Source organism: Chelmon rostratus, chromosome 14 (assembly GCF_017976325.1).
Source record: "Chelmon rostratus isolate fCheRos1 chromosome 14, fCheRos1.pri, whole genome shotgun sequence".
NCBI lineage: Eukaryota > Metazoa > Chordata > Actinopteri > Chaetodontiformes > Chaetodontidae > Chelmon > Chelmon rostratus.
This window is the reverse complement of record NC_055671.1, coordinates 17654872-17876768: the sequence shown is the minus strand read 5'-3', so window position 1 is coordinate 17876768 and position 221897 is coordinate 17654872. Positions and strand designations below refer to the sequence as shown.

The 221897-nt window shown below is 41.9% G+C and overlaps 5 protein-coding genes across 6 annotated transcripts; 2 read left to right on the top strand and 3 right to left on the bottom strand.

Moving 5' to 3' along the window:
- Positions 1 to 4190: 4190 nt before the first annotated feature.
- stk32a (serine/threonine kinase 32A) lies at positions 4191 to 68385 on the bottom strand. Its single transcript, XM_041952532.1, has 12 exons — positions 68301 to 68385; positions 63278 to 63333; positions 61154 to 61305; positions 48240 to 48413; positions 27283 to 27320; positions 21910 to 21999; positions 19655 to 19758; positions 17158 to 17274; positions 14594 to 14719; positions 12849 to 12977; positions 8964 to 8972; positions 4191 to 4250 (listed from the first exon to the last, which is right to left on the bottom strand). Exons 1-12 carry the CDS (start codon positions 68350 to 68352, stop codon positions 4191 to 4193), a joined length of 1107 nt encoding a protein of 368 aa, XP_041808466.1. The 5' UTR covers positions 68353 to 68385.
- A 5378-nt stretch (positions 68386 to 73763) lies between these two features.
- zmp:0000001268 (CYTL1 domain-containing protein) lies at positions 73764 to 76396 on the top strand. The gene is made up of 4 exons (XM_041953070.1): positions 73764 to 73916; positions 74276 to 74320; positions 74833 to 74979; positions 76352 to 76396. Exons 1-4 carry the CDS (start codon positions 73764 to 73766, stop codon positions 76394 to 76396), a joined length of 390 nt encoding a protein of 129 aa, XP_041809004.1.
- A 2840-nt stretch (positions 76397 to 79236) lies between these two features.
- On the top strand, positions 79237 to 123631 carry stk10 (serine/threonine kinase 10). Its single transcript, XM_041952318.1, has 20 exons — positions 79237 to 79759; positions 91556 to 91720; positions 98732 to 98780; positions 99512 to 99661; positions 102302 to 102374; positions 103610 to 103804; positions 104444 to 104525; positions 110605 to 110739; positions 113573 to 113929; positions 114043 to 114399; positions 117147 to 117271; positions 118200 to 118323; positions 118664 to 118843; positions 118969 to 119061; positions 119179 to 119308; positions 119435 to 119559; positions 120051 to 120239; positions 120319 to 120444; positions 120557 to 120670; positions 121743 to 123631. The coding sequence occupies exons 1-20, from the start codon at positions 79601 to 79603 to the stop codon at positions 121881 to 121883; spliced, it is 3069 nt and encodes a 1022-aa protein (XP_041808252.1). The 5' UTR covers positions 79237 to 79600; the 3' UTR covers positions 121884 to 123631.
- A 934-nt stretch (positions 123632 to 124565) lies between these two features.
- Positions 124566 to 162570, bottom strand: sh3pxd2b (SH3 and PX domains 2B). Of its 2 annotated transcripts, XM_041952203.1 has the most exons (14): positions 162224 to 162570; positions 159286 to 159366; positions 149045 to 149120; positions 142904 to 142980; positions 137814 to 137905; positions 133827 to 133852; positions 133323 to 133358; positions 131687 to 131818; positions 131344 to 131445; positions 129074 to 129191; positions 128437 to 128645; positions 128187 to 128233; positions 127942 to 128067; positions 124566 to 127813 (listed from the first exon to the last, which is right to left on the bottom strand). In XM_041952203.1, the coding sequence occupies exons 1-14, from the start codon at positions 162293 to 162295 to the stop codon at positions 126299 to 126301; spliced, it is 2709 nt and encodes a 902-aa protein (XP_041808137.1). In that variant the 5' UTR covers positions 162296 to 162570; the 3' UTR covers positions 124566 to 126298. The 2 variants fall into 2 exon arrangements, with proteins under 2 accessions (XP_041808137.1, XP_041808138.1); XM_041952204.1 differs by lacking the exon at positions 133323 to 133358.
- A 2618-nt stretch (positions 162571 to 165188) lies between these two features.
- On the bottom strand, positions 165189 to 167862 carry LOC121617594 (leukocyte cell-derived chemotaxin-2-like). Its single transcript, XM_041952786.1, has 3 exons — positions 167834 to 167862; positions 167567 to 167712; positions 165189 to 165642 (listed from the first exon to the last, which is right to left on the bottom strand). Exons 1-3 carry the CDS (start codon positions 167860 to 167862, stop codon positions 165476 to 165478), a joined length of 342 nt encoding a protein of 113 aa, XP_041808720.1. The 3' UTR covers positions 165189 to 165475.
- Positions 167863 to 221897: the final 54035 nt, after the last annotated feature.

The following is a 221897-nucleotide window of genomic DNA, read 5'->3' as shown; positions in this document are numbered from 1 at the left end:
TGGTTGAAAAATGGTCTTACCTGGATCAAAAACTACTTATTAATAATTATTTTACACTTTCATGTTTTGGAAGGGTTGAATCTGCCACCTCAGATGATTACCAGTCACTAACCTGATGCAATGAACCAAATGCATTTGGTACCCCTATTATATATAGGAACAAATTAATAGAATCATTCACAAATATTGTTTACTCCAGATATACCTAGGATTAGTCCATCTGTTTAACCATTACCAACTATATCTTACAACTTATACAGGAAACCACCTTTGGAGCTGTAAAATCACATCAATGACAACAACAGCAACAACAACAACAACACAAAGGTAAGTCAAAACATTGTATCAATTTCCAATAGAAAAGTGCCAACAGTAATGAATTGAATAGAGTGAAATACGATTTCAATATAATTACATGTATCTTAGGCTTGAAAGGATTGAGTTGTATTGCAGATAGTTAAGACCAGGGTCAACAGAATGACTAGGCATTAGTAGAAATTACATTTACTCACTGGTTGTGAAAAAAGCTCTTTTTTACTACCTACATTTATAGTTTAAGGGAACCAGCTGTGCGCCATATCTGTGGTATAAGGCATCCCTCTGCAAACGTCAAAGGCAGGTTTTGTTTCTTAGACATGGTTTTGGCCAAGTTTGCAGTAAGAATGAGGGGTATTGCCTTGCCTGGTGTTTATTTTTTTCTCATTAATAACTCTACAATAACTAAAACTAAACAAAATCAGTCTTAAGGTTTTTTTTCCCAGTGTGTCATCCACCACGAGCCAAATTACTGTTGAATGCCATCTGCACAAGAATGTTGCTGCAGAATGTATTCTTCTATGGTAGCAATTAATTGTAAATACACATTTACAGACTTATCTGGTGACACATTTGTAATTGGTTGTATCCAACACAAAAGAGGAAGGACATTAAACAATTATTTGACAAAAACAAATTCCAATGCAGACAGTAACTGAAAAATGAATCTTATCTAGGACTCAGCTTAATCCTTGTCTATAAAACCATTCCTAAGGGAATAAGTATTCACTCACAGCTTTAGATTTTCTTTTTTTTTGCCTCTCTGTGCATAAATGCTACAGTTGATGAAGAAGCATGTGCAAAGCAAGGTTCAGTGCAGAGCACAGAACATCTAACTTTTCTACGTTTTCATAGCTATAAACCTTTTATTTCAAGACCCAGCTGGTCTTTTGCAGATTGAGGCAAAGGTCAGTTCAAAATGTCAGTGTTTTAAAGGAGTTCAAAACCAGTTTGACAGAAATTTTTTAGCAGAAGGTCCATTTAGTGTCTGAAGCTTTCAACCACATCTGGTGGCTTTAACTGAGCAACTTCATATAAACTTCCAAGGTCAAGATTAGACCTTCAAGCTTATCAATTAAACCATTGTTTGTCTGCATTTCATATTTCTGTGATGACTTGGTAGTAACTTAAAGCATACAAGTGGAGAAAACTTGTTTTGCCTATATCTGCAGCTGATGTAGCTGGGAAATTGTACCAAATGTTGCAATCCTATCGTCTTTGTTAGCTTCACTAGCAAAGCTAAGCATAATGACCACCACAACCATGTATCTGCTGCTATGATAAAGTGAGCCATTCACTCAAGCCTACAGTTCAGCTCTTTAGTTTCTATCTTAGAGGAATCTGTGGTTGCTGTCTTATAAACAAAGGCCTTGTTTTACCTTATAACCTCTCCATTTTAATGTTTTGTACTCTTAGTGTCATGCTCAAATCTCAAGTCATGTTGCTCACATGGGACAAAGTCAGCCACCCAAGTGTTTGTTTTTTGTTGTTGTCAGCCCAACTCCTTATGCCAGATCTTCCTAAGTCCATTTCCATGTACCACTGTTCTATTTAAATAGCTGTAATTAACCAGAGAAATCCTCGCTGAGATTAAAAATTGAGCGTCCCGTCCAAAGCAGCAGCCCATACAGCTTTCAGCCATAGTTGACCACATCAGACTTTATTTACTGCAACAGCTGTACAGGTGTGGCATTGTCTCCATTTTTGGCAGGGGAGTGACTTCCTCTTCACTTCAGCACACTGCCCAGAGTAGAGGTTGAGCAGAGCTTAGAGCACCAGAGTGATGTAAGGGAGCATGATATGAGTGACAGTCTGCTAAGAGTCGTTATTCTTGGTGAGAGGAAAGCAAAAAGCCTGGTTGACGCATGGCTGCCGCTCCAGGAGTCCATTTCACTCCTGCATTTCTGGAGCTCTTGATAATGTGGTTCTTGTGGGTGAAAAGTGATGTATCAGTGCATACAGCATTTGTGTTTGTATAGACCATGTAGTGGTACAAGAACATTGAAGAGCGGATCTGAGTGACTGTGCTGATATAGCAATAGGTGGGTGTTAATAGCTGATCTACAAGCTGTTGGCAGGTGCAAGTGATAAGGGAGTCAGTAGGGATCTCAGGTTATGAGAGCTATCCTGATAAGTAGGCAGCCGGTTCAACATTGTTGTTCTGTCCGTCCTCTATTGCCTTGTTCTTCTCACTCATGGACAGCTCAGAGGACTCCGAGTCCACCACTGCTTTCCTTGACCTGTTGAGAAAACAACACCTCTTATTAATGTTGGACAGATGCCAGTACCTAAAGAAAGCATAACAAGAGAGCTCTATAAGAAACAAAATCAGTCGTTGTAGAAATCAGAGTTTTGCAGACAGTGCAAATTTTTGTTTATTATTATTTATTCATTGTCTTTCTCCTTATATACTTTCTAGCCATGTGATCACCAGCATCAGCAAATAGTATTACAGGTCATTTGTCATTTTAACGATGTGATTACCAAAGTAAAAACTAATTTCACAGACATTTCATGATTCTGACTTACTGTTCAACCTGTGATGACCAGAGTTGCTAATTTTACTCATGCTTTATCATTTTCCTTAACCGTAGCTTCAACAGGCCAACATGTAGCAGCTAATGCTACTGATATATATTATCTAACATAAGTTTTGCCCTGTGATGGTTAAAATAAGTTGCTAATGTTATTTTACCATTTTACCATAATGTTTGTCTTGTCAGAGCCTAAGTTAGCCACTAATTTTTATCATTTTACCTTACGCTTTGGCCTCTGATGACCAAAGATGGTTGCTAATGTTGGGCATTTGATTATTTTACCTTTCCCATAACCTTGTGATGGCTGCAGTCAGCTGTTTTTGCTGACATTTTATTAGTTTACCATAACATTTAGCCTGCCTGTATATTTTCAGCCATACTTTATAGCATCAATTTAACCAAACAGCCTCATTTTTAAGTACCCATAAAGCCAATGTGTTGCTTTTTAAAACAAATTTGCTTTGCACTGTTTAGTTTTTTAATGGGTTGTCCCGTCTCTAACTCCTTTGTTAGTTTGGCTGTCTGTCTTTCTTTGTGTTGTTTCACGCACAGTTAGACTCATTCTTTGTGTGTTGATCACCAAGCCTTTTTCCACTCATAAAAATGCTATGAATCACATTTCATATTGAAATATCTGACTTTTATGACATTTATCCTGTACAGCCTTTCAGCTGAAGCACAAGACTGGAGAACCATGTTAGCCTTTTACAAGAGAGAAGGCCCATCAAGTTATTTTTCTCAAAATCTTAATCTTCCACAAGCCTCAGCATTTGTTTGGTATGCCTTTTGTGGCAATGATTTATAAATGATTTTGACAGGGTACAAGAGTGTAATGTGTACTGTAATTGACATTTTCTGTTCTTAGCAAATATTTTATTAAATATCTTCTTCTATCTTAAGTACAGTATATCGTCAACATGGGGGACACTCTCTCTGCCCGTCACTGTGTTTCTGCCTTCACACACCCACATATATGGACCAGATCCTCTGCCACAAATAGCCACATTACTGTCCTTTCACACCATCCTACATGCTTTCACCAGCCAGCAAGGAGAAGGTTTTTTTTGTTGGTTGTTTTTTTTCATTGTAAAACCAGGCCTAGCTGCAGAACATTTTATTACCAAGCATGCAGTCAACCAAACAGTATTAATTAAACATTGTGTTGCCTATTTTATGTCTTTTTACTTACATATTTACAGTTAAGTCTTTATTTTGAGAAATGAGCATTGTTTCTCAAATGTTGTTCAGTTTCACAACACTTAACAGTACAATGCCAATTTTTTCGCAACAAGCTGTTTAGTATTGGTCATAGAGAATGTGTAGGGCAGCTAATGGAGCTTACTTTTCTCTGTTGAAGATAATGAAGTCTCTCTGGACATTATCCAATCGCTGCTGCAGCTGACCATTCTGGAGGAGAGACAAACAGAACGACGTCAGCAACTCAATAATCATTGCTTGCAATTCTGACAAAGCAACAACAAAGTCAAGATCATTAGTCATTACTGTTCCCAGCTCACAATTGATTACATTAAATGCGTGCACATTTGTTTTGCCGTCACATATTACAGACATAATGTTTCATAGTACCAGCTGCCTCACACACACAGTATGCAAAATGTTCAACAGGCAGTACACACTACTTTCCTCAAACTGGTTTCTTCTCCTTTAATAAGCTGCCAGAAGAGGAAATTGACCTAACTTTAGAGGACACTTGTGCTCTGATGTCTCCACCTGCTCCATGCACTCATACATATTTGGCCCACTTAATCAAGTGAGATCATCCGGCTCTGTCATGCCGAGCTGTTCTCAGAACTACTGTAGTGCCAAGACAAGTAGACAGGTGCTTTCTCACTCTCCCAAGGAGGCAGTGAGGAGAGAGATCATACAGATGCATCATCATTGTGACACTGTACAGTGTGTGTGTGTGTGTGTGTGTGTGTGTGTGTGTGTGTGTGTGTGTGTGTGTGTGTGTGTGTGTCAGAGAGACAAACTAGAGACGCAACAACATGACAAAATGAGATAGATAGATAGCTATACCAGTATGGCTCATACGTGTACACCTGAGACAACCCTAAATGAAACACAAATTCCAAAATTAAAACAACAACAACAAAAAACTAAAAACCGACCAATTTCAATCTCCAAAATGTCTCCACTTTGGAAGACTTTTAAGATTAGGGCATCGAAGTGGCTCATTCTCAAGAATAGGACCACACATGAAAGCTCAAACACAAGTGCGAGTACACACTCCTTCACCACACCCCTCCAGTCAGATCGGCCATCAAAACTCCAAGCTCAGGCTCCTGGAAGCCTCCCCACCAGAGAAATGGCTGACTCCCTGCCCAGAGCTGTCAGTCACACAGCCAAGCAGTGAGGCTGTGTACAGGTGCTGTCACAGTGGGAGAGCAGCCACTGGCAGACCAAAAGCCATCAACTAAATTAGGGCAGGAAAATGGAGAGCAGGAGGAGAGGGAGTTGTGTGTGTACATCTGAAAAGTGAGAGAACAGAAGGTGTTTGCATTGTGTAATAACTGTGCATGCTTGCATGGGAGGAGAAGGTGACGAAACAAGATGCAGGTCTATGATTAGCATATATGTTAATTGCAAATGAAGGAGTGTTTGTTTCTTTTCCTGTGGATTTCTGGTTAAAGGACCCTGTCACAGCAACATCACAGAGGAAAATGGCAAATTCACATGGACACAGAAGGAACATAAAAGCAACGACATAACTCTCAAGCCAAACATAGACGGGGAGAACAGGGTGTGCTTGTGTGGAGGTGACATAGACTAACGAAAGGACAGAGAAACAGGCAGGCCGACAGAGACGGAGGAGGAAAACTGTGCATAATTTGTCAAATATCAGTGATAGATGTGATGCATAAGAGATGTGACAGATGAGGCGGTTGGTATGATGTAGTGTCTCTCTGATGCTTTCATAATAACATAGGCTTAGATTTAAAGGAATGGCAGAGCGTGACTACAAAAACACCACCTTTGTATAACCTCAACCCATATACCAGTTTAATTACAAAGCACACCTCTGGTTTCTGCTGTCACTTTTTCATTCTGATTTAAAGCACCAGTAAAAGATTTAATATACATTAATGGCATTGGTCATCAGTTGCAGGAGGAGGTTGAACACAAGCTGCTCTGTTGAAGTGATTGCAATGGAGCCTCTCCCCAGTGTAGTCAGGGTTCATCACCTGTTTGACTTTACTAAATAAAGTAAGCCAGATTTTCAACCGTCATGCAGGCTAAACTTTTAGCTTCACCACATCCCTAAAAGTCAGAGACTTTGAACATCTAGAGGCACATTTTATCAATGGTCTGACTCTTGCTTTTGAATTTTATCTTGTCTTTCCTCCTCTGCCCGATACCTTTGTTGTTCACAGTTTTTTTTTTCAGAGTGTCTATGACCCTATTTACACTTGCCATTTCAAGTGTCATACCTGGATGAAATTTGGATGCATTTCTATACACTTTCATTTACACCTATAGTGACAATTATATGTCTATTGGCCATGTCACAAATCTGTTTGCATCCATCTTGGTTTCTGTAAGATATGTGCAAATCAGGGGTGGCCTGGCTTTAGTCCAGAGGCTGGTTGCAATGCAAAAACAGTAACACTTGCATTTCCAACAGTTACATTTACATTACATTCACAAGAGTTAGCTTGGTAACTAATAACTATGGATGAAGGGCAATCTCACTGGCTTGACTTTAGCAGTTGGATTTAAATCCATCTCTAAACTGTCTGGCTTGAACTACATTTACACCAGATTGCTATCTGAAATACACAAAACCCACAAAGTGGCTAAGTGTAAATCAGGCCTTTAATAAAACTGTTCTCTGCTGTCTTAGCAAAGCTGTTAAGTCGTGCAACATACACTCGCAATTCCAATCAAATTTAAGCATGAATTGAAAGTAAATTGATGTTTCTCAACGCTTCTGAAGTCACTGAATCCATGTTCTGCTTCTCCTTACTACTGTCTTTAAGGGCCAAGAAAGAAAGTGAAACAAAATGAGGAAGGAAATAAGGAAAGGACAGGACGGAACACTTGCTGGAAATGGCATTCATACACAATACTGAAAGAAGCCTTTGTCCTTGCAGAGAGTACATTAAAAATGCTTTGACTTAGACACTTCCCTTGTTTAGTCTCTCTCTGTATCTCCCTCTCTGTCTCTACTTGACGGTTTTAAAAAGACAGTTCAGAAGCTGATTGCTCCAACTGCTTGATTAAACTTTCCATTTAGTGAGACAAACCAACAGGGAGTGCTCTTCTGGACGAGAGCCTAAAAGAGACATTTCTCAATGTCTTTATCTGAACTCACTGCTAATATGTACTGTGATTGAAGTAGGAATTATGTAACTTTTAAACAATCTATACTAAATTAAATGCTGCCCCAGTAATTGAAATAATTCTCAATTCTTACCCTGAAAACAAAAGGTGTCGGCAATATAATGGACACTGTATGAGTGCACAGAGCGCATGATTGCCCATTAATTTGTAATACATTTACATTTAAATGTTTAAACATTTACATTTGTGTACATTTGTACTGTTGGCTGTTGACTATGGATTTTAGAAGAGCTATCTGGTGAATATTATTCACCATATGTGAAAAATGGTGGATGTATTTTTACCCCATGTCAACATTTTCAGATGAGTTTGCCTTTGTTCAGTGCAAAAATCTATGCAGAACAAGTTGTACTTTATGAGCTACAACTGTTTGACCGCTTCTGATGACATTCTAATGACGAGTTCTGACTCTACACTTTTAATTAGTGGCACAAACGGAGCTGTATCCCCAGATACACATGCAGCTCTCTGTCTCTTCAAGTGGCCCATTAATTTACCTGACTCTAAACCTAATTAAGTGCTTTTCCAATACTTCTATGCAGCCTCCATTTGCTTAGCAGCAAGCACACATACATTTTCATCATATTGAATTTTTTCTAGTAGAAAGCAATCGGACATGGTTGGGTAGAATACGAAAATACTACAAACTTCAAACTGCTCTTTTTATGCTTTTGAGTTCAGTGTGGAAAAACAGGAAACAATGTAAAATTTATATTCATTTTTTTCATCATCCTCTATGGAGCACTGAATGTCACTTGCAGGTGCAATAAATCAAAGAGGCTTACTGTAAGCATTCATTATTCCTCTGATTACTGCATTTGGCCACAGGATGGTGCAAGTGGAAAACAGTTTGTGTCACTTGAAAAGGAACCCAAACATTTAAACACAGTTTCTCATGTGTCCCTCTCCGTGGTGCTGAAACAGTCATCTGTTTTTCTTCAACATTTATTGTCATATGATTTAACTGCATCTTTTAGTAACCTTAATCCTGCAATAACTTATGTTTTTGGCCACTTGAGGGCAGAAGAAGGGTGTTGAGGACACACCATCGACATAACAAGCTCATATGGCAAACTTGTTAGCAAACATTTCCTAATTTAGACATCCAGCAGTTACAGAGAAACATTGTCATTCATTTGGAGTCACGTGTCTAGCCATCTGGCAAATTGAAGTCCAATGTTCACTAATTTTTAGCTCTGATTTTGGTCTCTACCAACTCCTGATGGACATATCTGCCTCTTTAGATGATAAATAGTTACACAGCTAATCGCTAACTGTCTGCCATTTGGTGCTGAGCAGGTAGACTATAGCGGGTTTTAAAACATGAGCTGAAGCTCACTGTAAAACTGTCGATTTGGGTGATAATGCTCTTTAGTTTCATCACAACGAGTGACCCCTTTCACATTGTTTTGGCATTATCATTTGATACTTTATTTGAAATATAGAATTTCTAGCTGCTTTAATAACAATTTTTACGATGCGCGCGTACACACACACACACACACACACACACACACACACTCACTCTCTCTCTCTCTCTCTCTCTCTCTCTCTCTAGTTCACCATGCAGCACTCCATGGCAGCACTAATATTTTTTTATGGTAAGCAGCCCCCAGCAACAACGAATTATCACCAAACCAAGTGTCATGATTCTTTTTTTAAGGATTTTTTTTATTTCTAAAATAGTTTATAGCAACACTGCAACACTACAGCAGCTAGGAAACAACCACCTAGCAACGCCTTATCAACCAGGCAATACTCTGCAAAACATTTTGTAGCACCCTAGCCTTTGTTAAAAAATGGCTAAAAAATACAAGATTTGTACTAAAAAGCACAAATTTGGTGTTTCAAAATCCAAATTGTTGGTACAATATTGTCTACACTCCCTTGCGTTTAAATTACAGCATGATCGTTAAGATGGCCGTCCTGTACTCTGAATTCCATCCTGACACACACATACATTATCTAAATAAACACTACAAGAAAGGTTTTCAGTGTATTTCACACATGTAATGGATAAGAAACTTGAATGACAGCTTTGATTTGGAGATAGATGTGTGTCTGTTTGTCTTTGTGTGATTGGAGTCTGCCAGTTTAGATTGTTCTCACAGCACGAGTCCAATTTTCTGCTGTATATTATCAGTGATTTAATTGAGCTAATTTTCTGCTACATTATGAGCGTAACAGCGTCAGGGAGGCAGAGGGATTAAAGAGGAGCTGGAAAAAACGGATGAGGAGGGGGACCAGCATTGTATGAAGGGGGGAGAGCGATATGTAGACAGCATTGTGGAAGGAGTCTGAGGACAAGAGAGGTTGGAGAGGAGAAGGTGAAAATGAGTAGAGGAAGAATGTGCAAAAAGAAAAAAAGGGCGACCTCAGGGTAATGAGTAAGAAGATGGCTGTGACAGGTATTAGAGCAACTTGCTTACTTCATTCAATATTGATCCGGCTGTGCTTCAGAAATGCTGCACAGAACACACACATCAACAAAAACACACACATCAAGCATTCTCTTTCTTTCTCTGTCCCTCCCTTCAATGCATCGATCATGAGTGGCCCCCCAGGTCCTTTGTAAATGGATATGGCAAAGCATTGCACAAACACAGACTGATATCTATAGACAGTAAAGCGAGTATTCTCTGTGACAGACAGACAGACAGACAGACAGACCAGCACACACTGCAAAATATGACTACGTGAAATGAATAACATGCAGGTTTAACAAATAACTTTGAAGGAAAGGTGAAATGTTTCAGCATAGTATTTCACAGTATATATTTAAAGTGTATATTATGGTCCCTCTTGAAAGTATTTTTACTGTCTTTGGCTGCTGATGAGTGAAGGAGTGGTATTTAGTGGAATAGCTGGGTACCATTCACTGTTAACAGTGATTTAAACACACAAACCATTAAGTAACAAAACCGGGAGCACATTAAAGTCAGTTCAATAGCAAGCTGGGTCTCACTTTTAGGATATCAGAATAGATTCAGTTAGGCCACAGTATTCTAGACAGGCTTCAGACAATGGGAGATATACACAGGGCTAATTACTGGATAGAGCACCTTAATATAAATGTGTTATTTTAAAGGTGGATGATGATGGATGAAATAAAACTTCAATTTCAAAAACAAGTCTTTACCAAGAGCGAGATTTTCTGAACGTTTTTTTTTTTAATCAAAAACACGTTCAAAAGTGACAGAGGTTATTGGCAAGTAGTTAAAGGGGGAGGATGAATGCCTTAGACTCTGTTGTGCCAAAATGGCAGTGCTCCAGAAAGGGAGTTAAACAGGGCTTAAAATGTATTGCTCATCTTTTGTTTTGGATCTCTTCAAGAAAGTTCACAAATCGTAACCACTATTATTATTTACTACTTCACTGATCCGCATAAAGCATCTCAAAGACAGCACAAGAAGCTCAATCTTTCTTTTAATAAATGCTACTTGCAGTTGCGTATTGTTTAAAATGGGTGGCCGCCTCCATTTTCATGTGAAAGACCTGTCAAGCAAATATAGCTGAATAATATTAACCCTGTTTTTGATCGAGCATGACACCAAAATGAATGAGGTGATTTAATGCGGAAATTCCAGCCATGAGAGTACAAAACCATTTCAGTGACTTAATGTTAGTTTCCCTTCATCCATGCACTGTTACTTCATCTTACTCCATAAACATAACAAATGTTTCCCTGAAAGCCCACTATCATTATTTCATTAGAATAGGAGACATTCTCTTTGTGTGAATGGGCCAAAGGATGATGAATGTTGTCTGGCTGCACAGTGAGATATCACTGATATATACTCACAGGCAGGCAGGTCTCCACAAGCAGCTGTCAGCTTTCATAAAACATGGTGCACTTTGGGCCAGCTCTGACTCCTTATTGCAAGCTGACAAGGTATGTGCTCTCGAGTCTAGACCACACAAATTGCTTCACTTCTATTAGAAAAGACTCCCATAAACTGTTCCAGAGTGTGGAAAGTGGGAGAGGGTCCAGACTTACTGACTTTGTAATGGCATAGGTTTGGTTGTGTGTGTGTGTGTGTGTGTGTGTGTGTGTGTGTTGTGCCAGGTGCTGTGTGTGTGTGGCAAGTCTTAATGGTGTGGTGCAGTGTTGTTGGATAGCGACCAGACCCAAAATCTATTGTTACTAGTAAGAGCATGCATTCTAGTCAGAGTGTTCACTGTCGGATCTTTTAATGTCTCAACAGAAAAAGCCAGAGATTCAAAAGCCTAGAATTCAATGTAGCACCTTCCTGTTGTACTGACAAATTGACTCCAGTACTCTGAATACATTTTTTTGAAAAACAGTGCCACTGCCTGTTTTAAAGGTGCATTACTAAAATATCTTCAGTGCCAAGGGAATGTTTTAGCTATTGAAAGCTGGCTTCAGTCTTCAGTGTTGGAATAGTTACTCTACCATGTATATCTCACACAGTGATACATCAGTGGAGAAAGACCATACAGGACAGGTAGTAACATGCTTCTGTACACATTCTTTGACCTTTATTTTATTAAATACTGTGTGACAGAAGACTCAGAAGTGAGCAATTTAGTAGGGAGTGGTGTGGGAATCGTCAAAAATAGTAGAATGACATGTCAGTCAGCAGTCAGTCAAAAAGTTCAGGTCTAAATGAAGACACAGATTTTATCAAAATCCAAATCACAAAAAATGTTTGCACATCAAATATTGAAGACAAAAATGAACAAAAATCTGCCCCCAAAATACAATAATTTTTAAATACAGTTTTTTTTAACGCCTTTGCAAAAGAACATGTCAGCCTGACCTTTGTTGTCACACAGAATGTTGTTAGGGTTTCCTCCAAGCTTTTCGTGACCTATTTGGACTTTAGATGCGAGTGAACACAAATGACTTGAGGTCATTTGAGATACAGTTAGCCTTGACAGAAAAACGGCCGCACTGATCAGCTCCCACTGCTGCACTGGACCAACAATAAAATCTCTCCCGCCAAACCACTTTCACTATCACACTGTTTATGAGCATGCAATGTGTGTATATATATATATATGTGTGTGTGTGTGTGTTCCTCCCACATATCTCACTTGACTGAGTGATCAAATTAACCTTTCAGTGCTTTCCTCTCTGTTTTGTATAAACACCCAGAGGACAACAGTTGATTTATGTGGACATTGCGAGAGACTGAAAGACCACAGCTAGGTGATTGCATACTTTTGCCTTCCCCATACTCGCAGCAGGCAGGCGGCCCATTTGTTCTGATGAAGGTGAGGACAGAGCTCTGAAATGTGTCCTCAACACTCTTAATAGCACTCCAGACACATTTAAAAGACAAACTAAGGAGCAACTTATCACCTGTAACTGGGCCAAATGGAACCAGCGGTCAGCTCTCGTTAATGAATAATGATGAGCGCAGAGAGGGAGAGACACTTTTAAGAGGCACGTGTGATCCACTGAGGAGAGGATAAACCAACCTAAAACTGAGGTTGAATTCATATTTAAACACTTTTTTGTAAAGGAAAAAAGTGCATGGTGTCTTACAGATGATCTATTAAATCTATATTTTAAGTGTTCCACTGTCTCTTGAACAGTATTGTTTTGCCACTGCTTTCAAGAGGCCATTCTTGTGTGATGTGTAATTAATTTCTGGTTTAAAGCCTTACCTGTGGGGACCCATCAGATCCCTGGTCCCTGGTTTTTCTTGCAAGCCTTTTCTTTTTCTTGTGAAGCGGTTTGGACTCCAGGATCATTTCCTCCAGCTCAAATGTAGGGTCACAGTTTAGTCTCCGCCTCTATAGGCACACATTAAAAAGGACAACAGATTTGCATGTTGAAATATTTAACCTTAATAATATTTCAAACTCTGAGACTTAACCTGATACACTACAGAAAGATGCAATGCAAGCTTTTATTCTAACTCAAGATCAAGGCTTAAACAACAGTGGCCAGTAAAGGCAAAGCAGACTGAACGCTGAGACGTTAGGAAATGAAACATAAGGGCTGAGTTCTTGCTGAGTCTATAAGGCACTAAAGACAGAGGATAGGCCTATAATTAGATAGCGAGACACTGTCAATTCCCCATCGATCCTCTGTGTTTTTCCTCTGCTGTGCCAGCCTGGCCGCTGGGGATACCCGCTGCTCTGCAGTCGCTATAGGCTTAGATAAAGTCGTTTAGTCATCTTTTCACTTGCAACAGTCATTAGTCTGCATATGTTCAGCTCTGGCACTAAGCAGTGACAGTTATCGTCACCTTCCTGTTTCACTAAAACAATACAGAATAATTTTTGTGTTTCTTGATCACTGCATTTGTGTGACTGACCAACAACGACTGCTATAATTAATTTTACATTGAAGTCTTTTTTTAAAGCAAAGATGCCCCCAAAATCTCTAAATGTAGCTTCTAAATTGTGGGAATGTGCTGCATTTCTTTGTTTCATAAGATAGTTAACTGGATCTCTCATCTTTGGACTGTTGGCTAGAAAAGCCTTTCAAGACGTGGGCTTAAAGAAAATTGTGATGGCCACTTTTCACTATTTTCTGGGTGTTTGTGCACTAAACAATTAATCATTTAGTCAAGAAAATAACTGGCAGATTAATTGATTTTATGTTTAATCAATAGTTGCAGTGGCACAAGTCATATTTGTCATTTGTGCAGTTGAATGAATCATATCTGTGCCCATAAATGCGGATAAATGGATTAACTCTGTGGTGGCAGTATTTTCAAATGAGTTATAGATGCAGTTTGTTTATTTCAGTGTCAGCTAGTCTTTTTTTCTAATGGCAGTTGTATTGTTAGGTACGATGTTAGATAGTTATTTTACGTGTTAAGTTACCATCTGTGAAACTGGGCACAGTAAGTCAGTGCAACTATTGTAAAAACCCAACAATTGCCACTTGCCAAGCAGCTTGACTTCCTGCTTGGTGTTATTATTTACTGGTCATGATGATCCAGAGACCACCCATAGAGCTACTTTGTCTATATCTAAGATGAATGCACACATGTCTGCTTTGTCTTATTCAGTCTACACACTCAGTGGGACACCCAGCTCAGCCCAGCAGGGGGTGGTGTCTACAGCTTGACTAGAAAAGATTAGATGAAGAGTGGGTAGTTTTAGCTACATCTTGTGTTCCTTGCATCTTTGTCCCTTTCGGGGAAATACTGGATAGGTATGTAAGAAGAGTAGACGGGAGGAGGGGTTTCAGGGAGGGATGGTGTTTTTACTCTGAATTGTAAAAAAAAGAGCAAAATCATGCTATTATTCTCTGACAAAGATGTAGCATAGTTTGGAGAAAGTGCAGTGGATCTGATAAGGAACACAGTGCATCAGGACAGTGTCAGAAAACACACCCTTCTATTCAGATGTGAGCATTTTGTTGGGTAGCACACTGAGGCAGTTCTGATACTCACATTGGGAATAAAGCCTGGAGGAAGCTGTTTGCTGAGCACAGCGTCCCAGTTGACATCTGACATGTAGTCCAGATCCTGTAGCTCTGCTAGACAGGAAATGCGCTTCTGGACATCTATGCACAGCAACTGAAGGAGACAAAAGGATTAGAGTAAGAACAATTGTCCACGGGGAGGCATGGTTGAAAAGTTACAGGCAGAGTCCCACTGAGACAGAAGCACATGTTTGCCCTAAAGGATGTGTCTGAGAATGAGGATGCAGGGACAAAAGGGTTGAGGGCGGAAGGTATTGAGGGGAGGATGGAGGGGAGGGAGATAACAAGTGACAGAGGGAACGAAAATGAGATCCATGTAGGAAGCAAATGATGATGAGAATTTAAGAGGTTGGGAAGCGAGAGGGATGAAGGACAAATATATAGAGCGTGGAATTCTCCCCTTACATTCTCACTTTCTTTACATTTCTGTCTTCCTCTCACACGCAGCACACACACACACATACACTCCCCCTTTCACTCCCACATACACACACATTTATGCAACTGGAATGCCAATGAGGTACGAGGAGTCTGAGCACGAAGCAATGCAACAGTTTGACTGCAGTGGATCGCTGCCAGGACAAAACCCAAATGCTACAGCAACAGTGTGTCTGTTAGCTTTGCTAGAGGCTTAATGGCAACTAAAAGAACAGATGTTAGACATGTAATTCACCATAGACGCTTAAGATGTAAGAATATGATAATGACATCAAATGCCAAAAAAATGCATCCAAATAATAGGAATTAAAGAGTGATATGGATAGCCCTGTTACCACTGTACTTAAACACTGTGAGTCCAACACAAATTCCGCTTTTTGAATATTGATTACACTTGATTATAATTCTGAAGCGGCACTGAACGCTGCAAGATTTTCATGTGCACATAAGCTCCTGGTATACAAAGTAGGGTTGCAACAGTGACCTCCTAATTAAGATTCTGTAAATGCGCCTTGCTTGCCCAAATGAAGTGCTGGTGTCAGGTATGGATAATTGTCTTCCCACAGGAAATAAACCTGCTCTGCAAAGTAGCTAAGGAGCCACCCAGAAAAGTTCGGCTCACCCTCATCAGATCTTTGCCTCTCTTGTCTGTTTATTATTTTGACAAGATATCACCAGTTAAATTGGCCAACTTGTGCATTACGCTTTACTGATGTCATTTTTCATGTGTGTTGTGGTACTGAAGTTCAGCTTGGCCACCAGGCATCACTGATGTGAGAAGTTGCCAAGTGCAGGTTTAAATAAATCATCAAAGTACATTTTAGAGGTGTGGTGGCCCTAATTTAAAGACACATCAGGTGTACAACGTGACACTCTGACCCACCCACATTTGAGAGAAGCTTGGCATATAATTCTGATCCTGACCAGTAATCTGTTAAAAACAAATGCTGTAAGGATCCAGAGAAGCAACATGAAGTGGTGCTTTGTGGTATTAATCAAGCACACCATTTTACTGAGTGAAGCAACAAAATGACAGATCTGTCCAAGAATTACTTTAGGGCCACATGTACAGTATCAGAGTTACGTCCTCAGGCGTCGTTTGGTGTAGCAATACCTCCAAGGTGTCAAGCTATACATCAGGGGTCATTAGCCATTTATTCAAGGGTGTGATTTTTTCCGAGCAGTGGGGGCTCACTGAGGGGGCTGGACTTTCAAATTAGAAGATTTTTTTAGGCCTAATTTGTCTATTCTTTTTCTATTTTTATTAGCCTATATCAGTGCAAACAGACTCCTAAAAAACATGGGAAATCTATAGTGGTAACTAGATACTTAACTCAAATACACTCTCAGACCTCTACCAAGGAAACAGTCAGTGCTCAATACAAAACCCACAGTTCAGCTACCGATTCAGTCCTCATCTCAGCAAAAAACTCTTAGGGATCCCAGCAAGAAAACAAAAATACTCAGCCTGAGACTCAGGTGGCCAATGAAAATAAACCCAAGTAAGGCCTCTAATAGACATACTTAGTGATTCTCCGACAACTCCTGAGTTAACACCCATATCCGGCCACTGCACTGCTGACGGCTCCAGGGGATGGCCACCCTGAGGGCCAGGATGTTTAATGGTGGGTCCACAGAGTACAGAGGATGGAGCTGGAGAATAACGGATTCTCTACAGACTTTTTGGCCTCTTGCCAGTTGTTGGCAAACTAATCAACGATCACACGCAAGATGGCCTGGGCTTCTTCCACTGGTGAGTAATGTTAGTTGTGTGCATTTTCTGAGTTCATTAATATTCTACGTGTTGGGTGTGGCCGTCAGGTGACCTGCGACCACTGATCACTGCACATATACAGTAATATATGTCTCAATTTTTGCACGCATTGCAAAGGTCACTGTCTGATTGTACGGATCATTCAAATTACTTTTACTTGTCAACATATGTATATTCCTCCCAATATTTCTTTGCTATCTGTTTTTATCAGCCACCTGCTGGTTTGTTTATATTACTGATTGGAGGTGAGGGGTAGTGTCGTTTGAAAAGGCGAGATATATCCTACAGTATATTGTTCATTATGCATGTGCCACATTTACCTTTCTGAGAAGAGACTTCATCTCCAAAGACCAAGCTGCTGGATAGCTGGGATGGACCTTGTGGAAGGTCTGCAGGATCTCATTAGCTGGTGTACTGGATCTCATCACATATGGTCTCTAAAAAAAAAAAAAAGGAGAGGAGACAATATGTTACACACAACTTGTATTCTTAGTTGTACATTGCCTGGGGCCAGTGATCTGTCCGCAGGTTTGCAGTTGGCCCTCTCCACTCTCCCTTCCGTCTCTCCTTGTGCTCACCTTCTGTGAGCCCATTTCCCACACTGATGAGGACAAATGATAGAGGAAACAGAGAATAAGGGGCTCCTCTCAAAACACAACTTAAGCTCTCTGCCGTGCCATTTGAGTGGACTGTCTGTGGGTCCCAAAACAAGGGAAAGCCTGTTGAGAGTTCTTCACACCAGTCCTTCTCCACCCTCTGGAGTTGGAGAATGACACAGGGACAAGACACAGCTAGATCAGGCAGTGTGGAGGTGGACAATCCACACTTTTGCCAGTTTCTCCCAGATTGTTTACTCACAGAAGAGCAAATGGTCATTTTTGACACACTTTTGATGCCATTTCTGCTTTCTTAGATGGTTCAGAGTGAAGAGAGCCAGCAAAGATGAAAGAGAAATGGGAGCGACATGCAACCCAGGCGGATGTCTCGCCATTCTTCATTTTTATTACAGGCTCTTTTAGATGCATGATATCAATTATATTCCAATTCTGCAGATATTCCCCAGACACGGCGCACATAAGGTGTCAAATAGCCAGTAATATATTCTTTTGGAGTCAGGTGTTCAGAAGGCAGACACTGGCTCACGAATCACAATATATTATAAAACATTTCTTGGAAATTTACCAGGAGGTTTCTGCTGTCCCCCTCTGAGGTCTTCTTATTTAGAAAAAAATGGTGTCTGGAGGCTGAGAAACTAAGTGACAGTGATTTGATTGGTGGTTCTAGAAAGGTACTGCTACCTAGATCTTTACCTGCAACCAGTGGTCAGACCTGGCAGGGAGCCCTGGTTAGTGAGAGAGGAGTTAAATGGTCTGGGTGAAGCATGAATGAAGTAATGTGGGGTTGGAGCTTTAGAGTGAGATAAGATGAAGAGCTGAGAAGGGATCGAAAGGTGCCCCGAGCTGGATAATAGTGAGCCAGCTCTCCATTTTCAACAGCCAAATAATTCTGCACATCCAACGGGGCAGTTTTTAACACCCTGAGACTGATTTATGCTTTATGGATGGTGTTGAAATGTGGCAGTCAGTGAAAGGTGTAGAAGAGAGTCCCTAGGAGACAGAAGGATGAAGTGAAAATGAATTTCCTGGGAGAAGCTGAGGGTGATGTGCAAGGAAGAGGGGTGAAAGAAAGTTTAGGAGAGGGTTTGCATAGATGACGCAGATTATACAGGAAGGTCCAAAAAGTGGAGTGTGAGTGAAGGGAGAGATTGGGGCTGACATCTATGTCACTATGTCTATGTAATTTCTGGGTGTGAAGGCTTATGAGTGTGTGTTCAGCAATCCTCTCCTGAATGAGTGAAGGTTAAAAGTACTTGAAATCACAGGACACACCTTTTAGGTAAGAGGGAAGACTCAAGGTGTTTTGGTGCAGAAAAGATGTAGCTTTGAGGTCAGAAAGAGGACAAAACTGCATTTTAGAAGGGCTAAAGGAAGGTTTTGAGGTAAAAAAAAAAAAAGTTTGAGAGAGGACTACAGATATTTTAGTGGGAGTAAGATGTAACTCTGAGGGCAGAAAGTAGACAGAGTGTGTTTTAGAAAGCGTAATGGAAAGCTATTAGGTAAGACAGCTGTCAACAGTTTTATGGAGATTGGTGACAGGGAGAGCTTTGAAATGTCTAAAGCGTGGAATTTATTTCAGCACCACTTCATGAACGCTCCAGATCAGTTTCAGGTGTTCTGGGTCCTTGTCAGTGTAGACAGAGGTTACTGTAGTTGGCGTAATCATCATCCTGAAATATGAGAGGAAATTCTGCAGCTGCAGTCTGAGTTGAGTCCACAATGAACAGGCTGCAGTCAGCTCTGAGACTCTGGTCTGGTACAGCACAGAGATGGAGTGAAAACATTATGTCCTGTGTTTATTTCCATGACATCTGAATTAAACTTCTCCAGATGGGACCAGCGCAAAATTAAATAAATTATATATTCAAAAATCAATTCCAATTATATGGCTCTGGAAATAACTCCGACTCTATTTTCTCATTCTCCCGCAGCAATTCGTCTCGCACCGTGACTAAACATTTAAACATCTTCCCCAGTAAGGTCAGCTTAAATGTAAAATTCAATTATAGTTTCAGCCCCCTGTTGTTTTGTGAAGGCTGGGGACTTCAGTCTGCTTTCCTTCTGACAGGACTTTTCTAGCACACTCTCGTCAGATATCATATGTATTATTCACCGCGGTAAAGTGTGCCAGGCCAAGGCTGAAGTGAGTTGAGATGTGGACACGGCGATGGGGGTCTGTGTGCGTGTATGTCTCAGTTACCTGTCCTCTTAACAGCTCATAGGCTGTGATGCCCAGCGACCACCAGTCGACAGAGAAGGAGTAGCCAGGGTGGGACCCCTCGTGGGTCTGAAACAGCTCAGGAGCTGATAGACAGAAAGCATTGTACAACAAGATTAAATGGAAGTATGGTGTGTGATGCCACTTGTGTCTTCCCTAGCTTAGAAATTTGTTGAAATTTTGGTGTGTGTTTGTGCATTTTTGGTCCCTTTTTCTTTTGGTCAAGGACAATTTATTTCAATTACACCATGAATACATAGCCTAGCTTGCTTGACATAGGCCTTCATTACATAAATACTCCATAAGGGTTGTATTCAGATGTAGCAGGATTGTGGTGAACAGTGGTTGCACAATATTTGGCACTGAATTGTGATTGATGTTAAAACTCATTTTGCCATTAAAACCGTAATTAATGACGGTCATCAGCGCATGTGACACTCGCTCCCTGTTGCCCTCATGAATTTACTCATCAGTTTTTGTCACTAATTGGATTTCTGCTGCTTATTTTCCTCGCAACCGACATGGATGAGAACTGAAAAAAGAGAAAGAGTGACTGGATGTCGGAAGCGTTACCCAGTTAGACTGTCACAACTGACATGTAAAACGTGACTTTGGTGGTTATTCAGTCACAAGGCTGACATGTAAGATTGACATCAGACTTACATTGCAAGTTGCATGTATGAGTGGGGCTTGTGCAACAGAGAGGCACATGCTGTATGAGTTATCCACATAAGATTTGTTGTCAGCAGATTTCACAGAAGATGCTGAGCTCATAACCAGCCAGTTTTCACACTTGAACCGTTGAGCTTTTGTTCTTGTTCTGTGATGAAAAACATAAATTCCCCTTTTTTGGCCAGAGGCAAATGTTAAGTATTGCGATCTAATTTGGAGAAAGTATAACATCACAGTGTCTTTGTAATAAATAACTTACTAAACAAGTTTTCTGGGTGAGATGAGCTATTTAAACCTTTAAATTGGTTAGTTAGATTTTGATCCCTCCTGTGGAAGGGAATGATCTATTCTAGGGAAATGGTTGGTTGGCTGTAATCTTGTTTCAAATGGTCAAGATGAATTTCCATCACTCATCTCTTACCCTTCCCGCTCTGATTCTTTATCTGTATTACACTCTCCAAATTAGGTCTGAGAGAAACATGCAGTTTACTCAGGAGCACACTCACACACACACTCCTCCTCCTCTTCATCATGGCAGGTTTGCTCTGCTCTCTTGCTGAGGAGCAAAACGTGTAGTTTATCTACTGAAGCCCCTGAAAGCGACGGTGTTTCCTTCCTCCCAGAGTACCCATGAATTATCTAGTGCACCACAGAGTATTCACCTGAAATCTAGTCACACGTGGTTACAAGATCATTCTCCATCATGATCGCACACACTCATACACACACGCAGACGTGCTACCTCATCATTCATATCCCCCTGAAATCCTGTTAGCTACTATCAGATGTCCCAGGAGCTGAATACACATCGATCTGATCACTACTGTACTTAAGAGTCACGGGGAGGTCAACTGAAAAGGATTTACACTCAGGTTTTGAGCTCATGCATCAGAATCAAACAAGAAGCGAAAGTGAAGGGAAATGCTTCCTAAACAGAATATATGCATTAAGCTCCCTACGCCTTCAATCTCCACTACGTACCTTGCAACAAAGTACTACAATGACTGTACTGGTCAATAAGTGCACACCTATTTTTAGCTTCTTAGCCATGGAGCAGCTAGTATTGACAAAAGTCAAACTCTGTGAACTTGGCTTCAGGGGCTTTTAGGGGCATATTTTATGCTCAGTTGTTGCATTGTACAGAAGCATTTTTTTCTTTTCTTCTCCGATCTTAAAATTATAGTACTTTGTCTTTTTTTTCGGCATGTTTTGCATATGTCCCTGAATCTGTCTATCCATAATTCATTCTTTACTCCTTCCTTACTCTTTAATCAGTCATAGAGTTTTTTTTTTTTTTTAAGTCGACCAACCTAGATTTGCTCTATTTGTTCTCTGTGTTCCTTCTCACATCGAGCGATGAATCAACAAAAATGAACAAGCGTCAAACAGCGAAGGGAGGATGCTTCCTCCAGTGAAAGCTGGGCTCACCAAAGCTAGTCTCTAACATCCCTTCGGCATCCTTGGGAATTTGGATTAGTCAACATAAGCATGCTCCGTGGAGTTTGCATGATTTCAGTAAATTAAAAATCATCGTTTGAAACCGTCTCCTCAAGCTATTTTCTTACCCATATACGGCTTTGTCCCAGCGATGGAAGTTGCTTTTAGGTCTTCCTTAACGATTGCTGCGATGTTGAAGTCCGTTAGATGGACGTGCCCTGTAGAACAGAGACATTATATTACCTCAATGTGACACAGAGCATATTTTTAATACACATTCACTTGTATCAATCCTAAAGTGGTCACAGAGCATTCACAGTAACTGTGTTTCCCCTGTAAGTTTAAGCCTTTTCCTTTGGAATTAAATTTAACCACATCTTACACATATCAGGTATCCTACTTTATGTGCTGCTTGTGTGAGTGTTGGATTTGCAAAAATTAGGATCAAAAGAATTTTAATATACAGTATAATCCATTTAAATAATGCCATTTCCTTTACGCATTCCTGCAATCATAATTTTCTTACATTGCTATAATTAAAAGGCATCAAATGCAAATTAACTGCAGCTTTATTGCCTGAATAAAAACTGGTACGGTGATATTGTGACAGAGCTGAAAGAGTGTCCAGAGTGTTTTAGTGGCAACCTCAGTGATTTCCAAAGTCAAACCATTGACCTGTGTCTTGCAGTGCTGCAAGGTGGCCCATAGTCTTTGCCATGCACACTGAGCACACACTAATGAGCTGAATGTATACAGTATGTGTGTGTGTGTCATACTGAGTGAGAGAGCAAGACAGAGCCAGAGAGTTTTTGCCGCAGAGTGACTGCTCGCATGAATCAATGTCCCAGGTAACCCCAGCAAACACATACAGAACGACCACACGTAAGAGCTGCATAGCCGCACTGTATTTTAAAGGCAGAATATTTTATCACACACATGCACACAGAGATAACTGTGTGTGAATATAAAGCAGGCAGGAGCGAGCCAGTTTCAGTGTTTACAAAAAGATACAGAGCCCTAAAGATAAAAGAACTGGATGAAAAAATCTCATTTTCTCCCTCTTCCCCTCCTACCTCATTTTTTTGTCACTCTGCATTATCACACCTTTTCTTTCTGTGTGCCTTTTTATTCCACCCTTACTCTTTTCTCCTCTTCTCTTTTTTGCCTCACGTATCTATCCTCTTGTTATTTTTCTGGTTTTAATTTTCTTTTTTCTCCATAAACCCCATACCTTTTTTCCCACCACTTCATGCTTCTACCTCTTTACCCCTCCTTGTCCTGTACAGTTAGAAACATGCTCAGTGAGTGTACCCTGCAGCTGTGTGGCGCTGCACAGAGGGGAGATTGGCTGGTGCTTTGACAATATAAAAATTAAGGTAATGCAGGCTGACTGTGACAAAGGTGCAGCAGGACTGAAACTTGAGACTTAAAGTGGAGTTTGAGTAAAAGCAGTGCTTCTTTCTTGTTTTCATATTTAATGAAGCCTCCTGTCTCTGTCACACACTTATCTCCCTTTTTTTCCTTTTCTGTCTTCATCTCTCTTAGCTTTGCAGAAGACAGATTTAGGACAGGAGTTTTACACGGTAGCCAGCGGGAAGAAACAGACAACCATCATCAAAATGTTGGGCCAGAAGTATCTACTAGCAAATTTTTACCCCAAGTGTCATTCTGACATCAGTTCAAAACAGCTCTGAGGATGGCGATGTTGATCCTTTGCATCATCCTATTATCTTCATATTTGCTCCAGTTAGATATAAAAAAAGGGGTAGGGCTCATATGGTACTAAAACTATCAGAACACAAATGTGGCATAGTCAGAGACAGATGGCGTTAGTAAGAGAGAGATTAAGAGATGAAATATGAGACTGTGCTCCTCTCTGTTTTATGGAAAATGTACAGTACATTGCTCTTGAGTAACAGACCTACACAAAGGCATCCATGGATTACTTGCGGGTTACAGTGAATGGATGTAGTAAACAGTGGTTCCTCACTGGTGGGGTCCATTGTGAGTGAAAGAAAAGTGGACCCCAGGGAGAAAAACAGCTTATTTCTGACAGAGTGCTTTTATTTTAAAGTACCATTACCTGCTGTAGAGTGACTGGCAGGAGCCTGCTTGTTGCAGAGAAAGAGAGGAAGCTAATCGGCCTGTGTGACGTAACATTAAAATGACTGAACAAAATAACCCCGGCTAGCTTTAAAGTTACTGTTCCTCTCGAAAGTCATTCTTTTCGTGTCCTGTCCTTGTTATTGTTTAGCATATGGACATATTGTGCTGTAAATACAGTGTTTTAGACGCCTGAATACGAAAGAATTGAATGCTGTTGCTATGCTCTTAATGCTATTGTATTTCAATCTTTAATTATAGTTCCTGTTGCATTATTTCCATTTTTTAAAAACGGTTTTCCGCTGCTTATGACGTGGTCGCTTCACTCATTCTGATCAGGTGTGTGCATTATATCATCATATTTGTCAAATTTGAGTTTCATACATGTGCTATTCCCTTAAATTGATTTCCTAAAGCTCTAAAATCTATAGTCAGTATGTGAGATTAACCCTTGTTTGTCCTTCTGTTCCCTGCCTGTGAGTGTTGAAGTGTGTGGTGGCTGAACAAAGGCTCAGCAGGTTTGCTGGTGGCTTAGTTATCTAACGTGTTGTACTGGGATTACGTCCACATCTGTGGAGGTTTGATCCTGGCGTTACATCACGCTGCTGCGTATCTCTTCTATTCTTAATTTCTCTATGCTATCTGTGACCTCAAATCACCCCCACCACTGATGACATACAGTATGTAACATACACTGTGCATATACAAATGGGTTTACTAATAGTGCCATCCTGGATTTCTGTGGGCCATAGCAGGTATTCACACTTTTGAATACTTCTCATGAACTTGTGAGATTTAATGCCAATCATCTCATCATAATGTATTATGGTTAAAATGCTTGAGCCAGGGAATGGCCTCATCCAAAATCATGAAGTAGAGTATTACAATTATCAGCATGTTTTCGCATGATGCTAAAAAGGCTTGTTGCAAACTTGTGCAACAAATATACACCAAAATCTAATCATCACTGTCTCTGTAATTGTGATCGTACCTTTCTGAAGGTGTGGTGTTACCAAGGATGCTTGTTGACATTACTCTGAAAACTCTACCTGGTATTTCTTATCAGGAAAGATTATATACTGTATTTTTCTACAGAGTCCCTTGGGTGTTGGATGTGGTTTCCCTCATGGTATCGCCTTAATGGAGGTTCCTGCTTTTGTAGCACGTGTGCAGGCTCACAGTGGTTAACCTAGACAACAGCCCTCTTGGAGCTTCCACCAGCATCCTCAGGCTATGCCGTTTAACACAGCGGCGATTCGCGTGTGCACGAGTAAATTGTTTTTCTGTATTTGAAGCAGCTCCCAGAGGAACACAGGAGGAACAGGGTCAATTCCAGCTCGCAAAATTGACGTGCTGTGCTGAAGCAAAACAGCCCTCTCCCTCTCCCCCTCCTCTGATACCTCATGTTGTTTCAGACTTTAATGGGGAGGTAAACTACAGGTCTGCACGGAAAAACAGTGGGGGTAGAATGCATGAGGGGGAGAGAAGTGCTTCTTGAGTTTAAAAGGACACGCACACAGAGAAAAAAACACAGGTGAACATCTGTTGTCTTATGGAAATCAGGCTGAGGCTGACAAATCTGCCTTTCTCTTTCTCGTCCCTCTTTTTCTCTCTTTTTCGCATATCTCCTTCTCTCTTTGTCTACCCTGCTTTTCTTCCTCTGACAAATCTGTCTTTCCAGAAATGTTTGCTCATCGCTTTCCTTCTTCTTGTGTTGTCCTTGTGGCGCTCTCTCTGTCTTTCTTTGTCTACTTCCAGTTTGTAGCGACAGCAGGGCTGCTGTCCCACATATCTGCTCTGCTCTCTTGAGCAGCTGCCCAGCGCCCTCCGAGATCTCAGGGCTTTTGTGTGTGTGGGGTGGTGTGTGGGTCTGCTTATGTGTGTGCACTATATGGTCAAAAATATGTGGACAGTCTTGGTTTCGTACAGTTTTTCATGTTTACGGCTAGACCGCTTAGTTTCAATTGAGGGAAATTTCATACAGTTAGTGCACATGATCATTTTCTAGCATTTGTGCAGTTTACTGTAACTGACACTCTTGTCTGTGCCTGTAAATCTATACATTTGTTCAAATAGTATACTGCATTTATTTTATACACTATTGCCATAAGAGTGGAGGTGTTGTTCAGTTGGTATGTAACATCCTCGTATTTCAATGAACAACCAGTGTAATGTAACTGTAAAGTTCATGTTCAAATGACCTTTCATATAGGGTGTACCGTCTGTTTAGAGCAGATGCACAGTTAATTCAGGGTTGAGTTCACAGTAGTACTGTAGTGTTACGATCTGTCACCTCCATCACTTGAACCAGGTGTGAATTCCTAATTCTTAAATTTAGTAGATTTGAGTACATAATCTGTTTTGTTCTCATAGTGATGACAGTAGTTTGCAAAATACAGTTATTTGCTATTCAAGAATTGCAGCCAGCAGCTAATTAGCAAAAAGACTGCAAACGTGAAAACAACTGGCTCTGTCCTAAGATAAGGAGAGTTTATGGCACTGTGATCGTTAAATCTGACGTGGTGGCTATCGTCAAATACAGAAATATTGTGTAGTCTGATCTCAGCATTAAAGGTGTATTCTCTGGGATGGATCACAGCATGATGTAATTTAATATTCCTCTTGATTACCATATTGATGAAGAAATTTACAGTCTGTCTTGATGTGGCCTTGATTTGTGATCGTTCCTCTTTGTCTCACGCACACACACACACACACACACACACACACACACACACACACACTCACACTCACACTCACTCACTCTCTGCCTCTTTTCTCATTGTGTGTGTGTGTGTGCATGCGAGATGTCTATTTGTGTGACTGAAACTGACACTAAAACCTATGATGAGACTTAATCAATCATTCAGACCAGGATTTTCCCTCAGAGAGATGAGGCATGATGAATATCACCCTGTCCTCCGCACTCCTATCACATCCCTCTGTCTTATTTTGTCCTATAGCTCAGAGAAAGAAAAGCAAATGTCACAGCGCTTCACCCCATGCAGACTGTCAGTGTGGACAGAAAATAAAAATGCACGTGTGTACTCCTTCACTTTGTTGCATTTGTTAAAATAAGGTATGAGGTGTTTTCCATCTTTATGCTGCAAGGCCTATGACTGTGAGACCTGCCTCTGAGCCTTTCAACCCCTTTGATCTGTGCAGAAGTGATCCCAGAGGTTGGAGGTTGTGTAAAATCCTTAGTCAGAAGCAGTCACGTCTTGAATTTGTAATGCTAAGTCAAGTCAGGTCACCATGTGACTCAAGTCAGATGTTATTAGCATATGTAAACAATTACAAAACCTAATCGAAGCTTATTGTACAGTTTCAGGGTTCTAATTCCACCCCCTCACATCTGTATGAATGAATTTCAAATAGAATTAGACAAAGGCTCTTACCATGTTCATCCAGTAGTATGTTGTCGGGTTTGATGTCTCTGGAAGGGAAAACACAAACACAGTACAGTGAGATTAGTATGTGTTTTTCTGTATATGTATAATATATAAATGCTAAATGCTTTGCAGTATTGTTTGGAGGAACAAGCAGTAGAGGGATTTCCAAATGCCTTAAGGAGAATACAGTCAGAGCCAGAGACTTTAGACAGCTGTAGGTAAATATGTTAAATATGAACATGAGAAGGCCAGTTTAGTATCATTTGTCATTACCTCGTTCTTGATACTTATCAAGCTTAATATTTGGTAATCCAATGCCAAGAAGCTCTGTGAAGTCTTGGAGTGTGTGTGTGTGTGTGTGTGTGTGTCTGTCTGTCTGTCTGTCTGTCTGTCTGTCTGTCTGTCTGTCTGTCTGTGTACATGTGTGCATGTGTGCATGTGCGTGCGTGCATGTACAGGCACAACTGTGTATCTAAGTACCACAGTGATAATAGGCAGCTAGTACACACTGGCCTTCACTCTGCAGTCTTCAGTTCACTGTAACATTTTATACTTTCAAGGCACAAATTTCCATAAAGACCTTTTTCTCAGAGCAGATTTTACTAACTGTTTACTCTGAAGCAACATCCCAACGACGCTGCATCTGTGGCTGGGAAATAATGCGACTGTTTTTTTGTTGAAGAGTCAGCTTACCAAATGGCTTTGACACAGGAGAGCTGGCTTTGCAGCCCCCAACATTAAAGCAAGACGTAGGAGATACTGACTTCATCACAGGGGAGGCAGATCATAAAACACTCACAGGATTCGTTTTTTTAAACACTTTGAAGGCACCGACAAACAACCCAGCTAGTTCTTTAGATATGAGAACTTGTCAGAAGGTCATCAGTAACATCTGAATCATCCTTCAAACTTTTATTCGGATTAGACAAGATTTTCATTATAGTGACCCCATTAGACCAGTCAGAGGAATTATTTAACACAGCACTAAAACGTATCAGAATCAGAGCAATGGTGTCAGACAGAGTTGACACCTCTGGTCTCTGAACATTGCTGTAGTCACCGCCATCTCATCTGAACCTCACACATTTGGCTCCCTGAGACACATCGTTGAAAATATGCTTTAAAGTAGTAATTCAAAAGAGTTCGGTTTGTTCTTCTTTTATCATCTTTAGTAATAAGCTCACGTGGCTTTCGTGCTTCAGCACCGCACTTCCCACAGTTTACCTGTAAATAAAACAGGCGTGGGCGGCACTCTGATGACTTACCTACCGCGGATGACGTTTGAGTTTCTGTAGGTGGCACTCTCCTCTTTATCTGTCCTGCCAGGGAGGTTCCATTGCTCATATTAATTACCCAGCTCTTGCTCGGCTTATTCTAAACAAACCACTTTTCCTGCTGCTGAAGCTCTTCCTGTGTGTCACTCAAAACTGCGTGCGCAGATCATCAAATGTAAAAGCCTCCAGGAGGTGACTATGGAGCAGGCTGACTCACCGTTTTGTTGAATCATTTCGCTTCAGTGAATGACAAAAATGGACATATAATACCACAGATCAAAACGTTTTAAAATGACACCCTGTTTGCATCACTGTTTGTCAGGCGTGTGACGACAACAAGTGAATATCTAATACTTCTGAGGGGGATGGAGGGACAGCAGGTTAAGCTGTGGGAGTCGCTGAGACACCTGAGAAGAGGAACAGGTGTAGACTGAGGCTTTCGCTAGAATCTGCTTGTTTCTCGACATCCTTTGTGTTTTCTGTTTTTCTCCCGTTTTCAAGCAGATATTTGTTTTTCTGCACCCATTTTTCTCTTTTTCTTTGACACCACATAAATCCAAAATGACATCCAGAAGCAACGCGGTTGCTCCAAATTCTTCTGGAAGCTGAATCTGTCCTTGGAAGCAGAAAACTATCAGCGCACTAAAAGACGTATTGGATCTGGTACAAAGACGACTACTATACAGAGATTTTAGGAGGAAAATAAATCAAATAAAATATAGTACAGAGGCACAGTTATGTTTATTCAGGGCACAGTGCATACAGGCAATATTTTCCAGTTACTGTACTTTTATTTTTTCATAGAAATGTTATTAATTTGCTTTCCTGGTGAGCCATTAGTCAGTCTATTTCTGTATTTTTGCAAAAGAGTGACATTTACCTTTTCACATTCAGCTACTTGTGTCCTTTTGTTGTTCTGATTACACACATTTGTTGATAAATGCTCTCCATGCTGAATCACCCTTTCTTCTCATGAAAGTAATGCACTTGGGATGCCTTATTAGATGCTCTGCAATATACCAGACTCATAGAAAGTAAATTAGTAGAGAGGGGAATACATTTCAGCTACAGACTTCAGAGCAACACAGACTTGCAGAGTGACATAAAGGCACCAGCAACAATATCAAGGTCCCTGGTGACAATCAGCCACATCAAAGAACAGTTCAGTGCCCAATGATGTCCCTCCTGGCCATTTATTTGAACTCAAAGCAACATTATTCTCCTTCTTCTTCTCATTATCACTGATCTTTATCTGTCCTTCACACTGTCAACTTTCTCTTCTCTCTCTCTCTCTCTCTCTTTCATTAATAACCTTAGACTATTCCTAACAACATAATGTGCTTGGATACTTCTTGCATCTGACCGTTTTGATCCTCACCGCTGCCCACTCACACACAGAAACGTAGACTCACACACATGCACTTAAATTGTTAAGCGACAGCATCAGATTCTGATAATTACCATCCTCTCCTAAGACACACAGGTTTTTTTTTTTCATCTGAACAGTCCTTTCCTTGATGCATGTGTGTAGCTACCGACTAAATGAGTGGAAGGGTACAGTGTGTTCTCAGCTCCTCTCTGTTCGCTCGTCTCTGGTATGCATCCCCACAGCTCTAAACACGCTTTTGAACTGGAGAGACGACATTCAATATTCAGTGCCCTTCTCAAATGTTTCATTTGTGCTTGACGATCAAATGCAGCTTTCTTTTTGAGGATTACTACACCCTGAAACTGACATCCACATTACAGTATGAAGACATTTGAGAAGCACCAATTTTGTGGACATTAGCAGTGATGATGAAGTCATGATGCTTTTACTAAGCCTTCTCGAGTGTTTCAAAGGGTTTTTAACGTTTTTGTGATGATGGTAGCAGACAATTTCAGGAAGGGACTCCTTTGGCACCAAAAACGTTCGTCACCAGGATCATCGCATTTTAAATGACCTTATGTCATAGGAGACTTGGCTTGTTGAAACAAAATAATACATAATGCAGATTTCGAGGGGAACAAATTGGGCAACAGTAGCAGCAATACAACTCTGACTCCAAAACACTCACTGTGCATCCTCAGTGTTAGAATGACAGTGTCTCCTCTAATTGAGTCTTCTGCCCTGTAGGAACCCAGCGGCATTTAGCATATCAAAGGCCATGCTGACCTGTGTTTTGTGGGTGTTTCAGCGGCACACTCTCAGAGACAGGGACAACCTGTAGCACGGAGCTCGGCTCATAGGTGCTTTGGCGGATTCAATGGCGCTGGCCCAGATGGGGGGTGAGAAAGGTCGACCATGTAACCCTTAATTAGCTGACATTTGCCTCAAAGGCTGGCACTAGGGGAGAGAGGAGGGGCATGTGTTGCTGCTAAAAAAGCAGGCTGTAAGTGAGAACACGGAAGCTTCTTTTGTAGCTAAAGGCCATGCTGCCATTGTGAAGCCACAGGACAAGGAGGGGCTGAGACAACTGGCTGAAGAGATAAAGCAAAGCAGCAAGGCTCATTAGGGAGGTGGCACGTGGTAAAAGGCAAACCAACAGTTGAGGTAGAGGTGGAGATGATGGTCATGATTGACCTGTTCCTCTGACAGTGGACATTAAAGAGCAACATAACACCTGTTTTAGATTGAAAAGGCTACCTTCACATTTCAAAAACTGCCATAGTCCGAAGCCGTGCTGGTTTGAAACACTAGCTAACATTAGCAAAGCTGCAATAATGCTGATGAGACAATGGGGAATGACGTGAAAAGCAGTTCTCTCTGAGTGCAAGACATGCGCATTTGCCTCAAACACACACTGTGGTAAAAATGATCAGCTACTTCTAAGTAAAGAGCTGCTGTTGCAAGTTACAATAGCGTAATAAAGTAAGCGTATATACATGTACAGTTATGACATCTCAAACAGGTGGATTTAGTGATCAGTTTTTCTTTAAAGGAAAATTCCAATGTATTTCAACCCGGCATTTTTCCTGGGAATATAGCTATCGGGCTCTATGGCTTGTGCTATCTTTGCACTTGACATGTCCGTGGTAGAGATTTCAGAAAGCTGAACAAGCATCATGGTTTTTACATGAACCATTTCACTTGTCTCTCAGCCGGACCAAAAGTGAGCAAACAAAGACACTGCCAAAAACAGCCTTTAGGGCTACCTGCATTGGGATCTACATCCAGGGCAACCTTGCTGGCTGACCTAAACACACTACATATTCATACACGCGTGCTGGTTTGCTTACATCGTCGGATTATCCTGGGAAATATTATGAGGATGATTGTGGGTCACTTCACACATTTATTAAACCTGTTGATGTCAGACTTGGAAAATCTAGATTTGTCCAGTGATTGGAGTGAACCCAGCTGAGTAACTCCTGAACTTACAGCATATATTAACATTGTCGTCCCGCAGACTTTGTTTCACCTCCCCAAAATCAACTGAAAGAAAAGACTTGCCGAACCAAGCGGCCTGCTCTCCATACAGGAAGTAAAGCATTTGCACCATGTAAAGCGCTATGAGAGGGATTACAGTATGTGTGACCCACCAGCAGTAAACACCAGCATCTGGTTGTACATTTCCCTGGATACACCGATATGAAATTACAATGGTTCTGTTGGGTAATTGGTTGTGCTGGATAATTAGACCTAGGTGAAAAATATCCCAAAATAAAGAGAACATGATTCTCGGAGTAGTGTTTTGGTCAGCTTGTAGAGCAATTAACCACAACTGTTATCCAGTGGTAGATGGATGCTAGTAGCTTAAATAATAAGTATTATGTTACAAGACCCAAAAATATAAGATTTATTTAAAACCAGAACAAATGAAAGAATAGTCTCAGATAGGCTCAATGGGCTCAGCCCAGCAAAAAAAGCAGCTTTGCACTAAAATTGTCAATATTTTACAAACCTCAGAGACTTATGAAGCCTATTCTTACAGTCACAATCAATACCTGCAGTTTCTCAGTTGCATTGAGTTTAATGATCAATGAATAAAATTCTGTTTTCTTTTCATAGAAGCTGACATAAAAGAATTACCCCACAATTACAAACTAAAATCTTTCTGTCAGAAATAAAGTCATAATGAAAAGTAGGTCAGACTATAATGATGCTGTCTGGGGAAATAGTAGTGCTAACATTCACAGAATATTTTATTTTCCTTGACTCAGCTAGAGATTTTAGTGTTGACCCTGTGTTCATCGCAGCTACACAAAGAGCGATGATTTTGATTATAGTTATTATTCTAATTTGAGTCCTGATTTTAGTGGGAATTGTAATTATTGAATTTCATTTTCACAGAACAAAATATAAAAATGATGATGATATGATTTTCACTGGGGTCTGTACCAAACAATCATGCTCCCAATCATGTTACAATCATGATTTGCAGGCCGGGGCATCTCTGCAGCACCGCAGTCTGTTATTTATAATGACACATTTTACCAGCTCCTGTGATTTGGACATGGCCATATTGCAATTTCGATAATATTCTGATTAGTGGCTGAGTGCTCTTATTTATATAGTTTCAATTTGTCAACTGGTCTGATATGAATCAGCTAGCTAGTCTGTATGACTTACTGTCCATTTCTACTTTGCGTTGTCGCCTGCATATTTCAATTTCTCCTGTGTTTATTAGCCTGGATAACCACTATGCAGCATCTATTAGTGCTGAGAAACAGATGGGTGTGTTGCAGCCCCAGTCACGCCAGTGCTGTGTGAAGATGGGACTTCCTGGCTAGGTGACACCTCAACCATCTGCAAGCGTTTACCACTTTTAATGGGATGATGCAACCAAAAGGCGCATAGCATGATAGAGTTACAGTATTCTATCAGATGAAATATCAGAGGAGAGAAAATATGTTGGGAAATACTGGCATAAGGAAACTTGAACTTAGAAGTGTGTGACTGCTTGGGCACCTGGGTTTGGACAAAGTGTTTTCCTTCAGCTCCTGGATCCAGATCCTGCACCGCGTACTGACGATCGCTAAAATAGCAATTTGTAATCATCAGTCTTTCTTTGTCACTGCGGTCGTATGTGAAATTGTGGCTCTTTTGGTTCCACGTTTTCCTATCTGGTTCTCTGATTTTCCGATTTTTCTTTTTCACCTGACAGTAAAAAGCGCTGAAAACATCATGATAATTGAAAGCGCTTTACATATGAATTGACAGCTGTGTATGAATCACTCGTCCTGAAAAAATGGAAGTGTACCAGAAAGACAGGGAAGGCGATGGAAAGTAGATGTATAACGATAAACTGATAGAGGAGTAAAGAGATAATTGTGACGTATGGGCCAGATGGAGAGTGAGGAGGTGAACAGAGCTAGGAAGTCAGACAGCTATACATTAACTGAGTGACAGCGATAAAGAGAAAAGGCGGGGTAGTGAGGATTTGAGAGAAAACAAAATATATAGCGCTAGTCTGAATGGATAAATCAAGAAAAAGGAGAGCCAATGAGACGAATGGAGTAGAAAGAGGGGAGGAGATATAGAGAGCTGTGGGTAAATTTAGAGAGATAGGCAGCGAGTACAAAGGCCAAATTGAGCAAGTATGGTAAAGAAATGAAGTGAGCAGTCGAAAAAGAGAAGAGTGGATGTAAAAACCGGGGGCTCTCCTGAGCGAGGAGTGAAACGAAGGGCGAGGAGAGCTCGGCGCAAGCTGATCCCCTCGGCTTTTCTCTCGGTTGACTGACCCTACAAGCTATTACCAGGATCTAATGGCCTCATTACAGCCTGCTATCAGAGGCAGAGGGGTAACTGAACCCTGTACCTGGTCATACGATACCGCACTGATACTGGAGCGGCCAACACACCTGAGAACGGAGGCTTATGCACGCACACACACACACCCACACCCACAGATCATGCAGCCAACCAGCCAAACACTCAAATCATTTAACAAGCTTACGAAAGCATGCACATGTCCACACACATATGCACCGTTCCCTTCCATCAGATGTGAACTGTGAGTAGGAGCTCCCAAAGTATAAAAACAGATATGGCCTGACAATAGTGCCAAATTACGAGTCACTTTTGATGACAGACACACATTCTGGCTACAAATCAGCCCACTTGTTGTCAGTGGAGCACACACAGACCCTTTTTAATCCTAGTTCATCTTAGAGTAGTGACATTTTTTGATGCTATTGCCGATATGCTAGCAGAATTTTGGTACAGATACTGGCAGAGTACTTTTTTCAATCGGCTGCTTGAGAGAAACGTACATGTTTTTCTTTCTTTCTTCCACAAATTAGCATTTTATATGTTTGTATTTAATAAAAGAAGTTCTCAAATGCTGCACAAGAACATTTTATTTATATTTATTTAAAATAGATTACAAATCTTACCTGACAATTGTTGGCAGCTTTGGTACTTGATACTAGGGCTGCAAACATTATTGTCGTTATCAGTTAATTTGCAAATTATTTGCTCTATTAAGCAAACAATTGTTTTGTTTATAAATTGTAAAAGGAAAATGCAAGGTTCCTTCAGATTCCTTTTTTAGTTTGGCCAACAGTCGGAAACCCCCAAAGAACCTTTAGTTTACGACTGAGAAAACCAGCAAAATTTCACATTTGAAGGCCTTAAATATTTGACATTTTTCCTTAAAAATTACTTGAACAATTTCTTGATGATCAAAAATGTCAGATTTATATTCTGTTGATCCACAATTCCATTAATCAGCTAATCGTTTCAGATCTGATTATTTGTTCTTGATGCTCTGCGCTGCAGACACATTTCAGGTTGTGCCAAAAGTACAAAGTATTGAGATTGGATAACCAGCTCTAGTTACATTATGTCTTACATTTTTCTGTTTCTGTAGCTATGGGCAATATGAAAAATGGATGGATTGTTCTCAGCCTTATAAAAATCTTTAATTTAGTGGATTTCCACTCTAATTCAATTTTTAAAAAATCTGTAGCAGCTTCAGTGAAATTGCTGTTACTGGTTTTCTGGACCTAGATTGCAGGCAGTTTAATCAGAGGCTTTTTCATGGCTCTGCAGCTTTAGTAGCTCTCCTCTCCACTCCAGAATAAAAGCAGAGAGCTGTTTGAGATTGTGCCTCTCCCTCTCTGCCACAAAGGAGAGTGGAGGAGCTCTGGAAGCCCCAGAAAAGCCCACAGCTCAGCTACATCACACGCTCAAAACAAGCAACACACACACACACAGACACACATGAAACACGGTAAATCACAGTTGCACAGAAACACGCAGATGCACATGGCGTCAGAATCCCTCAGTTCTAAGTGCCCACGCCCACCAGCCAACGAAGAGCGAGTCAGACAGCCGCTGCCTTTGAACGTGAATTGAAAGCCCAAGTAGACCCACAGAGGTTAACAGCTCCACCCCAGCAAACTGCTGCGTCTCTCGCTCACCCTTTCTTCTTTCTGTTAAAGAAAAGCAGCTCTGACAAGTGTGAGCGTGGCACAGGTGTACGTGCGTGTTTTGCCATGTTTACGCGCATGGGTAAACACTGTGTGTGTGTGTGTGTGTGTGTGTGTGTGACAGTAGCAACCGAGAGATGTTCATTCCTTATTCATCAACACATACTGAGTGTGTCTTGTTGACGAAAGTCGGGCTTGACAAGTCCCCAGTCTAATTTGGAGCTGGTTTTTGGGAGGCGGCGAGTGCACAGCAGACGCTGAAAGCAGCCAGTCGGCACTAAAAAGCCAAGGCCAAAACTCGCATCACAATTACCAGTGATGAATAATTCACTGAGTCAGAAACATTCAAGGAGTGTTAAAAAAAAAAAAATCTTAGCTCTCTCCACCCTCTCTGCCTGGATCTTTGACTCCGCATCTCTGCCTGTAGCTCCTGCTTTCTGTCTCCCCATCTGCCTTTCTGACTGCTTGAATACACCGCTTTCTGCCAAAACCTCTCTCTGTCTTCCTCCTCCAGGCAGGCACGTGAGTTAGATACACAAGCAGGCAATTAGTGATGTTTTTGGAGCAGACTCGCTAGTAAACATTCTATCATGTTCAGAGCGCAGACCTCCTCCCATCGGCTAATCTGCCGCTGTGAGCGGGGTTGAGCTAAGGGAGATTTTCCACAGCGATAATGCTCAATTCACCATTTTGTGGTGGAAATCAGAGAGCTGGCACCAGCTGGCACCTTAATCTGTATTTATGAAATATGAGTGTATAATTTCCCCCTCCCTCCCTCCCCTCCCCTCCCTCCTGGTTCTTCTTTTTCTTCTGCTGGGAAATAAAACATTAACACACTCCATGAATAAAGAATAGTTCACTTGAAGACATGACAAACGCTCGCCATTTCAAGCAGCTGATGGAGAGTAAGAGTAACGACTTTGCCTGCTTGCCTCCATGCAATCTGCTGTACTTTATATTATCTCTACATTTTAAGAAGCATCCATGAGAAGACCCACTGAGACTCCTTTCACTTCTTTCACCTTAAATTAACCATATAGGTGAATTAAGACCATGTTCCCTTTTGACAGCTCTGCCAAAGACCTCTGGAGGAAATGGGAATGAAAGAGCAAATAAATTATTTGAAGCAGAGCTACACTTCATGCCACTCCCTCAGAGAAAAAGACAGATCCTGCACAACCGAGACCAAGAAATTAGGATGAGCTAAAGAAGAGCTTGGGAAAGGAATAAAACTACTGTAGGTAGAGAAAATAGCACAGGAGGGAAAAAGGGGGGAATGATGATGAGAGAGATTATGAGGGAAAGGCATGATATACTGTGTGTGTGTGTTTGTGTGTGTGTGTGTGTGTGAGAGAGAGAGAGAGAGAAGGAGACAGAGACAGTGAGGCAGGAGGTTGCAAAAGAGAATCCTTTTTGGCTGAAATAGGTTTGTTGCTGAAACAGCTGGCTCTCAGTATGCTTTAGTTCATTTGGCAAGAAATCTGGAAGGAATCTGAATAAATCGACAAAAAGCGACAATGTGTTAGTCCACCTTGCATTAATTTCTAACCTTCGTTGCCTGTTTGTCGTCCACTTGTTCCAACGGCAGCTGGGCGCTCTACTTTTCAGCAAATTTTACAAACGGCAGTAAATAGATCATTTGTTGGCGACTATTCTCAATTATGAGTTAACATATTTGGAGCTCTAGTGAGTATTTACAGCACTGTGGTGCATGTGGGGTTGAATCTAGATATACTACAATCCCCATGTTCTTGGTCATGACAGAACTCGATGTGTTTTTAACAGTTTCTTGACAACTGTTCAGCCACAGAACAATAAAATACTGTGAATAAAATTCTGCTACACAGACAATATTTATTATTATAGTTTTAGTCTTTACATGGTATTTGTTGACTGTCTTTAAAATTCAACAAATGCTTCAATGGACCAAAGTCACATGGCCACCTGTCAACACATTATAAGAGAAATGTTCATTCTTTAGGCACCACTGTGAAGGATTTAGTGATTCACGTGATTATACACTAATGAAAACATAAGTATGAATATAATGTTCCTTTTCTGACATATTCTTCCAATAGATCCCCCTAAATTGTCTGGTCCTTTGAAATGACTGTTATTCCCCTTTAAACAGATTTAAATGACAAAATGCATGGCTCAAAGCTGCTGTACTCTCTATAAAATAATTAAGAAAAGAGCACACTGTGCAATAGCAACCAAGTAATACAATCTTCTTGTGTGTTAAATTCTCGGTTTTAGTATATTTTCAACACATTGTTTTAATTACTGAGACTGTTTGAACTTCATGCAACACATCGAGCGAACCAGTGTACTGCATCGTCCATTTTAACTGTAAACTGAGGTCTGCCTGCAGCACATCCATCCCTGTCAGTTTGATAAGAAGCAAACAATTAGTCTCTTAACCACTTTAATGGCCAGTGTGTTTCCGAATGAAACACTGAGACATATTGACTCGTTAAGAGCATGTGGTGGCTGACATCATGCAAGTCTTTCCATTATGAGGATTCCAGGAGGCAACAGAAATGCACCTGAGGATTCAGCCAGAGATTATTGTTGTTGCTGTCAAAGAGGCTGTGGTGAAGTAGATACGCAGGTAGTACGCAGACACACATACATACTACGCCTTCCTCCGTCACAGGCTTGCCATTTATCTTTCCACTTGTTTGGAGGGACTCATGAAGTCTCTGAAGATGTCGTCTAATTGTGACTCATTCTGTTGTTAATAATTCAAACTCCTCAGAGATCTTAGGGTTAAAAACACAGGGTAACCAACCCCTGAGTTAGGTTGAACCGGATATATGACACACGTGAGGATAGTCGTGTTGTTAGCGTTGCATTCACCAAAATAAGTAGTATTTGGACAAGACTAGAAAAAGACTGTAAGTAGTATGACACGTGGTGGATGTGATGAATTTATGTGTTTCTGAAAACATGGGTTCGATTTTTAAATTCTACACTTATAGTGAAGTATTTTTTATTATAATTCTCAGGAAAACATTGATTTAAAGCACTGGGCCTTATTTACATAGTTTTGGCCATCATTTCAATCGATAATTGCGTGACGTTAATTGCTAATTGCGTAAAGCTAATTGCTGAGATCTCTAGTCTAAGTCTAAAACAATTAGTCTGTGACAGTTTTAAGCTGACCCCCTAGGTTAGCCAAACTTTTTTGAGAGAGAAAGCAAAGGCAAATTAATACAAAATCTCATTACATTAGCTAAATGGTAGCATCGGAACTGTATTGTCTTCTTCTGTTCTTCCTAGCGGTTAGCATTAGCATTAGCAATAGTTAAATGGTAGCATCGGTACTGGCCACTACCTGGAGCATCTCTGGGTCAGTTGAACGTGGCGGTGCTGTTTGGATTGTGTAGGAGCAGTGTGAACTGGCACTAGGGGGGGTGACTCTGGGACGCCGGAGTTCACTGCCTAACCTCCTGGAGGTGTAGTGGGACTAAGTAGGCGAAACACTGTTGAAGGGAGGTTTCCACCTGATGACCCCCAGAGACGTGTTAGGAATCACTGCTCTTTGGCAGGTATAGAGGCAGATTAGAGCTCCAAGGTTCTTCACTGAGAATGAATCCTCTTTTTGAGCACAAGTATCTTGTGTTTAAATTAACTCACAACTAGCTTGGCTAGTGACTGTTGTGAATAGAGCAGCTGACAACAAGGGAAAGACCATGTGACTGCTTGGAAAGACAGCTGACAGGAGGGAAAAGACCCCACAGGTGCTGGTTTGGGCTAGCAACCCATGGCAGCAGTGGCAAGCCTTAACCTTGCTACAACCAGACTTAGCTACAACCAATATAAGGAAAATACCCCAAGAGTCAGCGAGAGCAGGGGTGGAAGATGACTCACAGGTGGATTGCATGGTAACGAACAGGATAACGGATATGACTATGCCTTGGATACATGACTCAGTGAGGGATGGGGGCACGGACCCATCTCTTAGGACCAGAGGTAGCAGTACTCAGGTGACAGGGAAGGCAACTAAGGAGAGCAAAAGTTGTGCAGCAGAGGATAAGAAGCTTCAAGTTTGCCCATGTGGCTGGCAGAAAATAACATCAATCCGAGGCCTTAGAACCCATCAGGGAAGGAGGAAGTGTTTAGCGGTGGAAGGGCAGAGTGGCCGCATCGACCAGTATTTCTTGAGAAGTCAGTCGAATCAGTCGGATGAAGTCCAGCGACAGGTAGAAACCCACAGTTCGCAGGATATCAGTAACACTATCCCTGGAGAGGAGGAGGTATGGAGAGGGGATGCAGTTGGTGTTGAGGTCAACAGGCCAGCCAAGGAGAGAAGCATGGAGCAGAAAGCTAGAGTTAGGTGGCCGAGGGCTAATGATAGCAAAGAGTGGGAGGCAGTTGATAGAGATTTATCAGTCATATTAAGCAGGCTTAGAGGAGATGTAGTGGAGAAATTGGATAAAATTGGAGATGTGATCTACTCCTATGGTCGAGAGAGATTTGGCGTGCTTGTCAAAAGGAAAGGCGAGAGGGTGCAGGTCGGCAAGTCTAGGCGGCAAAGAGAAATAGAGAAGTTAGTAAAGGAAAGGAGGCAGTTAAGAAAGCAGTGGAGGAAGGCGACAGAAGAAGAAAGGGAGGGCATTAAGGTGTTGCAGGAGGAACTGAGAAGCAGGTTAGCAGTACTCAGAAGGGCAGAACACCTTAGGGAGAAGAGAAAGAAGAAGGAACGTGCAAGGTCAGCATTTTTTAGGAACCCCTTTAATTTTGTGAAAGGCTTGTTTAATCAAGAAAAAGGAGGGCAACTTAAGGCAACGAAATCAGAGATTGAACAGTATTTGAAGTCGACGTATTCAGATTCAAAGGAGAATAGGAACATAGGTCTTCCACCTGACATGCCACCATTAGGGGAAGTGGAGCAGGAGATGGATGTGAGCCCACCTAGGTGGAGAGAAGTGGTGGAGGTGGTTAGGCGTGCAAAGGCTTCTTCGGCCCCAGGGCCTAATGGAGTCCCCTACCGTGTCTATAAGAGTGCACCTGGCATCTTAAGGACACTATGGAGATACCTGAGAATAGTTTGGGAGAAACAAAGTATTCCAAGAGCATGGCGCAGGGCAGGAGGTGTCTTCATCCCTAAGGAGAAGGAGTCATCGGACCTTAGCCAGTTTCGGATGATTTCTCTCCTAAATGTTGAGGGAAAGATTTTCTTTAGTATCGTAGCACAGAGGCTGGCTAAATACTTAGAAAGGAATGGTATGATAGATACGACAGTGCAAAAAGCAGGGATACCAGGATTTGCGGGATGCTTAGAGCATACTAGCATGATTTGGCATCAGATTCAGACAGCTAAGAGGGAGAAAAGAGACTTGAATGTTGTATTTTTAGATCTGGCTAATGCGTTTGGGTCAGTGCCACATAACCTTATTTGGAGTTCCTTTGACTACTTTAAAGTGCCGGAGATAGTTGTTAACTTGGTGAAAGCATATTTCCAAGACATCAGACTGTGTGCAAGTATCGCAGAGCTCACAACAGGCTGGCAAAGATTGGAGGTTGGTATTATGGCAGGATGTACAGTGTCCCCGCTAGCTTTCACAATGGCTATGGAGGTAATTATTAGGGCTTCCAAGTGGGTCGTAGGTGGAGAGAGACGGCAGAATGGAATGCGTCTTCCACCAATTAGGGCTTATATGGATGATATGACACTGCTAACTTCAACAGTGCCATGTACAAGGAGGTTGTTAGATAAAGTCAATCAGAATCTCAAGTGGGCTAGTATGAAGATTAAGCCTAGTAAGTCAAGGAGTATTTCAATATACAGAGGGAAAGTAAGTGATAGAAAGTTCGCTATAGATGGTGAGGAAATCCCAACAATTAGGGAGAAATCAGTTAAGAGTCTAGGACGGTGGTACAATGTGGACCTGAATGATGTTGAACAGGTTGTGCAATTTAGAAAGGATGTTGCAGAAGGGCTGGAGAGAATAGATAAATCAGGGCTCCCAGGAAAACTGAGGTTGTGGTGCTTGCAGTTTGGCTTGTATCCTAGGTTAATGTGGCCAATGTCAGTATATGAAGTCCCATTATCTGTAGCAGAGAGAATGGAAAGGCTAGTTAGCTCTTATATTAGAAAATGGTTGGGTGCTCCCAGGTGCTTAAGCAATGTAGCTTTGTATGGGAAAGGAATGCTTCAGCTGCCAGTATCCAGTCTAACAGAGGAGTTTAAATGCACTAAGGTTAGGACAGAACTTTTATTATCTGGGAGTAAGGACATGTTAGTTAGCAATGTGGTTCCGAATCCTTCTGGGGGGAGGAAATGGAACCCAAGGGCAGCAGTGCAGGAGGCAGAGGCAGCTCTTAGGCATGCAGAAATAGTAGGAAATGTTCAATTTGGCCGGGGAGGCTTGGGGCTTGGCCCAGGCAAACCAGTGTGGAATAAAGCAGGTCTAAAGGAGAAAAGAAAGCTTGTAGTGGAACAGGTGCGTAGGCAGGAGGAGTTGTTAAGGGGGGCAAAAGCAGTTGGTCAAGCCAAACAGGGACAATGGTTGAATTGGGAAGGTGTTGAGAAGAGGAAACTTAGTTGGAGGGACCTGTGGAATATGGAGGAAGGCCGTATTAAATTTCTGATAGGGGCGACATACGATGTGTTGCCAACCCCGCAGAACCTAAGTCTCTGGGTACAGGGCGATCAATCGTGCCCACTCTGCTCAGGTACAGCAAGTTTAAAGCACATTTTGTCAGGTTGTAGAATTAGCTTATCACAAGGCCGGTATACATGGCGGCATAATCAGGTGCTGAGAAGCTTAGCCGCAGGCATTGAGGAGAGAAGGAAGCAGGTGAATACTGGAAGTTCTAGAAAGGAGAGGTTAGATGTGCAGTTTGTTCGAGAGGGGGAGAAAAATAGAGCTGCTAAGTCAGGGAGAAAGCAGGTAGGTGGCTGCCTGGTAGGGGCTGATGATTGGCAAATGCAGGTCGACTTGGGAGGAAAGGTAGTTGTGCCCCAGGAAATAGTTTATAGTAATCTGAGGCCGGACATTGTCTTATGGTCCATGAGTAAAAAGACTGTGTATTTTATTGAGTTAACAGTCCCTTGGGAAAATTCAGTGGAGGCAGCTTATGAAAGGAAGAAGACTAAGTATGCAGATTTAAAGACAGAATCTGAGCAGAGGGGATGGAAGACCAGGGTCTGTCCGGTTGAAGTGGGGTGTAGAGGTTTTGTTGCAGGGTCAGCTGTTTCACTGTTGAGGGAGCTGGGAGTGCATGGGCAAAATTTAAGGAAGACAGTGAGGGAGATGTCAGATGAGGCTGCTAGGTCTAGTCAGTGGATATGGATCAGGAGAAATAATAGTAGTTGGGGGGTGAAATAGGGACCATTGGGGGGGGGGGGGGGGGGGCAGAGGACATGCATGCCTAACCCGGCAAGAGAAGAGGTTAAAGTCTTAACAAGACACCTCTCCTCTGCTCTGCTTTCCCCGCCCCATCTTCTCGCTCTGCCAATAGGAAGAGAACCAGGAAGTTTAGATAAGGTGGGGGTGTGGCCAGCTAGAGTCTCTCTTTGGGACCATGCGGCCTGTTCAGGTGAGTTTGCGTGGTAAGATACAGAGTTGGCTTGTTTTTTGATCTTTTTGGTTGTTTTCCTGTTTTGTTTGCTTCTTGAAGGAAATGTTAGGGTTTGTTTTCCTGCTCTGTTTGCTTTTTGAAGGAAATGGTAGGGTTTGCTGCTTCTTGAAGGAAATGTTAGAAGAGGCTGTTAAATCTAGTCTGTGGTTTAGGCCTCCACCTCCAGCACCCTCTAAATTTTCCACCCCCTACCCGAACAAGGGTCTGTATCCAATCCCTACTTCCATCTTTTGACTCTACCTCTTTATTTTCTATCCCCTACCCGAACCAGGGTTTGTATTCCCACCCCGCTTTTTCTTGGTGCAGTTGGTGAGAGGCAGGGGTAGATGATGGTAGTGTGGCAATCGGCAGTTACATGTGGCATCTAGGCCTGTGGTAGCATTGTAGCAGCTAACAATAGCTAAAGCGGTGAGAGTATGATAGTATCTTAGCAGTTAGTATTGGTAGCTAGCAATTAACATTAACAGTATAGGTGAATCTAGCTTTATTGTCTTCTTCTGTTCCTCTTAGCAGGTAGCGGTTAGCACGTAACATTAGCTAAATGGTAGCATCGGAACTGTATTGTCTTCTTCTGTTCTTCCTAGCGGTTAGCATTAGCATTAGCAATAGTTAAATGGTAGCATCGGTACTGGCCACTACCTGGAGCATCTCTGGGTCAGTTGAACGTGGCGGTGCTGTTTGGATTGTGTAGGAGCAGTGTGAACTGGCACTAGGGGGGTTGACTCTGGGACGCCGGAGTTCACTGCCTAACCTCCTGGAGGTGTAGTGGGACTAAGTAGGCGAAACACTGTTGAAGGGAGGTTTCCACCTGATGACCCCCAGAGACGTGTTAGGAATCACTGCTCTTTGGCAGGTATAGAGGCAGATTAGAGCTCCAAGGTTCTTCACTGAGAATGAATCCTCTTTTTGAGCACAAGTATCTTGTGTTTAAATTAACTCACCCAATCTTACCTAAACATCCATCACAGTTTACAGAGCGACTCCCTGCTTCAATTCTGGCCTACTGTGCCGACTGCAGCCAGTTTTCTTGTGAAGTCAGTGATTACCGATCACATTACAGGTGCTCTTTCTCCAAAAAAAGTAGTTTAATCTGACTTAATCTGAAGTGTTGGTTTGTTTATAATTTGTTTGATCGCCTGACCGCCTGTGTTGCCCCGTTTCACTTCATTGTTGGGATGCTCCAGTGTTCCCGGGTCTTAGCAATGTCTTTGGGGTGTTGTCATAACAGTAAGTAAGCAATTATCATTCAACTCTTAAATTACCTTGGTGTATAACTTTAACATCAACATTAACATACAAGTAATTAGTAGGCAAGTTTTATAAGGCACCAAAACCAACATTTTCTCTACTTTTGGATGGTAAAATCCATTTCCACTTAATAGCACAGAGGAATTAAATTAACTTCCACCTTGCGTCATATCATGATGACGCTGCCCTGCCGTTGATTTTCCATCCAGGCTCTGAGAGATGAGCTGGTGTTGTTAACCTCATTGCTGTTCAGTCCCTGCTCCCTTGAGATGTATCATGTTTGCCATGGAGTGCAAGAGCTCATTATTGAAAATAATTAGGAATGCTAAAGACTGAGATGTCTCTTGTTGTGGTTGCTACTGTTATCATGTTATTATGGATCCCAGTATAGTTACAGATGGAGACAGACCTCCCTCCAAGATCTTTACCCTGACCTTGTCCACACAACACCTCAGGTATATCAAATTTAAATTTTTTCCGAGTTGTAAAAATAACTTTTATTTGTCAGTAGTCACTCCACTTCTGCCCGAACTCAGGTGGGATCCATAGATTCATAGACTTTCATACATTCTTGCTGTATGAAAAGTTTAGATGGTCTTCACTGACATCTAGAAGGCATTAGCATACCTTTGTTTTTATTTAAGGCCATGGTATCGATCAAGGTTTTAAACATCCATAGTTGAGTTAAAGGCGAATGACTATGACTCCAGATCACAGAATATGTTACCTTTAAAATGCTAACTTTTAAGTTCTTAGTATGTGTTTCTGGTACTCCTGATAGTAATGACCTGTGACAAAAATACAATTGGAGACACCATTTGAAGGAGTTCCACTTAAGATTTTTTAATGATATTTGTTTTGTCTCAATTAATTTGTTTGTGTGTGTAGAGGTTGAATTTTCTTATTGTGAACTTTTACTGTATGTACATTTGTTCTCAGGTCTCTCAAAGGAGATCTTTATCGCAATGAGACCTCTTAGATAAATAAAGCTCAGATTAACAAATGTGGAGGTCATAGTGAACCTAACTGCTGCCAAGCATATTCTGTCACAGTCGTGATCAAACTTGGAAATAACATAATTAGTGTGCCATCATGTTGCATGTGATTAATGTCATTATCATCATTACTCTCCTAATTATCATCAAAGACCAACGGAAGGAGAATGTGTACATCCGGCATTCACACACAAATGTATACACAGGTGCATACTGCATACACACAAACACATGCTGAAGGCTTTAAGTTGATTCACTTGCTGTACCAAAGTCATCACGTCCACATCTGAGGGAGGAAATTATATATTCAATTTCCATAGAGATGAGCTGAGAGTTACTTTCAGCTCCTCTTCCTATTTGAAGCTAATGAATGCAGATTGAAAAGATGTTGATTCCGTCTAAACAAACACCCCCAACACCTGCACATCAAGTGGCAAGTCTGTCCTCTCCAGCACTGAAATAGAAAACATGATTTAAATATTCATATCCCTCAATGGCCTGAATGAATAAGAAAATTAATAATCCATCCCATTTATTACCCTCTCTCTCTTTCCTGTGGAGGTTTAAGAGCGTGGACAAGAGCAAGTAGTCTGCTTTACGTTAAACGGCGTAATTTGTTATCTGGGGGTGTTGATAAATGAATGTCCTCTGTTGCAGTGATGTTTCCTATTAGTCATGATCTGAGAAAGCCTCTTTTTCTATGTTTATTGCGGTCGCCAGAGTGGAGGAGTAAATGCAAGCAGTGGATGGAATATGGACATCACAGTGTCTCAGATATTGGAGCAAAGTGCTACTTGCCCGAAATGTATGCACATACAGCACTGTATGTGTGTATGTAAGAGTCATAAAAAAGCTAAAAGTATACATTAAGTTGTGCGTGGGTAGCCTGCAGTAGTCTAAGAATGTGTTTCTGTATTGTTTCTTCATCTAAAGTCCTGATGTAAATGATGTTCATATTCAACGAATTTGCAAACATAACTCAAAAAATAGTTCCACCCAGATACTAGTTTTTATCAACATGGGCAAATATGCATTTTGAGCCTGCCTAAAAGTAGTATCCATCAGTGTATATGATTTGTTTGTTCTTCTATGGGACTTGCTCTGGTATCTAAAGCATTTTTATGGTTATTTTACCTTAACCAAAGCACTTGATTAATGTAAAGGAAAAGCCATTGTCTTGGCTAAATTTTGAAGAAGTCAACTATATCTCAGAGTGAGTTACAAAGTGTTGATTTTTTAATACTTAACCAAAACCACAATCATTCCCTAAACTTACCAAGTGGTTTAGTGGCCTAAAACTAGTGTAATTTTTCACATAAAAGCCTTAATTTAAATAGTAGCCATGGGCAGTACGAAGAAATACTAATAAAACGCTAATAAAAAGTCACCTGCTACTTAAGCAGCTCACATGCTAACTTCTAATGTAATTTTCCGTCAATACATTAACAGAGTTCTGTTACACTCACCAAAAGCTCACCTATAAAAAGACAGCTGGAAGAGTTTTAATGTGAAAAAATTAATGAACACGGGAGTTCATTTATTTTATAAGCCTGTTTCAAATAAAGACCTTGTTCTCTCTGCCACTGAGGTAAATAAATCTAGAATCTCCGAAATTACCACACATGGGATGCTAGACACAATTTCTGGACCTGCGCTATATGCTGACCACTATATGACTAGTGTGCAGTTTAACAATAACACACTTGCAGGATTGAAAGAAAAAAAGTTTCCTCCAAAGGATATTTGGCAAAGCAAATTAGCAAATGTTTTGTGTGAGACAGGGTTGCTCTAACTGTGTATCTTCCTGTATCATTGTCCACATAGGAATGAGGTAGATTTGGTGAGTGTTTCCAGTAAGGAAATCTCAATGGCTTAGTGACTCAGGAAAAAGACAGTTTTGAACTTTTCCCTCACTCAGTGTATTAAACATATTTTGGCAGCATCACGACTTCAACGACTTAAAATAATAATACTGGGCTTCAGCCATGTCTTTCTTGGCCATGCGAGTCTGTGGCTCTGCCATAGCTGCAGCTCTTTTCTGCCTAAAAAGCACTTAACCTGCGTTTTATAAATTAAATGAGGCATCGACACAGCAGCGTAGACAGAACTGGTGCACTTCATGATGACCATAGTCTGCAGTTCAGGGTAAACTGTTGTGTCAGGTGCGACCCTCATGTCAAGACAGCTTGACCTTTCTGCACAGCGGAGGAGCAGTCATATTAGAACATAATATGGAAGTGGACAGCCAAGGAGAAAAGAACACCAGGGTGCTCAGTGCTCATGGTGAAAAGCAAGGAAGAGAGACAGAAGGGGAACATGTAGTCTATCAGGGAGAGAAACAATGGAGCAACCATTCAAATACTATTTCTCTCATGTTATTTGTGTAGATGGAGGCGGCAGCAAAACATTCTCTGCATTATTAAAGGTTATTAAAGAAATGACAATATAATGGACCACAAAAAAGGGTTCAGAGGAAGAAAATTGAGAGAAAACTTGGAACCTGTGTATGATGCGCTTGCTGCGTAGGTATCCCAGGGCCAGGGCTAATTCACAGATGTAGAGTTTGACAGTGCTCTCCGAGAAGTGGACGTTCTGCTGGAGGTGATAGCGCAGGTCTCCTCCCAAGAGCAGGTCCACCACCATAAACATGTCCTCCTCATCCTGGAAGGAGTACCTGCAGGGGGAGGTGGTCAGGAGTGAAGAGTGAGAATGCCAGAGGGATGCCAGTTAGTGGCAATGAGATAGGAGGGAGATTTGGAAAAGAGGATGAAATGGAGATGGGTAGATGCATATAAGGGGGATGAAGGAAGAGAAAGATGTAGATGAGAATGGAAGGGGAGAAGGAATCAGAAATGGAAGTGACAATAACAGCGGTGGTGGAAAGAATGAGACATAAGGAAAGACGTAGTCAGCACAGAGGGAGGTTTGAAGGGACGGTAAATATGGAGATGTGGAAGTTGTAGGAAAAGAGAAAGAAGAGGGAAGTAAGAGGTGAGAAGGGGAAAAGGATGGTGAGAGGAAGGGAGGAAGAAGCAAAAAGTAACAGGAAAGCCTCAATTAAAAGTCACATATTTACCATAAAACAGTGCAAGAAGGATTCTCAAAGATAACCTGTCTTATTTTTAGACAGGGGAAGCCATACTGGAAGGACGTGTGTTGTCTAACTGAGCAGAGGGTTGTTTTCTAACTTTCAACGCAACGATGAAGATACACTTTTACCTGTCAGCAATAAAAAAAGATGACAAGTGCAAATTGAACTCATGTCAGCCTCGTGCTCCTCAGGCAAATCAGCCTTTAGAAGACAACGTGAAAGACCTCAGTACAAAAGGTTTGGCATGAACAAGCGGTTCAACAAAATCACCCATCAGTGTTTCAACCCCACAATCTCGGAAAAGCACAACCTCAGGAGCCTTCCAGAGTCTAGATGCTGCTCTGCTCTGTAGGACTTAGAACAAGCAGAAGAGAAACACTCATCCCACTCTTTCACATTGCAGACACAAAGCGCCTACATATTGGCTGAGTCATGCCTGAGGCAATGCTCATTATCCTGTCTTCAAGGCTAACAGGCTGGTACAAGTGGCTATGATATTGCGGAGACAGGTGAGGCAGGTAACACAGTGTTTGACAGGATGTAGACTTAGTAAACTATGTAAAATCTCCTTTTTTTATGTCTCTTTTACTTCTGTCGCTTTCTTCTGTATTGTTTTTCCTTCCCTCTCTCTTAATCCTTGCAGTGAATGTTTTTATTTCAGTGTTTTGGCCTGCAGGGACTCTTTTTTTTTGTTTTTTTTTAAGTTTAAGAACTACAAAGTAAGGTTTTCAGGCCGACGTGTATTAGCAGTAATATACCTGACATTCTTATTAATAATAATGATTTCAGAAACGCAAATTAAGAGGATATATTAACAAAACTGTACATGTGGCACCAAAATATTCCATGTTGTTTACTGAAAAGGCATCAGATACATCATCTACATGTTTAAAAATGTATACTCGACACATTCATCATCATAGTTCCTGGTGTTCTTGTTACTTTCTGATTTCTGGAGCGAAAAAGCAAATGAGGACAGTCGGCATAATCTGTGATTACATTAGTGATCAGCAAACAGATTATCCTGACCTTTCTTTTTTTTTTTTTTTACATTACATGAAGTGATGTGCACAGTGTCATTGAGCATTTTGTTTGTCTTCTCTGTCATCAACATTGGCAGCGTGAGAATCTTTCATTTTAGCTGTATACCTGTATCCACTCGGCAACATAGTCTGCATGTTGCCATTTCGTTAAAGCAAACCATTACAGCAATTAAATATTCCTGATGTCACTGCGTAGTCTAGAGATTTGCCAGGGAAAACTGATCTGTCTGCTTAGATGTCTCCATCAGGTTAAGTGGCACCACTCATGAATGAAGGTTTTCTGGCATTTTTTTTGCATTGTTTTTAGTGTGTACTGTATGTAGTATTTGCTTGCATATGCCTCAGTCCTCTATTGGTGTTTGAGGGATGCTATGAGTGGTAATGCTACTTGTGGTCATCTGTCTATTCATCAATCTATTAAGCACTGTCATGCACAGCAAGCATATATCAGCATGTGGCCCACTGCATTGCCATTTGAGAAGCTGTTGCACAAATCATCATTGATTTTACATGCTGAGCGTCCCACTGGGACCACAACCCCCCTTCTAAACGATGAGCTAATTAGTTTCTCTCCCGCAAGAAACTAATTTATGCAAAAATAATATTTAAAAAACTGCAGCAGCCAACATTTCCTGGCTCGCCTAAAGCGTTGCTCTGTGTGCAGCACAACGTCCTACATCTGCAAGTTCAGATCTTCTTCGCTGCCCCTCTCAAGTCCTTCAACATGTTACTGATCTGAAATAAGTAAGCTACAATTTCACACATCCGCGAGGTGACTGGGGCATTTTCTTTTGGGTCTGCTGGGTTTTTTACTGGCAGATACTTTCCTGTAAGGACCGTCATCTTGGCTCAAAGTCAGTCCTCAGTGACTGAGGGTAGTTTTTTGCCACGTTGGTGAACTCCCTCCCTTCCTCAGGGCCCTTCTCCAATAAACTGGAGGTGGTGCTTTTCTGCGCTGGGTGGATGTGGATTGATCGAGCTGACTCAAAACTGTCTGCTAAGGCTCAGATAATGCTGAGGCCACTTGACATCTGATTGCCAATGGCCTCAGAGTGTGGAAAGACTATCTGTTAGACGCCCGTCCTGAAGATGCACACACATTCGGCAAAGTCACAAAGAGGTGCGTGGAGATACGTGCACACACATACAGTACTGTCCTTCTGCATGCATCATTAAATATGATGTATTATTCTAAAACATCTTGCAAAAAAAACCCCCCATTTCATCTTGAATTTGAATGAGTCACTCCTAAACATACAGATGCACAGTCACATCACACATCACATCAGTAAACAGTCCTCTAATGAATGAATGAATATCAGTTTTAGGGGAAAACAAAATGGGAAGAGGCCAGTCCTTCCCACATCAAGTATATAATACAGTACAGCTGAATGGATGAGACCAGCTGCAATGCTATCAATCACTCAGACAAGCAAGACTGAGCCACGCCTGCGAGAAAAAGAGGTTCTCCAAAGTTTTTGGCAAAGTTCGTATGTGTGTTTGCCATAAGGAGGGGACAGTGTAATGGGATGATACTTTCTTTCTGGGAAGGATTTAAATGGTGCTCTGAGTATATTTACAGTATGAAGCTAAGAATGTGTTATATAATCTGTAGTGCTCAGTTATTGTGCCATACAGAGAGACACGAGGAAATGCATGCAAAGAGCAAATATAAACCCAGTATTCATATCACAAAAGAGAGCCATAATATCACCAAATCAGATGATAAAGAATCCACTCTTGTTTATAAAATTACAAACTCTAAAATATAGTGGCCTGTAATGGCCTGATCTGTTTTAGACCTTATCAGTCATTGCATCGTCTCTTTTTTGACATTAATTCATTGTTATGTAGCTGTGTAAGTACTTTGGTAGGTTTCTGTTTTCATTTTAGGTCATTTTTCCTTCTAAATTAAACATCAACATAAAGATAAATCAATTAGTCGATGCGTGATGGATGAGGAGGAGTTTCAGTCTGTGAGATGATTGGTATTAAAGTTTTTTCCTCGATAGAGAAACTTTTCTTTATTTTTCAAAATGACAGACACCTATGTTAAAATCAGTCCTGCATTTTTTTGTATGCAAAACTGACAGTCAGAGCCTTACAAATAAGGAGACAAATTTACTTTAAAAGGACATATCCTGAGAAGAGGGGACTCCCATGGAGAGTCTACAAAGACTTCAGTCTGAAAAAAAAAATCAAAGCTCCAGCTGCTGCCATTAGATGTGAGGGAGATGGCAGACAGAGCGATCAGTGTGTGTTTGTATGTGTCTGTGTGTGTTAATGGGAATGAGCGAGAGAGCGTTTTTGGAAAATGATGTGACACTCGAGTCTGGCATCACAGATCAAACAGGCCCTCGCATTAACATCACATTCTCTTAAATATCAAAGCAATTCTTCACTTTGATACAGGATTTGTAGATTTTGGGACCAACACGACTCTGACTGAGTTTGTAGATGGTCAACATTCCTCCGTAATTAGCCAAAGTGCTCCTGTTTCCATCAGGGAGAGCTGGTATTAGTTTGAAGCTTTCATTTAAGGATGGAAATAACTACTAAGGAACAGAAATACACGTTCATTAAGGGCCATATTGTGAGATCTGGCATGCAAAAACGTGTGCAAATGTGTGAAATATCCATGATCCCAAATTTGATGACCAAAGCTTAAATCAAGGCTTGCTAAAAAGTGTAAACAAAGACAAGAAAAACAAGCTATTTGGAGCTTTAAAGAGCGAGCGCGACAGCAGTTTGTGTTTTCTGGATAGACTCCATTTTACTCTGCGTATTAATCATTTAATTAACTCTTTGTCCCTCATTCTCTCTCTTTCTCCCTCCTTTTTCTGGCTTGTTCTCTCACTTTTTGTTCTCTCCATCAGTCTACCTCAGCGTCTCTCCACCCACTCTCTCTGTCAGACACACACACACACACACACGCACACACACAGTGGAGTGTAAATACATCTAACCCAGCGGAGGGAGTAAAGGTGGTAAAGAATCCGAGAGGCTGCTGTCAGAAGCATTTAGCAGACACAACCTGGACTTTAATTGCTCTTTTTCTTGGCAGACAAGGAAAAGCCAGGAAAACAGCAGTTTCTCTTTTCTAAAACTGTTAAATCTGTAAAATATACAATGAGGCAATTTCTTCTAATGTAGTGAGTTCACCGACTTTTTCCAGGTCTTTCTTAATCTTTAAATTGATTTTCAGTTTTTACTATTAAATTATGGAATTATTTATTTTATTTAATCTTTACTATAGATGCTTGAGGCAATGCTAAGGATTGGCTGGTTATTATATATGGAATTATTTTAATGGATCCATATTCACTAAAATAAAGTGGAACAACACAGTCTGATGAGTAGCAGCTGATCAGGGCCCGAACACTCAATGAGGGCATCCCTCATCTCTACCTTTAATGTGTTGAAAACTGTCATCTTTTCTCAGCTAAACTATCTTTTGAGGTGATAATCCTCCGCCGTCTTTTTGATCATTTTGGTAACATTTTGGCCAAATGTAACACCTTGCTCTGCACTGACCAAACATCGCTTCTCAGCCACCTGTCCAAAAACCACCTGTCACTGGGCTATGAGAAAAGCAAATGTTTGTAACCACTTCAACCTCAGTTGGTTAGTAGAACAGCCAAAATAGTTCTTAATATGAAAATGTATTAATATTTTATCATACAGGACATAGCTACTGGATTGATCGGTTGGGTTGGGCTTTAGGAGCGGCTGACGGCAAGTCCATCAGATCAATCGATAGTACAGTTTGGTCCTCCATGAAACCAGTTTAATGGAGTAGAAAACCAGCTCTCATGCTTGACTGAGGTTTCCATGTTTTCTGTCCCACAAGCCTTTCCATCAGAAAGCCCAGGTGGTAAAATCTGAAAGGGCTCAGCCGCCATTGTTCGGGGAAGTTGTTCTGGCTCGTAAGCAAACAGGAGTGAGTGACTCACCGCAATCTCTCACATGGCTGCTCAAGAACAAAAGCTGCCATAAAGATGGTCGACATCCTGGTGTGGTTATACACACACAGTGAGGCGCTTCTGATTAGTGAAAAGTTCGCACACGCGCACACACACACACACACACACACACACACATATTATTATTGCCACCCAACAGCCTGTTGTATGAGCCAGCAACCTTTTTCTTAAGATGTGATGACAGCCGCCAAAATTTACTTGTGTATATATATAATCTACAAACTCAGGCGTGTACACAAGTAAACACACATGCACAGACACATACAGTACATACAACTTGATTAAAGAAAAGATTGGGTGCTGTTTCAAACATAAATAAAAAAGAATGTGATAAGTTGCTAATCATTTTTGACATATGCTCAATTAAAAACAGTACAAAGACAATATATTAAATGTTTTACCTCATCAGCTTCAGCTTTTGTAAATATCTGCTAATTCTGAATTAGATGCAGCAACATATTTCAAACAAGTTGGGACAGGAGCAACAAAAGACTGGGAAAGTTGTGGAATGCTCGAAAAACGTCTGTTTGGAACATTCCACAGGTAAACAGGTTATAGTATGATACAGGTGGTAGTATCATTATTGGGTATGAAAGGGGCATCCTGGAAAGGCTCAGTTCACTTTGTGAACATGATTGTCTAAAGGAGATTACTACGTGGGCTCAGAAACAGTTTGTAAAACTGTTGTTGGGAAACAAAGTTCATTTGCAAATGATTGCATTTTTATTTACGTTTTGCATAGCGTCCCAACTTTTTTGTAATCTGGGCTACAGTTGAAATTTTTATCCTGCAGACACACATACAAAATCACCACTAAGGGTTTTTTCTGACTGCTTCAGCACTTGACCGCACAAGTGCACATTATTGCTCTTTGTAATGGCATGTTCTGCTATACATGTAAGATATTATAGCTGTAAATCAACATCATCCCCCAGGGACTAACTGACCTTGTGCTAATTGAACTTTCTATTTTATGCTATTTCAGCATTATCTCTACTGTACTTAGAGTGTAAATTGGTCTCCTATGACAATAAAAGTCATACTTCCTCAAAAAAACAAGTGCTCTCTCTCTATCTTTCTCTGTGTGTCTCTGTCTCTCTATCTCACTGACATGGTGCCACAGTATTTAGAAGGTGTTTCAATATGAATGAAGTCTCCACTGGCCTGCTGCCACTGCTGTCAAAATGAATTAGAAATGGTACTCATTAAGTTGTCCGTCACAGGTACTCTAGGCGCTGGGTCACAAAAGTTACCCAAGTTACCATTAATGTGACAGAGTATAGGTATGTATGACTAATATGATTTCAAAGAGTCTGTGTCATGTTGAAACTGCGCATTAGCGTCGAAAGTATTGTGCTGAAAATATAACCAAAAACAATCTTTTGCAGTTATGAGGTAGAAAAACAGTGTCATCGCAGATGAGCAGCTGTGACCAAGTGATCCAATTTACACTTTCTCTGTGTCACGCAGTTATTGCAGTAAGTATATAACCCCATAAACAATTAACACCCGTATCAACAACACATGGTAGCATGCTGGTTTGCGCAACTGCAATATGGACACATGCATCAAAAAGAATTAAATACAAGAAACATGAAAATGCATGGGGTTAGACTTGGCAATTTTTTCAGTGTTACATTTTTCAGGCGAGCTTTTGTGAGGATTTTATAGGCTGTGTTTTACATTTATAGTAGCAGAACATTAAGATATTAACATTGTATCTACAGAGAAAGTCATCTAGCGATGTTTCTCAGTCGTCCTATTAATATGCATTGGAAGAGATGTGCTGCTATTTCAACATATTCAGCTGACAGCAGTCTGTTTACTGTATGTCTGGAATTAATGTGCTGCTTGTGCTTCTTCTCATGGTGTTAAAACCAACAAGTAGTATAAACTGCATAATAACATACAAAAGAATAAAGATGATAGAAAGAAGGAAATGGAAACAGATGTAAAAGTGAAAAATAATCAGACAACCAGTGAGTTATTTCTTTCTTTTTTTTATCTGTTTTGACAACATTGTTACGCTGCTGACTGTCTCCATTTGTACTTTGCAGCAGCAATGGGCTGAAAAAGACAGACAAGTCCTCGACTATCTATTAGCAGCTGTAGCTCGATGCCTCGACCAGCATTTCGGGTAGAGAGCAGAGAACAGCATTCGGGCTGCAGATTAGCACCTGTGCATTATGCTGAAATGGTGCAGACTTTTCATTAGCCTCTCTGGCACCTTGCTTGCATCTGGTTTCTCTCTCACTTGCTTGTTCTCTCTTGCCCTTTAGTTGTTCCTCTTTTTCCTCCTCTCTCTCCCTTTCTCTCTCTCTCTCTCTCTCTCAGTCTAATTCTGTCTTTCTTTCTTTCATTGTCTGTTACTGCTTTGCCACACATGCATTTCAATGTGACCTCTTAGTGGCCTCCAGGCAGCCAGTCTGATGGGAGAGCATCCTGCATGGAGCTTTTAGAGGCACAGACACCCCAGGCCACTTCAGTAATGGAAGTCTCCAGACACCACAGGGGCTCAGAAGCTAATGTTGACATGTCCTTACAAAATGTCTTTCTTTTCCTCTCTCAAAGGTAACGATTGTGACCTGCAAAGCCAGACAGTTAATTAAAATAATACAAAAACTGCAGCAATTTCCAAATTACAATAAATTTTTGTTGCTTACAGAAGAGCAATGTTTCAGACACGCACAATTTATTTCTGCTTTAAGCAGATTATGGCTTTTAAATCCAGCAAGGTGGCAGTTCATACCGAAATGTTCAGCAAATTTCCCAGTTTTTCATTACATTACAGTAAGTGCCTAAATAAAGTATTGTTTCCCTTCTTTAAAAGTAATGGTAATGTTGGCAATAATCCCAAACGTCTCCCCTCTATTCATTAAATGTTACAATACAGTATGCTCATATAATGATGTTGGACTCCTTAAGAAGGACTTCATCCCTCTCAGTCACCCGTCCTCCATAACCTGAACACCTTTTAATAAAGTAAATGAACTAAACCACCTCAGTCTAAACTGTAGAGTGATTTCTGTTAATTAACATCCACGTATTGAACGGCCACAGCAGAAAATCCACTTTAGTGCATCTCAGTAATAAAGTGGCTCATTGAGACTTTGTTCAACAGTTTTTGCAATAGCTGTTGGTTACTACACACACACGCACACACACCATCTGACCATTGCCCCTCGCTGAAATGGACACAGCCGGCCAGCCGCTCAGACTGTGACACGTTGGATCGAAGCCGACAGCCCTCCAACCTTTCCCCCACCCCATCTCCCAACACCTCCTTTGACTGACAGCTCCCATCAGCCTGTGTCTAATGCTCCCTGAGTGCACACGCATGGATACACTCTAGTGCAGAAATACTTACACACATCCCTTATAAAAAAAACACACGGGAAATGGATCTCACATGTAAAATATACACCAAAATCAAAGTAAGCTAAAAGTGAGCATATTTTGAGACAATTACTTTTTGTTTCGCTTTTTACTTTTGCAGGTATTTCCACTTATGACTGCAGGACAGTGTTTGATCAGGACGTTTTCTTATTCTCGCCACCCGTGATTCTATGATCTTCCATTTCACTAGGTCACCTTGACATCAAATACTTGACATGCTGACATGCTGCTTTCCGGCGTTTGGCAGTGCCTGCGGTGTTAAAAGTAAAATGAGGATCTGATGTGCACATTTTGCAGATCCACATTGATGCAGTTTTGTACCTTAGGTGCCAGCAGATCTTACTATTGCTTAGTTGTAGTATTAGACTCTGGAATTAAGCTTATTTTAGCTCAGGCCATTCATTCAGAATGTGCCCTATAAGCAGACTATAGTGCCTGCACAGGGCAACATATCTGGTGCACTAGACCTTTTATATTGGATGCTTGGAGGAATTCTATTTAGTTTGTTGAGAAAACCACTGCCTTTGTGAGAAGTTATGTCAGTTGTGTTTGGTTTTCTGAGGGAAAAATGCACATAAATGGAGAATAACACTGAGTGATGTCTTGTTCTGCATAGAAATGAAATGCATTAGTACGATTATGTAATAAATGAGCAGGAGCGGGACTCCCTGAAGCTAGTGAAGCTTTTACTCCACAGTGTTTCAGGTTTTTGTTAATGTACTTCTTCTTTTCCTTCAACAGTTGCGCAATTACTTTTTTTAAGAACAGCATGTTACGTCACAGAAGTGTTTGAGAGGTTAGATAAGAGGTTAGACATGGGAGCTGTCTTGAAATGAAGCGTCTGACAGACTGAAATCTGAGTCATACAGTGAAAAAAGTTGGCAGTGGACATTACTACTCTGTGGCCAAGTTTGTGGAAGAAAACACGGAAAACATATTGAAGATCTATGATTACATTATGTAAATTCCTGAATCTTAGCCCCCCTTTTTTGTATTGTTAGCAAAATTTTGTATTGTTAGCAAAAAATTGAATCAGCAAAAAATTTGAATCACCGAATTTTTGCTAAATTGGGAGGCTCTGTTATGCTTTGCATCAGGCCTAGCTGCCAATTGGTAGAGTCTGCATACAAGGTGAAATACATTGCCAATTAAGTCTTAAATGCTGACCACCACTGTAGTAAAGAGATCAGAAGAAGATAAAGTTCTGAGGGACTCACAACACTCCACAGATCACTGTAATGTTACAATTTATTTGCACTGCTGTTGAATCTTACTGCACTACAGTTCTGTCTGCTTGACACCCCAAACAAATGTGCTACTCAGAGAGAACACATTACACAGCCGACGATCAACACATTCATCACACCAAACAGCAGGTAATTTCAAAAAGTTCTTCCTCTGTGACTTTTATGCCATCAACAAACAAATCTCCTGCAAAAGCCACAGTTAAAGAGGCAGCAAGACCGACAGCTGAATACAGCATCTGATGCTGGATGCCATCTCTCCCCCTCTCTGATTCAGCGTGAGCGAATCTCTGGCCTTTGAGTCAAAGCATTTCAGTGCCAATAAGGGCTCCCCTTACACAGTGGGACTTAGTGCAGTGCATGCACATCAGACTGCCCTAACAGTGCTGGCACATCAGTACACACACTTAATGCCAAAAGTTAATATTCTTCAAAATCAGTAATCCACAGTATACGTAATTGTTTGCATGGAGGGAAAATAACTTGTAGAAAAATGGACGTGTTGTTTTTTGCTCCTGCCTCCAAGTACATTGTTGCTTGGCTGCACACAGATGGACCCCTGAGGTCGTGCCCAGTACCAAGTGCACTGACAGCAAGAGGACAGAAAAGTAAGTGAAGCAGGTGGTGGAAGAGGAAAGCAGGAAAAGAGTAGAAAGGTGAGAGAGGACGAGGTGAATGGAGAGAGGACAGACGAGGGAGATGAGAGGACAGGCAATGGGACAGAAGGAAAACAAAGCCTGGTTTTCTGCATGTAGCAGGCACAGTGCGCTTCCTATGCCTGCAGGTAATCTCTCCCCGTCTCTGACCTTGAGCGCTTACCTCAGGACAATCATAACTTATGCCAGCTCAACACAGTGAGAGAGACAGAAAGAGAGAGGGAGAGTGGGCACAGCGCTGACCCAAGCACATCTCTAGAGGAAATCACCCCCACCCAGTGGGAGTTTACGCTGCCAAAACCATTAACTTCGGACATTTTTTTTTTTGTCCAACACAGCATGCAATCAAGCAAGAAAGCAAGCACTGGCATTGTTTGTCTGATGAGTCTGTGCACTGCACTCCTCTGTATTCCTCTGCTCACCCTCTCTATCGTTTCCCTTTTCTACAACCTCTGCCATCTTTCCTCTCCTCTTTTTACTGTGCTTTTAGTCTCTTTGTTATCATTCCCACCGTGGTGGGATTTAGTTTTATTTCCCTCAAATTAGTAATTAAAAGACAGCTATTGATTCAAAAAGATGTAGAATTAATGTGGGAGAAAAGGGGTAGTGGTAGAAAAGGGGAAGTAGGCGAAAAGAGGACAAAGGGTAGATTGGGAGATTAACTAGCTTTTTCTTTTTGTATGGAGCTGCCTAACCCCAAAAGAGCAACTACCGAACCAAATCAAAAGCAGGAACAATAAGCAACAGTGAAAATACATGAATAAATGTGCCTTGATTTTTAAAAACTGGACTACATGACCATGGCAGTTATTCATCGTCTTTAGACGGCCATCCCCTTCGCTCTGCCTTTCTGCTTGACAGAAAACCAGGGTGGCTTCCTCTCAAAAGCTGCAGAGTGGGAGTGCTTATCAAGAATTAATTACGCCTTTCAGATGGAAACTTAACAAGCCATACTTATCAGGCATCTCAAAAGTACGATTCCTGGTGCTCAATAAGCTCGGGCTTTCAAATTATGATGAATGAGTTGCTGAAAATTACCTGATGAGTCATCTTAGATTAGCGCACTAGAGTTTAAATGAGCTTGTGCAACGCTGAGGGAAAGACTTCCTCAACCCCAAAATGCGGTGAGGCAAGCGAGGCGCTGCCGGGAGAGGAGGGTCGCGCCTGTAAAAGTTGAAGCTCGGATCAACGAGCAAACCACATTTTCCTTTTAGCAGCTTCAAAGGTTGAGATGATGTGGATAGAGGCATGGGAGTGTTCTTCAGTGGACGACACCTCAATGAAGAGCTTTCTTTAATGGCCTCTCTGTGTGCATTCACTGATTTACTGGACAGGATATAATCACCATAAAAATCAAATGGGTGACACAGAGTGCACTGCAAAATCATCCAAATGGCTGCTATGGCTGATGGTGATAGTAAGTGTTAAACGCGAGCCTGTGTGAAGGTGAAGTGGAAATGGAGTGCACAGCAGCTTCTTGTATACATATTTAAAGAATGGAGCTTCTGTCCAAGTCACTCAGTGCTAGATTTGTGGCAGTCTGAGCTTGAATTCAAGAAGTAGCGATAGTCATTTCCTATTAGAGATGCACTGACCCACTTTTTTCAGTTCTGATAGCCTGAATTTGGATATCTGTCGATGCCGATACAATGCAGCACGACTTCCACCCTTCTGAATGTTGGCTTTACACGCAGATGCTGTCTTGCTTTTCTGTGTTATGAGACTAAAATATCTCCAAACCAAGGACATCTTGAGTTGTTACCAGCTCAGTCAGCTGCAGCCTGCCTCATGATGTGAGCTTCAAATTGCATTATTACATATTTATAATTCATAAAAACATCAGGATACGTGGATCTGTCATGTCCATTCAATATCGGATGAATGAATTGCGTCAGTGTCTGCACCCGATACAGATATTGGATCGGATCAGTCCAAAGTCTAATTGATACTCAGACATATACAGTCATACATTCAATATTCGCTAAAGCATTAGTGGCTTACCAGAAGTTGACCAGGAAAGGATGTTCAAGGTTCTGCATGATCTGCAGCTCTTTCAAGACATTCCTCACTTCATTCCGCTCCACGCACTTCAGCTTGTTCATGTACTTCATGGCATACATCTTCTTAGTGTCCTTCTTCTGTACAATGCAGACCTGGTAAGTCACAAAAGGGTAAATTCCTTCATTGCTGTGGTCGAAATTAATACTGTGTTCTGCTTGTGTTTCTCTGTCTTACAGCTCAGTACTTTCAAAGATGTTAAAAGCGACTTATATGCTGCTTTTTGCAAACTTTAACTAGCTAGCACATCATCCAGTATCATCCAACATGATAATATGTGATAAACATCACTGTCCCTCTTGTGCATAATTGTATTATTAAGTGTAGCCAGAAAATAGGGCAATGCATCATTGATCGCTGGTTAATTATGTTGCATATAGACAAATAAGAATTCTGCGTTCTTAGAACATGTTGAAAAAAAACCCATGAAAAATGCTGCAGTAGAGAAGTGTTTTTACCATCATTCATCCATGTTTGTCTGAAGCTTTATTGCTTGAGACTCAAGGGCACATGAAGTGCTTTCGTGCAATAACGAGAAATGTTGCCCGTCTAACAAGGCCGGAAGGAAACTTCAGGATCTCCCTTTAATCTCCGTGATCACAAATTTAATCCTCTCTTCAGACGTTAAACTTTTCACACCGGTGTGTTTTGCATTTTAGAGATGGGAAACATCACATCAGTGTTCATTAGAGCTGCTCGTGCATGTCAATAGGAAATGTGGACATTTCTTTCAAAATTGCATTACAGTGCTTTCAAACAGCACACAGTGTATTAACACCAGTGGAAATAAATACTTAAAATGGAGAATACAACACCTGGTGCAGTCTGGGTAGCTGTCATTGTGTGTATATATCAAACTGTACATGATTACCCCATTTGACGATGCGTATGAAAACAGACACTGTTCTCAATATGCAGCCATGTAATACCCCATATTTATTTGTAGTTGTGCTTGTCTGTGCTTACAAGCGTCAATAAGTCAGTGATTACTGCTATCTAAGAGAGTGATCTGTGGACCAGCTGGCACAGTTAATCAGCCAAACCCTGATCACATCACTCCTCCCATTGAACAGCTTGCCATCTACTGTGATTAGACTGCTTATCTGTTGTTGGACAGAGTGGAGATGCTTTGTGGGTGTGTGCATACATGCGCATCAGTGCGTGCGTCGCTATATGTGCGCACATGAACTGTACACGCTGATGGGAATTACTCTGCACTATATGGCTTAACGGCAAGAGGAAACACGACTGCTATCACCTCAGATTAGTTTCCATGGAGCTGCCAGTTGGTCTCGAGCAAATTACAAATGGAACGGAACATACTAGACTGTATGATGACTACTGACGGAGAGGGGACATGATATATTATTTGTAATATGGGAAATCAAAGGAGATCACGCAGAGCTGCAACGATTAGTTAATCGACAGAAAAATAATCGGCAGTTATTCTGAAAACAGAATAACCATTTAAGTCCTTTTTCGAGCAGAAATGCTGAACTTTCCCTACTTGCAGCTTCTACATTGTGAGGATTTGCTGCTGTTTATTGTCTGATGTGATAGTAAAATCAATAACTTTCGAGTTCAGAGTGTGTGTTGGACAAAACAAGCAATGTGATGATATCGGGTTGGGCTTCAGGAAATTGCGATGGTATTTCTCACTCTTTTTCTGACAAGTTAATAATCTAGAAAATAAACAAAGAGATCAATAATGAGGCTAATCAATAGTTGCAGCCCCAGGATCACATGAAACATGACCTCCGTGATATTTGCATGTATTCAATTACATTGGATGTACTTTTGATATATTTTTTTAACGTTCTGATTCAGATTTTTTGCCTATATGTCTCTTGTGATTTGACAACTTATTGGATAGGCGTGCTCGTTTCACTTGTATTGACTTTTTGTTATTTTCTTTTTGTTTTGCGTAGGATACTAAACTAATTTCCCCTTCTGGAATTAATAGATCGATGTGCTGTGAAGCTGAAACATCCTTGAACACTGTTTCCAACTCATCTCTCTTCTCCTTTGCAGTCTGGAAAGAAAGCACGCTGGCAAACATGAACTTACTTTTCCGAAGCTTCCTTTCCCTATTGCTCTCAGGATCTGGAAGTGGTCGAAGTTCACTGCAAGAAAGAGGAGCATAAAATCTTCTTTTGCCACCAGTTTAAACATTTGAAAGGTTATTGATTTCAGCTTCAAATACACTGACTGTAATGTCAGCAAAGAAAAGAAAGAATATATGCGTAATATGAAAATGTGTTCCAGGTAAATGCAACCTTCTCTAGAAATTGTTATCACTTTGACTCTTTTAAAATGAAAACAAGGTCATTCAGTCATTAAACGGAATAGATGAATGTTAACTGTCAGTACAGTTACAGTAGGTTCACTGTGAGGTTTGCTTTGAGCTCATCTGCACAGTGCACACAGTCAAGCTGAAGCAGATGGAGGTCTCCAGGGCATCCGCAGGTCACTGACTGTATAGCGGAGAATTGAAATAAGCTCCAGCACAAAGACGCCTTTTATGATCGTTGCGTTTTTCCACCAAACAACAAAAGACTTATTTTTAGCTGCCCCTTTTTTTTTTTTTTGCTTGCAGCTCAATATCCTCTATCCTCTTTGTATCATTCTCTCCTCTGCACACTTATTAAACATGCTCACACACACAACCTAAACCAGAGCTTAAATCCCTGTCTCACTCTCCAACCATCAGCAACATTTATCGCCAATTGGAACCGGATGGGGCTGTTTGTTTCTTGCTGCCATGACAACCAGGACAGAAGGTTTTCCCTCTCTGCCGTTTCCCCGAGGATGGAACAGCTGCTGCCCACTCTTTGCACTCTTCTGACCACACACACACACACACACACAGATGCACACGATGCATTCACAATCTTTATATTCGTAAAGTGTTGACTGAAAACATCACCTGCTTCTCTTGCAGCACACACACACTCATTCTGCCTGCAGTCACTAGATCTATTGGATGTGACAGTTAATATTATGCTCTGTTAGTCACGTATCACTGGCACTTCCTCCTCTCACACTATCTGTGTTGGAGTGTTTACACAACCTACTCTGATAGGGACCATATGAAGCCCGCTTGATGATGCACACACACACACACACACACACACATACTGTGCATGCATAGACTTATAGATGACACACACTCCAGATAAACATGGTCATTTTCCTGCTGAGCTACTCAGAGATCCTGATCTGATGGTTTTTTTTAGAGAGACAGCTGTGGTCCTGGACGAGAGGGCAGAAAGAGACATGTAGACGTGCAAAGAGAGAGAGAGGTCGACACAGAGAGACAGGGAGGGGGTGAGATGGAAGCTCATATTTTACAAGAATAATTGAATGAATGGTCGCTGTATTAAATGATGGACACATGAGTAATAGAGCGAGTAATGACTGAAATCTGCACGAGTGGAATTGACACATTGATAGCCGTTCCATGGCTGAACCTAACTGGGGAAATCAACTGCTAGTCAATTGGAATTTGACTGACACATGCTAATCAGTTTGGATTTAAGTAATCACGCTCGTTCAGTTCTTGCACAACCTCTCGAGCCCCCTGCTTGTCTGTACCGTAATGTGACGCAAATGACAGAAATTAACACAACGCAGATCGTCACGGCTGCACAGACACAAAACGAAACTTGAGAACGTTGGAAAAGGAAAACTGAGCTTTTGAAAAGTTAAGTTAAAGTATGACACTGCCATTTTTTCATGTTTTGGAAAATATTTTCACGTTGACATGAAATCCAATTAAAAGACCAAAAACCAACAATGTGCTCAGTCTCTCAGTACTTTTCAACCTCCCTACCGTCTGTTGCACTCAGCCCCAAGCACATTCATTCCCACTGAAGACATAAATCTTTAAAAACAGACCACAGACAGGTAGTTTCATTTTTTCCAAAGGCTGGGTGTTTACCTAAAACAGCTGGGCATCGTGGTTTTAGCAAACTCAAACAGGAGTAAATAATACTTTTGTTGGGGACTATGTTCAGCGGTGGATTAATACACATTTGTTGCCCTAGTGAGTATTTCCAGCAGCAGGATAGTGCATGTGGGATTGACTGCAGTATTCGTGTTCATCATGATAAATATACAGAACAGCCAATGCAGCAGTGTGGCTTATTGATGTTTTTGATTTACGTCTCACTTGTTGCAGCAATGTGGTTGGCTATTTAGCAGGTAGCATTAATGACTCTAAATCAAATCCCTTGATTGTCATCATTCAGTTGTCTGTAAGTGGAGAGCAAATAGATCATGAGTTTGGCCCTATGAGAGCATTTTAGCCAGCTGTAGACTAACTAAGATGTTTTTGTCTCACTTGTTACCAGATTCTGGCTGTGATGCACAATTGCTGATTCAGACAAAGAGGAAGAGATTTAGCCACTGTCCTGTTGTTTAGGTGTTTCTATGTGGAAAACATAAATGACGTTTTCAATTGTGGGCCTACTGTCTCGCTCTGTTTCCCTCTCTCCCTCTCTCTCCCACCTCTCACACAGACGCCTGTAAATCACTTAAGGACCCACCAGCCTGGGAACATCAGCGCTCACGCTGTTGCTCTGACAACTGAAAGAGAACCCATGGGTCCATGTGCCACTGCAATGTGAGTAAAGCATGATCAGCAGTAAACAGGGCCTGTCCATTAACCAGAGGCTGCTGGTTGCACAAAGTGGAAAACGTATGTGGCGCACTCAGAAGCACGTGTGGCACACACATCGTTCTCAGAGGAGATAAACATGTCTTGACAGAGTTCACCTCCATGCACACACTTCTCTGTAAATCAACTAATACGGGTTGAGTATGAGCAACAAATTCTGCATCTCTTTCTGTACTGATACCAGGAAGGAAAACAGTCTGTAAATTAAGTCTGCAAATCATTCTGATTATTTTCTTGGAAAAACAATCATTTGATCATTTACACTTAGAAATTTGTTTTTATTTTAATTGCAAATTTTATTAGAATTTCTTTTTTTCAACAACTTGCTGCTGCTTTTGAGCTAAAATATTTATGTATATTTTAGTATTTCTGCATTTTTTATTGGATTTACTATAGACATTACAAAAATGAAGCGTAATATATCTATATTTGTCATTAAGTAAAATGTGGCTAGAACTGTTGTAACAGTCGATCACAACAGACAGTGTTGTGTTCAGGTACGTATCAGCTGTATGGGCAGTTTAACTATTCTGTGTGTAAAATATGAGAGGGAAATAAATATTTGCAAAACCGGCCTGATGGTGGTGCCACAATCTAGTAATCAAGTAAAACTGCTCTTCATAACTTTCCAACCACTTCTGTTAAGGAGTTTTCACGCTTGCTCGGGGTAGTTTTTGCCTTTTACGATAAAGAGTTGATGCACTGAGTGGCAGCTGGAAACAACTTTTCTGAATAAGTTATGATGTAGCGAACATTTAACCGTCATGACTGATCAACTGTTACTGCTCTGAGAAGAAGAAGAAGAAGAAGAAGAAGAACTCCTACTAAAAACCTGTCTGAATTTGCTGGTGGCTGTTTCTTTAAGGATTATCGGCAGTTTTGTTTCCAGTTCATGACTCCTACTCTGTTTATCATAGCCGTGCATAACGTAGCCTATACACCAACTTCTGACTGAACTTTGCCTAACCTAGTTTTAGTTTCTTTTTCTTTTCTTTTTCATGTCTTTTCAAAAGTCGCTTGACAATTAGATAGACAGCTTTTAATAAATTTTTTGAAATGTCAGCATTTATTAACGTTCACTGTCAAATTAACAAACATGAATTCCACCTCCGCGGCCAATATTACCTTGAAGCGCCCTTTAATGTTCCTGAAGTGTGAAGTGAAAACTCAATTTGCATGTTTATTGCTACTCAGGGGGAGTGAGCGTGTGATGCACAGTCAACATGCAGCGAACCCGGTCTGGCTCCTCCAGCCTCAGAAGGAGAATCCTGCCTGCCTCTGACGTGAGTTTCATCAGCGGGGGGATTTCTTTGTTTCCAGTGAGCGAGGCTCGCTCTAATTCAGAACGATGCGTCTCTGCGTTTGTTATTCCCCTGCCCTTGGTGAAATCGCCCACGCCGTTTTGTGAGGGCGAAGTCGGAAAGGTGCACTGTTGCATTAAGCCAGGGTTCAGAGAAGCTCTGTAATGAGTGACATTTCCAGAGCGGCACTAGATGACTAAGCAGCAAGGTTAACCATGAATAATGATCTCCTCTTTGATAGAGGTTGCCTCCAGTGAAAAAGCCACAGATATGGATTTCATGAGGCTGCGAGGCAGTAATGTGACACAGAAAAAAAATTATTTTAGTTTGCCACACGATAATGAAAAGATATACAAATAAAAGAAAAGTCCAATGATAACTAATGGCGTTTGAATTCTAACCTGACAGATATCACAATTTGCAGGTCCATAAAAAGAAACTGTAGTTAATTGACGGTACGAGACACGCAGTGAGGAAAAACCTGGGAAAGCCACTTCACTTGTGCCTAAATGACTGACTCATGTACACTGGCTTATTTTGAAGTCCTTGGGGTGCAGCCAGAGTGGAATTAATTTCAGAGACTGACTCGGATCAATAAATTCACATTGTATTATCTACTTGCGTCACAAAGAAAAGGGAGATAAATTCAAACCACGAGCTTTGCCAATCAAACTAATAACTCCCTTTGAAGCTGACCTTGATGGTGATCGGTCTGAAAGAATTTAAGATAACAGTCTGGCAACATTCAAGCGGTTTGCAATAACAATAAATATTTACCAGTAAAGGCCACAGGAGCAGGGGTTAGATTTATATTGGGTTGAGAAAACAAAGTCAAACTGTAGCTACAGTTCAGGGAATTCCTCTTTTCTGTTGCTGAGGAAAACAAGTGGCAGACCTAATCAGCATTACATCAGTCCAACCATTTACTGTAAGTGCTCTTGATTTTGGCAGGTAATAGGAATAATTTAACCCATTAATAAGGCTGCAGAAGAAATGGAGACCCAACTTTTTTTCACCTTTCCTAATGATTTTTACCAGATTTAACCCACAAAAGTGGCAAAGCAAAAAGAAGGAAAGTGGAATAAGGATTTTGGGATGTTTCGGTACTCACCCTCGTCTGTGTCGTCAGTGACCGGAGCCTTGCTGGACTGTCCGAGCCCCATGGCTGCTCCTCTTACAGATTCTCCTGTTCTGCTCTCCCCTTAGCTCAACTCAGCATCCGACGGCCTCTCCCTCTGAGACGACTCATAGCCTGCTCACACACACACACACACACACACACTTTTCTCTTGGTCTCACGTGCCGGACTGCTCAATCCTGACACACACATACGCTGCAGCTGGCTCGCTTTTGCTGACTTGAACAGGTCCCGTCTTCCTCTCAATTCTCCACCTTGACACAACCGCACATCATTGCACACACACACAGTGGAGGGCTTTGGGGAACACTAAAGGCACTGAAGCACTCACACACACACACACAGGCAGAACCACTAGAGTGTAAGTTTCCTGTCTATCCTCACTGCTGTTCAGATGAACGCAGGCAGACGGACGACTCTTGCCGGCCAGGAGGAGGGTGGGTGATGTGTTAGTGGCTGTGACCCTCTGTTGACTGAGAGTCTAACCTGTGAGGGGAGGCAGGAAAACATGACACCACCAGGAGAGGGAGGGAGGGAGGAAAAAGTAGAGAGGCAGAGCCATGAGACATGAGCAGCTCCTGCACAGCGTCTAACCATCAATGAAAAGACAGACATAGACAGTAAGATTTTAAGACACTGAAGGAAAAACACACTTCTAAACTTAAACTGCAATAGTAGCTGGACAGCAGCGACATTAATGCTAATGATGATTAGAAATGAACAGGTCCAAACTCTCCGGGTGATGGAGAGGTCTCCTTCCCGCTTCCTTCCCTCCTTCCGTCATCTATCATGCATCAGTTATTTAATTTTTATACTTTAATCAGAAAGTCCTCCCAGTGGACCATCGTCTGCGGTGCATGCGTGATGAATGGCATGATCCGTTTTCCCATTAAGAGAACTAAATTGGAGGCTTTTGATTTATAGTTTGCTGCTGTTGTGTACTGTAAATGGAATCCCCACAGTGTGCCCTCTTCAGGACATGAGCTTTCATGACTTGCCAGGTTTTGCTCCACCAGTAGAGATAGAAAAGTCTGCTGCCTCATGACTCGTAAACTCGTAAATGTGAGCTCAATAATTAAATCCTTATTGAAAAAGTGTAGTGCATCATGTGTGCATCTTGCAACATTACAGCCTCATCCCATAGGGAGCTGGAGCGTCAGGAAGGAAGTTTTTAATGGCGTTAATATCCTCCCATCATCCTACAATATTCATATCCCAGCTTTGCCATGTGGTCCGCTGTAGCACCCTTTCCCGCTGAGTGACAGCTTGTCCCACAACAGCGTCTTAAAGGAGGAAGAGCGACTGACCCGAGTTAGGAGATGCGTTTGAGCGATAAACAGGCAAACTTCAAGTCACCGTGGCAACATTGAATCCGCCGGGGGAAATCCTTTCATGGATGTCATTCTCAGACCGCGCGATAAGGTCACCCCGGCGCATCTGAATATCCCTCTGGGGATAAATGAAATACTCACAAACTAGTGCGCGGAGCCGCAGTGCTGAGCACCCCGCAGAGGACATTGTGCTCGGAACCCTTATCTGATCAAACGGGAGAAACATGCGCTGACTGGAAAGTACCCCCCCCCCCCACCCTCACGCCGCCTCCCCTGCATCCATGCGGGGCAGCTGTGGGCACCTACCTCTGAGCTCCGCCGGTCAGTTGAGCATAGGAGCATTTCCAGCCCGGTTTGCTGCAGACATGCAAAGCGACGCGGGAGCAACAGTGCACCTCCAAAGCATCACTTGTCCGGTGTCGGGACGACGACGCACCGGGACACCCGTCACCCAAAAAAAAAAAAAAAGATAAACACAAAGCGAGACTTGCGGCGACGGAGTGCAATGCGAAATCCCTTGTTTCTGGAGGACAAAGGGAGCAGAGAGTGGGCTTTAAGGGGGGAAACTGCTCGGCGCGTTGCACTGATGAGCGACTGACCTCCACATCGCCGCCTGTGCAATGCGCTGGCCACCGCCGTGCGTCTGGAGAGGCACGTTTCATAGGCTGATCTGCTGTCGCTGTGGGCTTTCCCTGGCGCTAATATTCATTCATCACTCGTAGGGGGGGAAAAAATGAAATAAATAAAAGTTCAATCTCCTCATTCATTTTCAGAGAGATCCCGAGCAGATCACGCCTGAAAATCTTCAGTATGTTTTATATATTGACTATGGCGCCTGTCACAGCTACAAGTTCACTGTAGAGTCAGTTGAGCACTGCAGAGTCACCACAAGCCTGCAGTCATTTGCTTTTGGGTTGTAGCCCAAAATGAAGAATAAAAACACAATGACCGACCACAGTGGCCGCCTGTGCCCCTTTGTATTAAAAATGACCTGCTCTTTTCATATCGTCACTTTAAAACATGCACCCCCTCATAATACTCTATTTATTATACTTTGTTTATGTCTGCAGGGAATTATTTTTCTCTCTCTCTCGTCGACACCATGTCAGAGGTCATGGTTAGCTTCAGAATAGCGCCCCCTAGAGCTCATTCTGGCTAGCTACCTTGCTTAAAGGCACTACAGCAAGGCTTGTTCAACCTGGCGGTCCCCAGGTGACAGAGTCTCTTTATAGGCGACCTTAGGCAGCCTTTAAAGTGTTATGGAAATGATCATTATACAGGCAGAATAATGGACACCAATGTCTCTCTGGTGTTCTATACTGACCTTATTGTGCTTTATTCCTTTTTTTAAATGTCCTGAGGCGTCAATATAATATTCTTACATCGTAAAATACACTGTGTACTGTAGCGTATAGGCCTTTTTTTATTTAAACAGCCTGTGAGCACAGACACACAGTGAATGTTGCCAAAATGTACTTGTCATCTCATAAAGGTCTGGATCATATCATAAACACACACTTAGCTAAAGTAATGTCGTAATCCTGAAATCTAAGATAACTTCCGTACATAATGATATATTTTCAAAGACGTGTGTGGCCTACATTTCTGGAAAAGCTGAAAAAAAATACGTCTGTAGAAGACGTATTTTTTTCTGTCTGTAGACACAGAGTCTTCTTCTCCTTCTGAATGACTTCTCCTCACTTACCGAAACAACTGCTCTTTCTGTTTGGGGTCCAGTTGAGCAAAGCACATCACAGGCTTGCATTAGAGGATCGTGATTGTGCAGCCCACAGCTATATAAGTGAATAAGTTCATGACTTTAAAGCTAGAATATGTGTTTGCTGCATTGGAGGCTGCTGTCTTTTTGCCAGAGTTCTGTAGTACAAGCTTTTCTTTATACATCAACTTCTGCGCCCATTAGATACTAACTGCAAAACAGATCCGTCCATTATGAGGACTGCACGGTTACTTGTGTCCCCTGTTAATTGAGCAGGCCAAGGTCGAGAGGAGAGTGGCTGAGTGGTGGGACTGTGGGACCAGAGATACGCTTACGGCGCACACTGCACATTTTCCTCCTCTTTATGCCTCTCCGTCATGTCAAGACACCCCCGCTGTGGGCCATCCATCTTCGTACGGAGGGAGGAGAAGTACCCCCAACTCTTAACACACGCCGAGGTGATGAGCGTCCCTCAAAAGTAGAACGATGCCCTATTGGGTGTTTGGCAGCACCAGGAAGTGCGCTGCTCTTTCAGATGAGATGAGTGATGACAGTGTCATATCACACCTGGGCAGAGTCGGAGTAAAGCTACTTGACATGCGAGAGGCCTCAGCATGTGCCAGTGTTGTCCCAGTTTTGGAAGTGAGGGTATTTCTGTGCCTGTAAAGAGAGTCAGTCATATATAAGTCCTGGTTATAGTAGATTCAGATTTACATTAATGAATGAAAACTGTTTGCAGCACTTCAACATGATGCTTAAAGACTGGATTTTAAGACCTTGAGGTTAAATCTGGGAAATTAGCCCCATCTAGTGGATGAAAAAAGACATAACATGATATGACTGAAGCCAGTGTTGGTACAGCAAGGCTCTTATGGAATTATCATTCTCAGTAAAGGTCATGATCAGCATTACAAGTCAATAATCAGCAGTTATCCCAACACAAGCATGCTTCATTATAGCAAACGCACAATATATCAGGGTGCAGGCAATTAAAGCTTTTCTATTGGAGTTGTGTACATTTCAACAGGCATGTTTCATACTTGAAGCTTATTTTACTGCAAGGGAGTATATTTAGTTTTTCTATTAAGATTCTTTTTTTTTTTTTACACACACAAGGTTACCTTCTTAAATGCTCAGATTACTCAGATGTTTTCAGCAAAATCAAGATAAACAGAACAACTGTGATGTTTAGATAGCAACATTTTAAATACTCTGGTAGTCTGCCGTGTGCTCACATCAGCACTTTGCTGGAGTTTATTGATATGTTTTGCTTTCTTCTTTCTTTATAGATAAAAAAAAAAGACACTGTAGCAGCACACCTGCACCAGTGCAATAAAAGTCCACATACCTTCTGTGGTACCTTCAGGTCAAACATTTGATTGATCTGCTCCCCTGTTGGCCTCAGGACTGTCTGCCTGTCCATTAAAAAGGATACAGCAACATGTACAGAAGAAAAAAATCTAACACAATAAAAGCATGCATCCGTTTCATTCCAAAGATGCTACTGCATATATTGAGTTGGGATCTTGAGACTGTGGCTATTGGAGTAAATTGAAGTCACTGTCATGCTTTGTAAATGTTTGTAAAGTTTGTGCATTGGTTTTAAAACAATTGTATTCAACTTGAGTATTTCCATTTTCTGCTGTACTACTCTGCAATACAAAGACACATATTGCAGCATGTATTTGATGCCTTCAGTTCCAAGTTACTTTGCATACATACATGTATTCAACAAGTAAATTCTGATGTAATGGTGCAGGTGAAGATCAGACTTATTGGATCCCAGGGGAGAAATCAGCTCCACCTTTACCAGCTGTAACACTGAAGTGATGAACACATTAATGCAACAGTTATTACAACCCTGACACTCAATTGAAAACAGCACAAAGTCAGTATATTTAATTTGTACCTCATCGACTTCATTGGTTTTTGTAAATATCTGCATATTCTGAATTTGATGCAGCAACATGTGTCTAACAAGTTGGGACAGGAGCAACAAAAGACTGGGAAAGCTGTGGAATGTTTTAGTATTAATACATTTGTAGTTTTACTTAAATAAATAATTTGATTTAGTAACTAAAAGCATGACTTTTAGTGGAGTATTTCTACACTGTGATATTACTACTTTCACAAATAAGTCATTTTCCTTATTCATGGCTTCTCAGTATTAACGTTTTTAGGCAAAAACAGCTTACTTTCCTCTCAAGCCTGTTTTCTTCTACAGACATCAGTGCTGTCTCATCTGACACAATGGGTTATCTTCTGCAGTTGCATAATTCTTTTGGAGTAAACAGAGGGGTGTGTTAAAATCTGTCCAGTTGCATACGTGGCTGCGTGTGAGACACAAACAAACAAAGGTTCTGCTCGTGCAGAAGGTGTCAGTGAGTCATGGCGATCTTTAAGCACTTGTTGCTTGTTTGGTCCTTGGTGCCGCTGGTACTGAGTTACCCTTTCTACCCACCAACATGCTACACCAAGGTGCTGATCATGGCCAGAGAGCTCACACAGTGGGCTGCAGATTTAAAGAGGGACCATGAAACTGTAAGTCACCTGCTACGTTGTCACTCCTATACATTTCTGCTCTGCATGGGTTAAATTTAACTCTAAAGTTATGTTTTGTATTTTTTCTTGCAAGGTTGTGTGTGCCATACTGTATACCATTTTGTATATTATTATATTGATGACTACATTGGAAGCCATAGTTGTTTTATTCCTTATTTTTATTATCTATTTACAGATTTAATGCATTTATTTGGATAATTCCCATCAAATAAAAACATAGCAGGCTACATGTGGACTCATTTTAGTATATGGGTATTGAAAGTGTACTAGATTGTCTGGTCAATGTTTAATTTTGAACTTCTTGTTTCATTTGGTTTTGGGTTTTTTTCCCCATCCAGAGTTTCTGCATGGCACACATGCCAGATCTCTACCTTGATGTCCATGTAAGGATGACTTTTTAAGTGTTTTGTTTTTATTATTTGAATTAATTGTGCATTTAAATATGGAAATATTTGCTGCATTCTTTTATCTTTTATTCTTAGTTGATTTAAACAGCACTAGCTTACTTTTAAATTTAGTATCTCTTGTATTGCTTGCCCGTACTATTGCACTTTTGTAATTTGTAATTTGTAATTGTAAATTTCTCCCATTTGCGGTATTTTTATTACCCTTTAAAGGACACTGAATCGCCCTGCTGTAGGAAATGTGCTGTACAAATGAAATCGCCTTGCCTTGCTTTCAAATTCCTCATGACAAAAATCAAAATATTTGAAAGGCAACCAAAGTTACAGTTAAAGATAACCTTCCGGTTTTCTGATCAGTGCTTTCAGTCGATGTTTATCCTTCACACTGTTCAACTCTTCTACGCTGATGTCTGTGGTGTTTTGACTGAAAGCCTCAGCTGTAAATCAGAAGCAGACACACAGGGGACACTAATTGCTGCTCATGCCGTCAGAATTCCTGCGTGATGTACAAAATGAGGACCTACATCTCCCTGGTGGAGGGCCTGCGACAGCGCCGCTGCGCCTACACCAGGGAAGTGAGGAAGCTGGGTGTCACTCTGAGGCAGCTCTTCATCATCATGTCAGAGAAGTGTCACGGGGTAAGACAAGACAGACGGTCGAAATGAGCACATGAACACAATCGGACTGCAATAGTACCATAAAGACGTATCGATTTGTACCATGAAGATATTAAAGGTAGAAAGTGAAGGGATTGCAGGGAGGTTACGGGCCTCATATGGATCGCCTTATTTGTACATGGGAAATACTTTTTTGTGAATTATCTTTACTTTTAATGGACCACAAAATGTGTTGTTGTTTTTTTTCTTGTGTTTTCTATGCTGCAGCTACTTCCTGTGTTTACCTGCGCTCTGGTAACCTGGTTTTGATCTTATGCAGAATATGACATTTATATGGAATATGGGAAACCAGTTTATTCATATCCCTGTTTACTCGATCCTAACAGTATCCAGGTTTCTGATCACATGTGTGCGCTTGGCTCTTGATATCTGATCATCTCAGTCACTGTGTTCAATACCACCAAATAATGTTGAGAAACCTGGATGAGATGCTTACATGCCACAGTGTCCTGGTTTCTGTTGGAGTGCTCCAGGTAGCATTTTCAGCTCTCTATAACCAGGGTTCGATCCTGGAGCCTGATCATAACCAGGATGCTCGTGCTCATCTAAACACACTCATTGAGTTGTAGTTATTATGACAATGACATTAACCTGAAACAGACTTTCTTTCAGATTATTCCAGGTTGTTTTTCAGTCCCAAATACTTGAGCTACAATGTTTATGGCCACATACAGAAGTAAAATACAGCTGTAATCCAGCACTGAGGTTGATTAAGTCTACTGTACACAGACTTTCCATAACAGAGTCTTAGATGAATGAAAGAACTATCTGCTTTATGTCCGCTGAGCCACTGCAGCCCGGCATGAAACAGAAAAGGGAAAACAGACTAGCACTGATGAGATGCGTTCAAACTGACTGCCGGTTAATGGATCACTCAGTGGGTCATTTCACAGGATTAAACAGGGTTTATGAAGCAGATTATGAAAAACGTTCAGTACTCTGTGGATGTTTGATCCCGCTCACCTGAACTGTGAAGGCAGACACGTCTGGGCCTGGTTTGCTACGACGGACCGACAGACAGACGACCTGTCTGTGCGGACCAGGCCACGATGTCTGGACAAGAGGTGACAGTTAATTCACTTTCACTGCGGTTATTTCAGTTCAGCTTCAATAGCAGGAAAAGGTTGAGCTCTAATTATAGACTGGAAGTACATTGTGCGAGTATGCACACAATTTTTTTATGGATGCAGCATGAGTGGAACCCAGATTTCTTACAGTGTATTTAATAGATGAGCTGCTTACAGCATAAACCTAGAGCTCTTGAATAAGATCTTATTCGGTTGCACATGCTTTGCCAAAACGCGTCTATCTCACCGTTGTGTTTTTTGCTCAGGACTTGGTGTTCACCATCCATGACTGTGCTGCACTGGAGCGCTAAAACACTGGATCCTGAAAGACAGCACTCGACGTGCAATTTTCAAGCATCGGCAAAGACTGACGTTGAGTTTAAATCGATGGTAACTGTGGTTTTGTTGCCAAAAAATGTGCTTTAACCACCTGTTTTCTATCCATAATGGGGTTTCCTATGGAATCTGGTTTGTGAAACGTTTAGTGGCTCCATGCTTTAGACTTTGGACTTGGCTGTCATCCCCAGCTCTCTTTCCCTGTGCCAGTAAAGTAGAAATGTAATTTATGTCAAAGATAGGCCACTGTATATGGAATCCTGAGTTTGTAATTCTGACCAGTCTTCATCACTCTGCCAATAAAATCAGTGTAATTTAAGGTCTTTGCTCTGTCCGTAGTTTGCTAGAAAACACCATCCATCCATCCATCCATCCATCTATCCATTCTGTAGTGCAATTACAAATCATTAGCGTCAGGAGATTAGTGTAAACCTCTGTGGGCTTGTGTGGACTTGCATGAGCTTGTCACTTTACTGAAGCTTCTGTAGGGATTTATAGGAAGAGATGTGATTAAATCTCTCTTTCACAATGTCTGGAGATTCTCAGTCATCCAGGTCAAGGTGATCCAAAGACGGTTGAATCTGGGGCAACTGGACGTTAGATCTTTTGGATCTCTTTCACGATGTATCAAGAATCCAAAGTGATATTAGGGAACAAGGAGGTTGTGTTTGAACAGCAAACATAACTAGACATCTATTCAGTGGTGGAAAGTACATTTACTCAAGTACCGTACTTAAGTACAATTTTGAGATTCTTGTACTTCAGTATTTCCAATTTCTGCTACTTTATACTTATACAAATATTTCACTTTTTTACTCTGATACATTTATTTGACAACATAAGCCACTAGTTACTTTTCAGTTTTAGATTTAGTTTAATAATATAAAATATAATCAACAAATAAATGATGATGTAGTAAAAGGGATGAAGATAAAATGCTGAGGGGAAATTAATAAGCTACTCTGCAGATAAACTACATAAAGTAGTTAAACCACCTTCACACGCTTCAACATTAAGGTGATGAAAATATTAATGCATCAGTAATTAGAATCCAGTAATGTAAATTACTGTGAAATATGCCATGACTACTTTTACTTTTGGCACTTTAAGTAAATTTTAAAGCCTGAAATGGATAAATATATCCTGAAAATATCCTGGAACATTAGAGCTGCTGTTGAAACACAATATGCCAAATTATGTTTTCCAGCCCATTTAAACAGCTCAATGCACTGCAAAGCATGACATCACCCCACTGCCACCTAGCTTCCTGTCCATAATCGGCAGTTCAGATGTTAATTGTTCAGCTAAACTTTCCTTAAAATTGAGAGAGAAAATGACTCAATGAGGAAGCGAATGAAGGTCAGTGAGCTTCATTGCGAGATGAGGTAAGACGTTACCTGATGTTCATTGACAAATATCTCAGAGCCACCAGTGATTACATCCTCCATCAATGCCAGTGCTGTGTTAAAATGTAGATCAGCGTTAATGGGACTTGAGTTTCATTTTTGATGACAACAATCATTTGTACAGAGACCAGTGAATCAGCCACTCTTCATCTTACTCCTCTAACACCAACCTGGTTTCTATCAAAGAATCCACCTGCGGTTAAAAAGTCTGGTTCTGGTGTGATAACCCTGAAGTGTTTAAGGCAGGCATGTCCAAACTGTTCCATAAAGGGCCGTGTGGCTGCAGCTTTTTGTTCCAACCAATCAAGAGGTCACCTAATTATCAGCTGAAGACTGAGACCAGCTGATTAAATGAGTGGTGTGCTCCGCATTGGTTGGAGTGAGAACCTGCAGCCATACATCCATTTATGGAATAGTATAGACATACCTGGTTCAAGGTCAAACTTATTGTGGACTAGTTGTAGGCAATAATGAAAGAACATAACAGCAGCACAGAGCAAAACTTTTGAAACCTCATATACTAGAGAAAAGAGGACAAATCATACACCTCATAATCATGTGTTTCATCTAGCTCTCTGTGCTTGTTGATCTTTTAAACAGGGGGAATTGCATGTAGTATAGAAGCATCAGCCCCACAAACACAGTTCACACAGTTTGTGATCGCACAGGGCTAAATATTTTCATAATTGCTTCAGCTGCTATTTTATTGAATGAATTCAGTGTTTATTCTGTAAAATAGTGGAAAAATGCCAAAAACTGTCTTCAAATAGCTTGTTTTGTCATCAATTTAAAATTATGTAAAATATAAAAGCAGCAAATCTGGGAAGCTGATTGAAGAAGAACATGCTTGGCATTTATGCCTGATAGTTCAGTCGTCAAAATAAATGTCAACTGATTCTTTGCTGATCGATAATCATCTCAGCCCCACTGATAATTCATCATCTGCAGCTGTTTTCACGCGCTCAGCAGCCTCACTGAGCTGAAGGTGCCAGGAGAGGGCGCTCCAGCACCGCGGGTGCAGGTGAAGCGCGAGGCAGCGTGCAGTTTAAATGAACAGAAACAGAACAGAAACCACAGCAGGAGCAGCGCACGCACACTGTGATTGTGATCGACGCATTTAGGATTTTCAGGAAACTAAGCTGTCAAGAACTCTCACCAGAAGGCTGGGAATAAAAACCAAGCCTGTAACCAATGTTTTAGATATAGTGGTGATACAGCAGAGTGGAAATGAGTGTCACAGTGGAAGTTTAGTGGCGTTGCTGATGGCACAGCTGTCGGAGGACCCGCCCAGCACCAACCCGGACGTGAAGTCCTTCTTACCTCACGAGCGCCGCACTGACGACGGCGCGTCCTGTCAAAGAAACTACATTTCCATGACGGCAGCGGGAGGGTTGTTGAGTAACAAGGTGGGGCGCTTTCGCACAGTGTGAAGCAACAAGTTGCCCTGGCAGGCAGGCAGGCAGGCCGGCGGCACTCCATCGTGTTTCCGGCGGCAGGTGGTCACCGCGCGTCCAGAACTCACCGCAGCTTGTGAATGGGATTAGGACCGCGGAGCCTTCAGAGCTGACATGGACGGAGTAGAATAACTTCTTTGAATTAGAGCGAACATCTTTTTCTTTTCTCTAAGAAGCAGAAAGAGGATTGGTAAATTTGTAGATACGTTTTTTTTTCTCCCCACCGGGTTGCGCGTCTCTGCGTGCGTAATGCTCTCCGCGTAGAGCCTTCCTATACCTGTTCGTTTTTCTTTTCTTGAATGTTCTCGTGTTGTAAATAATGGCACTCGCCAGATTCAGCAAAATACTTCGTCTGCCCACTATTGAAATCAAGAAGAAGGTCAAGCAGTACGAGCACGTCCACCGGGACATCAATCCGAACGACATATGGGAAATACTTGGCGAGCTGGGCGATGGCGCGTTTGGAAAAGTCTACAAGGTAAGATTTTAAAGTAACGAGGCACCTGCGAAGCGGCCACAAGAGTGTAGTGAACAACTCATTTATTCTTCTTAAACCTCTCAAACTTTACTGTTAAGTTGCGCACCTGTTGCCAACTTCAGTAACACTTTAAAGATTTCAGTGCTGCTCCGTCTTCTTTTCCTATGTTCAGTCACTCTTATATTCTCCCATAAAGATGATCAGTTTGTCTGTGCCACACCATGATGAAATATTGCCAAATATGAGATACAACTTTTTAAGTTGTAGTGTCTTTATTGTGATGGACACACCTTATATATCCCTCTGTCTTAGAATATAGCCTACAATAGAGGTGTGTACCACTCCCGATCACCTGTGGACGCTTCACCATCCCATACTTGTTGGGATTGTGACTAATATCTCAGCTATGTGGCTGGTCCAGAGTTCCCCTGTAAAACTAACTAAGGTAGTCACCTACTGTCGCTTTGGGTAGCACGGAAACGTTTTGCAACACAACCAGAGGGTGAAAGTTTGGAAAAGCCATTCATCGTCCTCTTTGTCCTCCTGCTGAGATACTCTTCATCCTCAGGAGTGAGAGTTTGACCATTTTAAATCATTGTTTTACTGAAGTACATGAAGAGACGTCCCGATTCTCATTTTCTGCAGTACAGAAGGTGTGGAGGAACCCTCAATCACCCGCCCAGCTCCTCCAATCCACGGTGCAGCGACAATGAAAGCGCTCTTCATTAGTTCTGTCCTTTCCCCTCAAACCTCAGCAGCACTTTTGGCTCAGAGGAGTTATTTAATCTGGATCTGTTAGCTGTTCAGTCCCCTCTGTGAAGCATGGCACAGGCGCTCTGTGTCTGCACTGCCCGGCAGAGCACAGTGAAAGTCTTTGACACATCGGGGGCCTCAGTGGAAGAAGTGATGCCTTACCAGAGGGCTGCCCTGAACAGAAAATGTAGTCTTTTTAGAGGACTCCACCTTGTTTAGGTATTTTGTTTTTGCTGCACAGGGCTGTATGCATGCAGCGGGCCGATGGAGCAAGAGCGCAGGCATGGGAAAATGAATTTTTGAAAGTTCATCATTCCAGTCTTATGTAGCCACAGGTCTGAATCGTACATTGCATACATTGTCTTCCTGTAATGTATCTATTGAGCAGAGCGAGCATGTGAGACGTCCGGTGGACGACACAGGGAGAATAACACGAGAGCACATGTGAAGCAGCATAAACAAACAGTGCTTTCATTTGGCTTCGCCTGACTGAACACAAGGTGCGTTACAGTTGAGGACGCCTCTTAGAAGTTAGTTATGGTAAATACAGGAATTGTTTGTACAGCGTGGGTGCAGAAACTCAAAGTTCAGTTCAAACTGAAGCCGAGCTGAAAGGCTCAGATGATTCCTGGCTTATCCGTGCGTTGAGCATCGTCCCACTTGAATAATTGGCAAGCTCTCTGAAATGTTATGCCTCCCAACTATGTCTTTCATATACAAACGTCAAGCCTCTTCGTCGGCTTCTGTTTACTCTCCTTGCGGGGGCCGGAGGAGGACTGCTCCACACCTGCATCTGTCAGGCAGAGAGGGAGCAGACGCCCGCCAAGAGAGGAAATCGTGGGACACCATCAGGGGACAGCTTCCACTCGCAGCTCCCGAACCTCTGAATAATCAGCTCGTTCGTGGGAGGGAAAGGCCTCAAGTGGTGAATCGCACATGTTTTCCGTTGTTAAAGTGTTTGATAGAGCAGGCGGGAGGGGGAGGAGACTCCATACCTCTGTCACAAGTTCAATCAGCTGTTTGTCAGACTGTTGGAGGGCAGGAGTCAAATATAAGACGCTGGTTTTGAACATGTGACGGGCAGAAGAGGTGCAGTACTGATCGTCCCTTCATTAAAAGATGAATTCCTGTCATTTGTGCGTGGCAGGCACCCCTGCTCAGGCACCTCCTTTTGTTTCCAACATCTGTCTTTGAGATCGAGCACAGACCTCTTCGATTGCACAGCGGTGGTTGAGAGTACACAGCGCTCCTGTCAAACTGACTCTCCAAAGGTTAATGTCACCATTGGGAGAATAACAACTCACTTTGTTCCTTAAGGGGAGTGTTGAGGACAGATCAAGTGTGTGTGTGTGTGTGTGTCGCAGGAACACTTTGAAAGGAGGAGCTCATAAAATGCAATACAGTTCCTCAGGCATTAAATACATTAAGCTCTATTTCTTACCTGTAGGTGCAACTCTACTTTTCTGTTGGTGTTGATTGTCTGCTGCAGATGAAGGGGCCAAATCAGTTTTACGGAGTTTGTTTTTCTAACCGTTCTCTGATCTTTGCCCTTTTTTTCTTGGTAAAATGTTGCATAGTTCTCTTCCTTAAGTTATTCACATGAAGGTGAAATTGCTGTTTGGTTCGTTTTTTTAAGGGTCACATGACAGGACTTCAAACATGTCATTTTGCATGATAGTTTAAAATGATTTTTTAAATTTTTTAATTAAATTGTTTTTTTTGTGCTTAATTCACTAAGAATTCAGATGAAAAGGTCAAGGTCAAAACTCCACCCACAGATGTTTTTAACCAGGCACCTAGGAGAGTATTCATTCGCAGGTTTATGCTGCAAGAGCCACACTGAAGGAAACACATGTGCACAAACAAGCTGTTGTTGACATTCTCGAGTTTTCCGTGTCACGGCGTTACAGTATCACTGTCTGCCATCAGTGTGACAGTGTCATGCAGCAGCTATACAGCAGGACATTAAGACAGCGTTTTTAACAATGCACTGATTGCAGTTTTTGCCACATGCTGGCAGTCTGTGGTTGGCTCAGCCCAGGACTTGCAGCACATGTGAGAAATTCAAAGCTTTTCTACCTTGACCCAGTTTCAGGAGCAGATGTAGCACTCTTCTCATGGATCAGGAAATGGTCAACTTTTTAACTTTACTAGGGCCTAATGGAGTTTGGCATCAAGTGAACATGTAAGAAACTGACTGCATAATCAGCGTTTTGTTTTTGAGTGCAGTTGGTGCTACTTTTAGGTTGAAATTGCTGTTTGATCTAATTGTCCATGTTCGATGCCCTTTTGGTGCATGTTGTAAGTTCTTGGCATGCTGCCCGAAATGTTGCACCATTTTATACAGAACCCAAATAACAAAGTACCACAATATGATATTTCTGTCTTCCTGTCAGAAATTGATTCTCACCATAGCCTATTAACTCTCTCTCTTGCTTATATGACACATCCTGTCCACCCACTGTGTCACAGGTTGTTTTCTTTGTTTCATGCACATCTTCCTATGCATGCTTGCAATTGCTGGAAAGAGCGTGTGCATGTGTGTGAAGGTGTGCTGCTGCAACTGAAGCATGAAACAGGAGTCGTATGGCTCCCCTCACTAATTAAGGGGCCACGTGCCGCTGAGCGCACTGCCCTGCTGCCGCTGATGAAATGTTTCCATGGGCACGCACAGGCTGCGAGGTTACGCGCTGTCACGTTCTCACTGCGGGATGAAAGCCGCAGTGAGAACCTGTTGGTCTGTAATGTGACAGACGGTGTGCTAAACCTGGACTTAAACTGTGGAGTTAGCCATGTGCTTTGTAAGTAGTGCACTGCTCTAAATAGAGATGTATTTAAATCTCAAAAATGGGAAAATACTTAAATGAGTGCAATGAGTCAAAGAGCGTGAACTGCGAGCGGCATGTTGTTGTGAAAAGATAACAATAAAGGTGTGTGTTGCAAGTGAAACTACACTTTAGATACAGAGTTTTAAAAGGAACGGACAGCAGGTTAGAGAGCCAAGACACCATGCAGCAGTGGGTTCAAGGCCAAGTCTATTTCTCTTTTAACAGCACCAGTTTTTGTTGCCTTTCCATCAAGACTGTTGGATATAAGGTTGGACCTAATGGCTCTGATTGTCCTTCAGCCAAGGCCAGAACAGAATTGTCCCCGGGGCTATTTTGGAAATCCGTAATCCATTTTAAAACCGGTATTTGTTTAAACAGGAAGTATTTGTTTTTTGAAAATTCATTTATGCACACTAGGTTTGAATAATGTGTAATTCCAGAACAGGTCTGGGTTGTTGGGCCTCTGAAGATACTTGCTACCAGGCCAGATGTTGTAGGACAACCGTATCGCTTTATGGCACAAAATAGGACATCCGTCGTGCTGGTCGGACTTGCGACGACAGATGGTGGAACGCAAGTGAAAGGCTTATGGAAAAATCACTTCAAACATGATTATCCTCTTCAGTTAAGTGAAAGAGAAACACACTGGGTGTCTTCAGTGAGTGGGAGGGGGCAAAGGTTGCCACATCCTCTTTGCAGAGGAAAGCCACAAGGGTTGTGTGAAATGCTATTGTCTTAATTTAGAGTGTGGCAGTGCCACGAAGACGCGTGTTGAAGTGCCTTTGCTGAGACGCTAGCGAGTAACCCTGGGTCTAATCTCAGGGAGCAGCTGGGCCCACGGTGACTGATAAGAGCCCTGCTGGGTGGGTGTAGGCGCAGCATTCTTGATGACACTGTTACTAGCACTAACAGGAAAACCTCTTCACTGTTCCTACATCCTTATACTGCTGGTAGTTATGGACCAGTGACAAACTGGAGGTTGAGGACTTTCATGAGAATTTCTGTGCCTGATTTTAAGTCCATTCTCAGAAATCTGCTGATTGCTTGTATTTTGTCCTGTAAGCTGCAGCCAGGAAGTGGAGCTCATCTCTCAAGATTCATGCTTTTAAGATATTGTTCAAGGCCTTGCATGAGTACGAATGATGGATGAGAGCAGTGTAAGAGTGTGTTATTTTCTGTCAGGCTTTCTGTGGCTCAACGTCATTTCCTGCCTCACTGACCTGCTTTGTGCTGGTGACTTTGATTTCTTCAAGGTTTTGAATGTGGGAAATTTTGCAATGTTGATCAAAACTTTCACATCCTGAATAGAGTCATTGCTCCATCATGGGGTGTTTTAGTTTGAACACACCCAGTTAGATTCTGTGAGTGCATGAGTTCATGCGTTCATGCAGTCAGCAGGTTCTGTCAGATAGGAAGAATCTCACTGAGTTGATACTTAACTGAAGTGCCATTCCTCTGTCAGAGTCTTTGCAGTTGTTAGCATTTTGAAATATTGGTATTCCTTGCAAAAGCCGCAGAGAGATACTTGCATTACTTTGTCTGTTTGAGGGTGGGGTTAGTGATGACAAAGCTTTGCAGCCTTGAAACAGAAACGCTTCTCACAACCTCCCCAGTTTGGTATTCTGGTTGCTTTTTCTCTTAAAAAAAACGGTTCGGTCAGTCACTCAGGAGAAAACCCCATGTTGCCTTAAAAATATTATCACATACATGTTTAACCACCCGCCCACATGCATGAATGCACGCTTTGCTGCCACTGATGTTGAAGTTTACATAGGAAACATAGCTAATAGGACTTTTTCACGGTACATTTTACACTGTTATGTTTGTGTTTCAGGAGTGTCTTTCTGGCATAAACGCATAGAAGTGAATGGGCCTTGCTGTAGCTGTAGAAAAACATGGTCAGCTTCTTCAAATTAAGAAGTGTTGGTATTAGCGAGGGCGCAGGTTTGTTTTCAGATTAATACAAATCACATAAATGTTGTTTTCTTCATTTCGACAAATGCATCTAGCAAATATTAAATTCTGATTAAATTGTTTATCATGCTTTCCATAATAATGTTAGCATACCAAGCCACATAAACTGAATAATGACCTCTGATTTCCCTGATTGGTGTGCAACCATTTCCAATTTCAAGTGCTAAAGTCAAATGTTTTTGGTTGTTGAGTCATCAGTTCTGCTGTTTTGATAGAAGGATTATCTGTGAATAAAAGCAGTGACATATTTTCTACCTGAAAACAGGAGGGCTTTTTTCAACCCTGAGTAGTGTCTCCCTCACCAGCAGCTTGTGCTTGCCTAAGAGGCAAAATCCAGGCCAAAAAAGTGACAAAAAACAAAAAAAAAAACATGTGCACGTTAATAACTGACAGTGACTCAGATGAGCAATTTATTGATATGATAAAAATGTGTCATAGTTTAGTGTTTTTTATTATTATGAATGAATCAAACTGAAACTATAAAGTGAGAGTGTCCCTCCATCCCTAGTGGAAATGATACCCTTGGGTCCCGAGACTTGACAAAGATTTACTCTAAAAAGTCGCTTTTCTGACACAACTGGAATGGAACAAGACCCCCCCCAAAAAAATAAATAAATAAATAAATCACCATCTACATGTGGCTGTTTATCTGCCTTGCTCGTGCACCTTGTTGATCTAAATGAGAGATCATCACCTCCACAGGCGTCTGCTGTCAGAGGTGAGCTTTTATTAGCTGCCGTCATTATGGAGGAGCTGAGAACCACATTCCTGTTCACAGACACATGGGAGGGGGGGGCCGAGTTACAGGTTTATGACGGGGCAAAGGTCTAACACACACACATTCCCCTGGAGGGAGCTGTGCGTGTGTGTTTGTAAAGACTGTAACACAGAATACAAGCCGAAAATACACGTCAGCATGTGGTATGTTCATCCAACCTGGAGGTGATTGACTCCAGGGAAAGTTGTCGGTTACAGGGGGGCCATCTGGGCCACTGACGCTATGATTAATTATTCCTCATTGTTTTCAGCCTACAGTCAAAATGGTCAAGGACTCCTTAATTGTGCTGTAAAAGTAAAAAAAAAAAAGTTAATAAGTTGATGGTAAAAGTGATTTTTTTAGGTTATATTCAGTCTTGTAACTCACTGTGGGCTTCTTTTCCATTTCGAGTGCAGACCAGCGCTGTGCTTTCAAGCCATCACACCCTCAGTAATCATTAATACCTTAGTCAACACAGATACAGTATTAAACGTTATTATTCCCAGCTTGATTCATTTTGAAAAGACTGTGCATGCCTGAATATTAACTGATACACACACACAATGCTGGGAGCGTGTGCTTTTATGCATGTGTTTACTCAGCCTTCGTGTGCATACAGCGCCGCATGTTTGTACACCGCCGCACAGGGCCGCAACATCTGCGCTCGCAGCTTTGCCTTCTCTGAAGCTCGTGGCCTTCGGACACACTGTTGGTAAAAACAGATGGATAAATACACGGGACAGATGGGGAGAGGTGTACAGGCGGGGATGACTGACAAATGTGGCGAGGGAGACAAAAGCTGAAGAGTGTGACAGACAGTGAATCACGAGGGAGGAGGGTGGAGAGGTGTGCTGTGCGTATGCTACAGTAAGAGGATTAAAAACAGGAAAAACAAGATGCAGGATGTGAGGAAAAGTTAGATGATACTGCAGGAGATGGATGAACAAAACTGGTGGATGGTTGAGAGAAAAGTATCATAAAAATGGGAAACAGATTCGGGCTGCAGCTAATCTTTTTTTTTAATAAATTACTTGTTTGATCTATAAAATGTCAAGAAATGTTGTTTCTTTTGTTTCTTTCAGTTGTGTGAATTTGTGTTCTCAAGGGATTTGGTAGGTGTGGAGCAGCAGTGGAACTACTCTATGAAAATATTTTAGCATTGAGGTGCAAGTTGGTGTGTCTACTGGTCTGTGCCGCAGCTTGCATGTGGATATTAAAGGTTTGGCAATTTATTCATTTGTCTGTGCTTTGCTGCCTGGCTGGGTCCTCTTCATAACCCATTTGCACTTAGCCTACATGACAGCAGAGTCACTGATGAACAGGAAAACGGCCGGGCGGAGGTCTAATGAGACGAGCTGCGAGATTTAGCAGAAACAAGCCCCTCTGATCTCCATGGAAACCAGTCCCAAACATAGCCCGAGACTGTTGTTCCTCCCTGGAGGAGAGTTTGAGGCTGCGAGGAGTCAGTGGGTTAGAAGCAGTCGGTGTGGCTGCAGCAGCTACTGAATGTAGTCAACTATTCTTCAGTCCTGTGGTAGTGAACTGTTATTATGTAATAATTCAGAGTTTTCTCTCTGGCGTCTGGCATCTCTGTGCTTTTTTTGCTTTTGTTTTCTTGTCACTTTATTTTGACATTGTAAACAGAGTGAGAATGATGGAGGTGGCTCCTGGGCCAACTGGTAACGACTCGGGTCGTCTCCCTTAAAGCTTGAATTGTTCTTCTCTGTGCTGCATGTGGGCAAATGTGACGTCCCGCCGAGGCCTTTCTTTTATAGTTGTGCTATATGTACATTTCCTTTGTTTACTCCAGACTGGAGTTGAATCAACCAGTCATCTCACTTGACTTGCAGCTCCGCACAACATGCTGTTGACAGTCTGAAGGTGTGTGCGCATCTGATCCTCTGTGACCTGTTACCAATAACACCCCTCTGTGTGTCGGTTTGCAGGCATGTTTTCTGAAAAACAGAATTCCAGCTTTATGCAGTTGGTTTGTGTGACAGTAACGGTTGTCAAAATTTCCTTCAAAGTACAACGTGCTAGAACGTTAAAAGCACAGAAAACACATGATGCCTCCCACATGGTGTTAAGATTTAATGTGTTTTTTTTTTTTTTTTAATTTATAACTGCTCAAAGTCAGACAAGAATGCATATATATTCATTTTTAACGATGCATTTGTGTGTCCAGTGTTCTTTCAGGCCGTTGGTTGTGCAGGCATTGCTACATGGACGGTATGTGGTATGTCAGGATGTGAAGTAAGCAGCAAACTCTAAACAAACATCAATGTTTGTGAAGTGGTTTCTAGCAAAGGAATTAACCTTAAATGTCACCAGTCTGACACAACCGACTGTAAATCCAGTAAAGATGCCAGTCAGCTAGACAGGAATTTGTGTTTGATGGGAGAGGCTGCCGCTGGTCTTTTGAAGGTTGCAGAGATTAAAGAGCGTTAAGAAGGATGATGCCTCCTCCTGCAATTATTTCCTCATTTCAAGCATGTACGCACGCCTGTGCATGGATATCACGCTAGCTTCTGGGAAGTCAGGGGGTCCCATGCGAGACGCGGGCGTTGCAGTGTAATTTCCTCTGTGCAGCATGTGCAGACCCATGTTTGGGTACTGTGCTTGAGGACCCTCATTGACGCAATGCACGCCCTGCGCCACACAAAAAGGCACCACATAAATGCACGAGGCTCACGTCTGTCAGTTCAGTCCACCTTCTTTGTCCGCTCCCCCAACCAACTGAAGGCCAGAGGCGCATTCCTCAGCCTTGTTCCCACTGAGATGCAAAGGTGTGTGTATGTGTGTGTGAGTATGAGAAGCTGGGTCAAGCGGTTGGCCGTTGAGGAGTTAAGACTGGGCGACAGCAGAAACACATCTATGAGCTTCAGATATGCACCACCTTATTAGGTCTTCATATTTGTGCACAGGAACTGTTGTGGTTGTTGAATGATTTGTGTGCATCTTTCTGCACGGTGGTTTTATACGTAGGATCTACTGCAGTTGCATGTTGATAGCTCACCTGTGCGTTCAGTGTAGTGTGGATCAGCTTGTATCTGAACAAGTAGAAGTATTGTAATGTTGTTTGTAGGGGGTTTGCATCACCCCCAAAAAAATACACACACACATATATATATATATATATATATATATATATATATATATATGTGTGTGTGTGTGTGTGTGTGTGTATATTTTTTTTTCCTTTATGGCCACTCTGGGCTTCCTCTTTTTGTGGTGGCAGACATTCATGTCTGTGTTTTCTATGAGAGCAGTGTTCCACTGGAAAATATGCTGATGTAAACCCCCTACAAACATGACAATACTCCTACTTGTTCAGATACAAGTCAGCCATGTTGGTCTGCAGATATGACACATGACGTGAGACAAGAGCAGGAAATGAGGAGGACATTTGTTCAGTGGAGAGATTGACAGAGTAGCCGCAGCTAATATGGCCTTTTGTGGCTCCAGGGGCAGCTGCGTGAAGTCTGATAAATTGTCTCAAGTGATGTCACTTGAGGCAGACTCAGCTGGAGATGAAGACTACGAGTTTGAAAATGAAAAAATAAAAATCCGGCCATGTGGAGTTAGAAAGGAGTGAGACCTCTGCAGCCCACTCCTCATCTCTGCCACAGGCCAGCAGCTTGAGGCTACATTAGCCACTGCTAGCATAGCACACCCGAATCGCTGACTTCACATATTTTCCTGATGTTATCCTGTTAGCTGTGTACGTTTGCTGCAGTTTGGAGATCATCTCTCCCATGTTGTGTCTGTGTGGGTTTGTGTGATTTTATGTGTCATGCTGTCTCAATAAGGGAGCAGATAAAAAAAAAAAAATCAAAGATTTAAGCTGCAGTCTGGTGTTGTGTGTTTTTTGTGATGCCCAGAATTGTGCTCTGCACTGCAACATGACTTGTTTTATATAAACTGTCTCCTAAACTTTCATACACTTGAAGATATTTAAACTGGTTTGTAAAACTGGTTTTAATGTATGGAACTTCTCTGACAGAGATGGCAGGACGCTAACAAACACAGGCTCATATACACAAGTGGGTCATCTGGAAGCCGGGCCACAGGCGGCGAGTTTGCTGAGGCTGCCGCTGTCGGCGCAGGAGGGGAGCGAATGGCGTGGAGCTGAGATGTTAGCAGAGAAGTGAAAGCGTCTGATGTCTCGCCTTGTTAACTAACTGACTGATGGTTTGATGGCGGGAGGAGACGTCCTGTTGACTCACACTGTGGCTTAGTCTGGTGGGGGCAGCCCGGCTTCTCCGGAGCTCTGTTTGACAAACACACACACACACACACACACACACACACACACACACAGTCACGGCGAACTGACATGAGTTGGAAAGTGTGTTTTTCTGCGAGCCTTCTCTGTTTATTCAGATGTTTTCCCACAGCCCCTGTAAAGTGTGGAGGCATCGGACCCCACCAGGCTGTTTAGTCTGCCGTGTTCCTGCAGGTCAGTGGGTGGATGTAAATACATATGCGCACAGCGGTATCGCCTCCAGACAGATGCAACTGTGTAATTGTCTGAAAAATTTGCATTACAGATCAGCACTGGAGGATCTTGACAAATGGCGCAGCGTGCATCACCACTATTTACCTCTTGCTTTGGACTCTATTTCAAGTCTGGGCTCGTGCTCGGCTCCCGCGGCACTGAACATGCGGTTCTGTCTGCAGGCGAACAATAATGTCGCGTTTACCCGCAGAATCCCATCAGTCAGCGTTCACAACGTTCTGTCTCTTAGCAAAGGGTGAACATCATGTGCTTCGCTCTGAGTCACCCGGTTTGGTTGATTTGATGATTTCTGGAAAGACCCTGAACGGTCTGCTCATGTTTACGTTCACTTCCCTTTGTTACTCAGAATTCACAGGAATTCTACATGTGTGTGCGTCTGTCTTGACGGTTTTTCGTGGTTCCTCCTTTGCCCCAGTTGCTCAAGGAGGGTGTGGAGTTTCCTGTTTTGTCCCTAAATGTTAGCTAGTCAACGTTTTAATTGCTGGCCCGCGTTTTTTGGATTCTCTTTGGCTACAGCTAAGTCAGGAGAGTCCGGCTGGCAGAGTGGAAGAGGCACAATGACATGATCTTTGAGGAAAACCTGGAATTTTGCAACTGGTGAAATCAAATTATTGGATATCTGACGTTTCATTTACTTTGTTTCTCTCTTACATATTCCTTTTGTCGGTTTTGTTTTGATATTTTCATCTTTTAGTGACATACAGCATCAGTGTGATACACTTTCTTTACACCCTCTTAATATCACACAGCCAACACCCTGTATCTCCCCCATTGTTAAAATTGTCTGTGGAATTTCGCGTGGTTAAGATATGCTCTCTCTGGGGAAGTGAAACTCTGGAGTTCATATGATTAAGGAAAAGACTGTCTTTAGAGTTTAGCCTAAAAGAGAGGAAGTGAAATGCAAGAATCCATCAAAGAGACTTATTTACCAATACTCAATATTTCTCTATTTCTGTGTATTTCAGGTCAGGAACAAAGAGACAGGAGCTCTGGCTGCGGCAAAACAGATCGAGACAAAATGCGAGGAGGAGCTGGAGGACTACATGGTGGAGATTGACATCCTGGCTAAATGTGACCACCGCTACATTGTCAAGCTGCTCGATGCATTTTACCATGACAACAAACTGTGGGTAGGTGACACAGGCATCTGGTTAAGACGCCCAGCTTTAAGTGTTAGCCACAGACTTGTCAGCCCTTCTCTCTTTTTGTTTTGTGTGTTTGCACATTTTAGCACTGGACAAACAAACACTTTTGTTTTATCTAACAATGAACATTGCTTCAGGTTTTGCACAAAGCTCACACCGTTCATTTAAATAAACAGACATAACAGCGTGCTGCTGCATGGGAACAGTGCGATCAGGGCTGCTGTTGTGTTAGACTGGTGCATAATGTACCTAAAGGACCTTATCTGCTGTTACCTTCCTCACAAGATGTCTTGTTTTCACTGCGTCGAGGAGTTTCTGTGTCCGTCCACCAAAGTTTTCTTTTCAGCCTTTGCAAACAGAGCCACAACACACAAATCTGCAGGGAAGTGGAAAAACAGACCTTTTAACCATCTAATGTTGGCAGGCTCATGGGACGTTGTTATTTCATTGCAACAGTATCTCATCCAGGGTATATTTCTCTGACATACGAAAGCTCCGTTGAAAAATAAAGATGAGATAAGTGGATTGCCTAAATGGGGATGACACAAGCCCCCCAGGGTGACATAATGCATCAGCAATGCCCCAATCCTCATCCTGATGTTACTGCAAGAGCCAGGATCAGTTTCAGTTTGGTGTTTGCTGCTCTCCAGTTATTTTTCCTCTCCACACTCGCTCACTGGGTCAAGCGTAAACTTTTCAACCCCGTCTGTAATCTCCCAGTTTATCTGGCCAAGGAAAATAATAGTGACCTCATGCAGGGGCGCGACCTTGAATATCTGAGGAATTACAGGCAGCGTTTAGGCTAAAGATAGTTGTGTTAGTAGATTTTTTTACCCCTCGCCTTGTTACGTTATTAGAAACTTAAGATTTAATGTTTAGATTTGCATGAGTGTGTTTTTATGCAGAAATGTATTTGAGGAATTCACTCATGCACTTGTTTTCCAGTGGCCTCAGTCATCAGAACAATCAGTGATTGTTAAGTTGAAGCACTTTCAGGATTTCAGTCCTGGTTGATTTGGCAACACCCGTGGTTGCTGTGGTAACGCAAAGTGCAATTTAATATGCCAGCAAACACTCGTTGAGCAGCTGCTATGTCAAAGATGCAGCAGTAGAGCAACTGGTGTATCTGTTTACAGCTCAGCCAAACAAACCCGCATTGTTTTAATGCAAAAGTTGGTCAATAATATTTCGCAGCCGCGATCTGATTCCACGCTGCGCTCGGCGCAGGGCGCAGTAACATTGATTAACTTGCTGTCCACCCTGTCGCCTGCAGCTCATCGTCTAACCGCTCCCTGTGGCTGCTCCTCCTTGTTCCAGTACTCCCCTGCAAATATGCAAAACTCCTCTGCTGACAAACAAGCCAAAAAAGACCTTTCGTTTTGTTTTGTTAGACACATTTTTTTAATGAGCAATGCCGGATAATTTCCTGTGAGTGCTTCACAATAAAGGCCACCTCATGTGTCACCAGTTGAGTGCTTTCAGTGAAAATGAAGTAGTGGCAGTAGGACGTTCAGTTTGCATTAGCACTAAGTGAATGCAGCTCTTATAGTGTTAAAAGAGCAAACAAAACAGTAAGTCTTATCGGTGAGATAAAATTTAGTGATAAGGAATCTGAATCCTGTGCAGGAACGGCGGACTCCGCCACCACCAATAAAGTAAACTATACAGACACATTGACATTGCTCTATGCCTATGAAAAGACTTGAAAACTGATTAAAACAGATCAGCTTGTCTCGTTTTAACAGTTTCTGCAGGTTTTTCTATGTGTTGCACAAAATTTAGAACCAAAAGACTTGGGACCAAGTGTGGTGCAAACTTGATTTATAGTGAAGAAGACAGCAGAGGTACACAGGTAGTTTGCCAAGATGTGCTTCAGTGATAAACAGAATGCAGTGCTGCTGTCTTCTGACTGCTAACGACTGCCACCCAGCCTTCTCATAGTAAACATTGATGCGGTCTGAACTGAGGGTGAACCAAAGGGCAGAACTGTAATGCTAACTTTAAATCCAGCTAAACATGACAAACCACTTGTATCTAGATATGACTTGGGGTCTCTGCTGCTGCACACACACACACATGCACAGCTCTGCTACATCAGAGCAGAGCCAGTCATGGTTGACCATAGCTGGAATTCCTGAGCGTGGAAGGTGAACGCTCCCCATCAGTCAAAGCTGGACTGTGAGACAATGTTAGTTTGTGCTGATAAGCCTCACGTACAAACATCCCTCCCTGCAGCATTCAAACCACATGTTTCCTCTGTGACTTCAGACTGTCAGCTTTTGCTTTGCTGTCTCACTACCAAGCTGTGCTCAGACACTAATCCATTCTCTTCTTTTAGATCTTACACACAATTACTCTCAGTCTCTTCAGAATCTGTTATTCAGCCTCTATTTTAAGAGCAACCATCTTTTTCTGGGTTAGTAAAGAAACTCATGGCCAAAACGGACATATGAGCATCCGACCGGCAGTAGAATAATTATATACAACACTGAACAAGCTCTGCACCTCATTGCTTTGAGTTTGTTCACCAGCCTCAGCCTCAGGATCTCAACAATTAGCCCGCGGGTTGGCGGTCAGGCCTCAGTAACCTCCGGTTGGGTGGACTGGGCAGGGGCGAGACGATGCATTCCAGCGACGACCCACCCGTTCTGCTTTCTGCAGAGCAAGAGAGGGACAGAGGGAGAAAGAGAGACAGTGAGAGAAGGGCTGTTTGTTCGCTTCCAGGAACAATCTGGTCTTGAGGCTACGCCGGGGCAGCCGGGCCCACGGCGTGAGAAAAAGAGGGCCTTTAACATGAGGACGGGACTGCTGACATCAGCACAGAGAAGAACGGACAGAGAGAAAGAAGGGGGGAGGACAGTTCAACAGACGAAAAAGAAAGATGTTTAACACAGCCTTGTGTTAAATCCACCCTTTTTAAAGGGTTGGATCCAATCGGGCCTCTAAAGCCTGTTAGAGGTTACATGGGAGCAGTCAAGGCCCTTATCAATCGCTGCCAGCACCATCAGTGGAACTACTGTCTCCTCCACCTTTAAAACTACCTCTTCCTCGACTTATGATGTAGGTGATATACATCTCTGTGTGTATTGAAAGCCAAATATCTATTAATCAGACATGCAATAATATAGAATATTAATAATAACTGCAGCTTTTCTACACCAAAATTAAGAATATACAACTTATAGATTTAAGATGAGATATTTTGGTTTAACCCATTCAACACAGTGTGATCTTACAGAGGAAGCAGCAAGTTAGCAAGTGTTTCAAACATTTTACAAAGTGCTGTGAGTATTCCTGTGTGTGAGTATTTTGTACCCAGAGACTTTAGTTTGGCAAAGAAGGACAAGCTGATTCGGCCCCTCCTGTGACGTCATGCTGCTTAGATGTTTTATATTTTTAACTTGCCTGGTTGTCATGTAGTTGCCATTTTTTGCATACGGCGATGTCTGCATCATGGCACCGGCTGTGGTTGCTAGGAGGTCTCTGACGACACTGGAAAGCCAATCGATAGGCGTCAGTATGTTGTGCCTTTGCCGGCGCCACCTCATGTACACACATTGCCGAAGCATTAGTCATGTTCAAAAAGTGACATCGTATAACAGCGTGTCTGTGTTTTTCTTATTTCTTTCTCTTTTCTGTATCGCGGGTTCCAGGCAGGTCTCTGTTGGCAAACAGCCTTCAGACTTCTGACAAAGTGAGGTGGGAAATCACTGTGAAAAGTACAGGAACACTGCAGTGTCAGCGAGGCGTGCTCCATTTATTTTAAAGCCTCGTGGATTTTGTAGGCCGCGTCCAGTTTGGTTCAGGTTGTCTCAAAAGAATAAAAGAGGCGCTCAAAAAAGGAGACATTATTTAAATAGTTAGATAGTTCTCTTACTTCCTCTTAAAAGTGAAATGCTGGCTTCTCCAAACAGGTGGCATGTGATACGCTGACTGTTTGGTTGATTTGGCGGAGATGCTGCTACGTACACCCCTGAGAACTGCTGCATGTGTCGTATTGTGCCGCTGTTTCACGAGCCTGTGAATGTACTCTACTGCACCGCCAGTGTTCGTGCCCTTGTTCTGCTCTCTTTCACGTGGACATAAATAAATGTGTGTGTGTGCTTGATAGAGGAAGCTTGTGTCTGCATGTGTGTTCAGCCCATAGCGGGTATGTTTTGCATGTAGCTTGACCAGTCGGGGCACATTCTTCACCGCAGCACTACGTGTCACCCAGACGTCTGGCTGCAGAGGCACTGATGGAAACACAAGCCGGCCCTGACGCAGCAGTGTAACGTACAGCTGTTTAGGTTGGCCAGCACAGCGTATTACCACCGAGGAGTGGCTCGTTTAATTAATTAATGGGGGTTTCTCTTTTGTTGTGAACAGAAGAGAAATAAAAATAATGAATGTGTGGTTAGCGGTGAGCAGGAAGAAGGAAGCGGTTTGTACTAAAATGTGTAAACCTCCCTCTTGTAGCGTGTTGTAGCATAAACATGGTGTGCTTTCTAACCAGCATATTAATTTATCAGCAATTACTCTGCACCGTACGATGATGAGATTTAGTTGCAAACACATTTTAACAATCTACATGTCAACTTCCGATGCATCACAAATCAAATATTACTGCAAGAATCTGACACACAACATATGTACATACATAAACATGTGACATTAATTTTAATTTCAGCATCTTATTGTTGAAAAATAATCTTCTCAGTGGTCTCTGGTGGAAAAACCTTCTGTAAATTACTTACCTGTGTTGTGATTTCTTGCTACTCAGCAAGCAACATGCGCATAGCGACATGTCTGCAGTGGGCTCGGTCTAACAGGAGCACAGAGAAAAAACTGATTGTTCTGCATGAGAAGTTTGTGGGTTTTTTTTTTTTTTTTTACGTTTTTTAATTCTTCTTGCTGGTTTGAAGTGGGCGTGGCCATGTTGGAAAAAGGTGTCGTCACTGTCTGTAAATTTATCAACATAATAATCAGAATCTGAAACTGCACTGCAAACAATATCCTAGAGAGCAGATTAGCAGAGTTTTAGTGTTCAACTTTAGTTCATTTAAACTGAGAATGTTATACTGTTTATACCTAGCTTGCTTATTTAGACACAATATTCAATGTTAAAGACAAATGATAGCCTTCAGGTGCTTTAATAGTCGTTAGACGCGTCTCTCCCTTAAGAAACAGAGGTCAGACACTGAAGGCAGATGTTTATGATACAGTAAGGAGATATAACAGTTGGAAGCAGCAGACCGTGTAACACTCAGGCCAGACTGTCTGTCATTTAAGAAGAGAAGTGAGATGTTTTAAAGAGACCAAGACAAAGTGAAACATCCTTACCTAATCCTAAACTAAAGGGGTTAGTCGATCGGTGTGTTCGCGCCCTTTGTGTTTCTAATTCTCAGCCTGGCTTTGTCTGGGCTGAAGCTCCGCGCCCTGTCCAGCCCCAGGTTGATTCTTTGACGGCGTTGTCATAGCAGGCAGGACTGTGATTGAATGAGAATGACATCGCACAGCAGGTATGCTGCGCGGCATCTCGGGCTGATCTGCGACTGTTTGGAATCGCAGGATTGTTATGAAATCCTTGTGGTGTCTTTATTTATTTTGGTCCCGCGAGCACTTTGAGGTTTCTCTGACAGTCGTGTGAGTGTGTGTGTGTTTGTGTGCGCGCGCCTCGGAGAGAGTCTAACTATGTAAGGAGAGGAAATGAAAGGTAATTGTTGGAAGACTCTATTGGCCAACAACCCACCATTTAGAGGATGAGTTCCCAGAATCTTTTTCTCTCTCCCGTCTGTGTGTTTCTCTGTTTTTGCTTCACTGCTTAAGGGAAGTGTGTGTAGTGTGTGTAGTCACAGCCCGGCAGTTTATCACACACTTTGGTCTGAATCCAGCTGGTCACACTCACAGGAGGTAGCCCGCCATCGGCCGATTGCTCCAGTTGACATTCTCTTCCCCTTCTGCTACCTGCGCGTTACCGTTATCAACGTCCCCATCGCTACGGGAGACAACAACAATGCTCGCGACCTACAGGCTGAAAATGCCAGGTTACCCCAACCTGATTGCTAATGGTATGAACGTAAACAAACTAGCTGCTCTTCTTTTCTTGATGTCGGGGCTTGCAAGTGTTCCACCGAAACAAATTCCCCCTGATGCTATTTTGCAAAGGCACATCGCTGCATCCTTTAGTTTAGCACTGCCCAAGACGATTGTGGGTGGTTTAAAGAAATTCTTATATACTCATAACAGAAGGATAATGTGTTCAGTGCTAAAACAGAGCGTGGAGACAGGCCACAAATCAAAGAGTGTTTGACTGATGCACGGCATTGGTAATGATGACATAAAACATTAGCTGTCTGTATTTGCAGCCCACTCTGTGGACTGAGCTACCAAAACCACAAAGGGATTTATCCTCTCCCTCTCTTCCTCCAAGTGCCGCAAATGTAAAAACTCACCATGATTCCCCCGCGTTCACTGGTAACTGAGCAGATGCCAGGGAAAAGCATTTGTTTTTTTATGTGTGTGTGCGTATATGAAATAATATAGGTGGTCACTGCTCTGTCTCATCTCCTTTCCTTCTTCAGTCATCTCATCTCCTTTCCTCCTTCAGTCATCTCATCTCCTTTCCTTCCTTAGTCATCTCATCTCCTTTCCTTCTTCAGTCATCTCATCTCCTTTCCTTCTTCAGTCATCTCATCTCCTTTCCTTTAATCGTGTGAATAGTCGTGACTGGGAACGTTGCCAGTTTGTGGTTGTTGTTACCTTTTGTGCTCCTCGTCATTTGTGTTGTGTTGTGTGCTTGTTGTTCATTACCTTGAGCTCATTTTACTGCCAGATGTTTTCATAAAAATTACCGCAAACTCGTATGAAAGTGTTAGTTGCGTAAGTGCTCCTCGTGCATGCGCTGCTAACGGAAAGTGACGTCTTCCTCCTGTTGCTACGTACAATACCCTGAAAATGGAGATTACAGCTGTCAATTGTAACCTCACCCGCTCTCCCCTCCCATTCATTCCCCAGATCATGATCGAGTTCTGCCCCGGGGGTGCTGTGGATGCCACAATGCTCGGTAAGGCCTCTCTCTCTCTTTGCTCTCTGTGCTCCACCTTCCTCCCTGTCACGAGAGTCAAGTTCCACACCTGCTGTGACTACACCTGTCCTTCAGCTGCGACTGTAGGAAGTGTCGGGACATGATACAGGGTCAAAGATTTTATTGCTTTAATGCTCCAGTCGTGTGTGTTTTTCTAAAGAAAAACGCCAGAAAATCAAAAATTTATGACAATAATGTTGACACTGTGACTTTGCCAGTCTGGCCTTGAATACTCCAGACACAGTGGAGTCCTCCGGTGTGGGAAACCCCCCTGGTCTGTTTTTACTTGGTAATCCACATCCTCATAACTGTCTGTACCCCCACTGCAGCTAACCAAACACAGACGCAGTAGAGTAAAGTCTGCAGGGCAGGACTGGCTTTGACGTGTGAAAGCCTTTCTGATCTGGGATTACGTATCCAGCAACACTATCTGAGAGACTTCATTGATATCATCAGGGGTTTACCTTTCTCTGTTTTCTCTCGTGGAGTTCACACACGAGATTAGTCCTCAAGACTTTGTTTTTGCCGCGATGGTATGCATGCAGAATATGGAATGTGCAAGGTGTGCACACATAATGGGTTTTGAACCCTCTCAGCCAGCTTCCTCACCTCTCATGTCCATTCTGCTCTCGTTCTCTCCCCTTCCCCATGTTTAACCCCTCCATCTCCCGTCTCCTGCCTCCTGCCTCCGCCTCTCCTGCCCTTATCAGAGTTGGATCGTGGGCTGACGGAGCCGCAGATTAAGGTGGTTTGTCGCCAGATGCTGGAAGCGCTGATCTACCTCCACAGCATGAAGATCATCCACAGAGACCTGAAGGCCGGCAACATCCTCCTCATGCTGGATGGGGACATCAAACTGGGTGAGGGTTTTGATATTTATTACATTATTGCTTGTAAGCACTGAACATTGTTCACTGTGTAGGCATCATGCCTCCAAGTGTCATCACGCAAGTGCACAGTGTGAAAAATGCAATACGGTATATTCTGAGGGTCGTCTCATTTAGAACAACAATATTTCCTCACTGTATTCATGCAGATGATGCAAAATTTTTGTTGTGTTTTAGTGGTGGGAAAATGCAAGTTGTCCGCTGCACAAATGAATCACATCTTGAGAAATCTGGAGATCCTGTCGGGCTGATTAAAATATAGTTTTGTAGGTTTAAATGTTGCTTAGCTCCACAACATGCATTTGTTCTGTTTGATCTACCTGGTAGTTAGCAAAAGTCAAACCATTGTCTTTTAAATTTCTGTCAAAAGACAAGTGATGTCGGAATGATGCGTCTTTTAAGTGTTACCATTTGTAATTCAAAGAACAGGGTCGGAGAAAACATGAGGTTGTACCTGTCACACAGGAAGTGATGCTTCTTAAATTAATGTTAATGTTGGAAAAAAAACAAGACATGCACTGACTGTGAAAATCCAAAAGCAATGAAATGAGCCCTGCAGGTTATCGCAGAACAGGAGGTGAGCTTAAACACGCACATTGAATTTGGGAGGAATCTGTTTCTCTTTACATTCCATCATTCACACAGAAATAAGTGTGCTTAAATGATGCAAGTGGAACTAATTCTCCCATCAACCACACATTCCTGTTGCACGTTACAGGTTATCTCTGGTCTGTTGTTTCTTTGGCTTACACGCATGCTCACACGCACACACACACACACAGAGTTAGAGGCCCTGTACCCCTCCTGTGGCGCTGTAGGAGGATCAGAAGTGAGCATTGTGTGGGAAAAGTGCATTCTCAGGAGTTTTGCATGTTTTCATTTATTGGCTTTTTGAAGAGTTCCCCACATTCTTCACATTGCACAGCTGATGTTGTGGATCCAACCCATTCGCCAGTGTGTTTTGGATTCAAACGCAGTTTCCCGAAAAGGAAAATTGTGTCTTAATGTGCTTTATGTCAGTGTGAGTTAAGGAAGTGTTGATTTTTATTTATTTTTTTAATGGCCGCCTGACATTTGGACATCCTCAGACATAAAACTTTGAAACAAAAACAAAAATAGTCTGTTTTTCATGCATGATGTTTTACTGCCTTTACTCTCTGTCATTTTGCACTCAAACCTTGGCCACCAACCAAAAGCACTGCAAGACTAACTATAAGCTGCATAGAGCTTCGTAATTCTGTGCTGCACTTTTTGTTCAGTTTAATTAAATTCCAAATGTTTTATTGATCCATGGTTTCATTGCAATTGCTCTCTTTTTTAAATTCAAATGAGACACCGTGTTAGCTCCTGTGCTCACTGAACAGGCCTTGTGCTTCTTGTTAAAGTCCTTTTCCGTAGCCACGCGTTCTTCCCTAAGACACCACAGTTACATATAATCACTGGGAGTTGCCTCTTTAAACTCATTAAGTCATGACACTGACTCGTTTACAGTCTCCAAACTTATCTAACTAGTTGTTAATTCAAAGAAGGCACCAATTAACTGCCATTGAGGTCAGTCCAAATGCATTATACCCACCTGTGATACATGACATTAAGCAATATGTTCTTCCATGCAGCACGGCTTGTTTGAAACTCTTTGGCTAATGTTTATGAAACTCTCCAGCGACTGTTGATCTCTAGGTATGTTAACAATTTTCCTAAGAGCTAGCAGCTACCAGCTGCAGTGTCAAATTGGTAACAACATAGTTTTGTTTAGTTATACTCATAATTTTCTACACTATCTGTATTTTTCCTCTTAAAATTATTAAGATCAAAACACTGAATCCTGTTACTCTGCACTCATTCAGTCCCTGATGGTACAGTGCATTATGGGAGCCTTTTGGTTGTGTAGGATAGAAATATTTGCATATAATCATAATAATGCTTCTTGAGAGACACACCCTGACCTTGGTTATTCTTTAAGGAAGCATAGCGGGGGTTAAACCCAGTGATACAGCAGAGGTGAGGGGAACACGGGGCCAGATCACACTGTTGGTGCGATTGTATCAGAATCTGTTACCATCCGCTGGGATATTAATGTGTAAACTCGAATCGGGTGCACAATAAAAGCAGTAGTGCTATTTGTCTCTGTAGGAAGTAAAAACCCATTCTGCAAAAGTTTAGGCTGCAAGAGTCCAAATGATATGTTTGACCGGGACGTCAAAGATATTTGAATTGTAGTCTGCAAAACCAAGACAGTCACTTAACTGCCCGTAATAGAACATGCCAGTTTGTAATTGAAGCAGTCAGCCTGCTGCCTTGAGTAAAATCCTCAGGCCTCTGCCAAACACTTCTCAACCCTGGGCCACACGTAATATTCCGACTTGAAGAGAAAAACGTTCAGCCAAAGTGGAAACAGCACTCCTGTAATCTGAGGGTCGTGTCGGGGAAATGGGGGAGCAGGACTGCTGTAAATTCTGGTTTTGTGTCAATGTCAGAATAGCTATACAAGCTACTGCAAAGGGGGAAGAAAGGGATCGAAGTTTTTGAAGTGGCTTCAGTCCCTCTTGCTGAGAAATGCTTCTGGGGAACTTCTTTCAACTATCTCACCTCACCCTTTTCTTTTTTCTCCAGCTGATTTTGGCGTGTCTGCAAAAAACACCAAAACCCTGCAAAGAAGAGATTCTTTCATTGGAACGCCATACTGGTGAGTAAGATATCTCTCCAAGCACCATTCAGGGAAAGAGCTGCATGAACTTAGGGGTGGGTGGTATGGATAAACAACATCCTATTAAACATGCATGAGCATTGTATTAACACAGCTTGAGCTACTAAAAGGATATTTAAGCCACATAGCAAAATCTCTAACTGGAGACATCCCAACATCCAGCATGAGCTATATAAGCTGGAGATTATTGCTTGTTGAGAACAAATTTCCTGCTGCCCACAACTCTTCCATAATACTTGATAGAGCATGATGTTGTATATACACACACTCAACCCAATAGCTCAACTCAGTGCTTGAATCCTCCATTGCTGTCACAACAGTGTAGTTCTCCATTCAATACCTGAACAAATTGGAAAGATTCCCTTTGAAGTCTCTGAACCTTGTTCCATACTGTTATTCACTGTGTGAATGCACTCGCAGCCAGTTAACCATTGACTAGAGCAGGCTATCATGCATCAGGAATACCCTCCCAGTTCAAGAAACATGACCGTGCCCTCATTTTGCGCAACACAGATTCGTCCTGAAAAAAATATTGCAGGCAGATTCAGTGAAATGCGCTGATAAGCACCTGGAAACGGCGAGCAAACATCACTTTCTTTGCACTTGAGTAAATCTGAGCGCTGTGGCTTTTGAGAGCCGTTTTGCAGATTGTCGGCAAACACGCGCTGACTGGAGAAGTGCGCCAGATGTTGACACATGCAAAGAAGTGAACGGGAGACAGGAGAAACACTCCTTACCCCCCTGCAGTAATCATCAGTTAGTCACTTCCTGCCGCCGCTGTTGTAAATACTGCAGGTGTATCTTTATGATTGCATAATCATGTTCGGACTGGAGTCTTCTTTACAAGCTGAGCTGCTAAAAGCTTACCAGCACTTTTATTCAGGAGCCATTCATAAACTTAGACCTAAAACAAGAAATGCAAACTTTTTGCAAGACACATGAGCTGGCTCTAAAGTTCAGAAATCTGTTTTTATTTAGACAAAAATAAGGTATGCTTCCCTTTTTTTGTGCCCCACATGTTTTCTATACATTCTAACGGTTATACAAGAAAGTTAATTAATAATATATTAAATGGCAAGAGGAGAGGGAAAACTCTCCACTCTACCGGTGTTTAAAGGATAAATGCTATTAATGTGCAGTGCGCCTCAAGTTTTTATTCAGTGCCCCTCACAATGTAATGGTTTCATATAAATCTTTATCTTTCGTTTTCTCAGGATGGCCCCAGAGGTGGTGATGTGCGAGACCATGAAGGACGCTCCATATGACTACAAGGCCGATATCTGGTCCCTGGGAATCACTCTGATCGAGCTCGCCCAGATTGAACCCCCGCACCATGAGCTCAACCCCATGAGGGTGCTGCTGAAGATCGCCAAGTCGGAGCCTCCCACCCTGGAGCAGCCGCACAAATGGTGAGGATGCACGTTGGTCAGTGAATGTATCGCACTGATGTGTGCAAATTGGCAAGAGAAAAACAGGGATGTGTTGCCCAGAAGATTGTGCGAGGAGCTCAGAACACTCACAATCCATGATTTATTGGTTTCGGCATAGAAGGCTTTTATTTTCCTGTCTAGATTTCATAGGGTCATTTAATTCCATTGTGTTACAGCATTTTTCACAAGCTTTTGTCCTGTAATCTGCTGTAGACACTCAATGTATCACACTGTCCTCCCTCCCTCCGCCTGCAGTCTGTTTTGCCCTTCCCAAGTTTCAGCAAGCGCCAAACTATAACTTCAACTTTATTTAATTTTCCTCATCAATTTTACGAGCCGAGTGTTCCACAGCAGCAAATTCAGTACAGTAAAAGCGAAGTTATCAGGTGCTGAAAGGAGACTTGGGATGGGGAGCTGACTCACCATCCCTGCTGAAAACTTTGTTTTACGAAGCACAGCTGTGCACAAAGATGATCCACATGTACCGACACCGCATATCTGGAAACGGTGTGTTCAAATGTTTTATGTTGTAACTCTCCCTTCGTCACTTTCCTCCCTCTCACCCTCCCTCCATTCCTCTTGTTGTTGATTAATGCTGTTTTCTTGTGTTCAACCAAGGTCACAGGAGTTTAAAGATTTCCTGAAGAAAGCCTTGGATAAAAACCCAGAGACTCGTCCGACTGCGGCACAACTCATGGGGGTAGGTCCCGATGTGCAATGCGCAATTATAACCTAGCAAATGTGAAACAATGCTGCACTTTGATATATGAAGGAACATTGTCCTCGCTCTGTCCTTATCTCGCACCAACACACATAATCTTCTATTTTAAGGCCTGAATGGAGTGATCCAAGCTGAGGAAGTGAGTGGTGCCCTGTAGAGGGCACTGACATGTGGGTGGGAGAGGCATAGAAGGTGCACAAGAGTGGGCAAGAAATGGAGCAGGCAGAGAAAAGCACATAAATTCAGGGTTGTGGCACTGGTAGGAAAGCACACGTCAAATGTTTACATGTAAGTACACTTTGGCACAGCTCGGCTATTAGTAAGGAGAGGCTGATGACAGTTTTTCTGGCAGCAAAACGTTAATATCTGAGGATGAGCTTTGACAAACGTCTCTCAACATCCAGAATCCCGGGCCAGAAAAATGAGAGAAAAAGTGAGCAGGGTGTGGATTAAAGCGCAGCGTCTATTAAAATTCAGCGCCACGGTTTCCTGTCTGTATCCCACAGCTGAGGGAATGCCAACTATTTACATTCCCACCCTCAACCAATAGCATGTCTGGACTACCCTGAGCTCGCCACCTCTGGCCAATTAGAGAGAGGCAGGGATGAAACTCCTCGACCCAGGCCCGCTGGGAATTCTGCATGTGCTCTCCAGTGGGGGGAAAAGAGACGGGCGCGGTCCGCTTTTTGGTGCTGTGCTGGAGGTTTTAGATGTTTATCATGCCTGCTGCTCCTAACGGCTGTCACACAGTATTTATTGTAGATAGTTGTGCAATGAGGGCTTTAAATTGTGGATGTTGAACGTCAGTTTATATGAAGTGTATATGACTTTTAGGTCAGCCTGTGTAATGTGGTTATTCATTGGAGCGCAAGGATGTGGAAAACAGATGTAGTAAGTGAACAGGAAGATAATACTGAATCATAGATAAGTGTCTGAAATGTAGGTGCTAAACTGTATGACGTGTGTGTGTGACTGTATCAGGAGAGGAAATGAAAGCACAGAGCTTCTTAAAGTCTTCAAGCTTTTCTGCGTTTTAGTTTTGAACATGTTTTGAACCTCCCGACTCGGTCTGTCCCACATGTGTGCCTCTAAAGAATGTATACAAAACAACATGACACAGTATCAGTCACTGTGGCTGCGTGGCCGACTGGGGACCATCTGGATGACTTGTACTCATTATGCTCAACATAGCCTCTCCTCCCACATAGTTTCTCATGGTCAGGATTCTTCGGTGTTTTTTTTACAGTGGCTTCCATCCACGTGTAATATTTTATGCTTTTCTGTTTCTGATCATAGCCTGTCTGTATGTTGGGTAATTTTTCCATGCAAGTACGCGGCTATTTTATCTCTGAGCCAGGGCTTTGTAGTGGTTTTGCAATAGTGACGTGTGCTGGCATACACACACACACACACACGCACACACATGCACACACATGCACACACTCATTTATACTTTTATACTTGTGGGAACTGTGCATTCCTTAGGCCTGAACCATAACACTATCATAGCTGTAAGTTGTAAGCCCAACCCACACCCTGACCTTACTCTAAACTCTTACTCTTACTCATCTAATTCTAACATTAAAGGCACAGTTCACCTCAGTTTCAGATGTTTTCAGACTGTAAGGTGCAGACGGTGTGAGGCAAAGATATGGAGAAGGTGAAAGGCACAGATGCATAATGTTCTAAAAACATCAGGAAGTTAGTTATCGTAGTTTGTTCTTATGGTTTGCAGCTTATCAACATGGTCAACAGCTCATGGAGATGCTACTTAATGGTGCCTGATTGCAGAAAATTAAATTTGTGCTCCATCTCAAAGTCACAGCTCGGTCAAATCTGAACAAGCAGACGTCATAGACATAATTGTAGTGACTTATCTTTCTGAGGATGTCATTATCCTCAATGTCCTTTGCAAAAAAGCTCCATAAATCTTCTCAGAAGTCATAGAAAAAAGAACTCCAGAAGTTGTCTGAGAATCACCACATTTTTTTTGTTTTCTTCAGTATCAAAGGTCTGTTCATACTCGCAGACCTTGAAAACCTTTCTCCTGGTTTAATTTGTACAGATAGTCATCTTTACCATTTCTCCAATATGATGGTGGTGAATGCAGTTTTGTCTGTGCTGCTCAAAGCATTGAGAAATTACATTTTAACAAGTCTACATCTCTTTTTAGAAATAGATCTGTTTCTCCGGCTAAACCAGAAGGCAAGCTATCAACAGTTTCCATAGGAGCTATTTTTTGGCAGAAAGTAGTTCCTGTTACATCTGTGGATTATACAGAGTGAGGGACTATTTTAAAAAAATGTAACTTTTCAATGCTGTGAGCACCACAAGTGAAGCAGAAATCTCAGACTGATATTACAAAATTTGGGCAAATAAAAGTCAAGTCAATTTTATTTATGTACGCCAAAATTGCTACATGCCTAACCCCAACGCTTGCCCCAAAGTTAACCTAAACCTAATTATAACCTTAACCCTAAAAACAAGTCTTAACCTCCGAACCGCTCTGCGAAGAAGTGAGGACCAGAGTGCCCTCTCGTTCCCGAAAGCGTCCTCACTCACTATCTAAAACTCAAATTTATCCAACAGAAGTGAAAATACACACACTCCACTGTGACTGCTACACAGGTAACTGTGCAGCCCATCCCCCCCCCCCCCCCCCCCCCCCCCGCTCTGCTCCCCTAATGGGCCATATTGTTCACATTTAACCTTTTCATGCCCAGCCGTGCATGTAAGACCCAAAATCACCAGCCTCACTGGCTCTAAAGCAAAGTGAAACCTAAAAGAGGCTCCACTGAAGCACATCTCGATCCATTATAGAAGTAAAAAAAAAAAAAAAAAAAAAAACATAGCTAGATTTAACAGGCCAGCAACACGACACTGTTTGCCTTTTTTTCCTCTTTGATACGCCTCAAGGAGCTTGGTTTTAGCTTAAACATGGAAGTTCCCTTCAAGTTTGAAGCTGAAATCTCAGATGTTCACTGCTGTAGGTAGACTTGTAAGGGTGCCTGAGGGGAAAGCTGCACAGGTGATATTTTAATTTAATCCAGTAATTAAGATATTTCTTAAACTTCTTAATCTTAATTAGTAATGTAGAAATTTATGTTGAATAAAGCATAGTGCTGAAGCTGCAACAACTACTTGATTTATTCATTTGTCATTCGACAGATAATTGATTGGAAACAATTTTCATCATAAGTGAATTATTTTAGCCATTTTTCAAGATAAAATGTCAAACATTTGATGGTTTAGCTCATGAATGTGAGAATCTGCAGCTTTTCCTTGGCTTTACAGCATAGAAAATGTCATATTTTGGGCTTTTGGACTTCTGGTCAGACAGAAAAAGGACATTTCATGAAATCTCTTTGGGCTCTTGGAAGTTGTGATGGGCTTTTCTTACTGTTTACTGATATTTCCATCTCTAAGGGATAGGCTGCCTCATGTTCTTCTCAAACTGCATCACTCTTTTGAGCTTTTTCTCATATAGCAATTCTGCTTGATTCTGTTTAAACTTTAAGTGAAACCTAAGGAAATATGCCTAAAACTCAAGCCTTAACAATGTCCATAAAGACCCCATTTACCTGTAGAGAAAGCTGAAGAGTCGATGACCTGCACACAGGAACTGGATTATTTATTGACTTTTGCCCTTGAATGCATCTGCCCATTGCAACACGAGTTCAGCGGTCACACCCTCTTCCAGGCATCAAGAATTCTTCAAGTATTATTGGATCATTCAGTGCAGCTGCAGAACAGCATTTGTTTATCTCACTCCATACCACCACAAGTTCTTATGGTTTTAACAATCTGGTGGCCGATCTCTCAGCCTGGTGGTGTGTACTCAGGGTGTGGTGATGTGGTTGTTGGAGTATGAATCATATCAGTTGAGTTGTGCATCTTGATTAACCAGTGTGTCTCTACAGTGTGTCTCTCCTGTACAACAGTTGCTGAGCAAATAATGAAAATTGAGCAGGATTCATTTTTAATATATATAATAATACATGTTTATATTCCAATTCCAGGGTGTTTTTATTGGCAACTTTCTGCAGGACGTCCCTTTATTAGCTTAAACTTGAAAAACACTTAAAAGCAGTACACTAGTTGTTTATGCAGAATTTAAAATTAGATGGCAGTTGACATGACCACAGTTTTGAGAAGCACCGGCAGTACCGGTGTAGGGAGCTAAGCAATGCACTGCTGTGCGGATTGTAGCCATCTAAAAGAATGAATATCAGTTTGAGTTTATGCTATTTTTTGAATATTTTCACCACTTTACTTTTCAGCTCTTTCCAATGTGAAACTGAAGCCATTATATCGCTCTTTCCAAAGCCACCAGACTCCTTTAACAAAAACAATAATTTAACCTCACAGAACATGGAAGTTGCTAAGCTACTGCTGCCTCAATCGGATAGTTTGTTTGTGTTATTGCGTGACTTCAGTGAATTTGAACTAACCCTTTAAAACACCAAAGTCACGCAATAACACAAACTTACTAACTGATTGAGGCAGTGGTAGACCAGCAACTCCCCAAGTTCTTTGAGGCAAAATTACTGTTTTTGTTAATGGAGTCTGGTGGCTTTGATGGATATAATTGATGGATAAAACGGCTTAAGTTTCCTGTCAGCAAGGGCTGTCTGACGGCAAGGCAAAGCGGTGAAAATTTAAATATAGCATAGTCTTAAACTGATACTCATTTTTAAGGTGGCTAAATACTCTTAGCTTCTGCCCCTATACACAGCATGTACAGTGGTACATTGGTAACTTCCATGCTGGTACTCCTATCTGCTCCTCTAAACCGGTGTCTGAACTATCCCTTTAAAATCTTTCCCCAAATCTGTCTGACAGGTGAACAGTGTTCACTCTCTGATGCCATCAGATGGGACTGCACGTTCCAATGTAGACAGTATACATTAACAATACTAAGACTCTTTCTGTTTCAATCATCAGATTTCATTCGGACAGTTGCTCTAAAAAAATTGCATGTGTATACATCATATTTTAAAAATAATAATGTTCTTCATCCTCCAATTTTTCCACCATGGTGTAATAAGTGGTTAGATGGCACTCAGCATTTACACTACCTGACTCATTAGACAATAGCTGACTGTTGTAAGTCACTGGAGAAGTTAAAAGCTGAAGCCTAATGCAGTCCTTGAGGACAAGCCCCTGCACACAAACAACTGTGATCACCCATGACAAGTGCACACACACACACACACACACACCTTCGACTTATGCACACTTCATGGTCCAGCACAACTTGTAGCCTTTTCCCTTTGTCAGCTGTTCCAATTAAATTACACAGCAGTGCAAAGCATCTGAATAATAGATGCTCAGCCTCGTGCCCCAGCTGCACTCAACTTTTAATTTAGCTTTTCATTCGCCTTGCACTCAACTTATCACTGCCTTATTTGCACCTTGGCACACGGACACATTTGGTCTGGCAGTCGTAGAAGTAAATACGGGTCACTATTTTAAGAACATTATGTCAGGTTGAGCAGCGTTACATCAGCGTGCCGTTCAGGAGAGAGTTTGTATTGTTTGTGGCAGTTCAGGACCTGGCAGGTGGCAGATAGAGTTTCCCCTGCAGTGAAAGTCCTCTGTAGCCTCTTCTGTGCGCCGCCGCTGTAGCCTGCCTTCATCTCACTGTTGTCTCTTTAAACAGTTTGCATTTGGAGAAGTTTCACAGCTTTTGACCTGTAAACTGAAGCCTTGATTGTTTTGTTTCGCAGACAGAAAATCACACATAACAGATGCTATTTGTGCGTCACTATTATAAGTCCGGCACTTGCAGCATCCCTCAAGCAATACTCTTGTGGCCTAATGGCTCTCAGATCTAAGGATAATGTGTTTTCTTCCGGCAAATATTGTTTTACGGTTGTATCCTGTGGTCACATCAAGCCTTTAACTCTCACTCCCTCTGGATTAAGGGTGATGGTTTCATGCTCATTTATACCCAGAATATGATGCACAAAATGACTTACAAGTGGGAGAAAAACAAGACATTGTATTTGTCCTGATAACCAATTAACCACCTCTCCTCTGTCTCTTGTGTCCACAGCACCCTTTTGTGAGTTCGGTGACGTCTAACCGTCCGCTGCTGGAGCTGGTGGCCGAGGCCAAAGCTGAGGTCATGGAGGAAATCGAGGACAATAGAGAGGAAGGAGAGGAGGACGACGCCATGGAGCTGACTGGGGTACCAACCCTTGATCTTTTCTTCTTTTCTCTCCTTTCGTTTTCTTCTGTGTCATTGTTTGCAGAGGGAGAGTGGGCCGCTCATGTGCACGTGATTTGCACTTACAAGGCCAATAATGGGACATTCAGTGAAATGAAATGAAATGGAAGCTCATGCCCATAATTGCAGAAAGGCACTCTCGCCTGCACATGCACCCCTATCCCGAAAAGCACACGCATTTGGCCCTAAATATCCACTTCCCCTGCTTCTGAAGTATTTTTTCTTGTTGACAGCTTTGAACAGCATTTTTTCTGCAAACAGGACCTTCCTGCCAAAGGCCTGAAGGTCCGTTCTGCAGAGGCCATTCATAAATCCATCGAGGGTATGAGGTTAGAAAGAAACATAGTGTGAGTGCAGTTTGCCGTCTGCCCTCAGCACAAACAAAGGAACAGAAACCGGAATCCTGGCATTCACTCACACCCACACATGGTTAAATATAGGTGCTGCCTCCAGCCTCGCGCCGGTGCAGAAACACTGTTACCTCACAGCCCCTGATGGGGTAAATTATTTAAGGTCGCACATTGTTCTGTTTTCTACACTCTGACCCTTAACTAAAGACAGATGCTTAGCTGCACACCCCAAGACCCCAGAAATACCCTTTCTGACAGGAAGCTCTAAACACGTGGTGAACGTGGATTTTACTTCTCTCAATGGAGATGAAAGTTTGCCCAGTTAGTGCGATGACTTCTGTATGTATTGAGGACAGGATTGTAGTGACAGTGCAGAATAAAACGTGGCTAAGGCGTCATGGCTGCAGCACTTTGCGCTGCCCTTTCCAAATTTCTTGTTAATCAAACATTGAAGGATTAAGTTTGGATTAAGTTTGAGTTTCTGTAGGTGGTGCTACTGTCTTTATGAAACCAGTTCTTTGTTAGCACGCTCTGTTTACTGAAAAGAAGACTTAAAACTCATCATTTCCTGTGTGTCAGATGTTTCCCCAGATAAAACCCACTAAACAAAGAGGCTTTTAAACACAATAATGTTAGAATGTTAGAGTTTGCTTAATTGCTGCTGCGCTGCTTCAATCTAGATTTTCAGGTGGAAGCTAAACATTTACTTATGGGGAAAGTTTATATTTACAGTAGAGCACTTCACTGTAAATGGCTGCAAAGTCCAAGCATCATCTTTCTCATCCCTGATATCATTACATCTCTTCCAGCAAGGGCATTCTCGTGTGCACACAGCAGTATTTTGACACATCCAGTTACGAGGCTCTGAAAGCCAGCCAAGCAGGTGCCGGCCCATTTATCTCCTCCTGTACATCCCACACAGCCAGACGGAGGTGTTTGCTGAGACATTAGGGAGGCTGAGCCTGACCATAAAGATGTCTGAAAGCATTGTTTACCTCCGGTTGAAGACAGCGGCGAGGTATTTCAGGAAGCAGAATCGCTCCGTTTGACAGATAGCTGCGCACATTATTCTCACATAACATGCTCATTAGTGTTTATAATTACAGACCATAGAATCGCCATGTCTCACACATGTCTGGAGCCTTCTTTAATTAAATTTAAAGCTGGGACTTTATATAATAGCTGCAGAGGTTTTAGGTATATTAGGCCCATTTAGTTATTATTAATTTTAGAGTGCCTTTCAGATGTCTTCAAGCTGCTTTTAGGATGTGACCTTTTTATGATTATCTTATTATCTTATTCAGGATTGCATTTTTGTTTCATGTTTGTCTCAGTCAGACTTTCTTTCTGCAGAGTATCTGCAGGACAAGACTTAAAACTTGGTAAACAATTCCGGGCCTTATCATCCCTGCTTGTTTTCATATAGATATTGTTCAAACTTTGGCCCCTGTAAAACAGTATTAAATTACATCTATGCGGTATTAAAAAAGTCTTACATTTAACCTGGAGAACACTAAGTAAGTGGATTTTTTTAAATGTGTCTTTGCTCACAAACCGATAAGTCTATCCACTGCTTTATTTTGCCAAGTGCTCATCAAGAATCACACATAGTTCTTGGTATTGATGCCATTAAGAACTCTTTGTCCCTGTTTGTCAGCCATGATTCCCACATGCTTCACACCTCTGTAATTATTAGTGTGCTCATTACAATTTAGATAACCATCTCAGAGACAGTGAGAAGTCGCAGTGCAGGAGTCGAAGCAGGAATACCCGCATTCCTACTAAGCTGAGGTTGAACTTCACTGAAGATGGCACACCTGAAGGACTTTAGCCGTTGAAAACAGTAAATGTTGCATAAAGCAGTTACAGCAGCGCTCTATAACAGGTGGGGCAGACGCTCGCGCTGAGCCACGGACTTTGAACAACAATCCACATTAGCTTTCCTGCTTTTTTTTTTTTTTTTTTTTTTTCTCTAACTGACAAACATGAACGCCTTGTCCTGCACCTCAGCTTCTGGAACAAATGACCAAGCAGACACTCAGTGGGGAAACGTGCACTGCTAGGAGCAGTTTGCAGACTAGATAGCTGATTAGCTGCTCAGCTGCCGCACATTAAACAGCATGTAAACGTATCTGCAGATGTCTCTTTGGTCCGGTTTGATGTGGGTGTGGTCATGTCTTCAGCACCACTAAAACGCTGTCTGTCCACGACATGTAGGCTGCAGTGAAAGTTTGTTTGCTCTGGCTGCTGGCAGTCAAACATCTGTTTTTTTCTTAAAAACACATTGACATTATTTTTGACCACACATAGGGGTGAAAAATGTGATTTTAGTTGGACTTTAACATTTGGGACACCACCAACGACTCAAAATCTGAAAAACATCAAACGTTTTGTTATATTGTGCCTAACAATACATCTCCTCTCCCTCCTCCTCGTTCCCCAAGTCTCCAAGCAAGGAGCCATGCCAGACCAGTCAAACCAGTTTGGAAGGAGACCAGCCTCCGGACACCCCGAGCCCCACCACACCCTCCCCAACCACACCGACACCGTCACCCAGGAAGGGGGCCGAGCCAGACACACCAACAGAGGAGCAGCCGGGCTCCGTCATGGTGGTCCCGGTTCCCCTACCACGGCAGAATCTCCCTCCGAAAGATCCAGAGGAGCTGGGCAAGAGTCTGGCTGCAGAAGTCACGCACTCAAAGAAGTCTAAGAAATCTGAGAGCGAGGCGTCAACCAAGACTTCCAGCTCAGATTCGGGCATCGAGGATGGCAAGAGTACCCCCACATCAGAGGAGGAAAAGGTGCTCTTTGGAAATTTAGATATAGAACATGAAATATTGCTGAATGTACTGATGGACTTTCAGGTGGTGTATTCAAAGATTTTTTTAACAATAGTACTAAAATTCATTTTAAGGTTGCTGTGGAGACCCCAGAGACAGAACAGCCGCCATCTCTCCCCCAGCCGGTGGCATCCGAGGAACATGTTGACATCATCATAGACTCGTCTAACCCGGAGGCAACTCCAAGCTCAAGTCCCTCCATCAGTCCCGCTCCCTCCTCTGCTCCCACCCCAGTACCCACATCCCGTTCTGGGCCGAATGGCAGCCTAACCATAGGCACCCCACAGCGGGCGTCGACGGGAGGGAGCGCTGAGACCGTCTCACCTTATATCAATGGAGGGATTTTAAACAAGCGGTACTCTTACTCAGGCAGCGTGGCGTCAGAGAGCATGGACCTGTCCATCCACAGGGAGAGCATTTCGTCCGCAAGGGTGAGTCAGCAGGAAGCAAAAGTCTTCCAAGTAGATTCGCTTTTTACGCAGAGGGTCTAGTAAGCAGCCTGATCTGTCCTCTGAATATTCCTTCTTATTTAAGGTACCGTAATGAAAATGGCATTACATTGTTTGTTGATGCAGGGAAGAGGAGTGAACCCAGGATATAGACCTATCATTCCTGCTGGATAGGTCTCTATCGTACAGAGGCTGTAGGAAAACCCCTCCTTGGAAAAACTGTTTCTCGGCACCCACAGAGGAACTGAAACTGCATTGTGTTGTGTTTTGGGGTGTGGGTGTTAAACATCTGAAACAGTGGATAGCCTGTCTTCCATTAGCCTCGCGCTGCTCATTGCTTTCAGGGCGGATACAGAGAGGGACACTGCTCTTAAACCCAAACCTTTTCTGTTTAATTGGTCATGATTTGTGGTGAACATGGATGTTTGGTGAATCTAATTGGTGAAAAAAACACTTCTAGTATTCTAAAAGACGTCTGTGGTCGGATTTGGTCACATGAAAGCTTCACAGGGATACATTTTGATATAATCCAATGAGTTTTTAAAGGTTTTGTTAGCCTAAAAGAAGGAGAATTCCCATAACCCGCTGACGACTTCACAAAATTGTTGCTTAGCCCAACAATCCCAGTGAAGGAGGGAAGTTCGGAAGCTGAGGGGAGAGAAGAGAGAGACCATTTTATCATTAGACACCAAGCCTTTCTGAAGCAAAATATGCAACATTTTCCATTCATCAGGGGCAACAGTGCCCTTTGTGTGGGCACGGTTCAGTATTCACCAGCCTGAATGGATGTTTCTATGCAGCTCATTGTCACTATGCTGCTTCTGGAGGCTTATGGACTGACTGTGGTGGAAATCCTATTGACTGCGTGCGGAGTAGTGTCTGTTTGTGGCGCGTTAAGTTTTTCCAGAACAGATTATTCAGCAGGCGACTCAGCCAGCAGCCCGCGGTGCCAGTGAATGGGCTTTCTTTGTTTGTTTGTGCGGGAGGACACTCGCATTCATGCGAGCGCGTGCTTGTGAACGGTTGAGAGCGTCGCCGCCGGCCCACGCTGGCGGTCATGAATTGTGTTACAGGGGAGCTGCTTGTGTGCGATTTTGTGAATGATGGGCGATAGGTAGTCAGCCAAACAGCCACAGAACGACCCACGTGTCCTCTGATTAGAGTGCCACTGTGCGCTTAATGACACACTCAAACACACAAGCACAGAAGGATTGCTATTGTCAGTGTGTCAGATGTGCAGAAAGGGAATCAACAGTACAGAACATTGGAAACGTAGCATCCAGCAGACTCTATTTGCTCAGCTGTAGAGGGTTCATGAGGAAGCTTTGTCAAAGTGTTGACAACAGTTTGCACAAACCAAATTAATGCCGCTCTTTGGTTCAGCTTCCTCCCTTCCTCTCCTTATATATAAACTATTTATAAACTAGGAAATGACGACATCCAGGGTTTGAGCCAGTGTTTGCAGAGTAAACTCTGCCATATCAGCATTGTAAATATTGTCCACAGAGGCTGATTTATTTGTCATGTAACCACTGAGCAGCATGTGCGTTGTTGGCCATAACAATTGTCTGTGCAATTACGATGTGGGTGACACATATTAACGACGTAATGTGTCGTATTGTGTGACGTCTCTAGACATTGTTGGATTGGCCTGTACTGTCCGTCTCATACCTGCTAAATTACACTGAATTTTTCCGACTTTGATCTGGGAGCAAAGAAAAAGGTCACAGGCCTGTTCTTGGCTAGACCCATGATCAGAAATAGACTGACTGTGTTCGGTCAAAACCTTGAATCCCCAAAAAGTGACTGTGCCAGCAGCTAGGAAAACTGTTTCAGTTTCTCAACCAGCAGAGGTACAAGTCCGAATGTGAAAAACAACCAAGTTTACCGCATAGTAAGACAGGCTTTCAGCCAGCGTTGTTGTAGAGGGTTGAAAAAGTCACGTTGTGCCATATTTACTGACTGAGGTCGTATTGTTGTTGGGCAGAGTGAACTTCCTGCATGGCGCTCCCCATTACACGGAGCATCTTGCTTCTTGTTACAGTAAAACCAGATTGACAGGAATGTTAATGCCTTTGTCAACACACACCAACACACAGCCGCCTCTCCTTCCACCAGATAAAGAACTTGAATTTAAGACACATCGCAGGCAGTTTACAGGTCGAGTCCTACACATGCGATAAAGTTTTATGAGGCCTTTTCGCGGCCGCAGAGGGAGCTGCGTACACTCTGATGAATCACCTCAAGTGATGTCACTTGAGGCAGCATCAGTTTGGGCTGAAGACGTTTGAAAAGTTTGAAAAAACTCTGGAAGACGTGAGCTTGCTAGACCTCTGAAGCCTGCTCTTCATCCATATCTCTGCTTGAGGCTGGCAGCTTACGTTAGCTGCTGCTAGCATAACACCGAATCTCTGCTCTGACTGAGCTGTTGGTGGTGGAGTTGCATTATGGGTATTGTAGGCGGCAGGTTTTGACAGGGAAGAAAAATATATATAACCGCTCTGTTGGTTTATGTAACTGTCCTTCATGAGTCTGACAGTGTTGCAGGGTAGCGATGCTAAATTGGAGGAGCACTCTTTTAACTGCTCCATGATCTTTACTCCCAAAGAGTCTCTGAACTATTAGAACAACAGAGTTTCAGTGTGCACAAGTACAAGCAAAGATTTATCTTGTGCTTAACCTCTGATTTAATCTAATATTCTTTTTTTTTTTACCTCCGTTCCTCTCAGGACTTCTCGAGGAAGACTCTGAAGCGAACCAGGAAGTTTGTTATTGATGGCGTGGAGGTGAGCGTGACCACCTCCAAGATCATCAGGGACGACGAGAAGAAGGATGAGGAGATGAGATTCCTGAGGTATGCGGATGACTCGGCCTGTCGTCAGGTCACGCGTTCTGCTCGCGCTTCTGTATCTCCTCACCATCTGGACAGGCAGAGTGAGACATATGTGCCTCCCCTGTCCCAATCGCTCATCCACAGAGAATGAGAATCTGTCTTCGCTCTCTGTGAACGAGGGCCACGAACTGCTCATTCCTCGGCTCAGAGTGACGTCTGTACAGTGATAAGTGGCCTTTTGGATGTTGCTTTTACCACACGTACTATTTTAGGAATTCTGGGCTTTAGCCCCTTGAGATTTGAGTTTAGAAATATCCAAACTATTATGGAAAAAGACTAATTTAGGACTTCTTTACATACAGGCCACGGTTTGAAAGAAAAATTAAGTTACTTTTAGATGCGTGTGTAGGTCAGGTTCACTGTATTTGGTGCAGAAGGATCCATAAAATTTTGCATTTGTTGTCTGATGACATAAATTACTCGTGTTTCCGATTTTCTGATGTTTCTGAAATCAAGTTTAACACAGTCTTACACACACTGCTTTCAAGCCCTAAAAAGTCCCAGGTGCAATACACATGCCATCTAGTGGTAGGAAAATGGCATTGCATGTGTACCAGATTATGGCTTGGGTCTAATTTTTACCAATTATTTCACTTAAGGAAGACTTAAAGTGCATCTGAAATTAAATTGCATGTTTATTTTTGCAACAGCATACCAGTCCTGTGCTTCCCTATGAGGAAATCAGTATCCAGAAGGGAGGAATTTAGGCTGTATTTTTCAGCTTTATTTTTGAACTTATTCTCATACAGCCAATCAAACTGTCTAATTTTAAACTGCATTTGCATAAAGCAGCAGTGTCATTGGACTATAGTATTTGCTTGTTTGAGGAGTTGCAATGGCCATAGACTGAAGTTGTGTATGTGTTGAAAATAATAACATGTATGTTTAGGCGTCAGGAGCTACGTGAGCTGCGTTTGCTGCAGAAGGAGGAGCACCGCGCTCTGGCTGTTCTCAACACCAAACTGGAGACGCAGAGAGAACAAATGCAGAGACGTTTTGACCAGGAGATGAATGTGAGTCACACACACACACACACACACACACACACACACACTGAGCTGCTGTGAAGATGATCAGTTTTTATTGACTGTCAGAAAGTCGTTGCTTTAATTCAACAGTGCTTTGGGAGCCTGTAGTTTGTGGTGCTGTTGAAATGGTTTATCTCACTATATGTAATTTTGTTACTCATGATGATCAGCATGAGCAGGACAGATTTGTCATAATGTAATGTATGATACGAGTCTTAATCATATGTAATGATCGCTACGCAGTGTGGTACAAAGCGCTGTAGGGCTGTGGTTTGTTTTTACTGAAGCTCATAAGCGTGCTCGTTTCCTCCTTGGGGCGTCGCAGGCCAAGAAGAAGCACTACGACGTGGAGCTGGAGAACCTGGAGAAGCACCAGAAGCAGACCATTGAGAAGATGGAGGCCGATCACAACGTCAAACTCAAGGACGAGACCAAACGCATCAAAGCGGAGCAGGAGCGCGACTACCACAGGTTCCAGGATCAGATCAAGCACAAGAAGAAGGAGGTACGTGTTCAGTTAAATCGTAGCAGGATGTGGGGAAATGACAGCTTTCAGTCTTCGCGTTCTTTGTGTCGTGTTAAAGTCCTGACTGATTATAGCTGAAATGCGCCTTCTTTTAATATATTTAGGTAAAACAAGCTGTCGATAAGCTGCCCAGGAGTCAGCGTAAAGAATCATTGAAGCAGAAGATGAGTTCTTTCCAAGAAATGAAGATAAGGGAGGTGAGTTGTTTGGTCATTTGGGCTCATGGTACTTTCATTTTCACTTTCACTGCTACTGGTTTTGACACCAGCCGTTCCTTCTCCTCCCGTCACGTCTTTCTCTTGTTTGTGCTTCAGGAGAACAATTTCTTGGCAGCTCAGAAGAAGCACCTTGACACCACTCTACAAAGGATCATCTCCAATAACAAGAGAGAGATTGCAGAGATGGAGAGGGAATGCCTGAACAGGAAACACCAACTAATCCGAGGTACAGACCCTGTTCGCTTTAAATCAGATCAAACCCCGGGGTCTTATTGTTCTCAGCCCGTCTCTGCTTAGTGACGCCACATTCGTGGTACAGTCAGTAATTCTTACACATTTCTTATGTGATTAGAGCGTGAAGCTACGATATGGGACATGGAGGAGAAGAACCTTTACGAGAGACACCACTTACTGAAGCAGCAGCTGAAAGACAAGTCCTTCCTCCAGAGGCACCAGCTCCTCAAAAAACACGACAAGGTAAAGCAGTGGATAGCAGCTCGAGATGTTTGCACCGAGGTTGTCAAAACTATCAGTACTTTCACGCTTCTGCGACACCAGGTGTTTAAAATGGTACAATCTCCATTAATTATACATTTCATAGTATTACATGTGCTGAAGCTATGAAAAATCAGACCTAGAATCAGTTTAAACCCAAGGCTGCACAGATAATTCAAGAAAATCAGCTGGACCATTACGTTGTTACAGATGTGTTGGAATGTGTTCAGGTATTTTTCTGTACCAGCACTGTGTGCAGGTTGTTAACAAAGAAAGAAAAAGATTATCCTATTTTGTGTCTTTAGGCCTTTTTTTTCTTTTTGCCGTGGTTTTGAAAGAGGTGTCAGTATCGTCTTTTTATACTAGCATCATACTGAAGTTCAAAATTCTGCCATCGTGACAACATTAATTTGCACCCGTCATTCTGCGCCCATTTAACTTTGGGTTAAATCATGTGATTACCTGTCCTTCAGGAGCAGGAACAGATGCAGTGCTACAATCTGCGAATGATCGAGATTCTGAAAGCTCGGCAGCAGCAGGAGAAGAACCGGCTGCCGAAGATCCAGCGCGGCGAGGCCAAGACCCGCATGGCCATGTTCAAGAAGAGCCTCCGCATCAACTCGACGGGCAGCTCCTCCGAGGACAGAGAGAAGATCAAACAGGTAGCGGGAAGTTATTCTCGCGCCGCATTTAAGCAGGAAGTTAATGAAGCAGCAGCTCACGCTCTTCGTCCCCTCTCAGTTTTCCCAGCAGGAGGACCGGCGGCAGAAGGCTGAGAGGCAGCATCAGCAGCAGAAGCACGAGAGCCAGATGAGAGAGATGGTCGGCCAGTGCGAAAGCAATATCAGAGAGCTGCAGCAGCTGCAGGTGAGCGACGGGCTTCCCTTTTCGATCAGGCACGCTTGTGTCAAAGTCTAAAGCGCTAAATGTGCGGGATGAACGGGCTGCAGTCATTAACACGAGTGTTTTTGTGCTCCAGAATGAAAAATGCCACCTGCTGATCGAGAACGAGACTCAGAAGCTCAAGCATCTGGATGAGCAACACAACCAGCTGCTGAAGAACTGGAGGGATCAGCTGAAACCCAGGAAGAAGGTACATGTCCACTGTCACAATGTGTTAAAAAACAGAAAATGCAAATTTACCGAAATCATTCAAGTGCCTATGACAGACTTAATGTGGCCAGATGGTTCTACTTCTAAAAAACATGGCTGATCTCGTGAGTTAAACGAGTACTTCAGCATTTTGGGAAATGCGTGTACTTGTTCTGTTGCTGAGTTGAATAAATATTAAGTATGGAACTAGAGCAAGGAGGCGATTAGCATAGCTTAGCATAAAGTGTGGAAGCAGGGGGAAACGGCTAGCTTGGCTCTTTTCGAAGTTCAAGCACGTGAAACTCAGTAATTAACATTTTCGTGTAATCTGTCCACCAACAAATGAAAAGATGGCAAATTATGGTTTTAATAGAGGCAGTGACTTCCTGGAGTCTTGTCTCTATGCTAAGCTAACCTAAGCTAATCTCCTCTGGCTCCAGCTTCATACAGCACTTAAAGGCACAGCGCGTCATTGCTGCCGCTCGGGGTCCCTCAGTCACAACAATGAAAACAAAAAATGTAGTTTGATGACATCATGAAGTAGCGTGGGATCATGGGAGTTCTTGTCTTCACGGTTAAACAACCACCATCGCTGATGAAACTCTATCCGACGTTACTCATGCAGAAATTTACCTCACCTTGAATAAAATGACTGATTCCTCTGGGTTTGAACACTGTTGGAAACATTTGGGATAATATAAGTACACAACTGACATTTTATTGTGGAAATGTTTCATATTGTGGGTTTAACGATTAGATATGAGCTGCATCAATCATCTCATCCTCTTGGCACAATTTCCCAAAACGTCAAACTATTCTTTTAACTCTATATATAAGAGCTTGAGCACAAGAGTACCTTTAAATTTTTTTTTTTAACTCTTATTGTCCATTTTTTGCATTATATAGCATGTTTTCCATAAAACACAATATAGTAGTTTTTCCTCTCACTAAAGGAATATTCCACCTCTCTTTGGTTTTTACAAAAGTGTAAATAAAGTTCACGTCCTCTAGGAGTCATGTGTCAGTAAGCTCGGTCTGGTAATCTAATACGTAGTTTGGCTTCCACCTCTTAGGCCCTTGAAGAGGAGCTGAACATGAAGAAAAGGGAGCAGGAGGCCTTCTTCAGGATGAGTGAGGTTTCTGATTGCCCAAACCCAAGTTCTCCCAACAAAGTCTCCAAGTTTGTGCCTTACCAGGATACTTCCGCCACATAAAACGAGCCGCTGTGATGGTCCACCATGTCTCCTGGCCAGCACGTAGCCGCAGACACCCACAGGCGTTACAAGTGCCTGCTGCCTCCGGTTTAATTGGCTTCGCCTGTAATGGCAGCATACTTATCCCTCCAATAGGTTCCTTAATTGTTTTAGTGAATATTTATGTTTTAGCTCATGTTCTAAGGTTTTTCTTTGAAAAAGTGTTGTAGTATTTGATTCAAAACTCATCACATGCTTCGTATGAATCGATAACAGAGTATCGGCTCCCATACACTGTTTTAATTTCTTTAACTTCCACCTGTGCGACACAAGTCATATGATACAGCGTGGGTGAGCTGAAGATACCAAACTAATTATTAGTCTTAGTTATTTAAAAAAAAAAAAAAAACCCAACCCTGTTTGGTTGAGAAGAAGTAGCTTGTGGTCTCTTAGCACCCAGCGCAGTCATTTCTTTTTGCATGGAGGCAGGATGTTTGTTTCTATGAAAGCTGGCGAGCCAGTAACTGAGCACTTTTTGTTTACCCCAAATTATCAGTGCCGTCTTCCAAACAGCATGACCAAAAAGACCCAAAGAGTAATCATTAACCAGCTTCTTTCTATTTCGCCCCCATCTCTGTGGGCCTGTTTTGTCTATTAAGTCAGATGCGAGTCTTGCAGCAGATTAAGTCTGCCTTTATTTATTTTTACTGAAAAAGAACAACCTTACCCAGATTCATCACTGTAAAGGCTAACTTAAACATCGTCTCTCTCTTTCTGAATCAACGCACTCATGATATGAAGGATGTGCTTATTATTTTGTATCATTTTTGAAATGGGGGACGAGGCTGAATCCAGATCAGATTTAATAGTTTCTTTTTAAATGATTCTTTAGGAATGAGATTTTAACAGACAAGGGAAGACTAATTGTTATTTTTCTGTTGTATTTTTTTTTTTACTGTAAATCAGTCACACTGGATGGGAACTGACAAAGCCAAAGCAAAATACTGTTGTTGTTGTTTGAAGGATGCTAGATAGGGGATATATCATTTGAATTAAAAAAATGTATTAAGTGTATAATTGTTATACCGTGTGCAGTAAATGTACTGCCTGCTAACCAAAGTGCAATACTACGTGTATGTCTTTAGCTTAAAGAGGTTTATTTTTTTTCTTAAACTTTGCCTTCTTTTGCACTGAGAGGGGGAATAATATGAAGAGTATAACCCCAAGAATGGAGTTTTAAAAGAAACGGCATTGCTTAAAAAGGATTCCATCTTCAGAATTTGTAGTACTTGGGAAGCAATAATTTAGGATATCATTTTTCAAACGATGATCTGATTTTGGAACATGACTCTTCATATCATTTCTACGGGAGTGCAACAATTCAGTCCGCTGTAAGATGCCTCTGGGTGTTTAATGTTTAACTGAAACCTGAAGCTTGCAGCTGAGGAACTTGTTGCCTTGATGAGCGAGAGAACATGTTTTGTTTTTTTTTTTTGTTTAAAGAGTAGTTTGGCCTGCACATTTACATTGAACCAGGTCAACAATCAGGTACCGCTAAATCTCTCTCTCTCCCTCTCACACACTCTCTCAGAAGTATTTAAATTTCTTGTAAAAATTCTCTCTCCTGTCATGTTTCACGTGCGTCTATGCCTTCCTCTCTGCCTCAGTTTACATGATGTTTGCATGGAGGGGTTGTGAGTGTGAATGAAACTGTATCAGAAGGAACCACTGTTGTAAATAACTCTTAATAAAGGCAGATTTTCTAATTACAGGATTGTGGCAGAGGCTCTTTCTAATAGCAGCAGCAGTGACACTGTCAAAGCACACTTCATGTTATGAAGACTGTAACATGATGCGACGTTGACATCCCCTCATGCTATACATCATGATTTTTTTTTTTAAGCAGTTTTAGGTCCGATACAAGATTTGTAAAAAGGAGAGGGAGAGTCTTTTACAAAATACATTTAACACTCCAGTTTTCTCAAGGATTGCACTAAAAAGCTGGACATCGAATAGAAGGCAAAAGGAAGACCACTTGTACATTACAGTAAGTTTCATCCAAGTCCTCGCACAGACCTTTTTGTCATTACTGCCAAATCTAATCATGTGTTTGTTCTCATGATTGACTTTAGACGAAGTTACTGGCTCGTTGAGGGACTGGACCGGCACACAGCATGAGAGGTGCGTCACCACACAATGTTCTTGCGCCTGCTTTTTGTTCGTCCACTAGGAGGCAGTGCAACAAGCTGTAAGCACAACTTTGACACTACCACTGAAATGTAGATGTAGCTAAATGCTAGCAATTTAAGATCTGTTTTGGTTTTCACCAAATCCTGAGGGAAATAACATGGCCCTTAGCTGCAGAATACTTTGTGATGCCTTGCAGGTTGTGAAAGTTTGTTTATCCGAGCTTTTGCCATGAAAACAGCTGCCTGCTGTGGCTGAAAGACGGTCGATGAGAACGCTGAGAAAAACCAGGTTAAAGCACAGTAGAGTTGAGGGGAAGGACCCACTTGTTAAACAAACATAGCTCAGTAGTACTACTAGTGGTCAAAAAAATCTACAGTGTACTGTTTTAACATAAAAATACTGAACACGAAAGGATACTGGTTTTTACCTCAGGTTTACCTGATTTTTCTTGAATTTGTTGAAATAGTAATTCAGACCATTGGCTGTATAAATAGATTCAGACAGTGTGACATCTGAACTGAAAAATCAGAAACTTTTATTGACTTAAGTAAAAGGAGACTCAATGTAATGAAAAATACATAGCAAAAAAGTAAATAAGATTACAATACTGAAATGACGACACCATCAACCCATTTGTCTCGCACTGTACTGCACCTTCTTGCATTTATCCATCTAACACACCTGAAGATGAGTACAGCATGTTGAAAACTCGCCCTTTTTTTCTAGTTGCTGTCATTTCTTTCTAAAACGTGGGTGGAAGGTTGAATAACATTATAGCGACTAGAAGCAGAACAAGAATCAGTGTTACAGCTTTAAGCCTTGTCTGATTGTATTACCAACCATGAACATTTTATTTTCCAATTTTGCTTATTTATTCAGTAAACCTAAACACTTTATGAATGTATAGAAGACAATCGTTTCTGGACCACTTGTGAAATTAGCAGCCAGTTCTTTCACATACTTGTTTTTCATTTATCTCTCGACAGAAACAACACAACTGTCTGCATTTCCTCTCATCGGAAAATCCCACAAATCAACCAACCAAATTCCTTCTTGGCTCTTTCCTCCTTCTAATCCCTTCATCAGTACAGAGTGAAAGAACAGATGGGCCATCAGAGAAAAGTGACAACAGCTAAGATATGCCTCTCATTTCTGTACAATAAAAAATAATTTGCTATACTGACCATGCTTGAGACCAGTCAAGCATTAATGTAAAACATTATTTTTTATACAATGGTCATACTTTGCTGTTATTTGAGCACCAAACTTCGGTTAAGAACAGACTGTACACTTACAATACTGTAAATCATTGCACAAATCACTGTAGATCTCCAATTTCTCATTTCTTAGGTCAGACATCTGGATGTTCTAGCCTCATCTTTTACATTGGTGGACATTTGTTACAGTGAGTATAAAACAAAACTTGGCTAATAAAATGACAACTAAAACTAAGAAATGAAATGCACTGTGGCATTCTTCCACCTTCCTTCAGCGTGTGCAAACCTTAAACTTACCTCCTCTGAAATGACGGACAAAGTGCACATCTGTTACAAGTCACTGCAACATTAATTACGCAGTCGACGAAGAAAGCGTTACGATAGCACGGAAAACTAATATGCATGTTTCTACTATAACAAACAGCACTTCTACTTGGCAAAGACATCTCTTTTAGTAACAGCTAATAGCACTTGAAAGCTCAGATATATGTAGTCATTGAACTCCCCCAGTGAGTTTGTGTGCAGTCTTTGTCTAAGAGGTTTTTTCGTCTACTGCTGGGGAAAGACTGACTGGATTTGAACGTCTAGTGTATTCTCCTGCTATGCAGATTTTAGGTTTCTAGTCAAAGGTTTTTAGGAGAGAAGGACTATATCTACTGTTGCATACAGTATATTAAGTGCTGAAGCACTTTGCATATAACATAGAGGCACCGTATCATAGAAGGCATGGGTGGAGATACATTTGCTGCTGTTCTAGCGTCTAACCTCTTTACCTAAGAGTTCATGTAATATTTAGATTAAAAAAAAGAAGTAAACATCACAAGACCCCACAAAGGTGATGTGTTATTGCTGGTTCAGTTTAGGTAGAATATTTTTATCAAAATGAAACGTAACAAAAATGTGTCAATTAAAAAAAGGTACCTATAAATAAAAAAGAAAATGCTAATAAGCTAAAAACTAGTGATATTTTGTTCATTTAAAACCTTAGTTTATTTATTCTTATGGCGATGGTTTGAGAGCACGTTCAAACTAAGGTTTCTTGCTCAGGTAATTCGAGGGGATCCAGCCCTCGACTTCTTCTCGTACGTTTTTACAGAACCACCAGCCGCTGCCGTTTTTTTCCAGCACCTCGAACACTGTACCCACCTTGAAGCTGGATGTGTTTTCATCCCCTTCAAAGTCCGCCACAGCTAGATACAGCTCATCCTTACTGGGGTCCTTGAGTAAAGGTGGAAGCTTGTCCTTGGGCGGGCCGGGCTTCTCGCTCTTCACCAGGGGCTTGGGAGGAATCGGGACTTTGTTCGCTTTGGGCTCTTCTTTCTCTTTGTTTGGAGGCGCCAGAGCAAACCCTTTGGGTTTCGGGGGTGGGGGTCTGCTGAGTTGGGGTGGTGGGGCCTTGGGTATGTCCTGGGCTTCTTTTAGAGCAGGAGGAGGTTTGAGCTCAGTTGGGCTGGATGGGTTCTCCTTCTTTGGAGGAGGAGGTCTCCTCGGAGCCATGGAGGGGGGTCTTTGAGGGGGTTCCTTGTGGGGAGGCACTGCTGGTTTTGCAGGGGGTGATGAGCTCTCCTGGCTGTGACCATTGATGTGTTTTGGGGGGAGTTTTGGCTCGTCACAGTGCTTGCCATTATTGAGGGTAGGGATATGGATGGGGGGAGAGCTGGGGGGTTGACTGGGTTGAGAACTATTCACTGCTGCAGTGGCGTCAGATGCAGAGCCGGGGTCTGCAGGTTTTGGTGGCCTCAGCTTGCTTCTCAGGTTGGTGATGTCCAGTTTGTTTTCTGCTGGAGGATCTGGTTTGGCAGCTGGAACAGGTTTAGGTCGGATCACTGGCTTCGGCTTCATGAACACTGCTGGGCCGGTGGCCTCTGCTTTCTCCTCCTGTGCTTCTGATTTGGGTTTTGGTGGGTGTTTGGGTACCGGTTTCAGATTAAACTTCTTCACCTCTTTGGCTGAGACCTTGTGGCCACATTCAAGACCCATCTCATTCCGAAGGAGAAGTGGTTTGCTCTTATCTTCTTTCTTGGCATCTGGCGGTTTGTCCTGTTTGAAGGGGGCTGCCTTGGGTGTAACCAGTGGCATGATGACCCCAGGAGCTGGGGGTTTTGGGGGCAAAGGTTTGGAATGATCAGATCTCGGTTTCTCTGCTACCTCCAATTCAAAGCTCTTATTAATGGACTCCCTTCGAGGTGGCAGAGCTGGTTTCTCTTCGACTGGAGGGGCAGCTGGGGCTGGGGGTAAAGGCCCAGAGGCCCCTTTGCTGGCACTGGACTTCCAATCTCTCAGTTTAGGCCGGGCACAGGACTCCGAGGCTGTGGTTGGCTCATCTGGTAAAGGCTTGGACCAGCTTTCGTCTGTGCCTGAAACACTTGAGGAACCGCCGTCTTCCAGTCTCAGCTTCTCCATCTCATTGGGAAGAGGGGCAAGGAAATTAGGTCGCAGGGCATTGCTGGTCTTCTTGTACTTGTCAATGAAGTTGGCCGGGGCCCAGCCCTCTTTGTCATCTATCTGGATGTACCACCAACCACTGGCATTTTTCTCAATCACCTGGTAAGTGGAAAAAAACACACATTGAAATTAATGGCAGAAATAAATGAAAGACAAATCTTTATTCAAAGCAAACGTTTCACTACATTCTTTATTTTTATAGAGCTGTGGGGATGTAATTGACCCACCTCAACTTTGACTCCAGCTTGGAAGCTAATACCATCAGGAATGGTGGTCTGGAAGTCCGCTATGGTGTAGAACTCTTCCTCAACCTGAGGAGGAATGGGGGGCTTGGGTAGGTTTGTACCACGTGGCTGTGGAAGATGAGAAAGACACATGGAGGTTAAGTTCATGAAAAATAGAGTGCAACACCATCGTCCAATACAACAGAATCCCCTCTTTGTCAAATGGAGATTTGAACAGGATCTCTTACAATGGTAAGATCTCTGCGTGGAGGAGGTCTGTGTCTTGATCCCACTTCTGTGGAGGAAAAGGACATAAAGTCATAAATTTGTTAGTGGTGTTGAATGCTGGGTGTGCTGACTGTAGCTGGACAACAAGACTGGAGCCTATAGCAAATCAATACCTTTTAGAGTTTTTTTTTACAAAGATATTAAGTGTTGCTGCAGTAAAACAGATAAAGAGCAAACAACAGTTAACTGGATTTGAAATTCACTGCCTACTTTTGTTGTCGGAGAAAAATGAGAGTCGGTTTTCTTTCTGGCTGCTGTCTCGGTTCTCTCTGGCCGCATTGTTTTGCTGGTTTTGTTTCGAAACCCCGTCTAGGTCGTTGGTACTGGCATGAGCAGCAGCCCCTGCTGACTGCTTCTGGCTCTGGATGTCAGACTTCTTCAGGTAGGAGGCTGGGGCCCAGCCCTCACGGCCCTGGTACCTGAGTGGAGGAGAGATGAACGAAAAACTGAGTCTGTGCAATGAGATCAGTCAGTTTTTCTTTCCCTCATTATTATCTAAGGTCTGAAATTAATCTTAATTCATGGTAAGATTCAATACTCTTTTATTGATGCCCCAGAAGGGAAAATTGGGAGTTACAGCAGCAGAAGTTCAGAAGTAGGTACAGAAAAATAGACTTAATAAGTTCAGAAAATAAAAATAAGAATAGATAAAAACTACACAGAACACTTGAACTCAATTAAAGGTAATGGCAGTACATATGCAGTACCTACAACTGGTGCTACATTTATACTAATAGTGCAATACTGTCTTGTTCAAAACACATTAACTTGTCTCTTTTGTATTTTTTTTTTTTAAATATGTTTATGATATTTGCTCTTCCAGAGTTCAAGTCATTGATTTTATTACCTGATCTTCCACCAGCCCTCCAAGTTCTTCTGAATCACCTCGACAATCATGCCCCTCTCCAGGTCAATCTCATCCTCGTCCCTGGCCGAGTACGGGTAAATCACTGAGTACTTCTCCTCTGGAGTCAGAAAAATACAGTACTGTTAAATATAAGAACATAATGCCTGACGATTACTGTGTATAGGCTCACAAATAGGGGAACACATAAATGCTGATGTAGGGTAATAGCTTGGGAGACAAACGCACAGTGGCCCGCTTGGATTACAATGGCTTGCAGAATTTAAGATGCAATCTGTAACAATCCTAAAATTCAGACTGCAGGTTCATGAAATTGTTTAAGTTTCCTGTTGTTGGTATGCAGTAAAAATGTCTGCAACCTTTTAATGAAAAGGTTCAAAATCATTTCTCTATCACGACACCTTCCATTAGTGATTTAGGATGAGATACTGTAATTGGTACGAATAAAATGAGGCAAGGCTTGAGCAGCATCTTATGGAGTGAGAAGATGTAAGATACACACATGTATGACACATAAAACACACATTCATCCTCCACAAATACTGACAACAAACAGGACAAACTTGTTACTCTACTAGAAATATAGTAGCTAGTTATATTATTATTGTATATTACAGTTCTATGTAATACTACAGATCTAACAAGTGTTTAATGCTGGTTAATTGAAATGCTATAGTACACATTTATTTCTATCAGATAAAATGCACAATCCACTTTGCATGCAAGGATTTAATTTACATGCTTGGATCTGTCATGCAGCAAACATGTCATGCATACACATGGACAGACATGCACACAGTTGTGTATGCATGTGTGTGCACACACACATTTAGAATAGGGGGAGAAGAAAGGCGTGCGCTCCACCTTGCCCAAAGCCTGTGCTGAATAGATCCCCTAAAGTTCTGCGACGACCCATGTGCCTTGGCAGTGACCAGAATCTCCGAGGCACTGACATCCCAGCACAGTAAGTGGGGCAAAATAGGAAGTGAACATTACATAAGCCATCTGGTGGATGTTTTCATCCTAAATGAAAGCATTGTCAGTTTTGGTGGGCCTGGTAGGAGTCAAAGTTCTCCTCCTGGCAGGCCTGGTGTTTTTTTGATCCCTCCGGGTTTGTGTACATTTGAATCATTTAGTGTTACAGGTTCCATCCATGCTGAAAAACCCCAAACCCTCAAACCCCATCTGTTCTCCTTACCAGTATGTTGGGATAGAACTGTACCATGTTACTACCACAGAAGGCTGCTTAATTTATAACTGTAGGTTATGAACCACATAGTTCATGGTTAATTAGGGTCTACAGGATGATGTTTGCCCTGAACGTGGTCTTGGGACTATTTAATTAAATCTTTCTTATTAGTGGAGAACTTGCAAAGCTGATGCTGACTTGCACAGGGACAACTTATTTATTCTGCATGTAATGTGTTCAATTGCTAATTTACTTGCTTCTATTTTTATCTTTCATCTGCGACAATGTCAATGGATGTGGACGTTAAATGTGGATGACTCTAATTCCAGGGCTGTAAGGGGTGACCTGCCCAAAGAAGACAGGACAGCCAGCTCAATGTCCACTTTGAAACCACAGACTTCTCAGCCTCGCCAAGACTTGAAATATGCTCTGTAATTTACATATTGGCTGCGTACCCTTCTTTGCTTAGCAGGGCTGCTACTATATGCTGTATAGTATCATTACAGTATCACCTACATCTGGCTTTTTTATAGAATTCATGCCAGAAAGCGTTTATTTACCTATTTGTTTTTTTTCACCTTGTAATGTTCTATTTACGTATATTCATGAGTGCTCTATAATTTAGGTATTTCAACATATTTAGATTGCTGTTCTCTAGGGCAACACACACCAGCAGAATATAATGCACACCCTCACATATTCCCCACACACTGGCTGGGTCTTGGTGTCAACACAGCTCAGCAGAAAAGCCGCAATGCTGTCAGTTTTGGAGTATCTGGTATGTGGTACATGCGTCAAAATTGTGGTGCTACGTGTGGTGTGTGTTGCCCTTTTGAATCCAACAGAAAGACAATATCACAAAACATTTTTTGTCAAAATTGCATACAAGTACAGTTTAGCTTATACTTGATTTCATTATTCCAAGGGTAAGAAATTACTTACATCTACAGTTGAGTTTGAGAGTAAATACTAAATGGCATCTTTACATTTTTACATTATAAACTCTTCCTTCAGGTGAATATTGAATCTCAATAATAGCACCCAGATGGAAAGTTTTATGTACCTTCTTCCCCTGGAAAAGTGAAGTCATCAGGGTCATCCTGTGCCTCAAGGCAGGTGGCAGGGACCCAGCCCTGGGCATCTTCTGAACTAACAAACCACCACCCTAAAGGAGCAGAATATAAACACATTGACATAAAAAAATATCCTGAGAGAATTTAAGGATTTGTGGTTATTCGCTGTTGAAATAAATGACGGATTTGTGCTCTTTCAATTTCATATTTCATCAAACACGTACGATAAGGAATCACATAATCCAAATGTCATTCCCAAGCTGTTCTTCGATTTAAACCAGCAACCTTCGCAGAATATAAACTTGAGTATACTGGATGCTGTGCAGGCCTTACCTGACTCATTTTTCTCAATGACCTCCACCACCTGACCCACATGCAGGCTGATCTCAGAGCTCTCCTGCTTCTCATAGTCTGTTACTGCCACGTACTGGTCGAGGAGGAGAGGGTCTGCTGAGGTGGAATCTCCTGTTGAGAGGGACAAGTCAGAAGAGAGGCTCATTTAGCTCTTTGTTCATTCCTGCTCCTTTGCTGTTAGACAGGCTAAGGATGAAATCCCAATAATGTAAATAAGCCTCCACCTCCTGCTTTTCACTGAGGATGTGTGTAATATTTGTTAATGTGATATTAAAGGAATGTTCCTGAACTTGGAATCATTAGAGATAAGAGATATTGACCTTTAAAAATTCCTGGCATCTCACTGACTGGAGGGAATGTGACCTTTTAAAATGTCAGATTTTATAGGCACTTTGAAGAACTTAACTGAAAATTCAATTTAACCATGGTCTTTACAAAACAGCCAAAATGCACCTGGAGAGCTATAATAAGTGAACAATTCATTTTTCATGAAATGCCATTTAGAATTCCAAGGTCACAATTTGCGCAAAAGCTTTTAAGTCAAAAGTGAGAGGAGGCTTATTCGGAGTATGGAGATTCACCCAGACATGAAGCGGAGGAGGTAGTGGACGTGATTGGAGAGACGGCGTGAGGGAAACAATGAGCTGGCAGAGGAATAATTGGAGATTTAGAGAATGGGAGTGAAAGGCAGGGATTTCAAAAGTGTCGATGGTTAAGTCAATCATCAACATGGCTGTGACTTCCACACAGAAACAAACCAGCACCACCAGGACCCACCACCAATGTTAGCACCAAGCCAGCCTGAGAAAAATCAACTTAATCACACGAGAGCTCACACCAAAACCTGAGGGATTAAATTCAATGTACATATAGAAATAACTGAAAACAAAATAATTTTTGGTTGACAGTTTTAACAATATTCATGCCTTTGCGTATGGCTGTAATTAAACATCTGGAATAAAATCTAAATTAGGAATCAGAAATTTGAATATTAGTAGTGCAAACATATCCAAACTAATATGAGGCACTGTTTAATTTTTAGCAAAGAATCACAGTTAGCTACTGTCAGAGCAAAAGACTTTGGACATATGAAAATGAATTCATGCCAGTAGTAGATCGTTAGGCAAGATAATCTAGGCCATTTTGGATTAGGATGATCAGATAGACTGACAAGTTAACCCAAGTAACTCGGGCTAACTGTTAAATCACTAGTTTATGATATTAAACTTTCCTAACTATTTTTCCTGGGGTTTACTTTAATGCTACTTGTCACACAAAAACACACACAAAAGGCTCCATGCTTTTATCCATTCACATCTAACTCAACCAGTGACATTATTTATGCCTCTAGGCAGAAATAAAGACGTTTCCTACTGGGACAGAAACATTTTTTTCTTTTCTGTCACAAGACAACATACTTAAATACACCCAAGAAATGAGCCACACAGGGTTTAAAGATCACCAGCTATATCGTATTCTTTCATTACGGAACCAATGCAAGCCCCATGCCTTCAACAGAGCCACATCCCACCTGCCCAGGCCAGGGGAGGAGAGGGGGAACAGGCCACTAGCAACCCGCTGGGTCACACACACAGCACGACCAAGTGTTTACTACCTCGCTTTAGGAAAGTAGTCGCTCTCTCCACAATCCCTAATGGAAAGGAAAACGAATGGAGAAAAAAACTGAAAACAATGACATTGATGCAACTTCAGAATATGAGCTGAATGGAGAGGATAGAGAGAATATTGAAAGAAACAGTGACACAATGGCAAAGGTGGCTTCTTTGTTACCGGTGCTATAATGGTCACCCCCAGGAAAACATTTGAATATAGACAGAAAATGTCTTTGTTAATGAAACAGGAACATTTGGGATGGTGGAATCCTGTGTTTACCTGTGTAACACTATGTGACCACTAGATGGAGATAATGTCACATTATATGCAACAGATGACTTGTAGAAGATTTGATTTTGTGATGAAAATAAGTCATAGAAAGTGGAGCCACATAAAAGCAGTAACAATGTGATGCCTGATTTTTTTCAAATAAATAACAAAATAAAATTAAAATAACACAGCACAACCAAGGCCTCCCAACCCCATTTTCATTTCAAACACATACCTGATTTCTTCTTTCCGATGGGTTCTCTGTCAAAGAGAGAAAATGATCATATTATTATCTCATGTGTCAAATGTCGTAAAACTTGAAAAAGATAAGACACAAGCCCAAACGGCTGAATTAGACTTATCTTTTATTCTGTGCTTCGCAGAAAGGACTCCAGTACAGAAAGAAAGGGTATATTTTTGTGTTTCACTGTGCTATGTATACATTTATTCCATGATACAACTTCTGCTGTTAGCACTATCTGTTACTATTGATGCTTTCAGTTATTAACTGTGTGGCAAACTGGCACTAATGCTGCTTGTTAAATAAACTGAATCGATTTCATTTGATCCGATTTTGATTTGTTTCATTTGATTTGTCATGGCGCCACAGCACAACACAACACTTACACTGATTACTCCAGCGAAGAACTAACAATAATAGCTAATATTATATCTGTTAGCTCTATTAATATGCTACAGACACATGAGTGAAGGATAGTTTTGTCTGCCTTTCTCTTTGTTCCAGGCCGATGTGGATAGAGAGCCTCTAGATAGCTGATCTCTGAAATTTAGTCTGATGTTAAATTCAATACAGCATCTGCTGTGTCTGCTTTAGACATTAGCCAGATAAATAGACCATCACTCCACAGCAGCAGTCAGGAGCCGATTCAATGTCCAGATGCCCCGAAAAGTCGATGGCGGCTAAATCTCAGCATTTCACTCTCTCCCTCTTTGTTATCTAAATATTACTCTCTTACTTTATGGCCTTGCATCGCCTTCCTTTTTCCATCTCACATCTTCCATGCTACTTAACTCACTCCTTCATCTCCCTTGATCATTTTCCTTGGCAACTACTGCTCGTTCGTTTCCCTGCATCAACATGAATGCTCTCAGCCACATAAAGCACTGTTCGATCGGCAGAACTGTTAATTGCAGAGGCTTAAGTCCCAATAAATCTTTACCCATAAGTGTGCCCATTAACGTATTATAAAAAGAAATCCCTGGCCGGGCCAACCAAAGCAGTACCAATGCTCTGGGTTATTATAGAGGAGGAATGTGTGTGTACAGTGTGTGTATGCCTTGTTTGCTTGCTTTGAACTGAGGTGAAACCAGGGTCATGTAATGCCCCAGACAGAGCCACTGATATTGCACGTCATCCTTAATATGATTGCTTTATTGCAACTGCTTTCGAGCATCTAATCAAATGAATCCTCCCGCGTCCAATTTTTCATGTTACTCTGAAGCTCGTTATGAAAAAAAGAAAAAACATTAACACAGGTGCCAACTTAAATTTCAGCTTTCAAGGGAGTGTTCACATCAAGCAGCCATGGCGGAGTCGTACTGTACAGTAGCCACCGACGTGATGAGTGAGAGAACTAGAGGAATCATGAGAACACACTCTACACGTCTACACCTGGAACCAAACCTCACAGTAAACAGGTGCCATTCCATGGAGAGCTCAGACATTTGTGTGATTAATGAAATCCCTCCACTCATAATCTCTCTCCCCACCCTTCTTTGTTTCACTTCAAAGTGACCCTTAATCTCCTCTTTTCTTCCCCTATGATGTCCCTTACTTTCCATTTTCCTTTCCTTGCCCCAGTGCTTCCTCTTTTCTGCAGGCTCCTTCACTTCTTACCCGTCTTTTCTGGTAGTCTAAGATGTCCCCTTCAGTGCAGTAGATTTATAGGCCCTGATAAATCTTCTCCCACAGTGGCTGCTGTGTCTGTACACCGGCCCTGTTGTCAGTCAGCCAAACAACAGGCTGCACTGGCAGAGAGCAGTAATCCAATTTCAATAAAGACAAACCAAGGTCTTTCCTATGTTCATCCGCCTTGAGTGAATGCACCGTCTCCTTCCTGCCTCTCCCAACACATGCTTGGGGTTTTGTATGAGGAGCAAGGAGGTATGTGTCCTTGGCAACCTCCTCTGAGGAAGGACAGAAGACAAAATGTGCGTGTGTGTTCATACGTTGCATATATTCATCAAACACAGATACAAGGCCATTTCAGAGGGTTATGGTTATTATCACACTGGCCAAAATGTTGGAATGAGAGAAGCATCTTTGCTGAGTGACAAAGTCACACAATTCTGTTTATATTATCACAGGCCTAAACATTGTGAGCAATACAGCCTCAGTAAACCATCTGACTGCAACAGACAGCACACTTCAAAGTGACATTAAATCCATCTACATTATAGGTGGCAATATGGCAGGCTGGTGCAAGTATCCGTCTCATACTCAATCCCAATAACAGCAATGTGTCCTGTTAATTGTCCTTGAGCAAGAGCCCCCAGCTGCTCACTCAGTGTAAGTCACTCCTGATACCAAGAATATGAATATAGATATTGTGCTGCCATAATCCTATTCACTAAACATTGCAAGAGGAAAAGTTTATAAAACGTCAAGCCACAAAGTGTAGAATTCTTGCTGCAGGATCAAAGTGCTGTGGAAGACAGCAGATGCTCGCTGACCCACAGTGAACGGAGGGCTGAAATGAAAACAGGCTGCACAGACTGTCACAGGGATTGTCTCATTTCTGTACCACAACAAAACAGAACATTTCGAAAGATGCTATCATCAGAAAAATACAGACGCAGTGGCTTCTGGGTCAAATGCACCAGGAGCTACAGTATTAAAAATGAATCCAGAAGCGGAGCAACATTTTGCAATTTCACTGGCTCAACAGTTTTAGTGAGTTTAAATGTCAAGGTGACTGTGGGGACGACCGGAATGTGAGAAGGACTCCCTGAACCAAGCTGTGCCAAATAAAATGTCTTGCTTAGGCCATTACAATAAGTAAAGAGTGAAAAATTGTACACTGTGTCCAAATTGGATGTTACTATAGGCACCAGGGGTGCCCAAATTTTTTCCCTCTGAGGGCCAAAAAGTTCATGGTGGGCCACAGACCAAAAGCCAGCACCTATTGCATTGTATTGCTGAGATGGAAAATGGTACTAGGGTCCCTGATACATACTAATTCTAACCATGTATTTGTGTATGTGGTGCATCCATGCTGACTAATGAATAAATGGCATGTATTTGAAAACAGCAGCATGCGTACTGAAGTCCCCAGATCTTTTAATATGGTGTTGTTGAACACTATTATGAGTATTTTATTATACTATTACTCTTAAGTAAGGGATTGGGACACAGTTTCTCACTTCTGTGACCCAAATTTTACAACAAAGTCTTGCCAATTGAAAAACCCACTTTCTATGTGCTGGCTTACTGCCGGCCCCACATGCACTCTCAGCATATATCACAGGACTTATCAACCCAATTTCCTGCCGACTGAGACGACTTCTCAACGACCAGTGCCACACATCAGTACGTGATGACAGAGAGGTTAAAACGAATAGGTCAGCTGACAGCTGTGGGTGTAAAAACCATCTCCACGGTCAAAATGTGAGCCCCACATTACGGCCTCTATGAAACCAGCCACTCGTGACCTCCACTGCCCTGAAGGTGCTGGTAACCTTAATAACAACACATCTGTAACCGAGGCCCGCGTGTGAAGTTATGTGTGTGTCAACATGTGCTTATGTGTGTTGGATGTTGGCATTCATTGCCTGCTGATGCCTTAGTTTTGGCACATTGCAACTGTCAGCACTGGATTTGACGCTAATGTGTTGAGTGAGACTTACAAGAGACAACAGAGCAGGTCTGCACGCCTTCAGAGCAACCATGACTGGAGTCTGGCGGCTGAACTGAGCTGCAGCTACATGCTTAAATTCTAACTCAGCATTTGAAAAGGCCCACTGCGTATGTTTCTGCTTGACAAATCCAACAGGAAGGAATGCAACACTATGAAATCATATCCATTAGAGGGTGTAATGAATGCTCATTACTGGAAGGCTGACGGTAGATGTTGGCAGGACGTGACATGACATCAGTCAGGAGAACAATGGCGGGTGTTTGCCACTGTATGCGAGCCTGGGGGTTTCTAACAAATGTGCCTGTGTGTGGGTGTCTATGTGTGCGCACATGTGTGGTACTTACTCCTTGGGCGGGTTGAGGTCTTCAGGTCTGGTCTCAAAGAACACTCGGACTTCCTCGCACTGTGAGATGTAGACCGGCAGCTGAATGAGGGCCTGCAGGCACAAAAGACAGCAGGAAACTTAGGTAATCACACACACTGACAAGTACAATAACTTCACTGCACACAGAAGTCAACCAGAGGTTAAATATAGTGTTCATCTGGTGTCTGGCCTCCATAAAGTCACAGTTAATCTCCGTAAGAAGGATGCAGAATATGCAGGCAAGAGACAAGATTTTTGTATGGGGAGCATTCTGATTTCCTTTTGTAGTCCGTTTATAGTCCTACTTGTGTTGGCCAATAATGTTTGAGCAGGCTTTGGTTTTATGCAAGTAAATAATCCTTGGGAGAGCAAAAGAGGCAGAACACATTGGCCAAAATACAATCTCGGCACCAACTGGCAACGATTATAGCTTTTGAAAAAAAATATTCTCATTCATATGCAGATGTCCGTTGACAGAGATTAGCCAAAATGTCGTCTTTGTGTCTCAAGTTGCTAATCGGACTGTAAACCATGATCAGTGCATTAAGAGGAAGTATTGACCTGGATATCCATTATCTGTTGTCTGGATATTCACTGGCAACGACAGCAGTCCCAAAACATTGGCTATTTCATCATCAGACAATAGCCAATGTGTTCCAAGACTTCACAATATACATCAATAATCAATAATAAGTAAAATTAGTAACTTTCCCTTCTTCTTTTTGCAGTGCTTTTCAATCACACCAGCTTGTTCTCTTCTCCTCTCTGGTTCTGAGCTCAGCTCATTGATCAGTCTTGTCTACCTTCCTCCCTAATCTTATGCCTCTGCGGAGGATCACTAGCAACAGGCAGATGAATCCTGACAACACGGCCGGAGATGAAAGACAAAACAGCCACATTCATCTTTGTCTTTATTGGTGGGAGCTCTCTCTCGCACTCACGGCCAGTCATGTCATCGCTCAGTCTGTGTCTGGCCTTTCTTTTTGTTCTCTCCTGACTGTTGTATCTGCTTCTCCTACTCTTTCAACCAAACCACTAAAGGGCAGCTGTGGAACAGATAATCACCTCAACAGCCTGATGCCCCAAACCAACAGACAGAATAACTGTTGCCAATGACCCCATGGTGACTATTTCTCTTGCAGTTAAGGGAGTCAGGCCACTCCTTCTCCTTTTGCTGGCAGGCAGAGCTCAATGCTATCCATCAAGCTTCCTCAGCTGGCCTCTACCGCTGATTTTAATACTCCTAAGTGTTTCAGTTCAGTCCTTTAAGGGAGCAGAGTCCTTGTCTACCTCTCATACTCTCTCTGACAGATATGGAACTCAAGCCAAAGATCCAGCCAAGGTGCCCTTGTCCCATGTGCCACATTTGCCTTGTCATAGTTATGGCCATAAGTTCATGCCAGCAGCTTGTGTTGGAAGAAAGGAGTGGGACTGCTGCCATGAACAAAGTATAACTATTTTTTTTCCATTAGCCGCAAAGTCATATGGAGTGCAAGTGAGCCCATGTACGTGTTTGTTGATTCATGGTACATACAGTGTAATATTATTTGATTATTTTGCATCAAAATGACCTCAGAAACTCCCTTTACCCCTTACAGTAGTTTTATCCATATCCTGAGATACAGAAGCCAAGTAGATGATTTAAGATTTTCAGTGGTGACCTCCAGAGAACCCCACCGATCTCTAGTCCTGCGGCCCAGAACACTGCACTGCGCCTGGGGTCAGAGTGCGTCCTGAACTGGCTATCGTCTCCTTGGATTTATTCCTCTCCTCATGTCAGCCTGTGGCCGTCCACTCATTACAATTCTCCCCGGGGAGGAGATGGGAGGGAGGCTCAGGGTACATTACAGCAAATGGACTTTATGGGTGTTCTTTACAGCAGGCAGCATTAAGGTAATTGTGTGTGCCTTTGTGTGTGTGTGTGTGTGTGCACATGTGTTTTTTTCTCCAAGGAAAAATAGGTAATGGAAATGATAGATCTACTTGTGCACTTCCTTACGGTACAGTACATACCTGTGCACAGTAACTTTTCACATGTAGAAACATACAGCAAATGGGAAGCGTCAATCTTGACAAACGCAAACAACAACAGGGGTTCAAGATGTAATATTTTTTTGCATTGGTTAAATCTCAAAAAGGCATCATCCACTAAAAATAAAAAAATTGAACACTGGTTAATGAAGGTCAGGTAAAAACTGCTTTTACAGCATATTTTGATGTGATGCATTTCAACAATCTGCGTGACCTTCCCAGTCATCCTCGGCAGGCTTACACTTTGTTTATGCAAACAATCTCTGATTCTTTTTCTTTCTTTCTTTTTTTATCCAACCGTGTTTCCTGATGTGAATAAAAACACAAGACTTTACAACCAGGGAAATTCCATATGAGTCAGGTTAAAGCCTCAGCTGTGCAACAGAAGGGCTGACTAAGCTCTTCCTCGAGAAAAACATGAAGTTTCACCTTGTCAACCTGACTGCCTACGGGGGTGGATGAAAATGCTTTTTTTTTTTTTTGCTTACAGTCAAGTTCAAATTTGTTTCAGTGGTTATCATAATACGCAGAGTGCACTGCCAACACTGCATTCTGAGACCCAACCTGCCATGATGCTCTCACAGGTCTGAATGATTCAAATCATTATCAGGCACGTGTGACAGACACTACTGATGTGTGAGATAGCATTTGGCTCACTGGCTGGCGAGTTGCGACTTCCAACAGCTCAAATTTAAAGGCAGTCCAATAGGATCATATTCCTTTCCACTCTAAATAGTTGTAGCAAACCCTGAAATCTTAAAGATGGGTGCTTAGGTCCCAAAATCAAGACGAAATCAGAATTCCTGCAGACTGTGGGTCATGAATCTGATTCATACATGTTGATATTTTCACATCATGATTTTACTAAAGAAAATATAAACATCACTCAGCCCTAAACCCTAAATATTTTTGAGAAAATGTCGATGTTAATCAAAGCTTATTCAACTTGACTTGAAATGCTTTTTTTCTCCACACAAACAACTTTGACTGCAGCAATGCCCCTGGTAGGGCTAAGCTATTTCCAAAAACATCCACACCCATTGACACGAACCAACAACTCCATCCATTCCTCCCCCCAAACTCTTATTTTTCACATAAGTGGTTAAAGATGTTGCCTACACCAGCTGTACATTCCTTTAACCCCAGACGACACTTGGTGGAGTAGCTGTACAGTCACCACGCCACTCCAGTCCTCGACATTGTTTGTTATTCCTAAAACTGTTCTCTTCACTCTGAGGCCTTCAGAATTGTTATCTTTAATTCAAAGTGACAGAAGACCTCAGTACCATGCGAAAAACTGATTTGTACACTGATGGTTTCATGAGGCTCTTTATGGAGAAGAGTAGTGGTCCTGTGATAAAATAATACAGTTGGAAACACAAGAAGACATGAGTAAGGGCTAAGTCAGACCTAACTTGTAAAAACACCCTCAAGTTTCTTCTCTCTCTCTTAGAGACAGATGGAGGTGTGTATGGTTTAGAGGCCCTAAGGCAAGCCTGTAAAATTGAACAAAAACACAACCTATGGGCTCTGGATGTGCTGACTGGAGCAAGCTCAGCACCAGCAAGCTCTTTGCCTTTGGCGCAACCCTCTGCTGATAGCTAACACGACAAATGAGATACAACAGCTCATCCTGCCTGGTAGTCCTGAATACCAGAGCACTGTTTCACACCTAAATCATGTGACTTTATGGCCAAGATATCCATTTGGAAATATCTCTTCATGAAAAGTAAAACAACTGTTGCAAAACAGACTCACTCCTTGGTTACTGTAGATAAACAGCTGGCAACCTGAAGTAGAGAGATGAATTGAATTTACTTCAAGGGCACAAAACTTTGTCTTGTTGCTAAGATGATGAACATCAATCATAATGTATTCACTGAGGTTGCTGTGGTTACATTTCTGTCAAACTGTAGCAATTAGTTGCTAGCTATTGGCAGTTTTATGGTTGCAGTTCTGCTACAGTGGAGCCTGAGAATGTACAGTTACATTTTTTCCCCTCTTTCTTGAGGCCAAGTGATTAATCACTTTGGTAAAAAGCCATGTAATGGACTGGATAATGCACAGGTTTTACATTATCTCCGTTTTAAATGGTGGAAAAAGCTGCTGTATTTCAAATGGAAAAGCAGACACCACAACACATTACGACACACTCTACGCTGTACAAAAATGAAGCCCACCCTGTCTTTCTTCTGCCACTGACAGCAACATAACAGCATAAACACATTCAGTACATTTGGAAATTCTCTTGTCCAGAGGGATCATGGGGGTTAACTGTTATATACTGCGGGTTATATTTTTGAGAGGTACAACAACATCTTCCCACTGATTTTTGCTCATACACTATTGATCCCTTAAGAAAAATTTTACTTTAGTTCGTATCCTTTAAGAGGGAGGTCATAGTCAGCTACGGAGCACCTGGGGAGCTTTTAGGACACCTCAGCATGGTGGATGCCTGCTGTCACAAAGGCTTGCTCCGGGGAATTTAGCACGGCACAAACCACACAGTGCCAATTTAGAAGGCAAGGGCACTGACATTATTCATACAGCTGTTCTTGGAACAATGTAATCCTATAAATCTGGTTGTTATGCAAATCTTGCAATCTGCCTATGAGCTTAACTTTAATGAACATAAATACATGTTTGAATTTTTAACTGTCTGTTTGACAGCTGGAATATCTGACAGATGACAGTGGTGGCTTATAAATTTGAGACACTGGCATCATGTCACAAGAAAATCAAAGTTCTCCTGAAATCACATGGTCAGGTCACTCAGTATAATCGACTCACATTGCTCATATATACACAGAGGGCACAAAAAGATTACTTTCCATTTTCCTGTTCATGACTAAGTTAATGCAACGTGGGTGGGATGCTTGTTTTTCTTTTCCCCTGACCACTGTACTCTCTCTGCCTTGATTTTAGTTCTTTGTACTGAAGATGTAAAAGCTCGCTCACAACTGTAGCTTTCATGAACTAGAAAGAATAAGACCATTGCAGATTTCCAGGTTAAAGATATGTACAGGTGGATACACTTACCCTGCAGTACTCGTTGATAGGCCTTAGCCTTTTCATGGCCACATCTCTAATATGGCTCCTCCTAAACAGGATCTTCCCTGTAACAAAGAAGGAAAAACCGACTTAGATGTCAGACAAGCCAAACGTATCATCAACTTAGCAGATGTGCATGTCTATGACACCTAAGTAACATCTATTAAGAAACTTTAACCTAAAGAACAAATATCATGAGTATTGCTACAAGTATTTCAAAGAAAATTTACATATTCTGCTCATCATCCTTTATAACAAGCATACGTTTGTATGTCAAATACATGCTTATTGTAATTTGGATGATGCTAGAGCAACTTTAAAAAGTTAGGGGTCCACTGAAGGACAATAAGGACACAGTGGCTATTCCAAAACACGGTTAGTGAATTATCATGCAGACACAATACAGTCACGTCATCAATAACACTGACAGCACAATGAAGTGGGTAAGGAGCTAGGTGAAAAGCTGGCCTTTCCAAGTCATGAATAAATGATTTTGGGAAAGCAAATTATGTCAGCATGACAGCTTAAATGCTACCCCAGTGCCCTTATCTCCAAGCACGAATAACCACAGGCACAGACGAGCTGTGTTGCCATAACAATAACATGAAATGGCTACAAATAGGCCTTTTAAAAACACTCTAACTTAACGGTATGCAGGAAATTTCGGAGCCAGCATTTATTTTCTCCTAGTTTTAGCTGCAGAAGTTTCTCTAATGAATTCACTAAGACAGCTCTAATGCAAACATATAAACTGGGCAGGAAGTCAAAGCTGTAACACGATCATGAACACAAAAAGGGACATGTTTTGAGAAGTTACTGAATCACCTCCATCACAGGGTTATGGTATTTGTTTAGAGAGTATCTAAAGCAGACTTGCTGAAACATGAATCTATCTCACAGAAGATCACCGCTGAGCAGTCAACCCCCCTACATCTCCACCATTTCTACCATGTTACTAAAAATGCCTGTGCTTCCTTGACTGATAGAGCTCAAAACCATAAATGTTCCTTTGTTTGTGCGCGAATGATACATTGATGGTGAGAGACAGAGGCTGTTTTGACCATCAGTGTCTGATTATGAAAACTTATGCTCCTGTGTTTCTGCTAATCGTGTGATAAAGACTTGAAAAAATAAAGATACATCAAGGGAAAGACTAAATCAACAGGTGTCAACCGCCGAGTGGATAGATGTGCGGCGACTTCCTCAACAGACTTTAAATCTCACACATTTCACACAATAACCACAACCACCTACACCCCAATTCCAAAAGACCCCGCCTCTGTATTCTAATGTCATCCCTGATGGCAACCTGTTAGCTGACTCAGATGTGTGACAAAAACAAAAAAAGACAGGAAACCATCTTCACTTCTTCTTTATGGTGACTTAAGATACTTGTAAGAGAGTGTGGCCCACTATAATATCAAAGAGGCAGACTGTAAATGTTGTTGAATAAGGAATCCTGGTTGTTTTGGAGACTAATATAACCATTCAAGAAAACACAGCACTAGAACTAGCTGCTCACGTGAGCAAATGTTTTGCATAGGAATTTAATTTTGTGAGAAAAGTCAGATCATCAAAATACTGGGTGTTCCTGCAGATCCTGGTCTTTGGGCTTTTGTTTTGAAATTTAGCCATTTTGTTCTCCATTCACGTTCTCCAGATGAATCCTTCTGACTTAGGTGATCACCTGACTTTTCATGCAGCCATGACAATTTTGAATTTGAGCATAATGTGTAATGTTGACAACTATTGGGTGGATTGCAATAAAATCAGCTACGGCTATTCAAAGTCCTCAGAGGATGAATCCTGAAGTACTTGTTTGCTTATTTCTCACCACATTTATATAGAGGAGTACAGAATAGTACAAAACCAATTCCAAAAAAGTCGGGACGCTGGGTAAAACATAAAATTCAATGTGATAATCTGCTGATTCGTTTTGATATATAGTCAATTGAAAACAGCACAAAGACAAATACATTTAATGTTTTACCTCATCAACTTCATGGATTTCTGTAAATACTGTATATGCTTGTTCTGAATTGGATGCCACCAACACGTTTCAAACAAGATGGGACAAGGGCAAAGACTGGGAAAGTTGTGGAGTGCTCAAAAAACATGAAAGAACATGACACTCAAAGTGCTCAGTCGTTCACAAGCAAGGATGGAGCAAGATTCACCACTTTGAGAAACATGATTGTGCAAAGAATATTACTGGGCTCAGGAGAACTTTGTTAAACTGGTGTCAGTAAACAGTTTGTTTGCAAATGATTTCATTCTGTTTCTATTTATGCTTTACACAGTGTCCCAATTTTTTGAGAATCAGGCTTGTGCTACATGGAGAATACTAAAAAGGATATTAACTAGATGAAGAATGAGAGAAGACATTCTAAATCTTCACATTGCTGGAAACATCTTGCAAGAGCAGTCGAAAGGACACAGTGTCTGGACAGCTCATGAAAACTACAGAGATTTGAAAGTCAACCCCTGGAAGCCATCGGTACATCTCCTCCTCCCTCTCCGTCTCATTCTTCCTCTCCTCCCCTCATCACTCCTCAAACAGAAAGCTTTCTTGACGGTTTTCCAAAGCTCTCAGGGGTCAGGAGAGAAGCACTGACTCAACACTGCCCACTCTGTATGCGCGGCAGCTCATGGGCGCAGCTGAGAAAAGGGCTTGTTTGGGGAGGGAAGGAAAGCTGCTGCCTTGGAGCCATGGCTGAGGCAGACTTTATGGTAAATCTCACAGCCAGCATTGACCACGGGTATCAAACAACTTTTGTTTCCTGGGGAGACTGAGGGAGGTAAACGGAGAGAAGAGACAGAGACAGGAACACAGAGAGGGTCCACAGAAAGCTGCTCTCAACACTCACCTCTTAATCACTGGGCTCACCACCACACATGAATTCCTCCTGTTTTTTCAACCTATTTGGGCTCTTCAGCAGGATTTTGACTAACTAAAACCATGACATAACAACAAAGTTGTAGATTTAAAACACAAAATCTGGTCAGACTGGTCACAAAAATCAAGGACTTTACAAACATGAGCCTTTAATTGGACTCGTCTCAAAAAAGTTGAGACTTCACTTGAAACTTGCTTTACAAGACTTGAGACTTACTTTTAAAAAACATGAGACTTGACTCGAACTTTAACTGAGACATTTGAGACAAATCCGAGTCACATGTTAAGTTTTAAAACAGCAAGTCTCTAGTTAAGTCTCAGGTCTTGCACTAACAAGTCACATGTCAACTGTCAAATAACATGAGACAAGACTGAAGACTTTGCGTCAGACCTGCTGTTAAACTGTAGGCTCTACATATCATTGTACAAAGGCACGTGTGGAGCTTCTGAGTTAAAGTGTGAAAGAACGAGCTGTGTGTGAGCTGTAATTATTGTGTTCTTGGGTAACTTGCTGACTAAGGGTAGGCACAACCTCATAAGCTAACGTAAAAGACAAGTTTGGTACTGGTACACCACATTCGAGCAGACAGAGCAGTGATTGCTTTCCCCTGCGGACAAGAGATGAACGTGATATGAATGAGCTATGAGCAACAAGGTCACTGGAACTGTTCACTTATTCTGTGTTTTTCTGCCCTTCACGGAGGACTGACTGGGGAATGTGTTTTTCACATCCACAGAAACACATTGTACATATTTGACCTGCCCGACATACTGTGCATTATACTGTGGCAGGCAGAGATCCCCAGCCAACCATAATAGCTGGAAAAAAGTATGTTCTACATATGCATGATCAAGAGGAAAAGGAATAAAAAAGTCAATCCAAACTACAGATTCATATCCTACCTCTGGAAGTTCATGAAAGAACATCACCTCTTTCATCATGCGGGGGGGGGGGGCTAAAGAAACAGATCCGCATTCCATCTGGCTCATAGTTAAACATGCCCAACCTTAGATAACTGGTCAAAAGCATATCAGTTTGTTTTCAAAGGCTGACCTGCTGTCTTGCCTTGAAGAGCATCGTTTAGGGCTCTTGAGTAAATTGATCAAATGTATCACTTTAATCTAAATGCCATAAGAACCTATCAAAAGAATTCAGCACTATGAGAAGTATTCAGACGACATATGGCCTATAGATACCACACAATCTCGAGACAACAAAAGAGTCAACCTCCTGTGTATATATTAAAAAAAATAAACATTGAGGATTGTTTTGAATGGCCAGGTTTGGTTTTTTTTGGAACTCAGAACAAAATGCAGCAGTCAACCTTTTGGTGTGTACACCTGGCAAAAACACAGCATAAATTCTGCACTATGCACACATTCAGACAAGCCACTTTGCTGATGTTGAGATACCAAAAAAGTAATAACAGCTCGGGGCCTTGAAAAACCAAACCAAGAAGGGAAAACCACTTCCGGGTCTTGTTATGTTGGTCTCAGCCCACAGTCCAGACTGTTGCTCTACGAATGTGAGGTTAAGTTTCTTCTGCAAATCAGGCAAATGATAGCTTGGAATCCATCTCAAAGATGTCTGCTGATCTGGGATCTAAGAGTAGTAATGGTCATTTTCTTAAACCTCAATTTGTGCAGGCACTGAGAATAAACATTTTTTTTTGTCAACAACACTGTACCACAAAGGCAAACAGCTCCACAGGAGCAGTTGGGGATTTAGTGCCTTCCTCTGGGGCATTTCAATCTTCATTTTCTTCCACAGAAAAGAGGGGGAGTGAAAGTTTCTATCAACACCCAGAGCTTCACTTGAAGACAGGAAGAAAGAGCAAAGATCCTTCATGGGAAGTTGAGAGAAATTTCAGAGAAAATCTTTTCAGGGTAAAACAGTAAAAGCAGGAAGGAAGTTGGCAGTTTAATATAGATGAGAACTTGTAATAGTATCCATGGTGAGTCTGCTGTGACTGTATGTAGAGATACTGGTATGAAAAGCAGTATTTTTCTCTTTCTTCATCAAACAGTCTGAGTGTGTGTGTGTGTGTGTGTGTGTGTGTGTGTGTGTGTGTGTGTGTGTGTGTGTATTCTTTCAATGAGTTCCAGACCTGCAAGGCCACGAAAAAAAAATCCTATCCCCCACTCGTCCCAAGCCTGGTAGGGGAGATGTGGGTGGGGTCTTTGGGTGAGGCTTTCTTCTCTCTACTTAATCTAAAACTAAAAGTTGGTCGAGCATACCCAAAGTACTTACTCCAAACAAACTACATTTCCATTTGTCCTTGTAGGAGAGTAATGGAAACTAAAAAGAAGAAAGCATAACTTTGGCCAGGCAGGTTTTACACAAGATGATGATTCAGCCAGGACAACGGTGCAGCTAGGCCAAGAAAAGAGCTCATAATGAATATTATGCTTTGTAACCTTTTAATTTTATGATCCCAGGTATCCTTTTGTCAAATAGGCAAATATTTAATGTTTCACCCAAAGGCTCCAACTCTAATCTGTGTAATTGTTTAATACATGTATGCCTATTGGCTATATGCTTAGAGATCAGCTGAGTCAGCTGAATTTTTAAAGAGTAGATGGAAAACATATTCTTTCTTGGTTCAAAGAAGCACTGTGGTTATGACCAATTATGGATGCAGCAGATTGTTCGGGTTCATTCTTTTGTGTGCAAGATATTATGTTTTCCTCCAGTTCATTCACAGCCTGAGTCATTGTTGTCCCCATTTTAACCCAATGCATGCAAGGAATGAGATGAAGACACCACAATAACAGAGAGGGACAAGGTAAATTAAGTGAAAATCCACAAGTTCACTGTTCTTTGTGTCCTGTTATGTGCGTACTAACATCGTATCATACACAGGGCTGCCACTAAGAATTACTTTCATTATCTTTTTTTAGATCAGTTGATTAATCTTTTTGTCTATTGAATTTCAAAAAATAATGATAAATGTCTGTCGCAATTTCTTAAACTGAGAAGGACCTCTTCAGTTTGCTCAATTTGTCCAAGTTACTGTCGAAAACCCAAAAGACACTGAAATGAATGGGAGAAAACAGCAAATGCTAAAATCTCAGAAGCTGGACCCAGTGAATGGTTGCAAATTTTCTTGATATAACTCAATTGATTATCAAAATAATTCTTCTCTGTTTATTTCAAACAAGCCACAGTTGTGTGTGTGCTATGTGTACAGTATGTGTATGAAAGGGCCTTGGGGACATGTGTTAACTCTTACCTGGTAGAAATGGAATGATCCTGCGCTTAGGGTCTTTCTGGCCTCCTTCCACCGGGAATTTATCCAGCAATTCCATCTGAAACGCCACAATTAATTAAACCGCATTAGCACACAAAAAGACTTTACATTCACACACAGACACAAACACGCACCTAGCATTACACACAACAGGATAGCTGAGGCTGGAGAGTAAGAGTTCACAATTTTACAAATCAGCAGTTCCTACAAGGAATTCATCCAGTAAAGCAAGGCCTGCCAATGATTAGGAACGTCCTGAGCAGATGGTATGGTTTTTCCCCTCTAGTTCATGTGCTGCTGCAGCAAAGTGGCTGTTAGCAGCAAGGCACCATTGACATAGTGGAACATTTCTGCTTCCCATAATTTTCAAAGGCCAGGCAGCAGTGGTTCCTTGTGTCTAATTTACAATTTCTCTTGATCATTCTTTTCAACTACTTCTGCCCTACGTATCAGTGTCCCATTGAACTATAGGTTATGGTTGATCATTTTGGCAACTAATGTCTTCTTTGTTCTTGCACATGTATATGTATAAGTAAGAATTTGTGCTTGTGCATGTGAATCTGTGCACAACCTACATTCTCCATGCAGCTGAGGCCAATAAAATGACACCTGGTCATACTGACCAATGAGCTCCAGGTGCACTCTCTTTTTTTTTCTTACGCACTTTTCTGATAGTGGATCTGCATATTGTAGAGCCCTATGATTTCTGCAATGCAGGAAATTTGATGGAATCAATTGCAAAACGTGGAATATCGTGGAAAATACCAAAATGTGGATGCAGTTAAGGAAAATTAGGGCTTTCCCTACCACTGAGAGAAAGATGTGTTACATCAGCCCACTGATATTCAAAATTCAGAGTATTTGATTAGTGAATTGTTGAAATTGTCTTTATTCACCACATTATTAGACACTTTATGATTCTGATCATTTCAAAATGGAGGAGAATCTGGAAAAACTGAAGGAAGTCAAGGGACCCTAAAATGTCTTATGGATCCGTGCATGGTACGGTATGGTAAGATTGACTCAACTGAAAGTTTGAGAGAGGAGTGTTTGGACATTTCTTTAATATTCCACTCAGATTACAGAATCCAACACTTCAAAAACAGAGAAGACTTTTATATTCCGAGGCAAATCTTATTTGACTACAGAAAAACATTTTTATGGGGACTCCAGCAAGTGTTGCATGGCTCTGCAGAACCAGCCAAAGCTTGGCTGAATGATATAAAGGGATATACCATTTGTTTGTGGTACCCAGTTTTGACACAAAACTGCACTTCAAAAAAACTGACAAGGAGCAACAAGTTCTCATTCTCTCACTACTGAGATAATTGTACTAATCTTAAACATTATTACGGAGTACTAGGCCAGACTACCTTCTGTTGATGCACAGAGGACTTTGGTGTCAACATTGTCATTGTAAGCAAATGAGTGACAGATGGTCAAATGTTCTATTATGTAGACTTGCTTATTTGAAGGTACTTCAAAGTTAGTTAAGCTTCGACTGAAATGAGGGACAGGCCTTTTACATAATGAGATGACTAGGATTTCTGACCATGTTCTGCTCAATGACAACCTGATAACATCAATAGCTCTCAAGGCAGTGCTCCATTGAGGTATTTGAGGGTCAAAACAAACTGGCTCACCAAATAACTAATCAGGGATTTTTTTTCATTCCCCCCCACCATTGCATAGCTCTGTACCTTCATTGGTATGGCTCATTTCTAGAACATGCAGCAATGGCAATAGCCAAACAGAAATGTTTGGGTATGTTTACCCTCAATGCTAAATTTCAGGTCTAGCAGTGAGAGTGATGAATGAATGAATGTGTCTCTGTACGCATAATTTCTGGGCTTAGATCATTCAACAAAAACAAAATATTAAGTTTGGGGAACCCACTCCTGAATCCTGCAGTGGACAATGAGAAGCATCCAGCTCACTGCCAACATGAGACAACTGACTCAAAATATTAATATTACATTACAAACTACTGTTGGATCACAGATCGGTCTCCTCTGAGCCACGGACTCTTGAATCCAATTTTGTGAGTCATGAAACATGAACCATGCACATCATTGGGTAAAGGATGTAGAGTGCTGCATTTTATCTGCTCACCAGACATTATTTTTGATATGAGGTTTTTATTCATTGCCACTGAAGAACATAGTTGAGATTCTGTGATACAAGTGCTACTAAATGTTATCTTGCTATGTTTTTTCCAGTTTAATCATGTCAGTTTCAAACAATATAAATTAAGTAGAGCTGTATCAAAATGTCCTCTGGTAAATTTGAAAGAAACAATCAGTTGGATTGAGCCAAAACTAACAGAGAGAGACAGGGGAGGTATAACATGAGGTGAGGCGATGGAGAGGTTATGGGAAAGGCAGAGACCTGTGCCAGATAGTATTTTATATTACTTTATATGGACTGCCATAAAACAATGAGCGGCATAATGTTTAGACAGCTTCAAATCACTTAAGTAGATAGGGCTTGATCATTTCCTATTTGGAGTAAAAGGCAAATGTAACTTTAGGACAGTTTGCCTTCTTTCCACTGCAATGCTAACTAAGACAGCCAGAAGAAACGATTTAAGGATGAGAGCCACTGCAAAACAGCATTAGATGTCACTAATTAATGAGCATTCATAATTCAAATGGGTATTTTAGCTCTCATTGAAGTAGAACAAATCGCAACAGTGCCACAGTGGCACTAGAGCCAAAAGTCTGACAACTCCTGGACAGCTAAAGGCATCTGGATGGAAAAGTACCAGTCATGAAAAGGAAGAAACTGATGAGAAATGGTTTCTTCCTGTATACAGGAGGACATATGTTTTACAGGTGAATGTCTACAGATCTTTAGCTGTACAGAAAACCCCTACTGCTCACATCTTATGCTTCTAAATGTCAATTTGGTTCAGTTTGAGCATTTTGTACACAATCCTTCTTCCATATACAAGGAAGTTCTTTAAACTCTAATGAGCTTCGCAAGTCTCAAATCTTCAAGCACTGCAAGAAAAAAAAGACACTTTGCTTTGCTTTGGAGTCTTAAATTGAGTTATTTCTTGAAGTTTGACGAACTCAACCATCTCTCTCACTTCAAAGGGCTTGTTATAGTTTATCTCTCTTTAAAATGATAGATATAACAAGCAGTCTGACATATAATCCAATAACATTCTTAGCTTTCATACCTGACAGACATGGGTTATGGTATTAATTGCATCTCAGAAAACTGGTGTTTTGTGGTTATGTTTAATATTGTATCCTATGAGGCCAGAGATCAGGGAGGCCTTGAATATCAAGTCAGATATGGTTGCACTTAAAATGACCAAAAGCCAAATGTCCCCTGTTTAACAAAAAGACTGAATAGAATGGGGACAGAAAAGTAAGCCGTGAACCCTCTTTGGGTTCAAAAGGTGAGTCAGTCCACTTTAGTCTTACATACAGCAGAAGGCACAGAAGGAATTCAGAGAAGGACAAAAAGGAACAATAAACTCACTAAGCAACAATCTGCTTGGCTTAAGAGTCAGATGCTTCATCACTGATGTAGTATCACCTTCAGAGAGACAACATGAACAAAGAGACAGGCAGAGAGAAAGAGACAAACACAGAAGAGCCAATGCCCCACACCATGTAATTGTTCCCATGTGTCTGACTGTGAGTGCAGACACACCCAGTCTCTGTGTCTACTCCAAACCTTGTATCTACTCTGTAATCAGAGCCACTCAAACAAGAAAAGGCATCTGGAGAGAGTAAAGCTGTCTCTTCAAAATACCAGTTACATCATGCACCCGACATCAAATATTCATGCAGGAGGATGACAGGCAAGGCGGGCCACGGTCGAGCTCCACATGCCTTTCCAAGACTATTCTGAAGTATGTTATTGTAAACTGTATCATGCTGAGTTCATTTCAGTTAGAAGGAAATCCATGCCGCATTAGTATACTATATGGATTGTATAATGACAGCTATAGATAGTAATTGTGGACACTGATCACATTAAACAATGGCTAAAACAAAAATGATCACTTCTGTATATCTACCATGACTCTGTGCTTGTGACGACACTGTCAGAATATTCAAAACTGTGTCAAAAGTTAAATTCAAACTCTTGACCAAAGCCTGATCAGGTGATATTACTCCAAACAATGCTTATAAGACACCTAGATTTCCTCAGCTAAGCTATAATCTACCAGGGAAACTGAATAACAGAAAGAATGACTAAACTTTGAATGAAAACTGTTTCTGAATGAAATGAATGAATGATGAATGAAATCTGCTCACAGCACACAGTCTCTTAACTGTAGAGGCTTACACATTTCAGTCAATGATTGACTACATGTAGACAAACAGGAAGAAGGATGTAAGGGATATAAGGAGGAAGAAGAAGAACAAATATATAATTTGTCACATTACCAGGCTGTTGATATGCATAATACTACGAATAAACTTTTAAGCACTGTTATTTCGTTTACCAAATTCTTGCTGATTCAGAGACTAACGTAATCTTCCAAGCGGCTATAATTTGTCTACTCCATATCCGCTTTAACCACATCATCAGCTTTCAAATAAAGGCCCAATAAAGAAGATCTAAGAGGCCTGGGACTCTTGAATGAGAGCATAAAACGCCAGAGAACAATGGCTACCCTCTTTGCACCATGCCAATCTCAGTAGACCTCTGATTCTTACACTCAGTCCACTATACAGTCATGCTTGAGGTCATTTTTAACCCTTTGCAGAGAACCATACTGTTACCACAACACCCCCTCATTTGTGGAAGGCTGAGCTATTAGTTCAGTTATTAAGCAGCGAGAACAAAGAGATCATGCATTGGCTGTAGCTCTCAATGTTAACAGTGTAACATGCTATACTGCATAATGCCACGTGCTTATTGTCAACTGCAGTAGCTCTGGAATTAAAATGGTAGGTTAGCTTGATTGTTTGGCTATATTCCAGGAAGCTTTCTGTACAGAAATTAACCAAAACCTGCACAAAATATGCTACTAAAAAATATTATGCTTCATACTACCGATGACTGCTTTCCCTGTTTTCACAAGAATAGAAAATGAAGGATGAGCCCAATGTGAGCTGATATGGGCTTATCCAGTCCCCCCTATGAGCCAGCACAGGATACGTGGGTATGGATAATGGATGAATGGATGGATGGATCAGTAAATAACATATTTATCTTTTAATGTGCAATTTCTGGGGACTGGGAATGACATTACTACCTAGTATGGTCAGTCTAAATATGGTCAAAATAATTGTCCTTTTAGTTAGTCCCTTTGGGAATATTCTCTTTTCAGAGAGGTCACAGCAGAGGGTCAGTTTAACAACAGCACACAAGGGTGCAGTTGTGGCTCAGTGCACACTTCAGTTAATAAAAAGGCGCCCAACCCTGGATTCTAAATTTGACCAATGAAGCAATGTGATTTCCTCCCTGAGAATTTAAAAAGGGTGGGTAATATCAGTACAATCTTCTATCATGATATATGTAACTATACATTTCGGTATTGATATATATTGTTATATACTTTAAATTTGAGAAAACAAATAAAATAATTATTAATGTATTTGCTATTGTCTGGTTCTGTTTAATCTTTCGCTATGATAGGGATAGCTCCCTCAGGATAAACAATATCTGAAACTCAGACCAATTCAGAAAATCCAAAATTGTTGAACTTAGCATTTGGTTGAAGTGTTGCCGTTTTTAAAGCAACGTTGGCTCTAATGTTACTTGGGCTTCTTAAATGCTATCTTCTAAGCCCTGAGTTACAGGAGTTACTGTTTTGGTGGGAAAACGCCACACTGAAAGGCCAGAGTTTAATCACATACTGTATTTCTGGACAGAATTTATCGAGTGTCATTTACTGCCCTCCACCCACTTGTGCTGATGCACAATTGCCATGCATACATCAGTATACCCATTTACTCTATTCTTAGTCAATGGATCTGGAGCCTAACCCAGCATGCCCTGGACAAGTGGCAGTGTGTGCCCCATATAGATCACCAGTCAATCACAAGATGTGAAGCACAACTTCCCAATCTCAATTCTTATGGCAGTTTGTAGCTCCAGCTAGGCTCAGTCATTTTCTGTTTGGTTTCTTGCCACTTAAAGAGGAGTCATGCATGTGAGGGCGATAGCAAGTGGGTTTATTTGTGCCTGTTGTCTCTCAAACAACCAGCAACAATTTCCGAAAACATGACCACTCCCAATAAAGGCTAATCATTTGACAGACAACTGTGAATCATGCTGGCCAGTCCCAATCAAGACATGGTTTACTGTGATCCTGGGCCATGCTGCTTAAGAAGGCAGTACCATCCCCAGAAGTCATAAACGAACACAGATGTATCTGAAAATTGTGTATTGTGGATGTATAGCTTTCTAAGTATTCATCAGTTTCACTGAATCAACTGAAAAATGCAGCCTTAGCATCAATTCATCTATTAAGGACAATTCAGTGGATTAATTACTTGATATTGTCACAAATTATTCACTATAATTATTAATCGCAATATTTAGTTCACGCCCTCTAGATCCATAACACAAACACCACTAACAGAGCTTGAGTACCTATTTTTCATTGCCTAAACAAAAACATGTTTCAGGTTATTGTTCCAGGAACAAACTGCGCTGCTTCAGGATAAAGCCCATTTTATTCTGAAAAAGTTACTGTGCACAAGAAGGAAATGAACGCATTGTTGCTGCTTGGTGAAATGTGCACAACAGGCAGCCCCACCGCTCTAAGCAAAACAAACTGCCCCCCTTACAAAGTTTTGTTACTTGCTTACTGCAGATGGAAAATATGACAGCTGTGCAACTCTGAATAAGCATGCAGTGATATATTGGATTTTTTCCTACAGCTTTAAAGTAAATGTGTATCCTGCATCCAAAGCGAGTGGGAATGCTTGAAGACTAAGCTTGTGAAGTCGAATGGACACGTGTGCAGCATGGAAACTGTTCTTAGTGACATGGAAATAAAATTGCAAAGCCACTAAGATGACCCCATGGCAAAAAAAATCTCTGCACTTTCCATCTGTCTGAAGCAACAGATCAGGCTATTTTTGTTCACAATTTAACACTGAAACAGAGGGAAGAAAACCCCCAGAGGCTGTATGTTAAAAATGCTAATTGATCAATTCATTCTCTCAGTATTCAACAGCTTGCAAGACTAAACATATACTTTGCATTACATACATTTATGCATAAGCGCAGGCAATAATTCTATGTCACCATCGAGTCCTTCACCAGTATGCAGAAATGGATACTGAATTCCCGGCTGCTATTTAGGGGTAGCTGTTACAGACTGGTTTGGGTGTTGCAGGAAAAAGACGGGCGAGAAGTAGCAGAAATATTGAAGGTGAGAAAAACATCTGGCTCTTGGTCAAGTATTTTCAAGAAGTGAATCCTTCAGACATGTAAGGTATCAGTAATTAGAGACATGATGTCAGCTGTGTTGCAAAGCAGATCATGGATTTCATGATGTGCAGTTAATTCTATACTATTCTTGTTTATCACCTCTATTAAATAAATACTTTAGCCTTGTAAAAGAATTATTCCTGGGCAAGTTAGAACAACAGAACTATGTTTAAAAAGGTGAAGGAATGTAAATTAGTATTAAGATTATAATTATCTAATGACTCCCTGTGTGTGCTTTTCTCCTTGGCATCAGGATAACTGTCTGTTAAACACAACTTGGTCTGGATTTTACCTGTTATATAGAGGAAAGATGGTTGATAATGTGTCATCCAAATCTAAAATGTATACAAATGGGTTTAAATGATAATAACCAAACAGGTCTGGAAGAATACAAATTCCCCTAAAAAATGTAGAAATTACATTGAAGTCAGACTGAGTGAGTAAACACAGTCTGTGATCACACAAAAAGCATGTTGCCTTGGTTGAACAAAGGCATCCGCTGCATGGGCCAGCTGTGTTGAGGGGTGAATAATACTTCCTGTCTGGCTCTGAGGCTTTGGAATGACCAGAGACACTCAATGTGTTTTTGTCTTTTTTTCAACAGTATCATCTTTTCTCTATTCATATAACTCTACCCAAAAAAATCCCACAACAAAACAGCAGCATCAAGCCACATGAGAGATGACCAGAGCAGATGGGCAAAGGCCAGGATATGATGTAAAAAGAGCTACGGGGGATGACAGGAAATGAAGAAACGTTAACAAGAGAAGCTGAATGACTCAGCTCTATGTTACTATACTGGCCAGGCACCTGGGATGATGCCTGATGATGTCAAACCACTGCCTTATTCATCATCATAGTCCACAGTGTAAAAGGTTGAAACAATAAAATCAGCTTGTAAAAAGACTACAAAAACCAACTTCTACAAATTCTATTAACAATGCTGGCACAGAAAACATATATAATCCCTTAATCATATGGAGCTGATGAGATTTTGATCACTCTAACTTGCCACTTTTCTGTAAGAAATGCCACAGCCTCAAGGTGGCTTATAATACCTCCATGCCAAACAGAACAGGAGATAAGAGATTGGCTTGTAATCTCTCCAGCTGGGTTTATCTACATCTCCGTCGCCAGTGAGAGCCCACCCACAGGCTGTCAGCACAGCAGGCAGAAGCTGAGTGGCATGGCAGGGGGAAAACACCAGCAGGGAATGCCCCCGCTGAAAAAATCTCACACATGCTCATCCAATTCACCGCCATTAATGACGTGACTGGTAACCTATGATGACGTAAGGATGTAGCAAGTATGGAATGATATCCTATTGATGATACTGATGGTTTTTCAATATTTGTGGATGTTTTGTTTAAAAAAGGCAACACGAGAGTTTTTGTGCTTCCTAACAAACAAATGACAACATGTTAAGTCAATCAAATCAAACAATTATTTCATCCCACGCCAAGACGTCTGTCTATCAAACCTCACTTTCCAGCCTATACTTGAAAGAAAACTCTCTCAATCTCATCCACTCACGTGGTCACACCACTCAAAGTCTAAAAAGCCTTGTTCTTGAGCCAAAAACATCAAAAGCAAAGCAGTGCCACAGCTGAACAATGACACCAAACTTACTCAATAACCAATGCTGGGAAATCCCTGACTCATCTTAACTTACTGTAGACGCAACTTAAAAAAATAAATAATGATTACATAGTCTGAATTCTGTATATATGTAACAGAGAATATCTTCAGAACCCAGGGACAAATGATCAACCAACCAAATTATAGTCCACAGTAATAATGAGAAAGAGGGATGGGGTTTGTGCTTGTGTAAGAGGCAACAAGTTCTTTAAGTGTTGTTCCTGTTCTTACTGACAATAGTTCAACAATGGGCACTGATGACTTAATACACCTTTCAATGTTATCAGTAATGAGCAGAGGCTCGCACTTAGTCGATGTTTTTAGCCAATCTGTTTCCATTACACTATAAAAATGACTGTTCATAGCTATACATGCACTTTTATTTTGGCATTGCTGCAACTACAGAAAGGTCCTATGATTAAAAACAATTTTAAGTGTGATATGAGCTGATTTATAAGTAAGATTGTTGGCAGCTTTTGTAGGCATAAGTCAAACAAATGAAATTAGTAGTGAAATAGTTTGCATTACTTTGGTTAACATTACAATTGCAGGCTCAGAGAAACCTCTGTGGTGCAGTATAATTCTTTATTTCATTGCTCATGCTTTGACCATCCTAATCAATTAAAAGGAATTTAATCCAATTAGGGATGACAGTATGCTTCGCCTAAATCGACTACGTGCTCATTAAAAGCGGTTGCCTTTCTGGTTTTCCTTGAGTCCATGCTCTCTAAGCTCAGACATGGCCAGGGCCCCAGATCCATTACCTTCGAAAGAGGAAGAGAAACTAGGATACTAATGAGATTCCCTCCTTGTGCAACACACACTGCCAGCGTGACGTTCGAGAATGATTCAGACATTTCTGTGGTCGTCAGTGAGGTCGTCGCATTCATCACTGTCCTCTATTAACTTCATTGGGACATTTTCCGACTCCTCTCGCACAATATAATTACCAATGTCATATGGGTGGAGCAGGGAGAGCTTGGCTTCAAGCACTAGGTCTACAGGGGGACAGTGCTGCACTGAGAGAGTCCATTCCATTCACTTCCTGACCCATGCTAGTCTTCGCTGGTGTAATTGTTATAACTTGTCACACTGCTTGCCCCCTAAAACGTGCAACTGCACACATCTACAATATTAAAAGACATTCCCATAACACCAACACACTTACTCACCTGCAGGTCGAAGAACTTGCTGTAGCGTCTGTAAATGATTTCTGTGCTGCCATCGCTCCAGGACACTTTGATAATGTAAACCTGGAAAAGCAAAAGACAAAAATAACTGGAATATTTAAACTAATACACAGCCATTAGTATCATCCACTTCATAATCCAAATCCCCCCAGGGCATCACTCCTAGAGAGGGTATCATAAGGAAAGGAAGACAGCACACTTCTCAGGCAACATCAGGCAGTAGTCAGTGTCATCATCCGTTCACAGGAACGCTAAAGGGATATCCTATCATTTCATTTCCCAGTCCATTTGCATCACTTCCTGCTGAAGAGGAAGTCATTATCCTGTATGAATGCAGCAGATTTGATTAAGCTGTATTTCCAAAATTGCAGCTCTTTGGGAAACTTTCTGGGGCAGGAACTGCCACGAACAACTAAGCAGGCAAAGCAACAATAAAAACTGTTGTTATCTTTGTATCATTTGTGGTACTAAGTTAAAACTTTCCTTCTTGTACATATGCGACAGTACATTCCATCTGCCTCATATTAACATCATAAAATATCAAACTAAAGCCATCTAGTGGTTGTGGTCTATAGGAAATAAGACGCAGTTCTTAATAGTATGTTGTTCACTAAAAAAGAAGAAGAGGGGAGAGGCAAGAAGGTGATCGGAAACTCCCTGGTGGCTCGCTGCGTCTGGCTGAATGCTGCTGGCCCCAGTCCCAGACCTTCTTTGGCCTCACTGTCTCTTTCAGGGCACTCGAGTCAGATATGGACACGGTCAGACCAACTACAAGAGCTTAGGCCCACAGGGAAGCTGTCTTTATTGAAAACAGGATATATTTTTTCCAAATTCAGTGTGTGTGTCTACAAACTTAAACCAATGGCGGAACATATAGTATAAAGTAAGATGAGCAATATTGTATGTTGCCAACTAGTATTTACCGACTACTAAATTCTCAACAATTAAGGGGAAGAACGATTATATGCAAAAGGATGTATGACGACCTTTTTTCATTCCTACAGTCAATAAAAATGCCAATTACAAATAAGCTCAAATGAGGCTGGAGCCATAACTTTGAAGACAGAAAGGAAAGCTATAACTTTAGCTTTAAAAGCTTATCTGATCGATGAAACACTAATACTGGCAATAAAATGCTCTTATATATGCAAGGCCTCTTTTTTCCTGTCTACATTATATATTCAACTCTGATGAGCAGCCGAGATCAGCTGCTTTTTGTACTCTTAACCACGCCAACAGGGTTGTGGAGGATTTATGGTGTACGGACTGCATGTACAGAGAGAGTAGCAGAGGCACTAAACCACATGGCCTGCACCAGAGACCAAACAGACAGATGGAGAAGACACAGGACCTCGAGAACTCTGTGTCCTTGACCACTAACATTCACAGTGGTATAAGGTCTGTTGGTCCCTCAACCCAGGAATCATTTTCACACATAGCTGGATGCAAACCAACATATGTGTATGAGCGCACATAGAGCCACACACCATGCACACGGAACTAACACTAACACCTACTAAGGCCTTGCACTGGCCCGCAGTGTTGGCCCTCTACATCCTATGATGTCATATGTGTTAAAGTGACTGCGTGCACTTTAACACTGACATATTCAACCACATGCATCCCCAAATATTCATTTTCAGACAAGAGCAGTGCCACTGTTTATAAATTGCAGAAAAGCAAGCAATAGCTCTTTGTCTTCTTGACATTCTTGTCTCCCACACAAGCTTTCCAGTAGCAGAGGGGACTGATGGTTGAAACAGGAAAAATATCCACACATTAACTCCTCCTCCTATCCCTACTTTTCTCCTGCCCTACACACACAGTAGTGGGATTTGAGCTGATCCCCTGAATTAGCAAAGACACTATATGGCAATAGAGAGATACTTAATAAGATAATGGCAGTAGTATCGCCTGACATCTCTTACAGACATCAGGATACTATCACTTTATTGTCTCCATCAACTAAACACCACAGAAAAAAAATATTCTGAGTAAGTTGTCAGCCCTTCCCTTGTTCAAACATTGCTGTGTGTTCACTGTGATTACCTTAGAAACTCTGTTAGTTATACTTCCTGGTTACTGGTGCCTATAGCTATGTTTTTCTGACTAAATTGGAGAGCCTGAGGCGAGACAAAGCTGGGATGCTCTATTTGAACTCTACCCTGGTGGGGATTAGTCTGGATAGTTTGCGGACTGGAATAATTTGCCTATTAGGATGTTTTCTGGGACCGTCTAATCTATGACGGCTCACACATGGCAGTAAGCATATGGAAACCACCGGAGGAATTTTTGTTAAGACTGCAGACTCTGGTAGTGATAGCACAATGTCTATATTCACATATATACATGTGACACTGAATTACTGATAGTCACTCAAAGGTACGCAGACACTGAGAGTCATCAGTCACATGAGCCTGATCCATCTGAATGCTCCTTAATGTTACCCAAAACAACAATACTGACCGCAATCCCTCTAAAGAGTAAAAGATAAAAGTTGCTGGTTAATCTAACACCCAAACAAAGAACTGGTAAAGCCAACACTATTTCCTACAATACACTCAAGAGGATTACCTGAAAAGCACTGAGGAGCAACTTAAATCAGACAATAGAACTAGCTTAAGGGTGGCAAACTTGACTGTTTATTATCTTTATCGTTACTGTACGGTTTGCTAGGATATTCCTAAATCGGTTTCGGCGTTTACTGTGGTGCTGAGTGTCTTCATAATAAAACCACGACTAGTCAAAAGAGTCTGACTAAGTCTAACTTAGCATTTCGGCTGGCTTGGTAAACTGTAATTTGACACTCTCTTTGTTTTTACTTTACCCGACAGGAAAGGGAGAAGAACTGCAATGTAACATCGACCTGCTGCTCATTTTAAGCAGCAAAGCGCTGTTGTGAGAATGAAATGAGGCTTACGTAGTGTTTGTTCGGATTTCTCCGCTTCTGGACATCTTGCACTGTTACTTCTTGCACGGTGCGCCGTGGCATGGTGTCCTCTTCTTTACGCCTCCGTTGGGGAGAAAAACAGAGCTCCCTGTTGGGTTTTTACGAGCGATCAAACCCGGTTGAGAAAGTTTGCACGGCGACGCTTCTTTGTCATCCGCGCCGCTCAGATCGGCGAACCTCTGAATGCAACAAATGCTATTTTCCGTAAAGCTGTCTGCGTCAAATTTCCTGTCCAACATTCAGCCGCTCACAGGCCAGAAGTTAGCAATCAGTCGGTTCTTCGTTTTTCTTGTGCCTAGTCCTGCTCCACTGACGGATCCGACCAAACTCCCAGCCTATCCCAGCTCGCCCACTCCCATTTGAGCGACTGGGACGCTACATTATGCTCCATGGACCAACCCTCCAGCGTCAGAGCAAACCACAGGCAGACGGATCACTCAGCCACGGGTTCAATCCACTGATTTAAAGTTGTATGAACGTTACTGTGAATATTTTGTTCCACATTTATCAAACAGTTTTAAATGTACACAGTCCACAAAAATACACAGATTGGAAAAAGTGAGTGGAGAGTGAAATATTATAAATCATACCGAAAAAAGCAATTATTGACAATCTTTGACGCAGCACCCAAAGGCAACATCAAACTCAAGGGTATTTAAGCAATGTTTGCTTTTTATAGTAATGCCTAATTTTATAATATAGCCTAAGATGAGATGATATGACACTCAATATAACCTGAGCGCTGCCACATTAACACCACCTTTTCTGTTCCAAATGTGTTTATTGAATATGATCAACCGGATATTAACAAACTTATTAACTAATGTTAACGTTACTCGTTACCAAAGTGAATGTTGTTGATTTATTTTTTCCACACAATTAAACTCTGTGTCCATCTGTCAAACATTCAGCTCACTTTGGTTAATGTTAAGCCTGTTATGTATACACACAACTTGCTGACACTAATGTTATCACTTTCAACCATTTATCTATTACTATTACTTGGCTAACGATTTGAATAATTTAGCCAGTATTTTTAGCTAGTTAATTAAGATAACCATTTCAACCTTTTAGCCATTGCTGTCAACGCTAGCTAACATTATGTCAACCTTTAGCAGTAGCATAAAAGCATTTAGCCATTACTTAAGCTATATTAGGTGACTCATGTGATAGTTTACTGTTTAAATTTAGCCATTACTTTAAGCTAACTTTTTGAACCGTTTAGACAGTATTTACAACTAGTTAACCAAGCTATCCACTTCAACCATTTAGCCATTGCTTTTTCATGCTAGCTAACGTAATGTTAACCATTTAGCAATTACTTTGGCTATATTAGCTAACTCAATTTTTAATTAACCGTTGAAACCATTTAGCTATTACTTTTAGCTTACTATATCAACCATTTAGCTATCAGTTACTTTTACCTATCAGCTAATTAAACCCGTGACTTCAGCGTAAGCTAACGTCAAGGTTTAGCTAGCTAACTACTATTTCATCCTTTATGCTCTGTTGCTAATAGCTATGCTAGTTCACGGACTCTCACCTGTCGTGTGTTGTAGGTATCTGACTGCATGTACACAGGTTATATTTTTAATCAAATCGTACTCTTTTTTTTTCAAATTAGTTGAGTTAGTTACTCACAATCCTTCTACGCACCACTGATGTACATATACCCCTGGTTGGTGTCCGTTTTACAGACTGTAAAGCCCATCAAGGCAAACGCATGATATTGGACTGCGTAGCCTTAAAATAAAACCGACTAGACTGATAGAAATGCGTGCAGCTTGGAGAGGACTTTCAAGTGATCAGCGTTAACATGACTGTATTTTGTTGTTTATTGCACCTCCTACAGGTCAGTTTTAAGATGTCTAAAGGAAAACAGCAAGTGAATTAAAAAAATGCATTATGCTGTATATGGGAAATGTGGATAATTTTGAAATTTGCTCACATGTGTCCCAACCTGCATTTCAGTCAAAATCCAACACAGGTTTCTTGTCCTTGCTGTGGTATCAGTATTATAGGGACAGTTAATAACTGTCCCTATAATACTGATAATGGTGGAAAGTTTGTACACTTACATAGAAACTCAATACAAACCTTGAACACTTGTATAGAGATGGGATGGAAAGAAGGAACCATGGAGCTTGACTCACTGACATTGCATCACATGGTGTTTTCCTGTGTCTGTGGTTAATGCCTCTCTAGCAGTCATGGGATAGTTAAAGCTGTGGTGGGTTAGGCTGGAAATGGGCTAATTGTGTCTCACAAATCTGCTTTGTAAGTATAATGATGGAATTTTCTCCCTGTTGATATCACACTGTTTTCCTGTAATTGTTTAACTTCAACAATTTCATAAGTAACTTAGAGATTTTAAGAAGACGAATGACCATAGTTCAGATTTGACTGGCAATTTTGTTGCAAGACAGCGCCATCTTTTGTTCATTTGTGATCATTACAGTAATAGTGCATATGTGGCAGTCCCCCCCTGCCTGAGGAGGAGGCAAAGCTCTTGCAGAATTGCAGCTGATAAATGAAAATGATGGCTGCTTTACAGAGAAAATATCAGGGGTCAGAACTGTAGTAGCAAGTTAAGAATATAGGAAGCAATTTATTTTTTACGACAAGCAATGTGACTCTCTGCATAGGTACAGTGTACATTTTATGGATTATGGGAAATAAAAAGCACTTCAATCAAAAGTAGAAATGAAAGTAAGAAGTGATTGCATCATTAAAATATAAAGAGATTATGTAAAAGGGGTCATATGAGTCCATGTCATGGGATGGAACATTTTTCAGACAGGAGGACAAGAGTCAGTATCATTAGGGCATATTTGGCTTTTCCAGTAAACTTTAGATAGAACATGGCATTCAGTGGGCGGAAAAAACTCTAAAACAAAAAGCTGAAAAAAATGGAGAAATGGACACAAAGGCTCGTCGTTAGGGGAAAAAACAATGTGGTTAACATAATATGAGACATCTATTTTTGAAATGATCTCATTAGAGAGAGCAACGTTTTGTAAGCTGGTATTCTATGGAGAGGATTGGGGCTGTTGTATCATAGACTAGCCAAAAAAAAGCATTTTTCAGGACCCAGAAAAGTCTGAACTAATATAAGGTGTCGTAATCATTTTTAGGCATCAGAGAATCTATCTGCAGGGTCATGGCTCTAATATTAAGCACTGCAAAAAGTGAAGGATTGAGGGTAAGTTGAGTGAGGAGAGGTCATATGAAAGGTGAAGGGTCAGTGCCGTCACACATTTGCAGCTCCAGGTGTGACGTGATGCCGGAGAAGCGTTCCTGCAGTGGCAACAGATAACCCAAGGCTTCTCCCTGAGCCACCGGGCCGACGTAACGATAAGGACGGATGTTGAAGATCTTAACACAGTGCACTGGTTGACACACAGGGAAAAAAATGTTTTGAAGACATTAATCCCCTGTTATTTCCTGCTTGGACCTGCTGATTTATTTTTTATTGTATTTTTTTTTTTTTGTTGCTCTGCATTCCCCTTTCCTTCAATAATTTGAGAATATTAGTGACATCTTGTAGTAGAGAGACATAGTGCTGATGCCAAGACTGAGCAACTGTCACAACTAAGAAGATTTTTGGGAGTTAGGGCAAATTTCTACCTCTTAATTTAATGTTGATGATACATTTGTGGGAAATGAATCACATATAATTGACTCCAGTCACTGGAGAGAGTGGGTGCAGGCCTGTTTCTATGCAGGTTAGTGGATATATAGGAATCAATGGACAAAGGAGTCATAGCATTTCCCTCACCTTGGGTAACTGCTTCCCCCTAAAAGCTATAAATCTCTCTTAATGTGCTGTATACAATTGGCTAATATGCAATGTGGATCTAGCTGGATCACAGATGCTCATTTTTAATTCCAAATGGATCAACATAGACTCAAGACCCTATATAACATCTGTCTCACCATCTCCCTTTTGCCGCTCTGCAGACAAAAACAAGCGAGCTGCCAACTTCGAAACAAACAACCCAAAAGTAGGCTAGTCCACAACTCAACACCATCATTAAATGCTACAAGCTCCTAATGATGAGTGTCTGAGCATTAATGTGGGTATCATGGCGAGGTAATGTGTCTCTGTGATGTCTAATCATGTCTGTGCTTTACCCTGAGATGAAAGGAGCTGACAGTACATGTGTTCTTCTGATAATACAGTTCAATTAGGGCGAGAGGCAGAATGAGGACTAATGATGTTTACTCATCACTCCAGTGCCTTATCAACGCAGGATGCTCTCAAAATGCACTCCCTTGCACAAGCACGCCGACACAAACATACTGTACGTTGCGAAGGCATATGTCCGCTCCTCCGCCAGGCTCAACAAACACAAACACACGCGCTGATGCGTTGCTTTGTTCTGTAATGATGGCTCTTAGTGGGGGTCATTACCCATGAACAGGCTTTGATGGGGCTTCGCATGCAGCTGTGTCCTGATGTCAGAGGCAACCAGGAGTTCAGTGGAGATTCAGCCGCCGCCCCCCTCCAACACCTTGACTAATCCCCCTAAATCACTCCCTCTTTTCATCCCCAGCTAATGCAGACACCATAATAACCTTGCATTGACTTTGCCCTAGCCATGGCCCTATACACTGCAGATTACAGGAATTTACTTGCAATTAACAGTACAATTATTGCTTTTTAATTATTTCCTGTTGTAGCAACTGAAAGTATGGCATCTAGTGTAAAACAACAACAACAACAAAAAAAACCTAGGGATGGCAACATTGGTCAGTCAGTTGGTTTGTCCACCACTTTGGTCCTGACTGAAATATCTCTGCATCTACCTCATGGATTGGCACCAGTTTTGGACAGGTGTTCATGGTTCCCAGATGATCAATCCTTTGGCCATCTGCTGACTTTTCTTCAAGCGCCACCAGCGGGTTAAAATTTATGGTTCAGTAAAATATCTCGACAACTGTTGGATGAATCCTTGTGAACTTTGTCTGACTTTTCAACAGGCGCCATCATGTTTTTGTCCAACCTTCTATCCTTCTTCACAATGAGCATTACAGCCTCACAGGGCTGCTGGCGTGGCTGCAGGCTCTTAGTTTTGTTGATTTTTTACTATGCAGTCATCATTAAGCGAAAATGAACTGTTTACTTTTCTCCTATTTAGAAGATAGATGCACTCAAAATTATTGACTTTAACATTGGTTCCTATGTCAACGCTGATTGAAATAAAACTTTCAGAGGCTGAATCCTGTCAAAGTGTGATTAACAATCTTCAAAGTTTATTTCCCTTGCTGCACTCACTTTCAAGCACTGCATTGATATCTCGTCCTTCTTACCATCATTCAGAAGTTTCACCCCATCATACTGATTCCCAGCGGGGTCTTTCCGACTCACTGGACCCGCCAGAGAGCCGGAGAATGGAGTGTTGATAATACCATAGTCATCACACACCAGGTCCACTGCTTTATGTAGATCATTACCTCTGCAAGGGGAGCAATAGAAAAGATTGGAGTGACACAACCCTCCTTAAAGGCCTGTTCCAATTTGTCATATTTCACCAACGTCTGGCTATGAATACTGTACTTGTCTGGCCAGCCCTTCACCCAGAGGAATCATCTATAAACTTCATCATCATAGATTTGGTGGTAGAAATGAGCTGCACCTTGAAGTTACATCACCTTAAATGATCAGTTATGTTAGAACACGTAATCCATTTTCTCTGTGGTATGAAGATGTTGTCATGTCGACCTCATAAACAGGTTGATCCCACACGGCAAGACATGTCAGCAGCCACGCAGTGAACAGTTAAAGAGGGTATGCAACACCAGAAATGCTGCATTATCAACTCATCTCCACTTGGAAGCTCTCGTGCTGCAGCATAAGTCATCTTGAGGTTTGAGCATAAAAATCAGATCTGCAAGAATCACCTGTTGGAGTTGAACGCTCCACAGCCGTGCACATCACACGCCCTCACTCTGTTGTTGTGGTGTCCGGCACAAAGGACACTCCAGGCTCCAACTGCAGAGACAGGTGAAAAAAGAAGCAACATGTTAAGCCAATACTTTTCTCCCCCAAGCATTATACATTTAAAGGCAGCTGTGTCACATTCAAAAAGGCCATGCATAGAAATTATATTCAAAAAAAGATATTTTACCATCCACTGAGTCTGAGTCACCTCATGCACCATTCATGTGGAAATAAGGCCAATTACAGCAGAAAGACACGATTCAAATGTCACGTATTGATATATTTTTTTTTTTTTATATCAGTGGTGTGTCAGACATTGATACAGCCTCACACCCACAGTGGCACATTTTCATAACTCAGATAGGAAAGAGCAGCACACAACCCTTCTAATCCAGAAATCAGAAGTATGTTTGTGTGACTGCGTGAAGGAGCTCATGTGCTGGAGACTTCTCACCTTGAGCTCGCCTTTATGATGGTTGCGTATTTGCTGGTATGTGTTTGCATTCATGTGGGACGGTGTCACCATACCTGGCATACAACACTGCCGCGTCTTTGCGCCCGAGCACTTGTCTTTAAGGTACCGGCCTTGACAGATGTACCGCTTAGACTGGCAGATGCCTCCCAGTTTGGTGCAGCTGGTGTCACCTCTCAGTCCCGTTGGAGCTCCCTTTCTTCCTGTCTTCTTGACCTTCCTCCTCGGAGTAACAGCCTTAGAGCCCCGGTCGTTTGCTGTTGTGTGATTTCTCTTCACCTTGATGTTGCTGTCAGGATTCTCGTCAGGGCTTTGCAATTCTTCATCTTCCCTCTTTTCATGCTCTACTGCACAACTTAACAGGACATCTTGAGGAGAGATTAAAGGTACTCTGAGAGTTAAGGGGCGAGGATTAAAAATGAGAATGTGGCATGAAACAACTTTCCTGGATTAAGGATTAAATGTCATTTTTGTGATATTGGTATTTGGGATTACCTTCAATTTGGGATTTAGTTTCCTCAGACTTCTGAGATGATTTTGTCTGTACTCACATGACCAAGCCAATCAATCCCCAGTAGTGTCGTTTGTTGTGCTGTTAAACTATGTTGCATCAAACAGAGAGGTGCTTCTATTTAGAACACCATCATTGATATAAATCCAGTGGACAAAATAATAGAAATGCCTGTCAGTAGAACGCAATTCAATTCAACAGCACCACAAACTGTAGCCTCCAAAAATGACCATACAGTTAAATCAACAAGTCTTTAAAACAGTGTCAACAAACCACTGAACATTATAACGTTCATGAAGAAAGGTTTTATTGCAGGACTGTTGTATTAGACTGCATCAGTTTCAGCTAAATGTACCTAATAAGATGGCAACTGAGTGTATGCTTCATACTACACATCTACCCATCTACCTATTTCTAGCCATCTCAAGATTAGATAGTGAGAATGTTGAGGTGGGTGAGAGCTAAGTGGATTCACTTCAGGGCTCAAAAACCAATCACCAACCAATCACAAGAAGTTCACATCGTCAAAAAGAAAGAAAACTAAATTACTGTTCCCCAAAACTTCCTGATCCCGAAGCAAATTTGATACATTTCCAAGCAGCACCTAACTGCTGATTGCTATAAAACGCCATAAAAATCTGTAATGTAATAAAGAAAGCTAAAAAGCACACCTTCTAGACATTAACAACTGATGGATGTTAATGGAAAAACTTTAATGAGTTCACAGAACTTGCTTTTGATTATGTCTTTGAAGTCCTTTTGTTAAACGTGCTTGTTCATTCCTTTTACTCCTTAACATTTTAACAATGTCTCAAGGTACGTCTCAGCTCTCCGCCTGGGCCCACTTGTTGAGAGCTGTGTTACTCGTCCATATAGACAGACAGAGTCATAGTTCAGTTATTCATAGTGTGTTTTCATTCTGACAGAATGCTAATTATCCTGCCCAGACACAAGTCTTTGATCTTCATTAACTCTATTAACCTCAGAGGCACTGAAAATATTTCAATCACGCTGCCCTGGCACAGGAACACACGCTGGGCTCAGTGATTGAAAGAAGCAGCTTATCACTGGAAGGCCGTAATGACCGGGAGACAGTCGGGCCGGGTAGCTGGCTGTGGCATGGAAAAGCAATTCGCCTCAGCTTGTGAATTAAAAAAAAAAAAAAAAAAATAGAAACAGCAAAATTTTTTTGTGAATAAAGTCGTGTGCTTGTTTCCTGAGCAATTTTACGCTACAGTAGAGTTTTAATGGTGTTTTGTTAGATGGCATTGCTAGGCGGTTGCTGCATTATGGGGCTGTTTTGCATGATTGTCCACATCCATATGATGCTGAAACACGTACAAAATGCAATGTAGTGCTTATCAATTACTGCATTTTCACATTATGTTAACTGCACCAGATGTAGCCAAGACCATATTTTTGTGATATTGCGTGCATAGTTAGCTTGCTTTCCAGGCAACACACACTCCTATTATGTCTCATACCTAATTAGAGTGCTTGCTGTGGCAAGCCACTGTCTAATTTTACTATTTGCATATTCATTATTGTTCATTCTGCTGTTTTGACCAGCCGCTACATCATTAAGGACATACAGAATTAGCAAAAATTACAAAAAATGCAATTTATAATCCAACAGAGCTTTGTTTCTATGCTTCTTTAGACAAAGTTGAATAGCTTTGAAAAAGGAGTGGGCTTGAGTATTGTATGCTAGAAGTCATAAAAGAAGAATTTGGGAATAGTTGGTGATTGGGAGTGAAAAATAACCTGCTGCTCAGTCATTTCTGGGTACCTCTCATGCAACTGCAGAGTGAGGGCCGTGTCCAGCGTGTGGCATCTCTGCAACAAGATGGCTGTCGCCTTTTCATGCAGCTCAGCGGTCCCTCAGAGTCAGACTGTGCCTTAAGCTTTGCAGTTAGATGCAATTATGCAATGTTGCATTAAGCATTCAATCATGCTTTAAATGTCTCATCCACTTGCGCCAACACACAGTCACTCCACCAACAGACCCGAACCCCCCAAGGTTTATGTTTACAGGAGTTTAGAGTCTGCTAACAGGGCTCAGTTCATGGTAATCACCAGGGGCAGGCAGATATTTCTACACCATTTATTGTTTCTATAATAGGAGTCTTATTAGTGTACACTGGAATGTCAGATTGCTGTTTGTGTATGTGAGTGTGCCTACACATGCACAATTATGGTTGTGTGTAGACATTTTGTGCCTGTGTCTCTGTGTTTTTGTTTGCTTGATTTGCAACTTGATATATTCATTGTACAGAAATTCTCCAGGCACGTTGTATACATGTGTGCGCATATGTCATGATGCATGTTAAAACCTGGTCTGGTGTGCATTTTGCATGTACTGTGTGTGCTACTTACAGCATAACAGCAGAGCTGCAGGGAGACAGACCCTCAACAGCATTTTCATGAATAGAGGATCAGGTCAGAACTCAGAAATCTGAAGAATAACGACAGGAAAAACAGAAAACTCATTCCATCTAGTGATATAAGTATCCCACACTTGCCATCCTCATATTAAGCAGCGGGCTAATATGGAGATCAGGGTTATTTGTACATAAAAAATTCACCCTAGGAATCAAATCTGACGCATATTCTTGCACTCTGGCTCAGTTTATAGAATAGAAAACATGTCTGAAATCTCAAGTGCAAAACAGAGGCAGACTAAATACTAATGTCTGACACAATACAGCTCAGCTTTTCAAGTGAAAGAAATTGGAACTATACATACAAGTCTTATGGAGAAGTTGTAGTGTGGCGGCTGGCGCAGTGGGTAGAAACACAAAGCAGGGACTGTTGGAAAACCAGCCTGCTGTGGAAGCTGCAGGCCCGGGCCACAGGACGTCCCCCCACTGTCAATATTGATATTGGCCTTTAGAAAACACACCCATTTACTCGCTGGAAAAGGCTCACTTTATTGACTTTTTCTTGCTATACTGAAAGTTACACAGAGCGAGTTATTGACCTCTGAGAGGAAGCAGCTGGAAATAAGGCCTTGACAAATAACCTTCCACTTCCACCTGAAATTATTTTTTTACAAACTGAGCAACATTCGGCAAGTTTCATTTTACTTTGCAGTGTTTTGTAGCTCCTATTTGTGTGTCTTTCAATGTCTTTCAGCACATTGCACTATTCAATTCGATTCAGTGGAAATTCTTCAGAACACTCACCAGGAAATGTAATAATGTGATGTTTGTAACATAATTCGTTTTTTCATAACGCTCATTTTACTTAGAGGGACGTTTTATCACAATTTCTCATTTTGTTACATTGCAAACTTATCTCATAGAAATTAAGTTCATATTGTACTTATTTGTTTTCCAAATTCCAGTGTGGAGAGAAATGTAATTACTGCCTGGATTATGTTCACAGGCGTGTCAGGCAGTTAGTGCGCTGTCAACTGCTACAAAGCTACAACACAATTATATTCGGGGATGCACATAACAGGTACGTACTGAAGGTAAGAATGTGCCATGAAAATCAGAAATGCATTATGTCCAAAATCTGCCTTTGTGTACCAGGCAGCAGCTGTCATTGGTCGTCAATACACATTTCTCATCTGCACGTCTTTCTTGTCAACACGTTTGACCCAATGCAGGTTAAAAGGAAGTTTTTGAGCTTCCTCATTAGGGATTTGCTTGGTCTCTGCAGATTAATGTTTATGGTCCTGATCTGCTCTATATGGAAAGTAGACAACTTCTGTTCAACTGGATTGAATTGAAGTAAACTGCTGTGATTTATGTCCAACAGGCAACACACGTTCAGCAGCTACTCTGCCGTCTACAAAGAAACTTCAAACCCATCCCGAGCAGTAAAAACCACTAAAAAGTGGCTCCAAGGTTTGCCATGGCTTGATGCTAGTGGTGAGCGTCCTGAAATATCTTACGGATTTCCAATCTCGGAGGCGAAACAGGTGCGTTTTACACAGGCTCAAAGAATTTCAAGCATTATTTTAGAAACACAAAAAGAGTAATGAGCACAGAAATGCAAACAAACAAGTTGGTCGAGCTGAAAAGTCCAGTCACCCACCTGCTAAATGGCCTGTGTAATGTTTTGCTCCTGGCATTTCATAAGGTTAAAAACGCATGTCCTGTTTCTTCCTCTGCTGAGGATTTTGCTTCATTTAAGGAGTATTGAAGGATATAGGAGTGAGTGTTGGAGATGCATGTCATTCACGAGTAGCTGCGGAGCATTGCAAAAACTATTTGGTGGCACTTAAGAGCAAAGTTGCAGTCTGCTGAACTTTGCTGGCTTTGGCTCTTTGATGTATCAGAGGAATCTAAAGTGAGGGAGACACTGAGGAGGACAGAAAGGAATATTGTGTTTTTTAAGATCACGCTATGTGTGGAGTGACTATAAGACACCACCTCCTGGTACTCACCATGACAGGTCCTGACTAAAAAAGCAATGTGCACCCTGATTATACTGTCATTATTTGACAGTATGAGTTTTTCAAACTGTTGACGTTTTCACTTAAGGGTGCAGGAACTGCACATTATACATGCAATAAAGACTGGTACTCATTTCATGGCTCTTACAACAACCCCGCATACAAAACCATTAGTATGTGTGCAGTGCAGGCATAGGAATGCTGTGTCAAGCCTCACCGCTCTGTGCCCTCACGCTGTCACATCCTGGCTTCTCCCCTTTAACGAGACAACCCCTCCCCAACAGTATTCTGTATGAGCCTGGCATCTCTAATGAGATCGTTAGCTTAAAGGCCTCACACAATGCAACGGAAGTCAATCAATGGTATGAATTTTATCCCCTCCCAGTGGGAGAGAGGAACGTATATAAATGGATGGAAGCCATAAAGCATGTGCATGTAGGGGGGTCTGCCTTGTGCATTATGTGTGTGGTGAGAGCCAAAGACAGGGAGTCAGATATCCCCAAGGCTACGTGGATGGAAGGAAAGGAAAGGTTAGGTGTGGTGACACAGTTTGGGAGCTTGTCTGAATTTACTTGCTTACTGGCAGGAGCATAAAGATGATTCATGTACTTAAGTAGTTAGCAATTATGTGCAACACCACTACTTTTGTTGTATTTTTTTTTAAAGTGGTATTTTTTTACCAAACAGAAAATCCAGAAAGAAGGATTACTTAATTTTTGTGTCTTTATTCAAAGTTCTCTTAATCTGTATGTCTAAGTGTGTCGTTCTCTGCTGATGTATTGTGGTGCAGATGAGGTCACTGTCGAATCCAAATGCTTTTATACTAATTCAGAGGCGGTTACCCTCTCTGAATTACAATTTACTCAGTGAAGGAGAATGGACTCAACCGTGGCCGGTGGAGAGTTGAGCCTTTTTTCAGCCAGACAGCTTTGATAATCAAATATCTGGGCAGAGGATTACACTGATGGACCATATGGCTTGGAATCTGAAAAGGAGAGAGGGAATTAGGGAGCGCCGGAGACCAATAAAAGACAGAGAATAATGAGAGATGGAGTAATAGTGCTCAACAGAGAGTGAGCGAGTGAAGGAAGGGAGGGGGGGGAGAGGACATGAAGCAGTAAGAAAATAGACAGAAAAATCTTGAAGGACAGAATGGGGGGGGGGGGGGGGGGGGGGGGGGGGCAAAGATGAAGAAACAGAAGACGAGAAAGAGGCAGGAGAAACTCCAGCCGGCCTGCATCCCAAACAGTCTCTGCTCTGGCGGAAGAAAGGCTTGTGTTGACTCTATGAGAACCCTTTGATAAACATGGATACTTAAATAGAAACACACGCCACATTCTTCAAACTCCTGGGAGGATAGGACTGACATTTCACTCCCGCTTCTTTGTCAGAGAGTTCTGGCATTTCAACGAGAGGGAGTCGAGATGCCACAAGTGTTTCCTAGCAACAGTTCGCCGCAAAAGCCTCCCCCTCCCGCCTGCTCTCCTCCACGCACCCGGCTTTAAACTCCCTCCTTCCCTGAGATACGAGTTGCAGCAATGCACCACTTGCCTCAGACCTGAAATACATTCTAATTCTCCCGACTCTCCCTCCCTCTCCCTCCTGTTCCCTCCAGCAAATCGCCAGGCCTGCATCAAATGACATTCAGGCCCCTGTCATCTGTAAGGAAAAAGCACCCGGCGAGGCTTGCGAAGGTTGAAGGCGCTGCAACCGAGAACTGTAAAATATCGAAAGAACGCAGCGATATTTCACCCTTTTACAGGCTGAGCGGCTACTGGGCATGAGCCTGACTTTTACGCTTTCATTTCATTTTTACTGCGCCTCCTTCTGCCGCCCAGGTGACAGGAACACCTCACAAAAACAGGCTTGTGAAAAGGCTCTGTGGTCTGTTGATGGATCGGAACTGCTCAACGGGTTTAAATCAGCTTTCTCAACGCAGTCACACCCAGTTGGCTCTGCTGATTTGTAAGCATATTCGTGGGGGTTTGGGAAGCAGGTGTTTAGCCATCCTGAGCAGACAAACAGAACGCCGTAGGGCAGGGGATGAACTCTGCCGCTCTGGTGGCAGCAGACAGGGGGCACCAAAGTCTGAATAATGCGCTCCACTAAAAGCATTTCCATGTCTGCCAGGGGAGGGCTTTCAAAAGGGCGTTAGTGGATGGACCGAAGTCTGGTCACACATCGCTGTCTCTCTCTGGGTCCGCAGGGAACAAAACAACAACATTTAGGCAGAGCAGATCCTTTAAAATATACAAATGTCAATCCATGTCCTCGCCCCTCCTGCGAATTCCCATGAACCTACAGTACAAGTTAAAAGCCGACCTGCGCAACAAGCTGAGAGACAAACGAGGCAGAAGACCGAATGTGACTGGAATCTTAAGCCCCATCAGGCTCAAAGCCGGCATCAAATCAGAGAGACCACTTGCAATGTTATTCCAGAGCCATTAAATGATATGTTCTACAATGGATGTATGCATTTGACACAGCTTGAGGTCCATTACACTCCCAAAAATACAAAAATGGCATATGAGGCACAGAGGGAGAAGTCATATCACTCAGCAACATCTATTTTTCTGCAGGGCTTTATCATATAATAACGTTTCCCGTAATAAAAGTTAGCATTTGGAGCAGTTTTTTCACAAAGTTGACTGCTGTGAATCTTATCTTATCTATCTTATCTGGCACTTTAACCTGTCTCATTTCCTTCATGCTGCGTCACAACCTTGGTTCTGAGAGAATTAGTACAAGCCATGACACAACAAATGGAGAGGTGAAGGAGAGACAAACCTGAAGTAAAACTAGTTTGCTGGAGAGAGATTAAACTTTAAGGGCCGAGGCTTTTGAATTGCACAGGAGTGGACATAACGGCGAATGTGATAGGCCGAGGCCACGAATGTCAGGCGTGTCACGGCCAGCCGTGTACGGATCAAAGCGCGGCTTCGTTCCCGATGGATCAGTGCGGAGGAAAGTGTGAGTATCAAACACAGCGGGGAGGGTGGCTAAATCACATCCCTTCGCTTTGATGAGGAAGAAGGCAGAGGTACGCGGCGAGAGATGAAATGGAGCACGGGAATAAATGAATTAAGAGAGAGCAAAGTCACTGCTGAAAAACATGGCAGTCGGCCGTGTCACCCTCACTAGTATCTGATCCCAGCTGGAGGGCAAAGAAAGAGAGAGCAGCACTTTTTTATTTTTTCAACTGCTGCTTGCTTAGAAGAGTTTGAGTAAGGAGCATGCACCGCAAAATCCTCAGACATTTTAGCCATGAGTGCAGAATGATGTTCGGCACTCGGTAATGTTCAGGGTTTATCGGCAGATGGGGAAATGAGGATAAGATATCACAGAGTTTATCCCAGGTGCTACATGTGGCGGGTGCAGACACAGCACCCACTGCATCAATTTGCCTTCGCTGCGAGGTCCCGTTGATGAGTGAACAACACAGATGTCCCCCATTTTTACATCAAGAATAATCAGAAAAAAGGCTGGCGTTGTATGTTTCTGGAGACCACAGATATGTTGAAAGTTTACGCATCATTATGTTCAAACGTGACATTTCTTTACATTTCAATTTTCAATTTCATGTTGTGACAATGCTGTGGTTAAGGTCTGGTTATGTTTTTGCACAACAACCACCTCGTCAAGCTTAGAAAAAGATACGTTTCGGCTTAAAACAAAATGGCCAGACCTCTTGTTAAAAACGCCTGGTTTAATTGCAAGAAGACGTGGCTCAAACAGAAGTCTACTGCATGGCGCTTGTCTTGTCTGCTGTCGCTCCTTCTCCTCCTGAAGAAAAATTCAGCTCATATACCCGTAGCAGTGATCTGAACTACGTCATTTTGAAACCTATTGCAGAAATGTCTATATGATACGTATAAAGCTTTAACGTATCCGTGATTTGTTGTACAATACCAACATCTTACATCTTTTGGTCACTGTGCTGAGATTGTTGTGCACATAAGTGAGGACAATACATTAGAAGTAAGTTCAAAAAGTCTCTCAGTCCCATCAAGCTCCTGCTGTCATCTAAGCAACATCTCCCTGAAAGTCTGTTCATTAAGAAGTACCTAATTACACCCACATTATCTATAATTACAGTGTTTTTATATCACGCTTCGCAGATAAAACTCCTTCTATGCAGCTTCACTGTATAATTAGCCTTTGTAAGCACCTACTACACACATAATTAGAAAGAAATTGATACTAATACACCTGTCTACCAGGCAGAGGAAAAAGTAGTATCTATGAAGACACAAAATAAACCTTTTCACAGAGATGATTATTGTTTAACTGAATACTACAAGTTGACCCTGCTGAGATAATGCTCTGCTGAACACAGAGGTGTGAGAAAAAGAGGCTGTCTGTCATGTATCAGTAAAATAAAAATAGCCAAAGACAGAAGTAAATATGTAAAATTTGTGGACAAGGTGGGCAGGAAACTGCTGGGCCCCCCCAAATAACTGAGACGGCTTCCAAAGAATTCACTGATTTGAATCCACAGTTCTGACAGCTACAGCAAAATAGCCTTCTGAAAGACACTGCTGCAAACCTTCAAACCTCCCTAAAAGGGCCCTGTTTGATTCTGGTCCTCCACCTGCCCACTGTGACTTTCAGTTTGTTCTGAAGCAGAAAGCTTCATCCTGACAGGCACAATGAAGAGTTGTCCTTCCAGCAGCTGCAATAACAAAGAGAATAAAGTGGAAGAAGTGGAGGAATCTGACACAGAGTAGCACTGAAGGTGGAGCAGTGTCCGAGCAGAAACCCGAAGACTAAAACGTTGCAGGCTCACAAGTTGTTTTCTTTAGCTATGAGACATTTAACACTTGGTGCCTGCTCACTCTAGTAATGTAACATTAATAGTTGCTAAATTAGAAAGCTCGAATGTGTTTTAGCAACTATCCATCCATAACGCTAGTCCTTCACAGGGTTTGCTGGAGCCCATCCCAGCTGACATTGGTACACCCTGGACAGGTCACCAGTTCATCACAGGGCTTACCCATTCACACCTATGGACATGACAGACCTGGACCACTCGTAGATGAATATAATTGAAAAATTCTGTCCACGCCACCCTTGTTTTACAAAATATCTCCATACACATGGGAATGTGTAAAAATGATCCCAAAAGCTCGAACAAGCGTGCCAGTAGGCCCAGTAGGTGGCGATAAAGTCCACATTGATGATTCCTCAAACACCAGAGAAGAACATTCTGAGCATGGAGCGTATTTTCTTTTGGTGGTAGTAGCTTAAAAACACAAATAATAGCAGCCTAGCAGTGCTAACCAAATGTAAAGTAGCCACTAGTCCACAAGCCACTGTGCACATGGTGATTAAGGAACATTGCAACAGTGTGGCTCATTGATGTGTTTCATAGAAGAACAATGGAGGTCTATGGTACAGAAGAATAACATTACATTTTTAAATGATTGATTTCAAGAAGCTTATATATTCATAGCTATAAATAAGTCATTAGACACTCATTCACTTTATTCATACGGAGCTGTATAAATAAAACCCTAAGCTGTGATTATTTTATGTCATTTATACTTCAACTCAACTTTACCCTTTCCACCGTTTTTGTGTAAAGTTCAGAGGGGCCCCATTAGATGTCTCTCTTTAGATCTTAATCACCTCTGAGGAGATATAAGACAGAGAGACAGGGGGGGATTTTTAGATGGGCAGTAATCCGTCATCTCAGTAATACTTGCGGGTGAAAATGTCAACAGCTTCCTCTGCCACATCTTCCTCTCACTGTAGGCATACTCGGGTATTTGTTCGGCCAGAAGATGGCAGTAATGATCCACCAGAGGGGGCCACTGAGGCAGGCAGAAGGCACGTTGCAACTGCAAGAATCTCATAGGTTAATTACATAGCACTCTCATGCCAGGGAATGTGATCATTCAAACAGTATCTAACTGGATAGAGGCAGAGAGAGAGAGAGAGAGAGAGAGAGAGAGAGAGAGGTGAAAAGAAAACGTGTGAGAGAGAGAAGTCAGGTGGAGAAAACAAGAGAAATCTTTGTTTTGCTTGCTGATAATTGTGTCATTGTGTTTGCTTGCTGATAATCTGCACACATCGCCTCAATTCGTCATTACAGTGCGCAGTGCCTCTTTTTCTACCACTGCCCCCATAATGACAAGTGGGGCCAGAACCCACCAACCTATCTTGAGAGGAAGGAAGTAGATCGAATCTTCTATTTGATGCTTCCCTCCCCCCATTTCCTTACACACATTTAAACATTTTATCAGAAATGGCAGTCTACTGTGTCATTCGTGAAGGAGACTGAGGATTATGTGCCTTGCTCATGGGGGACGGCGGCAGCGACAGCCATTATACCTGCCACCGTTTTGTCCAACTTCATTTAAAAATAAATAAACGTGTACTGAAATAGATGCAGATTACAAGAAATTGGGTATGATGATGTTGACTTGAAGACTATGTGCTATTAATTGTACATATTTCAAGCATTTGTGCAAAACTGTCAGCTAATAGTTAATAATAAAAGATGGGTTCACTGTTTTCAGTGACGCGCGCCCAAGCAGTACACTGAAAGACTCTTAGGTCACTGCATTGTTTCTCCTGTCTACACTGGCCCTGAAGAGATCCCTGGATAAAGCAATTTTAACGCAAGTGATGGACAAAATCCACAGTCCTTGTTTTGTACAAAAATACATTCTTAAGTTTAGTTGAAGCTAATATGAGGCTTTAACAGTCTTAGTTAGACATATCACTCAATTACCTGCCAAAAACAGTGTTTCCTGATTGAGCTGCAGTATACGTGTATGTATATTAACCCAGAATCATCATTAAAGATGTACCATTAACTTTGGAAGATACCCACTTGAGTCTGACTCTGCTGAGGCTTCATATTCGTTTCAGATGAACATCAGAATGTATTTTTTAGAAAGGACTGTGGCTTTTGCATTCGGATCTCTGCAGGGCCAATATGGACAAGAGAAACAATTACAGGGACCCGTAACTCTTTCAATGCACATGAAGTAAGTAATGATGTAGACTCATTTAGGTGTAGATGCACTGTTATGAGCTCTTACGGTGGTGGTGAGTGTTTTTGTGGTCGGTGGATATTACCGTCAGGTGCTGGAAGCAGCCGGCTACAGGCGCAGTTAACCAGACGGAAAAGGCAATGGTGATTAGTGATTATCACCTATGTGGGTCAGTGAGAGGAGAGATGCTTTCAAGGTTGCATGATTAGATGAAATGAAGTGAGGAAGTTGACGCTCAGCTGCGGGGCTGAATATGGCGATGACTGTCACGGGCTGCCGACCCCGACCTCAATCAGTTGTTTGTGGGTGGACACATCATTTTATAAGTTCAGATTCCTCTATAGCTCTTAAGTGAAGTGGGTGAAATGGGTCTCATTAGAGCTTTATTTCAACACCAACATAATATAACTCTGATTTCAAAAAACGCTGTGTAAAACTGAGAAGTGTTCCTGGGCCCATGTAGAAACATCCTTTTTGAAACCTCATTCAGAAGGAGAATTCGTAAAGGAGTGCCTTGTTGCCGTGGTGAAGCTGTCAGTTTGTTCTGAAGAATCCATGGAAATGAAGGGGAAACCTGTCATGGACCTCTGTAATAGCAAGTGCGTGATTTGGCCCTCATGGTGGACACTACCAGACACCTCTCAAAGCTGAACCTCAAGCTCCAGCCAGCTTCTCAGCTCTCCGCGTTCAAGTGTGAAATCATTTGAAGTTAAATTAACGCTGTGGCAAGCGCGACTGGAACGAGGCAACACTGTGCGTTTTCCTGCTCTGCAAGAACAAAAGCCTGCTGTGACATCTGAACATGAGGGGTGAGTGCGAAAACTCCTTTCGGCGGGAGGTTTCAGGAAATGAAAAGGCAACAAAAGGAACCGAACATATTGATGCACTGTTTAATGTGGAACCAGCTGATGTGCCTGACAACCTACGGTAGGATTCACTGAGCTGCAAAGGACGACAAGCTAAGTTAGTACAACAGCTTCCCTGAGCTCCAGTTCTAGAAACTGTACGCACGTCCTGAGAATTTCCCCATTCTGAAGAGACACCTACTGGGAGCAGTTCTTTTCACAACTGACTCTTGCAAAGACTCGGTTCTGCTCAAGAGTGACTGACGCAAACCCGAGAGCTGAGAGTGACATCATCTTCACTAACATCTGACATCAGACGCCTCACAAAGAGAAGAATTGCAATGGAGGTTAGTGCGATACACTACATGTGTTCAATGATTAAGTATGGCCTTTGAAGGCTATTGTAACAATTCAAATGGCTCTTGATATGGATGGATGGATACATAGACCGATAGAACAAGGTAAAATGAGGTAGAGAGCTAGACTGTGTGCTAGCAGGCCTACAGTCAATAACCAAGGGCTAGAAGCGTGGACATTGTTAACAGTAGTCATTAGTGTCACCACAGTCAGACATAAATAGTACCACAAATACACAGGGGTACAATTTTTGCCCATTTAGCACAGAAAGCATTGACCAACCTGGTGAAGAAGCTCAGCGTGGAAGAGAGTGTAGTCCAATTACGCTGCGCTCCCATGGTGGCAATGTTCTTTCCTTAAACCCGTGTAGGAAAACGGTATTTTGTCACCGGAATCACCGGTGGTTTGAATATTTTCCCAGATGCCACTGTACAGTCAGGTTGAAAAATCCATTACGTGATACACAACAAATTCACACAGTGTGCCACAAGAGCACAACCTGCTGTTAATTAGAGACCCGCAGCCAGACACAGTCGCTACTCGTGGGACAGTTTAAAGGACAATATTGTTCTCATGAACTGCTCTAATCTCTTTGCTTCTGTATTTTAATGATTTTCAAAATGCAAATGTCCTGCAGGTGTCAAACCTACCATGAAATTAAAGGTTGTAGCAAACACGTCCCATAAGAAGGCACGAGTGTAACAACGTGAAGCCGAACGTGATGTTTTTGAAGGCATCGTTTCCTCGCCTTACTTCCTGTTGGTGTCACTTGACTGACACTAAGTAGAATTAAACATAATCACAGTGCAGAGAGAGGTGGGAAGTTCCAGCGGCCAGTGATCACATGACCTAGAGTCTGAGCTTTTCTTTGGTCAAAAGAGAGGTTGATAATAGTAATTTAGCCACTTCTTAGACATCCAGCATACATATGAAAAACAGTGTAATAGAATAAAGGAGTTTGTAATCCCCCTTAAAACACACCTCTTTATCTTCTCTGTCCCAGTTCTCTGCATGGAATGTTGTTATGGTGACTGAGTGTAAAATAAAGAAGATAAAGGCGTTAAAGTCCTTTTTTAACGGGGCTGAAAAGAGACAGAGAAGAAAGTTATGTGACAAGCAAGACAAGGGTGTCTGAGAGACCTGAGAGAAAAGTCAAAAAAGAGAGAGACTCCTTGATGACATAACAAAATGCGAGGAGGCAGGAGTCGCTGTGCGCTGTGCAGTCCGATCCTCCTCAGTTAGGACTGCGCCGGCGGAAGGGGTGGCGAGGCGAGAGACACGCAATAGGGAGTGACACACATCACCCAACACTGCTCTCCTCTGCAGCGATGCCTCCAATCCCATTCTCCCAAAACTTACTTTCGCCTATCACCTACCCAACTTTCCCAAAAACTTGCTGTCCTCGAGTCTGAAAACCATGGTTTCCTTTGACATTGCTTGAAATGCTCTCAAAAACTGCATGACCCAATAAAATGCACCACAGCTCTCCAAAGGGCTCAGAGACTGTGACCTCCAACTACAAGGTATAACTGAAAATGTCAACCCGCTTCACTCTCCCTGACACGTCCATTGTCTTTCCAACACACTTTAGATCCACTTTGTATGACTAAAGCGTTGACAGCTCTGTTCCCATGGAAACCCCAATCGCATGGGTCCTGTGAAATATGACTTCTACAGTAGCTTGGAAAATAGCGTTATAGCCACTGAATTTGATTAATTCACTCTTTATCAGACCAGAAATGAAGCAAGAAATAAGCTGGCGTTGCATTAAAGCAGACCCTTCAATCTGTGCTCAAGGGATCTGATTGGCTACAGGTAATTTCCTGCAGGGGAGTTTAAAAAAAGCCCACACACAAATGCAGTGAAGTTGGTAGATCTCTGTAGGCTTGACTCAATAACAGACTCAGTTGGACGGATGACTTATAGAAGGTCAGAAGAATCCTGTGGTTCAGGTAGAACATATGTTACTGTTGATAAGACAAATCTTTTGCTCTGGGAGAGTGTATACGAGTCGTTTGTGAATTTGTGCCTGGGGACCATGGCAAACGGTCAATAGACTGTATTTATGCAGCACTTTTCTAGTGTGACAACCACTCAAAGCGCTTTTTACAACACCTGTACGTTCACCTACTTACTCATTATGAGCATTAACCATTCCCACACACACTGATGGCATGGCATCAGGTAGGGAGCAATCTCAGTTTTTTGCTTAAGGATGCTTGATACATGTAGACTGCCGGGACCAGGGATCAAGCCAACAACCTTATGGAGATAAAGCACCCATGATAGTCTGTCCACGATTGTTGGAGAGAGTGGTGAGAGAAGGTGGAGCTTGTTTGAAGGCAAATAAACTGAAGCTGGACACTGACCCATATGAAAAGAAATACTTAGCAGTAATGCACTGTCGAATGAGCCTCCACCTACCAATAAGAAACGGCAGATGGAAAAGCAACACTTTGTTAATGGTAGCCGCTGGTTGCTGCAGTTGAACAATTGACACCTTTTCCATACTTAAAGGACCTGTGTGTAGGATTTAGTGGCATCTAACAGTGTGGTTGCAGATTAAAACCAAGTGAATACCCCTCCTCCTCTAGAGCCAGTGGTTGGTTTGTCCGTTCTGGGCTACTGTAGAAACATGCAAAAATGCAGTACTCCGTGGAAGAGGACTTGCTCCCTCTGTAGATATGAAGAGTTCATTCTAAGCTAACAAAAACACAATTCTTATTTCCAGGTGATTATACACTAATGAAAACATAGTTATGAATATTTTATTTCATTTCTGCCAATAGATTCCCCTTAATAATATGCACTGGACCTTATGGGATATTAGCATATTGTATTGGCTGCCCTGCTACACAAACATGAGGTAAGCTTGGTCGATGTACTATTAAATTCCACTGAAGGAAGCTACAGTATGCAGACCCTTTCTTCATGTTTCTGATGCATTGCAGTTGCATTGTCTGCACATTAGCTTTAACCACGGGTTTTAGAAGTCATTTCAGAATTTAAGTAATTGGGGCAATGCCGTTGAATACAATGACAGCTATGAGTGCCAGTCATATGAAAGTATCAGAAACAGCCACAATGTTATAAATTAATATTAGGTGAAGAACTTATGCTAAAAGACTTACATCATTAGATCCATGGCACACATTGGGTGAAAAGCAGGGAGACACCTAAAACACGTCACTAGTTCATCACAGATCCTCCTGCCAAATGCAAGTTGGGAAAGGCTTCAGCCCTGTGGCCATGAAAAGGATTAAGTTGGCAGGAAAAAAGAATGAATGAAAGAATAAAATGATACTGAGATATTAAAAGGATGGATTTCAGGCACCATAAGGCATCAAATCCTTCACAGGCATTCCACAGAGGGAATAGTTAAGTTGAATATACCATGTCAATGGTGAACGCGCACATACACACACACAGACTCACACACACTAAATCAGACATGCATGTGTACGGCGTAACATCCTATCATAGATTTGTGCTCTCTCACGCAAAACACTGAATCACACACACACACACACACACACACACACACACACACCACATGTACACACACAGGAGCATCATATCTCTGGTGTTCACCTTGACTTAGCAGAGGGCTGCCTTCATAAATCCCTCCTTATCTCGGGTCTCAAATGCACCCAGATATATGACCGTGGAATCTGACTGAAATATGTAACGCTATCAAACAGCAGTGATGGGCACACCCATCACACACACAGACACGCAAATATGCACAGACAGAGGGAAGCGTTAGAAGACACGGCCACATGTGTGAGTGTCATGGAATAAGATGCATTGTTGAGGTTAACATAGTATTAAAGCGTAGTAGAAAATACATTCATATTTAGTTAGATTATATTTAGATATATGTCTTTGTTAATCAGCACAGATCCATCAAAGGTGCCTTCAAACAACTCCAAATCCCCTACACGCACATAACTGCATTAAACATGTGTATGAGTAAAAAAAGACATGGTTTTATGATATATACTGCAAGAACAATATCCAGGAATCCTATTTCTCAGGTTTTGGTTGAGGCTAGCTGCCTTCCACACCACCTGCAGCCCCTGCGCTAAGCCAAAATGTACCGAACTAAACAGAGAGACCAAACTGATATGAATCATCCATCAAACTAAATAAGACAGCGAACAAGCCGACCTTGTAAAATGTCGAAGTAATGGACAGCTAGACTCTTTCCCAAATTAGAAAAACTGAAGTAATCTACAATAACTATTGCTGTGGGAAGCCTTATCGCCTATAAATTACAGAAATAGATTTTGGGGTAAACAATTTTTTTTAACACTCACAGGCTTCTCAAGGAGACTGCAGAGTGTATTCTTACATATGCATCCTTTTGTTAGTGTCTGTAGGCCCATTAAAGGCCTCCTAGGGGTCCTAGCTCCAGGTGTTTGCCAAATACGAATACATAATGTATGTATGTTAGCATCTTTACTTTCCCATGTGATCGATGTACTATTCTGTTAATGTGTGCATCAGTATAATTTTAGTCTTATAGTTCCTCCGAGTAATAAACATATAATGTTTTTTCATTGTCATTCTTAAATTAAAATATGTTGCATCTCAGTTGAAGAGTGTGAAGGATAAAGTAACTCAGAAGTCCCACAACTCCTCCTGAGTCATATCTTACCCCATATATCCCATGTTCCTGCATACATTAGTATACAGACAAGCTGTCAGACAATCAGACAGTTACACAGGGATCTCCCTTAAGGCCTGTATTAACAACTCTCTGTGCAGAAAGGACGAGATGGACTGGAGACAGGTGTGTGAGGGGAACAAGGTTGGTTAAAACACCTGGGAACCCAAACGTGTCAGTGCTTGGAGCGCAAACTGGCTGACTGCTGATGCAGGTCCCACTGAGTACCTTAAAAAACAGAACAATTGCCTGGGGAAAAGAAGAGGAGAAATATGGTGGACTGAAAAGAAGAGAATGGTTGGGAAAGTGGAAAAAAGGAGGAGAGACAAAAGGATAGGAAGCAAGAGTCAGAGAAACCTGAGACGTTTCATTGCTTGACAGAGGCAAGAGTGTCAGCCTTTCGATGCCAAAGTCAGCGCAGGACTTCAAATTTAGCAAAAAGTTCCAAGGGCGGGGAAAGAGGGAATTGGAGTTGGAAAAAGAAAGAGTCGGATGTGCACAGGGGGGCACGCAAGGTGAGCCATTTCAGAGCGTTAAAGCACAGAGGGAAAGGAGGGAACGGAAAGTAGGGAGAACAGGGGTAGAACACCGAGGTTGGAGCCCTGGCATCCAGAGGGACAAACCACCTGCAGAGCAAAGCCACTGGGCATTGACACTGCCCCTTCCATGATTTATAGGGCTGTCACTTATGACAAATGCAGCACTGTGTACATGACCTACTTCAAGAAAGCCAAAATGCAACATCACTTCTTCTCCTGCCCCCCCCCCTTCTCCCTATGTAAAAGGAGGACCAACTCTAACTCTTCTATCTCCTGCTTTCTTATTGTTGGAGTTCTGCCAATATCCTGCCTTTATCTGAAGCTGCAGAGATCCTCTAGGCTGGCAATGGGGCTGCCTCTTTTGTGCGACTGCAGACGTACTGTCTAGGGATAGGCACAGAGATTTTGTGACAAAGTCTTACACAAATAATACTTTCTACCATGGCTATGTTAACCTGCCCCTTGCAGTGTGAAGGTTTTTCTGTCGTGAAATACAACTTAGTTTGCTGTGTAGTAATTGGATTAAGCAGAAGTTAATCAAGGAAAATGCAACAGGTAAGAACAACACAGGAATAATTTATGTCCTAAAACTAGATTGTGATACAAAGACCTCTTCAGAGCAGAACCTCAACTTTAGGTAATGATGCAGGACCCACCTCAAGGCCCTTATCACATCAGTTGATATTGGACTTTTCATTTTGCCAAGCAAACTGTTAATCATATTAGCAAACAGTTAGTTGACACACAGTAAGCTGATACCTTTCAGCCCCCTGGAAGTTCCACTTCACTTGGCTAACAATCCAGCCTTTTGCTCTAACTTTTCTAAGATGGCATTATCAGAAGAATTGTGCATTAATTTAACCCAGTAAAGACATTAGTGGCAATAAAAGTTGTATCAACAACAACACCAGAATGAACATAATCCAAAGAAACCATAGAGAGTGATTTCTCCTCCTCCTCTGCATGTTTCACTGCATGTTTTTGAATTAATTCTCATCATTTTTCCAAAGTGCATTCTGCATTCCTATAGCACCATGGTATCCCTTGCATTTGCCTACCGTACACGGCCTATACCTGCTTGCTCTCAGCCCATATATTAAATATTTGATAATGTCTCCAAGTCAGGCAAAATTGCTTTAAAAATAATTGTGCATAATGAGTCATGGTACAGACATTCACTGGCAAAATTGGACTCATGTAGGACTGTGCCGCGAGCCTAGGGTGAGCTTCTCAGAGGACGTAGCTTTTTTTTTTTTCATAAGTAGGGCCTGTAACTTTTAAGCTTTGTCCCAAGAGGTGGAACTACATGCTGCAGGTCTGCATCTATATCTTGTTTTGAGTCCTCTTTGGCTATGCAGAGTCCTTCTGAGCTCAGTGTCCCTCCGGGTCTGTCAGCCTGAACAGAGTCTTCTCAGCACACAAGCACACACATTATCAGAAGTTAGAAGCTGCTGGTGTGCCATGTAGTTGAGGTAGGGAAGCATCTGTGCACTGCGTATGGTTGCAGGCCTCGTGTGTCCCCTGCATGAAATGTTCTGGAGCGGCGTATGCAAGTGTTCCTACAATACACAGACAGACAGAGGGAGACAGGAAGAAACAAAGCATGAGGAGTCAGAATTAAATGAAAGGAATCACTCCTGAGAAAAACAGGTGCTTGAAGAGCAGGAGCAGAAGCAAGATATCATAGCACTGTAGGAGGAGTAAGGCCACATCAGAAGTCGACGATGCACACTCTGGAGACGGTTTCAGTAAGAACATTCTTTGCCTTAATGTCTCGATGGAAGATGCCCTCAGAGTGCATCTGAATGCTTGCCTCCAACAGCTGCTTGATGATGTTCTGAAACAGATAAAGGCCAACAGATGAGTTAGAGTGGGGTTCAGCCCAGTGCATCTGAGTGAACTGTACTGAGAACAATGTTATTTAAACACTGGTGACACCAGATACAACACAATGCATAACCTGTGAACTAATAAGAAACTAAACTGACAATAAAGCCATTAGTTACAACTTAGGAACCCTTCATAAAGGGTGGATTATTCGAAAGTGGTAACCAAATAGGCAACAAATTTGGACTTTTTGCTTTAGTTTGGACCAAATGAAAAAGCTGGTGGTGTGATCGCGGCCTACGTAAAACTCTCCACTGAAACTGGCAAAATTCCTGATTGCCTTTTTTTTAAAGTAGCTGAGTGCAGCTATAAGGAAACACCACACACAGACACAGAAACACTCCCCACTCAGCTTCCTTACCTTTGTCTGGTCTTCTGCCAGGGGACCATTGTTTTCCATGTAGGTCGCCAGATTCACAGAGAAGACTGGTCTCTCCATGACCAGGAAAATCTCGTCTTCCAGGTCATACCAGTCTAAAAATGAAACGGCAGGAGATTTCCCCCAGCGAATCTGGTACGCCTGCTGCTTTCACCATCAGGAGCACCTCAGTAGGGATGATGTATGTTTCCCCATCTGCGACCTAACGGAAAAAATACACAAAATTTATGTGGCTGTGTGTGTTTGTTGAACATCAAAGTAACAAGCAATGACTTTAATAGTTGATGCTGAGACATCAGATCAAATCGCTTAGCATTTCTGTGCCTTTGTAGTTTGCGATGTGTTTAATGGCCACCTGCGGGACGGATCTAGCACACAGTCTACCTGCACAACTATATTAGATATTACCATACACTGCAAATAAACTCCAGCTGATCAAAACTTTTCTTTGCATGACTCCTAAAAACCTGGTTTCATTAAAAACAAGTGGAAAATCTTCTTGAGTGAAAAGTAAACTGATTCCAACTGGGGCAGTAAATTGTCCAGACATCAATCAGGAAATGATTGATTTATGAAGCAGCTGAGTCATTGGTCTCCGTTGATTTATCCATATGTAGAACATGAACACAGAGTTCATGTCAACACCTATCATATGGCTCACAAATTCTTTTCATGTATTAACCAAACTGCAGTAGAACGCTGAATCAGAAGTATTTGGGACATGTATAGATAACAGAGATACAGTCGGATGATTATACATGCATTGGACAGGCGTGCCAGTCATATCATATGTTTTTTTTGTTTCTTAAAATAATCCTACGTCAACCTTTCTCCTCTGGAGATTCAGGAAACAGCTGATGAACTTCTGATTATTTATTGCCTGTATGTTCCTTGAAATAACAGATAGTTTTTCTATGCTGGTAATGTTAGGATGCCTCTGCTTCCTCCGCCCTGTCCTTCTGTGTCCCCCTCTCCCTTTGTGTCATGTGAGTCCTCTCCTTGTGTCTGTCCTTGCTTATGTGTGTGTGTGTGTCAGGGTAAAAAACAAAAAAAGGTAAAAGAAAGTTGTAATACAAATAAAACTGCTGTATTCAAAAAAATTCATATAAAAAAGGTAAAAGCTGGAAATTTCATTTTGTTGCATGCAGGTTAGCATGGCCAGCCATAGGTAAAAGTACCCAGTGCCCCGCTTATTGTGTTATAGCCCCATGTCATGCAGTAATAACTATCTAGTTATAGTGTTACATAAAATCAATACAAACACAGAACAAGGGCCTTGTCCTGAGTTGCTCTTCCTTTCAGGCTGAATTCAAATTCTTTCACCATGAGGTTGTGAAAACACCATCAAATGAGATGGTGTTTGAAACACACTGAGCACACTGTATGGAAGAACAGCACAGAAGTGGATTATGTTGTCGGAGTTGTTTGAGAAGTTTCCTCAGATGTTCAGATTCCTATGTCCAGTATGAAATACATGGTCCAGGCTAGTTAGCTATGAACCGAGCTGTCAAGTACCAACCTATTATTGCACAGGTTTTGGAGTTACAGCCAGAAGAGGAAGTGAAGGATTGAATTTATGGCTTAAAGTTTCAAAGTTTGTCAGTGTGTTGTGTCTTGTTGAACCCGGCACCCCGCTGCAATCACATGCAGCCTCAGTGGAACGAGCTGCTCGACATGTAAGCACCTCAGATGTATTCCTGGAAGCAGAAGGGAAATGATGGCAGAGGAGAAAATGGGAAGACACTGACACGAGATGAGAGGGATGTAAATGTGCATGTAGAGATTTGTTTGTGATTTCGTAGTTAACTTGCTGTAACAGGCCATTTACTTGTTACAGTGTCTCCAGGGAATTGCCCCACCAAAGGTTAGCTGTATGCAAATTGTCCTTTTTCACCTGGCTTGCTCACTGTTGCAGAAAGCGCTTTATGAGGCTTTTTATCCAGCGACCTCGCCATCCACAGACGCTAGATGGAAATTATTTAACCGTGAAGTCCTTGTCACCAAATAAAAGGGGTCAAATCTGGTGTCATGCACTAAAGACACATAGTGAGAGCAATTCCCTCTGAAATAGTTTAGTGTGATGAATACTGCGCATGAAAATGTTGATGTGTTGACTGCTTCATTGTGTTATACTGTGTTAAAAGGATTTAATTCAAAATTCTCATCAGTGTGAATGTAACTCAAGCTTGTGACATCAAATGTCTCTCCAGAGAAAAAAAAAAGTGACTGTGAATCACAGATTGTAATAAAACTAAAACTCAGAGATGGACCTTCACTACAGGTGTGTTTAGCGTAAACGTGGCAGGAAGGGAGCACACAGCTAGAGTTCCTGGTCAAGTTTCGGCTGCTTGTCGCAAATAAACATGGAACAGTCGAGTTTGAGTCCGTTATCAGCACCTCCACGCTAATAAATGTCAGACCAGTGGAAAGAAACGTTACATGCATTAGTCACTTGCAGATTTGAGGATAAGATCAGATTCTGCCTTTCACCACCACGAGGCGCTTCTAATTAAGAAGAATAAAGAAAAAAGCTGAAACGACAAAGTCGACAGTGGCTTCGCTAACGGTTGAGATATCAAGGTGAGTCCAGTTGTTGTTCCTTCACACAGAGATGTGATAAGAATGCCGTCGGATTCCTGCCTTTGGTCGTGGCCTGGGGAAGACAAATTGGAAGGGTACACCAAAGAACATGCTGGAGCTTGAAACATATCACCTTTGGACACACTATACTGTATGTGTGGCTATGCAGAGAAAAAGGATGTTTGCTGGCACATCATGCCCTTTAAAGCTGGCAAGCATGTGTGACACAAGATTTTTGATATATTTTAGATTTTTACTTTATTTTATGTTATTTATTTAGTATTATTTCTCAGAATATGCATTTGTGATCATTTTATATCACAAGTCAAACAGTTTCTTGCAGTTATGTCACAGATCATAGCTCAAAAAGACACATACCCCCTTTCTCTATGCTGTTGGTTTCTTCCAAAAGTTGCAGGATGAAATCGGTTCACAACAGCAGGTATTCACACACACACACACACAGCACTCTGTTGCGCATGAATGCTGCAGGAGATTTAGGCTGCAGCTTAACGGTGTGTGGCTAAAGTGGTTAGTCAAGCATCAATCCTTCCCTTTTTCAAACTTGTGAAAATGCAGTCACTCATATACACTTAATTGCATTTGAGGAATAGATTGCAGAAAATTGCATCATTATTATTATTATTTTTTTATTCTGAGGAAGGGCCGCTCTAATTGTACCCCTCATCAGGATTTTGGCTTTCATGACACCCCCGGATGTTTGGTTGGATGATTGGAACTTTTACCCGGGAAAAGGCAGCTGAGCTCTCTCGCTCTTTTCCAGTGACACCCTGCTTCCCATTCATAGCAAACCAAGTGAGTGAATGTGCCACAGATGCTCACCAGTCAAAACAAGCCTGGTCGTGAGTCCCACGAACATCTTGAATGGTGCCAGCTGTCAGCGAGGCAGCCTGTCAGTCAGCAGTCTCACGGTCTACCTTCGTCTCTGTTCCAAATTTGTTTGCATGCATGTGTCTTGTCTTTGCTGATGCCTGAACACACCCTAACACACACCCCCGTGAGCGTGTCCCCTTGTGTTGCATCATGTGTGAATGCTACTTCTGTACATATAAATGTGCATCCTTGTGTTGTGCGTATGTCCTTCTGTGCGACTCGGTGATCCTTGAGGTGTTTGGGAGCTCTTCTGGAGGAGCGTGTGCAGCAGTGGGGAGGATGGTGACAGCTCATGTCCCCCCCTTTCACCAGACAGTGGGGCGGATCAAAGGCGAAAAAAAACCCCGAAGAGACAAGGGGCCCTTGTCTTGGCTTGCTCTCTGGAGGCTGTCAGGAGCATGACAAGTCCATTCACACGTCCTAGAAAGGAAAAAGAGGACGGTACGCACACCCACCCACACACACACACACACACACACACACACACACACACACACACACACACACACACACACACAGGAATACACCGGTAGACAAGCAGATACACAGACACACAAAGACGCATCAGCCAAGACTGGTTGCAGGCTTGTAAAATAGACAAACATTTGACTTTTATCAACTGCATTCATTCTCTAACCCCTGACACCAGGGCATCGCCTCCACTGGGATGAGGGGACACCTTAACCTTATTTTCCCCATTTCTTTCCCTTTCAGTTTGGTTCACTCACTTAAATCCGTCTGAAAAGTGTCCTCTGAGTTCACAGAAATGTTAATAAACTCAAGCTCTACGTCGCTTTAATTATGACCGGCAGTAAGCTTTTCAGGCGTCGTGTTTTGTGGAATAGTTCTTTCGCCCTGGATCTAAGCTCTCAGGAGGAAGCCCTGCAGACACTACTCAGGGCTACAGTTGGCCTGTGCAATTTTTAATATTCTTAGAAGATGGGAGACTTGAGCATCAGGCAAAGATAAGGCAGTGAAGAACATGTATACTGCCTAAACCCAGTTCCTCACCTTAAAAATGTATCTTTAACAAAAGAAAAAAGAAATGGCAAGTATTCTAAATTTGGAGGATTTTTCTGAGGACACCTCTGTCTTATACGTGTAGAAATACCTGTGACGATAAGGAAACAAAAATAAATGCATGCTACAAGCTACATCTACACATTCACACTCGAAGAGGAGGATTACAGACACGAACTCCAAGGGCGGCCGCTGACTGTAAATGGGCTACGCTCACACATAAGCACACACTTGTGCACTTGATCGATTTGACTGTGGGCATCGGGGACATGTCATCACGGCTGTAAAACTGAAATGACTTTCATCACTCGCTGAGGACGCCGAGCAAAGGGATTTGGCTCCTTTCACTTTCTTACTCTTGTAGTTTAGGTGACATATTTCTTCAGTCAATCACACCTCCATCTCAATACATCTTTCTCCTAATGTCTTTTCCATTCATTTTTCTCTGCTGTTCATGCTCTGTCATGTGACTTCACTCCCTTCAGTTTCGCTCTCACTAGTCTTATTTTCTCCTTCTCTTTTCTGCTAACAACCTCTCGTTTCTGTTCTCTCTCCTCAACTTCTTTCTCCCTCTCTTATGCTTTCTCTCTTTATCCTATAATCCCTGATTTATAAATTTGTTCCCATTTAATCTTACTATGTATGCTGTAATCCTGTATCATCCACAATGTCCGTCACACGTCTCTGGGCTTTTACCTTCTCATGAGTGAGGTTTGCATTGTGCCTCTACTTGTGAGAAGGGATGTAACCAAATCCCAAAAATATAATAAATCTCTTAATAAAAGAATAAAAATGAAACCAGTGTAGTGTTTATAAATTAATTGTGAAATACATTTGAACTAAACCAAAGTTTATGAATGATCTAACAGTAAAACCATGCAACGCTGTGCCATTATATTTACATTATTGACAGTAGGGTGATAAATTCTTGCTGTGACTAGGCTGACGGACATGGCAGACCCGACCAATCATGTGTCTGCCTTTCACGACTTGGTGTACACACCCAGGCGATCAGTTAAGTGTCAGGGCCAAAAAGAATTTATTGTTCCACCTGACAGCAGCCACAACAAATGTTTACGTATGTAATCAGGGTTTTATGAATGAGCCATTCATCGTCACTCAGCAGTAAAGGTGAGCTATGTCTTCGTCCTTCCCGCTCGGTAGAAAGAGGGTGAGTGTGTGGGCGTGCAGCAGACAAGCTGCATGTACGCAAAAGGCCATTTGAGATTCCACAGTGGCAGACTCAGGGTGTCTGAGGGGCAAGGGTGAAAACGCAAAACGCGAAAAAGAGCAACTGCATGTGGTGGAGAAAGAAATTGTTTTATTATATAAGTCAGATTTAAATTAGGAGTATGACACCAAAAGACACACAGGGATCTATTTACTATATAACTATTTAGCGGTACATAGAGGCCAACTAACTTCTAGCATGTAGAGCAGCCTATATGGCACTGCATCATGTTTTCTCCCCTGAAAGGATACCCTAGAGTGCACTGCATCGTGTTTTCTGCATTTAAAGGGCATCCATTAATGCACTTTATTAAGTTTTCTCCACTGGAAGGGCACCCTAGAGAGCGCCTCATCATGTTATCACCTCATTTCGAGTTCAGCCATGCAAGCACAGGTGCGATTTATTTAGTATAATGCTCCTGACCTGAGCGCAATAGTCAAATAGTTCACACGTGCACCGAAAGGAAGCTTTAATCCTCTTTTTGCTTTGCCATGTTTACAGCTGTGGATGAAGAGCACTCTGCGCTCCTGTGGGTCAGCGTAAGTGGAGAGGGATCCCAGTTGTCTTCCACTGCGCGAGATAAAATGAGCATGAAAACAACTGGCTGTACTGTATATTTTTATTCCAGGCACCCGTGTCTGACAGGTCATCCATCATTGTGCAGTCTGAATTTGGCATAAGTGAAATAAGAAGTACTTTTTGTTCATTTTGCCTTTGAATTAAATTTTAATCTGTTTAAAATGTCACTGTGGACTGCATTTTGTACCTGCAAATTGAGAACTCATGTTCACTGTTCTCAAGGAGTAACAAGGAGGTCAGGTGGAAAACAAGACTAAATTTGTAATAAACCACAATTATCCTTTGACATCCTCTGTGATATCTCACAAAACTGAAATCTCAGTCCAGAGAACAGTGCATTGGAACATTTCTTAGTCTTGCGGGTGCGTGCATGTGTGTGCTTGTGTATTTTCTTCACGTCTCGCAAGCGGGAGTCTGAAAGCTTTAACCGGCAAAGTAAGATTGATAACATGATGGAGAGTCCAATATCTCACCAATTTCCTCCAATGAAACCACAGTCAAACACAAAGACCATAAACTTCTTGTCCCCAAGTGAAAGAAAAATGTGCCCGCCTGGACGTGAATTGCTGGTGTGACATACAGCCTTGTGATGTTCAACATTTCTTCTCCTTCACTTTCCTTTTTTTTTTTTTTTTTTTGGAACAGACAGAGGACTGAGAACTCGCACATAAAACCATCTCTGTGCCTCTGTATCTGCTATCTCACATCATCTCTCTCTGTGCTACTTTACCCCGGCAACTCTCCACCTCCTTCAGTCTCACATCATAAGGGAACATTGTCCAGAGCAGACTGGAGGAGCTGTCATCATGCATCTTGAGAGACAGATTGCGATGAGCACTGCCCCTGACGTGGTAAGCGGGAACCACTGTAGCTGACTAGCATCTGGATCGCGAGATGTGACTGTGTGTGTGTGTGTGTGTGTGCGTGTGTGTGTGTGTGTGTGTGTGTGTGCAGTGAGAGGGTCATGGTGAGGAGGAGGGGAGATCTAGTTTGGTTGATGTGTTGTTGTGTCTGGATTTACAGCATAAAATGTGGGCTTGTATGCAAGTATTAAATGTACTGTAAGTGTATTGCTGAAACCAAATGTTGACAGACTGGTTTTAGATGTTCTGAAGCTGAATATTGAGCATGACAATGTGGATTTTAAAGGGTACAGAGGTGTGAGGCTGCATAAAAGGGCAAAAGAGGATAGGCAGCCTTTACTTGTTTGTTGCTATGGATATGACCGATGTGAAATCCCAAAAAGGAAGAGGTCATAAAATGTGCACTGTCTCCAAACACATTGATCTCAATATGCATTTATTACACACTTGCAGCCAGACTTATGAAGAAAATCTAATTGTGTTCCTGGCAGATATTTTGACATATTACGCGCATGCTTAAGCAAGGCAGCAGGTACGCAGCTCCAGGGCTGCACCTGGGACTAACCAGGTGCTGTCCTGAGATTTGTCTTAAGCCAAACCGTCGTCAAAAACTGATAACACCACCCCCTAGCATCTGTGTGAAATGCACCGGGCTTTCAATAACTCCTGTGTAAACCCATCTGCAGTGATATTAGATGCTCAAAGCAAGGTGATGTAGTGTAAAGAGCAAAAAAGTCCAATAAGGGAAGAGCCACATGTTATAAAAGCTTTCTGGCAGGCATCTCATACAGCTGCTACCTTGTGCATGTGAGATGCAGAAGGGCATGACGAACCACTTGCACTTGACCTGGGATTGAGAGCTCACAGAACCTGGAAAGCAAGTGATAAAAGTACCAAACATTAACCTGCTAAATCTCATTACATAAAAAGATAATATTACGTTACAAAGGTGGAGAATTTTTTGTGCAAAACTGACTAACTGACTCAATAGCTAGCTGCATGACCACAATAAATCCAGCAGACTACAGAATCAGCATTGACATGTTTTTTTGTTCTTTTTCTTCTTCTTGTCTCTGCTCCCATTTTTAACAATGAATGCAATTAAAAATAGATAATATTCCCATACAAGCCTGCAAGTAGTGGAGAGAGGGTCTATATGAAAAACATCCACATTAGTGCTTTTATTCTGGTCTAAAGAAAGATCAGATGTTAAAAAGAAACTGCACATTACTTAACAAACAATTGACCATTCAATGAATGCTACAGTGATTATACTGTGTCTGTGTGTGACAGACAAAGAAGAAGAATATTTCAGAACCAGTTTGAGTACTTGGCGAGCTTTTATAGATGAATTCAATTCACTGATGAAAAAAAAATGATTTGCTTTGAGGTATCAGAGTTTCACCTGCTTTGTCAGCACAGTGTTTGTCTGAAAGCTCCACAGCGATGAAGTGGAAACGCCGCTCTGAGCAACATGACATTCAAACGTCCTGCCTGAAAAAACAAGTTATGCCAAAATTTAATTCACAGGTTCCATCCCCTCATCTGACCCACAAAGCGATAGTTTGAGAGCATTCTCTGGAAGATTAAATCCCCCTCCGGCAAAATATCCTTGTGTCCTATTTGATTCCTGAGGCAGAGACGAGAGAGACATAATCACCGTCTCGAATATTGTGCTCCATTCCTGGCGGGTCTGAAATGCTGTTGTTGCTGGCAGGAGAAGCTTCACCTTAAACGCACGTTTTACGAATAGGACTGAACTTAGCATCCTTTTGAATTAATGATTTCAACATGCATTAGCTGGTTTTTTCTGGCCACCAAAAAGCAGCACAACAACCTGTAAACACCATACTGACATAATGCCACCTAATGGAGTTGCTATGGCGAAGGCGTTTGCAGAGAGTCCACTCTCCTTTTACCTCTAACTCATCTCAATCAACTCCTGAGCTTAATAATTAAATCTTTAGCTGCTAAATGCTGCACTTTAGTTATAAATGAGAGCAGTAAGAGAGAAACAAAAGCAATTAAATGACTTAAAGTGACAAAACGTGCTCTGCAGAGGGGACTTGCAAAGTTTAGTAGTAATTCTCAGTGAGTTCATAACGATGAGCAACTACATTCATATTACACATTCATTTCACCAATTGTGACTATAACAATATTTATCACAGCAATTTTAAAGCTCAAACTGGAATTGAGGATGCAGAACAAAATATTACTAAGCTATTAATAAGCTTTCCTCTAAATTATTTAAAACGAGATATTATAAAACAAGAGAGGTTAAAGTTACAACAAACTATGGTTGAAGTCTTAAAGTAAAAAAAAGCAGAATTTTATCTACTGATAGGATAGGTTATGACTTGCTGTTCATTTTTAGGAGTGAACTGTGAGGGATTTATAATAAACACCATCCTCACCCTCTGCTGCCGCTCTTACGACTGTATTAACTGTAGTCAAATGTTAAAGTGGGACAAAACCTGTTGATCACAGAAACAATTAACCATGTACTTTTCCCTGTCATCAAGATTTAAAAATGAGCCTGTGTTTATCGACCATTTGAGAGACCATTAACTTGTTGGTGATTGCTGCACCTGTGCACAGCGCTCTGGGCTCTATCATGGCTCTATCAGAAAATAAACACCTTGACCCCATATAAAAGTATGAATATGCCATATTGTGTATGCGCTTTGTGTAGTTTTTATCCTGTTGCAATGCAAGATCATAGTTCCTGTTGGTCACATCTGTAAAATTCAAGGAGACAAGATACAATGGCATCTGGCAAAGCTCATGCAATGTTCTGTGTAAAATCTTGATTCATATCTCCTCAGAGGCAACTTGCCTTCAGTGTCCTTCAAGTCCGATGCAGCATCAGAGATGAACTGCACTCAGGGACACATCAGAGCCCCTCTACGTAACTGTGGCTGCCTTGCCTTAAGTTAGACCTGACACTGGACCTCTGCGGTGAAATAGCCCGTGGTCACAAGCCTCCCCAGTAATCAGCTGACGAAATGCAAGATCAATGTGAGTTAATGTTATCTCCCTTACCGCCTGCAGCCCATTACACAGGAAAGACACGTCGGCAAGGTAAACTGATTCACATTGTGATCCTCGATGTTGGATCACGGCTGTGAGCTGCAGAATCTACAGCGCTTGGAGCTCTGAGAGGGATTCAGTGCTGATGCTGTGAAGGTGCAACTGGCCACAGTCAGGAGGAAAAACGAAATATGGCTGCAGCATAACTTAATTGTGACGAGCCTTGGTTTATTAGTATTTACACCACTGAGTCTCTGTAGGCTGCCATTATCAAGGTACTGTGATTCAGTATTTGAAATTCTACAAAGTAGTTTTCACTTTTGGAAGACGATATTGATCTTCCAGGTGCAATATATGTCCACCAAACATCCAAGTACAGCAGTTGTCCATCTCCACAGCCACATCCTCCAGTTATTCCAGGAGCCAAAGTGTTCCCAGGCCATCCCTCTATAGTGTTGGGGGTCTACCATATGGTTGGAATACCTCCGCTGAGAGGGATCCAGAGGGCATCCTCATCCGATGCCAGGATTTTCTCTACTGACTCAATTAAATGCAAAGGAGCATTAGTTCCTCAACCTTTTCGTGAAGGTGAATTTACACTGAACAAGAAGCAAACTTTCATCCTGTAACATTTGCGCTCATTTGGCTGCTGGAACATTTTGCATTGCCTAGAGCAAGTTCACATTCACTCGCGTCTGTCCATTGACTTTGTATGCAGCTGCGCCGTTCCGTTGTGTTCAGTTTAAACACACATTGAGAATTAACACAGACACGTGGGGATTCTGCTTTGGCCTGAACATCTATGTTTCTATTGGGATTACAGATAGCACTTGCCAGAGAGTTTTATGGTTTGATAGTTTCTCAATAAATACAGCTCCTAGACTGCGCTCCACATACATCTTCCATACAGCAGTAACTTCTTTTCTGCTGCTCAGGTTTCTCCCCTGGTTAGAGCAGAGCGTCTGTTCCTTAATGACTTCCCACCTGCTTGACTAATTACCAGCCCACCACAAATCAACTGAGCATGCATGGAAGACAGAGAGGGGAGAGGGTCGGTTCTATAAAATGTCACACATACAATTACACCGACATTAGCTAGTAACAGATTTTTTCCTTAACTGTGCTTGTGTGTAAATCTAAAGAACTCTGTTCGGTTATTTTAATTGTAGGGGATTTAAGAGAAAAGCATTGAGAGCCAACACAGGGTTCAACGGCGTATTACAGAAGGTGATGTGTACACACGTGTAAGGAAATCTGTAGATGAATCTGTAAGAGGAAATGCTCAATGGATGCTTGTGCTATGGAAAGCCATGAAGGGATGTTATAACCCTGCTTCTCTCTGCCTGCCTAAATCACGCCTTCTATAGGACATTATCACAACATCCATAGTGCATATAGAATAATCCTATCACATAGTTGTCCTTCTTCGAGAGGAAACGAGTAAGGTAACCCGAGTTTAATAACTTTTTCCTGGTGTGCAGCCTTCTTTGAGATCCACTTCTTCTAACACAACTTTAGAGCGGCAAATTCTCTGTATTCTCGAAAGCCTCTGACATTTTAAGCACCCCTCAGACATCAAAACATAAAGCGATGAGAGGAGCAGCTTGCAAATGTGTTTCACCTCAAACCACCACTTGAAAACAGTTGCACTGACACTTGAAAATGGCAATTTGTTTACGGCTGGTGCATATGTGCTCTTGTGTGTGTGCTTGCCCAGCGTGTGTGTTTGGGAGTGTGTGTGCGCTCTTGTATGTGAGTGGAAAGTAAGGCCCCCTTCCTGCGTTTGGCCTCTTACATGCTGGCAAGCTAACGTATGGCTCTGAGCGTTCCCAAGGCTGCCATCTAATTGGTTCTCTACAGGGAACATTGATGCTTCCATGCACCCCATATTGCCGTCACTTACTACATCCAAGCATGCCAGTTAGCCTTAATCACACACAAACACATGCGCTATTAGAGACATACTCACAAAAGCACATGCATTTGAATACAAGATTACATGCCGCACAGTCCCAGTGAACATTTTAATTGGCCAGTTAGGTTTCAGTGTCACCTAACTGGACACATTGACATGTCTCTGCTGTGCCCATTCAAGTGATCTGCTCCCTCTATCCCAACACAGACAGCATACTCTTTAAGGGGGGGGGGCAATACATGCAGATTTTGGAAACACAGGCTCTGAGGACTTCACACTAACAATGTTGTTTTCTAGCTTGGTGCGCTAAGCTTTGACTCAAACTATAGAGGACTGTCACATTTACTCAGCGACTGAATCACAAAAGCAAACGTACTGCATCCGAGCAGTTCAGCTTGGCTACTTACTTAATCTGTCTCACTTTCTAGCTCAAGCTATAGTGTTGAATTAGTGTGTGTTGCAGAGCTGGGACGACGCCAATTAGGAAAAAAAAACAAAACAAGATATAGTAAGTTTTGGAGTTAATTTCATGCTGTGTAGCTTCATAAGTACTGTTAACATGCTTAAAAAGGGAAAAGTAATTAATTTGCTCATTTCAAATATTTAATAGTAATAATGTGTAAAGATGGCTGAATCTGAGTTGAGTGAGTTCTCCATTTATGTGTCACGCAAAAGGCCAAACTATTGCTTTTTAGTATTTATGGCAGTACAATTATTGTACATTGTGCCAGTGTGCCATGATCTGACTAACTATTGCTTCTGTGCTTCCTATTTACACTACAGACAACACTGGTTAGCCATCAGGTACAATCATGTACATTGCACAGTTCTATGTTATATTTTTTCTGGACTGTAGTATATTATTGTCTTGCACATGCACATAACACAATATACTGCTTGACACTTAATACCGGTCCATCATCACTGCTGTGCCTTGTATTTGGTCTATGTACAATCACCACTGAGGTTATTGACTATATCTTCACCTAATTGTTCACAATGTTTATATTCTGACATGTAAACAGAGCATTTCTACTCTGTTTTATTAAGGTATTACAACTTAGATTATTTTTTTTGTATATATCTGTTCTATTTGATCTATTTCAGGAACATTTGTCTGTTCATGTGCATATGAATGACAATAAACCTTAAACTTAGCTAATTTCTATGATATTGACAAAAAAAACAATGGAAACACAAATGTTAAATCAAAGCCATCATTTATTGCCTTCCAGCGGTAACAGCATCCTGATCCATACATCTGGACTTTCCTCTTGGCTCATTCAACTGTCTGCTGTATTTTTAGGGTTAAAGACGAGACGAGGGGCTGATGTGATTGGAGCTCATCCCAACTGTCTGATTGAAGTGCATTTAAAAATGTCAAGAGTTTAGAAATTCTTCATTGCACATTACACTGGTTAATTTGCATGCGATGAAACTAAATGGTAAATGTGCTGTTCGTGAGAACATGTTCGTATGCCGCTTGTGTGGTGTTGTACTTGCTGGTGGCACAAATGTAAAATGTTAATCTGGACACACACACACACACACACACACACAGGTGGAGAATCTGTTAACGTTCACACATCCAGAATAGGTCCACAACAGAACAACACACAATATGCATATAAGAGCACATAACACAGCCATAACTGCATAACTCTAACTGCGTGACCAATTTCTCCCTCGTACCTTTAAAGCAATTTTCCAGGAATGAAGCCATATGAGAATAAATTGGGCAGCCTGTCAAAAACACTGTGCAGGTTTGACAGGTGGATATATGTAGGCTGAAGTACAGAGCCGAGACGCAGCAGATGGCGAGACATCCATATGGGGACTTGAAAATGTTGAAACTGTCAAAATGAAAGCAAAGGAATCCGTGGAGATATAAAAAAGCTCTTTGTAAATGAATTCTCGGGGAACTCTCAGAATAAGTTACATGTTTTCAAAAGGCATAATCCAGGACTTTAGAGAGTCTTAATGCCGTTATACAAACATTAATAAATGCTCCACTTTTCCAGCTACATATCTGTTGGGTACTCTTGTAGATCAATTACACAAAGTCATGTCTGCAGAAAAGAGGATTTACTGCTTCTCCATCTGATGCAGGTGTGCAAAACTGTCATTAACTTAACAGCAGAAGACCATTGCTCATGCTTCTGAACAGGACTCACCACCATAAACAATATGGTCATATAGAAAGTCTGCATTTTAAAGGAACTGTGGTAGCAACAAAGCATGTCTGATATATATGTCTCTGGCTTGTATACTGCCTCCCCTGCAGGCAAGCCTGTGATGGGAGCATAAGGGATCGATCCGTCACTGATTAAGTTGGGTTGGTATGCATCCCCTCCGCTTGTAAGACAAATAAATTATAGTTGATTCGTATCAGGCAAGTGTGATTGAACAAAGGCCAGAACACATGGAGAGTGTAGGCTGGCGATCGATCCCCAGCAGTGCCAACATGCTAATGTGAAAGGTGATTAAGTTCGACAGACTAACAGAGCTGCTGACCTTAAAACCAAGGCTGCGTCCTTGGCCTTGGAGTCAAGCAAGGTTTGTTGCCTGCAGAGCCAGAAACTGGGCCGGGTGTGCTTAATACATTAGCCTTTTTCTTAATCACAGTTTTGGATATTCTCAAGGCTGGTCACCTTAACCTGTGAACTTGTATCTGCAACCCGACAAACATCTAGAAACCAGCACAAAACATACAGAGACTTTCAGCAGGCTGCAAGCGAATACTGATGCTTCTTACAAAGACAAAAGGCTAAAGATAAATTCCTTAACCAGCTTTTAGTAAATGTTACTCAAATAGATGTAAATGGTTCATTTGTTGGAGTCCGTTTTCACCAGTGACTTAATATATTTTGTACTTTGTACTTTAGGTTAATTGCATTTGAATGACATGAAATGCTTTGGTCCAACTTTTAAATTGATGCAACCAAGAAAACGCTGTAACAGCATATCAAACAGGCCATAGCTGTCTTGCTTAAAGATTTTTATGATAGATCATACCTTCAATTCAGAGTTTCATTATTTAGTTTAATTCCAATGCAAAAAAAGCCATGTGGTCTATTTTCTGTTTGCTGTTTGTTTGAGGAAATTATTTTGTTCATAGTAGTGAACAACCAAAAAACAGTCAACCCGAATCCATTGCAGCCTTCCTCGTCATATGATCTAATGCCTGAATCCGCAGCAGAATGGAAGAATAAAAGCATTAGATCATATGACGAGGAAGCCTGCAATGGATTCGGGATTGACATTAAAAGAAAAACAAAAAAACAACAGTAATACCTGATGATGGAGAATGTCGTATTTAGTTGCTCCCAAGGCTCAGAAATTAAATAAAATCCAACTCCTCCTGTATGCCGTGACATGTGATTGCCATGCTTGGACGCGCGAAATAAACTTCCCATTAAAATACATTAGTTTGAAATCTGTTCTGGGTAGCATGAAAAAAGTGAGGATATCGTGTCGGCACGCACAAAACAATAGATTAATTAACGTGACAGTTTCACGACTTTCTGTGAGACTGGGTTGAGTCATCATATGAAGTGCCATTGTTAACTTTGATGCTTATCCACTGAAGCTTCATGCAAGTTACATTTACCATTAGCATTTTGATGTGATGTGCCAACAAAATTCTCAGCGAGCAAATAATTCATGTAAGTGCGGTTCTGTGTTGCATCTTATGCAGCGTCGCCTTTCACTGTGCCATCAGAAGGAAAACTGTTGCAGTCATGTTGCTCACTCCAGTCAATGTGATGATGCCTGTGACTGAATACTGCCTGTGAGTGCTTTGTAGTTTGGCACATAGATACAGACAGCCAGTCTGAGGTGGTGTGTGTGTGACGCCTGTAAGGCAGCTCCTGTGCTTTGATTTGATTATTTTCATCTGTGAATATGCCATCTCACAGAGGTAAGTAGACACTGTAAGTGCACATGGTGAGGAGAGGAAACTTCTCCCTGCTGACAAGTCCCCCCAAATCACCGTCCCTTGATCTGCCTTTCAGCTTTCTGTCACTTGGCGAAGCAAATTCCTGCTGGATTTTGGCTGCTACCTGTACTGTACCAATAGGAAGGAATGGATTCCAGATGAATGCAGCAATATCTTCCATGATGTCTAACTGTCCAAAATGCTGATTGAACTCCACTTTGTCCAGGTGAGCATGTTTTTGATGGCTTGTGACAGTTTTTCCAGGTTTGGAAAGTGTGGGTCTTCTGTTCTCTAGATGTGCGGTCCAAACACCACAAAAGACCTTGAACGCGTTCATTGCACTCATTATGCGGGGCAAACGGTGGTCTTTCCCGTGCGGCTCATTGTTGAGTGCGTTAATCTTAGGCCTGTCAGGAAACCGCGGTCCAGTAACCATGAATCATCTGACAGTTCCTCACGCTCCTCGTTCCCTGTCAATGGAAACGTCTTTATGTCAGGCAGCAAGTCAACAAACTGCTGAAGCATTTTACTACAACTCAACCACTGGACATCAGCACGGAGAAGCAGGTCTTTGTGAGCGGCATCAACTCATCCAGTGACGCCTTGTATAAGCGCTTTTCCTCGAATTGAGTTCAGCGGTTTGACTACCAGTGTCATTACACGAGAGAAGTCCACGACCTTTGCAGCCAAGGCCTGCTGATGAATCACAGCGATAATTCACAAAGAAATCAAAATAGTGCTATAAAACCAGTGGCACACTACGCATTTGTTGTAGAATCCAAGAAAAACCATTGTGACAAATACAACAAGCTGAGCCGCGCCCATTCCATCCAGTGATTCATCGAACTGTAGCGACAAATATTCAGAGTGACAAGGCCTTTAATGCTTGTCAATCCACGTCCCCTGACAGAGGGCCGGCTTGATGTCGTAGATGCTGAAAACAGTCTCTGCGGTAACGGCCGTTGCTTCCTTGAATAAATCAGCATCTGTGACTTCTTCTGTTTAGCCAAAAGGTGACTAAGATGAAATGACGCTTCAGCAGCAGTCGGATTTTGCGCAGCAGGTTTTGCTAAAAGCGACTGCTGGGCCTTCAACCCTGATTTCAGCTTGTCAACATTCCTTGCACAGATTGGGCTCTTTGGGGGGTACCTGTCTTTGAATATCGGGTGGAAGTTTTCTGTGGTGCCTCTCCAGATTTCCTCTTTCAGACGGTGCTTGTGTTTGGTGGCACACTTTCACCCGGCTAAAAATAAAATTCTTCTTCCCATTCTGGATGGAAGTTGTATGTTTTTACCTTCTTTTACGCCGCCTCTGCTAGCTATAGCTACCTCGCCGGCCATCACCACCGAGGGCCATTTGTTGATGCCTGCGACAGTTAACGTTCTGTTTTCTCTCTTTAAAGCAGCAGCTTTACAACAGCTGCATCAAAAGATAGAAAGAGGCACTTAGAAACATTAATCAGACATAATGTATTTATTTTCTATTGTTTTAGGGAGTTACAGGAAAAGTTTCAAACACCCACCAGTTGATCACGATTGATGGGTTGACGGCCACTGCTCCACAGAGTATTTAAAACAGCAGGACAGTGAATGTGAGACTCATATTAGACCTACTTTTCATGTTAATGAAGGAACATGTCACACAGTGTAACAATGTGGTGCACTGATGTGCTTCTAATAGTTTTTGGACACCAGAGCTCTGCAGCACAGAAGAATAAGCTCTAACAGGATTTGGTGACGTTTGTAACCGAGGTCGAAGCCCACACGGATTGAATGGATAGACACTCACGTCTTTCCTCTGGTTTGAATTCATCTCATCTGCCACGGCTGCGCAGGGAAAGCAGATGTGCTGCTGATGTGATCCACGTTTTTGAAATGCTTTTGGAAAACAGATTTGCAGCCAGGTGACACTTATGAGTGTAAAGGGTGAGGGTGAGTGTGAGTATCAGACAGAATGAGAATGCATCCAGCTAGACAGGATGTAAGTCTCATTTTCTGGGTTTTATTCTCACTAACACTCATAACTCATTCTTTATATATAACCGCTGAGTTGTTTTGATTATTGTATTTTTCTATATGTGTTACTATAGTATTTTAATGTGAAGTTCACTTGTGCTGCGTACTTATACAAATAAAACTGCATGCCTTTGGGAAGTAGTTAGGTAGCTTGAATAATTCTGCAAATTCTGTGCTGATGTACTTGGTTTCAAATGCTGCTTGATCCATTAACATACACACGTGGAGTACAGATGGGAGATGAAGGCCCTCTCCATTTATCGTGTTGAGAAAAGCCACTAAGGAGGGGAAATAGATTGATTCGGTCCACACATCATTAGACGTTCTCCCATATAACCTTCACCCCTGGGCTACCTTTGATGAAGAACAATGACGAGGGGAGAAATGTGTTTTGTATTTGTCAGTGGAAAGTCTCTTAACATGCAGACTTGTCAGCAGATGGCCTTCTTATCATTTAATTGGAAAGGTTGAACCATCCGATTACTCCCGCTCTTCATTTACCCCGGATCCATACAACTGAGCAAAGTGACAGTCTGGGTTAGCGAAAGTGTGTGCAGAAATAACACATGCATTCATTCATGCAACCTCATTCAAGCATTCATCTCGAAATGTGATTTAATCCAGCGTCGAGTCTTAAAATCTTTGTCTTTGAGCAACAGACTTCACGTCACGTCACATCAGTTTTCTCTCTTGTTCCTTCAAAGGAGACTGCCGTGCCGCAGCAACTAAAAATAAAAGACAGAGCAGTACATAAATATATGAAATATGCACAAATAAACATAAAAGGCAGCAGACAAAAAAACAAACAAACCATAGACCTAGAGGCAGGAGAGCAGTGGGCAGCAATGGTGCAAGTTGAAAGAATGATCAACTTTGAAAATGTACAAATCTAAAAATGACGAAAATGTAATAGAGACAAAAATAGTGGATTGATTCCCATGAAATTTGTTACAGACATTCATGGTTCTCAGAGGATGAACCCCAATGACTTTGGTGATCTCCTGACTTTCTTCTAGTGCCACCATTAGGTTCATGTTTTTCAGAAAATATCTATTTTAAAGTATCCTGTCTGCCATTACTTTTTAGATGTGCACAAACCTCTCAGCACGCTGCGCTCTGTGTTGTTTTCTTGATCAATATGAAGCGAAAAGTAACAATAATACCAATAACAATCATCTATTCAGAATGTCAGTGAATTGTGTGGGCGCTTCTTTTCCCTGCCGATTTGTTGCTCCAGGCCAAAACACCGACGCTGTGTTTTCTAACGCTTCCACAGGTTGCATTATTGCAGAGCAGTTGGGTAAACAAGTGATGCAAAGTGTGGTCAATTCTCATAAATCCCATCTCGTGTTTGCTCCCTGCATGCTGAATCCCCTGCACAGACTTGGACAGAATACCAATGTGGACCACGCAGCAACGAACGAGCTTAGGTGAAACCCAAACTATAAGCATTTCCAGTCACAATTAATTACGGGATAACAAACCTCTGGGCCTCTGGACTCAGCAACCTCCTCAGATGATATAACATGCAGATGATATAACATGCAGTAATGTGAGAAGCGGCATCGCAGCATGTGTCATCACTGTGGGCTACAGCATACAAGCCAATGCCAGGACAGTATACTGTCTCTATAGTGCGATCTGAATTAGTGCTCTAGTTAACACAGCTTTGCTTGAAGCTGGTCTTGAGAGGAAACATCGTCATCTTCCTACGACTTGGAAATGCACAAAACTTTTACCTTGGAGATTTGAGCGGCATCTGCCTGTCAGAAGATCCTGAGAGACGGAGGAGGAGGAGGGAGGAGGGAGGAAGGGCCTTTTGATGAAGGAAAAAAAAAAAGCTTCAAGTGCCAACTGGATAAGAAGAGACAGACCAACAAAGTCAAAGCCTTTAACCACATTGTGACTGTTTTCTTCAACGTATCATAATGCATGCTGACACTGAACACTGGGGGGTTGATGGGTGTTTTGGAAATGTGTGTTGCAAGTTTGCAAAGGTGTGATTACTTTTTGCACTCGTGTGGCATACAGGGACGCGACACAATAGGAGAGCGGTGGATGTCAAACAGAGAAAATTTCAAGTGTTTCCAATTCTTCAAGCAATCATAATCACGGTGATCAGAATATTGCTGCTGTCTTGTGTGGAGGTTTGCTAGTTTTTGTCCAAGCTCCTGACTTGGATTGGGCCTGAGTAGACAGCCTGCCAGGGAATAAGATACACCATGAGACAAGAATTCAGTTGTCAGTCATTTCCATGGATATGAAGAAGATCGTGACACACTCTGTAAGTCATCTCAGAATAATTTTTGAAAGGAATCTGCAGTTTGTGTGCAATATCATGCCTCAGTAGATATGTAAATCAAAGTACACATTAATACAAATGTAAATGCCTGAAGGGGTTTTCGCACTCACCTGCATATTCAGATGTCATAGCAGGCTTTTGTGCTTGCAGAGTAGGAAAATGAAGTGTTTCCCCTTTCCAGTTGCACTTTAGCTTTAATTTGAAAGCCGAGAGCTGAGGAGGTGGCTGGAGCTTGAGGTTCAGCTCTGAGAGGTACTTGGTAATATCCACCATGAAGGCCAAATCACACAGACACATGCTATCACTGACTTCCATGTCAGGTTTTCTCTTCATCTCCATGAATTATTCCAGACAAACGGACCCTTTGGAACAGTTTTACTTTGTCTGTTAGCTATTAGCTCACTCACCACAGAACTTGCCTGTGTAAAACTGTCTCTGAAAGCTGCTTGTTTGGGACCCAAAGAGCATTAACTTTACCCAAACACATTTGTCCTCGCATCTCATCCAGTTTAGCCTGTTTGTAGCTGCAGTGACGCTCGGGATTGGCCTTTTTCATCACTGTGCATCCCTGCACATCCCCACAAGCTAACTAAGATCTTTTGCATCTACTTTACTTGAGCGTTGGTGACGCATAGCGATGTGACATCATGACCGCTATGTGCATGTTGCGTTCAGGGACCACCTGAAAGAAGTGCTAGTCTACAATTTCATGTAATTAAAGGCAACTGCTGTTTATGGGCTCCATACAGACCGGAGATCTGACGTTTTCCACCTTCTTTCTTCTGTTTGTGCAGTTCTTTTTATACACAGTTATATATATATATGCCATAGTGGTAATGTTTACTGATACTATGTAACAGCAGTCAGTGTTAATGCAGTTGTATAGTGACAGAACTGGGAATACTGTGCCAGTATGGCAGCTGTTTGAAGCTTCATCAAGCACAGGACCTCAGCAGTTACTCCAGACTTCACAGGTACACACTTGTCTGTAAGTGTGACGTTGTCACCGATCAAATAATGAGAAGAACAGAGTCTTCTTCAGAGGGCTCTGCGGCTTCTACATTACTGTGCTTTCTGCATCGAGACTACGAGTGTGTAACTGCTTTCACTGATGTGGAATACAACTGTCAGAATGTATTCTTCATCAACACCACCAGGAAGTTAAATTTGATAGTCTTCTTCTAAACATCTGTTATTAAACTGGCACCCCCATGCACCGACATCAGGAAGAAGAGTGACAGATCCAGTCAGGAGAGGAACATTAGCATGCTGGTGGCTGCCACAGATCACAGCGTTCTCAGTCACTGATGAATTGCTGGGCGCCCCAGTCTCGAGTCCTCTCCCTCCCAGAGGGCCAGTTTCTCATAGGCTTAGCTCGTCCCTCACCGCCTCCCCCGCCCATACCACTATTTTGCTTTGAAATGCCTCCGTCAAACTTTAATTTGTATGGAAATAGACATTCTGTGTCCCAAGATAAAGTCTGTATTTTGCAAAAAAAAAAAAAAAAAGTTAGGAGAGGCAGAGAAATAAACAATTTCAAACGTAAACTGACCGTGTAAAGAAGAGACTGTGTTTTGCTCTTGTGGGCTATTGAGCAAAATTAGCGTGTGGTAACTGAATATGAACTGAGAAGCAGGAGCGCGTGTGGGAGGGATCGTGGATTTTTTTCCTTTAGGGTGATGTGTAAGCTTTAATGTGTGCCAAGGACATCACCTGCCAATGCAAATGTGGTGCTTTTTTTTTTTATCTCCAGTGTCCTCCTCTCCAAATCCACTTTAATAGGAATTTAGTGGAGAGGACCTAACTCACAACTTTGTCTGCGCATAGGAATAAGCTAAGCCTTCATTTTTTATCTGTGAATAGGCCTTGATATGACTCTGTATTCAAAAGACTGCCATCACACTCTCCCTCACGTGCACAGGCGCGCGCACACATGGGCAGAGTAACACTCCGAGAGGGATATCAACCGAGATCACCTTGACATAGTTTAATTCCTCAGAGGAAATTCAGAAGGCCACAGATAAACTACTTAAATGTACAAAGGGAGGACTGTACATGTTTTTAAATGTGAAACTTTCCCGAAATCGTTTAAGTCCACTTGGTAAAAAGTATCAGCAAGTGTACTGCTCACTCCAGATAACAGAATGATGTATTCATTATATCAGCATGCCCTTGGGTAGGATAATATAGAAATAGAAGTGAATGCCTTTCTTTTTTGGCTCATCCCACTGCGAGCTGTGAGCTTTGGAGACAGCCATCCCAAAATACTGGAGGATACAGGAGAGAGCACACACACACACGCACACACACTCGGGCATGTAAAACCACACGTGCACGCCTGTACATCAACAAACACACGCACAGTCAACATCTCCCGGGCTTGGCGTGTGAATGAGCGTTCTCGTTTTTATCTCCGGAGCACCTTCCTTCTTCGGGGGGGGAGCCACCCGGTCTCGCTGTGAGCAGCTGAGGCAGAAGACTGGTGTCTGAGCGCTGAGGCAGAACAATGATGTGACATGAGAAGCTACTATGTCACCTGAAACAGGGACACACAGAGAGACAGCTGCCACCAGACACTGGAGCCAGTGTACCAGCGGCCTGCCGACACAGGGCGCCGGGTCCTCCTAGACACGCACATATGCATATAATTTCCAGCACACTCGCATACGCTAACACAAGGCACACTGCACAGCACGCTAAGACAAATCATGTTTGCACTCAGTCAAATAGATATATACCACAGACAGATACAAGCGCACAGGGAAAGGAAGGAGTGTTTACTAATGTAAGAGGATGCAGTGTTAGCAGCATAAATGTTTAGATTAAAGGAAGTTTAGTCTAATTGTATGGGCTGCCATTTATGCAGCCTTTGCATGAGAGTGCTTGAATGTTCAGGGACAAAAGAGGTAACAGGGATTTTTGACCATTATTTATTCAGAAAAAGTTTGCTCCGTGCCAATCCAGTATATCCGTACATATCTCCACATTAACAGCAGGGGACCGACACTGGAGGCTGTCATCATAATTCAGATTATTTAAAGAGGCCACAGCATGGCGCTGGTGCTCGCTTCTATACAGTTGTACAAACAACGAGGAAGTTGGAACAGTGGTCTTGCAAGTGAAAAATGTATGATGCAGAGAATTTTTTTTTAATCGCACAAAATTTCCCCCATAATTTACACACACTTTACACTCTAATGGCGAGAACGGACTAAGCAATATTTATGTCTTTGCTTTTGCTTTTATCTGTGCTAGCAGAGTTGCTCACTAGTAGCCATATTGGCCCTTTTATGTCTTGCAAGTCGTAAAGGTCTCTTAAGAGTCTCCCTCTTACACAGTTTTTCATGCAACAGTATTTTTGTCGCTATAAGTATTTGTAGGCTTTACTAACTAATGTCGGCTTTGCAAGCTTTGCATTATGATCTGTGATGGGCATTTGACTTCTGTTTCTCCCTCATGTGTAAGGATGCATGAGGTTGTCTTGGATACTTAAGAGTCACTTGAGGTAGACAAAGTATTGATATGAAATAATCATGATGAGCTATATAACAAAATATTAAGGGTTGGGTGAACTCTAACACTGTGCTGTGCATCAGCTCATTTTTATATGAATTATAATGGGAAATAAAAACAAAAGAATGAAACATAAACCAATATGTCCCATACAACCATCCTATGAAATTCCCCTCTGTGTTTGCTGTAATAATACAGCCGCAGAAATGTCATAAAGTCTCAAAACCCACCAGACCGCAGTGTTTCAGAATAACACAGACAGAAAGCAGACAATGAAACAAGCTGCATTAAAGCTGAAAGCTATCAATTAAAAGGCAATTAGTTTTGAACTCCGAGGGAATACAGAGTTGCTCAGGTTCTCCTTTTCATCAAAATCTTGTGATGGCTTATTAGCGTCAAACAGTTCATTCAAAGTAAACTTGACTTGAAAGTGCACAGCAGTGAAAAACGAGGGCAAAGCTGGCAAGACGAGTAATGAACAGAGCTGACAGAGAGAGAGCCATAGCAGACAGAATTTAATAAAGGTCAGCCAGGCACAGAATAAGAAGGCGGAACATTCCTTACATGCATTTTTATGTGAATTAATTTGAATTTCTTCGGTTTCCTGCTTGAAGGACAAAAGTTTTCTACGACTCCCTCCATGTATTCTCACTAGCAGTTGGAACAGGGGGAGTTGTAACACCACTTTTCATTACAATGAAAAAGAGCAGGTTTAAATCAAGATGACATTTTTCAGGACATGATTCAGCTCAAGCTTGTGCAAAGTATAGAAAATGCATACTTTAAAATGAGATTCCTGCCGCAGGAGCAAACCTACGGAGAACCCACCGGAGCAAGAAAAGCTCACCGCCTGAAATGGAATTGACAGATTGACTTCAACCGCCATGTACACTTTATCAGCATGAGGCAAGTGATTAGAAAGCTTCTCCCACTAGATCAATATGCTCAGGCTCCATATAATTAGCTTGGCCCTTACCTTTCTCACTGAGGAGGCCTACAACAGTAATTATGGCATGCTTTAAGACACTGTCAAAATGGACGTTGGCTGTCACAATCTCCATTTAATGATGATATCATACTCTCTCTAAACAGCGTATTAAAGCCGAGACTCATGCTGAGATGGGTAGATGAACAGGTTGGAATACATTGATGATGCTGACCTTTCCAGCGTGACCTCCTGTAACGGATGAACCCACAGATATAATTGGCTCTGCATGGCCACGGTCGATAGGAGTCGACCTGATGAGGAGGATGCATGTTATAAACACAGAATCGCCACTAAAAGCTTGTTGCATGAATCCAAATGATTCTTAGTGTACGTGTGTGGTCCCAATCTTTCCATTCTGCCGTCGATGCATTCAGGAAATGCAAAAAAAAAAAAAAAAAAAAAAAAAAAAAACCTCATAGGGTGTTCAGTTTGATATTATTTTGTCAAGCAAAGTCAATTTGTGCTATGGTAATGGCTTGGCCCCTTGCTACTTGCCTATTCTGCAAGAAGGTGGTGGCTGGCTACAGGCCATTGCTAAGCTTGTGGCTCATTTTCACGGGCCAAGCCAGGGGGAAAATTATGTGCCAACTAATAAAGACTTGAGGTGCTACAGCAGAATCAATAAAATTGGACAAATGGCTGCATTTGGATATGCATTACTCTGGGACGGCGTGACCTCAATCAAGTTTTACAGACGTGCTGATGGATTTGCAGACAAATGATGCTGAATTTCTTCATAGAAGCATAACAGTCGTACCCTTTTCAAGGGTCTATGCTAATATGTCAGATGTGCAGAGCAGATTTCAATTCTTTATGGTGAAAGTTTTTATATGGAGGCTGAGTCACCACGCTATTCCAGTTTCAGCGCTCCTGCTTGTCAGTCTTTTTCAGCACAAGTAGGACCGGGGGCGTGAAAAGCAGTGAAAAGCAGTCATTAAGAAGAGTTTACAGTCCCTTTGAGTGGGAGATGCTACGCAGGCCTACTTTTACATACAGCACAGTTCAATTCAGTTCCATCATCTGAGCTTCCTGAGGTTTTTTCAGGCCACTGTGTTTTAGGACTAACTTCTCAGACCCATTTATATAACGTTAACATGGAAGAAAAGAATATCAGTAAAGAAATAAGCAGCCGTACTGTCAAAAATAATAAATATTTGAAAGAAAAAGTAATGATATTTAGTGAAGAGATCCACAGAATGAACAATTAACTACATCTTTTATCGTGTTAATTAATATTTTAACCGAACAGACAAAAGTTATGCAGCTTTCTCTCTCTTTCTTTTTTAACATTTATCAGTTAAAACCCTCTACCTCACTGAATAAATACACAGCTCTGGCACCGCCATATTATCTGAAAATGTGAATCGCTCACCAGCATGTAATTGCCTGAACACATCATTGGCTCTGTCCCGTAGACGGCAGGCTTGTCCACATTGTCCTTCCCTTTACAGCAATCATTTCCTGTGTGCCAGATCTCTAATTGTCAAATTTGTACGAGCAAGGCGCTCAATGAGATCTTGACTTTTCCTCCTCTGATCCAGTTACAATAATCAGTCTTACAGCTTGTACACACGTGGTTGGATCATTATTGTCTAGTGTTGTTGTGGTGGTTTGTTATATTAAAACAATTAAGATTAGAGGATAGTTAGAATAATAATTGGTTGTAAAATTTGGAGAGCAAAATACAAATAAAGGGGAATAATATCTTTTTTTTCAGGGAATCTCTTCCCTGTTGGTACATTTTTGCTTACTGTGTTTTTATTTTGTCAGGTAAAGTGTGAAATTTTAATGAAAGCTCATTAGTGTCACCTTCATATTGAAGCCCAAAGTGACACACACTGGATAGAAGACCACTAAAGCGTGTGAACTTTTCTTTGCCTCTTAAAAAATGTATTTTTCCAGCTCCAGCTCTACAAATAACAATCAAAACAAAGGCATGGTGACAGGGTGGGGCTATGTTTGGAGGGCTTTTTGGAACAAACTGGAACTGGCCTGCAATATTGACTTAGTAACTACATACTTTTCTCTGTCCTGGATGTAACTCATGTTATCTTCCATCATTTGTTCTACTCTGTTTGCCTCCAATGATTATATATCTTTTAGTTATGGATGCATTTTTCTGAATAGAACCAGTCTGAGAATCACAGATGTTTTCCTGCCTCTGAGTGAAGTTGAGGATCACTCAGGACTTGGTGATATTGAAGGTTTAGAGCCCAAATGAGGACTTATATCCAAGACTGTGTCCACATGCATGGAGGGACGCCTGACTGCAGTAATGAACTTAAAGAATGAGATGACGTACACACTACTGAGGTGCAAAAATCTGTCATTTTGCATTGTTTTAGGCTGTCCTATTTTTCCAAGCTAGGACCCAAAAGGCTGCACACAGACACTGGGAGAGAATTAACGTGAGGCAGGCAGGTAAGAAGCTGTACATGCAAGCAAAAACACCAAAACTGTTACCACTGTCCACAACAGACAATTGGACCAATTGGGTGCAGAGCTGGGGTTTAAATACTGAAGGGTGGCAGGTGGGTAATTGGCTGATGAGTCTCAGGTGTGCTCAGGTGTTGAGGCGGAGCCAATCCTGTCAGTGTGACCTACGTGACACACCCACACAGACAGGGAGAGAGGAGACAGGAACACAAGCACCAAACACAGGCTGTTGTGCTTTTCATTGCGTTTTTTCCATACATTATATGTTCATAATGAGGTCAATCTTCTTTCCGGCCTGGAGGGCGAGGTCACTTTGTCACTATTTGTAGCCTGTGTGACAACCCTTTCTTGGCAGGACTCGTTGGCCCCTCCCCGCAGGAGCCTGGAGGGCGAAGTCAGTTTGCACGATTCAACTCAACTGCACTGATTGACTGACTGATATCAGCTCTTATTACTCTTCATTAGTTTGTCACTCACCTATGATCAGTCAGACTCTAATTGATTTAACTGTCCTCACACAATACGTATGGATGCCATCCACTGCTTGTGATACTCCATTTTACTTTGAACATGACCCACATTCAGTGAGGTTTGGCGTGCATGTTCCCCCCGACTTCAAAGCAGGATCCCCAGATGAGCAAAAGCTTTAATTTCCTGCCTGACTGAGGGCTCTCTGGATAGCGAGAAAGGTGAAACAAGGCCAGCCACACCACCAGAAAGCTTGTCTTGTTATCAAACTGCAGAAGGAAGAGCTCTCCACAGAGCACTGCAGTGTTCGGCGTTGATGCTGGGCTGGATGTATTTTAGGGTCATTTCAAATGATCTACTTAAGGTGCATTGCTCAGTGTGATGCATCACTTTGGTGAAAAAATTGTATTCAGGAACTGATATTTGAGGAGATGACATCTCTCATTTCTGCCTGACAGCAGTGCTCCTCCAGCTCCTTTCCTGAGTGGCAGCTTGCTCCAGTTACATTACGAGTCACAGTTGTCGCAGCTGTGTAATGGCAGGGGTCGTGGTAATCAGTCTTTGCCCCTAAAGCATAAAGAGGGCAAACTCTGAGTGAAACAAAGGCTGAATGCAATGAAAGTTACACCATGTAGAAGTTGCTCAGCTTTTGATGCGCTTCTCTGAATTTGCACAAGCTGCGAGGGATGATTGCGCCGTCACAAACGCGTCCTCGCTGGGCTTAGAAAACCCAGAATCTTAGAGGAAGAAGAAGAAACCGGGGTGATATTTGGCTCAACAGTGGCCGAGAAAGCATTGAAATCTCTCACATCAGCCCATAACCTGCAATACCACTTCAAAAAAAATGCTCCATTACAAGTTCAAGTCCTGCATTTGTAATTTTACTTTAGTAGAAGTAAAAAAAAATAAACATTAGCAGCTAAATGCACTTAATGTATCAAAAGTAACAGTACTCATTAGGCAGCAGAATTCCCCCTGTATGAGTATTATATTATTGGATTATTATTACTAATGTTATTACTGTGTGACCAGGATCTGGTCGAGGTGGAGATAATTCTAATTAGTCAATACGCTACATACTACTATCACGGATAGTTATGCCTATAATCTATAATAGCATCCTATCGATATTATAAAAGTAGGTCACAGTTTTCTGTGTGTAAAAGGCACAATATTTCCCTCTCAAATGTGGTGTACAAGTACATGTACACACAGATGAGCAGTGCGTAACCAGTGTTACAGAGCAGCTCAACAACCCCCCACTGTTGGATCGATCTGTCGTGCACTGTGTGACATAAACCGCAGCCACGACTCAACGTCCATGTGCCAAAAGCTACAGTATGAGTCAGCAGCATTAGTTTGTATAAACACTTCATCATAGTCAAACTTGCATGTGATGGAATGTCTAACACATAAACAGACAAGGACAAATAGGTGGTTGTAATACCAGACATACTTTTGAAAAGTATTTTCCTGGGCACGCTGTTTGCAGTCATTGCTATTTAAAGCGGGGCGTTTTAGAAATGAATGTGCATCCTGAGGGCAGTTGATGTTGGAGGCTGGCGTCTACTGAATATCTTTACAGAAGTAAACAATGTTTTATCTAAGTTCAATAGCAATGTGTTGCTGTCCGTTTTAGCATACCCTCAAGTAAACTGGATCACACTGCAACCGTTGTATGTTTTCTAATACTTTGAATGAGATAAAAAAAAAAAAATCATCTTTTCTTGCGTACTGGCAAAGTCCATTTATTCACAGCGTAAGTACATTTCTTCATGCTTGTATTCATATACAACCAAGTCAATTTAAACAGCTCTGAGAGAAAATTTCCACTTCATGGGGAAACAAATCAGAAATTATGCGACATTAAAAGCATTAAAAATGCCTCTGCAAAATTAGCGCCCTCGGAGTATTCCCGAAGACGAGCTGGCTGCCTCGTTACATGCGGTGACTTTGCATCTCTCTCTCTCCCCTCAGTGCATGGATGAGCAGATGAATAAGCTCCATGCCTAATTTACAGATGATTTCTCCCATTAATCTGCAGTCTGCAGATGTTGTTAATTTATTTTACTCCTCTAACCTCCTGTTGTCGCAGCTGTTGGAGGTTGGGAAGGGGAACCTTGTGTGTGTGCGTGTGTGTGTGCGTGTGTGTGTGTGTGTGCCTGTGACTGGGAGTGTGTTTGAGTGAGTATACAGTACATATGCACTGTCTATGTAAGCATATGCAGGAGCCTGCTTGAGCACACGTGACGTCATGTTTGTGTGTGATTGTATATGCGGATCCTCTGCCAACGGAGTATGGTGTTAGGGCAAAGGAACAGGTGGAGCACGAAGTGAGACATGCACAGCAAGCAAAGCCAGTTACATCTCTCTGAACTGCAGCCACGAAAGGACGTGACCAGATTTCATCTCTGCCAATTTCTGCATACAGGACTGCGTGTGCGTCTGGGTCATGTGATTGTGACAGCAGTCAGACCAGTCACAAATCTGATGCGCTGCTGCTGGACTTTCACTTTAACTCCAAGGACTTGTGACCGCAGTCATGCTTTATCCTTTTGACTGGAAATCACTTGGGCCCTTCCGACGTCAAAATAAAAAATTATGCTATTAAAAAAATGATGCTTTAATTTGTGGCTCGCTCCTGAGGCAATCACTCTTGTTCATTAGCAGGTGACAGAAGCGGCGTATTTACCCATTTTGTAGTAGTGTTTGGAACAAACTGAGCAAACGAATGGGCAGTAGAGCGGTATTTTATCATGCCTTTATTCTTCTTCTTATTGTTATTCCTATTGAAATACTAACTTGTTTTGGAGTAGACTGGGCCTTCTGAGTTAAGTTGTTACTTGCAAAACAATGGATGTGTCCATGCACATGTACATAGTATGAGTGCATACGTTTGCGTCTCTTAAATATCTTCCCATCATCTTGAACCTAATTGTTCTTCAGTCCTATCAAAATGGAATAATATCTCTAAAATCTGTATATGCAGGAGCATTTGTCTTTTTCTGGCCTGAAAGTGAACATATGCACAGACTGAGTATGGAGTGTGCTCACATGTGTGTGCACAAAGTGTTTTGCGTACGTTCTATTAATGGATACATATTAGGAGATGGAGACCAGCGATGATCTCACTCAATGAGCTGACTTCCATTGTTAGATTCTCTGATCTTTCTCCCGATAGCCCTGAAATTAACACCTCATTTGATGAACTTCAGAGAGCTCAGTTTTTCAGTGGTAGTCTTCTTCTAACGAGTTGATGGCAAATATCAATAACAAACTAAATGATCCCCTTTAGCTCATTTCATCATTACTTGAAAGACTTATTCATATCATGCAGCTCATCCGGCTCCATCAGATTGTTCCAGCTGTTTCGACTCTGTCACGATGCTACTGGATAATGATGGTGTTTGCTTTTCACGTGTTAAAATGTTTTGAAGTGACTCTGCATGGAAAGAGACTCTGCACTGTCTCCAAACGATGATTTGCAGTTTTGTAATTTGAGAACAACTTTTGGTTGCAGGTGTTTCATTCAAACATTTTCAAATAGATTGTATAATAGTTTTCATTGTAATATGTGTATATTTAGTAAAGTTATTAAATTAATATTTAGCTTTCTCTTCTCTCTGGAGCAGGAAGTGATTTTTTGGGCGATAATAGTTGCTCGTTAGGAACAAAGGGTTTAAAACACTGTATGAAGGTGATGTTAATATGCATATATTAATTCAAGTGATTACATGCATTGAGTTCAAATCACTGAAGTCAAAACTGTTCGACACTGTGGTTGCTGCCAACTCAAAAAAACATTTGATCACTTGTTAATCTTTCATATTAAAGTGATAGAAACTGCTGCATTTCTTGTATTAGATTCTAAAAACACAAAGCTTGCACATGCACTCTCATTGATTCTCCTCCAAGCTTCCCCGACCTCTAAACTGAAGGGGTAAGAGCTAATCGTATTGATAACTCATTGCCTCTATTGATCCCGCTCAGGAGTTAATTGGGTATTACTCATTAAAGTTTATACTAATTAACTGATTTAGAAGCATTAGAATCTTTAGCAGTGGCCGAAGCAGTGCTTGTTATTATGGACTCACTAATTGCCTCTGGTGAAGCTTCCTCATTACGTCCAAAAACACCCGTAGAAAGTGTGGCGAGGTGTGAGCGAGCTGGGCTGAGAGAAGGGCACCGATGGGTCAGATCTCTTTTTATCAGCACAATCAACAGTGGCTGTTTGTAATCAAAAGGCTCAGCGTGGGCTCAGCCGAACTGTGTCAGGACATCCTGTAAACGTGCGCTAATTAGAAGCAATGAGTGACACGAGGAGAACAGCTTGAGGCTTCGTCTCACAGCATGTGCTGATTTTAGTGATGGCTGTGCTGCATTTACCTTAGCGTTCTTCTCTGGATGTGCAGTGTTTGTTTCACCTGGACGTGCAGCACGTGTCCGTGGCTGCGGTGAGCTCACAGCCGTTCCGTTGATTTCTTTATATAAATGGATTGAGGAGGAGATAATTAATAAATGACTATTTTTAGTACTTGAGTGACTCATTGCATATGCAGCATATTCCATATATGTGTGAGGCTGATTTCAGTAAAGGAATTTTGTTCATTCTTGGAAAACAATGGAACAAATAATGCGGCTAAAGCTGAAAATAGCATTTATTGCTTGGCTGTTCTTGTAAAGTTTGCTTTCTTTAACTCAAAAGCAGAATGACTTGACCTGAACAGAACACAGATGCTTCTGCCGCAGTCATACAGTGCTTCTTACAGCGTGTCTCCGTCATACAGTGTTTCACACCAATCGCACAACCTGCTGCGGGGCTGACGCCTGAGGCAAATAAACGAAAACATGACAGAAACGG

Bases quoted from the DNA above. Each gene is read 5' to 3' on its own strand.
- sh3pxd2b (XM_041952203.1), bottom strand. From the start codon at position 162,295: ATGCCACGGCGCACCGTGCAAGAAGTAACAGTGCAAGATGTCCAGAAG. The intron at 133,853-137,813 runs GTAAGTACCACA...TCTCTTTGACAG, and splicing joins GACCTCAACCCGCCCAAGGA to AGAACCCATCGGAAAGAAGA. The intron at 131,446-131,686 runs GTAAGGCCTGCA...CTGCTCCTTTAG, and splicing joins CATTGAGAAAAATGAGTCAG to GGTGGTGGTTTGTTAGTTCA.
- LOC121617594 (XM_041952786.1), bottom strand. From the start codon at position 167,862: ATGATGAAGTTTATAGATGATTCCTCTGG. The intron at 167,713-167,833 runs GTGAAGGGCTGG...CTCCCCTTGCAG, and splicing joins TTTATAGATGATTCCTCTGG to AGGTAATGATCTACATAAAG. The intron at 165,643-167,566 runs GTAAGAAGGACG...TGTGTCAACCAG, and splicing joins GGTGAAACTTCTGAATGATG to TGCACTGTGTTAAGATCTTC.
- stk32a (XM_041952532.1), bottom strand. From the start codon at position 68,352: ATGGGGCTCGGACAGTCCAGCAAGGCTCCGGTCACTGACGACACAGAC. The intron at 48,414-61,153 runs GTAAGCCACTAA...CTCCCCCTGCAG, and splicing joins CCTTTCCTGGTCAACTTCTG to GTACTCCTTCCAGGATGAGG. The intron at 14,720-17,157 runs GTAAATGTGGCA...TGTCTCCTTCAG, and splicing joins TGAAGTCTCTTCTCAGAAAG to TTGCTGTGCATAGATGTCCA.
- zmp:0000001268 (XM_041953070.1), top strand. From the start codon at position 73,764: ATGGCGATCTTTAAGCACTTGTTGCTTGTTTGGTCCTTGGTGCCGCTG. The intron at 73,917-74,275 runs GTAAGTCACCTG...TTCCCCATCCAG, and splicing joins TAAAGAGGGACCATGAAACT to AGTTTCTGCATGGCACACAT. The intron at 74,980-76,351 runs GTAAGACAAGAC...TTTTTTGCTCAG, and splicing joins TGTCAGAGAAGTGTCACGGG to GACTTGGTGTTCACCATCCA.
- stk10 (XM_041952318.1), top strand. From the start codon at position 79,601: ATGGCACTCGCCAGATTCAGCAAAATACTTCGTCTGCCCACTATTGAA. The intron at 103,805-104,443 runs GTGAGGATGCAC...TGTTCAACCAAG, and splicing joins CTGGAGCAGCCGCACAAATG to GTCACAGGAGTTTAAAGATT. The intron at 119,309-119,434 runs GTACAGACCCTG...TTATGTGATTAG, and splicing joins GAAACACCAACTAATCCGAG to AGCGTGAAGCTACGATATGG.